The sequence below is a fragment of the Arvicanthis niloticus genome, chromosome 22 (assembly GCF_011762505.2).
Source record: "Arvicanthis niloticus isolate mArvNil1 chromosome 22, mArvNil1.pat.X, whole genome shotgun sequence".
NCBI lineage: Eukaryota > Metazoa > Chordata > Mammalia > Rodentia > Muridae > Arvicanthis > Arvicanthis niloticus.
In genome coordinates, this window is record NC_133429.1 from 25971833 (window position 1) to 26260190 (window position 288358).

General features: G+C 35.4%; 2 protein-coding genes, 1 long non-coding RNA gene and 1 pseudogene across 10 annotated transcripts; 2 read left to right on the forward strand and 2 right to left on the reverse strand.

Moving 5' to 3' along the window:
• Positions 1 to 10848: 10848 nt before the first annotated feature.
• Alx1 (ALX homeobox 1) lies at positions 10849 to 30430 on the reverse strand. Of its 3 annotated transcripts, none has more exons than XM_076920102.1 (5): positions 30304 to 30430; positions 29757 to 30221; positions 26546 to 26850; positions 23679 to 23807; positions 10849 to 11461 (listed from the first exon to the last, which is right to left on the reverse strand). In XM_076920102.1, exons 2-5 carry the CDS (start codon positions 29980 to 29982, stop codon positions 11141 to 11143), a joined length of 981 nt encoding a protein of 326 aa, XP_076776217.1. In that variant the 5' UTR covers positions 29983 to 30221; positions 30304 to 30430; the 3' UTR covers positions 10849 to 11140. The 3 variants fall into 3 exon arrangements, with proteins under 3 accessions (XP_076776217.1, XP_076776219.1, XP_076776218.1); XM_076920104.1 differs by having other exon boundaries at positions 29757 to 29909; positions 30304 to 30429; XM_076920103.1 differs by having other exon boundaries at positions 29757 to 30025; positions 30304 to 30402.
• LOC143436144 (uncharacterized) lies at positions 30291 to 33943 on the forward strand. The gene is made up of 2 exons (XR_013106347.1): positions 30291 to 30428; positions 31445 to 33943. It is a non-coding gene; the product is annotated as an uncharacterized LOC143436144 (long non-coding RNA).
• A 12374-nt stretch (positions 33944 to 46317) lies between these two features.
• Positions 46318 to 238848, reverse strand: Lrriq1 (leucine rich repeats and IQ motif containing 1). 6 transcript variants are annotated; one of them, XM_076920108.1, is made up of 27 exons: positions 238797 to 238848; positions 236775 to 236919; positions 231070 to 231196; positions 228472 to 228563; positions 227304 to 227415; positions 223600 to 223823; positions 221667 to 221741; positions 215899 to 217548; positions 210435 to 210587; positions 209291 to 209441; positions 196588 to 196781; positions 194517 to 194644; positions 188750 to 188823; positions 186042 to 186135; positions 180363 to 180542; positions 177635 to 178069; positions 170456 to 170657; positions 165628 to 165747; positions 156003 to 156092; positions 155227 to 155348; positions 154611 to 154706; positions 154294 to 154376; positions 145739 to 145840; positions 72922 to 73054; positions 70883 to 70943; positions 63047 to 63167; positions 46318 to 46602 (listed from the first exon to the last, which is right to left on the reverse strand). In XM_076920108.1, the coding sequence occupies exons 2-27, from the start codon at positions 236913 to 236915 to the stop codon at positions 46460 to 46462; spliced, it is 5103 nt and encodes a 1700-aa protein (XP_076776223.1). In that variant the 5' UTR covers positions 236916 to 236919; positions 238797 to 238848; the 3' UTR covers positions 46318 to 46459. The 6 variants fall into 6 exon arrangements, with proteins under 6 accessions (XP_076776223.1, XP_076776220.1, XP_076776224.1 ...); XM_076920105.1 differs by having other exon boundaries at positions 70865 to 70943; positions 238797 to 238840; XM_076920109.1 differs by having other exon boundaries at positions 238528 to 238803.
• Positions 125825 to 125966, forward strand: LOC143436541 (small nucleolar RNA SNORA17; annotated as a pseudogene).
• Positions 238849 to 288358: the final 49510 nt, after the last annotated feature.

Genomic DNA, 288358 nt, shown 5'->3' on the forward strand with positions numbered 1-288358 from the left:
GATGTGTGGTTAGCAGCTCTGGAGCTGTCCTGGATGCAGATTTTGAGAAAATATCTGACTTGGCAGGATGCTGGAATATGTATAGGTGTATGTATGGTGTGTGTGTGTATGGGGCAGATATATAGTCATATATATACACATATACATATATATGCCATATATATATATATATATATCCCTAACACACACACACATATACATATATATATAAAACTATATATATATAACTATCATATATATATATATATATATATATATATATATATATCCCTAACTTGCTTAATTTAATATATATATGGCAGAAGATTAAATTAAGCAAGTTAGGGAGAAATTTTTGAAAAGATAAATTTAAGCTAAAATAAATACCATGGAGACTATAAAGAGATAGGAAGGGATACAATACAGGAATCATTAAAATTAGAAAGAGAATGAAACCCTTTCTCAAACATTACACTAAAAGAAAGTCACTAGTAGATATACATGCATTGAACAAAGTGTCATTCATTAACATGGTGGCAGAAATTGAAAGAGAGTCTTAGAAAATCTCCTTTTGTGTATAGCTGCAACAAAATGGAGAGAAACAGAGGTAAGGGAGTTGAGGAATGACCAAACTCTGAAAACTTTATGATTGAAAACAGAAAAAAAAAAAAATGACCGAGTTGAAATATGCAGAGGGTCCCTTTGGGGCTGATGACCCATATTTCTAGTGAATTTAGCCTCCATTCTCCCTGTGTAGCTCATCTACACGCTTTTCTGAGTTCCTTGCAGTCAGTGATGTTCATTACCCCAGGTGGAAAGGGGTGTGATTAAAGAAAACCAGCAGAGATGGGAAGAGATGGACCAGATCGACCGACCTGCGGGTAAAGAATGGAGTGTGATGTCAGGGCTGAAAAGGAAAGGAAGTGAAGTTAGAAACAGTGTCAGAGAAAACAGGCAGAGGTCAAGGAAGTGGAGATCTTGATGGGATTACACAATGGCCATGCTGAAGAAACCAAGTCGAAATTCTACGATAGTAAAGGGCTTCAGCAACAGACAGGAACTTCCAATATGATGGGGTTGCAGATGACTAAAGCACAGAAGAGAAAACGGTTGCTAGACATAGTGTCCTAGATAGTAAATATGTCTTACTCTCTATATTAATGCTACTAGCAATCTTCCCCTAATCTGGTCAGAATGTCAAGCATACTTGAACAATTTTAAGGGTACTCATGTTTGAAACAAAAGTAGCTTTAAATGAAGGAAAGCCCTGAACCAGTAGCTCTATTTGCATGGTGTTTTTTCTCTCCTAGATATGTTTATTAACTGCTAAAGCTTGTGGATTTTTTTTTCTCCTCTGACATCTCCTCTTGAGGAAACTTGCTTCACTCACTATAATCACCTCTTAGAACTTCTTTGCTTCTCTAGTGACGATGTATCAGACCATTTTGAATAGTTGACTAACTAATACAATTCACATTAGTGAATGTAGAGAGAATAAAGAAACCCAAAGCTTACCACTTGGTCGTTATAAGATACTAGGAAATCAACCTCTCTAATTCAGTCATTTCATCTGCATAGGAGAGTAAAACTGTATCTATGGATCCATCACAAGTAAGCAGTTAGTTTCATAAATCCAATTATTGTCCATGAAAGTCTGTTCTGTCACAAAAAACTGTTGGAACTCTGAAGTAAAATTTAACTGAACAATCTAACTCTAATGAAGGGAATGTCACACATGCCAGCACAGCTGATATTTCCCTTGTCCTCCATGTCACATGGGTAGAAATAAATCCCATACCTATGCAGTGCCATCTACTGGTAAATACTAAAACAAATAATAAATAGATTTAATATTCCTCTGTATAATAGGTTTTTCAACCTATGTTTTTAATGCATTAGATTTAACTTTTTCTTTCTTGTATTAGTTTTCTGCTTGATTATGAAAAGCTAGAGTCCGCAAAGCAAAAAGAAAACAAATTAAAAAGATATACAGACATTTTAACAAAGCATTTGCTTTTCTGTGAATGTCTTGAACTGACTAGGTTATTTTAGGGTTAAACTATCACCCTTATTCTGATTCTAAATGTCCATATTGTTGAATTATTTACAAACTCAGTCAGAAAGACAAATGAAATAATGAGACTCAAATAGTACAGGTCACTGGCAGATGAACAACCTCTACATCGCTTATCAGCTAAGTTTATTCAAGACCATGTCACTTTAAAAAGCATTAGCTAAATGTATATGTTAGGGAAAGTAAAAAATAAATAAAAATAAAAAGTGGTTCACTGGTGTGTACCGGTGTTCTGCCAGAGACTTCATGAATGTCACCAAGGACTTACACTTGAAGAATAGCTTCAGCTTAGTAGTCTCCAAGAAAAAAGAGATTTTAAATCATTCAAATATATGAAAAGACACAATATATAGGAAAAGACACAATGGAAGCTAAACCCTTAAGTAAAAGATAAATACATAAAAGTTCATACAATGGAACTGAAGATGAATCACAACTCATCTTACATCAGGAACAACGATCATTGTATAATGGGTTTTAATGATGATCTCTAGTTTTGTTCATGAAACTAGTTCCATGCATCTCTTTTAATAATTGTGAATTAATTTGTCAGTATGATAAGTGAGCTGTCATGACATTTTTTTATGCTTTCAAATTATCTTCCACAGAAAGACTTAAACTTGAAGAGACATTTTTACCACGATGTTTGGATTTTTTTTTTCAGGTGATTAGGTCCAGTGCTTTATAACTTGCATGTAAAAATCAAACAAAACACAAGACAACTTCTGTTGGAGCATCAGGATAAAGGCAGTTGGCCTTATGTGGATCTGTTTGTTAATCGCTTTGGTCTCCTTTACAAGGTCAAATACATTCTCCTACTGAGGAATCTCATCTGTTCTGGCACAGAGAGAAATGTTTTCTTTCACTCCTATGTGTGGCAAGAGATCATTCATCTCAGTAAGTTCTGAAGAGAAATCTTACTACATCAGAGGGAAGAGTATTCAAAGGGCATCTGATAGCCCAGGAGATAGATGGGGTTCACTTTCCTGAGACAGACGTTCGAATGGTAACAAGTGATGGAAACCAGCTCTCTATTTCAGCGCGATGTGTGTTTGCTCCTGATGATTAAGCCCCCTGTGAGCCATCTGCGTTTAATGGGTTAGAACTACTTTGTAGAGCTGCAGCTTTGGCCTTCCACAGCTTCCTTATTTATTTGAGAGGAGGCCGATCCCCACCCTTTAAAAGTTAAGCATGTAGGAAACCCTGCCAAGAGAATCAGAGAGAAAGGGCAAATTTATAGCCTCATGTTGTTTTAAGCATTTAGCAGTATAAATAAGAAGTGTAGATAAATGTGTACAAGTAGAAGCATAAGTGACCCTGTGTTTATCTCAGTTACATTATTTGCCTAAATTGCAGGGCTGAATTAACCCAATTAGTTTATGTAATGGCTAATGCTGCATCTCAGCTGAACTATTAGACGTGCTTAAGTGATGCTAGGTTGGGGGATGGTGGTCTTCTACCTGTAAGTCAGGCCTTGGGGAACTGTACTTTGCAACTAATGGTTTCTGCAGATAAAATTCAGAACCCAGGGTGAAAAATCCTTGCACCTCAAAGCAATGTAGGCTGTTGCTGCTATTGATGAAATTAAAGTGAACTTCGAGTTATAAATGGCAGTGAAGCAGACAGCTCCTGTTGGGCACATATAGCTTCCCAGAGGTGTGTTACTTCTTAGTAACATCTCATTATCTTTCAATGGCTTAGAAAAGTACGCAGCTATAAGCACTCAATAAATAGCTGCTGTGTTGAAAAGAACCCAGGGGATTGAGAGAAGTGAAACATGTGGATCAGGTGGGACAGTCTGGGACCAGAACCTTGACTGTCTTTCCAAATTGTCACTGCTCTCAGTTAAGAGATACTGGATATGAAGAATTTCAAATCTTCACACAACTGCAGTTGCTGAGCTGAGGAACATCTTCACACCAGGCACCAGATTTTTTTTTTTTTTTACCATTTATTTTTATTTATTTCCCCTCTTTATGTTTAACTCTTTTGCTAGGTCTTCAAAATCTGCATGAGATACTTCTCTCAGATAATCTTTCCTCCCTTCCTTCTTCCTTCCCTTCTCTTCTCTTCTCTTTCTCCTCTCCTCCTCTCCTCTCCTCATCTCCTCCTCTCCCCTCCCCTCCCCTCCCCTCCCCTCCCCTCCCCTGTCCTCCCCTCCCCTGTCCTCCCCTCCCCTGTCCTCCCCTCCCCTCCCCTGTCCTCCCCTCCCCTCCCCTCCTCTTCCTCCCCTCCCCTCCCCTCCCCTCCCCTTCTCTCTCTCTCTCTCTCTCTCTCTCTCTCTCTCTCTCTCTCTCTCTCTCCTTTCTTTGAACTAGAAAACATATCTTTTCCTTCTTCCTTCCCTTCTTCCCCCCCTCCTTTCTTTGAACTAGAAAACATATCTACTAGAGGAACTCTCAGAATTTTAAAGCCATCAATCAGTTTCACAGCTGGAAATAGACAGGTAGAGATAAGACAGAAATTCATCCATTAAACTTCTATTTACAAATTTCAGACAGCAGTGTTTGATAAAGTGAGACAAATGCTGGCTGACCAGAGGCAAACAATGAGTTAAAGTCTCAGAGCCAGTCATTCCTAACCTCTTCCTTTTTTCTTTCTCTCTTCCCTGGAGTTGGGAGTCTTTCCTCGCATTGACCTCAGATCTTCTAGCAGTCTTTCTCAGTCAGAGATCAAGGGAGACACCAGGGTGAAGGCTTCTTACTGAACTTTTCCATCCGCTTTCTTTGGATGTTTATTTCATAGCTGTATTTTCATTTTTATTGTTTTCTTTTATATTTAGACCATAGTCAAAGTATGCTATAAAAGTTCCATATTTCAACTATCCAAAGAGACCAATTGTTTCTTAACTGCAGTCTTTAGTGCCTGAATTTATTTATAATTTCTATCGCCAGTGCCAAAGATTTTAATTCATCAACTCACCACTGTTTATTTTGCATTATTTGATAATAGAAAATTTGAAAATATTGACAAAAATAATTTTTTTAATTTGTAAATTCTAGTATAGTTGAACATAATACTGAAAAAATATAATTAGTTAAAAGTCATATTGGCATAGCATTGATAAAGAAACAAAGAATCAGAAATAATGGGCATGGGTTTTTAAATTTTGCTTGGTTTCTCTTTCAAAGAACAATATAAAAAAGCCATTCTTTCACATCTCTGGTCATTTCACGAGACGTAAATCTGTCGCTTATCTGTAGCCATCTATGAACTATAAAATGTATATTAGTTACCCTGTTATCTGTTCCAAGGCATTAGACTTTAGAGATTTCCTGGATATAGTGTAATTATCTTTTTACTCCTTCATCTCCTCTACCCAGTAAATTAGTTTCCATGAGTTCTTAGCAAAATGTAAGATTAGGTATTTTTCAATAAAATTGCAATCTATTAAATAAAACTGAATTTAACATTTCACAAAAAGAAAGGGTGATAAAAAATAAAGTTAATTTTGACTAACAGCAGAAAAAAATTGAGCTGTTAACATTGCTTTAAGCATTTCACAGAATTCAACAAAGAAGTAGATTATTTTTCCTTTATAGCCCATAGGATAACACACCAGCTAGCTCTTTGATTTAGAAAGTCATTATAATGACTAAGTGTTTGTTTCTTTACTTACTAAATGTTATGTCACAAAATCATGAAAGAAAAACAACAAAATAAATATGAAGAATGATTGGTTCATATAAAACTTTATGACACTTTTCAATTATTGGTGAGAAAATTCCCCTACTAATTCCATAACTCACATAAGGCTTAATCGTGGTAGAAGTGGGGTTTCTCCACCATTGTGGAACCATTGCCCCCCACCCTGAATGTCTGTTCTCGTGTACTGCACCTTGACCCCTCTTTTGTTCATTCATATTATACAATGAACCTGATTGATTATAAATGTCCTATTCTTTTTAGTATATATGTTCTGCTAATCAGAGATATTATTACATGTGATTATTTTACCTTTCATAATGTGAGACTCCTTTGTTTAAACTGTGGACATTACCATGATGTGGTTGGGAATGCTATGGACCTACAGAAGTCTGCTAAAGCAGTTGAATTCTTTCTCACATGTTAAAAAAAATTAAGCCACTTTATTCTCTCTCTAAAACAGAACAGTATTTGGGGGCTGGAAATATGACTCAATAATTAAGTGCTGAATGTAGGCAAATATCATTGTCTATGTCACTTTACTAATCTCTGAATTCTATATAGAAATATACTCCACTTTTTCATGTCTAAATCATGAACTTTCCTTGTGAGGAGCTTTTGAGTTTGAGTCCAGTGTTTAGCAATTTACACTAGGTAAGCAGCCTGTAAAGGGGCTTTTTTTTTTTTTTTTTTTTTTTCTTTCTACTGGAAACCTATTAGATTTTAACAGTGATGGCAGTTTGTCTGGATTGTTCTAGTAAATCTTTAAAGTGAGTATCAAAGTAAACAAGAAAAAGAAAATATCAGTACACGCTATGTAAGAATACACATATATTATTTCTGTTTTTGCCCATCTTTCTAATGCTGTGACCCGGGCTTATTACAGCTGATCATGTTGTGACCACCAACCATAAAATCATCTTTTTGCTAATTCATAACTGTAATTTTCCACTGTTATGAATTGTAATGTAAATAACTGATATGCAGGATATCTGACTTGAGACTTCTATGAAAGGTTCACCACTCAGAGGTTTAGAACCACTGCTGTAAAATCTGAAGCATTGTTTGTAATCAATGCTGTCCCAAAGATTCAAATGATATTATTTGTTTTGTACTTCACGGTCGGAAATTTAGATTGTATGTTCACTTAGGAAATTAAAGTTTAAATGGTTAAGTAAAACTATAACCGCTCTTTTTTACTTGATTTATTCAAGCTATTCTTTTAAGTCTAAGATGATTAGAAAAGCTTTCCTCAACCCTCTACTAAAATTTTCAAGTATAAGAGAGGAGTTAACAAGGTTTTATTTTCTGTTTGCTTTTTTTTTTTTTACTTACAATAGATTTCCAGGATGAATGATGGCAATGTGTTTAATTTCAAAGGAGACTTATTATTTTTTTGGTAAATTTTATGGTGGCACTGAGATTGTCACATAAGCTGGGTGACCTGAGTTCAGTCCTTAGCTGAAAGGAAAAAAAAAATCCACAAAATTATGTTCTGACCTCTACACATGTGCACACATATCAAACAGATGAAAGAGTCACAAATTAATGTAAAAATTTGAAAGTAGAAATAAACCCTATTTTAGTACTCACTATACTCTGAAAATATCACATTTAATCAGGTGTTTTTCTTCATTTTTTTCTCACGTAAATCGGGCTCTACTGCACATTTCCCTCTGTCTGTATTCTCATTATCATTACCAGTGAGGTTACAGCCTGACTTTTATAAAATATACATAAAAGGACATAGAGCCTGAGAGGAAGTGCAAAAGTATTATTTAATATGCCATTTTATTAAAGGGATTCTGTTGCAAATTAGTTAGCTTCTTCATGTAAAATCTGAATAGCTAGGAGAAAATGAAATATATGGTTATTGCCTAATTTCTCAAGCTAGAGATGGATTAAAGAAAAATCATATTTTAAGTGTGAAAGGTATTTTCCTATTTTGATCAGTGAAATGAAAATTCAGCCTAACTAATAAAGATCATTGTGATCTCTCTACTAAATTATTAAGGACGATAAGGTGTAATTATTTCTAGTAAAGCTATATTCAATAATTATTTATCAACTAAAATTCTACTTAAAATAAGTGTTGAGAGACAAATGTTAAGATCATAGATAAATTTAGAAACTTAAAATTTGAAGCACTCTATACATGCATTATAATTTAAGTTTCTACCCCTTTTCTCTTAGGTGGTAAGTGTCGATACACTGAATCCGCAGCATCTACACATAAAACTGCATGACTCGAACACAAGTTCCAGGTGTTATCTATACTAAAGAAGGCAAAACAAGGACCTGGCATTTGCAGACTTGAGGATGTGAAGCTGGAAGAAGGAATGGCCTACCATCTTTGTAAAAACCATACTAAGTGCAATGGTTCCCTCACTCTTCCCATTAAAGCAAATGAATCAGCAGTTAGAAGAAGCAATGAAAAGAATGCAATGAGGTAATTTATATATTCACTTTCAAGAGTTCCTTAACAGTATATAAGTTAGGTAACTCTATTATTGTCTTGAGATACATTGCTGAAACTAAGGATAAAAATTACACAGGTTTTATTTTTTCTCCTCTTAAATCACTATATAAAAGATTATGTACCAGTTCACATTTATAACAAATGATATATCTTCAAAACCCACAAAACCTTTTCCTAAAATTTTATTTAATTTTATACTTAAGAATTTGACACTTCTGAGCATTCTATGTCATGATTTTTAAGAAAAAAAAAAGGAATATAAAAATTTAAGCCATTCATCCAGGAAAAAAAAAATACGTAGAAGTAAAAATACTTAAGTTGCAGTGACCAAATTCCAAGAGATAAAAATGAGGATAAATTTAAAGACTCAATCAATCATACTGTAAATAATGGGTACACAATATTTCATCTTTCATTATCTAACTACATGAATTCAATAACTGCATATAAAACATCATATCTAGCAAATGAAGCTTTAATTTCAGTTCAGAAGAAAGAGACTAGGAGGATAGGGAGGGAGGGAGGGAGGGAGGGAGAGAGAGAGAGAGAGAGAAAGAGAGAGAGAGAGAGAGAGATTGATTCCAGAAAATGTCTTTCTTTATGCTTTAACTTTTTTCTCACCTTTTACTTCCAAAGCTTATTTTTGTATGTTGGGCCAGCCAACATACGTAATAAAATTTCAGTCAAAAGCAAAGGTTTTTTTGTTTTGTTTTGTTTGTTTGTTTGTTTGTTTGTTTAGCTTATTAACACTACATAATGCATGCTCCTCTGATGCAATGTGCATCTTGGTTGATATCACATGAATTCAGGCATTTGTCCAGGAAGACTGAATTCATAAAGGACAGGAAGTATCACTCTACCATATACTTGATTATCCCAAATGGAGCTTCAGACTCTTTATCCAAAACATGTGATACTAAATTTATATGGTATAGCAATTGTAAAACACCACTTATAAAGGTATTTTGAATTGAAAAAAATAAAAACAGACCTTCCAAAATTCCAGTATAATTACTCAATATAATATTTTTTAAAAAGTCAAGAAGGAAAACTAATAACTGGTGTGAAACTCATGCCTCATGGCTTTTGCTTTTCATAAATGTATTTTCACATATATTATATAATATGTGTGTGACATATATATATATACATATATATATATATGAAAAGCAAAATCACATTACATACAAATATGGCATCAACCCAAAGGCTCTAACCTCTAAATTATGAGAAGAGAAAGTGAAATGAGCACTACTAATTGCTGGAGGCTTTAACAATGAAAACTTTTAGTTCCTAGTTTTAAATTTTAGTTCATCAATTGATATGAACCCCCGGAATAAATAAGTCGTTCTCTTCTAAAGTATGAGAGATGTCTCACAGCTGCTTTAGCAATCCTTTTTAAAAAGCTCCTGCATTTGAGCATAATTCTCTGGGCCAAAGTTGAACAAGTTTTTCTTGGGAGCAAAACTAAAAAGGAAAATCAGAAGAGCCATAAAGAATTGAGTCCTGAGGAAGCCAAGGAATGTTTGTTCAGGACATCGCTCATCTCCATCTTCTTCCTGATTAAAACTTTTATTACGAAACTGTCTAAATTGCCATAAAATATTTTCCCACTAACAAAAGACACTGATCGGATAAAAGTGCTTTTATATCAAATTTAATTTTCAACATTCACGTACTCCTGTTCTTCACCCCCATTATGGCTTCTCAGAGGATCGCTAACTTTCACAGGAACCACATGAAGAACCTAACGGAGTACAAAGAGTTGACGTTGCTCTGATCTGAGCCATGGACGCCATCTCCCTTCAATTAATTGACTTTGCCTTTATGAACTTAAGAATCTTTGGGGGGGGGGTGGAGGCTGACATTTCACTCATCTGAAAAAACTAGGAATGTGACGGGGGAAGGGAGGAGAAGTAAATCAAAGACATTAGCCATTTTCCAGATGCAGTATATTTGTCTTCTTCTTCTTCTTTTTATTTTTAACGAGAAATTTTGGAGAACCTCCTGACATCTTAATTCTCAGTGGAAAGCACAGTAGCAAAAATGCTTAAGGCACAGTGTGTCAAGGCCAAACAGGCCTGCATTTGAGCATGCATAGACTCACAAAGCAAACATAATTCCAACCTGTTAACTCCTTTCATTGAAAAGTTACCCTGCATTTCCTAGATATGTGTGTGTGTGATTCAATCAACATGATTTTTGTATAAAAGCAGCATCATATTTGTTAATGATCTCTTGGTTTTAATCACTAAATTACAGTCTTCGTGCTGGCTTCTTCACTTTAAAGTTGCATTTATAAAACCTGTCCGGTTGACTAGACTTTAAATCATACCCAAATACTTCAGTTGTCACCTTTAACCACATGGTTGCAAGAAACTGTGCCCAGATATTTCATGCAAATACAGAGCAGTTCAGAAGAATTTTTTTTTTCTAACTGAGTGGAAATTCACCAAAACATTGAAAGGTTAAAAAAAAAAATCTTGAGGCTGCAACAGAATGTATGACCACTGTATCTTGGAGCCAAAGAATTGGAAATGGCATTAGCTTTCAAAGCCCCCTGGATCAATACTGCCTTTTTCCCCAGGGTGTTTCCACGTTTATCAGGTAACAGTTTACAAGGGATTTCTTCTTATGCAGAACTAGCATAAATCAATCTATCACAGAAGGATTTGTTTAATACATTTATTCCTTTAAGAAGTTGCATGACCATATTTCATTGACTTGTACAATAGGGAAAAAAAAACTTACTACTAAAACAGAGTTTGTGGAGGCTGGTGCATGGTAAACCTATTTAGTCCTTTCAGGGATCCATTCTTAGTTTTAAATGTTAAATAACAGCTATTCATGTAAGCTGGCCTTTAGCCCTTCCACACACAGCAGCTTATTGTGGTATCCTTTAAATATGAGAAATAAGAATGTTTTACTTTGCTATGAAAAGAAAAATAAAAGAGTACTGTATGTTACATGGCCCATGAAATATTGGCGGTGTGCTCCTTTGCCTTCATTCTCAGAACGGCGATACTGGAAGACCTCCTTTCAAACTCTGGCTTTGTTTCAAATGCATGTCCGTTGGTAGCTCCAGTGAGAAGAGAGTCAGTGAAAAAATTGTTGAGGGGCACGTGACTGAACTGATTCTGGTGGTTCGAAAACCCCGTGTAGCTGGAATCTGTCCGAGGCGAGTGAGAATAAGGCGTCATGCAGGAGGAGGCGTCACGTGGTAGCATGCATGACGTCACCACAGAACCACCACTTGCATTTCCTGCCCACAAATTGTTCTGAATCTGGAATATACAAAACAACAAATATTACATTCACACATTCTCACTTTTACTTACTTTTCTTATGCTTACAAAGTTGTGTTAGTCATTATTTGTTCCTATGAGGAGGTTCGTAATTTCCTTCTAAGAATTCAAAGCAATAACAACAACAACAAAAACATTGAGAAGTTATTATTGTGTTTTTTACTATAATAGATCACCACAGCTCACATACCTAACCACAGAAAATACTCTCAACACAGGAAAATTTTTAGATGTTCTATTTATAGCCATGATTTTGAGATAATTATTCGTGATCCATGGCTTCTAATAAGTTTAAAGATAATATTCATCTTTCTAGAAACAGCTGTGGTTTTCTTTTTCAGTTCTGAAGCAAGAATCAACACAGAAGGTTTGTTTGAAACTGTTGCTGACTAAATTTAGGCAGTTTTGTCTGAAGTATTGAAAGTATTTTCCCTCTCATTGATTCTTATGTCCTCCCTTCAATAAATTACTGATAGTCTGAAGAATACAGATTTAAAACATTTATTCTACGTATTTTACTATGTTTATAAGATATAGGAAATCAAAGCAGACATGTGACATGTAAAACAAATTTATGTCCTTAAGCTTAAACTGTAACCAAATAATGGAAGCACAGATGAAAACTGCAAATGTTAGGAAGGGCCAAGTGAGCATAATTATTTTGCTAAATAATATAGCATAGACATTACAATTCATGCCCAAGAAATTCAACATTCCTATTACTAAATCTATAAAGAAAATAATCACACATGATATGTGTGATAAGATGAGCACAAATTTATCAAAGTTAGTATCATGTAAAAGGAATACTAAGTAGAATTTTAAATAAAAAGTATCTCAACTCTAATAGACAAGCTATGTAAACAAAATAATAAAATAACAGATCATAGGAATTACTGGGAGACACATAGAAAATCATGACAAGCAAAAGAGAGGAAAGGAAATGTTAGAGACCGTGACCGGATGTAGCGAGGCAGAGGTGCAACCTCGGGAGATGAATCAAACAAATGTATGGTTTGTTTTTAGTTTTGTTGTTGTCGCTGCTGCTGTTGTTTGGGGGGGGCGGGGGGAGAGGGGGAATGGCTTACGATCTTTCTGTTTTGCTAAACTATGTAGCCTGGATATGCTTGGAACTTGCCAGGGACCCCAAGAAATGTTCACAATCCTTCTGCATCAGCCAGCTGAGTACTGGGATGACAAGAATGTGCCATCACTCCAGGCACGTTGCTTTGACAACCTGTATATAGCGCTTTTAAACTAAACGTGGCACCACTATGTATCGTCACCACATCTGGCTTTCTTTTTCTAAGTCGTTATAAAAAGTGGAATTATCAATGGTTTGGACACATCTGGATGTATTGTAATTTGCCTATTCCAGGCTTCTGCATATAGCCTCTGATGTATTCTTACAAAACCCAAGTTGAGTAACACTCTGTGGCAGCCCATGTCTATTAATAATAGAACAATATACTTGTAAGTCTAGCTTGCATTAACAAAGACGTTACTTTATGTCTCAAAACAGGTTGCTATTCCTGTTTCCAAAAGATGAAAGAAAATGTAAACTATTTTTAACACTATTTTGGAGATTTCCATGAATAACAAAATATTTCTGTATTGTTCTAAAATTAGTTCCCTATATAAAGATATTTTTTTTCTTTGAACATGTGTGTATCTATGTAACTTTAAGTATAATTTCACAGATTGGACCAGCATACCAACATCTGGATGTATATAATTATTTGCATACTTAATTAATTCTTAAATCAGTATTGGCTGTTCTGTTTTACTTTTGACTTACTCCTCTACACACATTTTACATCAGTCAAAATGACTGCTCGGTTATATATCTCACACCAACAAGAAGGCTGTTAATGCCATTATTCCATTGAACTATCTCCTCCAATGTAATCTGGGTACTTTTCTCGACATTCAATCAAACATCATAAAAAATCTCAACATCTCAGCAACGTGTCAAAAAAAGGAAGGTAAACTTGTTTGCTTATTTAAAAACGAATAATGATAGGGAACATTTACTTGCTTCACTTCTTAAGGCATTTCCTAATTTATAATGTCATTAAAATTTATTATAGTCATCTGTTATATTGCACATGAATAGAAATATGTTTCCAGCCAGGTGACACAGCTAAATGAAAAGGCTTATGGGCAAAGAAATGATCCATAAAGTTAAATTAAGAAAATACTTAAAATAAACTTAAATTAAGAGAAAATATCTATGCTGAAAAGAATTACCACTTATCTACTTGTAAATCTAAAACTGAAATCTGAAATCTATTATAGTGAAAACTTAAGGGGTAAATGGTTTTATTTTAACATAAACCTATCTGAATCTGATCGAGTTTATAAATATATTATTTGTGATGGAATTAAAAGGTTTCTGATACATATGTATATTTTCTGAGAAGACCAAATTGATAAAGGAAATTACTCATAGCAATATTTTGGTTTGGATATACAAATATTTTGAAGAATTCACAATTTTCTCCCCTGCATAAAGAACTCTCAGAAACTTTTCTTAATATATTCTCCTATACTGTCTATCCTTTTTTAGTACTGTCCCATATGTGACTATTATTTAAAAATATAACTTCAGGGGCCTAATAGGTTTCTACAGCACACCAGCAGGTGAAAATTATAATATCATCTATCCCAAGAAAATGTGATTTTATTTTCTCTAAAATATTCCCTTTGGGCATTTATATGTTTAGTAAGGATGGCCAGTACCTAGTATATGACATTTAATGGGAGTCTGTGAATTGTCTTCTGTGTCATAAACTATAAACACTTTTATTTTAACACACAAATACATAGATGTTTTACTATCTCTCCTTTGTAGAAAGTAAGTCTATAAAAACAGAGACCTGATGAGCAGTGGTGGCTCACACCTTTAATACCAGCACTTGGGAGGCAGAGGGCGGCAGATTTCTGAGTTTGAGGCCAGCCTGGTCCACAGAGTGAGTTCCAGGACAGCCAGGGCTACATAGAGGAACTTTGTCTCGAAAAAACAAAAACAAAACAAAACAAAAAAACCAGAGACTTAAAAACTTTTACCCAAGAATGAATAATCAGTAAGGTCAAATCTAACCCAAAGAAATCTAAAAAAAATTCTAAAAAAAATGTGACTACCTTTATAAGTTTTAATTTCTTATTTATGTGTGCATAGTCCCAAATGTGTCATTCATAGGCTATCTGATGGAATATTGAGTGATTATTGATCGCAATTATTTTCCATATTTTGCTCTACAAAAATTGATAATAGAACCCCATAAAATGTATTGAATGATTGTAAAGTTACAAAGAATGTGAGATTTAAACAGATCTATTTCTTCAAATATGATTTTTTAAATGGAAACTGAATTAATATATTTAATATTAATATATTAATGTATTTATGGTTTGAAATCACAAGTATAATCATAGCAAAAATCATATTTATATTCCTCTATCTTGTTATCTATATTTACATACATGAATGATTGTCATCTAAATGTATTTTGCATCACGGATGCATTTTAAAGGTGCTTACTCTTTGAGTGTATGGTATCAGCTCATTTGATCTATAGTAAAATGATGGTAATAATATACAGTGCTATTTTAAGAATCAACTGGAATGAGGAAACACTTCTGGAGTCCACTTCTACATGTAATTAATACTCTTGTCAGCTTCAATTTCATTCCTTTCCTATGTACATAAGCTCTACTTAAACAAACAAAAAAAAAAAAAACTCCATTCTTCCATTTATAGTCCATAAAATGACACAGACTAAGTATTATTTTCTTACAAGTGAAAAGCCTAACCTTTCATTTGGCAACTGTGACAAATTTCCATGTCTGTCTTTTACTTCTTCTCCTTCAGGTTATCATCTTGAGTCCTTTCAATCACTCCTCAAATGGTATGATGTTAGACTGCCTCATTGATTGTGTTTCTACAGACCTTCTTCACTTGTCAGTTACTCTGTTCACTTTAATCAACATACAGCATCTACAGTGGGTTTATTTTAAAACAAGTGTGATATAGCCACAGTAGGATCCATGCAACTGCCATCATTGCTGGAAATCACCTATTTTTTAGTAGATTGATGCTTGAAGACGGTGTATGATAAAACAGCTAAATCTGCTGTAGTCCAGGCAAGCCCTCTTCTTACCTAGGTATATGACACCACTATTAAAGTGTGCACTAGAATCCACAAGTTGCGTTGTGTAAAATTGCTTTTTGGTCAATGGCAAGCCTAAGAATCCCTCAGCCTCCTCCTCATTGATAAAAATGCTGTACGTTTCTATTCATTTTGGAAGAAACAAATGATTTTACTTCTAAATGGGGCAACATTGTTTTTGGACAAGATGTGGCAATGGCAATACCCTGTTTATTTGAATTGTTTTGGGAAATCTCTAAAGTGCATGATATCCACATGTGCAACTATCAAATTCCCACACTTATGTTTTCTATAAGGTGTGGAAAGGGGCTTTATAGCATTTTTTAGAGGTTCTGGGAATGTGTTCAGAGCACTGTTCAGGAACTTAACCAAGTGCCTCTCATTAGGAAGATTGGAAGCTCCGCTCAGCTACAACACTCTCTTCTTGTTTTCCAAATCAAATAGAAAACCTCACACTTATCTCATATAAGTGGAATTATGAAGAAAGTTTTTTAGCTTGATTCTTTGTAAGCAGAAGCTAAACTTATTTTTCTTCAAGACATTGAAGGCATCAAAAGAAAAGTGTGTGTGTGTGTGTAAATTTAATCTTTGCTATTTAATTTTTATGAAGCAATCATGTGCACATAGTACATTTTCCAAACATTTCTCACAGTTTCTTCATAGATTTCAAAGTGTGTGTGACAGTCTGATCCAACAGTACTTGATTTGTTTTCATTAACAATTTTTTATTAAATTCACAATAGGCAAGAAAAAAAAGCTAAAATGGTCATTTGTTCATAAAGTCTACCTTATGCATAAAATCTATAATATAAAACAATGCTTCAATTTTCAAAGAATATTTTTCATCATATCCATTCCCCTTTGGAGTCATATGTTAGCCTTGAGTGTATTCATTTAAACCTGAGCAAGGTTATTAGTTTTATTCTTGTTTTGTTGTTGCTGTTGCTTTGTGTTGTTTTGTTTGGTTTTAAGACAGGGTCCTGCTTTCCAACCCTGGATGGCCTGGAAACTCTTATGTATACTGAAGCTGGCCAATTCACAAAGATATCCCTGCCTCTTCCTCCCTGCCTCTCCCTGCCTCTCCCTGCCTCTCCCTGCCTCTCTCTGCCTCTCCCTGCCTCTCCCTGCCTCTCCCTGCCTCTCCCTGCCTCTCCCTGCCTCTCCCTGCCTCTCCCTGCCTCTCCCTGCCTCTCCCTGCCTCTGCCTCTGCCTCTGCCTCTGCCTTTGCCTTTGACTCTGCAGCATGAGTGCTTGTATTAAAAGCATGGACCACCATACCTTGTAATTTTATTTATTTTTGAGCTAAATTTTATTTTAGTTTATTATTTTTAATTATTTGTTGAGATTTTAAAAATCATCATTTTCCTTCTTCCCTTTCTTTCCTTTAACAATTCCATGTACCAGCCCTTGATTTCTCTCAAATGTATGATGGCCTCTCTTTCTTTACTTATTTTTATGCTTACACACACAGTGTACCAAAGATATAATTAGAATTTTATTTTTGTGATATTATTGAAATAACTTGATTTTGTTTGTAGAAATCTATAATAATATGAGGAATAAAATTAGCATTAGACACAAAAGGGCAGTATGAGACACCATGTCAAAAACAGATACACTAATTAAAGTAAATATGTTACAGGTAAAACTTTAAATAAGAAAGTTAGACAAAATTCTCATAGTAATGAAAATAAAGTTCAGCTTTTAATTCATCTATTCTGGTAGACAAATGAAAATGAAACTTTATTTCCTATAGGACTCTTTATTCTTTTACGATACATATATATATATATATATATATATATATATATATGATTTCTTTTCAATATATATTTGCTACATATATGCTAATACATTTATGCTAACATATATGCTAATATTTCCTTTCATGTTTTTCTGATGTATTCTTGTAATATTTTCAATCAACTGATTTTTTTTTCTTTTTAAGGTATAAAAGAGTTATGAAAAAATAAACCCAATATTATAACAATGCACACCTACTTATTCTGCGCATTGAAGAAAGGCCATGCATCCACATTTAAGATATTTGCAAATCAGTACTATCCATATAACTTTTTGACCTTATGACACTATGGTTTCTGTTCTTGCTGTAACATTTCATGACTGACCATACCATATTTTATAAAGTGAGAACATTCAGTGTCCATACCATATTTTGTTAGTTTTCATTACCCAATATATGAAATATAATTTTGTGATCAATTACTTTAAAATATATTGGTTCACCTACTTCAAAAATTCTGAGAAGGGGTAAAATAAGTGATAAGGTGATTACATGTGGATTTGGTAAAATTAACGTAGTGATGTCTCTCTCACCACAAAGTATACAAAACTCATTCATATTTTGGGTAGTACAAACAAGATGAAACAATGACTTCAAACCTTTTACTAAAACCTTTTGTGAAAATATTTTCTTCATGAGAAACGTAGCGTGGTGATTTCAATCTTATCTACCCAAACTTCTAAAGTTACTGTTATTTGGTTGTCCGAGTTTAACCTGGAAAGTGTTGTTAAGGGAATGTGATTTTTTTTTCCTTAAGCCCTTAATTAGTAATTTTACTCTCCCTGGATGAGATTAAATGCTACAGTTCTAAAAGAGCAAGTATGTACTTGAAAAAGTAAATATTGATAACTAATGGCTATGAGGATCACAGTCACTTACGGAGAGCTTGTGCTGTGCAAGGCACTGTCCTGAGACCTTTGCATAAACTATTTTATTCAGCACTCACAAATGTCATCAGAACTTTTATTCTCATATCCTAAGTAAGGAGAGATGTTCCTAGAAGTTAATTCACTTGCCAAAAATCTGAAAGTGATTAAGCACTAAAGTCAGGGTTTGAATGCAAACCATTATGTTAACCCCCAGATTTCCTCAGGTCCCAGGACTAAGCTCCAAAGAAACAGAGTAAGCAAGGGATTTTCTATTCAGAAATCAGTTTAACCCTCTGAATAAAGAAAAAAAATATCATCAATTGTCCAATATCTCCTGCGTTAGCTCCAGAAATACTTCTAAGTTTGCAAGAGGAAATCAGTGAATTACCAAAAGCACCTAGCTACTACAAAACACAGTGAATGTCCCTGTGATCCAAATGGAGTCTGACTGTATGAAAACAGCAATCCTTGTAGGAATAAAGATTGGCAGAAAATATTCACACCTGAACAGAAAATACCTTCTTCAAATATTATTTTAAATACTTTAATTTTCTTAATTATGAATAAATGGGTATCTAATGTTGATAGGTTTGTGCTTACTTTTTAAATTCGTATCTAAAATCATTTAAGTCTCTAGTTTATTGGGTCTTGTTTCTGTGCAGAGGTATGTGTGACTTAAAATAAACATTACCTAGCTTGTAATCTAGCTACAGATCAAAGGATTTTGTTTATATCATCCATATATCTTTCATGCCTAAAGCAGCGAATAACATGTATTTGTTGATAAAATGTAAAGAGCATTGAAAAATCAATATGATGAAATGGGGTCTGAAAATCCAGTCTATTAAAGTCGGAAACTGAGGAGGGGTCGGTGGCTTAAACTGAAAGGATTCCATCTCCTTTACTGATATTTATTTTTTGTTTAATAGTAAAATGTTATTGAAGTAAATCAGTACTCTCATTTACATCTGTTTACTATTTAATAATTTGTTTACTATCACAGTGATAGAGAGGTGATTTAAAAATGGATCATATTTTTTAAAGACTACATTGCAAACGGTATAGAGGCCTTAAGTACCACACACTTCACTGACTCTGAGAGGGTTCTGATACAGGGAAGACTTAAGGTCAAAGACCAAATATTACATGGGTCGAGAATGGAATTCTCATAGACAAACAGCTTTCATGCAGACAATGAGAATGTATTAAAAACAGTCATGTCCTGAGCATCAAATAATGTAGCTGGATCACAATGTTGGCACACAGGTGCACAAATGACTGATGCTGTGAGTCCTCAGACCTGGCAACTGGAAATCAATCTCTTGCTCTTACTAAGTCAGTTCTCCCACAGAGATCTGATGATGTCTGCTTCCTGGATGTTGGACTAGAGGTGTGTACCATCATGCCTGGCTTTAATGTATATGGAGTGGTTAGTTGGTTGGTTGTTTTGTTGGTGAATTGACTGATTGGTTGTTTGATTGGTTGGTTGGTTAGTTGGCTGGTTGCTTGTGTGGCTGAGCAGTGTTTCTTGAATCCCAGGTTGGCCTTAAACTCATAAGCTAAATGACTTTGAACTCTTGCTCATTTGGCTTCTGTATACTGCTGAGTGCTGGGATTGTAAGTATGAACCACACGCTTAGTTTAAATTGTCTTCAGCACGTAAAAAAAAAAAAAAAAAGTGACCTTACGTAGCTCTAGAGATTATTCAACTCATCTTGTTCATTTGCAACAAAAGACATGCAAAAATTTTTAAAAGATATCACATTCTAAAAAGTTTCAATACTTTTTGAAACATTTTACGTTATTCTTCAATACATTTTAAAATGGCAGAATTTTTGATTTGCAAAACGGAAGGTCACATTTTAATGTCGAAATTGAGCATTTCATTGTGTACATTTAAAAGACAATATTGCAAAAATAGCTCTTGAATGAGAACTCAAGTAGGTATGTGGCAATATGGAAGAAATATAATAACTGGGTTTAAATAACACCTTGGTTTGTTCACATTTACTGATATTTGTAGAGTGAAATTACTACTACAAAATAATGAAAGCCAGATGAAACACGTATTTAAAGCATGTTCCCAGCATTAATTACTATTTATGTCTACTACATACATCTCTCTAAGCACAGTGATTTTCCCATACTTCAAAAACTGTATTTTTAAAACCTTTTCTGTTTTTTTTTTTTTTTATTTCTGTGTATGCTTTTGCTTCCCTGCCAAATTGTTAATTCTTTATTTCTGCCCTGCCTCCCACATTTTCCAGGTTCCAACTTTTCTGTAGTTAATACTTTTCTTCCCGCTGTAATTAGTAACAGTACCAAATTCAATGTCTTGTTGCGCTGACTTGTAAGATGCTATTTCAGTGCCCATTTCTCCCATTATGTTTCTATTTTCAGGCTGCATGATAGAAAACATTTCCTTTAGGCTGAAGTTTGGAAGACCTAATCTTGACAATTTTTTTTTCTTTCAAAGAAACTATAAACAGTCTACCCTATACTTTTAAGTTGAAGGAGAACCCTTCCCTGGCTTTTGCCAGACTTTGGTGTGACATTTGCTTGATTTCAGAATTCCTGACCAGAACAAAATTTAAAAATCACTAATACAGGATAGTGTGGAACTTTGTTACAGTGTTCATTTTATAGGCCTTAATCCATTTCACTGTCAAAATAAATTCAGCTCGGTTACTCTGTATTCCCATGCTTTAGTATAGCCAATTTATCCAAATGTTCAAGCGCCTTGGGATTTAAAAGGTATTATAAAATCCCATAATTGGTGGAAGAGAAAAAAAAACCCAAACAAACAAACAAACAAAACAAAACAAAAACCTCCCCAGTGTCCTCCTAGAGGTACCATGCTCTCTTCCTGTCTTAGCTCTGAGGCTACCATATGTGTTAACGCCCAAAGCTTTGAGATGAAGGAAGTCAATGGCAGAAAGAAGCTAGTAAAGGGGATGATGGCTAGTCAGTGTTGTAGGCCCACACAAAGATCCTAATTGGTGCCAGGCCCTATTCAAAACGCTATATAAAACAGAAAAGAAGAAAGAGGGGCCAAAAATAAGGTACCCAACAGCCAGAAACACAAAATAGAAAACTAGAAACAGGAAGCCAAGTGGTAGTCAAAATGAGGGACTTCTGTCAAGAATGATGCAGGAAACTTACTAAGTACAACTGCCTAAATTTCACTAGAAAACAGTTCACAATTTGTCATCTTTCTCCTCTAAGTCTGCAGTTAGTAGCTTCAAAAAGATATAAACATAGTCTGACTCGTTCGTTATTTTAGTGGCTTGGGGTACATTCCCTGCTCTCCTGAAATAAGCTGTAGATGATAATAATGGAGATCCCTGCATGGGCTCTTTTATGATTATGTTTCTGATAATACAACGAGTAAAACTTGGAAAGATTATTGTATGAGTAAGAGACAGTCTTAAACCACTATATACAAAATGGTCTCAACAGAGTCGTGTGTGTGTGTGTGTGTGTGTGTGTGTGTAAATGCAACAATAATAGCTGAAGAAGAATACATTGTGAATTTGAGGGTGAGTGGGAGACTTGGCAGGAATCAGAGGAGAAGGCAGGGAGAAGTGATGTGAGTAAAATATTCATGTCTGGAATTTTAATTAATATTTAAATAACGTTTTCAAAAGAAACTGGTGAAATTGAGGCAAAATTAACACGGCTCAAATCTGGGTTTCATCACAAACGAGAGTAAATGTATACCTCCTACTCCTGTGCCTTACTTCCTTAATGTGAGAAATGGAGAAAATTAACACCCATTACATAAGGTTTTCGTTTTGGTTAAATGAGTTATTATGTAACTTTGGACAATACATAAGGGTCCTGTAGTAACAAAATCTGTAAGGTATGACACTTTCTCTTCCATGACACTGTCAACTGAGAAGGAAAACACATTCATAACATTTTGTTTTGAATTCAACTAAATGACCCAAAAATACGAGGTGAGTGAAATTTCACTAGCTCTGTGACCATAAGTAGGCAGAAGATAGCCATGCTTTGAACCAGGTAGAAATAAGGTAACTGCTTTTAAGATAAATTTTATAGTACACGAGATATATTATTGGAAGCATGTGGCAATGACTCAAATCATTTCCAAATTACCAGCCTATTGAAACCTTCTGGGGAAAAGCCTGAGCCATAGCAGTTGCTTATTGCCTGCCCTGTAAGACAACACTCATGCGTTCATGGCCAATTCCTTAACAAAACTAGGCTTGTTTTATTCCAAGATTTAAGAGGAGGTAGCTGAAGTTGGTACTGTCCAGCAAACTTTTTTAATATATAAAAATTGCACAATAACTTTAAGTAATTACATGAAAGCAAGAAGTTCCTCAAATCGTTTGTAAAAGGATTTTCAAAGACAAAATAATACTAGGAAGGACGATCATTAAAGGGCTGAATTTACAGCTGAACAGAATGGCTATTCTCACATTTGGAGCCGAGCTAATCTTGTTACAGAACTATCAAAGTATTTCTCCAGAATACATTCCACCTGTGTTTCTACAGCAACGTCTTATAAAGCACATATCAGTAAATAACAAGGACTAAAACAACGCATAGCTTGCTCCAGAGGAGTCCCGTGTCCCTTACCAAGCATCAGCCATGCAGTTCTAGCACCATTATTCCATATCAAGAAAACAGGACGGATTTTTAAGATGATAAAACTCATGCATGAGTCTCACAAAGTGTAAAAACGAAGAAAATATTATTGACCACAGAGAACACAATGAGAAAATGAAGTGCCAATAGTTTTAAAGATGAAAAATATTTCTTACCTTAATTTTTAAAATTGTCAGTAAGATCAGAAAATATTAAATATGCTCTTGAAAGAACGAGTGATATCAAATGTGAAAAAAAAAAAGGTTGGCAAAAGAATAAAGTTTTAAAGGAGAGTTGAGCATATAAAGGTCACATTTAACATCAGTAGCTTACATGTGCAACAAAATTATGGTCACAAATTTCATAACGGGCAACATATTGTTTTAAATTAATGAAGCCAATTAGCCTGAATGCTTAAAGTTCACAGTAAACTTAAGACATATTATTAAATGCTATTTCTTTTTTTCCCTTTTTTCTTTTTCTTTTTTTTTTTTCTTTTTGTAAGCCCAAAAGACCCAGACCATGAAATATTTATCAGTGACTGGCTCTGAAAGAAAACTAATAAAAATAAATAAATCATTTAGTAAATCAAAAATTTGTTAAACATGGAAAAAGTTTTCTGGATTCTAGATTTTCACTCCTTACTATTGTAGTGGGTATAATAAACCCTAAGATCACCCTCTGAATCAAGCCACACCCACTGCCCCAGTGTGAGCATTCTGTGTCTTGGACCATACCTGTGGATAGCTGTCAGTTCTTGGTAAAACTGATATGTCGTATGTGGCAGCGAAATGACTCTTAGCTTGCTGTATTTGGCCGTAACGTTCTCTTTTTCTCCACTTGGCCCTTCGATTTTGAAACCAAACCTGGTGTATTTTTTTTTCAAAGAGCATAATTTTAGCAGAAGAACATTTCATCAAGCAAATTGACATTCAAATTTTCAAGTCAGAAAGGAAAATCGAGCGAATAAAAATTAACAATAAAAAAAAAAAAAAGTTTCTATACATCCAAACTGAATCCACATGTTTTACTTTCTCTTGAATTCTGATGGTACATCTGTGAGGCAACATAACTTAATACAAAGAACCGGCCTTCAGACAATTTGTGTGTGTGTGTGTGTGTATGTGTGTGTGTGTGTGTGTATGTGTGTGTGTGTGTGCATATATGTCTGTGTATTCATTTGTGGGAAATAAAAAACAAAAAAGGGGAAATTTGTAAATATGATCATCATGGTGACTCATCTTCTAGGATGCAATGAGCCAGAGAGACAATATGGTACCATGCTCTTTTTCAGCCAATTCACAACACAATTATCATCTTTGTTTCACAACACAATTATTGTCTTTGTCAATCCACAAAGTATTTTTAAAGGATGTGATAAGCTGAGGACTCTTCTGAGGCATATTTAAATTTAAATAATCCTATAAAAATTAAAAATTTGTATGTTATCCAAAAATTACTGGTAGCCATAATACCTTTGATTCCTTAGAAATAGCAAATTAAGATTATAAAAATTATCTATTATTAGACTTGACAGCTAAACTTCTACTTGAAGTTAAACTGTGGTTTTAAAACACATAACTGTACTTATTACATACAGTTAAAAATCACTTATAAATAGTAAAATAAGTGAGCAGATGATGCCAAGTGTCAAGAATGCTTGAGTCAATATCCCTCTACCAGGTCATTAAACTTTCCTTCATGATTTAAAAAGAGAAACAGAAAATTATATTTAACATGGAAGCTTTAACATTTTTGAGTAAGCACCACCTGGGCACCATTCAGAAATCACTCATTTCTCTTTACACAATTATATTCAGATTGGAAATCAAGTATAAATAAATATAAATTGCAGAAATCTTTTCATTAAACTTTGCTTGACATTTGTGAATATATTTTCAATAGTAAGTCCTAATTTTGTATATTTTATCTCATCACTACTTTTGCTGATTATTAATATACAGTTCAAGGCCTACACAGATGTAGCAATTTTAATGTTACTCTTTGAAGAGTTTTCTGAAATTAAAGCAAGATGTTAAGAAACTACCTGTTAATTATCGTTCTCAAGTTATATTGCTAGTATGAAATATTGGCCCCAGCTTCCAGGGATGAAGCCAACAACATCAGAACACACGTTTTCCTATAATCTACACAGAGAGGCACAAAAAGTATTCTGGAAGTCATGTCTTTTTAAAACGTGTGTGGAATTCCGCCATCCTGTAAAATGCATGAAAGAGAATAACCTGCGTTAACATGGGTCAGGTTGGTTTCTCTACGTGTCCTTGAACAGATATGAATCTGCACTGAAGGGGCAACATGGAAGGAACAGCTGATCCATCTGCATGTAAACATATTTTTCTATGGTTACAAGTATAACTAATTTAAATAATAGACACAGGACAAAAAACACATGCAGGCCTGGCGTTAATACTAGACAATTCTAGTCTTCTTTCTTAGTGCGAACTTTCTATGTATTATTTTGCTGAACTGTGATAGAATTTCCATTTGCGTCAAGAAAGCCAAGTATAAGCTGCTGCCTGTCATCCCAAATCACCATGTATGGTCAGTAATGACAAATGGGCCATACATGCAAACTAACTATTAACAAAAGGAAAGAAAAAACAACTTATTCATCTTTCTATCATAGTAGTGTATGAAACTGGAAATTCAACGATTTCCCACTTAAAGCAAAGCAATAAAAGTAAATGAAAAAAATCCTTCCTTTTGATTTATTACTGCCTTTCAAATTTGTACTTATTACTTGACAACTAATAAAGTGTAATTTTAAAATATCAGCTCTAGGCACAATAAAATACTGCTGAAAAGGCACGTAACATTTTATCTGTATATTTTTTCTTTTTAGTTTTTTTTTTTTTTAAGAAATTAGATTCATTGAACCTTTGGCTTAATTATTTGACTAAACAATTTATAAATATAATCAAGGGCATACATAATTACTTAATACTTAAACTGCATTATTACTATTTATGCTGAAAATATGTATAATTACCTAGATCTTTAAAACTAAAACGCAGTATATATGCTGAAGTGGTTGTGCCTAAAAAACTCTAAGTAAGCTATTTTATGTATCTTAAGTTTTATTAGTAAAAATAACATATAATCTATTTGTATATGCACATATATAATGTTAACTATTAACAGTTTGTGTTCTTATTTTATTTTCCATTACAATAATTCTACCTGAAATAAAGCTATAGATCTATGAGATGGTATATAAATAATTTGCAAATAACTGGTGTATAATATAAAATATAAAATCCCAATAGTTGAAAATAAAACAAAAGCTAAATTAAATATATTTATTTATTAAGGAAAGAAGTTTAAGGGTTTTTTTTTTAAATCAGAAGTACGCTAATTCTGTTCTTTTTAATGATTTCATTATTAACCTTGTGAAATAACTCCTGTCCTTCGTGAGTGGGCAAAACTTTTGCAAGTATAGAGAAAGTTTAATTGGCCAATTTGCTCACATGTTACTTTGGTACAAATCTTAGCTGATAATGCTTCTTCCTTTTTGACAATATACAAGTATTCAATTATTCTAGCACTATCCCTCCCAGAAAGGCCCTTGCCTTTTGGTGCCTACCTGGACTCTGGCCTCAGTGAGCTCCGTTCTCAGTGCAAGTTGTTCTCTAACATATACATCTGGGTAATGGGTTTTTTGGAAGACCTTCTCCAGTTCCTCCAGCTGCAAACTGGTGAAGGTAGTTCGGTGTCTCCTCTTTTTGCTGCTGGATACATTGCTGTCACATTTGTCCCCGAGTTCATCCAGTTCGCTCTTCTCTGGCATCCCTTTCCCAGGAGACATCCTAAGATTGTTGCAGCTGTCCATTGCTCGATTCAGCTCTGTGTGAAGGGGCTGTCCTTCTACTTTGGTGATCCCATAGTTCACTGTACCCGGGGAGGAAAACAACAATTCTCAGGATGGTGAAACATACTTTGATGAAGTAATTAGTGTGAAATAATTTAGAGCATCAGGAAATAGAGCGGCTAATAATTTATTTTGTCAGTATTAATTCTATCATCACAGGATGTGCAATGCATTATTAGTTCACTGTGGATCAGGTTTAAAAAGAGTTCTAAATGTGTACATGGACTCATGACCTGCCAAAGTCCACAGATCTATTTTATATGGCTAATGTATGTTTATGCATCAAATTAAAATAGTCAAGTGAAAATTTGCTCCAGACTTAAGAAAAAATCTAAACAACCCTGACTTTTTAAACATGGATGTACAAAACTTATAGCATATACTTTTTTAACATATGACAAAATTAAACTACTTCTAGTTTTCAAAAAAAATATTTCAACTTTAAATATATCTCTCTCCCAATATTAAATCTCCATCCTTTTACAACACGAAGCTGAGCAGGGATTCATTGCAATGAGATATGACTCCCTCTACATTTTACGCATTCTAGTTCAATGAGTTACTGTGTCTGAATTTAAATTTTCTTCAGAAAGAGATCTACTCATTTCTAAAATTCTTATCAAGTTCTGAAAGTATCTTTTAATAGAAAGGTATAAGATTTAAATACATTTCTTTACATTAAAAGCGACGTACATTCCTCGAATACTTTATACTTCCGTTTAACGAGTGTATAGTTAGGACAAAAAGAAAACTATAGTTTACTCTAGGAATGCTCAGAAGTGAAAACACACAACTAGACAGGATAAAATTTAAAACGGCATCTTGTGCTCTGCCGAGAGTTATTTCAATTTTAATAATTAACTTGAGATCGGAGTTTAAGCTTGCAATAAGACAGGAAACGTATTGCATCATAAAATGTACAGACAGATACAATGAAAGTAAGGAAGCTGGGCAGTTTGGGTTTTATTTGTGTTGCTGTTGTTTTGTAAGGAAAACAAAGTCAACCCAACCAGAACTGTGATTTCCAAGGATTAATCCGCACTATTTTTATTTGCTTCTTTAAAAGAGGGTGGGGGTGTCCTGGGGGGGTGGGGTGGGATTCCTCTCATGCGTTTGAAGAACTTTTAATGTATTCCACGAATACATCGAACTTTATTGTCTATATAACTTACACTGCACATCGATTTCATGCAAAGGAAGATGTGCTGTAAAATTAAATATGAAGAAGGCTATGACTGATGAACAATAAGGTTTTGTCTTCGCTGACAAGAGTTAAAACCGGGAACTGCGGCAATTAGAGGGGGGGGGAGGGGAAGCCGCAAAGACGCTGGGGGCAGGTCTGGAGAAAGACCGGCTTTTTCTCCAACTTAGCCGGTAACCATCCGTGCTCATTCTATTCATATTCCCCTGTTAAAATTCTTCCGAGAACACTGATATGAGCATTTAAAAGTTAATGAAGCACTCTAAACCAATCACCATTTCTCTTGTTTTTCTTTTCCCGACAATTTAAAACACGCTGAGGTTTAATCTAGTAATCAATGCAGGCCACTAAAAAATCATTTGTAAAAATTCTGTCAGTTCAAATAACTTCAGGCACGCATCCAAGAGTGCGGAAAACACTTGCGACTGCCGAAATGTATCCAGGAAGCCAAAACGTTCTTGTATGTAATATTGGTTGCTCCAATCTTGCCAAGTAAACGATTGGATCACCTAAAAACGATCATTTTATTATGTGCATTTCTTTTTGTTCTTTTTGTTTCTTTTGTGTCAAAAGTCACCGTCCGCACTGAATGAAACTAGTAGAATGTGAGATTCATTTAAAATCTGTATGCAGAGGATTGAGCGAATGAACTCCTGAGCTTGCCAGATTTTTGAACCTCCATTAAAATAGGGGGCGGTGGCTTGTTGTAAATATTTCACACTTAATTCGTTTGTTGTTTTAAAGCGACCGGCTCCTTACAGCTTAAGGGTGGAGTATACACTACGATAAGGAAAAGTCCTCTTGCAATCATAAACCTGTTTTAAGTGTCGGGATGTGAAAAGATAGGGTTTGCACTCGGTTACAAGATAGAAAAAGATAGATGGTTTGTTTTGATAACATTTTGACTTGGAGATAGTCTGGCATTCAAAGTTGAAGATTCTGACCAGAAGCATTCCGAAAGGCTCCTTAGGTGACATTTTATGTGGAGGAAGAAAAACAGACAATGCAGAATCCGCAAGTGAGTGATTTTTTTTTTTTTTTTTTTTTTAAAAATCCGGAATGCTTTACCCAAAGCTAAAGTGATTAGATGTTTGACCAGAACGGATGTTTGCTCATTACAAACGCAATAAAGAAGTAAAGAAAACCGTCAGGAACTTTGTTCGTACAAGCTAATATATAGCAGCAGAAACACCATCTTTACAATTTAAAATGTCGTCACTCCTGGGACATTAAAAACAGTTTCGTAGCTTCCCACACATTCACACATAAAAGAGCTCCAAGATTTTGGTTCCTTGACCACTGTGACATCCAGTGATGGATTTCACATCCTCGCGCCCCGGCATCCCTCCCGGCGGGTTCACAGCAGAGGCGCGGTATTTTAACTCAATTATGACCTATTTAGAGCTCTGTTAACCTACACTGGGGTCCTGGTCAGAACCTTTATGTCCAGTTGTGAATTCTATACGAAAGCGAAATAGAATCAGGCAGGATTTAGTTCTGGACCCAGCCTGGTTGCAGGAGTCCCAATGTGCGCGGCGCCCGGTCCCCAGAAATCTGGATTTCTTTTCCTATATTTCTTTACTCCGACCCTCACCGCACCTCACCTCACTTCGGGGAAGGACGACTGAGACTGGGGCTCAATTTGGAACCCCGGCCGGGCCGCTTGGGAGTAGGGATAAGAATAGGATTGTGGGTTGGAGCCCAGCTGGGGTCCTGGTGACTTACCGCTGCTGTCCTGACAGGGCGAGGTCCTGTCCAGCCGCACGTGATGCTCAGCTCGCGGCAGCGGCCCGAAGGCCTGCACGCATTTGCCAGCCGTCGCTTTGCCGTAAAAGGACTCATTGTCCAGCGTCTCCATAACGTGCTCCAACGCGCCTCCTGTGCCCATGTAAAAGTCACTGTTTTTACTTGGCGGGCTCTTAAGGGCAAACTTCTCGCTCAGAAACTCCATAATCCTGGAAGGCTGTCCGCGAGCTCTCCGGGGCGCGCAGAGGCTGGAGGGCGCGGAGGGAGGAGGGAGCAGTGGGCGGGAGGAGGGAGGGTCAGAGAGGAGGGAAGGGGAAGCGAGCCCCGCGACGCCAGGAGCTGCCCAGCTCCCAGACTCTTAATACGTCCCGGCTGCAGAAGGGGCACCCGAAGTTGCTTTTATATCTTGAAACTCAGCTGGGCTCCTCCGGCAACCTCCCAGTCCTAATGAATATGAAAATAGGCAGGGACTAACTCCACCCAGGGCCCCCTCCTCCCCCACCCCACCCCCATCTTCCCTCCTTACCCAGGGTAGGGCGCGTCCCGGCCTAGTTCAGACAGACAGTTCCACTTCAGACAAATGCCAGGAGAGACAAGGACACCCAGAATCGTAGTCGCCTCAACAGTGGAGTGGCACTGCAGAAGAGCCTGGTGAGAACACAGAGCGGTTAACCCTCCACTCCCAGAGGCCTGCCCAGCCATCCTCCCCTACCCCCCCACTCCCCAGCACCCGCTGTCCACCCCGCCCCCAACCCAGCCACTCACTCCCAGAAGATTTAGAGGCATCTTAAGAACTTGAAAGGAAGTATTGCTCTAAAGAGCTTTTATTTCATGCGTAAATCGTTTACGTGGAAGATCCACATTAATCTGAGCCCAAGAAGCCGGATATAGTGGCGGCTTGCTGGAGGTAAAGGGGCTGAGGTTGCCTCTAACCTAAAAGGCTAGGGTCGTGGTGGCCGCAGCGCTCGCCCTTTGGAAGGCCCTGTCCTTCGCGTTTGTTGTTGGATGCAGCGGAGTGTGGGTGTAGTGGCATCTAACGGGAATGGAAGGTTGAGGAAGAGTCTTTGAAAGGATTTGATTTTACCAAATACCAATAATCACCTCTGCCTTTGGTTCACGAATCATTAGGACAAAATGTATTTATTTATTATTATTATTATTATTATTATTATTATTATTATTATTATTATTATTGAAAATTCACAGACAAGTGGTTCCGAAATCTCTTTCTTAGTGGAGTAAGAAAATAGTGTTTAGAGGATGAATGCCTTCAGAATGCTTTAACAAAAGTTGTATTATGTGCAGGTTTCAAGAGTTGGGGTGGTGCCTTCGGAAAGGGTGTTAAGGAAGCTAGTGCTTCCGCGGAGTGGGGTTGGACTCGCGGTTGCGGACCCAAAACCTTTGGTCCAGCAAAAGATGATGCTAGGAAAGGTAAAACAGCGCTTTAGAGATGAAAACCTTTCTGCTTGGCCTTGTGCCCCACTTCAGCTTCTGTGGAGCCCGAGGCATGGGGGGGGGGGGGGAGAGTTTCTTGCCTTGGGCGCACACAAGAAGCCATTTGCAATAGATCAGCCAAGCTTGCAAATTTGGTGAAACTCCCCTACAAATTGTGGAGGAGGGAGGTCTCTGCTCACCGATCCTGACAGAACTTTCCTTTCTTGTCACAGAGGCCTTCCACAAGCGGCCGTCTGTCGCTTTTCTCCTGGCTACACTGGCAACTACACCAGAGCCTTAGGTACTTCGAGTATCCCTGCCGCTGCGGGTGGCCTAGCCCTATTCAGTCGGATGTCTGTCCGCCAGGGCTCGGAAATTTCCACGTTCTTCTTCGTCCTCGGTCCACAGGTGAGACCCTCTTTGACGCCTGACCTGGACGCAGTTTGCGAACAAACGTGATTCCAGGCACAGTGTACAGCAGAACTGGTGATTAGCACTGCCTCAAAGGCGGGGTTGGCAATGAAAATGAAGATTCCATCCTACAGGACCCGAGAAGAAGTGTCAGGAGCAGCAGCCACGTTCACCTCGCCGTGGTCGACCACAGTTCCCCCAAGAAGGAACCCTTGCTGAGCTACCAGCAAGTGACAATGTTCTGCCTTTTCTCACTGGTTCTATTATATTTTCCATTGTTTTCTCCGGAGCAGTGCAATAGCACCAGCAGCGAACTGACAAACCTCCAAAAGAGTGGAATGGGGGTTGGGGAGTGGTTAAAGAAAAGCAGGGGCTGCCCTGAGCTATAGCTGAAGGGGAGCCAAGGCTCCAAGCTAAGCACTCTCCGCAGTGCGAGGCGGAGTTTTCTCCACCTTCCCTGGGGTGGCCTGAAAGTGCTGAGGAACTGTGTGCTTACAGAGAGATGCTGTGTTCTTCTGGACCCTGTATCAGTTTGTTCCTTGTGGAAGGTAGACTAAGTTAGCCACTCACTTCTTCTTGGCTTGTTTCTTTTGCGCCATCTCACCTTTCCCTTTTCAATCTTCTCAATATTCTGCAAGTCTTCTTTACCCTAATAAACGCGAGAAAGAGGAAAGAACAAACGTTCGATGGGTCTTTCAAATAGTCACAGCGGCGGCAAGCCCTCCTATTACTGATGAAGAAACTATGCAGAGAATTCCTACTTATAAACTTAGCTATGTCACGGAGCTATGCCAGTTTGTTTATAAATAATGCGTTTTAGGAGCCCCAATTTCCCTGAAAAACATTCGATGTCTTTTAAATCAAAGACATATGATGCAAACTCTTCAGCACTTGTGTACCAATAGAGGTCCGACTAGGGGGAAACTTCAGTGTAGTCCAGGCCAACTGCTGTTTAGGAAGCCCTTTCCACCCCATTACCCAAACCAACTTTTGACCAGTGGTTCAAGGGGTGTGGTCCAAGGTGTCACCCACCTTCTTCAGATCCCGGGAAAACCCCCAGGAAATTCAAATCTATTACACAGAATCCTTTTGCGTTTTTTTGTGACATGTAACCGCATGTGCCCATAACAGGAGCAACAGTTCATGTCAAACTCCCATAACGAATGCATAATCTGCAGGTTTTGGCAAGAAGCTGGGTCTTTGGTTGCCAAGAGTTGCATTAAATAGATTTTGAAGGGTTGAGATAGGGGCTGTAGTAATGACACAACCCTAGCCACTAGAGCATTAATATTAAATTTAAGATACTAATTAAGGCAATAATAATTGAACGGTTTCTGGAAGTCAGAAGGAAGTGGTCTCCACTGGGAAGTCATTTCACCTGGGCTGTGTTGGCCTGATGTTTGGAGATATAACACGGAAATAGACTGAAATACTTTGATAAACCTCTCCCTCTCTCTCTCTCTCTATATATATATATATATATATATATCATATATATATGATATATATATATGGATATATATATCCAGCATGGTGCCAACTCATTTTTAAAATTGACTTCTAGTTTTTGCACCATCCCATATCCTTCTGACTTTAGCCACCTAAACTCAGTGATCAACTTGGAAGGAAGAACCAGATAATTATGAATTTAGGTGGCTTTTTTTTTTTCTCCAGCCCCAGTCTGTCATTCCGAGCTCCCCACTTCTCTTTCCCAGTTCTGCACATTGCACTCTCAGAACTTGTGATCTAAAGTCAGGATTCCCTTCCCTTCTTTTTACTTAACTTTCTAAGTCAAATATGTTTCTATACGACCTTTTTCTTCTCTGTTTTTTTTTTTTTTCCATATTTGAATTTTGAGGGTAGGGTATCAATAGAGACTGAGGGCCATTGTTTTTCTTTTTAAGCCTCAAAGCCTTCTGGAGAGCTCAGGATTCCAGCCTTCCTGGGATCCCTAGACGTTTCATAGCATTTGCAGGAGTCTCAGCACCTACAGAGGACTTCAGGGTGGAAGGTGAAATGTGAAGAAAGCCAAGAGATGAAGAGGGTTGAGAGGACTATTTGTGCTAAGGCCTTGGCTGTTTTCTCCTGTGGTAATTAAGATGTGTCCATTAAACTAAAGCATTCCTATGGTGCCATTCTTCTGCTTAAAAACATGGAGAGTGTATTTTGTGGAGATGATTGCTCCCTTCTGATGTCACACCTAATACTGTTCCTGCAGCTGTCAGCCTCCCATACAGAAATGTGATTTGGGTATTTTTGAAGTTTTGTTTGGTTTCTCTTGAAGGGGTAAATATCTAAAATAAATTTCTGAGCTAAAGCTATTTGAAACTTCTATTGAAATTATTATTTTGCACTCTTCTTCAGGGGTACCCAATCAGAAGTTGAGATGAGTGATTTACCAGGAAAGACAACTTAACTCATTTCACTTAAAAAAAAAAAAAAAAAAGGAAAGATAAGAAAGAAGAAAGTTTACCGATTAACTTTGAATGCATTGAATGATTCTCTTTTCTATGCAAATGTACTTTTAATTTTAGACATGAAAGGTACTTCTACATACATTAAAGCGGTAGAGAAGACAAGATGTGGACCATTCTAGGTTCTTTCTTAACTCCTGAAATGAAATATAACATTTATATGGCAGTATGGGCATGTCAAGATAAGACTCCAAAAATTTACTTTTAGCACTTTCTTATTGTAGAGAGAGTGTTGGATTTATGAGTAAAGCTTGGGGTTGGAGGACATGCATGCATGCTAAATCATGCAAAGTATACCAAGTGTAAAAAAGCAATGGTCTGGAGAGGGGAGGAGGAGCTGCTGAGAGAGAAACTCTCATGAAAAAGGACTGAAATAATTGAATGCCATGTATCCTGGCAGGAAGCCAGGTGGCCTCTTGTTTATGTGTGCTCAGTTGCTGTGCTCCTTCCCTGGCTTCATCTCTAGTCTTCCCACAGTCCTGCAGAATAGTAATACAGGAATATATATTGCATTAAAGCAGCTTGGTAGTTTACACACACACACACACACACACACACACACACACACTGTTGGCAGGGGAAAGAGGAGAGAGAGAGAGAGAGAGAGAGAGAGAGAGAGAGAGAGAGAGATTTAAAACATGTCTCAAGTTATAACAACCCCTGAAAAACTTGCCTACAGACCTGCAGACAAGTGTGGAGCTTGTCCTGTTTGAGGAGCAGTGAAGAGTCTTACACAGTAATGATGTGAATGTTAAGTGAATCTTGAAGTCTTTCAACTATGCTATTACAAAGCCCCCTGACATGATGAATTATGTTTATCTTGACATAATGGTAATATCACTTGGTATTTCAAAGAAAACATATGAGTTTTCAGAAAGATATATTTGCTCATGAGTTTCAGCCGGTCCCAAGAATTGTTTTTCTCAGAGTTGACTCTTCATCAAAAGCTCAGGTCTCTGGTTCTACAGGATTCAAGTTAAGTGTAAAAGATTCCAGTGATAATTTGACTTATTTGGCAACTGGTAATATTGAAGGCATTTGGTTTTGTATTTCATTATGAATATATAAGAAGGAGCTACACAATAATAGTTTATTCTATTACATAAAATAATAGCTGTGTTCAGGATAATAAAGATAATTCCATTTCTTTCTAAAATTGTGTTATTTTTTCTAAAGTGTTCTGGACACAAAAGCTTGTTGGAGTTTTCACATGTCATTTATACCTTTAAGTAGTAAAGAAACTCAACTGAACTCAATTCACAAATCCCAGTTGCAGTACTAAGTTAATTATTTAAAACATACTTCCTAATATCATATTTGGTAAACAGTTTGATTACAGTTCAATTCAGTATGTTTTGAGTTTACTTTCCTTAATGATTTTGGGGGTATGTCTTAAAGACAGACATGCTTATTTTCAGGAAGCTATGTGTATATATTTGTAAACTTTTTATTTCTCATGTGAAGACTTTTTAAAAAGAAATCACGGTATAGATTTTTGAGCAACATGACAAAGATGAAGGCAAGAACACAATTGTTACCCCAGGATTTATTTCTAGGGAGAGAGTAAAAAAAAAGGCTCAGCGTTTACTAACTCCTTTAGAAAATCAATAAAGAGCCTGAGAGAAAATGAAGATCTCTTCTCAAAATTGCCTTGCCTCTCATAGTAAGTGAATTTGGATATGCGATTTTTAACTTGCAGAGTTCTCTAAGTAGAGTTTGGTAAACAGAGGTCTGTAGATAGTAGGAACTGGATGCTGAATACAGAGCAGCAAGGAGGGTCCCTTTCTGGGTGAACTTGCATCCTGAGGCCAAGCCCTCACAGGTGGCCAAGGCAGCCTGCTAGCTCCTCAGGTCTATCTGATCATAGTTCCTAGACAACCATAGAAATTGTTGCCTCACTGAGGTGGATGACACCTGGTGCTCACCTTAGTGAGACTAGCCCTCCGGAGTAGAATAACCTTCCACTGCCCCCGAGGAAAACGGGAATGATGGAGGTATTGATCATCTGGGGTGAAGGCAAGGTTGCCAAAAGCAGCCTCATGTCACTCAGCCAAGTAGGCAACGTGACCAGCAACCAGAGAAGCCTCTTTGTGTAAGCACGCATAAGGAGGGTCTCTTCTGAGCGAAAGAAGAGAAGTTTCGCTTCCAAATGGAAACTTGAAAGTGCCTCCTGAACAAGAAAGAAGCTAGTGGTTAACCGATTTGCTGCTAGTATTGCATAAGCGGTGCTTCCCCGCCTTTAATGTCTAACTCTTGGAAAAACAACATATTTTAAGCTTTCCATCCAAATATTAATGTTGGCAAACGGATAATCTAACCGTCCCTTGGTAAAGACAGTGCCGTTTTTGTTTCACAGATTAGGGATCAGAATCAATCCACATCAGGAATTGCTGCAGAATTGGTAAGAGTAGAAATGGTAAGAGGAGGAGGCAGGTACATTTATTTGACTGTCGCTCTTGAGCAGCCTGGGTATTTGCTTGTGTGTTTATGGATGCGGTGAGTGGACCAATGAGTTCCCTAAATTCACTTACCTTCCCCCATCAGAAAGCGATCCAGTCTCCGCACTTCCTTCACACTTCTAGAAGCCAGTTTTTTTGAGTCTTCTTGCTGTCTTTGGTGTAACCCTGAAATGCAGGGTCTCCTCCCCTTCGCTTCTAAGATTTTGCTCTCAAGTAAAAATTTCTTAACGTCGGCGAAATTTTCTGTCATTTTCCATTCAACAAGGTGCTGGTGGGTGGTGTCAAGTTTTCAACAAAAGAGGAGGGCCCAGAACCCCGGGGAAATATGTCATCTTTTATATTCCAAAAACAGATGCTCACAAATGCATCCTTTTATCAAGTCAAAAAAATGGAACTAAAGTATAAGTAATGCCTTACAGACGCTCTCTAAAATCACATAACCTGAACGGACAATTGATTGTTTATAATGATCAGTCCCAGTATTTAGTTTTTCAAGTAGTCACTTAGGTGAGAATTTTAAGGTACCAAAACCAAAGAAAATCCTTTAGACATTTTTTTTTTCTTTTCAGTTTCTTGCCTGGGCTTCACACACGTGTGCAATACCAAACCCATTATAAAAAGGAGGGTTTTAATTGTAAAAGGGACTGTTTGGAGAAAATCGCTGTAATGAAATTAGTTATAGGGAACCTAACTCCAATAGTGTGCGTTTCTGATTGAGGTTCTTGGAATTCTTTCTTTCACACTGTATTTGATTCATATGTGCTACTTTTGGGGAGAGACCTATACAGCCCTTCTTTCACTGTGTTAGGATTGGCTCAATAATTGAATTGAATTAAGCAAATCTAAGTAACTCATTAGTCTATTTTGAGTAAGAATGTCTTTTAATCTTGCATTCTTTCTAATGTTAATAAAAGTTGAATAGTGTCTTAGCATTTTAAAAGAAATGCAAATCTTGGCAAAATGCATTAAGGGAAGAAACTTTAAAGTATTGACCATTTAAAAAAAAATGAAATAAAGTAGGCTGTGTCTCCTTTAAGGTCTGTAGGTTTCCTTGTGTATCTAACCATTTAGATCACAGTTGAATCAAGGCATGTAGAAGATGCAAGGGAAACTCAACAATTAATCATGGAAATTTTTAGCTCCAGAAGTAAGAATGGGTCAAGCAAAATCTTTTACGTTTCTGCAGGTTTGCTGCTGAACATCAAATTGGCTGAAACTCAAAGGATACATATATAATAATATATTTGGTTTTTTTTTTGTTTATAATATGCTAGATACATTTAGAAAAAGGGGGGGTGGTCTTTGGAAGAGGAAGGATGACAGAATTAAATCAGTGAAAAGAAACACCAAGTTGTAAACCAAGGTTAGAAACATAAGGAAACAAAGCTTATGAGGTTCTGAACGAGGAAGATCCCAGGATACTTTGAATCTACCCTGTGACTTAGTTGCTAAGCCAAAACAAATTTTTCTTACCCTACAGGAACAGAAATGAAATTGGTCACACAAGAAAGTTCAGATCCAAACCATAACTCATGCTATGTAGAAATCTTACACTGAGAGTTACTTTGGAAACTGTATTTGTAGACTAAAGTCAGGTTTTAAGTGTTTCTTTTTTGTATAGTGGCTCTGACTGAGTCAAAAAAGAATTTAAAAGTCTATCCTAAGAATGGGTGAGAGAACTGGTGATTTTTTTACCCAAGAGATGATACATGGATGGATGATTAAATGCTTGACAGTTTTGGATCAGAAATATACTCTTTTGTGTGTTAAAAAAAAAAGGTTTTAACAATTAACAATCCCTATGGCTATAGTGGGATTACTCTCATAGTTGCACTCTACTGAACGAGAGATTTCATAGAGGTAAATATGGGTCATGCAAATGTCTTTAAAACCAGTGCTTCCAAATGATATTCTTAACCCTTGAAGGAGTTTCCATCTCTGGAATGGCTTTGAAAAAAAAAATCAGAGTACAATCATTTTCTAAATTAGGATCAACTTTTACTAAGAAGAAAAAAAAAATGTTAGCCTGCCATTAGTAATTTTAAAATATGTAACATTTGAATTTCCTATGGACAGGTGTTAGAATCTGTAATAATATACATGCTGGTCATAATATATGTTCATATCTATTTACCCATAGTACCCAAATAGTAGTAATAATGTGCAGGCTAGATTCAGATTCACAGCAGGTATATCTAGATTTTACCACCTGTTTACTAAGGATGATGAAAAAGGGATGTCAATGCTCTCATTCTCTACCACTGCATGTAAAATGAGTTCCATCACAGGGTAGAAATTGATTATAAAGACACCTAATAGACTTACCTATGTAGGACAGTGCATGGTCTTGTTTTTTGTTTGTTTGTTTGTTTGTTTGTTTGTTTTGTTTTTTTAATGTGGTTTTCAAAATTAATGGTGGAAAAAATCACTCAATGAAGACTATGGATCAACAGGACATAAGATAATGGTGCTAGGAATTGAAAAAATGGTTCACTAAAAAAGCAATGCAATTCAACCATTAAAGAAAAAAAAATGTGCCAGGTATCGTGGCTCAAGACTTTAGTTCCAGCATTCAGGATGGAGAAGCAGGTAGATCTCTGTCTGAGACCAGCCTAGTCTGCAAAGTGTGTCCCAAGACAGCCAGAGGTAGTATATAGAGAACCCCTGTCTCACAAAATAAAACAACAAATTTATAATTTATAAAGAAATTTATAATTAACCAGGCTTTAATGCACATATGTTACAGTTGTGTAGGTTAAGCCTTATCCTAGGACTCCTGACGGTGGACGCAGGGGCCATCTTTTACGCTGTTGTCTGTCTTTGGGACTCTTTCTTCCTACTGGGTTGCCTTCTCTATCCTTAATAGTAGAGGAGGTGCCTGTCTTTTGCAACTTGATATGCCATGGCTGGTTGTTATCTATGGGAGACCTGTCTTTTTCTGAAAAGAAACAGAGAAGTAGATTGGGTTGGGGTGGGAGTAGGTGAAGGGGAGGAGCACAGAGAGGAAGACATAGGGAAACTGTGGTTGGTCTGAAAAAATAAAAAAAAAAAGAGGGTTGGGAGAAGAACCAAGAATCATACATAGGAAACAAATTTTATAATATTGTTATCTCCAAGGTATATACATATCCACCATGCAGTTAGGTTCTGAGGTATGTGTACCAAGAAAATAAGTGTATAAATATATACTGTTTGTTTATTCAGTTAAACAAACTGTTTATTCAGAAAATAAACTGTTTGTTTATTCAGTTAGGATATAAATTTAGGTGTTGCCTGTAACACACATTTTCCAAGACCTTTGTCACTCAAGGAACTAGGGTCCTATTCTTAGTTTTGTTCTTTATCCCTATAACCTAAAATAAATGCAGTTACCACTCAAGGGCTCAGTTTCTACCATAAGCTATCATCATAAAACAGTTGAAAAATATATCATTTTTTTGTGAAAAATATATTGCTTTAAAATGTTTTTCTGAACTAACGTTATCAATCCTCTTGGTCAAAATGCATGTGTTGGAGTAGTTTAATCAACAGGCAGCATTTGGAGATGGAGTCTTTAGAAGAAATCAAGGTGAGGTTAGGTCAAGAGGTAGAGTTTCATGATGGGGTTATTACCCTAAGAAGTCATGAAAGATGGGAAAACACTTTCCTACTCTATGTAGCACAGAGCACAAAAAATGGCTTCCTTAAAACCATAACCAAGATTCTGACAGCACTAGAATGGTGATGCTCACAGCTCTAGTATCCACAACTATGAGAAATTAAAAAAAAATCTGCTGTTTCATCTCTTAGGTCTGTGGTACTTGCCATTTAAGATAAATGCCTCCCAATGTTTGCAAATACTGTTAGACACTCTAGCTTTTCCCCAGGCATCCTGGGTTTAGAAGTAGCACAGATTGCTTCACAGACTCAAAGAAATCATATGTGGGGTAGAGCTCTTCATTCAGATTTAAGTATCAGCATATAGAAAGATCAACTCTTAACAGAGTCTTAAAAGTTAATAATGTTCTCTATATATCATTGGAATCTTGTCTTCCAAGGACAAGTAAAGGAATCAGTCCACTCTTTAAGTAGGGGCTTTGGTATAGGTAACCCTACATATTTAATGTTAATTACATTAAATATATATCTTAATATCTGCTTATTTTAAAAATATTCTAATAGTTACTACTACTACTACTACTCCTTGGGACTATTAATGTGGATGTGTTTTCAAAAACAATCACACAACACCCAAGACCACAGCTTGTTGGAACCAAAAGCTGTATGGCGCTCAGTGTGCTTTATTATTCTTTGCTAGTTATGTCTCTCCACTACCTCCCTAGCATCTCTCCATAGGCATCCTAGCTTCTTGCCTATCATCAGCTCCCTTGTTTGTGCTACTTTCTACTGCCCGTGTATGGCAGATTTATTGGTCTTAGGATATTTTGTTTTGGTTGCATTCCTTTGCCAAAATACGATTCAATGACATCAACCCATCCTTCAAGATGAAATAGAAAATGTAAAAGCCCTTTCCATGACCATCCTCATTTGAAACTAATTCTTCTTGTCTCCAATTTTAAACACCTCTTTAATATCAAAATGAAAATTTAAAAGAGTATTAAATGTAGATTGATACTCACTTAAAAGTTAATATATGAGAAGTCAAGGTTTTTCTACTCAGTATAAAATATAACAAGATTTAAACGCTGAGTAAAGATTAAGAATCAAACCAAAGAGTGGCTGCACTTTGCTCTGTGTGCCTAGAGATGAACCAATATTATTTTCATTGAAAGAGGAGGTATTAAAAAGGATATAGGGATTCTAGTTAATTATGTTACATATCCTTTGCGACTCTGGCAACAGAAACATTTCATTGGTTTATTCTGTGGCATAAAATGGTGCCTACAGAGTGCTGGGCTGCTGGTTTTATTTTCTATGGATATAATTTTATTTGCCATTGTAAAAAAAATTAGTTAATATGCTATTAGAAATATATACTTTGGGGGAAAGCAAGATGTCTCAGTGGGGAGGACCTTTTATTGTCTATTCCAAAGGCCAGAATCTGATCCTAATCCCACATGGTAGAAAAAGAAAATTGACTCATTAGAGCATGACATGTGTGAGCCAACCAGCCAGCCAGCCATTCAAACACAAATATAAATAAATATAAAATAATTTACAATAAATATATTTTACATTTCCAAAGTACTATACAAGCTTTAATTGATGGGTAGTCAAAACTTATGTATTCAGAAGTTGATTTTTACAGTCACTTCAAGATAAATCTAGAAAAGCTAAGATTTATAGATCTTTTAAGCAAATATTCCTGTCAATCATGGAACTATTTACTGAGTACGCTATTCAGAATTGATCTACCTTCAGTCTGCTTAATGAAATTTTAGGATAAGTTTTGAAGATTCGTCTGGAAAGCTTTACTGTGCCATGCTACTGTTTATTGTTGACAGCACACAACCAAGAAACTGAGCCTGAGGCTTCTCATACACTTTGTTATTTGACCTTGTAGCAGTCTTAAGCTGTATACTGTATTGTTAATTTAATGGTAAGGAAAGAACCTTGGAGAGTTTGTCACTTGTGCAAGATGATTCATCAAAGTGAGGAATATAACTCGGGTCAGCCAGATTATAAAAAACATGTTCTTTTCACTTTCTTCCATATGCTTCATACCAAAATATGTACTTAGCAGGGTAAGACTGCTGGGTTGAGTTCTTACTTTGTTCTATGTATCATATTGAGTTATTCTAAACATTGGTTTCATTTTGAAGTTCATAAAAAAAAAAATCCATGGTTAGACCAAATTTCAGTGAGGCAGAGAGATGAGAAACAGACCCAGACTTACTATGTCTCCTTGTAATTTTCTGATGCTACATGAAGTTTGGGAGAGAAGTCTAGAATCCAGTAACTTTCAATAGAAACCTCAAATCCACATCAAAGCTGAAAATAATGAATTTGGCCTTTATGTATTTTATTTGGAATATGTCTAGTGACTTTTTATTAATAGTTATGCATTTATAAATGTGTAAATCTACAATTTCCTTTAATCCATACCTTTTATTATATTGTAATATTAAGGGATAATGTAGTTGTAGTTTTCCACTGTAAGACAAGTTCCTCTCTGCCAATCTTACCCACACATGCTGATCCTGCACATACCCAGAGCTTATAGAAGGGACTGGAGGATGTTTGTTATACAATATGGGGTCTTCAAACCAATTGCTTATGAGCAGTGAGGCATATATAAAATGCTAAAGAATATAAAAAGAAGGCTTTTATCAGTATTTTGCATGTTTGAGGTAGCTGTCAGAAACTTTACCTATGTGCCAACTAATGCATTTGTAATTCCCAGTGATGGACCAGAGAGTAGTTCTGATAGGATCCTAAAATAATCCTGATAGTCTCTCTAACAGAAATTATAGCAAATTCATAATTCTCATTAATTGCAGTGGTATACTCATTATGGATGAGACTTTCCACCTACTTACCTGGTTACATCCAGCAAATGCGGCAGGCTTTTGTAAACTACTGATGGACTTGCAGTGTGCCTAACATCTGGCTCTCTGAAGACACAGCATAGTAATGCTGATACAGAGGACAGCACATCAGCAATTGTAGATACAAGTCAGGGAGAACAAGGGATATATTTTAAGTTTTATTAATTAATTTGTTTTATTTCCCAGTTTCAAAGAAAAACTAAATGAGGTGTTACAAATACATGACAATCCCATTAAGGCTGAGGATAGATGATCGTAGAGAGTTCAAAGACAGATTGAGTTACTTTGTGAAAACCAGACCAACCAGAGCTACGTACCAAGGGCCTTGCAAACAATCAAATGAAGATTCCTAAGAAGAACCAGCTTATAGTGCTTTAGCTAGTGCTTAGTCTGGCGAAAAGGACATGATGATACAGCAGACATGTTCAAGCTGCCCACTCATCCTGCTTTACAACTTCCTCCCTGAATGCTGACAGAACATCACTAATTCTTCGCACAGTTCTTTTTGACATCTAGAAGAGTCTTGAAACCTATTGTCCTTTGCCTTAAACTGCTGATGGGGACATGGGTTCTAAGAAAATCAAACAAAAAGCTTCACTTCGTGTTTTGGTTTAGGAAAAACTCTTGGCTCCTACAAATAGCTGATCACATGGGTATCTGGGAAGGAGGGCAGAAGTTTGGCAAGGGGTATCACATGACGCTTTTATACAACATATAGGCCCAAATCATTTGTGAAGACAATGGGGAGACTGGGGTGCACAGCTCATAATGAAGTGGAATGTTTTGCAATAGGCTAAAGATATTTGTAACACATCTTAACAACAATTAGTTTACTGTGTTCATGAAGGTGGTATTGGTGGCCCAGACTCCGAGAAGAGGAGACTCTTATTATAAGCCAGTATATTTGACTCTCATACCAAAGCATTTTGAAATCTCTAAATAACTCATCTAATACTTTCAACAGGATTTTATTGTTTAATGATTAAGTTGACCATTTTGCCAAAAAAAAAAAAAAAAATCCAAACCAAAACCAAAACCAAAAAGAACCTGGTAAGTCCTCTGCACTAGCAAGGGGTTATAGAAAGTAAGAAGAGAATCTAATTCAGAAGGTGTGAAAAATAAGACAGCTTCCCATAAAGACAGTCAACCGGACACTTGAATAGTACCAATGGCTATGTCTGCTAAATATAGAATTCATTGTCAGCTACCTGATAAGACAGGCTGATATGTTTATCTTCTTGAGTTCTAAAGGAAGGCAAGTATTTGTTTAATGCCTCAATGGCTAGTAAGATGGCTGGTCTGGAGACACACTTGTGCTCAGTGCTGACAAGATGAGTTCTATTCTGGATCCCACAAGGTGGCAGGAGAGAACTGACTCCTCAGAGTGGTCCCTGGTGTCCATTATCCAGTCATATTCTCTCTCTCTCTCTCTCTCTCTCTCTCTCTCTCTCTCTCTCTCTCTCTCTCTGTCTGTCTGTCTCTTTCCCTCCCTCTTCCCTCCTCCCTCCTCCCTCCTCCCTCCTCCCTCCTCCCTCCCCCCTCCCTCCCTTTCTTTTTCTCTACACACAGAGACAGAAACAAAGAAACAGAGACACACGATAGATGAATAGATGATAGATGATAGATAGATAGATAGATAGATAGATAGATAGATAGATAGACTGACAAACTTTTAGGAATGTCTCCTAAAGAAAACAGAAGGAAACACTTCTTTGTTCAAACACTTACTGTTTTATTAAATTTTAAAAATATCAGTTTCATGAACACAAATATACTACTAATACTACACAATGATAGGTTTGAGATTATAAGGTTCTTTGGGTGATCACTTTTAGGGTAGGTACAATAAACCATATTAAAAAAAACCTTGTGATTTAAACAATCATAATTCAGAAACAGACTTATTGACATTTATTAATCATCACCTACAAATCTAAGAGCATCAATACCAATGATCTTTACAATTACTATTATGAAAAAAAATCACAAAAGTTACAGAAGAACAAAAACTATGAAGTTTATTTTATATACAAAAACAGTTTAATAATAAACATCTCATTTCTCATACTAGCCTTTCCACTTCATTGAGTAGGTTTATGAACCATAAAACCCTATCAATGCCAGTTTTAATGTGGTTTTCTCCTTCAGAGTTGAAAATAAGCTGAGATAAAATATTTTCCAGCATTACTTTATGCTGATTTGTGGATGTTGTTAGCAAAGGGATGACCTAACGGTTCCCAAAACAAATACATGTAGAGCTCAATTTCTAGGTTGAAACGTATGAATCAATGTTTTCTTTATAGATTGACAGCTCAAGGCTCATTAACATTTCTATTGCAATCAGGATAAAAAAGATTTACAGGTTTGAAATGCAATAGGGGTCCAAAAAGTACATGGGGGAGGGTTTAAATATTTAAAAAGAGTAAACAAACGTATCTTAAAATCTTTGTAGTCATTTCTGGGTAAAGAATTTCACTGGAGAGGAGGAGAAACAAAAGAGAAACCTGAAGTTCACTGGATCCTATTACACAGAGAAACTAGGAAGAGTCACTGGAGCACCCTGGTTTAGCTTCCTGAAAGGCATTCCAGATGCAGAGTAATAAAGCCTCTAAGCCCAGAGCGCAGCGTAACATTTTGCATACTGTATTTGCTGAGGTAACAGGGGGAGAATTACCCTCATACTAGTAAGACCTTACTGAAACTTGCCAGAAATTAAAGAAAATGTCCTAATATTTGCAAATGATTGTTGTCAGCTTTGAAAACAAATTTCAAAGGTGCTTTAGCAAAACTCAAAGTGAACATGTGTGAGTGAGTTGAATTGTTTTAAAGAATCAGAATTCACATCTACCTCTTATAAACAAGGATAAAACACACTTGAGTAAAACATTACAGATATACTTTCAAATTATCAGGTTGATAAATGTTTAAATTTATATTACATTTTAACTTAAATGGTGCAAATACTTTTCAACCATAATAAATTCTAAGATGTTAAGAATTTTGGTAGATTCAAACTTATTAATGTGGTAATTAGTCATTAATATTTCCATAAGCAATATCACTATAGTTACATCCATTTATGTATTATATTAAAATAGTTAAAAGAATAATTTTGAATATATGTGTCATAAAAAATAAACTGAGGGAGAAAGTGTACATGCAAATTTCCCTGAGGTGTCTTTAAAATTATTTTGGGATTAGGCCATTCTACAAGAATGCAAAAGGAACTTTAAACTCTAGCAAGAAATGAGAAAGTGAGTACCCTCTAGAAGACAACATATAATGAAACATAAAACATCATAATGAAACAATAAGCATAATATCTTAATATCTTGTCTCCAACTGATAAGTGGACCAGATATCCACGGAGTTAACTAAATCGTGTGCTTTGTGTTTGGAGTGCAGAGCTGGAAGTATTACATGGAGGATTTTGCCTTCTTTTTGCCACTTCCCCAGCCACCACTGAGTTGAACAGGATTGTCACGGAATGATATGCGCTCTTTAATACAAGGTCTTGTATGTGTTTTCATTGGTGCAGGTATTCCCTTGTCTGAGCAACCTAGACAGTGACATTAAATGTGCGTTCAATTATCACGATCCAGTAGAATTATACTCTAGAGTAAGAAGTAGTCCTAAGTCAACAAATACTTGAAATTTTTATATTCTCGGAGCTTATTAAAAAAAAAACTAAAAAACTTTGTTAAATTATTGTCTCCAAAGTGATATGATAAAAAGGTTGGCATGAATTGCATTTAGGTTAAATAAAAGGAAATTCTACAAGATAGAGTAGATGTCATTGTTTCCTTCTTTCTATTTAGGTCATTTTATTTTTCTAGCTGTAGGTTCACAAAGGTGCTATACAAAGATGGAACATTTTAATCAATCTATACATTTCTATGTTTAAAAGGTTACTATTTAGAGGCTTATATTATAAAGTATATACTAAAGTCATCCTAAAAAGTTGAATCACTGAATTATTTCTTAATGACAAAGATTTTGTGATAGAATATACAGTCCATTAAACATAGAATTTGAGAATATCCATAGAATTCCATCTAGCAAAACACACACAGAGACACACAGACAACCCTGTCTGCTGTTTTACAAATGGAGGAAGCTACACGTGCGTTACAGGTTGGTGTGGGAGTGTCTTTGCAGCTGTATTGCAATGACAGCAAACTGTCAGGTTATTTTGTGCCCAGGTGCTATAAAATGGCATCAGTAGTGTGGGTGTGGGTGTGGGTGTGGGTGTGGGTGGGGTTAACACTTGTTTATCTGCACCCAGTTATAAATTACTTGTAGAGAAGTAACAGCAACTTCTAGAGGTTAAAACAAATGGTAGTGGCAAAAATGTGCAAGTGGACAAAGTATGTTTTGTTCTGCAAGATGCAAAGGGGCCAAATGGGTGTAATGATCAAGAATACGATTAAAGCCTTGTGCTCATCTGCTTCAGATCTCTGGGGATTAAGCAATGGGTCTGTGTTTGTGGGGAAACCACTGTAAAAGCAGCAGAAAGACACATTCCAGGACTTCCTCAATACTGGCTTGTGGCAAAGGTTCAAACCACAGGACTCACCCTTCTGATGCCATCATGGCAAAATAAGTTTAGACAAAACCAAACAAACCCCCCAACCTTTTTTCTGTTTAGGTTAATTTAGTCTAATAAAAATTGCGATATATTTTAAAAACCTTCTAAAAAGAATTAGCACAAGGACAGTCCTTTGTGGGCAGTGCGTTGTGACTTAAATTTGATATAAGATAATGTGATAATTCAAAACAATTTTATATTTAAAAATATTCTCATAAGCAAAATTACCTTTTAGTACCTAGTTTCTAGTGTTAATATCTTGACAAACAAATTCAAATAAGTTACTGAGTGTCTGCAAAGGAGCTTATTTTACTGATAGTTTACAAGAAGAGTATTTCTGGAAAGTGTGTTTGGGGACTAAAACCTATTGTTTCAGGAAATGGTGTTTGGGACATAAAGAGGTTACAGTTCAGGAGCTGAGAGACTTTTTGGCTAGCACTCCTTGGATGCAAACCTCAGCAGAGGAACTAGTAAAGGAGAGAAATGACAACTGAAGTTAGCTTCCACATGTGGACAGATTTATCCCGTGCTAATCTATCCCTGTTGGTGAGACAGCAGAACGGGAGAGGAGGGGTGCATTCAAGTAACAAGGATGATTCGGACTTGAAGCAGAGATTTTCTAGATGATAAACCAGTGGCGGAAAGGCTGTCAGTGGAGCATGCTGACAACACAGCCCCTTTCTCAATGTTAGAGATTGGAACAATCTAACTTAATTTTTCCCCAAATACAAGAATAAAAAGTCTACTTTAGACATTTTTAAAAGCAGTGAGAAAAAATTGTCACTACATGCCAGCAGCTAAAACTCTCAGAACAAACTATGCATATTTTTATTAGAATGTATATATTCATGTATACATATGAATGTGAACATATATGGCTAAGACTGTGTGGGACTGTAAGACACCTGAAAAAGAATATATTAAAATGACATTAATAGAAAGTTAACATTAATTTTACTAATTTCTAGCCAGATGTGTTTCTCAAATAGAGATAAATGAGGTTATTGCGAGCATTATTCAAAGTAGTAGATACAAATAAGTATGAGCCTTTAACGCCAAAGCCCAACAACATAGCTTATTATTGGTTAATAGTATTCTTCATGAAGCTATCTCATCTACAACGTAGATGTATCACTCAAAGACTTTGTCTTTAATAAAAGTTTGAAACCAAAATGCCAAGGAGCATCTAAACACTATGTCCACATTATTTAAATATTTAGAGATAATTTTACATAATTCCAGAACAATTATTTTAAAATTAGATTGAAATTAATTAAAACAGCTTGTTAAAAAAGAAAGAAAGAAAGAGAAAGAAAGAAAGAAAGAAAGAAAGAAAGAAAGAAAGAAAGAAAGAAAGAAAAAGCACAGCCTTTAATTAGAACAGTGTTTCTGCATCCTGGATTCTCTTAATAAAAATGTATTAGGTGGCCAACTTGTTTTCCTAATATTACTCTCTGACGATTGTTCTTTTGGATTTACTGCTGAGCCTTCAAATCTTCTTGTACTTATCCTTACTCTGCTCCTATATTTACAAAGGCTGTTTATAGAGGGTTTTTTTTTTTTTTTTTTTAGTGTAGTTCAGGAAATAATAACTACAATTTAAAAAGCATTATGGGACGAATTCACTGTAATTGTGAAGTATGCTGTTAGTGAATTGACAACTAGGGAATTAAGCTTGAAAATAAGCAACACTGTAGTGAACACGGCATTTTCTAAGACAATAGTTTAGGTGGGATTAAGTGCTTGAGTTTATTATCTTGTTATTTGAAAATGAACAATTTAAGCAGTAATGCATATGGCTTATTTTCTCATTGCATTAGTGCATGTCTTTGTTATCACATAAACTCTGACATCGCTAGACACATTGAAAAAATTGAAGAGTGAAAACACAGCTGTGAAGGAATCACGTATTGGCGCTCATAACAATGTCATTACTTCATCTCATCATTACTCCAAGAATGAAACACAGAAATAAATAGCAATTTAATACGGTCAATGTATAATCGTTCTGAAATTACTTACCCACATGGAAATAAAATAGAAAAAGGTTCTTGCTTCAAGAGATTGATGGTGGAGTTAGACATACCATACTGAAGAGATCTCCAGGAACAGAAAAATATGGCAGAGGGGAGTTTAGCAGCATTTTTCCTGCAGTATAATTTTTCTGAATTTTACTTTTTAACAATAATCTGCAGAATATTTGCAGGTGATCGTAGAAGTCGGGCAATTCTTCTCTCAAATTTGTGCTGAAAATGTTTCCTCAGGAGTGGGCACTACTCTCCAAGGAGCCACCTCTTTGCTACATGATCTGTGTTTTGCTCAAGATTTGTTCTGGTCTTAAGAAAAAATAAAACATTTTTTTTTTATTTTTTTAGATTTAATCCTTGGTTCCTTAACCAATGTCAAGGTCCATATATACTGTGTTTTGATAAGTAATTTAATACGCAAGATGCTCTGAAAGACTCTCTTGGTATGTATAAAAAAAACCTGTTAAACAGGTCAAAATAGAGATCTCATGATGTATAGTCATACGTCATTGGATTTTCATCAATATACCCAACACTATGTGTCTGGTTATAAAAACCTTTTCAAAGGCCTTCCCATATTGTAATACTTAACGGCAGCTACAGCATAAGTAAAGCATGGAGGGAAAAAAATCAACATTTTAATGAAGGTGACCAGAACAAATTTTTAGCAGCAAAGCGTTCACAGCAATTTAAGTGCTATGAATTAGTTTATTCGTCAGGTTCATAGCAGAGTAGATAGGACAGACTTCAAATAACATTCTTAAAGATGGCGGCTCAACTTGTGTCTGAAGGAAGTTCAGGTAGATAAATTTAAAATTCAACACCAAGAATGCAAGTAAGGATGCACAGATTACATATGGCAAGTGCTGTTCTCCTCCGTGTCATTCTACTGTTCTTGAGATTTTAAATTTTATCTCTATGAATTTCAAGTTATTAACAGAATCTTTCTGATTCCCAAAATTGCAACTGGGTAGTGAAAATTATACTTCTTTTTATTGTTTTGATGTTGAAAGAGTGTAAAACACTGTAGCCTTGGCTGGCCAGGGGAGCTCCCTATGTAAACAAGGGAAGCCTGGATCTCATAGAGATCTGTCTGCCTCTGTCTTCTGACTGCTGGCTTTAAAACAGCGCACAGTCAAATCTGGCCTATTCTTACTCTTCTTACAATTAAAGAGACAAATAATAAAAATGGAAGGTTGTATACTCTTTATAGTCACAAAAACATCCACAGAGTTTGTTATCAGTGTTAAAATACATAAGGTGCCTATGCTTGCTTTCTCATTTAATTTTTAGGTGCTTGAAAATTTAAAATGTCAACATATATAATGCAAATATTTAAAATTGACAAAGTATATTTATTTTTAAATAAAAACACAAAAATTGAAATGTATCACACAGAGAAATTTATCATATAGTATATTGCATGTTTACACTTTCTATAATAACTACCATGCATACTTGACATAGAATCTTTCTGAAAGACAATGTGCACTGTTTTCCAACTTTCTGCATATGCTTGTTGAATTATCCTTTATCATTCCTCATGTCTGCTTTTTGGACAGACACACAAAAAATGGCTAGAATACACAGCAAACAAGGGGCACTAAAGTCTTGTTCTGCCCCGATACATCCTCTCCTTATTATTGTTCATATTGATCTTTTTCCTCCAGGAGGATTTTAACTTCAGTGTTTTGATTTGGATAATAAAATCTGAGCACTGTGTAATTTGTTTTAGACTAGACTGCTACTCTCTTATGTAGCTCCAAGTTACCCAGAACCATTCTTTCTATTGGTAATTGTTTTTTTATTACCCTGATTGTTGTGGTTTTATGATTTTCAACTTCATATTAGATAATTATTGGACTTTTAAACACATTAGTATGTAATCAAAAGTTCATCTCACTATGCACAGAGTGAAATTTGGTAACTAGTACTTCTAAGACTTGCTTTCTCCTAGATACTTTTATTCTTACATAGAATTTTTAAAATGTCAGACCATATAAGTATATTTGTCATGCTGATTTGGGTGAAATCTATTTATAAAACTCTCCAATCACTTTTTAAAACATTATTTGAGAACTATTCTGTTTCCATATTTTGACATCTATGAATCTATAAGTATCTATAACTAAGGAACAGTGTCATAAATAGGGTAAATGATTAAGTGTGTATTTTTATCTTAGCTTGACATATGTCTTCATTTGATGTCTCTAGCTCAGATGAAACAGTATTTAAAATTTTAATTATCTTCTCTTCCTTGCTTCACCTTAATTTTGCCAAGAAAATCTGAAGCAAAATCATGAATTTTGAGTAATTCCTAAAAAGGCCTGTTATATCCTTGAAAATGTGAGCCTTTAAAACCTTGATTGTATTTTCAAGTTCACTTGCTGTCTTCACATGCTTCAACTGTACACACTGTTTTCATTCGCCCACCCACTCATCGTGTCCTTTTCCTGTTGTTCAAGGAGAATTTCTTGTCAGTTTACTTCTGTGAACAAAATTGTATCAGGAATTTCTATACTGTTTTGATTTCCCATGCGACTCTATTCTCTGAGTTTCCTCTCTACTGTCTTCTGATGGAACTTGTATGACACAAACCCTTATTTCCACATTCTCAGATAGCGAAGACTTGTGGATAGGTTTCCCAAAAGTTTTTCATGGAAACTTCCATTATTCCAGTTCATGCTTATTAGTTCTTAGGAGAGAGACATTTGGCAACAATAAACATGACTAGCCTGAGGATTTATTGTATTATTGCTCTCCGGTTTCATTCATTTGACAAACGCATTTCACATTTGACCATGCCCATTTATTTTTGTACCATATTAACTGGTGTAAGAAATTGGCTTGAAAGCAAGAACATTAATAATATAAAGGGAAAAAATAGAGGAAAACAATTTATTTCAGAAAAGAAATTGTCATGAAAAATAATAAGAATTAAAATGTTATAGTTAGAAACATTATGCTTTAATCTATTATCAATAGAGCATGAATGGATATTGTGCTCAAAAAATGTTATTTTTTTTTAAAAAATTCAAAATGAATAAATGTAGCTGACAGGCTTAGCTATTTTTCTGCATAAGGGCAAATGAAGTTTGTCCTTCCTTGGACTGGGTCACTCTATATTTAAACTAGCTACTGTTTTAGATCTGCAAATGTTATCCTGGGGTTACTAATAACTTATATTTAGCTGGCTGTAAAGTCATCGCTCACTGTTTCCAAAAGCTGTCTCAGAACTCGGATAGTACCAACTGGTTCCAAGAGAGTGAGACAATAGTAATTTCTTCTGTGCATCCTTTCTTATTAAGATAACTTTAAGTATGATTTATATTAGAGGAGTGCACTAACTGTTTCAGCACCATCTTGGTTTCATAACTATTCATTTTAATTACCTAGTTTAAGTCACTACAATATTCTAAGAGTTATTTCAGTGTTCATTTGTTAATTGTCAAGTACTTCGGAGATAAAATATGAAGATTTAACTAGTCTGTATATTTTAAAGTCCCTGCCCAATACCATTTTAGAAAAGAAAAAATTAAATAACAACTCCCCCTAAAAAAAGAAGAAAGGAAGAAAAAAAGAAAATCCACCACCACCACCACCACCACCACAACAACAACAAAAAACCCAGAGGAGCCCAACCTCCAAACCTCAAACAAGAGTAAGAGTTAGCCTTGGGATAGTAGTAAAAGTATGTGGTTGCAACCCTGATGATCTGAGTTCAATTCTCTCCTGGTTGAAGGAGAAAATTAGTTCTCACAGGGATTTTCTGACTTCTACAAAAGCAGAGTGTACTGCATATGTGAGGGTACATGCCTGTACACATCCTTGAATGAAAACACACACACACACACACACACACACACACACTAATGTAATAAGAAGGAGCCTTAAAGTTTAAAACTTTACATTGCCAGAGACCAAACTATAATAGTGGTTATTTGTAATATTGGTGTAGCATTTTTTCCTGATATTTATATTACTATAAAATAAAAATGAGAATAAAATTTCAGATTTTATTGTATAGAATAAATGTTTAACTGAGGCAAAACTTGTTTTAAATTCATGACTACACTTATTTCTTCATTTGTGTGTGGAGAATGGGAGCATGCAAATGCCGCAGCCCTCATGTGGAAGTCTGAGGACAGCTTGCTGGAGGTGGTTCTCACCTTTTACCTTGTAGTTCTGGGGTTTGAATTCAGGCACTTGGTCTTGGAGGCAGATGTGTTTAGTCACTGAAATATCTGGCTGGCAGTGGTCACAAATACTTGTAATATCTAAGCTTATGTTTAAATCTGGGAAAAATATAATTCCTTAGAGGGATTATAATTAAAATTGTTTTCATGGACAGTATGAAAATCAGTTGAACATGTTCTATAATGGAGTTGTACACCACAAGTTGTGAACATCTACTAATTGTATTAGTGGATTTTTTTGTAGGCAGAACATAGTCAGTTGCCATTTACCATTTATTAATATATATAATTATTATATATATTATAATATATTGTATATATTATACACACACACACACACACACACACACACACACATATATATATATATATATATATATATATATATATATATATATATATATAAAATACATGTATATTGTATATACATACTGGGCTTTTAAACTTAAAATCACATTTTATTAATCAACTTGCTTAAAGACTACTTCATGTTTTCCATATGCTTCATCAACCATTTGCTCTTAAGCCCTTCATCAAGATAAATTCTCTCATGCTGTTACTGAAAACACCATACTAAAGAAAGGGCAGGGGGTAGGAATCTACTGTGTCTCAAGCTATTCATTGATGCTTCCACTAGGATATCTCTGTAACATATAGATCACCATGTTCAGTTGCAAATTGGAAGACACAGTCAGTATAGTAAGTTACTGTTCAAAGTGTAACTACAGTAACAGAATTTAAATTTAGTTTGGTATGACTGGAGTCTCTTTCTTTCTTTCTTTCTTTCTTTCTTTCTTTCTTTCTTTCTTTCTTCCTTCCTTCCTTCCTTCCTCTCTCTCTTTCTTTCCTTTTGTTTTCTCCTTTTCTTCCTTCCTTTCTTCTCTTCCTTTCTTCTCTCTCTCCCTCCCTCCCTCCCTCCTTTCCTCCCTCCCTCCCTCTCTCCCTTCCTCTCTCTCTCTTTCTTTCTTTCTTTCTTTCTTTCTTTCTTTCTTTCTTTCTTTCTTTTCTTCTGTCGATTTTTTTAAAGACAGTGTTTCTCAGTGTAGTTCTGGTTGTCCTAGAACTTGATCTGTAGAACATGCTGGTTTCCAGCTCAAGACTCTGCCTGCCTCTCCCTCCTGAGTACTGAGAATAAAGGTGTGTCACTACTGCCCACCTGACTAGGATTTATCAGGAAGAAGAAATTTTGCTTTATATTCAGTAATAAACCAGGGCTTTAATATAATAGCAATATAGACAAAATCATTGGAAAGGAAAAAATGTGAGGTAGATATCTGCTCATAAAAGCATTGGCTAGAGATTATACCTTATCTAGAAATCAAGCATATAAAATTAAAAATGAAGAAATGTTATCAGTGGGTGAACACAGTAAAATTTGTTTATCTATCTATCCATCTATCATTTATCTCTATTTATTTTCTACTGATTTTATGCCATCAACAAAAAATGTAAAATTCATAATCATTTTATTAAAAGATATTTTTAGATTTGTATATCTTTTATATGTACTGAACCAACTTCCTGTCTACTACTAAAGCCTTGGAAGATTTCTGTTACTGAATCTTTTAATGTTGTTCAAAGGATACTAGGATATGTTTGTAATTAGGGTCATAGAAGTATAAACATATACTTTGATAACATTACAAATAGTGTGCCCTGAGAACCTTCTAAAACTAGACAAAAATAAGAGATTTCTTCATATGACATTCCTTAAGATAATGTTTGTCGAAAGTACTCTAGAATTATATAACTACATGAGTTTTTTTAATTATTCACTTAAGTGTTTATGTTTACTCGTTAAATATCCAGGTATAAGTAAAATTGTATTCATTTAGTGGACAACATAATAGAAAATTATTATTCTAAAAATAAGTTGATATGAAAATAAGCAAGGTGGATATAATTAAATATAGCTAGAATATGTTTGGGCATAAAACACTAACAGATAATTAACTTACATTTAAGAAGTTTTTAATATTTAGTGAAAAAATAATGTCTATAAATTCAAGTTTTGTAATGTGAGGGAATTATAAAAAGTAGCATAAATATCTAGATAATCGACTGCTAATTGGAGTTATTGACGCTTTGATTTTTAAAGGGGAAATATGTTAGGAATAGGCAAAATGCTTGTAAAATATGATGCCAAAATGGGCAGGAAAACCCATCAAAGAAACGATTGTATTTGAATACTCATGTTATGAATACTCATGTAACAAGAATTAGGAGGTGATATTCTCGACATTTCTGAGTACTATCATCTCTCTTATCCTAAGTATGTACGTATGCATGCACACATGTATGTATATATATATAGGTAGGTATCTATACGTTTATATATGTAGAACTGTCATCTATCTATTATCTATCATTATCATCTATCTGTTGATATTAAAAATATAAAATTATACATTTATCTAATTAATTAATGTGGTAATATCAAATATCACATGATTGTGCTTTTCTCATCTCTAACAGCAAAATGTTCTGATTGGGTTTCTATCATTTGGCTGGTGAGATACAATCAAGTATGACCTGCTATATATATATATTTTTTTTTTATTCAGAATGGTGTCTTTGTTGACCTCAAACAGGTGCTATTTCATAATGACAGCCATATTAAGGTGTCAAGGTCTACCTAAGGAGGTACTCATACCAGTAGTTCATTCAGAATATTTTAGTGGTAGTTACTAGATCTACTCAGATGATAACTTATAAAAATAACATATTAAGGAGTTCTGCTCAGAGGGAACAAGTGCTATGTTTGATTTAGTGTCTTTGAAAAACATACAACCTCATTTAATCAAGCATCCTCACAGTTGAGAGAGCTGGCTGGAAGCCACATGCATTGATCCTTAAACTACTGCTTTGAGATATTAGCACATTTGTATTGAATGGAGTTTATTTTCAATGATTCCAGAAGAAAAAAATATTTCATACAAAAAATACTGATATTTTTAAAATTCCATTGGGATTTTCACAATTTTGAAGACAAAACAAAATGGAGGTCTCTTCTCTATTGCAAAATCATAATATTTGCTGTGGTAGACATAATTATGAGATATAGAGATAGAGGCTAATGTTTATAAAATATTAGAATTTAGAAATTTAATTTAATAGAAAATCATATTGATAATACATATTTGTCACTGATTTATACTTGATGATCAATAAACATTTGTCTAGCGACATAATTTTTTTCTCAGTTTCATGCCTAAAATACTGTGAATAAACCAACACTTAATATATAGTCCATGCTGTGAATAGAAGACTGGATTGAATTTGCTTTGTACACTAATGTTCTTTGTATATACTCTCAATATCTACACAAACATATATATGCTATTCTAATCAGAAAGCAATAATTTAGCACATAAGCTTATAAATTTATGTTCATTATCAAGTTATTACCAGTTACCAATAAATGCAGTTCCACAATATGATTTGCAATAAAAGTATGTCTTTAAGAATTTCTCTTTTATAATAAAATCCATTCTTAGCTTGATCATGAAAGTATATTTAGAAAAGTGTTGCAACACTATGGAGATTTGGAATTTTCTAAAGGAGTGTTAGTACAGTGTGCCCTCTAATAAGCTTCCCTGAGCTTTAGGACCAAATCATGAGCCCAAATCCCCAGCAAATATTTATATAGGTCAATAACTCTGTGATGGGTAGATGATGGGCACTGTACTCCTCTTTGTGTGATATACTAAATCAACAAAGTGTAACCCATATTCTCTTTTGAATGAACAAATGATGGCTTGACTTTATATAAATAGGAACTACAGAAGTTTGTGCCTCATGACTGGCTTATTTGAAAAACTTACCTGAAACGGAATCCTTCATATACTGACAGATTGTCCTCATGAATGTTTATAAATGTGAGAACTTGGGGCATGGCAGATACTTCTAGATACTAAAGAATTGACTGTTGGATTTCTATCAATGCTTTTAGCTTTCTACCTCAGCATACCTTACCTCCAGAAGAAGAACCTGTCAGAACCTGTTATGAAAATGTCTTGGCTGTTATATATTCAGGAAATTCCATTTGCCCATGAATTCACTCATTCATTCATTCATACACTCACACAGTCAATATATGTTAAGGACCTTCTATATCTCAGGAGCTTTCCTTGGAACTGAGAATATTTCACTATATTCCCCAATGTGTAACATGTACTCTAGGAGTAGACACCAAGAACTACTAACTTATAAAATTAGTATGACATGACTATGGCCAATAGAATCTGTTTAGTGATTCTGGGAAAAAAAATTTTTTAACTATAGAGGCCAAGCTTTTAAAAAGCTCATTTTTATGTTGGTTCTATTGTAAACACAGTTCTAGTACATGAAAATCTTTTATTATCACTCTAAATCACAAATATAGTTTGAAGAGTTGTATTTAGTTTTTTTAGCAACAGAAAATATTCACTGAAAGATAAATTAATAAAAAATATAAGTCTAGCAGTAAATCTATAGTCTCATTGTGTCTTCTGTGTACACATCATATAAAAGACAGTGCTGTATTTATTAGTGCCTTGTAGGAGTGTTTTATACATCGTAGATATCCAAGCTGCTGTGGGAATGTGTGGTTTGTGTAACAACCCAACTATATATATCATAATACCTAAGCATTAAATTCATTCGGCATATGATCATAAGTATGGCTTAGCCCAGGTTAGATACTCATATGTATGTACTTATATAAGTAGACTTGCATCAATATACAACATGTCAATGATTTTTTATTTGAAAAACTTTAAACTATATTATTAAATGTGCTCCTTCCACTTGAAATAAAAGTAGTGATCATTTTTAGAATTTACTTAAAATTTGGATTCTACTACAGATTCTCAGTCTACATTAGTTATTGGGCATGAAGGTCACCAACTATACTTCATGCTTTTGATTACACACACAATTTACCTTTTTCGGATAAGATCTGAAAAAAATACTGTCAATATATTTGAGTCAGAACATAGTCAGAATGCTTTTTCTGCTAATATTAAGCTTTTAAAACTCTAAGCAATTTTCTGAAGTCTTCTTTAGCTATTTGTTATTAAGAAGAAAGTCATGTTTTACACCTTAAGACTAATTGAAAATTAAGTTTTCTTTCCAATCTCAACTTATTTTACATTGCTTTACTATTTGAACACATTTGTGATAAACACTCTGTTATTTAATGTTTATTCTTTTATTGCTTCAGAATATGGAACCTCTGGCCCAGAAGGATTGTTCAATGGCCTTACAAACACATATTGGGTGTTACTATTTGCCACTGTTTAAAAGGATTTTTTTCTACTTCATTCATTTCCCAATTGTCTTTCTCAGGACAAGGGAAGCACACTGCTTATGAGAGGCCTTCCAGTCTCAAAGTAACTACATTCATTGAATCATCTCTGAACAATTCTTACTTTCATGTCAAGAAAAACAAATGCCTGAGGGAAAAGGTTAACAACTCACTAGAAGTTTCTATGTATCCAAATGAGGACATGATTTGCAGTTTATTCTTCCCCGTTACTATGGATCTATCGTGTATCTCCAGCTCTTTGCTAATTGAACAAATGAAGGCTATACAGAAAGCTCAGTCATGATCAGAAGTCACTGAAGTGAATATGTAGAAACAGTGAGACATTTAGTAAATGACTTGAAATTTTTATGTTCTTCTCTTTATAAAATAAGTTATAACTTGGAGCATGCAAGTAGCTGCTTTCTCATTTGGGGGAGAAATAAAATCTAATTTTTAAAATTCTTCCAACTTACATTATCTGTCTAAGAAAATTAATCATGAAGTGTGAACATAATAAAAGTATTTTAAAGCTATAAAGTACATTTACAGTAAAACAATTATTGTCATGTATATTAGAAAATAGATATTAAATGAGAAAAACAGAGTAAGCCAAAATAATTAATAAAATAAAACACTTTACCTAAACTTTACTAAAATGAGGTAATTTCTTGACATTCAAGTGCTTGAAAACAATAAAACTTCCACTCTTTCTTTGCAAACTTTAAGATGGTTCAGAAATCTAGACAGTGATGGTAATCTGGGCTTATTTTAATGAAAAGTTAAGATGGAGACAAAAAATAGGAGGTTCTCTAGGCCAAGACAAAATTGCTTCTGGTGGCTGGCATAGTAAAGGAACATACAAAAGGCAGGCAACTCTGCTGTGAGTTTGTTTTAAAATCACACAATAAGACACAAAAGTTACAACAAAAATGAAAACGGTGGATCTGATTGTTTCAGCCTTTTCAATATGTTAAATAACGTCACCTGTTTTACATATGTTTACTCACTTCTTCATAATACCCTGTGAGAGAAACATTCTAGCCCACACCTTACAGAGGAAACTTCTCCTTAGAATTTAACTTACCCACAGTCATAGGACTTGTCTCTGATAGTAGATCTAGGATATTAGGACCAGAGTTCATCTGATCACAAAGAATACACATTACACTATTATTGTAACAGTGAAGGGAAATGTCTGGAGGAGTCCAAAGGCTCAAAGAGGGTCTCACAGCTGTGACGCATAAACCACTCTCTAGATTTGGCCTTCAAAGTAACAAAGAAATGCTTTGGTTTTTAACAAGGTGACAAGCTTTGAGAGAGAGAAATGGAGAGGGAAAGCTCAAGGAGAAAGAGCTTTCAAAGCTGTAAGTGCTTGGCCCAGGGCCATGAAAATGCAGTTTGTAAAATCTTTGAAGGTTAAAGGATAGCTATAGACGAAAAGGCTAAACCAACTATTTTTTGGTCAAGAGACTAAGAGTAAAGTTCATGTATGTACATATATATTATGTTATATATTATATATACAGATATATGTCATGTGTTATATATACATTTTATATATATATATATATATATATATATATATATATATATATATATATATATAGCATTTGTTACATACATAAATTTAACTGTATTTTTGAGTTCTCAGTATAATGAGTCTGGTGTCATTTTTTGGTGATGATTAGCAAAACAGTTATTATCTCTTATTTTGACCTGATATTATTCGAAATGCTTTCTATTTGATTCTAACAGCAGCACACTTTAGGAATGACTAGATAATGTTTGATGTCAGAGCTCCCAGTCTTTACAATGGTATTCTGCTGATGTCAGAGTAGGTGAATACTTACAATGACTAAGTACTTATACAGTCATTTTGTCATTAATAAAATCATTTTTAAAAGTAGCTTATTATAAAATTTCACCTGGTAAGCATATTAAAAATTTGTTAGTGTTTGCAATATAGTCGTCTATCGCCAACTAATAGGAATTTCATGCAGTTGGTATAATATTCTTTTAGTGTCTTACAGATTGTATCTGGTTGGGATGGGAGGGAGTCTGTAGGAGATGGGCTAGGATAAAAGAATGTAAGTGGTATTCATAACACATTTATGACATTGTTAAAAATTTAAAATAATACAAAAGTATGCACAAAAATAAGCTAAATAAAAGAATGAAACTCATGGACTTTATTTATGATCATGTATACTCTGTCATCTGAAGACCAGTGTCCTATGAAACATAAAGCTGTGTGCTACAGTATAGTTGTTGATTTATTGAGCCATTTAAGTTCCTGATGACATATAATGAATGACAGTTTATTGTTAGTGTTCCATTTTTTTTCTTTTATTTTATTTGGTCAGTACTGGGGATCAAACTTAAGGTCTGTGCTTGCAAGGCAACCTCTCTGCCAATAAACTACATACAAGCCCTGATGAAAAGTTTTTATATTCTGTGTGGAAGAGAAAACAGTATTTTGTTTCTTGGTTTCATTCTATATTGTCCATTTTTTTCAACAGTGATTAAAACTGATATTTACTGTACAATATAGCGAGTATTATTCAGATATGTGCGTGTCATAATTGAAATCAATGTAAGCAAGATATTCTAACAAGAACCCAGGAATTTATTGTCAATAAGTAATTTTATTTATGTGAATAAAACTAAAATATTTTTAAATCATACAGAAAAGCTAACCAGATTCTGTAATCAAGTAATAAAAATGTAAGAATTGTAAGATCTTTAAAAATCAGGAAAATATGCTAATTAGATATATTGAAATAATTTTATAAAGGTAAGCCAACATTTATCACAGTTAAGTTACATGCATAAAAGGATTTAAATTCTTATAACATACACCAGTCCAAGAACCTGGATGAAAAGTTAGAGCCTAAGAATGATTTTCAAGTTTTATCTGGAAACCACCAACTATGGAATTTTCACATTTAATAAAATATTGGTTTTTATAAATATAATATCAAGGAGTATTCAAGCTTTCAAATGGGAGTAATTATAATGTCTTATGAGCTTATGTGTAAGCTTGAATCTCACTGTGTTTTGGGAAATTATACATATGAAATAAAACATTTTTTATATTAGTATATCATAACATATTGCAGTATATTTCATATTTTCTAGGATATAATTAAATGAAGACAGGAAAACTTAGAAATTATTTTCATAAAATAATTTTGGCCAATGTTTTTGATTATTTTCATAATTATTTTCATAAAATGCCAATGTTTTTTCAAAGTTTTTGATTATTTTTAATAAAATATTCACTGTTCTCAGGGTTTCTAGCTACTATATATTTTGTTGATATAATTTCTATATTAGTACATCAAGCTGTTTTATTACTATATTAAATTTAACAGATAATAGACATATGAGGTAGGCATGACTATAAATTCAACTGTAACATAATGAATGGCATTTTACAAATTAAAAGACTTTTTTAAAAACCCATTCTCATTTGACACCTTATCATGCAAATTTCTGCTATATTTGAATTTTTCTTTAAAAGGTAACTTTTTTTACAACATGTATTAACAGTAAAGGCCCAAATTCTCTGGTTGAGCATGCAAATTTAACTTTAAAAAGTTATCCTAAAAACACTTAGAAAGCAGATCAAGGAATTCAACAGGCTCAGGAGCCTGGGGGAGTGAAGAAGCTTGATTTCCATAATATAATTAAAGAAGTACTGGTGCTGTTAATTTTAGAAATAATTTAATTTGGTCTATATCAAAGGAGAAATGTAAGGGAAGAAAAGAGACCAAAGGCTCGTTTGTGGGTAGCACAGGTGGCTGGCACTCTACCCCCTATCTGTAAAAGAAGGCTTGCTGGCATTAGCCTCGGTCCACTCATTTGTGATTTTTAAATTAATTCTGAAGGAAACCATAGCTTACTTGAGGATCCCGCCGAGTATCTGTGTGTCTGGCTTTTTTTTTCTTTGTTCACAGACAAAGCGCTTGCACTGGTTGTGGAAAAAAGGTCCAAATCCGTGTCTTCTCTGCTTACAAGTCTTGCCTGGGAGCAATGGGGGAGAATGTATACAATCATGAAACAAAATATGGCATTTTCTGAATGCAGCTCACATTACCCCAAATAAACAAACAGGCTCTGTCAAACAACCTTCTTCAAAATGATACCACAATCCTTTACTGCTGCCCAGGCAGAACAAATGCACTATGTCAAAGCATATTTTTGCAAATAAGAGCCGATTTTAAAATTGAGCTTTGCTATTTGAGTCTGTACAACAAAAGAAAACATTTTACTACAGTAATTTTGATGAAAATCAACCTTAAATGCAGTGGGTGAAACTTTAAACAGCTTAACATCACTTACTGACCAAGTATATTATTTAATACTAATTAAATGTTAGAAATGTCATGTTAGATTATTTTTCCAGTATCTGTATTTATGTTAGATATAGTGGTATTTTCAATCAACAACCCTCAAAATGAATTTTCCATATTTGCGTACCATTGCATCACAGACCGTATACATCCTTTCATTATAACCATTATCCTTGTAGAATATTACACTCTAAATGGTCTAATTTTGAGGTCATGTTAAATATAGAGTAATTTCAAGACACATTTCATGCACCCAGTGGATTATTCACTTCATCTGAATTTCCTTTTGTACTTTTGTTACTATGTTACGCTGATATTTAGCCCCAGTATAGAGTTGCGCGTACCTATAGGATCTTCTCGTACAGAATGCCTGGCATCACTAGGAATTTACCAAGACTGAGCTGTGAACTGGGGAATATGCTATTATGGAAAAGAAAACAGCCTCTAAGTGGGTGGGATCGACACCAAACCACTACACAATTGGATCCCTGTGAGCGAGTATTGTCCTAAATGTTTGATGGGAGGAAAATTTAAACGCAGTGAAATAAAGACAAGAAACCACCACTGTGGTTAAAAAGTTATCTGTGTAACGAATTACATAGACTCAAGGAACCAGAATCCAAATATCCTCTTTCACTTTGAGATATCACCTCCTCCCCTCCGCCCCCTCCTCTACCTTCTTCTCCCTGATTTAACGTCAGACCCTTTCTTTATATTCTTATTCCTGTTCTTCCTTCCCCTCCCTCCCTCCCTCCCTCCCTCCCTCCCTCCCTCCCTCCCTCCCTCCCTCCTTTCCTCTCTCTCTCTCCACCTTCCTTATTTCCCCCTGCATCTTCCTGTTCGTCATTCTCTTCTTCCCTCCCCATTTTTCCCCTTCCCTTTGGAACATTTCCTCCTAACTGTCCTGGAACTCTCTAGTGATAGACAACAAGCAGACACCACATCTGGTTTGCCATTTTCCTTTCCTTTCTTTCCCCACCTTCTCACTCTCACTCACAAATGATTAAAAATATTGCATTTTTCTCACATAAACTTACTTTTAATGTTCCATTTGTGCATATTTATTTTGTATAACACATTTAAAATTTGTATACACTATGGAATAGTCCCAGACAGCTATTGACATACGAATTAATGAGCAAACTTATCAAGCCCTCCATAAACAAACCTTCAGGCCAATTCTTAAATTCAAACCATAAGACATAGAAAAATCACAGTTTAAAGTTAAATTTGACAGTCACATATGACTTCACAAAAGTGGCATTTAACAGCTTAACTTTAAACTTGCAGAATTTTTTTTTGTTGTTGTATTTCATGGAAAGACAATGACCCTGACAGGTAGGATCTTGACAGCTTTCTCCTACAAAGCCTAGAAATCTCATACACAGACTCAATCCATGTCTGTCAGTGAATCTGTTATAGCCAGCCCATAGATTATTAATACCTAAATTCCATATCTGAAGTGTTGGATTTAGCCCCGTTCTATCAACTAAATCTATCTATCTATCTATCTATCTATCTATCTATCTATCTATCTATCTATCTCTTTTCTATTGTATGCTTTCTTCTATTGGGATATGATGCATTTCTCCAAAAGGCTTATGTTCTGATGGCTGGGGCTGAGCTAGTTAACCTAATCTTCAGTGATTGGATCATGAGGCCTCACAGAATCTGTGGCTATTATTCACTGATTAACTGAAAAAAATCTGTTGGAATAATTAAGAGATGGAAAATGTGGAGGGAGGGCAAGTTAAAGGGAGAAGGTCCCTAGGGGCTATGTCTAGTCCTGGGGAACACCTTCCTGTTTCTTTCTGTCTCTTAGATGCTATCACCATAATTCCAGAAACACAGACCTTAGTGACTATGGACTGGAGTCACTGAAACTGTGAGGTTTCCTGAATTCATTACATTTTTCCTTCATGTATTCACCACAGTAACACAAACACAAACTGAACACACAAAAATAGTTATTTAGCATTTCTTTTGAATCCACAGTTTCCGGGACCCTGGTAAGTACTGAAGATGACAAGTTACATATGTCAAATGATGTGGTGTTTACTTGGTGACTTACAAAATCCATCCCTATAGCTTAAACATCGATTCCTTACTAGTAACAACTAATACAATATAAATGTGATATGGGAAGATGTTTTGTAGATGCAATACAAAAGAAACATTTACAAGTTCAGTACACAGGGTATTTTTCTAAATATCTTCTTTTGTATTTTAAGTCAAACAATATGGGTTCAATGAATATAAAAGGATAGCTGTTCTTAAAACAATAAAACTAACCACACATTAAATATTTATGTTACAAAAGTATGTGTTAAATATCATAATATTAAATAATGGGATAAACAAGCTTAATTCATAGCATACTCTAAATAGAATTCTATACCAATTATTCACCAAACAGTAAATTTGAAAAGAATCTTTTACAGTTTTTTTTTTTCTGGTAAAGTTTCCTTTTCTTAGTCAATCTATGCAGTTCTAAATCCTACCTGTATCTCATGGAAAGGAGATGGACTTTGAACAGAACTCTCTAAATATTTAGGGTCTGATCTACCTACAGTTGCCACAATTTAACCAAGAATAAAATTTTACATTATTTATTACAGAACAGAGACAGTTGTTTAACTTACATGATTGTAAGAAATATTTAAAGCCTTGGTACTTTCATAAGTGAAGACATAATAATAGTATACTTTAAATTCTTTGTATATTTGTTTTTAATACATATGGGTGTTTTACTTGCATGTACACAAGAGTATTCACTTGCATCCTGGCGTCAAAGGAGCCAGAAAACGGTGCTGGTTCCCCTGGAACTGAAGATACAGACTGGGCAAAACTCTAGATGAGTGCTAGGAATAGAACCCAGGTCTTCTAGAGGAGTGAACAGTTACTTCAAACACTGAGTCATGACTCTAGCTCCCTAAAATCATACTTTAAAAACAAATATCCAGATATTTATTATACAGATTTTGTTTTAAGGAAGAGAAATTCGAGTGTTTTCAAGATGAAATTCTCTTGTCAGCTCTCTTGTGTGTGTGTGTGTTTTTTAATTGTTGTTGTTATTGGTGGTGGTGATGTTTGTTATGTACATATCTACTTATCCTCTTTTGGGAGCACACTAACATCCTCTTAGAAGGATTTCAGTCATCAATGTATTTCATGTTTAATACTAGTCCCCAATGTTATAATAAAGGTGAAAATTCTTATTGCCCATTAACATCATAACCATTGTAATACTGATGTAGCCAATCACATAAAAACACAATATAATTTTATACATTACATAGTAGACAGTGATAATAAAAGACTGGATATTTATTAGCTACTGTAATTTTATCATTTTCGAGTATAATTCTACTTATAAAAAAAGTAGGCTGACTATAGAGCAGTATGCTTTGCTACATTAAAACCATTTTTTTACATATCTGTATACTTTAAATACTTATAAAAAAGGTTACATCAAGAGTTGGACTTATGTCATCTAGGTTTGAGTAAGTGCAGTATATTAAATCACACAACAAAACCATACAAGATGATGAAATTCTTCTCACCAAGTGCCCCTGTTAAGCATGATTCCTTTCATGACTAAGATGAATTTTAATAATTTTCTTTAAGATGTTTTTTCACTGTATATTGTGTCTGTAAGATCTAAACAGCTTACTAATTTTAAGTGTTTCAATTATTTTTATATTTTGTAACATCATTACACATATTACAAATATCCTATCACTTTGACTGTTTCTAGGTCTTGAGGTCTGGTGGGGTGAGGGTGAGGTGGGGACATCGTCTTGAGGAGGGGATGGGAGAAGAGATATGGGATGTGGAATGCTCAGAGGGTGGACCAGGAGGAGGATAAAGTATGGATTGTAAATAAAAAAGATTGAAGAATAAATACAAAAGACAAAGGAGAGAAAAATTATAGAAAAAAATCCTTACCTTTACTCATGCAGAGCTGAATTATGCAGATGCTTTCTTTCATAGTAAATCATTATCATTGCACTTTCTTATTAATAATGCAGAGTGAGTGGGAAACTATGATTGATGAGTGTGGGAAAGATGATTTCCATGTTTTTAATTATCTGCCCTATCTATCTATCTATCTATCTATCTATCTATCTATCTATCTATCTATCTATATCTAATTTATATGCAATGAAACAATAGACTTTAAATAAAGTTCAATAATGTTAAATTATTATTATTATTATTTTATATTTTGAAAGTTTTGAATTAAAACTTACAAGAAAGTTTCAGAAAGCAATGACAAACATTTTCTTTCCATCTTATGTCTAGCTTGCTCAGTAATTTTTATGTAACAAAAAACAATGAGCCATGATTCTACCAAGCCAACAAATTAATATTTGGGATGCAAAACTATTGAAGTACAGACTCTGATATGTATTGAGCAGGTTTTACATATAATATTTCTTTTGCTTGTAGTTCTTATGCTTTTTATTATGTGTATATATTGGTATAACTTGCATTATAGCTAAGTCAAAAAACAGTTTTCATTCTGGAAAACTATTTACAAAATCTCCAGGTTAACTAGCAACTAATGGTTTGCTACTGTTAGCACTGTGGCATTCAGAATGTTACACAAGAGAAATTGTACAGTATATACTACACAGGAATCTGAAGCACACTCCTCAGAGCTAGTGTCATGTTCTTTCTCTGTGTTATTAGTTATCTTGCCGATTTCTATGCAATCCTTTGTTGTACATTCATTTACTAGTGTTCCACTGTTACATTTTCACACACTGAGTAAACTTTGGTTAAGTTTTGGAGCTGTTATAAACAAAACTACTATAAAAATTTGTGCTGTGTTTAAAATAAATACTTTTTAAATTTCTTTGAGCCTTCCAAATGAACTATTTTGGGCATATTTGGCCCCCGTAGTACTATTATTTTTTTTTAATGAATGTTCAGTTCTTTGAGAAAAAATGTTCCATAGAAGTTTTGTTAGCTCACCTGTTGCATGTTTGCTTACCTTCAAAAGAAAATGTTATTTTTTCAAGTCTGACTAGGTAAACTTTCTATCAGTCTCCTCTTCCAATTTATGGCCTCTCTTTCTTTCTTATTGTGACATATATATTATTATCTTGTTAGATACATATACATGTAAATATATAAATACAATCTGTTAAGTTTGGTTAATGTTGCTTGTATATATTTGATTTCAGGGCAGAACAAATGTTATTGTGTTAGAATGATCATTCTTGGGAAAGATCTAGCCTCCTTCTATCATTAGTTGCTTTTATTGATGTAAGGGTGGATCCTCTAAGAACTCCCCCTTCTATAACAGCATAAGCCACAACACTGAACAGCATTCGATGATATCCCTACAGGTGCAAGAGTGGCATTCATACCTTCATGGAAACCATGAGCTCTCAAACAAGACCTAAAGAGCACTCAGGAAACCATGCCTGGTACCGGATGCCTTGCCAACTCCCTGGAACTAGGAAGATCATGAATTGTAGAGGAGAATCTACTACCACTACTTTACTAGACCAGAATAATTCCTAACTGCATTCTCAAACTTATCCTTATACCCACAGATGAGTGTAGCTCTCACCTTGAGTTAAGACACAAAACAAAAGGAAATAACTTCTGTTTGCAGCAATCAAACCATTACAGAAAACCAAAGCTGATCCTAATACAAGGATTAAGTGACACTGGTGTTTTCGACCCTAATAGATGCATCTACAGCAACCTCCTACACCTAAGTCGGGGAGCAGTGTGGAAGACACTGCAGAAACATGTTACAATGGAAGATCAGGAGTCCTCTGTACCACTATGTAATCTAGAAACATGGAACACCTTAACAATATGATTACCTAAACAATGCTTTAGGAATTAAAACATTAATAGATATGCTAGCATGAAATAGGGAATTCAATAAACACCATATTCTCTAATTTGAAATTTTGAATTCATTTCCAGAATAATGCAAAATATGAATATTCTCTGGAAAATCCCAGAACTTGATCCATTTATCACTATTATTTAATTATCAAGAAACTTTCAACTACTGTTGTCATATTTCCTAATACATTTTAAAATAATACTCTCTTTTTTTCCAATTCCTTTTGGTTATGTAACATTCTTTAGCCTTGCTTAGGCATAGATATTATATCCTATATGCAAAAACTGATACTGATTATGCCTTATGCTATAATGTTATTTAGTAAGATATATAATATATTTCTATATTAATAATTATTTTCTGCCTTCTAATGCCTTTTCCCTCTATTGTTTCTCAAAAATGGCCACTAAATATGTGCAAAGATATTGTTAATAATATATAATACTAACAGAGTGACAAACTAATATTACTTGGGGCACATACATGATACTCTTACAGAGAACTTTTACTAAAATATGAGAAAATATATAATGAATGATGATTGTGAATACGAGCATAGATTCTCTCCTCTCTCTCTCTCTCTCTCTCTCTCTCTCTATCTCTCTCTCTCTCTTTCTCTCTCTCTGACTCTAGGTCTTTGAAAAATTGTTCAAAAATGGTATATGAATGTTCTAAAAGCCATAATATTTTTATCATAAAGAAAAGTATATTTGGATGTGAAAATACTCCATGGGAAACAAAATGGTAATTTGTTTTCTTAACCAATGTAGACTCTTAGCAAGAAATATTTGTTAGTTTTTATAAATGGTATGTGTCATCCATTTTCAGCAACTACAGAGATACCACACATTTACCTCTTCTTAAAAGTTTCTGAGATGCTACTGAAAGTTTCCCATTTGATGAGACCCACTTTTCAAGGTTCTATAATGGCTCCTTTCCTCTGTTTCTTCTAGTAGCTTACAGACAAGTGACTTTACCATGCAAATGCATTCTATTTTCAAGATTACACTCCTGTTACCATGCTTAGAATTTGTCCTTAAAGCTCTAGTTATATTTATCAAAGTTTCACGACACTCCATAAAACTTTTCCAAGTTAAGCAGATGATAATCATTTGTTATTTTAAATAAGGCTTAATTCTCCAAGATGGGAATTCATATTGCTCCTTTTTCCTTGTGTAATCTACAAATTCAACTCTTACGATTTTCAAGAATATAATCCAATTAAGCAATTTCCCATCCATAGTGATTTTGTTTAAAAAGTTGTAATAAGTTAATATTTTTACATGTCAAATAAAATTATTATTTTAAACACTGTCATATTGTAACATATTAAAAGCCAAGAACATACATTATTATTTTAACACATGGCATTTGAGGTTGACCCAAAATAGATACAGTTGTCATCTTTACATAGTTTAAACCTATTATGAGCATACTCTAAAGTGTTTTTTATTGAGCACTTGTGTCTATAACATTTTTCATTTTTCTCTAACCTTAAACATATTTCTTACCACAAGTTGAACTCTTCCACCATTGAGTACATCTGGATCTAACTCAGGCAAGAAGTGATTGCTACGTGGTGACACAGGAAAGAGAAAAACAAGTTACAGCATAACTATTGAACAGAAACGTTTTAAAATGCTCAAATGTCTTTATATAAAATAGAGAAAACAGCTTTAATATATGTTACATGTAAGAAATGCACCCATCACACACACACACACACACACACGCACATGCACACACTCACACAAACATACACACACACTTTATTGTAAATAAATTCTTACAAAAATAATTTCTAAATAAGACTTCAAAACTATCCTTCTTTTAAAATATAAACTTTAATGAACAGAAATCTGAAAGTATTAACATTAAGACTTATTAAATTATAGAAAAACTCAGTATATTTAAATTACATTTACTTCCTTTACCCTCTTTTTCTTTGGCTCTTTGAAAGAGGATGTGATACAGCCCAGAACGGACTCAAGGTCACCATGTAGTCAAAGACAAGGTTAAACTCCTGGTCTAATTGTCTCTTCCTCCAATCCTGTGCATCACTCTTAACTTTTACAATCATAAAATTTCACTTGAGTCAGGCAAAGTTTTCTATCTTTAATGCTCTACCATATTTAATGCACACCATTAATATTTACAGTGAAGTTTAATTTGATTGGAATACTGATATTTTTATTTTCAGTAAATTTTGTCTTTGGAAACTGTAGAGATGGATAAGCAACTAAAGAGCTTGCCATGCAAGCAAGAGACATTCAGGTATGGCGGTCAATGATTAGCATCACAGCACGGTGGTGATGAGAGCTGGGGTAAAGACAGATCCCCAGATCCCTAGGCTTTATCAAACAACCTTGCCTAAGTCAGTTATTCCCAGTCTAACAAGAGACCATGTTTTTTTTTTTTGTTGTTGTTGTTGTTGTTGTTTTAATATTGTGGTGTTAAAGAAAAAGACACAAACTGGTTGGAGAAGGAGTTTGGGAACTAGGGAGAGTTGGGGAAAGAAGTGAATATGATCCAAACACACTGTGCAAAAATGGTTAAAGAGCTAATAAAAAAAAAGACAGGTAGTTTTGGAAGAAGGGCACTAAAAGTTCACTAAAATGTACATACACCAACCCCAAAATGTGTACATAACACACACACACACACACACACACACACACAGAGAGAGAGAGAGAGAGAGAGAGAGAGAGAGAGAGCGCTTTTCTATTTTTGAAAGTAATTTTTAAATATATGACAAAGAAATCTTTTATATATAATACATAGAAAATAGAGATTCTGAGCAATTGTTCATTTCTTCTACTAGATAGAGATTTCATTTACTAGTAAGTAAATATTAAATGTGTAAACAGGTAAAATTCACCCTCATACATATTGTTTGTATTTTCCACCCCATCACATCTACATCAGTACTTTGACTTGAGAACAGTCTCTCATGTCAAGTTAATATAGGTAAGTAATAGATTCTGCTGTATTTGTTATAATTCTAAGGATGCTGTTACTATAAGTTCAGTCAACCTGATTATTTGACATAGCATAAACTTAAGTTTGCATTAATTGGAATACTTCAAAATAAAACATGAACTACTGGTCACTTTATTTTTTTTCATAATGAATATGTCACATAACAAAATGTTTCCATTTTATGGTGCTTTCATATGAAAGTTTGTCACACATATAGTCACAAGATTTTCATCTAGAATTTCAACTGTCAATTAAAAGTAATATTTTTTTTTTAAAAATTATGTATTGATACAGGAAGAGTTACTGGATACCACACTTTTTCTTTATAAAGTAGAAGTGCCTGCATGCTTTATGTGTTGGTTTCAGGCATTACAGAATAGAATTTTCTCTAAACATTTTATGATGAAAACTATAAAGAACAATTAAATCTGCTCTGTAGGAAAGCCTCTGGCAATGTGATGTACTGGCTCTTGGCTATGAAGTTGTGTTTGTTTTAGCACAATTAACCCAGGTTTCACTTTTCAAGACACGTTTACAATACAGAAATCTAATTTAAAGGAAATGACCTCACCATTTCAGGTTTCTGGAACTAGCTGCTTCAGGAAAGCCAACTTGTGTATGAAGCCACTGGTAGGTGTATTCCTTACTCCTTTCTAACTTTTCCTTTGCAGCAGTTGCCTTGGAGACTGCCTCTTCCTCCTCATCTTGGGGAGAAATGTGTACCATTGTTAAATTTAGGGCAGGTAGCTCACATAATCCTAAGAATTTCATCATAATACAAGAGGCAATATATTGACTAAGGCATGGTGTGGAAATAATGTCCATCATTAAAAATGAAGTATTTTTCCTGTTTGAGTTTCAATTACATCTATATTAAAAAAAGGAATTTTATTGCAGCAACCACTGTTTAAATTAAGTATAAGTTAGAAAACTTGGGGTTGTTTTGGGACAAAAGTACACTTTTAGTCTTACTAACAGGCTTAATTTTGGGCTTATTTTAATATCAAATTGTCATTATAAACATATTCACATACAATGAAACTTATAGATTATAACAAAGGTATTTAAAACAGAATTTTGATTATACAAAACTGAGTTTTTTGTAAGTTAATTTTCTTTTCAATAATGAATAGCGCATATGTATTTTCCAAAATAAAGATTTTCATTGTGTTATTTGGATACATGGTAGAAAGAGAAACTGATTCTCAAAGACTGTCCTCTGATCTGCACATCCCACACACTGTGACACAGGTGGCTTATATTCAACCCATACCCAAAGTAAATATAAAAATTCCAGACATGCAAAAAAACCAGTCTTTATGTTAAATTATAAGCATCTCTGTCTTAGTTTCTCTCTCCCAGTGTGTGTGTGTGTGTGTGTGTGTGTGTGTGTGTATGTGTATGTGTGAAAACATTGCAGATATGCCTGCTATGTCAGTGCCACACAATTTAGAATTCCACCAACAAGCAGCGGGTGTGCAGCATTGCTTAGCACCATGGCCTTGCTCTCTTACTCTGACTGTTTCTTGGAGCTCTAATTAACTGCTACGGGCTTGCTAGTTTTGTGAGCTCAATAGACTGCATGTTTCTAATCGCAATCCATAGTAACTACACTCACAAGAATATAAAACTGCAAAGTCTTGTGGCGAAAAATGCCGACATTCCCAGATGCAGATGTAATCACAGCATTTAGAAGAGCTGACACAGCATTGGAATTCAAGATGCCTACAGGCTCCTGATCAATGTCAGACAAACTGAGACAAGGAACTGTTCATTAAAAAATAAAATAAAAAACACTGTAGTGAGTTGATTTTATTATGTTTAGGTATGGGCCTTGAATTACTGATCTCTCCAAGACTTTTAACATGAAGGGTGTTGTATTTTGTCAAATGCTTTTTCTGCATCTAAGAATAAGATCATGTGAGTTTTTTCTTTGAGTTTGTTTATATAGTGGATTACGTTAATGGATTTTCGTATATTGGATCAACCTTGCATCCCTGGGATGAAGCCTACTTGATCATGGTGAATGATGGTTTTAATGTGCTCCTGGATTTGGTTTGCAAGAATTTTATTGAGGACTTTTGCATCGATATTCATAAGGGAAATTGGTCTGAAGATCTCTTTTTTGGTTGGGTCCTTGTGTGGCTTAGGTGTCAGAGTAATTGTGGCTTCATAAAATGATTTAGGTAGTGTTCTTTCTGTGCCTATTTTACGGAATACTTTGACGAATATTGGTATCAGGTCTTCTTTGAAGGTCTGGTCGAATTCTGCATTAAATCTATCTGGTCCTGGGCATTTTTTGATTGGGAGGTTTTTAATGACTTCTTCTATTTCCTTGTGTGATATGGGCCTGTTTAGATAGTTTACCAAAGTTGATTTAACTTTGGTATGTGGTATCTGTCTAGAAAACCATTCATTTATATCTAGGTTTTCAGTTTTGTTAAGAATAGGCTTTTATAGAAGGATCTGATGATATTTTGAACTTCTTCCATTTATGTTGTTATGTTTCCCTTTTCATTTCTGATTTAATTTGGCCTAATTGTCTATCTGTATTTAGAAAAAACGCAAATAGACCCATATTTGTCACCTTGCACAAAGCTAAAGTCCAAGTAGATCAATGACTTCAACATAAAACCAGATACATTGAATCTAATAAAAGAGAAAGTGGGAAAGAGCCTTGAACTCATTGGCAGAGAAAGAAATTTCCTAAACAGAATTCCAATGGTTCATGCTCTAAGATGAAGAATTGATAAATGGGACCTCATGAAACTGGAAAGTTTTTGTAGGGCAAAGGTCATAATAAGACAAATTGGCAACCTACATATTAGGAAAAATCTTCACTAACTCCACATCAGATAGAAGGCCAATATCCAAAATATAAAAAGAACTCAAGAAGCTAACCATCAAAAAATCAAACAACCCAATCCAAAAATGAGGTATAAAACTAAACCAAGAAATTACAACAGAGGAATCTCGAATGGCTGAGAAGCACCTAAACAAATGTTCAAAGTTCTTAGTGATCAGAGAAATGCAAATCAAAATGACCCTGAAATTCCACCTTATACCAATCAGAATGGCTAAGATCAAAAACTCTGGTTACAAAACATGTTGGCGAGGATGTGGAAAATGAGGAACACTCCTCCATTGCTGGTGTGATTACGAATTGGTACAACCACTTTGGAAATCAATCTGGAGGTTCCTCAGAAAATTGGAAATAGATCTACCTGAAGACCCAGCAATACCACTCTTGGGAATAGCCAACAGATGTCCCACCATGCCACAGGGGCACATGTTCCACTGTGTTCATAGCACCCTCATTTGTGATACCCAGAAGCTGGGACTAACCTAGATATCCTGTGACAAAAAAAACAATGGGTACAGAAAATGCAGTTCTTTTTCACAATGCAATACTACTCAGCTATTAAAATCGAGGGCATCCTGAGTTTTGCTGGCAAATGGATAGAAGTAGAACATATCATCCTGAGTGAGGTAACTCACACCCAAAAGAACATGCATGGTATGTACTCACTAACTATAAGCAGATATTAACCCAAAAAAGTACGGAATACACAAGATACAGTCCACAGAAATCAAAAAGGTCAAAAAGTTGAAGGGCCCAAGTGAGGACATCTCAGTCCCACTGTGAAAGGAGAAGAAAGCCATCACAAGTGGGGAGGGAGGAAGGAACCTGGGAGGGAAAGTGGACAGAGTTGTGGGGAAAAAAGGGACCTGATCTGGTATTGGATGAGGGAAAAGAACTGAAGCCCTGATGGACAGCAGAAAGAATGGAAAGAGGCAATCAAGGGAGGTAGGAGGTTGGGAGGACCCTCCAGAATGCACCAGAACCTAGGCAGTGAGAAACTCTCATGACTAAAAGGGAGGGACCTTAGATGAAATGCCCAGCAGTAGGGAGAGGGAACTTATAGAGCCTACCTTCAGCAGGAAGACAGGGCATCAAATGAGAGAGAGAGTTTTGCCATCTCACAGTCAATACTCTGATACATAATTGTTTCTGTTTAAAAGAACTACAGGGATGGAAATGGAGAGGAGAAAAATAAAAGAAGGGCCAGTGACAGGCCCAAAGTGGGATCCAGCTCATAGGGATGTCCCAAGGCCTGACACTATTACTGAGGCTATGGAGAGCCCACAAAAAGGGACCATAACTGCCTTCCAGAAGACCCAACAAGCAGCTGAAAGAGTCAAATGCAGATATTTGCACCCAATCAATGCACAGAAGCTGCTGACACCTATATAGTTGAATTAGGGAAAGGCTGAAAGAAGCTGAGGAGAAGGGTGACCCTGTAGGAGGACCAACAGTGTCAATTAATCTGTACCTCTGAGATCTCTCAAATACTGCACCACCAAAAAGGCAGCATACACCAGCTGTTATGAGGCCCACAACACATATACAGCAGAAGACTGCTGGATCTATGTTCAATCAGAGATGATGCACCTCCCTTCCAGTCTGTGCCAGTGCCTTGAGCAGTCATAGGGTGCCAGCTCTGCACCCAATCCCCCCAAACCCAGAAGAGGCTGGAATTCCAGGAGCTCTAACACCCTCAGGAACATAGGATAATAGGATCACAGGAACTCTGGAGCCTGGGCACACCAGGATTTTAGGATCCCAGAAGCAGCCCGATTCCCAGGAGCTATTACACCCAAGATCTCAAGATCATAGGATCACAGGGACAGCTGGACTCTGAGGAGTTATGACACAACCAAGACAACAGGAAAGACATGCTCTAGTCAAAGACACTGAGTGAAGATAGCACTAGAGATAACAAGATGGCAAAAGGCAAGTTTGAGGACATAAACAATAGAAAACAAGGTTAATTGGCACCATCAGAACCTAGTTCTCCCACAATAGCAACTCCTGAATATCCCAAGATACCTGAAAAGTAAAATTCAGATTGAAAATCACTTCTAATGATGACGGTAGAGGACCTTAAGGAGGACATAAATAAGTCCCTCCAAGAAATACAGGATAACACATGTAAACATGTAGAAGCCCTTAAAGAGGAAACACAATAATCCCTTAAAAATTGTAAGAAAATACAACCAAACAGGTGAGGGAATTGGACAAATCCATCAAGGACATAAAAATGGAAAAAGAAAGAATAAAGAAACCACAAAGGGAGACAACCCAGGAGATAGAAAACCTAGGAAAGAGATTAGGAGTCATGGATGTAAGCATTACCAACAGAATACAAGAGATAAAAGAGAGAATCTCAGGTGCAGAAGATAGCATACACTGTAGTGGGATATCTTATCTTCTCACTACATTTGTATAAAGCTCAGCGATTGGGCTTTATGAGAGGTAGGCGAAGTGAGGAGTCAGAAGGAGAAGGAAGAGGGGAGAAAGAGGAGAAGCTAGGAGGTAGAAGGAGGTCAGAGCCATGGAGAACCATACTTGTGTCTAGGACAGTCCTGGGTAATAATTTATATCATAAGGTTAGATATTGGGTTACAACTCTAATTGTATGGGCATCTTGTTCATTGAGCATTTCTAATTATATAAAGCCTTTGAAAAATATTAGAGTCTCATTTCTACTGGGAACTGCATGGATGACCAGATGGTCTGGGCCCAGACAAGCCTTGTGAAAACAGTGTGGGAAATTGGTAGAGCCATCTCCCACGTTGGCATCTTGTGGGTGCCAGGACCAGTGTTTTTGGCTGGCTGTTTCTAGCTATGGCATGCCCATGGCCTCTGGCAGCTTCCAGCTGTGGAGCACTTGCCTTCAGGCCTCAGAGCATGGCAGCCTGAGAACCACCTCTGCTTAGATAGTCAGCCCAAGAAATAGACTTAAAAAAAAAATAATACTGTAACAATAGAAAACATTGACACAACTGTCAAAGAAAATACAAAATGCAAAAAATTCCTAACCCAAAATATCCAGGAATCCAGGATAAAATGAGAAGACCAAACCCAAGGATAATAGTTATAGAAGAGAGTGAAGATTCCTAACTTAAAGGGCCAGTATATATCTTCAACAAAATTATAGATAAAACTTTCCTAACCTAAAGAAAGAGATGCCTATGAACATACGAGAAGCCTACAGAGTTTCAAATAAATAGACTAGATCAGAGAAGAAATTCCTTTCATCATATAATAATCAAAACACCAAATGCACAAAACAAAGAAAGAATATTAAAAGCCGTAAGGGTAAAAGGTCAAATAACATATAAAGGCAGACCTATCAGAATTACACCAGACTTCTCACCAGAGATTATAAAAACCAGAAGATCCTGGACAGACGTCATACTAAGAGACCCTAAAAGAACACAAATGCCAGTTCAGGCTACTATACACAGCAAAACCATCAATTACCATAGATGAAGAAACCAAAATATTCTATGACAAAACCAAATTTACACAATATCTTTCCACAACTTCAGTCCTACAAAAGATAATAGAGGAAAAACACCAACACAAGGAGAGAAATTATACCCCAGAAAAAGCAAGAAAGTAATCTTCTTCCAACAAACCCAAAAGAAGATAATCACAGAAACATATTTCTACCTCCAATAACAAAAATAATAGGAAACAACAACCACTTTTCCTTAATATCTCTTAATATCAATGGACTCAATTCCCCAATAAAAAGACATAGACTAACACATTGGATATGTAAACAGGACCCAACATTTTGTTGAACACAGGAAACATACCTCAGTGACAAAGACAGGCACGACCTCAGAATAAAAGTCTGGAAAACAATTTTCTAAGCAAATGGTCCCAAGAAACAAGCTGGAGTAGCCATTCTAATATCAAATAAAATCAACTTTCAACCAAAAGATATCAAGAAAGATAAAGGTAAACACTTCCTACTCGTCAAGTGAAAGATCAACCAAGATGAACTCTCAATTTGAACATCTATGCTCCAAATGCAAGGGCACCCACATTCATAAAAGAAAATTTACTAAAGCTGAAAGCACACATTGCATCTCACACAATAATAGTGGGAGACATCAATACCCCACTCTCATCGATGGACATATTATGGAAACAGAAACCCACATATACATCAAACTGAACAACACTCTACTCAATGATAACTTGGTCAGGGAAGAAATAAAGAAAGAAATTAAAGACTTTTTAGAATTTAATGAAAATGAAGACACATCATACCAAAACTTGCGGGACACAATGAAGGCAGTGCTAAGAGGAAAATTCATAGCTCTAAGTGCCTACAAAAAGAAACTGGAGAGAGCATACACTAAAAGTTTGACAGCATACCTAAAAGCTCTAAAACAAAAAAAAAAAAAAAAGGAAAGAAAGAAAGAAAGAAAGAAAGAAAGAAAGAAAGAAAGAAAATACACCCAAGATGAGTAGAAGGCAAGAAATAATCAAAATCAAGGCTGAAATCAACCAAGTAGAAACAAAAAGAACTATACAAAGAATCAACAAAACCAGGAGTTGGTTCTTTGAGAAAATCAACAAGATAGATAAACCCTTAGCCAGACTAACCAGAGGTCACAGAGACAGTATCCAAATTAATGAAATCAGAACTGAAAAGGGAGACATAACAACGAAAACTGGGGAAATTTACAACATCATCAGATTCTACTACAAATAACTATACTCATCAAAACTAGAAAATCTGGAAGAAATGGACAATTTCCTAGACATATACCAGGTACGAAAGTTAAATCAGGATCACATAAACCATCTAAATAGTCCTAAAAACCCTAAAAAATAGCAACAGTCATTAAAGTCTCCCTACCAAAAACAGCCCAGGACCCGATGTTTTTAGTGCAGAGTTCTATCAGACCTTCCCAGAAGACCTAATCTCAATGCTCTATTAACTATTCCACAAAATAAAAACAGAAGGAACACTACCTAATTCATTCTATGAAGCCACAATTATACTCATACCTAAACCACACAAAGAACCAACAATGAAAGAGAACTTCAGAACAATCTCCCTTATAAATAGTGATGCAAAAGTACTGAATAAAATTCTGGCAAACAGAATCCAAGAGCACATCAAAACAACCAACAACCACAATCAAGTTGGCTTTACCCAAGGAATGCAGGGATGGTTTAATACACATAAATTCATCAACATAATCCACTATACAAACAAACTCAAAGAAAAACGCATGATCATCTTACTAGATGCTGAGAAAGCATTTGCCAAAATCAACATCACTTTATGGTAAAAGCTTTGGAAAGAACAAGAATTCATGGCCAAAACCTAAACATAGTAAAAGCAATATACAGCATACCTGTAGCCAACAGCAAATGAAAGAAACTTGAAGCAATTCCACTAAAATCAGGGACTAGACAAGGCTGCACACTCTCTCCCTACCTATTCAATATAGTACTGGAAGTCCTAGCCAGAGCAATTTAACAATGAAAGGAGATTAAAAGAATACGAATTGCAAAGGAATAAGTCAAAATATCACTATTTGCAAATGATATGATAGTATACTTAAGTGACCCCAAAACTTCTACCATAGAACTCCTAAACCTGATAAACAACTTCAGCAAAGTGGCTGGATATAAAAATTAACTCAAACAAATCAGTAGCCTTCCTCTACTCAAAGGATAAACAGGCTGAGAAAGAAATTAGGGAAATGATGCCCTTCACAATAGTCACAAATAATATAAAATACCTTGGAGTGAACCTAACCAAGCAAGTGACAGATCTGTAGAGCAAGAACTTCAAGTCCTTGAAGACAGAAATCAAAGAGCTCAGAAGATAGAAAGATCTCCCATACTCATGAATTGGCAGTATTAGTATAGTAAAAACGGCCATCTTGCCAAGAGCAATCTAGAGATTCAATGCAACTCCCATCAAAATTCCAACTCAATTCTTCACAGAGTTAGAAAGAGCAATTCTCAAATTTATTTGGAATAACAAAAAAACCAGCATAGTGAAAACTATGTTTAACAACAAAAGATCTGGGGGAATCACCATCCCTGACTTCAAGCTGTATTACAGAGCAATAGTGATGAAAACTGCATGGTATTGGTACAAAGACAGGCAAGAAGATCAATGGAATAGAATTGAAGACCCAGAAATGAACCTACACACCCGTGGTCAGTTGATCTTCGACAAAGAAGCTAAAACCATCCAGTGGAAAAAGGACAGTATTTTCAGAAAATGGTGCTGGTTCAACTGGAGGTCAGCATATAGAAGAATGAAAATCAATCCATTCTTATCCCCTTGTACAAAGCTCAAGTCCAAGTGGATAAGGATCTTCACATAAAACCAGATACACTGAAACTAACAGAAGAGAAGGTGGGGAGGACCCTTGAATACCTTGGCACAGGGGAAAAGTTCCTGAAGAGAACACCAATGGCTTATGCTCTAAGATTAAGAATTGACAAATGGGACCTCATAAAATTGCAAAGCTTCTGTAAGTCAAAAGACACTGTCAATAAGACAAAACAGCAACCAACAGATTGGGAAAGATCATTACCAATCCTACATTTGCTAGAGGGCTAATATCTAATTTATACAAAGAACTCAAGAAATTAGAGTCCAGACAAATAACCCTTTAAAAATGGGGTACAAAGCTAAACAAAGAATTCTCAACTGAGAAAACTCAAATAGCTGAGAAGCACCTTAAGAAATGCTCAACATCTTTAGTCATCAGGGAAATTCAAACCAAAACAACCCTGAGATACCATCTCACACCTACAGAATTGCTAAGATCAAAAACCAACGCTGGCAAGGATGTATTGAAAGAGAAACACTTCTCCATTGTTGGTGAGATTGCAAGCTGGTACAACCACTCTGGAAATCAGTCTGGAGGTTCCTCAGAAAATTGGACATAGCATTACCTGAGGACCCAGCTATACCACTCCTGGATCTATACCCAGAAGATGCTCCAACATATAACAAGGACATATGCTCCACTATGTTCATAGCAGCCTTATTTATAACAGCCAGAAGCTGGAAAGAACCCAGATGTAAGTCAAGAGAGGAATGGATATAAAAAATGTGGTACATTTACACAATGGAGTATTACTCAGCTATTAAAAATAATGAATTCGAGAAATTCTTAGATAAATGGATGGAAATAGAAAATATCATCCTGAGTGAGGTAACCCAATCACAAAAGAACACACATGGTATTTACTCACTGATAAGCAGATATTAGCCCAAAAGCTTGAAATAGCTAAGATCCAACTCACAGACAACATGAAGCTAATGAAGAAGGAAGACCAAGTGTGGATGCCTTGGTCCTACTTAGAAGGAGTAACAAAAATACTCAAGGGAGCAAATATGGAGACAAAGTGTCGGACAAAAACTGAAGGAGGGGCTTTCTGGAGACCATTCCACCTGGGTATCCATCTCATGTGCAGTCACCAAAGGTAGATTCTGATGTGGATGTCAGGAAGGGCATGCTGACAGGAGCCTGATATAGCTGTCTCCTTAGAGGTCTACCAAAGTCTGACATATTCAGAGGCAGATGCTCACAGCTAACCATTGAACTAATCAAGGGGTTCCCAATGGAGGAATTAGAGAGAAGACTGAAGGAGATGAAAGGGTTTGTGGCCCCATGAGGAGAGCAACAAAAACAACCAACCAGAGCTTCCCAGGGTCTAAACCACCAGCCTGGGGGTAAATAGGGAGGTACCCATGACTCTATCTTTATATGTAGGGGAGGATGGCTTTGTTGGGCATAGGTGGGAGAGGAGATTCTTGGTCCCATGAAGGCTAAACACCGAGTGGGGGGAATTCGAGCATGGGGAGGTGGGAGCTGGGTTGTAGGTGGAAGCACATCCTCATAGAAGCAGGAGGAGGGGTGATGGGATGGGGGTTCCTGCGTGGTGTGGGAATGGGGTAAGGAGATAAAATCTAAAATGTAATATAATATCCAATAAAAAAAAAGAAAAAAAGAAAAAAAACTTCAAGAATTGACAAATGGGAACATCATAAAATTTCAAAGCTTCTGTAAGGCAAAGAAAACTGTCAATAGGACAAAACGGCAACCAATAGATTGGAAAAAGATCTTTACCAATCCTCCATCTGATAGAGGGGTAATATCCAAAATATACAACAAACTCAAGAAATTAGACTCCAGACAACCAAATAACCCTATTAAAAATGGGGTACAGAGCTAAACAAAGAAGAAAATGTACATTTACACAATGGAGTACTACACAGCTATCAAAAATGTTGAATTCATGAAATTCTTAGGCAAATGGATGGAATTAGAAAATATCATCCTGAGTGAGTAACCCATCACACATGGTATGCCCTCCTTGATAACTGGATATTAGAGCAAGATATAACTCACAGACCACATGAAGCCCATGAAGAAGAAAGACCAAAATGTGGGTGCTTCGGTCCTTTTTAGGAGGAGTAACAAAATATTCACAGGAGCAGATATGGAAATAATGTGTAGAGCAGAAACTGGAGGAGGGAACATCCAAAGTGCTCATCTGGGGATTCATCACAGGTGCAATCACCAAATGCAGACACTGTTGTGGATGTCAGGAAGTACATGGTGATAGGAGCCTCATATACCTGTCTCCTGAGAGGTAATGCCACAGCCTGAGATATACAGAGGTGGATACTAGAATCTAACCTTTGAACTGATCATGGGGTCCCCAATGGAGGAGAGAGAAGCCTGAAGAAGTTGTAGGGACTTGCAGCACCATGGGGAGAGTGACAATACCAACCAACTAGAACTCCAGAGGGTCTAAACCGCTATTCTGGGAACACACATAGAGGGGCCCATGGCTCCAGATATAAATGTAGTGGAGGATGGACTTGTTGGGCATCAGTGGGAGAGGAGGTACTTTGTTCTGTTAAGGCAGGATGCCCCAGTGAGGGGGAATTCACGATCAGGGTGGTGGGAGTGGGTAGATGGGAGGGGGAACACCCTCATAAAAATAGGAGGAGGGAGAATGGGATAAAAGGTTTCTGGGGAGTGGGATGGGGAAATGGAGATAACATGTGAAATGCAGATAAAGTACCCAATAATAAAAAAGTAAAAAAAAAAAAACCTTGGTCTTCTGATAAAAACTCTCCAGTACTGAAAGAAGTGAATTAGGCTTTAAGCAGAAGCAAGAGGGTAGTGGACTTGATTATTGCTGGTATAACAGCTTTAATTACATTAAGTGCTAGCAACACTGCTTCTGCAATTGCTTTGACACAGGAAGTTAAAACAGCTACTTTTGTTAATCATTTAGCAAAAAATGTTACTAATGTGTTGAATATACAAGAGGATTTAGATAGGTAGATTGATGCTCTTCATCCTATTCAAATTAATGGAAGGAGGATCAGTGTTTAAGAGTAAGGAGCCATCTTGACTGTCATTCCAAATATCATTAGATTCATGTTAGTTCTAAAATTTACAGTGGTAGTAGTCATTATAATTGGGAAAAAGTTTAAAGACACTTGCAGTGTATTTGGCATAATTCTAACACCTCTTTGGATTTTTTAAAATTTGCATAGTGAGCTTATGAATTTAAAGAATGCTGCTCTGCTGAGTGTTGATGGGGCAGATACTGCTGATAAAATTACTCATGGTCTGAGGTCAGTATCTCTATATTGGTCAAGCTTCAAAAATGGCATATATAGCTTGTTCATGCTATCTTTTTTTTTGTCCTAGGAATAATTTTATTCCTGCCCATCATGTTTTTAATAACATCAACATCTCTTTAATAACATCAATATGTTGGCAGCCAAAGTACATGGCTTGAAACTGAAAGTGGATTCCCAGAGTTATTAAATTAACAAGCTGGCAAGCCAAGGACAGGTAAAATTCTGCACAGAGCCTTAACAACTTAAGACAGAAGTGCATTGCTTTTGATAATGCATATTCCATGACAGGTAAGGAAGGCATTCTTGTCAGAATGACCTAAGACATGCTCATTCTTGTTTGTTTATGAAATAAAAAAGGGAGGAGGTACAGAGCTTTTGGGGCTGCTTGGCAAAAATCTGACATAGGCCAAGGACAAGAAAATTTCTGCTTGGCAGGGATCTGATATTGGCCAAGGACAAGGAAGTGGGCTTCAGGTAGGATTCTGACATTAGGCTAGAACAAAGAAGTAATTTCAGGCAGAAATCTAAATCTTAGGCTAGAACCAGGAAGTGGGCCTCAGACATGACAATGACCTTGGGCTAGGGCAGGGAAGTAGGCTCAGATATTTTGGTCATCCTGATAAGTCCTTAGAAACAGAGATCATGGACGTGTTCACAAAACTTTGTTCATTGCTTTGCATGTTCTTTGACTATTTATGTTTATTGTCTTGCTTGTTCCTTGACTATTTGCATCTATTGTATTGCTAGTTCCTCAACCTAGAACTGACCTTAATATTTGCATGTAATTTAAATTGTATAAAAGCAAAAAAGAGGAAAGAAGATGGGATAGAAGTTTTCTAGGGAGGAGAAAGGGGGAAAAGGGATGGCATCAGAAATGTAAATAAATAAAATATCTAATTAAAAAAAGAGAGAGATGATGCACCTAATCCTCAACAGACCAGAGGCCCCAGCGAATTTAGAGGTCAGGTGGGGTGAGGGGTATGGGTTGGGGATAGCTTCATAGAGACTGGTTGGTTGGAGGTATAGGAAGTAGAATAGTCTGGGGATGGACAGGAGGGAGGAATGAAATCTGGAGTGTAAAAAATAAATTAAGTAATTAATTTTTTTTAAAAAAGAAAGAACAAATAAGTAAAAAAAAGTCAAATATCAAGTCATTCATTTCAGATATTGTTTTACTGTTTGACTTAGAAATCAGAATACTTATAAGTTTTTTGGAAAATGAAACATATCTTAAAGATCATAGGAAATGCATAGGGTACGCTGTGTACACACAAAGTGTGATATGGATAATACTGAATATGATGTGAATGAACATCTTAAATCTGTTCTTCCGATATAGGTCAGTGAAAGAATGCTGGTTTTCAAATCAAGATGTTAGAAGCAATATTTAGTCAAATCTAAAAGAAAAATATATTTTTTTCTAATGTCTAAGCTCTTCTTTCATCTGATGCTGCCACCTGATTTTAAAATGTTCACAACTCATGCCCTGAAATCTCAAGGCAGCCTTACTTGATGAAGACTTCCTTGATAGCCTGGGCTGGCCAATAAACTCATGCAGAAAAATATTTGTTAAATAGCCTTGCAGGTGCACAGGAAATATAAATCAGACTGCCACAAATGAAAGATGTGTTGTCACAGTTACTGTATAAAGTTAAGTCTTTCCTCTGCATATACTGGAGTGTGATCTACCTTTCTTGCTTGACCACACCAAGTATAGTTCAGACAGTAAGTAAGTAGCAAGACATAAGTGATTCTGATAATTAGCTGAGCCAAACCTTGAACCTTAGTACTCAATATGTAGAAAATAAGTTCTTGCTCCACAAATACAGTTCATTGAAATCTAGCTTCATGTTGCCGTGTTACTTAAAAAGCTATTGATAATTGAATAGTATTGTCTAATTATGGACATTCTATATTTCTTTATTCCTAAGTAAATAACATTAGCCCATGTGGTTACTTCATAATTTTATATTACATATCATGGGACATGGTTTTTCTTTCGGATTAGAAACTGTCTGAGTTTAGGCATCTTCATTTATATTGCTGACTAAGCCTAAGTCCTTTCTCTGTCATTAGTGGTGAAAATATTTTTCTGGTTCATTGTTGATTTCAATTTCTACTCTTTTCAAAAAGGCTGCCTTTCTAGGCATGCAAAATTGTATACATTCTAAATGTCTTCAAAACTATATGTTATTTTTTTCTTGTGATTTGAGGCTTGCATCTCTGAATTCAATAAACTGCATGAAGTGCTGCCCTCTGGGAAGAAATTCTACACATTTTCAATAATTTGTCTTCTATAAACAAACCCCTTTCATTCATTCTTCTTCTTTATTTTGTCACTTTCTGTTCTTTTGTAATTTACTACAATCTTATTTTGCTAAATTGGAATTGGACTTACCAAGGTTTGAGGGCTGTACATTTAGTTAAGTAGTAGAGAGTTTTCCTAGCATGCATAGGGCCTAGATTTAGTTCTTAGTACAGCAAAGCAAAAAAAAATAATTTGCAAATGTTATATCCTAAACCTAAGATGAGTGTGGTGGCTCACCATCATATTCCCATTATTTTAGAGGCTAAGGTAATAGGATTGCTGTTAAAGCTATCTTGTGCTACACAGAGAAATGACTCAATCAACTCCAAATAAGGATTTAAATTTTCTTATCTTATAAACATATTCCACTTATTATCACCATTTTGATTACTATTTGACAGGAGGTATTTCATTTCTGGTCTAGTCTATTTGGAGGCTTCTTGTATAAACCAAAAATCTGCAATAATCCTTGGCTACTCCATCCTTGTCACTAATAACACATAAACTACAGTGAGTTTACCTTAACAATATACCTTTAATATTGTCCCTATTTTTCCACAGTTCAACCATTGTGAAAAGGTTTGAGCATGCTTTATTTCATCCCCATAACTTTCCATGCTAAAACCCTTCCTCCAAGCACAGAAATGGAAGCCCTAACTAATACAGCATCTCTCCACTGTAATAGAAAAGTGGCAAAGACTTAAGAACATTACTTATTATCCCTCAAAAAATCCTGTTTTCTCTAGATTTTGTTTCATTTCACTTGCCTGTTTTTGTCTTCTTTTGCAACCATACAAGAGAGTCACATTTGCGGGTTTAATTCTTATCAGTACATTTGATTTCAGATCATATTCTTCTCTGGATGATCACCTCAGCACTACCTTACCGTTGGGTATGTATTATAATGCTAATACTGGCTCCCAAGATCTTAGTTATACTGCCTGTGTTAGGTGACTTCATTTAAATTCTTGAATCACTGTTTTTAATGTTCTTGTTAGATAAAAGGCTTCTGTATGATTTGAATCTGTAATGCCCTCAAAGGCGCAAGTATTTTCCAATGAAACATTCTTGAGATTGGAGTGAGGTACTACTAGTGCTCAAATTTTACCAATGCATAAACCCATAGGTAGTACAGTGGTTCAAGGGGCAATGGAGGCAGCAGAAACTGTGAGAGGTGAAGTGAGCTAGGAAACCTTTCAAGGGTTTGTTTTTGTTCTCTCTCTCTCTCTCTCTCTCTCTCTCTCTCTCTCTCTCTCTCTTTCTCTCAGCAGCTTTGTTTTTGCATATCCTCCCCACTATGATTCTTATTTTTCCCTTTGGCACGAAAAAACAAACTCCATAAACTGCAAGCTTTGATATTCTGAGCCAAAATAAATCTTTCCTTCTTTTACCTGAATTGATTGTCACAGTGATGGAAAGCTACCATATCTCTTATAAACATTATAAAATACATTATACATCTTCAAATCCAAAATTGAAAATCTTGATTTTCACTTGCCTTTGGATAATATTAAAAGTGCTTTTAAATAGTATAGACAAGTCTCGCTTTAGATCGTGTGAGGCATCTATTAAATTCTTACCATAATCCCGCAGACACTATAGTTACCCAGCTTCTTGTGCCTGCATGCGTTCTCTTCCCTAATGGCATTTCTACTTCAGGTCTTCAAGTATGTTTATAAAAACTATACTTCAGATTAAACTATATGACCTTCAACAATATACTTTATATTTAAATTAGGTTATATATTGGTACAGTTTGAACACTTGATCATCAGTTGGCTGTGCAGTTTTGAGAGGACTATGAAGGACTTAGGATATGGTCAGGTAGATTTAAGCCATTATGGATGGGCCTTTGAAGGTACAGCCCAGACTTGTGTTGAAGTCTAGCTTTCTGCATCCTGATTCACTAAGGCACAAAGAGACCTTGTCCTACTTTGGATCCTACCACTGGGATATAATGTGAACCAAAACATCATAGGAAGGAAAGGATTTATTTGGCTTAAGCATCCTCATCATTTTCCATTGCTACAGGAAGCCAAAGCAGGGAGGGGACTCAACCAAAACAGAACCCTGGAGCGAGAAAATGAATCAGAGACCATAGAGGAATGCTGATTATTAGCTTTCTTCTCATTTCTTATTCATATTATTTTCTTATGCAACCTAGGATTATATGCTCAAGTGTGGTTCTGCCAACAGTGGCCATTGGGCAACTTCATACAAGCTGGAGTCATGTGGGAAAAGGTAAAGAGCCTCAACTGAAACAATACTTCCATCACCTTTGCCTGAAAGCAAGTCTATAGGGCATTTTTATGATGAATGCCTGGTGAGTAATGAGGTTCTTTACATTTTTCCACATGACTCCAGCTTGTATGAAGTTGCCCAAAACACTAGCACAATTTACATGTTGTCAGCTTTTCACCTAAACCTGTTACTATTGAACTATAACACGTCTTTCTTTTTAATCTTTGATACATCATTTTAATGTCATGAAACATAATATAACTTTAAAAGTTCCATAGCCTTTAAAAATTCAAATCCATTAAAAGTACTTTTTAAAAATGTAGCCAACATCTTTAAAAAAAAATATATCTTTCAACTATAGGATCCTATAAAAAAAAATTGTAAGTTCCATAATTCTTTTTCCAAGAAGGAAGAACCAGGCAGAGTTACAACTAGATCAAAGCAAGACAAAATTCAAGTAGTGCTAAAAGCTCACTGTCCAATGTCTGGAACTTGGTCATGATCTTCTGGGCTCTTGAGGGCTTGGGAAGCTCTACTTCTGTTCTACTAACAGCACAATCAATGTCTTTTAGGCTCATGCTTGCTTTATTTCTGTTTCTTTTCTGATCATCCCACTCTCCTGGCATCTCCAACTTTCTGGGGTTCTCTATTGCAAATAAGGACACACTTTCACTAATGACCTCCCTTCAAGGACTCCAATCCTGATACACAGTGCTAAACTTCAGCTGTGATCCCGCCATGCTGTCAAGATCAGTAACATATGGGAGACTCTTAGATATTACCAAGCCTGGCTGCCTCCCTTACTTCCCCACCCAGGGACCACAGCTTCTCAGTCTTGCCCTTGAGGAAATATTCCCCAAAAGTTTCTTTCTTAACCAGGGCTGATATTTCAGTCCTACTTAACTATGATCAGTTGTCTCAGTAAACCAGTTTCATTTCAGTTCAGAGGTTCTTGTTTCTTAATCACTGCTGGTTCTTCAGCCCCAACTGACCAGAAACCAGAGGTTGTTAGTTTAAATATGTCACATGAGCAGCCCTGATAGTTTTCACTTTTGTCTGAGACTTCATAAGACAAACCCCCATCACTGAGACATCTGTCAGCATTATCTTCCAAGTTCCCACAAGAGCTTATTAAACTCAGAGAACTCAATGGCTTTTCCAGCTGGAAACTCTAAAATCCTTATATAATCCTTCCTTGAAAATGTATGATCAGGCCAATCTCAGTAACATCTCACTCTATGGTACCAATTTGTCCTAGTTTGGCTTCTGTTGCTTTGATAAAACACTGACTAAATTCAGTCTGGGGAGGAATGTACTTATTTTGCTTACACGTTTTAATTACTGCCTATCATGGAAGAACACCAAAGCAGAAAATCACATGGGGCAGGAAGCTGGAGGTAGAATCCAGAGACCATGGATGGGTGGTGCTTACTGGCTTGCTTCTCCTGGCTTGTGTAGCTTGCTTTCCTGTATAAGCCAGGACCACTGGCTCAGAACTGGCACAACTCAAACTGCACAGAGCCCACTATTTATTTAGAAAAGGGATGCAGGTTTATCTAACAACAGTATGTTCTCAATTGAGGTGGGATTCTGTTACTTTTTCTTTCTTTCTTTCTTTCTTTCTTTCTTTCTTTCTTTCTTTCTTTCTCTCTCTCTCTCTCTGTCTCTCTCTCTCTCTCTCTCTCTCTCTCTCTCTCTCTCTCTCTCTCTCTCTCTCTCTCTCTCTCTCTCTCTCGCTCTCTCTCTCGCTCTCTCTCTTTTTCTTTCTCTTTTCTTCACAGATGATTATAGCTTGTGTCAAGTTGACAAGAATTTGACAGACATGCCCTCAACTGGTTGCTGTGGACATCGTGTGCTCCATTTTCCCTGCCACGGGGAACTGAAGCCATGAACCAAGAATCCTTTCTCTCTTTGTTGTTTCTGTCCAATACTATGTCATAACAATAAGAAACATGACAAACACATGAACACTCATTTTAGAGGACCCAAGAAGAACTCCAAGACACTTTTCCTTATGTCATGTTATTACTTGCTGTTTTGCCTCTTATAATATAATCTCTTGATAATACTAGCACATAGTATGATGCCCGGTACGCATAATGCATAGATAGTATGAGGCTCAGTAAATATCAGTGAAAAAGGAGCATCTGCCTCAATTGTTCTTTCTGTTCTTAAAAAGTCCTGAGCTATAATGCAAAGGTTTTTAGTGTGTATTACTACAGAAGATAGCATGTGTCTAGCATGTGTCTAAAGATTAACTTAGTTACTAGATTAGGAAGGATCCTTAACCCTGAACATCAGAATTACCTCAGAATTTTTTTTTTTTAAAAAAAGGACAACTAAAACTGGCAAATCAAAATACAGAGCAAAAGGATGACCTTTTCATAGGCCCACAGTGTAATAAGCTAGAGGAGAGTACTTTCATTTAAGAGGTTCACCAAAGAAATGAAGTAATTTGAAAATTCATGGAAATATTATTCTTTTCTTCATAAAAAGGCAACAAAAGGTGCTCATTAAATCCATATGCTTCAAATAAATCAATTTCTAAATTTTCTGCATAATATCCTATACTGAGGGAAATTAAGATTCAATTATCATTTAGGGCACAGAGAAATAAACTAAGTAGTTCTATTTTAATTCGCGTGGTAACTTTCCCATGACCGTTTCCTTTTTCTCTAATGGCTTTTCTCCGTAATATAATTTTGAACTACTCTTGGTTTCATGAGCAGAGATGAGTTCATCTGTTTACCAAAAGCTTTTGGAGGACATTGTTGTGGCTACACAAAATGCTTCTTCTTGTGCTGTGAGATATTTTAAGTCATTTTGATAAATGGTTGATTCTACTGTAGCTCATTCTGGAAATACTAAAAATTTCTTTATAAAGTATAAATGGTTTGGATGTGTTTACCAAAGAAATTATTACCTCATACCTCACAAATAAAGGACAACCGAAAGTGGAATTTGGCATAAATACACTAAGAGAATTTAAGTTTCATTAACATCTGTATAAATACTTGTTGATAGGCTGTTTACAGCTTCTTCCTTAACCAAGCCAATCTGCGGCTGGAACACAGACAGCACTGGCAGAAAACCAATAACTCTCTCAGAGCCATTTGAATGTGACAGCGACATCACTATTCCTTAAAGACATATTTAAGTATACACGAACTGGTTCACTGAGGGAAAAAAATGTCTTAATGAATAAAGACCAGGACTGTTGGTAAAAAGATTAAAAACAGAGACTTTGGAAGGGCAGCCAAAATTATATATGTAGGGTCGATGGCTAACAACAGCATTAATCATTACTTTACTCAGTTCATTCAATTTTTATGGTCAAACAGATTTTAAAAAATAGAATGAAAGATACTTGTGAGTTTCTGACTTTGCAAAATCACCAAATAAATAAAAATAAATAAAATATATATATTATATATATATATAAGATATATTATATATTTATATATAACAGAATTATATAAAATAAAAAAACATAAATAAACAAGTTAAAGAAAGTGTGAAGCTATACATCTTTTGGATTTTATAAGTTTGTTCTTTAAACAGAATTGCTTGATGCAGTGAATACTTTTGAAATAACAACACAAATCTTTTAAGTGTGTATTATCCAATTACAAAAACTAGACTGTCTATTTCTACCTAAATATAGCATATTTTTAATATTGTGTTCATCAGCTGATCTGTGTCATCTTGCTCATGTGTGTATCATGTATTCTTAAAAGTATTTCCATTGTTCCTTCCTTGACAGTCAAATAAATTGAAAAAAACTAAGATTGTCTAGATAACATATTCATGAACATTTGTAACTGTGCCTGGGACTAGGTTAAGGTAAGGAAGAGAAATATTTTCCTTACACAAAACTTTTATGGGAATGTCAAGAACCAAGGAATATTTTGATAAACTGTCTACATATATTGAATTAAACTTTATATACTTCATATGTATGTATTTCTATATTTGAAGAAATATTTATCAAAATAAATATTTTACTGTTATATTGCTTGATTAAAAATCAAAGAGAAAATGTTTAGGGTCAACTGTTGAGAATCGGTACCAATACTCTGCCCAGACTCCTGAAGCCTTGAGGCTAATGCCATACTGATCTAACCTCATCCTTGCTGTGTGTTGATTTCTAAGTAATACTATCAAAAGTATCAACAGGACATCATTTTTAGAAATGCAAAGTAGCTTTTAGCTTACATTATCTCCTATAGTTTCACATGAATATGGCACAGAACTTCATTTATTCATGAGCATAGGATTTGAGTTGAGACATATAATAAATTAATTTTGAAACTAACTAATTTAAGAGATGGTTTTGGAGTTATATTCCATCTGTCTTATACTTATAAGAAAGTAACTTGTACAGAAAAAACTGGATTTTCACCATATATATGTATATATATATGTATAGTGATACACAGTTGACTTACTATCTCTGCTTCTTTTTATCCTTCTTATAGTGACTATACTAATAATATAAAATGAATAAATATAGTACCCCTAATATGTAAGTATTTTGTAAATGATTTTTCCCTATAAAAGACATGTAGGAACCATTACATAATATGAAAGAATATGTATGTATGTATATATATATATATATATATATATATATATATATATATATATATATATTAAATTCCATTGAAGATTTAGAATTTTTTCTAGTAGGATTTCCTAGACTAACCTCCAGATTATATGTATTCCCGAAATATTTAAAGAAAATGGATTCCATTTTGTGTGGCCTTAATATTGTCTTATTTGGCACAGGCCAGACCTGAATGATCTTGCAAGGAAAAGACTGTTTGAGTTAAAGTATCCAGGGGCTTACTGGAATGAAGGTAAGACTTCAGAGTTAGTCACAATGGTAGGGAGAACACTTTTCTGGAAGTTAGTCCAGGAAGTCCTCCTTAGAAAAATTATAAAGCTTCAGCAGATATTTTTAAAAACTATATTTTCTTTCATAATATGTAAGGGTTCTCACATGTCTTTTACAGAGAAAAATCAATTTCTAAGAGATAAGAAGGGTGTATGGTCCTAATTGATTTTAAGTTATTTCAAATAATTTTTAGCAATTGCTTAGTAATAACCATGAAGGAGGTTCCATTGACATGATTCTCTCCTGTTTCACTCTTTTAATTTAATTATACTTGGAAAATATTCTTCTGTCTAACCTAGATTCCCTCAGGGAGTGTTACTATAGTAGGTCATCTAAACTAGGGCCCACCCAAAAGAATAATCAAGAGTAATGATGTAATTAGGCTGGTTTTCAGAATAATATAGTCATATTGACCAAATAAGTAGTATTGACATTTATTTTGATCGTTCATTTTTTTCTGGTTTTGATATAAACATGTATACAGGCTTTTGCTGTTTGATTAAAAGACATCTATAAATACATTTATTTATATATGTTTTTATTAATTGGTAGCTAAGCTAATGACTTAATTTCCTTTACCTATTTTATTTCAATAGAAGACAATAAGTGGTACAATATTAATTCATGAAGTTTAGGAGCTTCAGGAGTTATTTAAAGCTTTAGGAGTTATGTAAATTTTTCTTGATATAATTATAATCATAAACTATTGTATAACAATGTAGCAGGAATATTTCTGTAGCACACACATATACATTTATAATGAACTTCTTGATGTGCCTATTATATTTTAATTATTTTATACAATGATATTTTTATGCTTTTTAAATTAAATGCAGATGGTTTTGGTCACTAAAATGTTCATATAAAATGCTAAGTAGAGCTTAAAGTATTCCTTGCATTATAAATAACAATAAATAAACATCTTTTATTTCATAGATTGAATTGAAATAACCTGAAGAATATGAAGAGATTTTTGTTCTGCAGAGACCTCGGTAAGATATTTTTTATTTTTATTACTTTATTTATAAAAAGATGAATCATTATTTCATGTACTAAGACTTTATTGTACCTAAATAATGTCTTTCTGATGGGTTTCTCCTTTTTTAGAAACAAGTTAAGGACTCCTCATGTACTTTTATGCTAGTAAAGGAAGCCCATAGAGACAGTATGAACTGAACATAAAAGGTTCAAACTATTACACAACACACAAAAATTTACCTTAGCATGAATATAAGATCCTAAGATTTAGAAATAATCAAGAATTATGTCAGTTAAAAAAATAAAAAAGTCCATGAAATCTTTAATAAATTTCAAAATTAGAACAGACTCTTCAAATCATAAGTTTTATGAAAAAAAAATTCCCAAGTATAACATCTATACTAAAATATATAATATTAGCTTTCTTGATTTCCTTTTTTTCCCCCTCTCCCTCCCAGGTATGTGAGCAACATAGTGCCTGCTACTTATAAAAGCTTACTTTAAATTGTATTGATTTGTCTGCACCTATACTAGTACTCACAGAAGCCAGATGAAGGTATCAGATTCCTTGGAGCTAGAGTTCTGGGTGCTAATGAACTACTTCAGGTGTGTCCTAGGAACTAAACGCCAGTTCTCTACAAGTGTAGTCTTCCCTTTTAAACACTTAGAAATCTGTCCAGGCCCTGCATTATTTGCTTTTGACCTATACATAAATAGAGGAATTCTGAAGGTTTTCTTTTTTGTTGTTGTTGTTGTTAGACATTTTTGGGAGTTACTGTATATTTGGTACTGTTCTACCATATTTTATTTTAGTTATTGCACTGCTTTTAATTTGGTACATGTACTATAATTGTTGTTTGACACATAGACAATTCTGTAATTTTTAGTTGTGATTGATGACAGTTTACATGTAGGACAAGAACTTATCTCTATAGACTTTATTCCAGTTATGTGTGCACTCGACTTAGCATTCAGATTATAAACTCTATATGCCAAGACTGTATTTGGAAAAAAAAAAAAACTCCACAAATTTAATTGACATTGTCCTGCTCCTTTAAGTCAATTTGGAAAAAAATAATACCCCAACTGGATACTTTATATTAGAAATAAAACCAGTACCGGGAATGAATTACCTCTTTAAACTATAGGTTAATTGGGTCCCGTGGATTCCCAAGGATTTTAATCTATAGTAGCACTCTGTCTACCACCAGAATTTGATAGTAAGATTCTCATACAAAGGATACTGTATAACTGAGAAACATAGCATAGAGAAATCAGTACTCACTAGCAGCTTCATCCCTACTGGCTAGCTTTTATTTTATTGAAGGCATTATATGTACTACCAGACAAGAAAATTGATCATGAACCACACTGAGCTTGACCCTGCAAGATCCAGTTATGACTAGCCTGGCACGATATTCCCATTGTTTAAATAGTGGCACAAGTGTTATGAGAGTAACCAACCACTTTCTGATTGGTTCTAAAATACACTTCATGAGGTGAAACCCTTATAGGGGGTTAAAGGGAAAAGAATTCGTGTCTAGATAGATCATAGGCCCTAGGGGAGGTTCCAGTACTATTATTCTGCTAAGTGGACAGGTCATTAAATCTACTTTTAATGACCTGTTGATATTAGGATAGATTTAGAACACTTCTCATCTCTTATTAGAAAAGCTTCTTGCAGTAGATGGCTGTTAACACAGAGACCTTCAACTAGTCAACATAGAAAGAATAAGTGTCAATGGAATTCTTTATACTAAACTGGACATGTATATCTTACCCCTTCTCTTAATGTTCAGATAAAATTTAAGAATAGAGGTATGAAGTCAGTAGGACAGTTATACATATGAACACACACAGTGATTATGGCAACATGTAAAAACTTGTATGAGTTCAAAACAGATAAAATCCCAGCACAGAGGAAGTAAGGTGGGAATGAAATCCCAACTTTAACTGAGGGTCTATTGCCATTTAATGGCTTCTGAAAGAGAGAGAATAAGTTTTCTTTGATGATTTGGCACGTAGGTCACATCACTATGTATCTTGCAGTAGGGCAACACAAACTGGACTTGATGAGACTTGGAGAGAAACTGAAAACTCAAAGTTGATTAGAAGGAGTGGGGAGGCTGGTTATCTGATGAGCTGTGGGCAGGGGAAAACTATGTTCAAAATACAATGTATGAAATCCTCTAAGAACTGATAAATGATTGCTTTAAAAATGTTTAAAATTTAAACTCTTTTATTTCATACAAATGCCTCTGTAAATTATTAATAGTTAATGAAGCCTGACTATGCACCACTGGTTTAGGTAGCTATCTCCTTCTGATAAAATGTCAACTGAGCATAAATGCAGGAGTCCCTATCTTGGCTCACAATTCACTTGACCTACATAGCCACCTTACAGTAACAACTGTGCCACATTTCAGTATATTTATAGTCTTAATTTCTGCAATTGTTTAGTAAATTGTATATTGATGTGGTGAGTTCTCTCTCTTTGTCATTGTTAAGTCTATTTCAGTAGTTTATGGATTTCTACTTCATAAACTAAGCATTGGTTCTGCTTGTGCACTTTATAAATTACTGTCACGTGGAATTTAATTGATTTGTATTGTATAAGCTGTTAACTTAACGAGACTTTATATTTTGTGACCAAATACATAAATATGTTTTTCTGTAATTTTCAAAAATTTAATATTCCCCTTACAAGAAATTACACATATTTTGTTAAATAATATATTATTTAAAGTTACAGCATTGTGAATTTATTTATTCATGTATATTTATATATATATATTATATTTATGATTTATGTGATATAAAGTTATAGTATTACATTCCTTTACTCTAAGCACTGAAAAGATGGAGCTAGAAAATTTTCCATACATTCAATGAAAGCCTTGGTTGCACAGTGAGTTCCTGGTATTTGGGGCTAGGTAGTGTCTAGGTGAAAGACTTTCGCTTTATTCATATGGTTAACTTTTAAATTGGCTTTGGGATGGTCTTGGTAAAGTTTTCTAAGTTTGTTTTGTTTTAATTTCTTTTATTTTTTCAAATACATTGACATAAAGTCATTGCAATATCTGTAATTCCACATCCTTTCCTTCCACAAGGCTGCATCTGGGTGACTTTCTCATGAAAGAGACTTGCCAGTGTGCATCCAATTTTTAAGCTATTTATGCTTTATTTGGTGCAAAATAGTATATTTTTACTCCACTTTAAATTAACCACTGATCTTAGAAAATCTAATGCTTTATTATTGTATAATTCCCTTTCTAAAAGATAGTTACAATTTCTTCTATATGTAATTCTAACAATTTTAAAACCTATAACCAAATGGGCATCGTCTTCATTGGTTTAGTGCTACTTACTTATAACTTAATAGCATTACATTCAGAAAATGCACTACACAAGAATTTCATCCTATGAAATTTTCAATCCTCATTAAAAGTCAGCAGGATGTCAGGTTTGGGAAATACCCTTTTGTGCTTCAGGATAACATATGATTTCAGTCAATCAATGTTCTATATAAGACCTTCAGCCATAATTTATTTAACATGTTTATAAAATAATACCCTTACTGATTCGTTGAAATAGTTGATAAATTAGTGAAAGAAATGTCATTAAAACTTTCTAGTTGAAATCCCTTCTTCCTTTTACAACTTTAATTTTTGCCCTCTGTTAGCATCGTGTGATATACTAGTGCACACAAAATGAAATGCATTACGTTAGTAATTTTCCTCCTCATTTTGAGAAATTCCTTCCACAAAGGATGGAGGACATGTTTTTATTCATTGTTTCATTGAGATTAGTGCATGATCATTTGTCTTCTTATGTTTGGATAGAGCATCACTGGACTGGGATATATTGTAGAAGACCTGCAATACTTCGAGTTATACTAGGAATCAGAGAGTTAGGACTATGCAGCTACCCTGCCCTGACACATGTAGCCTGGACTCCTAGACTTCCTTTTAAAACTTTGGCTTAAATATCCATATTCTTGTACCACTTATATTGTTTTGTATTTCCAACATATATTTGTATTTAAGGTGTGTAAATAACGTCAAGGAGTGTTATATGATCAAGCATTAACCAGGCTCTTTGGACCATGGCTGCAGTAGTCTCTGAATGCTTGAACAGTTGAACACAATGAAGGAAATTCAGTGGAAACAATATATTTTTTTCCTGCTCTGCAGTAGTCTCTGAATGCTTGAACAGTTGAACACAATGAAGAAAATTCAGTGGAAACAATATATTTTTTCCTGCTCAGAACCATCAGGCTGCCTCAGAGATGATCTTCTCAAAGATAAAATGCATTCTTCCATACTCTGAATGTTCAGATGTATGCCTTGTCAATTTCTGATAGTATCAAGACATCTTTCGTATTTTTCCATTATTGACTTAGCTGTTTATTAAAATACTATGCCATCTTTATTCCTCCCCTCTTCTCTCAGATATTACATGCAAGGTTTTGTTGTTAATTTAAAGGTTACCATGCAAAGAAATGGGTGTCATTATAGAATTTACATACACAGACTTTTTCATAATTCATATTCCTCCCCAATGACATTCTCACATCCATATCAGTTCCCTTTTCTGATGTCTTCCCTCTCTCTAAATAATTGGCTTCTTTATGACACTCATTGTCATCCGTGTATTCTTTAGTCTATTAGACTTTCATAACTACACTCCAAGTTTTTAGTCTTTCCGCTGTCTTTACCTCCCAATTCTCACCACAACACTTCCTAAAATTGGTATTAAGTATGCCACAGCTTGAGGTGTTAAATTTTCTCTGACCAAGTAGCTCACCACTTAAAGGTAAGTCTTCTCCAATGTCTCAGGACATGAACAAGATGCAGATACATTTTTTTTCCTGATAACCTATTGTGAATAGCTTTTAGTAAATGTTTAAACAATGTATTTATTCCCACAGGCAACCCCATGACGATGGTGCTTGCTGCCTGAATTCTTCTGTGCATTCAGATGTCCAGAACTCTTAGCAGAATGACAAATTCAGTTGAGCTTACAGAACTCTTGAGTTTTATTCTCTGTGTCTCCAAAACCTTCCAAATCCCAATCACGAATCAGCTCCAAACATTTAAGGAGCAAAGAGTCATATTAAGACATGGCAATGACCCCAGTCTAGCAATGTGTTTTTCATATTAGGTACTTTTCTAGTTGCCCTGGCAATGTTTCTGACATAAGTAATTAAAGACAAAATAATATTTTGTTGTTGTGGTGGTGGTGGTGGTGTTTTTTTTTTTTTTTTTTTTTAACTTCAAGAGTTAAGTCTAATCAGAAGCCTTTGAAGGCATGGTTCTGTGTCACTGAAGACTGCAGTCCACGAAAGCATACTTTTCAAGGCATACTAATACTACTCTTTTCTTCTTAGGGGCAACTTCTAAAATATACATACTCTCTCCATATAATGAGCATTGAAAATGGTGGAGCTATGAGGAACATTTTATATTCTGATTAATCCTTTATTTTCCTCAACTAAAGTCTATTCTGCCAGATTTCTTTAGTGTTTTGGGTATTTAGAAACTGTAGTAACAAAAATAATTTCCTCATGGTTTAGATTGTTTAACATAATCCTAACGGAATCATCAATAGCTACGTTGGTTCTCCTAAGAAATTGCTGTTATTGTTTGAAATGTCTCTAAATTTCCAGCTACTGAAAGATTCTTGTCCAATTCTCAATACGTGTGTGCATGTGGCGTCCTCAAAAGATGGTAGGTTAAGGGGAGTTAAAGCATTTGAGAGGTGCCCCTGAAGGGGATATTGAATCCAGAATTCTTCCTAGTTTTTCTGCTTTTAGAAAACTTCACTTCTCATCCACAGCCACCAACATGAATATTGACTTTTCCCAGTCCCCTTAAACAGACCCTTGGAACCATGAGCTGAAACCACAGGATTTGTGAGTCAAATTTTCATACTTTAAGTTGCGATTCTCAAGGAATTTACCAAGGCAATGGAAAACTGACTATTATAACTGATACACGTGAATTTATCCAACATTTTGTGATTTCCATTCATCATGCCTGCACCATGTGCCTTTGCTTGTCTTCAAATTGTATCGACTGTTTCTTCTTTTTTTTCTACTACTATGGAGGTTAGTTTAACCTATCCATTTAGGTTCTAATCCCAGGAATCACAATGCACACATTAGACTTAATGAAATATAAAATTAACCAAATTTTTCTCTTTTTAATTTTTCTTCTTTCAAACATCCTTCTGTTATATAGCCTCGGCCAATCTGAAACATGGTATGGAGACGAGGTTGGCTTTCAAATCAGAGATCATCATCTTCTTCCCTTAGAGAAATGGGTTAAAGATGTTTTCCACAAAACCCAGCTCTAATTTTCCCTCTTCTTAGGGAATGTAAGACTAAATTTATATCCATCTGATGGTATATTAATATTTCTTTCTGTACTTTACATATATGTAATTTCATGATGCTCTTATCCAAATTATTAATTTGTGTTTAATTTTACCAAAATATTTTTTATTCATAGTGCTTTATATCTTCTGTAACAATAATTTTTAAAAAAAACCTCTAGACCCAAAAGAGACTGAACTTTGCCAGATATTACCACTGAGTTAATAAGCCTTGGTATCATTTAAATCTACTTACTTAACCTGCTATCCAGTGTGTTCTCAGCCCAGTTACCTAATCACCACCACCACCACCACCACCACCACCACCACCACCACCACTACCACCAACAATCTCCCTGACTTATCTGTTTAAAAATATTTTTATTTAATAGAGATCATCTAGAGAATTCTAGGTATTACCTAAAAATATCTAACCCTGGAAATATATTTCTATGATACAGAATTCTACTTTGGTGACTACATTTCCAACATCAACTTTCTGATTACTGTCAAACTTTCAGTCCCACTGCTTGCTATTTAAAGGTACAGGTTCTGCGAAGCAGATATTTTTGTACTTCTAATATAACTTCATCAGTTTGAAACCAGAAACATACACTTCTTGTAGTCTTATCTTGATAATTCTGGCTATAAAATTTATTATTTTTCTAAGTGTCCCATTCTTATGAAGTATGGTTGATGCACCAGCTATGGATTTTTTTCCCAAACACATCCCATGTAGTATTAAACATCATGTATATGTTTTTGTGCAATTCAGGATAGTTTGCATTTGTGACTGGGTTGTATTTATTTATTTATTTATTTATTTATTTATTTTTTGTACCAACGGGAGATGCAGTTTATTTACACCAGCAGCCATGGGGGCAGAGGGGAATACACAGCGTTTACAAAGTTAGCTACCTGTACAGGATGGATTACATATGCAAAAATAAAAATCTCAAGACCACAGGACAGCGTGAGCCCCACCCCCCTCCCCCAATGACCCCAGCATGCGGTAATGCCAGGCGGGTGGCCCCTGGGCATGCGGGGGGAGTGATGCATGGAAGGAAAAGCCACCGGCCATGGAAATTAGTACAGAACCCCCCCACACAGACACATGATAGGATACAGGGTGGACGACCTAGCCAGGGCGGGGAGGATGGGAATAGAAACCCACACAGCCTGCTGTTAGAGGGAGGGAGTGGGGAGTTCCTAGCCCCTGTTCAACTACACAGTAGGGAGGGCGAACTCCCCAGAAGGAAGGGGCTTGTTCCCTCAGGGTCCCTGCTGGACCAAGCCCATCTCTCACCCAGCCCAGGCAGGGGGTTCTGCCCTGAGGGTGAGCCAAGGGACAATGGGGAAGTTATTGTGGACAAACCAGTTCCCAAACTACTCCCTCCAACCAGAGGGAAAGGGAGAGGTGGAAGAGAGAGCAGAGTGAGTTGGCCTGAGCTGCAGCGACTTCTCCAGAGGGACAGGGGCCTGGGACGGCTTCCCGACCTTCTGCAGGTTCCCAAGCTGTGCTTGGTAGTGGGGCCGGCGCGAGAACCTTCTCTTTCCCCCTCTAGTGAGAAGGCTATGGAGGGCCAAGGACAGAGGGGCCCAGGCTCCAGGACTTATTCTAACTCCTGCCAAAATTAGCTTGACTTTTAAAAAAATAATCACAATACTTGGGTTAAAAAAAAAAATCAATTTGTAACCAGGCATCAGCCACAATGAGAACCACCCCAGGGAAACTGGGGCTCCAGATGGGGTACTGCAGCCCTGCACTGTTGTTCACTGGGTTGTATTTAACTTAGCTGCTTCTTTGTCTGGAACTTGAATTAGCCACAATATAAGCCAGTCCTTCTCAACCTTCCTCATGCAGCCTCCTTTTAATACAGTTCCTCATGTTGTGATGACGGCCAATCATAAAATTATTTCCATAGCTACTTCATAACTGAAATTGTGTTACTGTTATGTATTGTAATATAAATATCTGTGTTTGCCAAGGGTCTTAGGTGACCCCTGTTAAAGGGTCATTCAACCTCCAAAGGGTCGTACCACAGGTTGAGAACCAGTGATTGAGACCATCTTTGCATGCCTCTCTGTATTTTTCCATCCTGGACTTTCAACCCTTTATGCTGGATTTTGAATGTGTCCTTACATGTTTACAAATATCTTTTGTAATCTCTGCCTGTTGTGGGGTTACAGCTAGAGAATAAGATTGTAATTTCAGTTCTATGATTTACATTTTTAAAAATCTATATTTGGTTCTTTCTCAAATATTCTTTTGCATGGCAATATTTCTAAGACAGTGTTCATTAACGGAATGTTAAATATGTCATTACTTGTGTCTATATATAACTTGTAGTTGTAATATTTGTGCATTTTGCTGAAGTCATTTGTTTTTGTTGGCTACTAATTGTGGTGTCTTTTTATATATAATAATTTAATCTTACAGAAATGATAACTATATATTTTAGCCACATGTGTGGTGTACAATTAGGTTCATATTATGTAAATTTACATATTAAGCATGTTTAATAATTTATATTCATTTATGTTTCTATGAAAATGTATTTTAATGGTTTTCTTTACTGCTTCAAAATAAAATGCAGCAGCTGTCTTCCCTTCAAAACCTTTACATTTTTATGTTTACAGTAACTTCTCTAAAACATAACACTCATTTTTGGGGGGGGGAGTCAGGAGTATTTCAGCACTTTAACTTTCCCATTTCTCAACATTCTGAGGTCCTTGTATATACACATATTATTATCTTTTCTAAAGTCAAAGAAAATTACACGATTGAAGTTCTCAATCTGTGTGGAAGAAATGGCAACTGGAGTTGGCCTCTAATATATTTCAGATGGTAAAAGAGTATCATTATTTTATTAGACACTTCTGAATGGCCTAAATTGAATATAGGTTAGTATGGTGGATAAGGGATTTAGCTGTGAAGCCGGACATGTATTAGAACTTTAAACTATAATTCCACCAATTATGAAACAAGAAATAAACACATCTTGAGTGTTGTAGAGGCACATAAAGTCATTTGATTTCTGTTAAAACTAAAGATTACTATCTTTTTCTTCTTGGTCTTCTTTTGAGACCTCTCGGTCGGGTTCAGAGACATTTGAGTGAATTTTTTTCTCTTTTCTTTTGTTCCTTTTCCTTTCCTTTCCTTTTCTTTCTTTTTTGATACTTGTTTTTAGTTCTTTATATATTCTTGATATTAAAACTACTCTGTACTTCCTTGTTAGCCAACTGATCCCTTCTTTAGTTTTAGAGAAACACTTTAGTTTTATGAAGTCCCACTTGCCAATTGTTGGCCTTACGAAATGGAATTTTATTCCGAAACTCCTTTCTTACACCTATATCATGAAGAAAACTGCATTTTTTTCTTCTACAAATTTTAGTGTTTCAGATTTCATGTTAAGTTCTGTGATTCATTTGGAAAAAGTTTTTGTATAAACTGATAGATATATGAGAGTAATATCATTTTATTTATATGTAGACATTCAATTTTCCCAGCAGTATTTGATGAAGACAGTTTCTTTAGCATATGTTTCTGGTATCTTTGTTGAATATTAAAGCTCTGAAGTTATTGTGCTCATGTTTGGGTCTTTGATTTTGTTCCATAGGCCTATATGTCTCATCCTCCTCCTGCTTCTTCTCCTCTTCTTCCTTCTCCTCCTCTTGTTTCTCCTCTTCCTTCTTGTTCTCTTCTTCCTCTGCCTTTTCCCAATACCATATTGCTTTTATGACTATGGTTCTGTTAGCCTGTTGAGATCTAGAATTGTAACCTCCCCAATCATAGTTTTTTGTTATAGAATAGTTTTGACTAACCAGAGATGTTTATTGTTCCACTGAAATTTAAAATAATATTTTCTATTTCTGTAAAAAAAAAAAAAAAAAGGGAAATGAAGATGAATTTTGATTGGGATGGCATTTTCCCTGTATATAGATTTTGGTAAAATGGTAAGAATTACGGTATTAATTATACCAATGCATGAACACAGATATCTTTCAATTTTCTAGTGTCTTTGTCTCTTTCTTCGGATACATAAAGTTTTCATTGTATAGCTCTTTTACTTCCTTGATGATATGTTTTATTATCAGATATTTTACTTTCTTTAAGGCTAATGTGAATGAGAGTATTCCTATGATCATTTTTGTAGTTTGTTAGTGTATAGAAATGCAATTGATTTGTGCAAGTAGATTTTGTATATTGCCACATTGATGGATTAATTTATAATTTCTACAAGTTTTCTATTAGAATTTTTGAAATATATATACAGATCTCATCATCTGCCAGTAGGGTGGTTTCATTTGTAACCACAATTAATGAAAAAGAAGTCGTGCATTTAAGAGAGAGCAAGATGTTTATATAGAAAGGTTAGGGATGCGGAAAGGGAAGGAAGAAATGATGTAGTTATATTGTCTACTAAAAAAGAAAGCAACAATTAAAAAGAAAAAACACATAATTTATTACCATCATACCTGTAGGCAGCTATTAGAAACACTATTTTCTAAAGGATAAGTAACTATTCCTTGAGCTTAATTTGGAAATTTCCCAGTAGAAAATGATCAGATTTAATATCCTAAAATAATTATATTCCCATTATTTTAATAGTATTATTTTATTAAGTGTATATTGCATGCTTTATTTACAAATATATCTTGTTTTAAATTATGAACATAATTATGCTGTACTATTTTATTATTATACTATGTTATTATTGTTATTGCTATTTTATAACTATTTTAATACATTATTTATTGTTATACTGTATTGTATATTATTATTGTATTGATATTATTTTATTATTATACTGTATTATTCTTTTCATAAGTATGTACATATGTATGTGGATGTGTGTGTACCACTACACTACACTGTACATTTTTCCTTCTTGAGTCTTAGCAATATAACTTTCTTGTCTTGTTACAATGTTTTGATTTCATTAAAATTGAATATATTCTCTAATAAAAATTTACATTTAAAAATGTATGTTATATAACTAAAAAGACTATTGTTGTATTTTTTTCTGGGTGTATAGAAAAATAGAAGGAGGAAGTTCTATTTACTAAGCCACATTTTGTCTAATTTCAAGTTCCTCTCTAATATAGAAAATGGCAATCTTTCTGTAATAAGCTTTCCCTAACCCATAAAATTCAAATGCTTAGATCATAGACACAAAGTACTGTAAATTTGTGTTTATAAAATCTATTATGTGGCAAGAAGTGGCAATTATACATCCATTATTGCCAAAGTAGTCCACAAAATGAATTCATAAAACAATGGAAACAAAATTTGTGGTTGAATTAATAAATGGTTAAGTAATTTAAGATAAAGTCATGGAGAATGTAGTTCAGACTGAAGCTCCATAGAGCAATCCAGGAGTCCTGTACTACCTGGAATGGCAGAGTTGATGAAGACAGACAAGAGGCTTTGTGGGGCTTGCTATCTTTTAGCTCATCTATAAAGCATGGAGTTCAGACTCAGAGAGGACATATCTCAATGGAAGCATTAAGAAGTGATAAAAGAGGTTGTTTGATGCACCCCACAGAGTCAAATCTATACATAGATATATGAAACAATCAAGATTCTTAAGTTAAAGACAAAGAGTTTTATCTCTAAAATAATCAGCATGAGCATCAGTAAATTTTAATTGGTTCACTTCATCTCTGAATTTCAGTAAAAGTGACGTTAGAGAGATGAGGATGCTTCACAGGTGAAGGCAGCTGTGTGTTGTAGATAATAAGGTTGTTTTCCTAATAGATAAAAAACTACCATATAGATCACAGAATATTCCAATAAATTTAAAAGGAAAAATAACTTTCCTGCACCATAAAATGGGAAATCAGTTCTAGCCTCAACTCAAAATATTCTAGTTCTTAATAGTTTTCCAAAAAGATGTTCTTCAGAAAGCAATTACCATAGAAAGAGTGCAGCATTATGGGATATGTGGGTTTTGACCAGCTCAGCCAAAATTCTCTATGGCTAGACTGTTTACTGCACTCTGCCATTCTCATAATTTAATATCAGAATGAATTTAGAAGAAACTTAGAAAGCCCCCTGAGCCTAAATATGAGAAAATTGTATTTTAAATTTTCCCCCTTGTTTTCCATAAGTTATTCACAGGAGAAAACAAAATTTTGTGGTTTTTTTTTTTTTTTTTTTTTTTGCAGCTGGTATATTAATAACATAGTAAAACCTTATGTGTTTCCATATTTACAAACAATCTAAAGAAGTTTTGTGGGAAAATACAAAATTCTAGTGACATAAAACTGCCATTTATGGGTCTTTAAGTCATAAAGATAGAGGAGGATATTCCAATGCATCTTTTCCTAAGTGAAGAAGCTAGAGTTTCATTTAAAATAGATGATTTTTTCTCTTGAGGCTACTATCAAGATATAAGTATCTGTATAATATTTGTTTTCTCAACGAAGAGCATACTATGGTCTCCTGTTTCATATATCTCAAAATATTAATAATATATATACATTATGTATAAATTTGTTACCTGTAGTTATTTACTAAAGATACTCTGCAAGGGATTTGGTTTTGTAGCAAGTAAAGGACTTCTGGTTCTATGAATTAGTGTCCATAGAATTGTTAAGATAATAAGTGATTGATCTTCATGCTCAATGAAATTCAAGAATGATTGTGAATCACTTTTTGACATATAGTGCTAAAAGTAGGTAGAATCGTGTCTACAGGAAAGGGCCAATTTTAGGTAATATAAAACCCGAGAAAACATATAATTCATAACATTAGGCAAAAATTTAAAATACAGTGTGTGCCTACATGTCAGTTCACCAAGTTCTTTGTGTATGTGTGTGTGAGTATGTGTTTGGGTGTGTGCATGTGTGTGTGTTTGTGTGTGTGTGTTTGTGTGTGTATGTGTGTGTGCACTTGTATGTGAGTTATTGGAATTTCCTTTAACTTGTCATTACCTTTGTCTATCAGTTATTGTCTTCATTGTCAGAATCACTTCACGGCTTTTTAGAATTAAATTTCACTACACAGTTTTGCTCCATTACATTTTCAGTTATGGTTTCATGTATTTAATCAATACAATTGAATTTTATAATTTTGATAAATCTGTTATTAAGTGATAAAATTTGGTAGCAATTTTAGCTTGTATATTGACTTTCACTCAAATGATTGTTTTATCAAATATTCAATTTTTATTAATATTTTTATAGCTGTTAATAGAAATATGTATAAGTGGAGTTCTATCATTCAAAAAGATTTTATACACTGTCTCCTGGTGTCTTACTGTGCCTAATGTAAAAACTAAATGTGTTTCTCTGCGTGTGTGTGTGTGTGTGTGTGTGTGTGTGTGTGTGCATGTGTATGTGTGTGTTAATATAGATATATGTATTTAGAACTCCACTGGGATTTGAGCCATCAGAAGATGGAGGAATAGTGTGCTTTTTAGTCATTTCTAAGTTTTGATAAGTTCTCCAAATTTAGTTTCCAAAAGTATTTGTTTTTGACATTCAATATCATTCAACGGAGATATATTATTAAAGAGCTGATTATCAAGACACTGTATTAATGAGCTGGATTTAATTTCAATATTTATATATGCTTCAAAATATGCTGTTTGTGACAATACATAATTTTACATCAAATGAAATAAAAGCACCTGGTGTGGTGGCATATGCTTTGTTTCAATCCCAATGCATAGAGACAGAAACAGGTGTATCTCTATGAGTTGGAGGCTAAGCAGGACTACACAGCAAGAATCTGTCTGAAAAAAAAAAACTAAAAATAAATAAGTAAAATCAAAAACAATATATGCAAATCATCCTGTAAACCCCAAATATCAAATCACCACAGACCAAAAAGACAAAGAGGGAGAAAATTCAAGAGATTGAGTAAGAATATGAATCCAGACATAAACCACCACATTTCATAATAATTTACACAATAGTACCGGGTTTACATATTAAAGACACACTGTAAAACTTCTCTGAGGTATAATGTCAGAACATTTAGGTGGCCATGGGTTTGGTAGTGAGGTTTAGGCATAAAACGAAATACATGGTTCTCAAGCAAAATAACTGATGTTACCTATTTCATTTTAAAAATCTGTCTGCTTGGTGGAAGACAATGCAAAGGAATGAGATTTCAAGTCACCAACGGAAAGAAAATATTTGCAAAAGCCACATATGATAAATAATTGCTTTTCAAAGAACATAAAGAATTGTTAACAACCAAGGAAGCAAATCACTTCATAAAAGGTGGGCAAAAAAAATCAACACACAACACTAAAAATATAGACAGCAAGTCAGTATGGATAAAGATGTTCTATTTCTCACATAAGAAAGACATTCTAATAATAACGTGACATTACTACACTTGTACTAGCAAGTAAATAATCCGAAGCAACAAAACATCAAGTGATGAAGAAGATGTGGACCAGCAGGGAACACATGCATTGTTGCTGAGAACGCAAACTGGACACACACTTTGGAAAACTGGCATCTGAATGGAAACTGAGTATACACTAAGCATAGCACACAGTAATTACACTTTGGATTTTTAAAATGATTTAAAGGGTTATAGATTCACAATGCATGGTACAGCTATATTTATAACTGCTAAAATACAGTAGGCGAGTGAATACATGAGGAACATTCAACAGTGTACAATTAATGCATACTGAATTGAAATAAGATAAATACACAAACAAATCCACTCCCACCACCATCAAAACATGGGCTGGTTATAGCAGTACTTATTTATAATGTTGGAACTCAGGATACTATGGCAGCAAGTTGGAACTCAGGAGACTATGGCAGCAAGCGAATGTCAGAAGTCAACTACTCAAGCTATATTTCAGGTCAGCTGAAGCTACAACATGACTTACTATTATGAAAAAGAATCTATAAGGTCATAAATATAAACTTATACTAAATACACACCAATAAGTGAAAGAAGCCAATCTTAAAAGTATCTATACTGCATAATTCCAATACTATGATACTTCTAAAAGAGCACAATTACAAATTAAGTAAAAAGATCAGTTGATGGTTTACAGAGAGGGAGTGTGGGAATTGGGAGAGAGGAAAACAACGTAAAATATCAACACAAACCTAACACAGTGGTGATGTCCTACTAAAGTAGCTTCTACCACTCAAGTGATAAAATGACTCCTTCTGACATTCTTCTATACTCCTAGATCAGTGTCTTGCTTTGCCATCACCAGAGAAGATTTCCCCTGCAGCAGATGGCAGCAAATATACAGCGAGAGAGAGAGAGAGAGAGAGAGAGAGAGAGAGAGAGAGAGAGAGAGAGAGAGAAGAGAGACTCAGCCCTACATAGGATGATTTTATTAAATCACTTCCCCGAGAGTAGTTCAGGAAAACCCCATGGAAGAGAAGGCAGGAAGATTACAAGAGCCAGAGGGAATAGAATACACCAAGAAAACAAGGTCTTTTATATCAATATAATCAACGCTCTTATAATTTCACAGAAAGTGAAGCTGCAAGCACAGAGCCTGCACAGGACCTCTGCATATATATTATGGCTTCCAGTTTAGATTTTTTGGGGGATGGGGATTTTCAAGTGTGTTAACAAGTAAGTCTTTGACTCTTCTTTCTTCTTTCGGGCTCTTTTTCTTCTGTTTGTTAGTTTTATTAAACTTCTGTGTGAGATTTTTGTTTTACATTACTGGCTTGAGGAGGCAAACCAGTAAGAGGAAAGGGGTCTCAAAAGCATTCAAAGGACACAGAGACCCATAGATGTGAGGAGATCCTTGGTCCCATGAAGGCTGGACACCGAGTGTGGGGGAATTAGAGGCTGGGGAGGTGGGAGAGGGTGGTGCTGGCATATCCCCATAGAAGCAGGAGAAGGGGGGATGGGATAGGCGGTTTCTGGGTGGGGAGGTGGAAGAAGTAAGGGGATAACATCTGAAATGTAAATAAAATATCCAATAAAAAAATTAAAAAAAACAGAAGTCCCAATTTTTAACGATACAGAAAGTAACTGGATTTGGATAAGAGTAGAGGTGAAAAGGAATGGGGAGGAGTAGATAGAGGTGAAACTGTTATCAGAATACACTATGTGAGAAAAGAATCTATTTTTTTTTAATTAAAAAAAAATAGCTGCTTGTTTGTTGGGTTACACTGTGTGAAATTGTGTCTCTGTCCTTCCTCACCTACCTAAGACATTTTCTAATTGGCTTTAATAAAAGTCTGATGGCCAATTAGCTGGGCAGAAAGTGGAAAGTGGGACTTCCTGGGAAGGAGAAAGGAATTCTGGGAAGAAGGAGGAGGAACGCTTTCATCAGGAGACATGACATCACTACAGCAGAAGTAAGTCACTACAACCCTAAAAGATATAGATAGCCATGTGGCTAGATTATGCTAGGTAGTTAGCTTAGATGACCTCGTTGAGAGTCTGCCCAGCTAAGACCTAAGCTTTGAAATATTAAAAGTTCTCTTTGTGGTTAATTAGGGAGCTACCTGGTTAAGAAATAATTGCCACCATATTAATATTCATCATTAACTAATGTATACAGAATTTAACAATCATTTTATCTACTCATACTGAAAATAAAAATAAAGAAATTGTTATGGTCAAGAAAAGCACATGTGGCAGATAGACAGCAAATTTGTACTTTCCATTCAATTTCTTTGTAAAGTTAAATGACTGAACATAGACTCTATTTCAAAATAACCATGAACTTTTCAGATAAATGGATCTAGAAAAGACTATACGGAGCAAGATAACCCAAACCCAGAAAAACTATACCCATAAAGTGTCATTCATAAAGCACATTGCCAGAAATACACACCTGTACCATTTACTGAGAATGCAGGATGTAAATTCTCCAGGGACATGTATGAGGAGGTTTACAGAAGCATGTGTGCCTGCTATGCTGGGGGAGGGGGGTGTACATTTGGAATTAGAGATAAGATTCTAACAACAGTAAGGGTTACTGTTGTTGAAGAAGGCACTACAAGCCCAGCAGGTTTCTGACATGATTGCAATGTCTTTTTTGTAAAAGTTCCAAGAAACCCACATAATTTTGTTATTACCATACACAAATTTCGTTTCAGAGAACATACCAATGAATCTCATAGTGCATTGTAGAGCTATTAATTTAAAATTTGTCTGAAGCTCCTATAAAACATTAATGGTACATTCAAACTTTTTGATTTTCCAGACAAAGTATGTTATTTCATTCATTTCTAGTTTTATGTGTACAGTTTGGAGCTAAGTATGAATTTACATTTTATTTAGTCTGTATTATACATGCCTAATATCATATATATATATGTATATATATATACATATATATATATATATATATATATATGAATTTCTAATTTTCTTTATCAGACACAAGTTGGAGTTATCTGGGATGTCAAGCCTCAATTAGGAAAATGCCTCAATCAATTTGTCTGTAGGCAAGTGTGTGTGGTACTTTCTTGATTAATGGTTGAAGTGAGAGTGTCTAGCCCACCTGGGGCAATGCCACCCTAGAACAATGTTATTGGATTGCCTAAGAAAGCAAAATGAGTAAGCCAGGAAGAACAAACAAGCTATTAAGCACTGATCCATGTTTGCTTCTGTCTTCAGGTTCCTGCCTTGAGTCCCTACCCTGACTCACTCAGGGATAGAATGTAACCCAAAGTCGTAACATGAAATAAACCCCTTTTCTCACCAAGTAGCTTTTAGTAATAGTGTTCTATTTTACTTTATTCATTATTTTAGATGCTTATTTTTCTTTTGATAGGGAGGAAAAGTGGTTGTGGATTTGGGTGGGCAGGCATGTGAGGAGTATCTGGGAGGAGCTGAAGGAGGGAAAATTATAATCAGGACATATTGCATGAAAAAGTCTATTTAAATTAAAAACATAAAAAATAATTTATAACATAAAAAGAGCACTTATATTGCCATCACTGTTTAAATTCAAATATTTTCTTTAGCAACAAATAGTGTAATTATTCAGAGCTATCATCAGTAAATCACAATAAGTAGTATAAGAATTATAGTCTGGGGGCTGGCGAGATGGCTCAATGATTAAGAGGACTGATTGCTTTTCCCGAGGTCCTGAGTTCTATTCCCAGCAAGTATATGGTGGTTCACAACCATCTGTAATGGGATCCAATGCCCTCTTGTGGTGTGTCTGACCACAGCTACAGTGTTCTCATGTACATAAAATAAATAATTATTTAAAGGATCATAATCTTTGAACTTTAATCATTGTTATTTAAGTGAATTTCATATGAACTGCTTCAGCTTTTATTGAGCACTTTCTAGTTGTCAGAAATTTGTCTATGCAATGAAGACCTAGTTATGAGATTACAGAGTCCCAATCTTTAAGTAGCTTGTGAAAAATAATTACTTAACACATACTTCAGAGAAAATTTACCACAATAGATAAGTCCCAAAGATAGATATGTCAGTTTTAGGAGTAAAAAAAATGAAAAGATATAAAAGTGAAGCTCTTCTTTGTCAAATTACTCTTATTACTAATTGTGCTATGTGAAGCCACAGGAACTTTTGCAAATGGAGCCTAGTGTCTACTACATAAGGCAACTAACTGATCAGATCTACTTCCTAGACCAGTGGTTCTCAACCTTCCTATCAGTGAGACCCTTTAATACAGTTCTTTATGTTGTGGTGACCCAAAACCATAAAATTATTTTTGTTGCTACTTCATAAGTGTAATCCTGCTACATTTATGAATCATAATACAAATACCTCTGTTTCTTATGGTCTCAAGAAACCCCTATGAAAGGGTCATTTGACCCTCCCAGGGTTCGGAACCCACAGATTGAGAACCATCATTCTAGATCACTGCTGCTTTACACTACTTTGTATTTCTAAAAATATTTTATGTGAAAAAAAGAACTTCATGCGAAAACATAAATTTCAAAAACCATTGACCAGGTAACTAAATCTCAACGTGAAAATATTTGCTAAGTACCTCCATGAAATGCCTACTTATACTTTGACTTCACATGACTAAACTATATGCAAACACATTAAACACACAAGGAACAAACTGATGGTTCTGAATAACCCTGATCACAGTTTTTAGTTAAACTATAAATAAAGTTATATGCATCATTATTTTAGATTGTTTAGTATGGAATGACCTTTATTCAAGCTGACATTAGAGGAGTCTGAGAAAGATCTGGTATCCATTGATGTGCAAGTTAGAGATACTTTTTCATCCTTGAGAGGCATGTAAAATGAAACAAAATGAACAAGCAAACACATACACAACTATAATAAAATATGGTGAATGCATTTTTTTGGACACATGACTGGAGAAACTCTTCATGATTTGAGGAAAAACTTTACAGAATTCAAAGGTATCACTGAAGCTTTCAAAAAAATGCAACTGATAATTCCACCCAGCTACAAACATTATAAACCACAATAGTGGCCATCAGAGCAAGAAGTCCTGATGGCGCAACAGTAGCACTTATATCTTGGAGCCAACCGAGAGTCTTCTGAATGGGCTTCATGTTATTTCAGTAGGAGGGAAAGAATTCATGCCTAGTAATGTAAACCTACCCAACAGCCATGGTGAGGTCATAGACCCTAGAGAAGAACCTACTAGGGTCACTTTTCTAAACTAGTATAATTTTGAACTTCGTCCTAAAAATGTATCCTTATACTCACTGGTAAGTGTGGCACGCATCTGTCATTAAAGAAGCTTATTCTTGCAACAGGCCGACACTATTATAGAAAATCACAGCTTAGTCAAAATGGGAAGAATAAATGATTGTACCCAGGTCCCATTTATACATCTACAACATAGCTGCTCTACGGAAGGTTCAGGAAACATTGTGCAAAATAGGACAGAGAGATTGTTAAATCCAGAGAGAATCAAAAAATTCTGCTGTGAGATAGCATTTTCTATGAGAGCCAAGAAACCAACATCCACGGAGTCCTAACAATATGGTCACTTAAAAAAGATCCATCCAGTGACACCAGCAGTTGACACGCCAATATGGGTGGAGCAAAATCCAGACTCCTACTAGATACAGAGCTACAGATAATTAGTGGCTATGCAGAAGAGAGGGATAATAAGTCTTCCTTAAGGTTGAGCTTCCTAATAGGCTGCCTAATACCAACAGTCAGCCATAAAGGTAGCATACATATATGAGTAATAGTGAACTTCAGAGAATGCACGCATGTGTGTGTGTTTGTGTGTGTGCGTGTGTGTGAATAATAATTAAAGAGGAGGGGTTGTGAATTTGGAGAGTGGAAGAACACAAGAAAAGATGGAGGGGAAAGGAGGAATGCAAATGATGTAAAGGAGGGAGTCAAGTATGAAATTTTTAAAAAGAAAACAAAGTAACACCACCACCAAAACAAACTTATTGTAGAAAGCTGTACCATATTACCTACATTGTATTGATTTTACTTAAGTCTAACAAAAATTATAAATAGTAAAGTTTATTTTAGAGATAAAATGGAGTCCAAAGGTGGAGTAATTTGCTTATGATGATAGCATTGAGGCTGAAAGCCAGCTTTGTCCTTGTTTTAACTAACCATTTTCATAAACTGATGCCATCCTGCATCAGTTTTCTTGGCACCAACGTTATTTCCTAGACCTGATCTGATTAAGGGAATAGGCAGTGGAATGTAAGGCAGATTTCTTTCAGTCAAACAAAAACACAGGTAAGAAATTGTTTAAAAGTACAAAATTTTAAATATTCTAAAGCCAGCAAACCTTTTGGAAACTAAATGAGTATTCTCTTAGAAAGAATAAAAAGACTTATTAGAAAGAGCAATAACTGTGTAATTCACTAATACCAAACTGTTGCTATGAAAGTTCTCCAACAGATGTATGCAGAGTAACAGTGGTATACCATGGCTGGAGAGGTAGCATATGTAATTTACACAATTCATGGCAGGCTGAGCAGCCTTCCTGGCTAAAAACTAGGAGTTACGCTTGTTATGGGGAACTCTCAAGGGTACCGTGCAATCAGAGGTCACAATCGAGGCAACAGAAGCAATGTCACCATATCACAGAATGGGCCAATTCAGAGGGGGCTCATGACAGTCACTGAGGTCACAGCTTGTGTTAAATGGGAATATTCCCTGTATAGTTTTAGAATTGTCATCTGAACAAACAGGTCCAGGTCATCTATAGGTTACATCTGAGTTCTTTTCCTGGTATTTAATATTTACTTTCTTGTCTTAATCCCTCACAGTTTTTTATCTTACAACTGAAACTTTGTTTTGATCTAGTAGATGCATCAAGAATTTCTGTTGTCTAACCTGAACTCCCATAACCAAGCAAAACATTTAATTTCAATTTCTGTTTATGTCCCTTAATTGTGTCATGGTTATTTTTTCTGAAATGTTTTTAAAATTCTGTTACAGTGACAGGATATATATGATTTAAACCATACATTTTAGTGTTTTATACTTAATTACATTATACTTAATAAGAAAATAATTGTATACCTAATTTAAGAAGTTCAAAATTCATGTGTCATTCTACATGTCTTCTTAATAAGCAACTAAAATTAAAAAAAATTAGGAAAATCTATAAAATTTTTAAGTATTATTTAATATGTAGAAAAGATACCTGTAAAGTTGTTGAAATATTATGTAAGTTAAATAACAAAAATATAAGCAGAGTAGACTTGTCTTTAATTTTATATGAGACTTGTGTTGCATAATATAGGCTTATAATTTCTTAAAAACAATTTCAATGTATGAATTATTCCTATTATTTTTGAATGCCTATTTTTAAAGTTAATAGCAAATATTTAAAGTATCTACATTGTGCTACAGTTTTCACTATGTATACAGTTTTAACATCTAAAGTTATGTTTGTTATTTTGAATATGTATTATTATTTTTATATATAATTACCACAAGTAATGCTTAAGCAAGGTCATATTCTAGGGATTTCGTTTGTTTAAAAACTAATAAAGTCGTTCAATGAATAATTCTATTTGATAATGATTTCTATCTTGCTTTTGGATGTCTTTAAATTTACAATTTAAGCTGAAAATAGATGCACCCAACTCCATGCAGTAGTTCCCAATGAAGCTCACCACAAACCAAATTATGATATCTCAAATCATAATTTCTGATTATGATAGCAGCATTCAACTGAATAGAGGGAAACTATTTTCATAATGTTTCAGTTAGTGTATTACCAAAATGTGAATCATGGGAATAATGTGCCATGCTACATTCTAAAACACATTAGTAATCTTTATATTGAGTAGTTGTCTATTTTTAAAGCATTCTTTAGAATGTGCCAGAGGAAAAAAATGAGAATTTGTTGTCTGAGAAGTATGTGATCATTATCAAAAGTATACATTTCAGGTTACACAGTTTATTGTAAATGTCAATTTCAGTGACATCTTTCAATCTATACAATTTTCAAATCATACTTTAAGACATTTAGTTCTTTTATATTTTATTTCTATTATATTTTAAGTTATGACTTCATTATCTATACAAGGAAGAAAAATATCAACCCTATGTTAAACATAAAACTGTTATTTTAAGGAAACACTTCTTGACCTCATTAAAACAATTAACATTTCATAACATTTTACTTCACATCCAAGTTATAGAAAAGCAAAAAAAAAAATTATCAAAGCAAACCACAGTCAATTACATTTTCAGATCAGCAAAATGCACTTGTAAAAGTCTTCCTTCCCTTAATTCAATTGTCTAAGGTATTTTAACAGCTCGGAAGGGTGGTTAGACACATTCCTGCCTCCTCTGTGGCAGCAAAGAACTTTCTCTTTGTTTACCTTCTGTCTTTCCGTAGGTGCAGATGCTAATAGAGAAATAAAATTACATACATGCACGTGTCTATATCTATAGAAAATTAATTTTATTTTAGTATAATGTGTTTGTGCATATATTGATGAGTTATTATAACAGCACTATCGTCACATAGATGGCATTTTAAATTTTATATTCTGAATTACTTTAGTAGAAGGGAAATGAGAAACTGGACTCAAGTTCATACTTTAGAAATACCTGCTGATTTTTAATCCTCAAGAACAAGAGAACTAATGCCTGGACAGTCTTAAATACAGTCAGTATATAAAGGTTGCACACTTTATTTTTATACCCTCATATTTAAGAAATAATTTCTTTGCTTTCGAAAGATAGAATGTAGTGAAACTTCTTTCTGTAATTCTATGGTGTTTGATTTGTTTCTAAAATTATCTGGGTTTCGCACTCTTAGACCTGGGTCACAACCTTATTGAGGGACAGGAAATAGTTATCAGGTCACCCAGTGGTCAAATGAAAAAGGATTTGAAATGCTTGAGCAGTTCAAATAGTCCTCAGTGGACCCTATTCATTCAAGTGATTGACTTCTACACTGAAAATGTTGCAAATTCTTTCCTAGATCTAGTCAGCCTACACCTATATGGTTACTGCAAATTTAAGAAAAATATAGTATTAGCAGAATATAAGACTGTCAGCAAAAGCCTCATATGTTTACAAAACAAATGGCCACTGGAACTGGTGTGGATATTTTAATTAACAAGACTTAAGTTTAATTCTTTTGGTAGATTTGAGTAATAAAATTAGGGGTGGAAAAAATACAAAAGAAACTAAAATTATCTCTTTCTGTTATTTTTTTCTAAGTAGCTATCAAACTTTGTGGTAAACAAGCAGTACAGTTTATAATCAGACAGGATTTTTCCTGCACTCAAATGGTTAAGTTCATGTGCATGATAACTTCTCTTCTCTTTTTATATCTGCTTGATACTATTTCGAAGAAATATAATCTATTTCTGATGATGAAAAAGGGGGGACAGGAGGAGATTGTGAGATAGAGAATAAATATTTTAAAAGAATTACTCCATACTATTCAATTTCCCCAAAGTTCAAATCACTATTGACAATAGAAATCAGTATTTAAACAAGTAACCAGGGTTTTTAATACAATACAATTTCAGAGCTTTAAAATGTATTTTAAACTTATATGGCCAGGGAAGGAAGACAACCAAAATGTGACTGAACTCACTCATTTCTCAACATCTGCGTGCCTACAAGGCAGGGCTTGTGTACCTGAAGACTGTATGAAATAAAGGTGTGACATATTCACAAATCCATCTACCTATCATTCCAGAAACTAAAAATCAGCCGGGATGCTTTACTCCACAAAATTGAAGGCCAGCAGCCTTATCACTGACAGACAGAAGGTTGGAAAATTAAGCACAGATTTTATTTTTAAGTTTTATTTTATAATAAAAAAAAACAGGCCATAAAAACTATGTAACCAAAGCTGGAGTGTGGGCTCGAAGGCCCCTGCAGTCTTTTACAACTTTTCAGAGGCCGTGGTTGTGAACTGGGTTTGCACTCTACCAGCGGAGCAGATCTGACCCATGGAGAGCACTCTTTCAGATCAACACTGCCTCGGGCCTTTCTGCTTTCTCCAAGAAGTCTTACATTTCAGGCATCAAGTTGAATTTCTTCTGGAGATGATTAACCCAAACCCATGACAGATTTTTTCCAAGATATCCAACCCCTTATGTTTATTTTATCCTGGCTCTTTTTTGGATGTACTGGACACAAGTAACTTACTCATTTTACATGTTAAAGGGCTGGTGGAGAGCCATTAATTCCCTTAAAAATGAGAAAATATTTCAGTGTGCAGGGCTTTATTGTATGTGCTCACATTAGCTATAGGATTTTGGATTTTAAGAAAGATTTTTCTCCTCTACTATAGATTTAAAAAAAAAAAAAGAAACATTTCATTGCATCTCAAGATACAGATCTTACATGTTCGGGGAGGAGGGAATGCATTCTTGTGATGTATTAAAAGGCACAATGTTAGAAGGATCAGTTTCTGTTTCCGTAAGCTCAGTTTGTAGGGGGTTTCAACTAACCTAAATCTTGGCACTCACAATTTCAGTTAATAGTCAATGAAAACCTATAAGAGTCTATTCTCCGTGTGCTATATCAGCCAAGCCAGTCATTGTTTTTAGTCTTCAAGTTTTCTTCTTATCAGTGAGATGAGTAAGTCAGGTGCTCAATGTCATACTTGATGTGGAAGCTTTTAAATTTCAAAATGATTGCATGAATTTTTTTTAACATGGTTATTGCTTTTAAAAACAAGAGTTTCTTTTTGAAAAAATGAAACATTACAAAAGATGAGGTCATCAAAGCCTTTTGAGAACATATTAGGATCAGTGATTCCTACTGAAATAGAATTATAATCATAAATATTAGTTATTTAAAGTATTTTATATATTATAGTATTTAAATATATTAACTGTCAGCAAAGAGCAACTAATATTGTATTTATAACATATTATAAGAACTATTCTTAAACTTAGAGAATTGCACCATAGGAAAAATGTGTAAATTCCAGTTTAGCATTACATACTAAGAGAAAAATGTATTTTGTCAGATAGTAATATGTGTAGATGTATATCCGTGAAGACCAAGAAGAAATGGCACAATATGCGTTGGGGAAAGGCTCGAGTTTCCATATCACCACAAACAAAAGTCCACTTGGATATAAGCTTTCATATTGTTTAAAGTATCTTGCAACTTTGATTTAGCATTTGGGCTATGATAAAAAATTCTATCCACACACCAAATATAGCTTTGTTTCTTAAAATTTCTTAAAATTAATTTTAATTTTACTTATAGTAGAAATCCATCAAATAAATTTCCAAAGAGTATTTCACATAATGTTTCCCATTAAAGAGAAAAAAATCTCATATGAAGTTTATAGTTACAGATACAAGAACCATAACAGATAATTTTAGGCAACGTTCAGTGATTATTTCTCGTATTGATAAATATCTTTAAATTGTCTTAAAATGTTAAACTCTAGAATAATAAGAATTAAAAAAGATGTATTCACTGTATGTGCTGAGGAATTCTAGAAGTGTTAAGTTTTCTCTGTACTTGAATAAAAGGGCAATGCAAATTTTATCTTTGTAAAACATATATCAATATCTGAATCAACAAATTTAATCGCTAAGTGAAGGATAAAAACTAAGTTAATTTTTGTAATTAGATTTATTACTGGAATGTTTAGAGATATCAGATTCTTCTTTAGTTCATGCTCCAGTGGGCTACCTAAGTTCAGGACCTTGTACAGGGCAAGTAAAAGAAATAGCCAGGGACAGCATATAGGCTGGGGCGGTAGGTTAATTCCAGAAGTGTGACTGATTGTCTGATTGACATCACCTTGAAAAATTTGGATTAAAGTACCTTATTAAATTAATCCAGGTAAAATTTTAAAAAGAATGGATCACTGACTAGATTCAGCATCTTACCCACTCGCCAGAACCTGGAAAATTCTTTTACGTTCAAAATTAATTCACTATGCAGAATAATAAAAGGCTTACCACACAACAACCTACCTATGCAAACTATATCCAATATGAAATGTATCAAAATGTACACAGTTCCTATAATAGAATTAAATGTAAATATAATTTTGTTGCAGATGACTACTGGTTTTAATATTGGCAACAGCTAAATATGTTCCAGTACTTTATGTGTACTAATTCATTTGCTGAGCTCTGAATTATGTATTATTTTTCTAAAGTTTACCTATTTGAAAACTAGCAAGCAGACACAGAAATCCAGAGGAACAGAGGTTAGATTTAAATGTAAGTTGTCTTAGTCCACAGTCCAGCTTTTGAACTGTTAGGTGCTGTTAGATTTTTTACTTCTTAAAATAAAATCACAATGTTGATATATTTTGTAGATGGTAGTGAAGTTATAGGATAAAGCATAGGATCTTAAATTTTCCCCAAAACTTATATGGGATCTCTATAAAAAAACATTAATCACTTAGCTTTTTCTGACAGATGGGACACATATTGATTATATATTTAATTGTATTCTTTCAGATAATATTTGGAATTTTATAAAACGCTAAAACTGATGAAATCCTGAAGATGAAGCAATGATATTTGTACTAAAATTTTTAAGATGAACACCCTCACAGTTGGTTAGGCTCCACAAAGATATCATTGAATGAATTTAAAAGTTTGCTAAATAGACCTCAGGAGGCGAGACAGTACAATGTACAACTGAATGTGAACACCGAATGTGGTAGAAGTTTAAATTGGAACAGGCAAGCATCTGAGTTTTAGGAATAGCAATTGGCAGGAAGAGTATTTCTAAGGAACCAATTTTAATTTGAAGTCAGAAATGCAGTTTAACCCATCAAGCAGTTCTTCAGTGTCTAGTATAGATGAATCCAGTGCCCACTAGTGGTGGGAGGAAACAGACATATGACCCACATTTAACCCCCGAATTTGAAAAGACTAACCATCTAGACAAGACAGATAATAACATAGTCACAGGGCAGTAAAGAAACGAGAGTGGGGCCTGGGAGAACTAGAAATGTCTGAGAGATAAAATGATATGCATTTGAATCATGAAAAGTAAGGACAATTGACATTGGAAAATTGAGAAGGGTATTGCAGATAAAAGCAATGGCATGAAAGTATGAGGATGAGAACTTTATATATGTATATATCGTTATAATTTATGTAAACCATATGTATATAACAAGTTTTTTTAATATTTGCAGAAATGTTGAGCTTTGATATTCTCAGGATTTATTTGGAAGATGAGGAAGAATATTATGAAGTCAAAATGCAAAGGGAGTTTCGAAACAGGAAAGCAAGAAAGTTACATCCTATAAAGACTTGGGATTTTTACTAGAGGAAATGAATGGGCTTTAAGCAATTTTCACTGATATTCATCAGAAGGCAAAATTATGGTTTAATAGAGCAGATGTGGTAGGCTGGCATTTGATCCTAGCACTTAGGAGGCTGAGGCAGGAAGATTATGTGAAATCAGACTAGGTTACATAGTGACACGTTGTCTCAAAGGAAACAAAGAAAGGGAAATGGAGAGAATAAAACTAGAATTATGGCTTAAAAGAACATAGCAGAAGAACTATGGATAACAGTTTTTGCAAGACACATTGTAGATTTTAGAATGATGACAAGCTATTTCAAAATGAAGGGATATGAGGGGCAGTGCTTATATTTAAGATATGAGGTTTAAAAACAAGGAATGACTCAATATTCTGGCAAAAGGTAAATGAATGATTAACAGTCCTTTTAACAAAGATGTAATACAATTAATCAATCAGATGTGGAGTTCGGAAAGACACTTCACAGTAGAAATATTAAAGGCAGAAGATGACTATAGAGGGTGCCACTGTGATCACCTATGACCATAAGTTTTGGGAAAGAATTGCCTTCCTGTCAGGATCCCCACATACAATCTTTCATTTCATATTGTATCCAAAGCAGGGTGCTTTCCTCATGAGTTTTGCATGTGGGCTGTCTTCCATGGAATCACCTGTGAGTGTCAGGTCCCTAGTATCACGTTTCTGGTGGTGGACATAAGAAGGGACATAGAAGGGACATTAAGAAGGGACATAGTAGGAAGCTGGATGTCACTGAGCTGTTGTTGAGAACAATGTATGGATGGATTGATGCTTTCTTTCTGAATTGATTTATTCTCTAGGAGTTGGTTGTTACAAAAATAGAATTGGCCATTTCTCGCTTTGGATGCCCTCTGTCTCTGTAAGTTCTTATCTTCACACACCTCCCACTACACCATGCTATCACCTGTCAGGAGGATCTCAGTGGAAGCTGAAGAGGTGATAAAACATCGGACTTTCAACCTCCAATGGTTTGATTTGAATAAATGTCTTTGCTTAGTAACTTCCAAGTATTAAGGTGTGTGTGTGTGTGTGTGTGTGTGTGTGTGTGTGCACGCACGTGCTTTGGTTTCTGTTATAGAGCCATAAATTCTCAGAACTGAAGCAAAGACAAATACTTAATCGTGGACAGGAAAGATTAATTATCACCATAAATGGTACAACTAAATGAGACATCATTTACTAAGTGAGAAGTAATCTTATAGATAAATGTGAGGGTGATAATTATATATATATATATATATATATATATATATATATATATATATATATATCACTCTCCACAGTGATAACTGTGTATTATGCCTAGTGATGACCTTACACCATGTATGCACTATGAGTGACATTTTACAGTTTTCTTCAATAGATGCATGCAAAATGAACAGACTGCCCCATCTCCATGCCTCCTCTTCTCTCCATAAGTTCTACAGTAACTTCTACAATTGCCATCATCTTTAGTTCTCACCATTTGTCCCCCCAAATCACATAATAGAAAACTTATTATTTCATTTTTTTTTGCTTAAAATTTTATAATGCCTTTTGGTTTTGGAATACAGAATCACAAATATCAAGGTATACTACACAAGTTGGGTTAGCATTGTCTTGCCCCTGCCATGTTATCTAGTTGCATTTCAAGCTTTCTCCTACTTCTATAGTGTTTATTTTGGTTTCTTGAATGGCCTCACCAACACCTACTTTTAAGGTCCACGTCATTATTCAGATTATTCATGTTACACAATTCTTGCCTTTCTCTATTTACACTCAACCTTTCAATTCTATTCAAATGGTCATTTCTTCCCTAAACCTTTGCACTAGCTTCCTGTTGGGTTTTCATTACCTTTCTTCCAAAGAATATTATTCAGCTGTGTTTACATACACTGAGATAATATTTACCATATATTACACTCCCAATTTTCTGTTTGTCATTGGCCAAATAGACAACTGCGTCCCTCACAATCTGTGTTTACTTCATTTAATAGTTCTCGGTCCAAATTCTCTTGCATGATAACAATGTCAAAGTGGCTTTTCAATGAATGTGTTCATGGAATAAATAGGTTGAGTGTTTCCCCAGCCCCTACATTTTAAGGGCTAATTCATTTTAATTTTTAAAAAATGATTCTGCTTAATTTACTGATGACTTTATGTGGTACATATTATCTGTTTTAGAATATTATTGGTAAAACAAATTACATTTTGAAAAGTAGTCTAATTAAATCTATTTAAAAATCTCTGCTTGGGACTGCTCCCCCGCCCACACACAGCTCTCATTCTTAACAATTAGAAATATAAAAGAATAAAGGGAGTGTAAAACAAAAAAAAATATTTGATTCATAAATAAGAAATCAAATTGAAGTCTTTCATAGATATTTGTAAGAGAGATAATTCTTTGAGAACCCTATGACCTACCTTATTTCCAAAATCGAGTTTTCACTAATTTCCCATCATAAGAAACGTGGTAATATTTGCATTAACTTATGTATATATTCCTGTGTGCTTTAACTCTCTCTAGAGAAATACTAAGGCATTGGAGGTGTGGCTGTTGTGTCACAATTGCATCAGTAGGTGGCAGAGAGGAGAGAGGCTATGTCTACATTCTGTGTTCTGACCTGTGAACATCTGCATGATTAGTAGCCTGGCATTCCTCCAAACAATAGTAAGCCTGAGATGACTACCAGTCCAGCACCATGGGGCCCAGTCAGAGAGCTAGCCTGAGTTGACCACAAGTCTACTGCCATGCAGGCCTTGCGGGGAGGCAGATAATGCCAGAGATTACTCTGCTCAGTGCCATAATGCATAAGCAGGGTGTTGTACTCCTGAGACCACGCCTGAGATGACCCCAGACACTCCAAGACCCCTGAGCACCACTAAGAAAAGCAAGTAAGTGGGTGATAAATGGACAAGAAAGAGAAAATAAAGATGTGGGCACAATGAAGAGAGGCAGAACTGGAGTTTCAAGGGTAGTGAGAAACAGTCTGATGTGAGTAGCTGGTGATATCACTTAGGACCATGGTTGGGTCCTGGCTTGTACTGCCACCAGAGGTTATGTCTATGTCCGTGTCATTGCAGTAGCCGAGGATTGTTACCCTCCCACACATACACCACCACATCTCTGATCTGTGCTGCCATCTAGAGACATGTTGGTGTCTGAAGGCTGTGTAGAACTGGCCCCACCCCTCAAGTGGACATCATGGGATAGCTAGTCCTAGAAGGTAAGAACAAGAGAGTGAACCCCACCCCTAACCATCTGCAGTAACCAAAAGAAAAGGCCCTACATATTGCAAGAGTTGCAGGTGAGCAGGCCTGAGGATGTGAACATGAAAGAACTGACCCTGTCACTCATCTCCTGAGTGGTGACATGGAGTAAATAGAGATGTCCTCCTCCCCTTCCCCCTTTACTAACCTGAACCCTGTAGGAGAGGTGACCCTGAAGTCATGAAAGCCAGAAAGCTGGCCCTGCCGTTCACCAGAAGCAGCACTGGAAAGACCGGGTCCTGCACTTCCCCTAAACAGCACAATAGAGCTGACTGGGTTTTTGGGAAGCCTTAGGGCATGAGTGTGGGAGAGTTAGTCCTATGACTTCTCTGCAGTGTGGTGACATAAAGAATGGAAAGATAGATACCTCGCATGCTGCTTGCCACTTACTGCAGTTAGGAGATCTGGCCCCAAAGTCATCTAAGTGAGAGAGCTGTCCTTGCCACTTGCCCACTACAGCACATGGGAGAGGCCCTACTCTTCACCTCGAAAGATAGAAGATCTGGCCTTGGATGTAGGTGTTGCAGGTGAGCCTACCCCAAAGGGCATGACTGTAAGAGAACCCTCCCTGCCTCATTTCTGCTGCATCACAGAGGTAGAGATTCACTTACTTCCCTTTTGCCCTCAGGAGGTGGGAAAGCTGGCCCCAAGAAGACCATGGGAGCAAGAGAGCTGTCCCTCCCCCTCACCTTCTGCATCACTCTAGAAGAGCAGGCCATGCACTTCACATGAGTAGCACAGTAGAGCGGTGCCTGGATGTGGAGGTTGCAGATGAGCTGGCCCTGTGTCTTGTGTGCTATGAAGTAGTGCAGATGAGAGAGAGACATCCTTCTTCTTTTCCTCATCCCTTGCCACCTATGGCAGACAGGAGAGCTAGCCTGGGGTCATGAGAGTAGGAAAAATGGCCATATCCCCCTACCAGCTACACTCAAGCGAGTAGCCCCTGCACCCTGCCTGGGCACAGGGCACAGCTAACCCTGGTTGCAGGCATTACTTGTGAGCAGCCCTGACAGTGTGAAAGCCAGAGAGCCAGAAGATTGACCAGCTCAAATATATCTCAGAGCCAGATCCAGGGCTTTGTATCAGCTCAGCCCAACATCTACCCCATCTCTCAACTGCTGGAGTGCACAACGGAACTATTCCTACAAATCCAAAACTACAGGATCATCATGACACAGGTGAACAACAGGATATCTGAGAGGAGTTCCAGGGAAGTTCTAGTATCAATAGAGTTGCAGAAATCAGAAGCCTCATACCAGACCAGGTAGTCACTGCAATGAACATTTGCAAGCAAAGAAGTGTGGTCAGAGTATACTGTGGGACACACTATGACAAACTATAGCTTCCACAATGAGGATTTTCCCTTCTGGTGAGGTGGGGGGAGGCTGCGACGGTAGAGGTTGGGTATAGGGGGAGAGAGAGATGTGTGGCATTGGGGTGCATGGTCTAAAATCCACAAAATCAATGAAAAAGTGTGTGTGTGTGCGTGTGTATGTGTGTGTTTATATATGTATGGAATGGAAATCAGTACAGCACTACCAATTTCCATCTTCCTCGTCCTGAATTTAAATTCAGTAAAACAACTATATTCAATGATATTAATAATTTTTATTATTTATCAAATACGTCCTGATTTCATTCACAATCTATAATTAAGGTAGATTGTTACTTTATTATATACTAAGACTCTGCAGTTGCTTCTCCTTTGCCCATCTTTAAAAGCTAATATTTATCTTTCAGCACCTTTGTACAAGACGATTGCTAAACCTTGGGAGAAGTGCTTTTGTGTTCCATTTAAAGCTGAGAACTCCACAATTTCATATTTTTCTGTTTGTTGACCAATTGTGGTTCTTTGAATTAATCATTATCTACCACAAGAAAGGACTCTATGATTTAGTGTGTGTGTTGTGTGTGTGTGTGTGTGTTTCTGTGCCATAAAAATAATAATTACAAAAAGAGGTCATAAACTAGAGAGAAAGTAAGGGGACTATGGAGGTTTTGGAAGGAGAAAATATGGTGTTCAACTGAGGAAAAGGGAAGGGAGCAAGTGATGTAAATTTATATTAATCAAAAATGAAATGAAAAAAGTCTTCTTTAATTAGGTGAAACATGTATTAACACACCAGAATAAAGATAAGAACTTAGGGGGTCATGTTAGCAGAATAATATATTTAAGCTCTCCTCGATGGAGAATTATCAGCCCTGTGTTTCAGACACAGTTAACAGTATCAGGCATAAATTGTCACTTGTATATTAATTAGGCTTTAAATCTAATCAGGAAATAGTTGGTTTCTTCCCACGGTGTTCTTAATACTATTTCACCAGTAGGTATATCTTGCCAGGCTAATTGTCACTGTAGCTTATATGATTCATAGTTGAATGGGACTATTCAATACTTTTCTCCCCAACCACCATCCATAGGCAGTTACAGCACTGGGATGGAAAGATGGCTCAGTAGTTAAGAGCACTGACTGTTCTTCCAGAGGTCCTGATTTCAATTCCCAGCAACCACATGGTGGCTCACAACCATCAGTAATAGGCATCCTATGCCATCATGAAAGAAAGAAATAATTTTTTAAAAAAGAAAAAGAAATAAAGAAAAAGTACCATGAACAAGAACAGTAGAGATCAAGCTACTAGGTCTGTTTCATCTTAATTTTTTTTCTACATCCATCATTCAAATGTGTGGTATGTTCAATAATAATATATTACCATTAAGTAGTACTAGAGCATAATTAAGAGCAATGACATACTACCTAATGTTTTGGGAAAGAATTTGATGGGAATGATCAACAACTTGACAAGTGGTGACCCATCCTGAGCACTGGAAATTGAATTAGATAAACAGTGGTATCTCACAGAGGAACTGCTATTGTCCCTTCCCCCATGTTATAGGTTAAATTGATTTATATTCCTTGACATATGTATACATAAATATGTTAAAAAGCTTGGATAGTAGGGGATCCCCATATGGAATTTTCAAAAGTCTTTAGTGTTAGTTATCCTTCCTCATAATACATTCTCAACCCTTTGAACCTTGAATAAACCTTACTGTTCAACTCTGGCTCCTTTTTGTGGTTTGAGATGTGAGTTCTCAGCTGTTCCTGCTGCCATGTCTTCAAGCTACCAACACACTCTTCACCTCACTGGAAATTTTGGCCTAATTACATGCTTTGTTTTTAAAGTTTCCCTTGTCATACTGATGTATCAAAGCAATAGAAAATAGACTAACACAGAAGTTAACCAGGAAGTGAGCTATAAGTGTAACAAGTCTGGCCAAGTTTCAAGTTGGTGGTTTTCTCTCTCTTCTCTCTTCTTCTCTCTTCTCTCTTCTCTCTTCTCTCTTCTCTCTTCTCTCTTCTCTCTTCTCTCTTCTCTCTTCTCTCTTCTCTCTCTCTCTCTCTCTCTCTCTCTCTCTCTCTCTGTGTGTGTGTGTGTGTGTGTGTGTATGTCTGTGTGTGTGTGTATACAGGTAGAAAACATTGGGATTTTGAACTAGAATAACACTTGAATGTTGTAGGTGGAGCTTAATGTGACATCCTAGTAGAAACTTAGAAGACAATTATTAGAGCTGTATAGAATGGGAAGTCTTTTCACAGTTATATTTTACTTACTGGTACCAACTTATATCCTAGTTGCTTTTAAATTGTTGTGGTAAAAACATACAGCAGGAAAAACTTGGCTAAAACCATTATTATGATATTTTGATAAAGAATGTGTGATTCCTTTCTACCCTTGCCCTGAGAATTTGCTTGAGTCTAAATGAAAATAACATACTCATATCTTTGGCTGAGGAGATTTCAATCCTAATGCTGACTTTGTTGCATGGCGAATATTAAATACTCAAGTGCTCATTTACAATGAACAAGAGTAAGGGAGACAAAAACATCAACAATAACAAAACCTAAAATATATATACAGTAGAGAAAAATAGTACCAGAGAATTTAGTGATGAAGCCAAGCTAGGAGAGGCCTGATTCACAATAGAATAAAGGAAAGCATGTCCTCAGGCAAGCAAAATGATATCCAGGTATGATTTAGACTTGTGAAAAGAAAATGCCTAAGAAAATTGCTGCTCCTGAAAAAAACAACATATGAAAGCTGCTATAAATATGATTCCAAGAAGTGGGATTCTATCTCAATCAAGCAGAAGAACTTGGCAGTGTCATCAGTTCATTGTTATCACTGTCAGTGCCTCTTGATTTCTGATAATTTTTTCTAGCTGAAACCTCCTAGACTATGGTTCTGCTTTAGATATTTTCTGTCAGGTTTCTTTTTAATTTTGTATTTGTGATGTTTTCTGAAATGTCTTAAATGCTAACTTCTGTAACTATTTTCTATACAATAATTTTATGGTGCTGTATTTTGATTTCAAGAGACATATTTTTCTTTAGCTGACTTTTCTCTTTCTAATTGAGGCATCTCAAATTAATTTCTGAATATAATATTATTTTATATCTATGAAACTATTCATGGCATTTAAAAAATTTCCCCCTACTATAGCACTTGATTGTTAATGTACTTTTTTATATATTCATGTTATAAATTTTGTTTAAAAGTTTGAATTTTGCCAGCAACACTCTCAGATACACAGACAGACACACATAGACACACACATGGATACACACACACTCACACACAAGGGTAAGGACTTTTGTTAGAGAACGTCAATTTAAGATGACCCACCTAAGTCTTGGCAATCCCTGATGTTAATAGTAGGCTGGCTCCACATATAGATAAAAGTCTCTAGGATTTCTGCTACACTCTCTTGCCTGGACAGTAAACAGTGTCTTGAACTAAATTTGTATCCACATAAAAATCTCTCTATTGAAACCTTACCAATATAATGGTGTTTAGAATGAGCTCTCTATGGATGTAATTTGTGTTAGATGAGTTTATAGTATTAGTTAGTATTCTGATGTTATGTTAAAACCACACAATCCAAAGCAACATAAGAATTTAGTTTGCTTAGAGTTGCAGAGTGCTAAGAGTCTATCAATAACAAAGACAGACACTATCTCAGAGTAAAAGGATGGGAAAAGGTCTTCGAAGCAAAGGGTTCATGAAACAAGCTGGAGTTGCCATCCTAATACCCAGTAAAATAGACTTTCAACCATAAGTTATCAAGTGTGATGAGGAAGGACACTTCATATTCATCAAAGTGAAATCTACCAAGAGAAAGCCTCAATTCTGAACATCTATGCCCCAAATGCAAGAGCTCCCACATTCATAAAAGAAACTTTACTAAAGCTCAAAACACACATTGAACCTTTCGCAATAATAGTGGGAGACATCAACACCCCACTCTCACCAATGGACAGGTCATTGAAACAGAAACTAAACAGAGACACAATGAAACTAATAGAGGTTATGAACCAAATTGATTTAACAGATATCTACAGAACATTTCACCCTAAAACAAAAGAATACACCTTGTTCTCAGCACCTCATGGTACCTTCTCCAGTCCTACAGTTGGTCACAGAACAACCCTCAACTGATACAAGAAGACTGAAATAATCTCATGCACCTTATCAGATCATCATGGCCTAAGGCTGGTCATCAATAAGATCAAAAACAAAAGGAAGCCCACATACATGTGCAAACTGAACAATTCTCTACTCAATGATAACTTGGTCAGGGAAGAAATAAAAAAAGAAATTAAAGACTTTCTAGAATTTAATGAAAATGTTGAAATATCATACCCAAACTTATGAAACACAACGAAATCAGTGCTAAGAGGAAAATTCATAGCACTAAGTACCCTGGTAAGGAAACTGGAGAGATCTTACACCTGAGAGCTCTAGAACAAAGAGAAGCAAACTCACCAGAGGAGTAGACAGCAGGAAATAGTCAAACTCAAAGCCGAAATCAACAAAATAGAAACAAAGAGAACAATACAAAGAATCAACAAAACCAAAAGCTGGCTCTTTGAGAGAATCAACAAGATAGATAACCTCCTAGCCAAACTAACTAAAGGGACCAGGGTCCAAATTAACAAAATGAGAAATGAAAAGGGAGACATAGCAACAGGGAGCAAATTCAAAAGATCATCAGATCTATCTATAAAACCAAACTAAAAAAATCTAGATATAAATGGATGGTTTTCAAGACAGATACTATATACCAAAGTTACATTAACTTTGGTAAACTATCTAAACAGGCCCATATCACACAAGAAAATAGAAAAAGTCATTAAAAACCTCCCAACTAAGAAAAGCTTAGGGCCAGATGGATTTAATGCAGAATTCTACAAGACCTTCAAAAAAGACTTAATACCAATATTCCTCAAACTATTCCACAAAATAGAAACAGAAAGAACACTACCTAAATCATTCTGTGAAGCTATAATTACTCTGACACCTAAGCCACACAAGGACCCACCCCAAAATGAGATCTTCAGACCAATCTCACTTATGGATATTGATGCAAAAATACTCAATAAAATTCTTGCAAACCAAATCCAAGAACACATTAAAATCATAGTTCACCAAGATCAAGTAGGCTTCACCCCAGGGATGCAAAGTTGGTTCAATATATGAAAATTTGTTAACATAATCCACTATATAAATAAACCCAAAGGAAAAGAAATCACATGATCACCTCTTAGATGAAAAAAAAAATTTGACGAAATACAACAACCCTTCATGTTAAAAGTATTGGAAAGATCAAGAATTCAAGGCCCATACCTAAACATAATGATAGCAATTTATAGGAAACCAACAGCCAATATAAAATTAAATGGAGACATATTTGAGGCAATCCCACTAAAATTGGGACAAGACAAAAATGTCCTCTTTCCCCATATCTATTCAATATACTACTCGAAGTGCTAGCTAGAACAATATGACAACAAAAGGGGGATACAAATTGTCAAAGAAGAAATAAAGCTATTACTATTTGTAAATGATATGATACTATACATAAGTGACCCCAAATTTGACCAGAGAACTTCTCTAAATGATAAACATCTTTAGCAAAGTAGTCAGATATAAAATTAACTCAAATAAATCAGTAGCTTTCCTTTATACAAATAATTAACAAGCTGAGAAAAAAATCAGGGAAACAACTCCCTTTACAATATCCACAAAAAATATGAAATATCTTGGGATAACTCTTATCAAACAAGCGAAGGACCTGTATGACAATAACTTCAAGTCTCTCAAGAAAGAAATCAAAGAACTCAGAAAATGGAGAGATCGCCCATGCTCATAGATTGGCAGAATTAAAATAGTAAAAATGGCCATCCTATCAAAGGCAATCTACAGATTCAATGCAATCCCATCAAAATCCTGACACACTTCTTCGAAGACATGGAAAGAGCAATTCTCAAATTCATCTGGAAAGGCAAAAAACTCAGAATAGTGAAAACAACTCTTAACAATAATAGAATGGCTAGAGAAATCACCATCCCTGACCTCAACCTCTACTACAGAGCAATGGTGATAAAAACTGCATGGTATTGGTACAGAGACAGACACATTGTTCAATGAAATAGAATTGAAGACCCAGAAATAAAACCACACACTTATGCATACTTGATCTTTGACAAAGAAGCCACAAATATACAATAGAAAAAAAGTATCTTTCACAAGTGGTGCTCGTCTATCTGGCTGTCTGTATGTAGAAAAAATGAAAATAGACCCATATTTGTCACCTTGCACAAAGCTCAAGTCCAAGTGGATCAAGGACCTCAACATAAAACCAGATACATTGAATCTAACAGAAGAGAAAGTGGGAAAGAGCCTTGATCTCATTGGCACAGGGGGAAATTTCATAAACAGAACTCCAATGGTTCATGTTCTAAGACCAAGGATTGATAGACTTTATGAAACTGGAAAACTTCTGTAAGGTAAAGACATAGTCAATAAGACAAATCAGCAACTTACAGGTTGGGAAAAAAATCTTTACTAACCCTACATCTGATAGAGGACTAATATCCAATATATAAAGGGAATTTAAAAAGCTAACCATCAAAAAACCAAATACCCCAATCAAAACGTGGGGGATAGAAGTAAACCAAGAATTCACAACAGAGGAATTTCAAATGGCTAAGAAGCACCTAAAGAAATGTTGTAACTCCTTAGTGATCAGAGAAATGCAAATCAAAAAGATCCTGAGATTCCATCTTACACCAATCAGAATGGCTAATATCAAAACTTCAGGTGACAACACATGTTGGCAAGAATGTGCAGAAAGAGAAATACACCTCTATTGCTAGTGGGATTGCAAACTGGTACAACCGCTTTGGAAGTCAATCTGGAGGTTCCTCAGAAAATTGGAAATAGATACACCTGAAGACTCAACAATACTCTTGGGAATATAACCAAAAAATGCCCCCCATGACACAGGGGCAAGTATTTCACTATGTTCATAGTGGCCTTATTTGTGATAGTAAGAAGCTGGAAACAACCCAGATGTCTCACAACAGAAGAATGGATGCAGACAATGTGGTTCATTTACACAATGGAATACTACTCAGCTATTAAGAATGAGGACACACTGAGTTTTGCAGGCAAATGGAGCACTAGAAAATACCATCCTGAGTGAGGTAACTCAGACAAAACAGGACATGCATGGTATGGACTTAGTAATAAGTAGATATTAGACCCTACAGAAGATCCAAGATACAGTCCACAGAACTCAAAAAGTCAAAGAGCTTTAGTTCCCAAGTTAGGATGCCCCAGTCCCACTTGGGAGGGAGGGAGAAGAAAACATTAACAAGTGGGGATGGAAGAAAGGACCTGGGAGGGAAAGTTAAGGGGGGGGAGAGGGGAATCTGATATGGTATTGGGTGAGGAAAAAGTCCTGAAGGCCAGCAGAAAGAATAGAAGCATGAACCTTGGGAGGTAGGAGATCGGGGGGACCCTCTAGAATGTACCAGAGACCTGGGAGGTGAGAGACTCTTAGGACTCAAAGGGAGGGACCTTAGATGAAATCCATGACAGTAGGGAGAGGGAACTTATAGAACCCACCTCTAGCAGCAAGACAGGGCACCAAGTGAGGGAGGGGGTTGCCATCCCACAGTCAAAACTCTGACCCATAATTGTTCCTGTCTGAAAGAACGACAGGGATAGAAATCTAGAGGAGCCTGGGGAAAAGAGGATCCAGTGACAGCCTGAAAGTGAGATCCAGCTCAAAGGAAAGTCCCAAGGCCTGACACTATTACTGAGGCTATGGTGTGCTCACAAAAAAGGGGGGGGGGGACCTATCATGACTACCCTCCAAAAGGCCCAAAAGCAGCTGAAAGAATCAGATGCAGATATTTTAATCCAACCAATGGACAGAAGCTTCTGAGCCCTATTGTTGAATTGGGGAAAGGATGAAAGAAGCTGAGGAGGAGGGCAACCCTCTAGGAGGACCAGCAGTCTCAATTAACCTGGACCCCCGAGATCTCTAAAACATTGGACCATCAACTAGGCAGCATCCACCAGATGATATGTGTCCCCTAACACACACACACACACACAGCAGAGGACTGCCGGGTCTGGGTTCAGTCAGAGAAGATATACCTAACCCTAGAGAGACTGGAGGTCCCAGGGAGTTTAGAAGTCTGGTTGGGTGGGTGGTGGGTGGTGAGGAGTGGAGTCAACCTTGTGGAGACAGTGGGTACGGAGGAGGTATGGGATGTAGAACAACTGGAGGGTAGTCTGGGTTGGGGGAATAAAATCTGGAGTATAAATAAGTAAATAAAAGATGAAAAAAGAAAGAAGGAAGGAAGGAAGGGAGGGAGGGAGGAAGGAAGGAAGGAAGGAAGGAAGGAAGGAAGGAAGGAAGGAAGGAAGGAAGGAAGAAAAAGAAAGAGTCCATCAAGGTAAGGAAGTACATAAACAAGCTACAGGCCTGTTGGCTGGTTGAGGAGGCTACGAGCTTTATCATCAAATGTAATCATCAAAAAAGTGATAGCATGCAGTAAGTGGGTGAGAATGAATATTAAAGCCACTCTCTGTGACATTCTTCCTCCAGCAAGGCTCTATCTCCCAAGGATTCCACCTTTCTTCAAATACTACCAACTAGAAGAAAATTATGCAAATACCTGACCATATGGGGCACAATTCTCCTTAAAACAATCCCAGCCATGAAGGTAGGATCCTCAGTGGGTCTTTCCCATACTTGTCTCTTTCTCCTCTCTTTTTATCTCCCTACCTCCTCTGTCCCATTCTTTTCTCACTTACCCAAGAAGGCAGCTGTTTGGAAAGCAGAAAGAAAGCCATTGCTAGGAACTGAAGTGGCTAGAGTCTTAACCTTGAACTTTTAGTATATAGACTTATGGAAAATAAAATTCTGCTAAGAAACTTGGTTTTTGAAAGTATTCTCATATGCACCCTGTAGCTTGAGATTTGATGTGCATGTCTATGTTTCCATCTAGTGTTACCAAAGTGATAAGGGTATCAATAAAGCTTAGTGTTCTTGAGTTCAAACACTGTTTATTCATAGTTAAAGTCAGCAAGACAAATTAAAATATAGTTCAATATCCAAGAGTATGCAACTGTTAACTTTTTTATTATAATCCTTTCTTCAATTCTTTCTTTTCTACTAGTTCAGCAAAAAATTATAAACCAATTATAATGCTAATTCATTTTTAATTCCTTGCATATAAATGTTTTTCACTTATATCTAGTCTAAAGATAATGACAATTTTTAGTTTCTTGGATCAAGAAAGTTTATCATGAGAATTACAGTATTTATTAGGATAAAAAATATGTGGAACAATGCATTATACAAACTGTAAATGACTAAAAATGATGAGAGTATTATATATTTATTATATTGTAATATGTTACAGACAAAACATTATTAGAAATATTATGGAAATGCAGTGAGTAACGGCTCAAGGAAGTGTGCCTAAATGATTGATTTTTGAGAGAACATAAGGAAGGTAAGTGAAAGAATCTTCTGATATTGTCATAAAACAGGCATGTTAATCAGTGGAATGAAATTGAAGACCCAGATATAGATCTATACATCTATGGACACCTGAGTTTTGATAAAATATACAATAGAAAAAAGAAAGCATTTTCAACAAGTGGTGCTAGTCTAACTAGATGTCTGCATGTAGAAAATCACAAAGAGATTCATATCTAGTACCCTGCACAAAACTCAAGTCTAAATGGATCCAAGACTTCTTCTGATAGAAGAGAAAATGGGGGATAGTCTTGAATTCATTGGCACAGGAGACAAGTTCCTGAACCAAACACCAATAGCACAGGCACTAAGATCAACAATTAATAAATGGGATCTCATGAAACTGAAAAACTTATGTAAAACAAAGGACACCATTAATAAGACAAATTGACAGCCCTACAGAATGGGAAAAAGGTGCAGGTAGGGAATTGAGGGTGGATCTCAGGGAGAGGGGAGACACATGGGGCAGGGCAGCCTGAGGGAAGAGGAGGAAGGAGAAACTGCAGTTGAGATGTAATATATGAGAAAAGAATAAAGAATAAGAAGAAGCTAAGTGAAAGGATTTTTCTGAGTTGTGCAAAGACAACTATCCTTTATCCGTTATGACAATAGAAGCTACATGTTTAAAGATGTGAGCATCTTTAACCTCATCTTTATTTGAAATTATTTAAGGTCAGGGCCTGTGTGTTTTTACTTATTCAGAAAATCACTTACTGATGATTTCCATTTTCATGGTTCTATTTTCTCAACATGCATTTTAAAAATAAAGTAAGATAAAGATATGTTTAGTACTGTCATTCAATGTTCCACGTGAACATTTTTCTTGTCCTTTATACTCATAGGAAGTCAGGTCAAATTCAATAAGTGGCATACATTTCTTTATGGTGCTGTGGCCTAGGGCCTTACAAATAACATCAGGGGATATAGAGATGATATAAGATATTCACAATGTGGTACGAATGTAATAATTCAAATTATAGTAATTATAGGAAACCAAGCTACTGAAAAAAACCCCACATTTTATAAATCTTCTTATCCTTGTCTATTCTGATCATTAGTGTGTTTTTCTCTGTAGAAATAAGAATGCAGTCATCTTTTAGCAGGATACTTTTAGGTTTTCTTTGGTGGCACATTCCCTGTAGCTAAATGCTAGTCAACCTAAATTTTAGTAAATCTCTGTTAGCTCTTAATACATAAACACTGCACGCCATTAGCAAGTATTATATATACAGCTATGGAAACACAAGACCTACCCTAAAACAGTCTGGATAATATGATTTTGTGCTCCAACCTGTCATTAAAATAGAGAAAGCAGGAGAAAATGCTTGTAATCATAAAGCAAAATATACCACAAAAGAAGACAGTTTGATTACGACGCTCTGAAGTAAAAATTATAGAAATTAAAGTTTCTCAAAAGTCTTCATTACTTGAAAATTTAATACAAAATATTTAAGCGTTTATGACATATAGGAACATATGGTATCTGTAAATCTTCTATTTTACAAGAAGACAAATAGGATTCATGTTTGTGATGACAGCACCATACTGGGATTTAAGAAAAGTTGACTTTAAAATCAAGTAAAATTGTTCCAGGGAATAAAGAACCGAGGTTTAAAATTATCTTCCTGAGAAAGTTGTCAGGCTAGACCCATTTTTTTTCTGACTTCATTTTTACCCTCTGGCTAATCCCAGAATTCTAAATTTGCTTTAACTTTAGAGGCAGCCAATTTAGAAGTTCAGTAGATGAGAGTAAGCAAATAATTTCACATATGCATAAATATAAATGAGCATGAATGAATTAAAAATACACTATTCACTTTGGGGCTGTGTGTGACGGTTGCTAAGCACCTGAAAATGAACAGATGTGAAGTCAAATATTTCCATTGATTATCATGAAATCAGAGTCAAATAGTTTGGATCTCAATAATGTAAAAATTATCATAATTTAAATACTATTAGCTAACTACAGCATAAATATCAAATACTAGTTCCTATGACAGCAGAAGTCTACTTCCTCACTTATACTGATTCCAACAAGTATATAGAAAGTAAAAATGAATTTACCATCAGTTTCCTAGAGATCTGTATTACCTATTATTAGTCTTTATATTTCCCTTGGGATTTTTTTTTTTATTTTATCATTTCAGAGTTACACTGAAATCTTGTTCTTCAAATTTTACATTAGGTTTTGATTTCTCTAGCTTTGGTTTCATGAAAAAGTTACGTCCCTTTTTTAAGGTAAATTCCTATACATGTATGGCTCTATATATTTGACTTTGGACAAGTCAATTATCAAACTCTCACATTCACTGGTTCTCCATTTCTAAGATGTGGGCAGTTATTATACATGTATCTCTTAAAGAAATCAGCCCTATAGTGCTTAGTAAGAAATACAAGTTTGAAAAAATAAAAAGTCATTCACTTAAAATTAATGTTGTCAATAATTACAGTCTTGACCACTTAGTGTGTAAGTATATTGGGTATTTGTGTACTTCACAAACAGTATCTATGGTCATAGTATCAGTATTCACTAAACTGTGTCTAATTATTCACCAATACTATGAGTGTAATTAATGACTCAGCAGTAAAGAATATCTTAAAAGGGAGACTGTAGTTCAGCTCCCAGCACTGATGCTGAGTGGCTCATAAGTGCCTCTAACAACATCTTCAGGATGCAAGACTTTATGCTGAATTCAGCAGGCACCTGCCTTTATTTAAACACACACACACACACACACACACACACACACACACACACACAATTTTAAAAATAATATTAGCACAATCATAAATTAACATAAGTTTGCGTCCTGAAGACCACAGAGCTAGTATTAAAGTTTAGATTCAAACCATTATGAAAAAATGGTATTTATTTCTGTGATGGATGAATGTTTGACAGATAAAACATAAATATATCACAACATATTAACAAAATGAAGGATATTTACTCTCAATAGTGAAAATTTGAAACCTTTTTCTTTAAGCTAATAGAATTAAAAAGACTGCTCTGACTATAGTGTACTACTAATTCTAACTAGAGAAAATAAGCAAGAAAAAGATGTAAAAAGCATTTTATGGGATTGACCCTAGGGGAGATTCCTACCAGAGAGGGATATAGACTAAAGTGGCTACTGCCTGTAGCCAGGCAGGACTTCCAGTGGAAGGAGGGGGCCATCAATCCACCCACATACTTTCAACCCAAAATTTGTATTGCTTACAAGATGCACAGGAATAAAAATGAAAAAACGACTAAGGTAATAGCCAACCAATGACTGCCCCAACTTGAAACCCATCCCATGGGAGAGAGCCAACCTCTGGAACACTTAATAATACTCTTCTATGCTTGCAGACAGGAGCCTAGCACAACTGTGTCCTGAGAGACTTCATCCAGCAGTAAGTGGAAACAGATGAAGTGAACCACAGCCAAACATTAGACAGAACTTAAGGAGTCTTTGCAAGTCTTGGAGATAGGACTTAAGAAGCCAGGGGGCACAAGGGTACCACAAGAAGACCTACAGAGTCAACTAACGTGGGCCATAGGGACTCACAGAGACTGAACCACCAACCAAAGAACAAGCAAAAATGAAATCAACAATTTACTTACAAAGCAACAACAATAAAATCTTACTGTACAAATTTAGTTACAGAATTGAAAAATAACTCTCTATTGAAGAATATCAAACACATTGGAAACACAGCCAACTGAAGAGAAGTTTAGACAATGGAAAGATATTTCGAGCTAACAGGCTATAAGCTATTTTTTGCTAACATCTTCATATAAAACTTTTGGACAGATTCAATGTAATTGTTTCAAAATTCCAAGGTTATTTTTGCACAGAAATATAATAAAATTATTAAATTTGCACAGAACCACAAAAGAGCCAAAGCTATCATGAGCTTAGAGAACGAAGCATCAAATTCCCACATTTCAAAACTTATTTAAAAGCAATTGTCATCAGTACAGCAGAATGCTGGCATGGAGACAGACATACAAGCCAATGAAATGGGACAAAAACCTCAGAAGCAAACTCACATATTTATGATTAGTGTCATTTTTTCACACGAGTACCAGTAATACACAATGAGTAGATAATGTTTTCAATAAATTGAAACTAGACTACTACAAGAAAACAAGGAGAGAATTCTAAGACATGATTTAAATACAGAACTTTAAAATATCTATCTATCTATCTATCTATCTATCTATCTATCCATCTAAACAGTATCCATCCACTTATCCATCTATCTATCTATCTATCTATCTATCTATCTATCTATCTATATCTAAAAATATGACATACAAATGACAGAGATGTAAATGAGAAAGTGATTAGAATCACTAACATAAGGAAAATGCAAACAAGGATGAATTATCTACTTTACAAACACAGAAGATTGAAAAGCTATCATGTGGAAAAATGGAACAAATATACATGGCTAGAGGGATATAAATTAGTACAAGATATTGTTTAAAACACTATAAAAATTCCTCAGGAAACTAAAAGTAGAAGTACTATTTGATCTAGCAACTACATGGCAATTATCCAAAGGAGATGAAGACAGTATGTTGGAGATATCTGCAAATTTGTACTACTGATGCAAGTGCACTATTCATAGTCACCAAGATATGTAAATAACTGCAGTGCACATTACAACATGAATGGATAAAAATTATGGCATACATACACAAATCAATATTGTTCAGTTAAATGGGTTAAAAGGAATCCCATTATTTGTGATAACATGAATGAATTTTAAGAAAACCAGTGTAAGTAATATAATATAGTATAAACAAAACAAGAGGAGCATCATTTGGCACAAATGTAGAGTCTAGTAATGTTGAACTTATGGTCATAGTAGAATCACAGTTACCAGAACTTAAGGTATTGAGGGTGAAGGAAATGAGAAGCTGCTGATCAAAGGCTACCAAGACAAGAAAAATAGGTGATGAGATCCACTATACATCATAGCCATCATAGAAAGTAGTGATTCAGTATCTGCCTCATAATAGTTAAGGGTATAAATGTTTCACTATAAAAATTATAGATTGGGGGAGAGGGAGGGTGGTGGGAGCATATCCTCATAGAAGCAAAACAAAATGTGTCTTCAGACTTTCAAGGCAACAGTAGATATTAAACACAAGTGAGAATTATCTGTGATAACAGAGGTAGGCTAAAACAGGTACCTAACAATCAATTGAGCCAGCAAGCAATTCTTAATGAATCTATACAGTCTGTTTTATGCAGTCTGTAGACCTTCAGTCTTATAGAAAGTATCAAACGATATCTGACACTTCGCCAATACTTTTGGTTACCTTGGGTACAGATGTCAAAGCTTAGCCTCCATTAGATTTAAGGTAAACATCTATTTTACATTTCATGTACATATCAAACTATATAAATAGTTATTTTTAAACAGGGACTGATAAAAGTTAAGATTTTTAACCTTGTACTATTTAATATAATTTATTCCATATCCAATATTCCACAGGTGTAGCCATAATTTTTATTTAAATATCCTTATTTATCTATTGACATCTAGAAAAGAGGCCATAGTAATAATCAAAGCATTTAATACAAAATTTACAATACGCATGACATTTTACACGGTCATGACTGTAAAATTGAAAAAGAATGTTTTTCTATAAGTCATACTGTATTACTAGAAAATAAATTAGAATTATAGAATCAATACTCAAATAATACCATGATCTAATTTGAAGAAAATAAAAAAATTATAAGACAGTGCTGGCGTACCATAGTTCTGAGATATTATTCCACATGGAGTTACTTAATCTGACCTATAGAAAATTTAATTTTGATTTCTCTCATTGGAGAGGGGCTCAAATTCCCACTATTAATTTTATTTCATTTTTTTCTTAAGGGAAAATAAGTTCTAATGTTCTAAAATGAAGAGGTAATGCTGGTTATGTAACACTAAAATTAATTGAATTATAGTTTTATACCATATATTATAAACTATATATATATATATATATATATATATATATATATATATATATATATCACTGTATACTCTGTAACAAATAAGCTTTATCTCAAAAGACTTGGTTTAAGAATGCAGCCATGGCTGGGAAGCTGCAGTTGGTCAGCCTGCTAAATTTTGTCCTCTGCCTTACTGAACATATACTTAGGGGCAGGTTGAGTTCAGAGCAGCACTTCAGACAATATGGGGTTCAACTCAACATTAAGCATTTGATCTTCAACGCTTCTTAACCAAGTAAGACAAATGTTAATATATTAACTGTAAATTGTCTTTCATGTACAAAGATTGGTGTCAAGCTGATGCCTAAAATCAAAAGCCTTAACATATCCACAATAGTTATTATCCACTAGTTAGGAAATCTCTATGTACATAATACTCATTAAAAATACTGAAGGAAGTTCCAAATATTTTGGATTGCGAAAAACATAAAACACCAAAACAAACACATTTCACAGGGAGGTAAAAAAATCCCTAAAACCAATACCAAAATCAATTTTGCTGATTAAACTTATATGTAAACACTCAGCGCTCTTTCAAACATTCCCTGTCTCCATTAAGAATATTTCCTTGCCTATTTTATATTGGTTCATAGTTTGAAAAACATACTGTTCACATGTAATATGATGGGTGGGAATACAGTAGAACATTTTTGGATACAGTTTTCTTTCTAAATATCCAAATCATCTAAATTAAATGTCTCTTTCTTCTAAGTATTTCTCTTCTATAGTAAGGGTGTTTCTGTTTAACAGAGAAAGGTTATGCAGTCGATACTAATCTCATCACAAATTGCTATTATTTGCTCCTAAAAATAGTGAACTATAAAGTTAACATTATAACAAGAAAAAGAATGCTGTTTGAAAGTTCAGGTTTATTTTTCTTTAGGAAGTATAATTTGACTCTATTAAAATATTCCTTAACATTTGAAGTTTTTATATTTTTTTAATTTTAGGAATGTAGATGTTTTTGCTTGCACATATGTCTGTATATCACATGCGTGCATGATGCTTAAAGCAGACAGAAGAGAGTTTTGAATATCCTAGGCCTTGAGTTACAGGTAATTGTAAGTGTCCAAGCAGATGCTGGGACTTTAATCCAGGACAGCCACTATGCTTAACTGGTGATTTATCCTTCAAGTCCCACTATTGAGTTGATACCCTTAATGAGCACAAGTTGAAGTTTTCTTAGCATGAAAAAATTGTAAATATTAAAACAATAGAATGGATGGATACACATACCATATACATATACGATTGCCATAATCTATGCATGCAATCAACTCAAACAACTACCACACATGCTTTACATGTCTAAGTATGTGTTTATCATTAAAATCTTTCAAGAAAACTCCAGATGCCATATCTTCTGACATATCATTTTAATGTCTCTCTATATCATAATAAATCATATCATAATAAATCATAATGAAATACAAGCAATCACAGTGAACCCCTTGTAAATCAGGGTATTAGTGATGTGTCTGTTTTAAGATTTATTACACAAAAGATACAGAAGACAGTAGTTACTTTCCATTCAAAGATATATGCCTTTTGCCCTCATTATAAGTGATTATTGAAAAGTACAGGTAGAATAAACTGTAAAGATGTTAGTCCTATAAACAGATATGAAACTGTTAAGTCATCTTGTGGTTCTGTTTAATAATACAAGTTTATTATTTTGAATGCTGAAATCAGAAATGTAACCTCTCATCTATAAAGATGGAAGCTTTCAGTTCTGAAAGTAACATAGAGAGCATTCACTATTGACTATATAGGATATATATGTTGACTGTATTGTCTTCCCTGTTAATCAACAGATTGGTGTAGTTTGAGGGAATGTATTTTAAATAATAGAGGATAATTTGTACTATTTAATGAAATTTGAACATACTAACTATATTAGAATATCATTTTAGCATGTGATAAATCTCATCATTTGAAGCTAATATAATTTGCACCTGTAAATTTTTTTAAATTAAATATTAAAACAACAGATGCTGTAATATTATAGGCTTATTTATACAAAAAATAAAGGGCATTTAAAATCTAGGTCACACAAAAGAAAAAATACTAGTATTTTAGCATAGTAAATAGGGGTTTTAGTTTGATGAATATATTTAATTCTTATTCAAAGTTAGTTAGAATATACATCTTTCCTATGTGCATTGTAGGCCTTATGACTGAAAACATTTTAATAACACTTTTTTTCTATCCTTACAGACTTTTATCTTTCTGTGTCTTTCATTAATCCTTACCTTCAAAGTAATCGTCTCTTCTGAACTGTGTCTTCTTTGATGACTTTGTAACAGAAACTTTATTTTTGTTTTTTTTGAATAATGCTAGTCGCACAGAAGGTTCTAGAAGAAAAAATAAAAAGATCACCTCTAGGTTACTCCTTCTCTAACACAACCATATGTTTTCTTTATGCTGTTACTACATACATTTATATTGCATTATAAACACTCTGTGGAGCTCTGTAAAACAGCTGGTGCCTACTTAAATTTGATAATATAAATAATCCTAGAAAATCAAACATATGGCTCTTCTTTAGTATGACAGAAATAGTAATAATACTGTGAAAAACAGAATGTATATGCATCTTCCAGGTGGCACTTTCTTATTTGGGAGTCATGTTATTTATTGGAAGATGATAGAGTCAATATATCCCCACTAAATGACACAGAGAGCACATATGAGAAATGGAAGCATGACAGTAAGAAAACAGGTAATAGAAAAAAAAATTCTACTTGCAAAGTGTTATTTACTCTTTTGAACCAATTAATTTATGTAACAAAGAATTTATATGAATTATTTCTGTATTTTAAGGTTAGAAATAATATGAGTCTAGCATATTACAAAATGAGTCACTGTGAATATAGGGCCATGTAATTTCTTATTAATAAAAAATGGTTTTATGGAATGTGAAAATAGGATTTGGTGTTGCATTATTTAGAAATTTTGCTTAAAGACTGAGATGTAAGCACCAGAAAATGACACACATCTGTTTTTACTACCTTATATTATTTGGAAATAGTACATAATGCATAATGTCTAGTATAGTAGAATTAAATATATCAAAGAGAAAAGCCAAGATTTTAAACATCATAATTACCAAATCACATTAATAGTTTAATGCTAAAGTAGTAAGTTTCTGACTGCACATTGGGAGGAGCAAGAACATCATCTCTGGAAGGATGCTCTGTGATGAGCAATCTGGTAAAACACAGTAGTCTGCCAGCAGTAACTGAGCCCCAGCGAGGCTCATTTCTTTGTTTATAAACACTATGTTGAAATTATCAATCAATGCTTGGCTCCTTTCTGGGGTATCTGTACCTTAAAATATTATGATCATTGGGAGGTCTTTTGTTTTTTCAAAAAATTCACAAGGAATTAGCAATAATAAATGTGCAGACATGCCATAACACATGTCGCAAAAGCCTTCACATTAAGATATCACATTGCTAGTGATACCTTAAACGATGTGTAAGTCAATTTGAGAAGGTATAATTCCACAGGTGTATATTACAGGCTCCGTTTTGATTCACTACATTAATGCCATTCTTCTCACACAAAATATCATAAAATGGAGTTATTATATATTTTTAATGACAGTCTCATACAGCCTATGGGGGTCACAAACATTTTGGATAGCCTTTAACGTCAACCTACTTGCCTCTACCTTCTGCAGGGATTTCAATCATGCACAAATATGACCAATTTTGTGAACTGCTGGTGGCTGGACTCAGGGCTTCTTGAGAATAAAACAATGATGCCTCATGCTGAACAACTGTGCAATCCATTTTTATATTGTTGTAATAAGACACCAAGACCAAAAGCAACTTAAGAAAGACAGGGTTTATTTTAGCTTATGCTTTCTGAAAGATAAAAGTTCATTAGTACAGAGTAGAGTCATGGCCACAAACAGCAGCCATGGTCACAGGGTGCTGGGAGCTCACACCTTGAACCAAATGCACAAAGCAGAGAGAGCAAACTAAAAGAGGAGGATCTTAAAACCTCTTCTCTGACATGAATTCTCTACCTCTCCAAATAGGGTTACCAACTGGGAAGCAAGTGTTCAAATGCCTGAGATTATGGGGGACACTTCTACTTCAAACTACTATAGTCAATGCCCTGGCCATAGGCAGAATGCTGAGGATACCCAACAATAAAAATCACAGACCATATGATGCTCAAGAAGAAGGAAGACCAAAGTGTGGATGCTTCAGTCCTACTTGGAAGGGGAAACAAAATAATCAGAGGAGGTAAAGGAAGGGAGGGATCTGGGAGAAAGAGGAGGAAGAGGGAAAAGGTGGGAGATGAATCAGGTGTGGGAGGAGACAGGGTCGAGAAGTACAGAGGGTCTGGAATTTAAACAGAGATGTATAGCAGTGAGGGATGGGGAGCCAGGGTTAGCCACTAGAAAGTCCCAAATGCCAGGGAAGCAAGAGGTTCTAAGAACCCTATGGGGATGACATTAGCTGAAATACCCAACAAAGGGGAGATAGAACCTGTAGAGACCATATCCAGTGGTTACGCATAGCTCCAGTTGATGGATGAGGCCATCCACTCATCTCAAAATATTAACCTAGAATTTCTATTGTCTAAAGGAAATACAGGACAGAGTAGAGCAGAAACTGAAGGAAAGGCCATCCAGAGACTGCCTCACCTAGGAATCCATCCCATCTGCAGACACCAAACCCTGAGTCTGTTATAGCTGATCCCTGAGAGGCTCGTCCAGAGCCTGACCAATAAAGATGTGGACGTTTTCAGCCAACCATCTGACTGAGCACGGGGAGCCCAATGGAAGAGTTAGGATAAGGACTGAAAGAGCTGAAGGGGTTTGCAACCCCATAGGAAGAACAACAATATAAACCAACCAGAACCTCAGAGCTCCCAGAGACTAAATCACCAACTAAAGTGTACACATGGAGGGACCCATGGCTCCAACTGCATATGTAGCAGAGGACTGCATTATCTGGTATCAGTGGGAGGGGAGGCCTTTGGTCCTGTGGTGGCTTGATGGCCCAGGATAGGGGAATGCTAGGGCAGTGAGGTCAGAGTAGGTGGGTTGGTAGGGGAGCACCTTCATAGAAGCAGGGGGAAAGGGGGTTAGGATAGGGAGTTTGCGGAGGGGAAACTGGGAAGGAGGATAACATTTGAAATGTAAGTAAATAAAATAACCAATAAAAATGATAGAGAGCTGAAAAATGAAAATAATAAATTCAAGTATTTTCACAGGCATTTACAGTCCTAACACTGTTTGAAAGTTCAAAGTCTCTTCTGTTGACTCAAGGCAGTCTCTTTTTTTTTAATTGGATATTTTATTTATTTACATTTTAAATGTTATCCTCTTTCCCAGTTTCCCCTCTGCAAACCTCCTATCCCATCCCCCCTCCCCCTGCTTCTATGAGGTTGCTCCCCACCGACCCACTCATCCACTCCCACCTCACCACCCTGGTGTTCCCGTATACTGAGAAATTGTGCCTTCACAGGACCAAGGACCTCTTCTTTCATTGATGCCAGGTAAGACCATCCTCTGCTGCATGTGCAGCTGGAGCCATGGGTCTCCCCATGTGTACTCTTTGGCTGGTAGGTGGTTTAGTCCCTGGGAGCTCGGGGGGGGGGGGATCTGGTTGGTTGATGTTATTCTTCCTATGAGGTTGCAAAACCTCAAGGCAATCCTCTTAATTGTAACATTTTGTAAAAATAAAAACACTAATCACATACTTTCATCATACAATGTCACAGAAATATATGTGTGTGAATATATATATATATATATATATATATATATATATATATATATATTATAATGGTAATACTATGACCATAAGTTCAACATTACTAGACTCTACATTTGTGCCACAAGATGCTCCTCGTCTTGTTTATACCATATTGTTTGACTTACACTGATTTCCTTCAAATTCATTCATGCTGTCACAAATAATGGGATTCCTTTTAACCCATTTAACTGAAATATATACATTACCATTCCAAAAAGGAGGAATGGTAACACAGCAAAAGTAATAATAGACTTAAGGACGACTGGATCGCAGAAAGGCAAACACCAAATCCTATGGCTTCATGTCTGATGTCCAGTACCTCCATTTCAAAGGGCTAAGTGGATCTTTCCCTGCGGCTTTGCTTCCTAAAACATGTGTCTGTCTTTGGATGCCTGTATTCCCTATATACAGCCCTTCTTGGCAGGTATTCCACGGCCAACATCTTAGAGCATCCAGTGAAGTCTAGGATTCACTCGAATACATTCACACAAGGGTCTTTTTTTTTCTTTTCAGGGTTTCACACTCCTTTGTCATGTTCTTAGCATGAGACCATGGTGTGAAAATCCAGACTCTCTTGTATCCATCATGTCTCTAAGACCAGCACCACATAAAAAACACTGCTAAGTTTGGCTTGGGGTGGACCCTGGCTTCTTACACCACATTAGCACCAACATTTGTTTGCATATACAAGTACTCATTTAAATTTAACTTCCCAAATATAAATCTGCAATTTACTAAAGACCCACAAAGCCATAAATATATAATTTTCAATGTTTATGCATACCTTTAATGTTAAATCGGGTGCCAGATATGTTAGGGGATTCTGGGAATTTAATGTGAAACAGGTAGAGAGACTCAACTGCTTTACAATTCAGAATGCATTCTATTATTGTTTTTGGAAACACAACAGAGTAGTATTTGACGGAAATTCTTATTATTTCTAGAAGTTTTATTCAGGTAAATAAAATAAATCTTAAGTAAATCTCATTTTGCTGAGGTTTTCTCAATATTGATCATTCTTGATCCTTCTCATTTAAAAATTCATTAGCGATATTATTATTTTGGAAGCTCCTTTCCCACAAATTGCGATCTCCTTAAATTGCATAAAAATGAGTGTGTTAAAATATTCTGCATTCCTTAATTCTAGGATATGATTTAATAATACAAAAATGGCTTAAGCCATTTTTATTGAAAATAACGCCAGCAAATATTTACTGAACAAGAATCATGTACTTGATACTTTCAGGAATTAAAAGAGCTGATGAATCATTTTGATCCTGTGTCACCCTTCCTTCAAAAATATTAACCTGTTTTTCATCCTTTTTTATTTACAAAAGCTTAAATTCAACACGTATAACTTCAATATATACAGAGAAACATCTATTATATCTGCATTCTACACTTTCTATCCTTACTTTTTGCCAGTTTCTATGCACCCAAATCCCTCCACTTAGCGTTTCTAAGAAGTGCGAGGCATCAAAACCAGCCACCCACTCCCTTTCCCCAGCCTGCTCATCTAGTCTTACTTCCAAATATGCTCTCTACCCTCAGGTTATTGACCCTGCATGTTTTCAATAGACTTGGGCTTCTCGCCTTACATATGGTGTTCTTCATGGCAGCCCTGAATCTTAAACGTCCCTCAGTGTCTGATAACTCCAATTCTGGTCACCAAATTCTGAAATATCTTTTGTGTGGAGGGCAGCAGACCAGACAGATCGACAGACAATACACAAAACAGGACTAGTCACTACTGTTTCTACCTGATGTCAATCACAAAAGGGGAAATTACTTACTAGGTAAAACAACAACGAACCAGATCCAAACATCAGCTAAGCAAACCATGATAACACAAAATTTTAGACTTCCTGTCAAGGCCATTAAGCAATTCATCCACCTTCTTCTCATTCTTCCTTCTCCAGCTTCTCTTTATCTTTTTCTATGCAGATAACATTTTGTAACAAAGAAGTAAGATGAAAGAAACCAGGCCTGCTTCAGAGGTCTGTAATCTCAGCCAAGCAGGACACTGGGTCCTGCTGCCTTTTAAAGCAGATGGCCTGATTTATACCAACAGATTTCATCAGGACTGGGCTTCCCTAACCGCTGTCCACAGGCTTTGCTCCTATTGCTGCTCCTCAGTTGTGCTTCGTGATTAATCAGCTTCTTTGGCAGTTTTTTTTCCCTCTCTTAGCAATTTACGCCATCGCCCACTACTGTCTCCAATCGGTGGATTTTCTGCCCCTGCCATGTTTTTATTTTCACATTAAATAAATATTTTTGAATCATATTCCTTGGCTAAAAACCGTATATAAAACATACAAACAGGAAATCTGAAGTACTCTCTCCTGTCTTGCCATGACCAGTATTTAATGCTCCCTTACTTTATGTGTATGCTATGCTTCCTTGAGGATCACAGCTTTGATTAACACATCCTGGCTCTGATGCCCATGCTGCTGCTCTCGGCCAACAGAACCAGCGAATCTTACAGCACTTTTATGGACAATGCTGCCCTCTCATGGCTTCAAATTTTCACGTTGGCAAACTTTCCGTATAAGATTTGCTTAGTATCACCGTTAATATTTAAACTCTCCAAGTTAACATTTTCAGGTTTAGCAGAATGTGGATATTTAAGTAAATATTTAAACATTGTTTTAGAACATTAGCGGCTAAAAATTTAAATCGTGGTCATGTTCAAGTAAATTAATGACACATCCATCACCAGTTGAATTATGAAAACTGGAAAGACAACAACTGATTAAATTTTAATCTCTAAAATAAATCCCATCACAATCTGAGTAAATTATCATTAAATAATTTACTCCGAGATGAAAATAGTGTACGTGCCAGGAACTTAATAGAAGATAAATAAAATAAAATATAATATAATATAAATAAAGCCATTCAAGGGGTTCTCTTCGGTTTTCTTCTTCTTTTTTTTTTTTTTCTTCTCATTTTTTTTCACCTTATCTTATTCCAACTGATTTGCTTAGCACCAGGAGAGTACAGAGGAAAGCAAGGACAAGCATGAAAGGCTCATCATTAAATTCTGTATTTAGGCATTCATATTTTAAAGTCAAATTGATTTTGTGTCTTTAATATATTAATGTTTTTTTTTAAATGCAACAAACGTGACAAAGAGTTTTAAAATTGTCCTCCGTGGTAAAGTGTCTATTGGGATTTTGCAGTCAGTTGAAGATCTCCATTTAAAATCCCAGAATTGTCACCTATGACTTTACCTAACACTTCATGCTTATTCCGCACTGCCAAAAGACGAAGTAAAAACAGAGTTACGTGTTTCACTGTGGGTATTCCCTTCTCATTTTTGACCCTATCATGCCCCCTTGTGACTGATAAAAAGAAGCATTTTATACTTAATTATATCTAGGTGTGACCACAAACTCAAAACAAGTAAAACAGCAAGAAGAAAAGTTACAACTATGTTAATATTGCCCCGTGAATCCTTTGCTGAGACATATTTAATATGCTGATTTGTCAAACTTTCCTTAAATAAGGTTTTGATGATAACGGCAGGAAGAAAGACATTCCCAGTGGCAAAATGATATAAACATTCTACTGACAAAAACATTTTCTTGGTTCTTACCATGGCAGACGACTGCAAACATGGTGTTATTTCTTTTTAAAGAAAACCTAGCAAAAATAGATGTGGAAGTTTGACTGGATCAGTCCACAACCTATTTTGCCTTTGAACTTGGCTCAGGAGTTTTGTATATTTTTGTATTATTCTTAAAACAGCTCCTTTTAAAATTCATGTCAAAGGATAGAAAAACAAACCAAAAGAATAAAGAAGTTTATTGAACAACCTTATTTATTGCATTGTATTCCACATACTCTGACTGAGCTTCAAAACTCTCTGGGTTTTCAGTTACTATTTCACTGAAGTAGCCATAAAATGGTTTGGTTCACAGCAGATACCCTTCATAGGGATTTACAAAATGAGTGGACAGCAGGCATAGATAAGAGGGGAAAATGTACTTACTTAAATTCATTTACAAATGTTTAAATGTTCAATGTTTTATATCTGACAAATAGTATAGAAAATTACAGTTATTACAAAAGGATGCAGCATAGAAATTCAAATAACTACTATCACACCAAGATAGAAAAATTATATGTTTAAAACACTAAAAATAAGTTACCTAAATTTATCAATGGCTACTGACTGATATGAAATGTATTTTATGTATTAATTCACATTTTAATTCACATTTAATTCACATTTATATATGTATGTAGCTCAGGATTTAATGAGCATAAAAAACAAGTGATTTCTGAGCTACAAGTTTTTCTTGATTATTTGTAGCAAAACTGCACATTAGCAGAATCAGGTGCCTTATATTAAGCTCATGAACTCATGAGATTCAAAGATTGAAGGTCAATGCAACATATAGATAATTTTGAAATTTTGAAAAAATATTAAATCATAACCGTTTGCTATTTCTTGCCTGATATCTCTGCATTTGGCATGGATATAAAAATAAGGAGTGACCAAAGAAAGACAGAATACCATCACAAATGGTTAAAAATAAATGATGCCTTCCTATTTTTACCAAATTCTTCAAAGTCATGAGAGAAATCAATTTCTTTTCATGTATGAATATCTACAACTAAAATCCATTAAACGGAGGTGTTCAGTTTACTGACTAGCCAGGCAGTTTAGGAGTGCACAAAGGAATGAGCACACAGAGTGGATGGTTTTTGAATCAACATTCCATGATGTACCAGCTCAGAGACAAATTATAACACAGTTGACAGAGTGCACAGCACACGGAAAAGTCAATGCCCATGTATGTAAAAAAAAAAAGGGAATATTTTAAAAAATAAAATGGCAAAATATTTCATTAGGTGTGATAGTGTAATTTTCTTTGAAAATTGAGGATTTTGTAGTTATTGTCGTAGATTTAATTTCCTTGCATTAATTTCTTTTCATATTAAATATAACATATACAACATGATTTAAAAATTTTATAGTCAATATCACATACAGCTGCTGCTCAAAGGACATTACTTACCTAATTTTTTCCTTAATTTCTTTGATTTCATTTTCTTTGCTCTCTTTAGCATTTGCTGAGCTGTAGAGATATCCTTAAAGCCCCTATTAAAAAGATATGTTGAAAATATCTAAAGTATATTTAGACATAAACATACATCTAAATGTACATGTTCAAACTATATCACATGCAATAAATTTGTAATCTCAATTATTAACTCATTTCAAAGTTAAGTTTAGTAAAGACTAATGACTTCTTGAATCCCCAAAAATATCTGGAACGGATATTCTATAGTCCTTCAAATTCTTAATTTCTTCAGTGGAAAATAGAAGACTTACCATTCTTCTGAAATTTTTTCTTCTTTTTCAGATCGTAGTAAACTCTTTCTACTTGTTTTTGACTCAGGTGTCCAGGATAAAGTTCCGCTTTCTGATCTGCCAACAGAAATGCATGTTTTGTTTTGTTTTGTTTTGTTTCACAGAATCAACAGAAGTGTATCACTTCTTTTAAAAACTACAAGCTGTTATTGTCTGCAACTTGGAAATAAAGTCTATTTAAGCTACAGAGAAGCTTTATCTTGAAAAGTAATAAAAGTCTGCCATTAATTTAAAATGTTTACATTTCAATTACACAGGACATATTTCAATCCTTTTACTGAAAGGACTGTGGTCCTGGGACTTTTATTCGAGTCCCTCTCTGTACCTGTCAGGCCGTGAGCATCCGGTTGAACAATGATTGCATTATTTCACCTAAATGTAAGTTTTGCATTGTTTCAATGCATCTAACCCACATTTTTTTAACACTAGAATTTTCATATTTTAACATTGCATGTTCTCCATCTTCTAAATCAATGCACATCAATTTTATAGTCATTCTACTTCCATAAAGAATGTGTACTTTTGTCTTTGACATTCCTAAGTGGATTCCTAAGTGGAAATGAGTGACTTCGCTTACCTGCTGCTTAACTGTGTGTCCTCTGTCGACAACACATTTTCCTTCTCAATGCATAGCCATGCTTGGGCTGGACGAGCCGGTACAGTAGTTGAAGTTCCATCATGCCTCAAAGTCTGAGAGTTCTTATGTTAAAAGCACACACAAACGTAAAGGAAATGGAACAATGCCAGCATCTGTATTGGTACTTCACTTAGGGCAGCCTGAGCAGGCTTAAAAGGGAAACTCATTACAAAATTAAAATGATAATAAAATGAAATTTCTAGAACATGCCTATACAGTCTTTTCTTACATGGTAAATAGTATGCTTTTTGGTATAGCTCACATATACAAAATGATGGATTGCAAAGATCTTTAAAAATCTCAGAAAACAAAAACCTTCAAAGATTATCAAATAAATAACAGATACTGTGGTCCCTTGACCTCTGGCTGAGGAGCCTCAGCTGCCGCCTCTCTGTGTGTATTTCTGCATTTTTAAAGTACTGTCAGCTAGTGATTTTAGTCTGCTGCCAAATACACAGCTGAGACACATCATTTTTTTGGTCCTGGCTACTGTGAAATAAAGCGTTGAAAGAAATCCAAAGTAAAGAAAAAAATAGAGAGTAAATGAAAGAAAAGCTACATGAAAAATTACATCTGGGGATGAGGAGGAAGTCAAAGGCTTCTAGAAGTAATTATGTTTTTCAAGCCAATAAATTGTATTATTAATCACCGCAGCACAGCAGAACCTTCAGAAGCCAGCAAAGATGGAGCACTCAGAAGTTTCCATGACATGTTACCTTTGGCCAGGGCAGCTGCTTGGAGAGAGGCAGTGTTTGTGAAGGGAAGCCGGTGGAATCTAAAGCTGGCCAGTCTTTCTCCAAGGCGTCCTGCACGAGGAACGACATTAGAACGGACAACGTTTTTGCTTGCAAACCTTTACCATGTTTCCTTTAAATTGTTCAGTTCTCACAGAGGTACACCAAGTCCATGAGATCTTTTGTGCATAGGAAAGTTTTACACGCTATAGTGCGAGGCTGTACCTCTGGTTAAGGCATACATTGCAAAATGTTCGATCCGCACACTTTGGTTAAGGGAGGAGCTGATATGTGATTGCTTTAAAAATGAGGTGAACGGCCATGCGGTGGTGGCGCACGCCTTTAATCCCAACACTTGAGAGGCAGAGGCAGGTGGATATCTGAGTTCGAGGCCAGCCTGGTCTACAGAGTGAGTTCCAGGACAGCCAGGGCTACACAGAGAAACCCTGTTTAAAAAAAAAAAAAAAAAAAAAAAAAAAAGAGGTGAACACTGTTTTGAGTATTCATTCATTATTGACTCTCAGCAAAGTCTAGAAGTAACCGAGAGAAATCAGCTTTTAGCCCATTGTGGTGCAAATTATATTTTCTATTAAACATTGTTATAAAGACCACAATATTTTAATAAATTAGAATCAGTTTTCCTTAAGTGTTGCATATAAGCTAAGGTTTGCTTTAATTTTGTTTTCAAATTTTCAGCACTTTTATTTTTTGAGTGGACAGAAAGAATAAATTTATTATTACTGATTAAAAAAGATGTACAGTGTGTCATTTCTGATGGTAATTATACTCCAACACAATTCTTCAAATGGGAAAAGAGTTAATTTATACTTCAAGTGTGAAATTTTTACTGTGTAAGACATTTCTCTTCATCCCAAATCATGTTTGTTCCACTTATACATTTCCCAAGTTTACTCTTTATTCAATAAAGTTTTATTAGTTGTATTAATGGTGCACATTTAAGGTATAATTATCTGAATTTTATTTAATTGGTTTATCTTATCTGATGTATCATAGAGTGATCTGTGACTCTTTATAAACAAGGATCACCAGGACACTTAATAGCATTTAGAAGGCTGTAAAATAGCCAAACCCTTTGAAAGTTAGAATGACTATATTCTGAGAGATGTTAACAGAGTTTTCCATTCACACAAGTTCAATGTGCCCTGCTTACTGAATGACTTCTGAAAAATGTGAGGCGAAGGCATAATAGTGACTGCTGGTAGGCCAGATAGTACCACACTTTTACTAATGCATTATTCTTAGGAGACAAAAATCAAGATCATTGTATTTTAATAGCATGTGAACATAACAGTTATACCCAGTAAAATATTTTATAGGATTTCTTATTACACAGAAATGATTAACATACAAATATCTATGTCACAGTTATATGTTGTTTAAAAACTATAGTTGGGAAATGTGGAGTAAGTTAAAGAATTCTATTGAATTATGTGGTGATTCTAGCAAGTAATAATCTATTAGGCATCTGAGAAAATTTTAACCATTCTTAGAATAAATATACTCATTGCTGAATTTGACAATAAACTTAATTTATCAATTCTACTAGGAAGACATGTTTTAAAGTATTATGTTGTACACAGAAAATATACAAATATTATTTTTCAAACAAAGTGTTTAAATATTCCCAAATAAAGCATTATTGGAGAGATACAGGGGAAGGGCGTGGGAGAGAACTCTCCTTGGAATCTTTAGTGGTCTTCTTTCCTGTATCAGAAAAATAAGAAAATGGCAGCCAAGAAACAATGCAGTGGGTTCTGGGGAAATAACAATGAGAGGAAACAACTGAAGATTGTCAGAGTTTGAAATGTGAGAGATGACATGGAGGGCATTTGCTCTCCTATTTCTGAAAATAAGATATTGAAACTGTTTGCAACATATTGAAGTTCATAATATTAACCACTTGCTAAATTATGCCAGAAACCCAGTAAACTCCCGTTGGCTTCTACAATTAGAATGGTTTCTCTGTCTTATGACAGATGATAAAATATCTGATGACTGCTCTTTAAAAATACAGACAAGAACTGCAGTTCAATGCAAAATTTCTGACGAGATTTAGATTTGAAGTTTTATTTTTTTTTTCTGAGTGGCAACGTATATTTATGCAAGGAAAGGTTAGAGGTTGCTGAACAGCAGACATCATGAAATTAGTGATCTTATTGTAAGGGAAATGGTTAAAATAAATAAGGTATGTGAAAATGAGACAATGAAAACTAGGAAAAGACACAGTGTCATCTGACCACTGGCTACGACTGGCTACGAAATACTAGGATACAACTGGTCCTGTTAATCTGTCTGTCATACTCTAAGCTTGTAAAAAAAAAAAAAAAAATGTCTTTTTAAGCACCTGTCAAATCATGTAATTTTTTTCCTGTCCTCTGGAAGTCTAGTTCCCCACCTCACCCCCATAGCCCTACTCTCTACAGGAGTGCTAAAGTAGCAGTACTAAAACAGTAGTACCCCTTATGGCAGTTCTCTCTAGTGGTACTCCAATAATAGTACTCTATAGCCATTCTATCTGTAGCAGTACTCAATAACAGTACTCTATATAGACATTCTCCCTAAAGTAGCTCTCTCTATAGAAGTTCTTTCTCTAGCTATTGCTATATGCTCCAATAGCAGGACTCTATAGAGGAGTACTCCAATAGAAACACTCTATAGCAGTAGTCTTTACAGCATCCATTTCTACAGCAGAACTCCAGTAGCGGTACTAACTTTAGTAGCACTCTCTCTAGCAGCTCAGTTAGAGCAGCCCTCTCTTTACTGTACCCTCTATAGCAATATCCCAATAGCAGTTCTCCCTAGAGCAGGAATGCAGAAGTAGCTCTCTCTATAGCAGTATTCATTGCCTTACTACATAAATTATAGAATCTAGGAATAGTACTTCCCTTCTCGGACTACTGAAGTGGGACGCAAGGAATGTGAGTAGGTAAATTGAAGATAACAAGCTATTGCCCTTGAAAACAACACGTTAGATCCTGGGAGATAGAGATTGGAGAAAGAGCAATGACTTCTATTTTTCAAACAAGCCTGTACTTTCCCTTTCCAAGAGAGATTCTCCCATGGGAATCTACCAAACCAGTAAAAGCATCTGACAATTAACTTACTGATGGATGTTCCAGGACAAAATCTAGAGTAATGACAATGACCTCAGTTAAATACACTGTGAGACAAATTACATGGATTCTGCACCAACCATGTCAGTCAGAATACCCAGTGGCCATTGGAGTGCATTGTGAGAAAATCTGCCTTTGTAGGACTAAGGTATGGATATTCTTGGGTAACTATTCATTTATGAATATTTTATAGTAGCTTTTGATATTCATAATGAACCTGAGAATACCAGTGGTGTTTCTTTAGTGGTGGAAAACAAGTTATTTGCGTGACAACATAATAAAATAATTATCATTTGGAGTATAAAATAATATGGGATTTTACATGTCAGGATTAGTCAGAGGGTGCTCTTCAGATATCCCATAAGAAAGTTCTATGTAGGGAAAATTGTTAAACACACAAAGTTCTTGCGGAGTGAAATGGAGATTATTTTTGTCTGGAAATTTTAATTCTTCCGCAGGCATCCAGAAAATATGCTAACTTAACTTGTTATATTATTATATGTGGGAAATCCCATATACCTCAAAGTTCTTGGCACTTAATAAATTTGGTAAATATTATTTAATAAAACAAAAATATAGTTGGTGAGAAGTGTCTTTGGTTAACCAACTGCTATACAGCATTATATTTAAGGCATAAAATCATAGTAGACTGACTTGGTTATCTGATCCAAGGTAACTGGTCAAGCCAGTTTTATACTTATTTCCTTTTGACAATTGCAATAGGAATATTGAAATGCATTTCTAACAAGCTGTGAACTTGTGGTTGCGTTGCTTTCGTATAGCTATTCTGGCACCAAGCATGGTGTCTGCAATGGTGTAAGCATTCAGCAAGTCCTGCTTAAAAGAGAGCAAGTTTGAATTGGTTCTATATGACTACATTGTGATACATCTTTTAAATGCAGAATTCAATTCAAAATGTAATTATTTCTATTACGTAAGTAAAGAAATAAAGTTTTACTCAGACAGGTCATATACTTGCACACGAGAAATTTTAAGAAAAGTTAAAAATAATGAAACCTTCTGGTTATTTGATTACATGCTCTGAAGTTGTAAGATGATTTTATAATAATAACAATGAGAAGGAAGTGAAGAAATCAAAGACTGTAATAGCTCCCTAATGAGTATTTTATTTTATATTGTGTATTTTCATAATGAGTTAAAGAAATGGCTCTGTTGGCACAGTGTTTTGTATGAGAGCTTGATTTTGGAACCCCAGCATCCACATAAATGTTAGACATGCTATTAGTGATATTATTGTCAGGAGGAAATAGGGAGAAAGTATTCCATTACATACCTATATAATATTGTCAAAAAATTAATAATAAAAACAATTAATATAAGTTCAATAAATGGGCCAAAATGATTAGATAAAGAGGGAAATATTATTAGTAAAATACATGATAGGCCAAATATAAACATAGAGGTAAAAACAGACACTATGCTTTAACACTGAAATTGGCAGTGAATTTTTAAATTACAACACCCCAAATCACAGGCAACAGAAGAAAAGAGAGAAAAATCAGATTGCATTTAAATAAATACTTCTGGACAGCTCAGAAAACATCAAAGTAAAGAAAATCCACATAACAGAAAATATCAGCAGCTAGATAGTGATGGTGCTATATAGTGCTAGATAGTGATGACTGTAATCCCAAGCTTCAGGAGACAGAAGCAGGTGGATATCTGGGTTAGAGGCCAGCCTGGTCTACAGAGTGAGTTCCAGGACAACCAGGAGTACACAGAAAAATCCTGTCTCAAAAAACAAAACAAAACTAAACTAAACTAAACTAAAACAAAACAATCTGCAAACGACACATCTGGCAAGGAGTTCGCAGCTAAGATATAAAAGAAATTCAGAACTATCCTACAGAAACACATATGCAGCACTTATTTAGGATGTACAAGACCCAAAAATCAGTCCCTAGCCCATGAAAAGCTGAACCAACAAGACTCTAAGCCTACACAAAGCAAACCATGTAGCTAGATTTAAAAGAAAATAAACAAAGGGTCAGAGCAGATGCTCTTCAAAAGAACATGAACAAGTGAGCAATACAGTTTTGGGGAAAATGCTCAACATCATCATGTCCAGAAAACTGTGCATCAAAAACACAGTGCCGTGGCCCTGCATGCAGAAAAGATGCCTACTAATGAAAAGGCATATGATAACAGCCGTACAACAGTGTGTGAAGAATGAGGGAACATAAATGACTAGCGTCCATATTAGGAAACAGCATAAAAATCTCTGTAAAACTAAAAATTGAACTAAAAATAGATTAACTGACTGAACAATTTCTCTACTTGGTATGTATCCAAATGAAATAAAATCAAATTTGCTAAAGAAATACATGGGCCTCATGTTTATTACAGCACTAGGCATAAAAGTTATGATATGAAATCAATTTAAATATCCATCAGTAAGTGTACAACAAGATGTGGTGCCCATATAGAGGTGGTTTCCATATGTGGTGTCTATATAGAGAATTGGATGGTATTAAGGCAATAGAATTGATAGAAAGACAATTGCAACGAAGCAGATGAATGTGGAGGGCATTGAGTGTAAACAAAACAAAATCCACGTGTCATTGTACCCATCTATGTGGAATCTAAATGCGCTGAGTCATAGAGGAAGAGTTGAATAATGATCTCAGTTTGTAAGGACAGAGTCAGAGAAGGGAAGAGATATGCTGGTTAAAGGATCGGCATTTTAGTTTGGAAGCTGGAGTGACGGTTTGGGGAATAACATGCTTGCTATGCAAGTATGAAGATCCACGTTCAAAATCTCAGAACTTATTTAAATGCTGAGCTTGATGCCATGTCTATAACCTCAGCATGCAGGAAAGGGAGATGGGGAGACGAGGAATTCTTGGAGCAAGCTATTAGCTAGAATAGTCAAAATGTCAAGTCTGGGTTTTATTAGAAGCTTAGCCTCAATAGAAATGGAGAGTGACTGAGGCGAACACCTGGTATCAACTTGGATCCTTCACATGCATGGAATGCTCACTCCTACACACGTGAACATGCATAAACATATGATGTACACATATGCATAAGCAAAAAAATTAACATATAAAATTCAGTTCATTATCACACAATATGACTAACATGTAACAACATATCCCCTTCTCTGTAAAATTCTGAGCAGATGACAAAGAGATTCCCTCTTAAAAAATGAAAATTTCTTTCAGTAATGCGTACATTAATTAGCTAAATTTGTTTATGACACTATTTATACATATAGGCATATTTAAAATATCAAGTTGCAAATAATAAATAGATATACTTTATTGGCCTCTTAAAAAATAAACAGAATCTAAATGAATCTTCCCACACTAAAGGGGAAAAATTACAAAAAGAATATTAAAGAATATAAAACTGTGTGAAGCGGTTAGGTATCTATCATATATGTTTCTTCACCACTTTTTCACCAAAAAGTAAAAAGAAAAACAAACAAACAAAACACAAAATGTTTGAATCAAATTTGTACAAAAATTTTCCAAAACTGTTGAAAGAACATGAACCACAAATTTAAGAAGACTTGACTTCTCTTAAACCAAGCAGGGAAATTCAAAGTCAATTATGCTGAGGTTAAGAAAAAACAGAAATAAATACAGAAAACAACTTTAAAAGAAATTGACAATCTGTCAAATTTCACTGAAAGAATAAATGATAGGGAGACCCTGATGAGCAAAGAAATATAATCACATGGTTATTAAGGAAGAAATAAAGAGTTCAGACAAGGCCAAAGATCAAGTAAAAAGCAAATGATAGAAAAGAAGAAGAAAAGCAAATAATTTTATGAGTGCAAAAGAAGAGGCCACAAGAAAGCTTAAAAACTGAACACAGAACAGATAGAACAAATCAGAAAAAATAGAAAATATCCCTAAAACAATTAGTTAAGCAGAAAAACTAGCCTAAAAAACATGTATTACAGATGGTTCAGTGATAGCATGATTTAATTATCATATTTATTTATGCTATAACCAAAGCTTCAAAATATGAGGCCTGTAATGTCATATAACAAAAGAGGTTGAGGACTCTCTAGAATGTCCCAGAGACCTGGGAGGTGAGAGACTCTCAGGGCTCAAAGGGAGGGACCTAAGATGAAATGGCCTACAATGGAAAAAAAAGGAACTTGTAGAGTCCATCTCCAGTAGAGAGACAGGACATCAAGTGGAGGGAGGGAGTTGCCATTCCACAGTCAAAAACTCTGACCAAGAATTGTTCCTGTCTGAAAGAACTTCAGGGACAAAAATGGAAAAGAGCCTGAGAGAAAGGTGGTCCAGTGATAGGCCCAAATTAGGATCCATTTCAAGGGGAGGTTACAAGACCTAACACTATTACTGATGTTATGGTGTGCTTATAGACAGAAGCCCTCCCAGAGGCCCAACAATCAGCTGAAAGAGTCAGATGCAGATACTTATACCCAACCAATGGACAGAAGCAGGGGGCCCCTATGGTTAAATTAGAGAAAAGCTGGAAGAAGCTGAAGAGGAGGGCAACCCCATAGGAAGACCAGCAGTGTCAACTAACCTGGACACGAAAGATCTCTCAGACACTGAGCCACCAACTAGGCAGCATATAGGAGCTGATATGAGGCCCCTGACACATATACAGCAGAGGACTACCTGGTCTGGCCTCAGTGAGAGAAGATAAGCCTAACCTTCAAGAGAAATAGTATCAAGATAACAAGACAAGAAAAGTTAAACCATGTAAGAATAAGAAATAAAAAAGAAGAAAGATTTTTCTGTTTATAGATTATATAATAACACCTATAAGGTATTTAGAAACTTTGAAAAATTATCTACTAAAGTGGGAAGTAATTTGAGCAAAGTATCTGACTAAAAATTAATATGTGAAAATAAATAAAACTTACAGAAATGTCTTGAACATGCAAATATACCAAATACCAAGGAATAAATTTAACTAAATTACACAGATGACTTTAAAGAAACCTTCATACTTTCTTTCTAATGTAGACACCTCAAATCATTTGTATATTTCTGTTGTCACTGTGACAACTGTAGAGCTGCCCCTGGTATTTCATAAGTGCAAGTCATCATAAAGTAGTATTTTCTGTTTTGAATTAATTATTAACATTTTTGATTCAATGAGAACATAGGTTCTGTTTCACTCATATCTTTAAAAATTGTGTAAATTTTTTTTGAAGACCAGAAGTCAGAAATTTACAGTGGTAACTAAACTAGAATGATAATATGTTTAAGCTATTAATATGCATTGAAAAGCAGTTGACTTATTTTCAAAATAACTGGACATTTATCATTGGAAAAATATATTTTCCAATGATAAATGACTAATTCTCACCAATGTGCCACTATGTTTGAATGCAACCATGGAATTGAAACTAACTGATGGGGCTACTGAGTAGAGATAGGACCCTATCATGTAACACTGGGAACATAAAAGCACGGTCTTCATCAATCTCTATTTTCATATATATATATATATATATATATATATATATATATATATATGTGTGTGTGTGTGTATATATATATATACATATATATTCACTATTTTCTTGTATATAGAAACACATAGCTGTGGTAAAGTTTATTATTAATTATTTATAAGAAAGTCAAAACAGTATTGAATAATAAAACAAGACATTCTTAAATAGGGTAATAAAATTACCAGTACAATTAATTTTGCACTTCTAACTACAACTGTGAAATACGCCTAATTTGAACACAATCATTATATCTGTGAAACATTTGCCCTAATAATTAAAACCCCATGTTGTATTTTATGAGCAAATATAGCATATGCTGTGGACATATAGCACAAACAGCAAAGCAGATAACTCATACTGCAGACAGGATGGAGACTGATGGTTGAAGACATCATCAGACTATTCAGTATTATGTACAATTGATAAATTGTTTACCTATTTCTGGAACTTTCCACTTCATATTTTCATAGCACAAATATGTGGAGAGTCTTATATTCACTTAAAGCATCATAGTTATGAAATACAAAGAGTTGAGGAATTACTCCATTTAAAGAAGATGAAGGAAACAAGGCCAAGTATTTGGCACCTGCAATCCTAGTTTACTAAGTCTCAGAATAAACATTGGGCTTGGTAGGACAGGTAAAAATCTGAATAAGGTCAAATACATAATAGTGTTCTATCAATGCTTTCCCCCAGTTTCCAATGTGGATAAAAGTAAGGCCCTAACCTTCAGAGAATCTGGTCCAGGAGGACAAAATGTCTTGTACCCATCCCATTGCTCCTTTATAGACTGTACAAACTAGAAGGACAGATTAAGAAAAGAATAGAAAGTAGCAGTGGTACCTATCTTAGAATCTGGGTCAGAATACACAAAACTGATCAGGGTGTCTTCAAGGATGATGATTACCTACGACATCTTCAGCATCTAGCTAAGAAGTTAGCATTAAAACACTCTAGAAAAATATGACCAGAGCAATATTTGTTTGACACAGTTGGCACTTACCTCATCAAACTCAAAATCCTCTAAATCTATTTCTTCATATTCTTCTCCAGATTCTTCATCCTTGATAGCCTCTAGGGCAGTCACCAGTTTTTTTCGTAAAATAAAGCCCTTCCAAACTGCCTGAACAAAAATGTGGAGTATGTTATGCAGGGTTACAGATCAAACCCTAAACCAGATTCTCTATGTTATCCCATTAGGAAGATAAAACATCTTAGAACTTAGTTTAATGGCTCAATAATCTGTTTTTTGAACTTTATGTGACATGTACAACTGCAAGATAAATTAAATAACCTCATGTGTCTGAATCTCCCGAGACTTCCTTTGTGGTAAGCAGAGAAGAATCCTTAACCCTCCCTCTACTGCACATGTAGGTCAACCAATCAATTATCTGACAATTCCTCCAGGACCCATTCTGAACCAAGAAGAAAGACATTTTTAAAAGGTCAATTTTGCTCATTTTCAAATCGTTATGTTTAAAGGCAGACTAAGCTCATTTAGAAAAGCCCCAGTGTAATTAGATGACCGTGTTAAAAAGATGGTATCACGGACCAAAATAAATTAATTTCAGGGAAAAAAAATAGTCATTACAAAACAATGGAACTAAAACATAGTCAGGTACTTTAATAATCCTGGAATAGAAAAGCTCTCCAACCTATGTCCCAGGCACAATAAAGCTCCAGAGAATAGACATAAAGAGATAAATTCATACAAAGCTGGAGAGTGCATTAGGATACATGAGGTATAAAACCAACGGTGAGGTACATGAGCATACTGAAGTGAATTGTTTACATTTAAGAAAAAATACTAAACTATAAAATGAATTTTTGAAAAGTTACATATAACTGTTAAATGATGTATCAGCAGAAGCTCAAATTTTCTAGCATAGAGACTGAATCTTGGTGAGGCCTAAAGTCAGCCTACTCTCCATGGTGAGTACCAGGCCATGTCTTGAAAACTAGTAATAAAAAGCTTTAATTCTCTAAAAAATCAACCTTTTCAAATTAAATATGAGTTTGAAACCATGTGCATGTTCACAGTAATTGTTAAAAAAACTAAAGTAAGTATATAAGCTCTAACAGGAATCAATTCACAAATGAAAATATGATTGGCATTTTGTATAACTCTAAAAGTTATTACAGTGATTTTTTAAAGATGGATTTATTTAGTTATAAACTAAAAACACACCCTAAAGACAAATTTCACTGAAAAAAGTATTTTAGAACAATTTTATAACATTACTATTGTTGTTATTTTTGCTACACTGAGAATCATAATACACAAAGTGGCCAGACTGTATTCAAGGTTAGCGATAACCCACATATGCAACAACTGCATACTTCTCAGAAAAGAATCCAGAAAGCTAAATTAAATCCTAAGCAATTGGCCGAGACCATTAAGAGTTGTCAGTAGACCATTACCTTCTCTGCTTTTATCCCTATGTAGAACTCACTGAAGAATGCTCCCTATGCTTTGCCAATTAATCAGACAGCTTGCTCTAATATTAGGCCATCCACATCACCTTTCTAAAGAAGCAACCTCCAATAAAGCACACACATGCTATTCTCTAACTTTGAGAGGAAAAGGAGGAGAGAGAAACTAAATGAGATGAATAAATTTTTAAAAATTAAAGTTTTAAATGTAATTTTAAAATAACTGTTATGAACCAGTGGTTCAGTATTCTGTCATGTGGCCCATCATATATAAATTTGGGACAATAAAGATCATTGATTTTGAAATTTATTAAATGTCTCTCACGTGTCATGATCAGATGGTAGAGCTTAAAACATACAAACAAGCCTATATGAATGGACTTTGTATTCTAATAGTGGTAAGGACTGAAAATAGACAAAATAAATACCACAAATATACAGAAAACTGAAAATGATATAGTATAATAATGGTCAAGGGCAGGAAAGCAATTCCAGACTGTCATTTTAGAAAGAGAATATCCAAAGACTCAATGTACATCCTTGCCCGCTCATCCTATAACTAATTTATCTTGAAATTAAAATGTCAAATATTTTTTCAGGACACATTCAAACACATAGAAAAGTCCTCCATGTTCTGGCACTTCTCAAACAAATAGAACCTGCACTAAACTGGCTATTACTAATAACACTGTCAGCACACACAGCCTTGGGCAGAATGTTGAGAATGTTGATATAGGCAGACACAAAGCATACAGTCCCTCACTGTATCTGTAGCTATTGGATTTTAACAAACGAAGAATCAAGTCTGTAAACCTCTTCATCATGACTCCCCTGTTTTCTCTGACAGAGAGTAGTGAACATTTTCTAACGTGATTCAGTCAGAAAGGCAGAGATTTATGGTTGAATAAGGTTCTTACTACAAGTACTTATTGAAGGATAAAAACTTCAGCCTTTCATTGTTTTCATTTTGACTTGAAAACCTCTGATTCTCTCTGGCTTCAGCCAAGCAAAGATGGAGAAATAAGTTAAGGGGCAATACCCCTACTAGTAAACTATCTTATACAGGTAGATTTGGAGAAGGGGGTGTGGCATGGCCTTCAGTCATATTGTACCCAGTGGTGACTTCATAAGTCTCCAAAGTTTGCATTCCAGTGAAAAGATAGATGATCATGGTCATCCTATATGTACCCACTAACAAAAAATAAAATCATGCATGATTGTTATATATTAAATTATGTAATATACATACAATAACATGCAAATTTTTGTATAGTAATGATCATATATTGAAGGATAATTGATCATACTATGAACCATAAGACTGTATATTTACTGAAAAATCCTGTTTCTAGCTGTGGTGTGTCTCCGTCCTTAGCATAAACTTTTAATCCCTCTGTCCGGAATACAGACATGCTCTTAGTACACACTTTTAATTCCAAACAATGAAGACAAAGCTAGTTTGCAGAAGGAAGTTCTGATGTTTGAGAGTGATATCTAATTGCGTGGCAGATAAAGTGACAAATCAGAAAACGATTTGACAGAATAGGATATGCCCAACTCTCACAAGGAGACAGAGAAAGGGAAAACTACTTAAGAGAGAACAGTACAGACAGGAGAAAAGGAGGAGGCAGGTTTACTGGGAGAACTGTACAGAGAGTCAAGTTACAGAGAGAGAACAAACTAGACACAGATGAAGACAGAACCAAGCCAGAAAATAAGAAAGGCTAGAAGATCCAAACAGATGGCTAGAGTTAGTCTTTAATTTAAAAAGCAGGAATTTGAAGAGCTTTACATTTTTGTTAGAGTTTTTAAATACATTTCTAGAATAGCTGTCAATTAGGTCAAATTACTAGTGTTCACTAAAATTCTAGATGATTAGACAAATATATTAGATTCAGGTTGCAGTGCTTGGAGACAGGACCCAGAGGCGTCAAGGACACCATAAGAAAACATGCAGAATCAACTAACCTGAGCCCATAGGTGCCCCCAGAGACTGAACCACTAACAAAAAAGCATGCAGGGAATGGACTTCTGCTCCCTACACATATTTAACAGATGTGGTTAACAGAAGCTTTAGAGTCTTCATTTGAAACTCCTAACAACTGGAGCAGGGACAGTCTCTGACTCTGTTGTATGCCTCTGTACCCCTTTCCCTTAACTGGGATCCCTTGTCTAGGCTCAATAGTAGAAGATGCATCTAGTCCTACTGCAACTTCATAAGCCAAGGCTGGTTGATACTCAGGATCAGCCTTCCCTTCTCTGAGGAGAAAGGGAGGAGCAAAGGTGGAGGAGAGGGAAGAGGATGTGACTGAGAGGACTGAGATCAGAAGATAAAGTGAATAAATACATTGATTTTAACAGAGAAAAAAAATCCCCCATCTCAAAATAGTGCAAGGCCAGATTGATTCAGTACAGTATTCTTCCAGACCTGCAAAGAGCTAACATCACTACTCCTCAAGTTATTCCATAATAGAAAAGGAAGGAGCACTTCCAAACTCTTTCTCTGAAGAATTCTTTTTATCACTTCAGTACCAAAACCAAATAAAGATACAACAACAACAACAATGAAATGATAGTCCAATCTCCTTAATTAATTATTAATATAAATGTAAAAATCATCAATCCAATACTTGCAAATTAAATTCAAGAACACATCAACAAGATCATTCACAATCAAGTCCTTGTAATTTATTGATGCATGAACTGTTTAGCCTATGTATATGACGTAGACTCAAGGACAGACACAACATAATCAGCTTAGCTACTGACTTTCTGGTTAGTTTTATACTCTGTTACTTTGCTGAAGAGAATCATTAGCTATAGAAACAGTACTAAGTGGACTGAGTGGGTCATTAAAAAGAGAACAGATATTGGAGAGGAAAAAGTGGTGAACTGGAACATGAAAAGATAAAATGGGGGGTAGATTTGATCAAAATTTTTTATGCACACATATTAAATTCTCAATTAAAAGAAACTAAAGCAGATATAAATAAATGGAAAGGTCTAAAAAAATCAGTAGATTTACTTTATACCAACTACAAACATACTGAGAAACGAAGCAAGAAGCAATCCAATTTCTAGTAACCTCATGAAATATCTTGAAATAAATCAAATCAAACAAGTGAAAGACTTAGTACAATGAGAAGTTTAAAGACCATTGTATGGTTTAGCTTTAACGACACTGAAGGTCATAGTACTTTAGATTGAAGGACTATTATCTACAGTCTTGATACTCAACAGAACCATACTCACCTGTTTCCTAGCTTGCAGCCTGTATGTGTGAAAAAAACTCAATTAACTTTAAATTACCGATGCTGATTAAAAACACAAAATGACTGAGAGAAAAAATGAGAAATACATTTTTATGACTAACTCTGCTATCAAAAGTTTGAATTAACCTGAATATGAAGAGCAGCTTTCTCCCTTAGTTCTTGGGTATTCATAATAGTTTTTCTTCTTTCTTCATTGGAAGTAGTCTGGGTATTGATGAAGGCATCATGCAGGGGTTCTGTTGTGTTCGGATGCATTTTTACAGAGCAATTAATCTGTCTGCGTGCAATGTAACTACGCCACTGTGCTTGGATTACCATTGCTGCCTTGCTAAAAATAGAAAGAGGAAACTATTTTAGCATACATAAATACTCAGAAGGTAAATAAGAGGTCTTCATAAGCTGCTGCAAATATGGTGTTCTATAAATTACAGGGAAACTACACCCAGGGAATCTCAACAATATTGGCACCTATATTGGACCACCAACATGCTAGCAGCACTTGGTATGCCATTGCAGGTGAGAATAATATTGCAAAGCTCCAGCTCTATGGGAAGAGCTGCAGATAATAAAGGAAAGAAGATGGATTAGTATTATCTAGGAGTAAGCCCTTGATGGGTTAACTAATCACATACTGTATTTCCTAAATGCATATGAACAACATTAAATGGATAAATCAGGTTGTATTTATATATGCATATATGTATATAATTACAAATTTATACATTTGACAATGAGTAAAAGAAACACAGGAAGAGTTACAAAGGGAGAGGGAAGGGTGAAAATTATATAAATACACCACTCTTGTAAAAATTTAAAAATACTAATAAAAAGAGGTCTTTGTGACCTGTACATAAATATGAACAATCTTATTTAATATCTTATTTAAAAACAAAATCCCTGTTTTGTTTAAAGAGAGTCATAAGTGTAAAGTGGTGTGGATATCCATTCTGAAAGAGGGAATGAGCCACAATTTCAGAGAGGGATTTAGCTTCAGAAAGAGTTTCAAATTTTTGTTTTAATAGCTTTTGAGATGAAAGATGTTACAGAGACTCTTCTAGATAATGGGGGCACTGTTCCATAGTTGGGAAAGATGGTAAAGAGGAGAGGCTACAAAAGTATAGAAATCAATATGGACTTGGCAAAGTAGGGTTAGGTGTTTGTCACCATGGGTTGCCTTAGAAAGGAAGAGGAAATGACATTCTTCACATTCTTCATGGCAAGAGGAAAGACGCTAGGAGGTATTTTACCAGCTTCTCTTCACTTCTTGGCCGCTTGAAAATACAGTACTCATGTATATGCCTATTAGGAAATTCTACCCTGTCCTAGCTTGTGGCTATTTGCAAATTTTAGACGAAGAGTTGCTCTCCTGAGTTGGAATTAGTTTCTTTTTTCACAGATTATTATAGGCATTTTGTCAATGTATAAATGAAAGTGATAGCAATTCTATCTTAATTTCTTGCGGAATTTCTGGTTTGATTTAAAAGGTATATGAAGAGCAAATCCATTCCTCAACATTTTTCTAACAGAGTTTACAATATTTTTTTTTGTTTCTTTGGCTGGACTAAATGATACATTCCCATAGTTGAGCCTTTAAACACTAAGTCTTCAGATTTTAGATGTGCACTCCCAGTTTTCAGTTCTAGACATCCAGCTTCCCTGTTACCCTGTTGTCTTGATGGAGTGTTATCTCTTTGGTGCATTGCCCTCAAATAAACCCCTTGATTATGGTATCTCCTAAAACAATAGAAAATTACTTATATAGAAGTTGGTACCAGGGAGTGGGCTACTTCATGAAGATGATGAGCAAGTGCTTTTTGAAGGAATCTGGATGACTTTGAGACTTGGGATGAGAATAGTGTTTGAATGTTGTAAATAGAGATTAATAGATCATCTTAGAGGAGCCTGGATACCCAAGTCGATGAGGTTTCAAGGAGAACAATATTAGCAACTGGACTAGAAAATATTGTGCTTATATTTTGGCAAAAATGTCACTGCTTTTTGCCCTTGTTCTAAGCATTTTCCTGAGGTTTAATCTAAAAAGTAATGGTCTAGATTCCTTGCCAGAGGAAATTGTAGAAATAATTTAATATTGATAATACCTGGGGTTGGGGATTTAGCTCAATGGTAGAGCCCTTGCCTAGCAAGTGCAAGGCCCTGGGTTCGGTCCTCAGCTCTGAAAAAAAAAAAGATAATGCCTTGTTGCCTTGTTGTTGTAAAGCAGATCTACAATGAAAAAAGATCAAGTGGACAGAAAGAAATATACAGTTTGATGAGAAAACAAACAAACAAACAAACAATGTTGAGGCCAAGGCTTGTACTGAGAAGAATCAGGAGATGCAGAGGAGGCTTGATTTTCTTTGTAACAAAGGGAAGGATACCCTGAGGGCAAAACCATCCAGCCAAGCTTCTAAAGACTGAAAGCAAAATTCTTAAGGAATTTTCTGCTGGAAGAAAGAAACAGGAAACAAAAGCTTTTGCAAAATCATTCAAAGAGCCAAAGATTTATCCAAACCTGTCAAACCCACCTCCAAAACCGACTAACCAGTACTGCCTACTAGGATCTCAGCATTCAAATGTCTGAGATAAGGGAATCTCCTCCAAATCAACATACTCCACCCCTCTTCCTCCACAGGATCCTGGCTATATCATGATGAAAATTGTATTCAGTCTAATGTCAAAGTGCTCGTAATCTTTCAATCTCAATACTATTTAAAAGGCCAAAGTCTCTTCTGAGACTTAAGGCAATCTCCTAATTGTAAATCTCTGCAAAACAAACAAACAAACAAACAAACATACTTCAAACATATAATGGTTTTCCCACATAATGCTGGCTTTAGAGTTGTGAGAGATATACAAATTACGGAGTCATGAAATCTTCTGCCATTTTAGAGAGCTGAACAAGGCAACGTGCATGGCAGGGCAGTTATGTGTGAAGACCTCCAGAAGCTAGTTTTGAAGCTGTGAAAGTAAAGTCTTGGTTGAAGTGGATATATTGGTAGATGATGGAGCCATGGGATATCTGCCAAGGAAGCTTCACAAATGACAGGACCAGCCCAGGAGAGATATGTGGGTTGCTGGCAGCAAGGGTGGGACGGTGGAGCCATGTAGTCTGATGTCATCTAGTACTTTGACATCAGAGATGGAGCTGTAGGATTTGAAGTATGCCCTGCTAGATTTTATTCTTGCTTTGGTCAAGTATGTCTTCACTATGCCCTCTTTGGATTGCCTTTTGGAATGGTAATGTATATTCTGTACCATTTTATGTTGGAAGTATGCAATTTGCTGTTTAATCTTATAGGAAGCTACAATTAGGAGATTTCTTTGGTTCAAAGGGACTTTGGATTTTTAAACAGTGCTGGGACTAAAAGAATATGTAGACTTTTGAAGTTGGAATAAACACATTTCATAGTTTAAGATACCTATGGGCTTATTGGTGCTAGGGAACAGAATGTGGGGATTTAAGTGGGATGTTACAAAAGTCTCAGAGTTTTAAATATTTGGTCTCTAATTGGTAGTACTGTTTAGGTAGCTTTAGGAAGTATGGTCTCACAGGAAGAAATATGTCACTGGGGGCAAGTTTTGAGGTTTTAAAAACCATGTGCTATTCCCAGTTTCTTTCTTGGCTTCCTGCTTGTGCTTTACAATGGAGCTCTTAGCTTGATGCTTTAGACATCATGTCTGCATGCTGCTACATTTCCCGGCTGAGATGATGATGGACTCTTATTGCTCTGGAACCCTAAGTCCCTAATAAGCACTTCTTCCTGCAAGTTGCTTTTCTCATGGTAATTTAATCACAGAAACAAAAAAATGAGCACAATTGTTAAATTCTCTTTCCATATATGATAATCATCTAAAAAATGGAATTAAGTAATGGAGTCTTTCAGATATGAATGTATTTTTTTCCTCAAAATATATTTGAAGTGAATTAGGATGCATAAAGAAATTATTTTCTATCGGTGCTTTGCTTTTCCATAGTGATTTCAATAATCAAAATCACCATCGTCACCACTACCATCATCACAATCACCACCATCAACATCATCATCATTACTACCAACATCACATCGTTGTCACCACCATTTTACTTACAGCAGGCTTAATCCTCTAACCTGTTTTTGCCGTGAATGTAAGATTGAAGATAGTGGCTAAAACTTCTGGTCAAATTAGATTGCATATATGTCATGGTTTTCATGAGATGGACCCTAATAAGCTAATGTTTAGGAATATTAGGTCTTTATTTAAGCAAACAGTTTTTTTATTGGATACTTTATTTACATTTCAGATGCCATCTCCTTTCCCCATTTCCCCTCCCTAGAAAACCCCTATCCCATGTCTCCTTTTCCTTTTTGCTTTTATACAATTTTTTAAAAATGTTAATCAAAGGCTTTATAAGTTTGGTAATGCTCAATGTCAATCAGAAATGTAATACCCAATACCCAACCTAGATATATCAACTATCTTTGACTGGTGGAGACACGTGAACATCTGCCTCCATGCCCCCCCTCTCTTTCTTTCTCTCTTCACCTAGTTTTTCCTCTCCTACTTCTCCTCCTCTCCTTACTCCTTCTCTTCTTCTCGGTACTCCTCCCACCTTAGCTCCTCCTACATATCATCCTTCCTGTTAAAATGAAACTTTTCTCTCAAAGTACAATTAGAGCATAATTATGCCTATTTGTACCAGTGAGGTACAAGATAGTCCTAATACCCAGTCCATCATTTTGTTGACTAACCAAAACCTCTGTCATCTCTCCTAACTAAAACACTTAGTTTTGAACCTGGCTTTTTTTCTTGGCTTTAGAATGAATGTCAGCTGAAAACCATCCACTCAGATCTTTTCTCTCAAAGTAAATAGCCAGGATTGGCTATGAGACTATAGGTCTTCAACCCCGACAGAAATCCAGAATGACTGAGTTAACTGAAATTATGGGAAGCACTAAGCATAGCTTCTAAAACTTAGCCAATTTATAGAGACCACTGAACATCTGGACAGTCCCTATACTACCAAACGTTGGAAGTATCAAATTAAGCAAACAGTTTTTGGAAACATTAAGAGACTCAGCCTTGCTGAAGAAGTGTGTCATGAGGACTGGGGTTTGAGTCCTAGAGTGAGAATCCCACACTAGGCCAAGTCATTCTCTATAACATCAACTTTCTGATCAGATGTAAGTTCTTAGCTACTGCTCCATTGCTATGTCTGCCTGCCCGCTGCCATGCTCCCCATCAAGACAGTCAGGGACTCACCCTCCAAAACTGTAAGCAAGTTGCCCATCAAATGCTCTTGTTTTTTTTTAAGTCAGCTTGGTCATGGTGTCTCTTCACAGCAATAGAAAAGTAACTTAGATAACATAGTTTTAAACACTCAGGAGAAACACTTGCATTTCTGAAAACTCATTTCCCCCTTGTAGAATAAACCAAAGTTCATAAAAATTTCTAAAGATTTAAATCACATTTATACAACTATTTCTTTACTCATTCATCTTTTGAATAACATTAAATGAGGACATCTCAAAATAATATGATATAATACATATAATAAAGAAAGTAAGCCTGGTCTGAGTGTGCATTACTGAAATCTGAGAACTTGGGAGCCTGGAATAGGAAGTTTCTGAGTAAAAAGCCTGCCTGGGATATATAAGGAAACCTCTGCTACAGTTAAAAGGAAATAGAATTAGCCCAGATACCCATCAGCATATGAAGAGATAGTAAAATGTGAATATATGCACAACAGAATTTTATTTGAACATATAGAAAAATGGAGTGATAAGACTTAAAGGAAAACAGATGAATCAAGAATTATTATAGTAAGATAATTAAACCTCAGAACTAGACATGGCATGTTTTCTCTTGTATTAGAACCCCACTTTTAGTGCTTATATAAATGTATGTGTGGGGGAATGAATGTGGCCATGAATCTATAAACCAAAAGGCAACATGTTGACATTGGGGATACGGATGACAGAAGATTTGACTTAAAAGTGGACAGGACCCATCTCAAAATTTTTAACCATAATTTTTCTTGTTTAAAGAAAATGCAGGACAAAAATGCATCAGTGACTGAAGAAAAAACCATCCAAGAGACTGCCCCACCTAAGGATCCAACCCACCTGCAGACACCAAACTCAGACACTATTGCTGATGCCAAGAAGCTCTTGCTGACAGGAGCCTGGTTATGGCTGTCCCCTGAGAGGTTCTTCCAGCAACTGACCAATACAGATGCAGATACTCACAGCCAACCATCGAACTGAGCCCAGGGACCCCAATGGAAGAACTGGGGGCAGGGGGAGGATTGAAAGAGCTGAAGCGGTTTTTAACCCCATAGGAAGAACAATATCAACTAACTCTGTTTAACACGAGTCTTTTCAGGAGAAGCTAAATCTTGCTGACCCGATACTAAGGGTAAAAGTACAGAAAACCATGAAGTCAATAGGCCAAAGCCATCCTTACTAGTTCAAAAGTTACAGAACTCCAGAAGATTTCTTAAGGAATACAATGCCTACTAGGGACTTGATGTGATTAATTATCTTCCAAAGCTGTTATGACAAAGAAATCTATGGCATATACACGCAAAATCTCACATACATACTTATTATATATGTACTTGACCAGTGGAACTTATAAAGACATATTTCAGAAGATGAAATATTCTGATTATTGGAATAAGTTATTTTAGGATATATAATTATATTAAAATAATTTTATGTATTCAGAAGTTTGGAAGCAGTAAAACAATTACATACTCATTCAAAATTAAATAATCCTAGGGAAAGAATTAAACCTGCCTACATTTAAGCAAATTTATTTCTACTATAAAAAGTTTTTTTGTGCATATTATGAAAAGTATTTAAGAGAATTAATATAAAAATAATGTTGATTCAAATTACCTAGTTACTAGTTCTTACCAATGACTATGATCAGTTATCAAAAATAGTAAATCATGGTTCTGTTTCTGGAGAGCTGTCAGTGGAAAACAGAACTTGCTGAGAAAATCTGGGAGCTGTAATGATAAGCAACAACATAAAGGGGCAGATGTATCCATATGGCAGCTGTAATTCCAGTGCTGCAGTAGATCAAGACAGTACAGATGATCTGCACTTTCTGGCTGCCACTAGAGCGATAAGCTCAGTGAAAGACATTGTCTCTAGAGAAAAAGACAGTGATAGGGCATGACACTCAGTGTCCTCTTTGGCCTCTGTTGCCATGGACATGAACATCCACATGTGTGCATGAAATACATAGAGACGTACAAATAGCACACACATACAAACAAATAGTAGATATAACATCTATTAAGGAAAAGGGTCTTACATTGATGCAGTTTGTTCAGCATCGTGATGATTACTCATTGGAGAATCTGCCATCTTGATTTCTATGAAGGAGGCTCTGCTGGTGGAGAGACTACTGATCCTGCTGTGTTCACTCTTCTGCACCATAGGTGTTTCCTGATTTTTTCCTTTCACTTCTTCACAATTTGATGCAGAAGGTTTAGATGCAGTGTCCAACGGGTTTACAGAAACAGCTGGTGATTCTGCCTCACAATTGTTAGTCTTATGAAAAGCCTTGTTTTGCCATGTGCTGTCAGTGTTTGGAAAGTCTGTATGGTTCTTTTCAGTTTCTGCTGCAGACCTCTTGGTGGTATTTACATCCCCTTGTTCATGTGCACGTCTGCATTCATTACTGAGTCTCATTAAGTCTTTATAGTACTGTGAGAGTCTGTCTGCAGCATGCATAGTGAGAATGTCCCTGAATAAAAAATAAGAGCATTGAATAAATAAGTATACACACAATCACAAAAACTTGGGTAGGTTTTAAAAATAAAATTTAGTATGTTGCCAAAGAGGAACTTAAAATTGGGAATACTTTTCATTATAATTAATTTCTACTCATTTATACACCATTTTATATTATTTTGAGCAAAACTCACAACAGTGGTTTATTATGATCTGGGTCAATCAAGACAAAATGCCTAAAATTTTTAGGTCCATTTTAATTTAGTGTATTTTTGGTTGAAAAACTAAATCAAATCTTTTGATATCATAAACATGAGACATAATGATTGCATAAATATGGAGAAGTTATTCATGAACCAGAAGTATTTTCTACACTGACTCTTGTTAAACAGAATATTTGTATTGGATGGCCAAAGACTTATATTTTGAGAAAGTTTTTTGTTTCTGTTTTTCTATGGGCAACTGTTACCCAGGTTAAAAATAACAAATGTAAAATGGCTAAGGACCTCTTATACAATAGTTGGCTTTTTATAATTTGGGTTTTATCCCTGTGTAATTTATCAAAATTCCATATACTCATTTGAAAGCCTTAATAAGCACAGAGGATTTGATCTGCCTGAGTCTCACTCTTAACCACCCTTTTAATCTCAACTCTCCCTCCTTACTTTTAAGGATGCAGCTTAGTTTACAGCACTTGTCTACTGAGCACAAGGCACTCAATTCCATCCCTATCCCAGAATAAATGAATGAATAAATAAATAAATAAATAAATAAATAAATAAATTTACTGTTTGAAGACTATTTTATGTATACAATTACTATATAATAATAATTTAATATTTCTTATTACATTGAAATTATTTATAGATGTGAACATTTTAATATGAATTACCCATATATTCATAAAAATTTCTAATGGAAAATGAGCTGATGTTAGAGAAATACGTTTGATAATGTAAATAGTAACAATTCAGGTGTGACTCAGGCTACTAGATGCTCTCATAGCAAACTGACCAGACCAAGGCCGAGGGGTCTATTCTTTAGAAATGATCAATCCTGAAAATATAATACATGTGTGCACTTCTTATGTGCTCATGTTATTGCTACTCAGACACACACACACACACACACACACACACACACACACACACACCCATTGTAACAACCATTAAAGAAAAAGGAGTCCATGCATTTAAAACAGGTCTTTCTGTCTGTCTCTCTTGGCTAACAGTTATATTTGTTATAATTGCTCAGTAAATGTTTCTGAGAAAGCGATGTACTATGGCTCTAGATCTTTTCCACTCAAGGAGGTACATGGGCAGGTTTGGAGAAAGGAAAAGAAATGAAAAATAATATACTTATACTAAAATCTCAAAAATAAGAATAAAAAAGAAATTGCTAAGTAATTACATGAAATTTTAGGAAGGACATACTATTTTCTCTTTATATTAGAACTATATGTGAAAGAATCCGAAATTATTCAGAAATATTAATGCTCGTGTATTTTCTGGTAAAATTAAAATGTTAAATTGTGATATGGAAAGATCATCATAATTCATCCATTGTAATGCATTAAGAATTTGAGGTCCCCCAACAACTGGAGTGGGGGCCATCCCTAAAGCTGCTGCCTGTCTGTGGAATCCATTTCTCTAACTGAGCTGCCTTGTCTAGCCTTAGTGGGAGAGACCCTGCAGAGACATATGCCACAACTGGGGGACACACACAGGGTGGGAGGCTCCACCCACTCAGCAGAGAAGGGGGGCATGGAGAGGGATTTGTGAGGGAGAGACAGGGTGGGGGCAATGATCAGGATATAGACTGAAAAAATAAATTAATGGAAAGAATTCAAAGTAAGGAAAAAGAAGGTAGCAGTTTTCAATATTGTATTAGAATAACTCTCAGCTTTTACCTTTGGTACATGTTGAAACACTAACAGACTTTCTCCACTATGATGACATGGTAGAGTAATATGTAAATGTAGCATATAATATGACACCCTGGTATGTACATCATATGCTTTCAAACTTACTTTATTCCCTTATAGTGATAAATTCTTAGAGGACACTCAATCTTATGGAAAATAATTGTTGAATAAATTTATGACTGTCAGATAATTATGTTCAAAATACATAATGACATATTTTAAGAATATACATAATGTTCAGAATAGTACTACAGTAGGTATAACATTCTCCGGATACATTGCTTCTATTCAAACTACTGTCCCTGTGATAATTATATATTTAATCATGTGTTAATATTACATTATTATTTTAAATACAATAGAAGGAATATCAGAATCTTACCCATTCTGTATGATGTATTTTTCAGATAATAAGTTGAACTCTTGAAGCTGGTACTGACAAAGTGCCAAGAAACATCTTAGGTCTTGAGGACAGTACTCTTCAATACAGATGTTGGTGTAAGAGTTCAGCATGTCACCATTGAGGACTCTCAGAGCAGGTAACGTTTTAAGTATAGAATGTCTATTAGAAACAGGAAAGAAATTACTAACCTTGATAAAGACTTATGTTTTTAAAATAACCATAAATTTCACATAACAAGTATAGAATGTTTATCTCAGAAAATGTGGTTGATTTTCCAGAGAAAACAATTGTTAAAATATTCAAAACCTTGTAATATCCTATCATATACAACTTTGTCTTACAGTGAATAGTAACCTCACATTGCAAATGAGCAGACTGATGTTGGAAACTCAGGCCAAAATTTGCAAGACAAAAAGGCTGCTCTTATAAAAGAATAATGTGAAAGATAAATTTTATTTTATAATAATAGTATTTTTGAAAATTGCTCTTTATAATAAAAGCAAAATTTTATTGAGTCTCATTAAAATATAATATTTGGGCTAAAAAGGTGACAGGAAAAGTTCTGTTTTGTAGGTTAGAAGATATCTAAAATTATATTTTCTCTTGAATTGCTAAAGATTATAATAATAGACCTTTTGAGGTATGGGGGAAAACTAAATTAATTTATAATCATAATAATAATAATAATTTATAATCACAAGCAAAGGGTAAGTCTGTTTCACAATGCAGTACATGGTCACAATAGAAAACTGGCCTGCTTGAACAGGTAAAACTCGTACTTAAAAAAAATAAGCTCCTCATAGATAACCTAAGAAACACAGATAACCAATACTATAGAACAGAGAGATGACATGTTCATGGGTAGAAGGAGTCAATTTACCAAAACAGTAATTCATCCCAAACTAATTTACAGTTTCAGTTGAATTGCAGACAGAACACATGAAGGCAATTAACAAATGAATTCACATAGAGAGATCCAGGATATCAAACCACTGAAGAAGAAACAAATGTTAGACAGACAACATCTGGTTTTTAGAGTATGGTTGGAGATACAGAAAGTAAAACCGCATGGATTAGGATTAGGTGGGAAGTAAAACCAAAACCAACACCAACACCAATACCACCACTAAAACCAAAAAGCTCATTGACCAGCAGGAGCAAAGGAGGCCAAAATAGCTATATGAGTCTTTGACAAAAGAAGAAATCCAGTCTAATGGAGCTAAACTATGGACATTTACATGAAAAAATCCTGGTAGTAGACAGATTTATGCCTTTAACAAATGTTAAGTCAAAATGCATCATTAACATAAGTGTAAATTGAAAATATATAGAAGATAAAAGAAATATGGAAAAAAGAAAAAAGGGGGGAAGAAAAAACCTAGAGTATTGATAATCTTTTAGGTTAAACAGAAAAATATTATGATCAAGAGAAAATCCATTGAAAAGCTGAATATAATTAAAATGAAAACTTCTATTTTATGAGAAATAAAAAGAGAAATAAAACAAAACTCAAAAGAGAGAAAAATAGTTGAGAAATATAAATATAATAAAGAAATTACTTAAAATATAAAAATGAAAATTAAAACAAATAATAAGACTAATTTAAAAATGAACATCACAATGGAACAGATACTTTACTGTAGTAATTTGAATAAGAATGGTCCCCATAGGCTAATATAAATATATATGAATGCTTAGTCAACAGGGAGTAGTACTAACTAAAAGAATTAGAAGATATAGCCTTGTTGAAATAGATGTGGCCTTACTGGAGTAAGTGTCACCAAGTGGAGTAAGTGGAGTAAGTGGAGGAAGTGTCACCAAGGGGTGGGCTTTGAGTGTTCAAAAGCCAAAGCCAGGTCCAGACTTTCTCTGTTCCTGCTGTCTGTGGATACAGATGTAGAACTCTCAGTTACTCTGCCTGTTTCTCATCATAGTACATGCCATGACCATAATGGACTAAATCTGTAAGCCAGCCCCAATTAAATGCTTTCTGTTATAAGAGTTGCATGCTTATGATGTATCTTTGCAGCAATAGAGCACTGACTAAGACACTAAGGAAGTTTTACAAAAGAGAAATGTGTGTAAAGATGTGCAGTTTCAGGTTCACAAGGGATGTTCAAATTAACACAATAATGAGCTAGCATGACACATCTTTGACAATGGGCAAAGCCCAAAACACTGTTATCAATCAAAGAACAGGAGAGATCCAGCAACAGAAATCTCTTCCATTTCTGATGTAAGCCACAATATGTCACAGACATTTTTAACTACAGTTTGACAAATCTGTTAAAAGACTAAATATACTATTTTATAAAATCAGGCAATAATCCTTAGAATGTACTTAAATTCATTATGAATCCAAGTCCACGTTAACCGCTACAAATGTGGTGATAGCTACTTTTTTCATAACAGTCTAAACCTGGAGCAAGCAAGCTGTCATTCAATGGGTGGGGGGAAATGAACTAGTTCAGAGGTCCAAGAGATTACTGAGGGCCAAAAGAAGTGAGCCACAAAATCAAAGTAAGAAGAAAGCAAAATTTATATTTAAAGAAAAATGCAAATATAATAATGCATCTTACTGTTTGGTTCTCATTATATGATCTCCATGGAAATGTGAAATTATGGAAGGAGGTTAGAAAGAACACTGTCTATCACAGGTTAGAAAATTGGAGGAGCATGGAGACTGAAGGAAGTGGAAGTCTCAATGTGGGTTCATATCATTCACTTGCCAAATCCCATAGGATATGTATTTAACAGAGTAAATTTAACTTGCCTTTGAGTGACAGCAAGGTGTCAATATAGGCTTGCCCACTGTAACAAATTAACATTCAGATGCAGGTGTATGCAGTGTAGAACTTTATACATGTTGGCAACAGAGGACATGGGATGCTGTACTTACTGCTTGATTTTGCAATTGACATAACAAGAATCTATTTTTCAATAAAAGGGAAAACACATATGTAATAAATAGTTCACATATATGTATGTATACATGTATATATATGTATGTATATATATATATATATATATATATACATATATATATATGTTGAATTGGAAAAAGACAACTAGTGGATATAAATTAATTAGATGTGTGAATATCTTCTTCAATGTTACAATTTCATGGTAAAAAAATAATTTTACTGATGAAAAGATAACAAGAACAAATAAATACAGAAAATTTTTATGTTACCAACTTTACATTCTCAAATAACTTTAAGGATGGAATTCTTATGAAGACATTAGGAAAGGATAAATCCTCTCCTGAAAAGGTTCAGGGATCTTTGAGGAAGAGGGATTGCAAAGACTGTAAGAGTCCAAACTGATAAAATCCCTGAATGGTAGGTGAGGGTAAGCAAAATATCTCACCACCAACTGAGGAGGTATTAGCATCTGGTGGCTTCTGAGAAAGGGATGGTTAGGGTTTTTTTGTTGTTGTTGTTTTGTTTTTTCTAATGTTGTGACTCATTGTAGATCAGCCACTCTATGAAGCAGGCCTCATTCTCAAGAGTAGTTGGGCTGCATGTGACACACACACACACACACACACACACACACACACACACACACAGGTGCTCACAGAGGAGGAAGAGAAAGAGGAGAGAGAGGAATTGAAGAGGGGCAAGAGGCAGAGTATAGAAGATATGTGCTAGGAAGGTGAAGGTGAACCTAGGAGATACTGAGGATGAATATAATCAAAACAGAGTACAAAACTCTCAAATAATAAAATATTTCAAAATGAAAAAAACTAGGAAAATTAGCAAATTGTAAATTGTTTTAAATTAAGAAAAAATATTAGGCACAAACTTGTAGCATTATCTCGTATAGCACAAACACCAACAAGAATTTGTCTAATAAAAACAAAAACTATTATTAACCTCTCAATTTACAAAGAGGTTATAAAAACTATTATTAACTTCTCATATTACAGAGATTAGTTCACTACTTTGGTCAATACTCTATGAACAGTGGGTATGGTTAATTTAAATCAAATATACAGAAACAACAGCATTTAGTCCAAAATAATTAAAATTAAAAAGTCATGTTAACTTTGTATGCTCATATAAACCTAGAGGACAACATAAAACTATTTTATCAGATTCATGATGAAGAAAGTGCAAGTGAAATAGACATATTTTATTTAAAGATAAATATTTATATTTTAGACAAAGAAAATAATGAAAAAAGTCAGTTTAAGGACAACACTGGATATTAGATGTGTTCTAAAATATTGCAGGTGGCAGTAATTAGCCATGACTCATGTGGAAACAACCAGATAGACGGGACAAAAGATTATTTTTAGCACCAAATATTTTCTACTTAGCTACTAACATAAATATTGTTATATCAAGTATTTTATACAGAGAGTAAATTTTCAGAAAGAGTGAGCTAGGCTTGAATTTCTATGCGAAACATTTTGATGTCATCTTACTCATTTTGACAGACAAACGTTCCTAAGCAATTAATTTTAATCAGATTAATTTGAAATTCTTTTCGATCTAAATATTCACTTGGATGTTCAATACAGTAACAATATGTTAAAAATCTATGAGATATATAATCAAATTGGATTTAGTGTCTTATTTTAATCATTTTTTTCCTTCCTTGAGTTTTGAATTGAACCATCCTCAGACCTCTAAAAGGCAACAGTGTATGGATTGTCCCTAAGTTCACCAGTCAGACATATGAGCTTACAGGGAATATATGAGAAAGCTGATTAATGTTGGGAATGAAGTATAAGAACACTGTGAGATTCCAAGATTAGTTTTTCCAGCTGGGCTCCTCCTACTCAAGAGCCAAATCAATATTTCATTCAGTGAAAACTTCCTGATGCGTATTCTGCCACTTAACAAGCGTCATTAATCATCAGTCAATGAAACAAATTCTCAGAGGAGATTTCAAATGTTGCCTGTGGATTATGTTTTAAAAGAGATTTTTTTAAAAAAAGTACATCAGGTTTTTTGCATGTTATCACTGGCTTGACATGAAAGTAAGAAACCCACTGGGAAAATCTATAACTAATCCCTTTGTTGGTACCATGGGGTTATATAAAGTTCACCAAAGCAAACTGTATCAAAGTCGAGTTAGTCCTTTCATTAACAAATCCATATTTTATAGACTTCTTGATTTTAAACCCTCCAGATAAATGAATCTCTTCTTGTAGATAATGAAATGTATATTAGAACAATTGATCTCACTGAAATACGACAGGCTGAGGTTTTAAGTAAGGAAGCACACGGGCACAGTTTTATTTCATTAGTCTAACTTTCCAAAGAAAATAACTGAAATGGTAAGTTCCATGATTTGACTGACTCACAAGGAGTTGACAAAAGATGGCTCCTCTCTCTAAACAAAATCCAAGCTAATGTCATAGTAAGTTGACTTGCCACCAACTGCTTGCACTACAATAAACTTTCAAGTTTTCACTAACAAATCAATATGTGAAGAAATATGTCAGGCAAATGATATTTTAGAACTGTTTTTATGACACTCAAAGAGAATATAAACTATTTTCAAGTAATTTGAATAATTTTTGTCGGAAATTTGGTATAATTTTTCTCTCAAGAACTGGTAAGTATATGATATCATTTTATCAATATTTGGCAAAATGAAAAATAGATATCCATGACATTCATGGATTACAAATGGATTCCTTACCTCCAGTTTATTTCCTGGAGTACTGGGTTTCCAGTGAGACAAAGCTCACGGAGAGAGTAGCATTCATTGAACCAACACATGACATTTGTCAGATCTACAAAGAAGAAAATTGGTTAAAATGTATTTTCAAAATGTTAAAAATATAGATGTTTTTAAAATAAGATGTCATAAATTAATTACCATTTTCCCTATGACTCTGTTAAAACAACGCATTTAAAATTTTCTATGCTCTTGCAACAGAAAGAATCGAGTGGGAAACAGATGAGTATAAGTTATGTCTCTACCATTTAGCAACTGTGTGTTGGCAAATCATTTCTAAAATTCAGCTTTCATCTGTCTTGGTATGTGAGGACTAAATGAGATGATGTACTGCATGTTCTACTATAATTGGAACAGAAATGATGACACCAAACATAAAGTTGTAATATTTGTTAAAGCTAAATACAATCAGACAGAATCACATGGACATATTATATTTTTAGAAGACAAATTTGTAAACAAATCTAGGCTCCTGTACAAAGCTACATGTGTGGACTTATTTCCCACAAATAATGAATACTGACTGCAGATATGTGTCAGTATGCTTGTGTACAAATAAAATATGTATGTGTCCAAATGTATGTGCACACATAAATACACTGTCTTAACGTACATAAGTCCATGTCTGACATTGACAAAAAAGAAACACACAGTAATCCTTTTAATCTTTCTGTGATCTTAATAATTTTCTGTCTACAAAAATATTATTCCTCTAGAAGTACTGTAGAATACAGAGTCTGTTTTGCTGGATCAAACTACAAATGTAATGAAGGAAAATAGAATTTATAGAAAAGGGGGATTGAGAAGAAGGTGTATGAATATTGAGAATTCATCACATGTTGCTGGCAAAATGATGGGTATTATGCAGGCTGGAAAATACGCAAAATTGCCTAGGTTGCCAGTGTCAAGGGAAAGGTCTAATAAATTTGACACTAAAACTTATGCAACAGTTTGAGCCCCAACATCAGGAGACTTGGTCACTGATCTCAGATATCAGCGAAAGTCCAAAACGATACGCACTCTTGTGAAGGGCAGGCTTGGCAGCAGAGGTATACACACAATTGAAAACTAAAACATCATATGGGAAAAGATGATAAAACTGGGCCTGCAAGCAAGGATATTAATCACTACTAATTAAACTACTTGTCAAAATGAACCTCCTAACCTACTATATTATTCAGAAATTATAACTTTATGTACTTAACCAATAAATGCATAGTGGATACATAAGTATTCAAAAAATGTTGCATAAGAATACCTTCATGAAGGCAAATGGATGGAACTAGAAAATATCATCCTGAGTGAGGTAACTCAGACCCCAAAGTAGATGCATGGTATGCACTCACTAAGTGGATATTAGCCCCCCAAAGGTACAGAATACCCAGGATACAATCCATAGAACTTGAGAAGGTTAACAAGCAGAAGGTTCCAAGTGAGGGTGCTTCAGTCCCACTTTGGAGGGAGAAGAAAGCAATCATAGGAGGCAGAGGGAGGGAGGGTCTTCGGAGGGAAGGGGGAGGTGGAGGAAAAAAGGGGAACATAATTAGGTATGGGGGGAAGACAGGAAAGAGTGAGGGCCAGCAGAATGAATGAAAATATGGAACCTCGAGGGATGGTAAATAGGGGGACCATCTAGAATGTACCAAAGACTTGAGAGGTGAGAGACTCTCAGGACTCAAAGGGCGAGACCTTAGATGAAATGCCCAAAAGTGGACAGAGAGAACCTGTAGAGTCCACCTCCAGCAGAAAGACACGGCATCAAGTGAGGAATGGGGTTGCCATCCTACAGTCAAAACCAATGACCCATAATTGTTCCTGTCTGAAAGTACTGAAAGTGGAAAAAAAATGGAGAAAAGCCTTAGGGAAAGGAGGTCCAGTGACAGGCCCAAATTCAGATCCAGCTCAGGGGGAGGCCCCAAGGCATGAAAATATTACTATTGCTATGGTGTGCTTACACACAGGAACCTAGCATGGCTGCTCTACCAGAAGCCCAATAAGGATTTGACTGACACATATGCAGACACTTACTACATCCAACTAGTAGACTGAAATTGGGGACCCCTGTGGTTGAATTAGGGAAAGGCTGCAAGAAGCTGAGGAGAAGGATGAGCAACTGTTGGAGGGTGGACCAGGAGGGGGGTAATGACTAGACTGTAAAAAGATAAAAGTGAAAAAAAAAAAAGAATATCTACATGAATTTTACCTTTATGGTACCTAAAATTTCAAACTATCAGTCCAAAGAAAATGTTCACACGAATTGTTTACTTTTGTTGAATAAGTAACATTATTGTCAACATGTGTAATATTGAAAAAATCATATGCCACAATTTCATACAATTACAAACCTAGGAATTTTGGAGGTAAAAAGGCAATACTGTATGTTTAATATAGAGGCAAAATCAGCTTATGGTAGCAAAACAGGATTGTAGTTGCTACTTGGAAGAGACTGACTGGGGGTGTCTTTAGAAAAAATATTTTAAGGCGATTTGTGCAGTTCATGATGCTTTAATCTACTTTTAATAGATGAGCAGTCATGAATAAAATAAATCTAGCAATAGCCTTTTTACTCATCTTTATATATACAAATGCATAACAACCCCGTTGTGATATTTGAAACAGAAACTCAAAATCCTATTATTCAAAATAAAAAAATAAAATTCCAAACTTACCAGAAATACAATTGTTGCTGACATCTAGCTTTTCCAAAGACACAAAATGAAAAAGTGGTACAATTGTTGCTAAGCTAGAATAAAATAAAATAAAAGTCCATTGAAAAAATTAACAAGCATATTCTTAATATAATTCATTTGAAGTACAACTCATTTACCTAATACAATTACATAATTACAAGAAACTATATGTAATTATCTGTAATTGCATAATACAATGCAGTATAATTAAAACATTGAGTAACTGTATTTATTAGAAATATAAAAGACTAAGAATGTAAGTAATCCTATTATGGAAAATCGTTGTTCATTTTTAAAGAAAATTTACCATGGAACATTAAAATAATGGGAGATTTTGATTCATTTAAAAAAGAAATTACCGTGGAATTGGAAGTTTCAGTCACAAATACCATGGGCTTTGATGTGTATTTGCTATTCAATTTAAAATGGGTAGCTATTTGGTTATTTTTGTTGTTGTTTTATCTTTTTTATAAAGCTAGTTATACAGAAAATAAATTAATTGTTTTCCCATCTTTAGTTTAAACACATGGCCTAAATCTTTGAGGGACAAACTTGGGGGGATTACTACAATTTTAAAAATTTTTTAATTTAAATAAAACGATATTACTTCCTCCATTTTCATTACTCTAGAGACTACCAGATACACTGTCAAAACTCTCCAATTTTCCCTGCCAACTTGACAACCGATTTTTTTTATTATTATTGTTACATGCATTCACACATAAAGGTGTGTGTGTGTGTGTGTGTGTGTGTGTGTGTGTGTATAAACCAAAACTGGACACACTGCAGAGACTAGTAAATTAAGGGGAGCCAAGGATACATCTCCATCACAGTTATGAGATCTCTGATTTAGGGAACATCCCGAGAGGAGTTCAGAAAGACTGTAAGATTCAGAATTGTCTGTGAAGCAGTTTCTCCTTGAAATAGTTGTACAAACAAGATAGAAATACTGGCAATATCAATGGACATTTTAACATGAAATGGGGAAACTTTTTAGGGTTCTATTTCTAGCTAAAAGTCCAGAGGCATCTAGCGACTACTGGAAGTAGGAAAGTTAGCCTCTTCCAGGGCTTAGCTCACTTATTAGTTGTCTAGAGAAGAGTGTAAACCTTGAAACCATATAGCTCACACAGACAAGAACAAATTCAACAAATTGTGTGTGTGTGTGTGCGTGATTGTGTGTAAATATATAAATAATAAGTCCATGAGGAATAAGAAAGAATAACATTATAAAATTTTATATTAATAGAATGGGTTTAACCTTGCCATAAATAATTTACAATATATAGTCTTATAATCTATGCTAAATTGTAATAATGAAACTATTGACACAAAAATCCTCTATTTTTCATATTATAAAGGTTACTAGAAAAATTTTCAAGCAAGAAATATAAAATGATCTTTGACACATAACATGTATAGCATTTCAAATAAAAGCTGTTTTCATGGATTAATTTTATCTTGATTAACATTCCTTTTAGAGACAGGTCAATCAATAATTTGTAGCATAAAAACTCACTACTATAGTTTTTTTCCAAATTAAAGTCACACCAGTTTACCTGAATCTTTAATAGAAATATTTATTTGCCTAAACTTATTATTATGATAACTGGAAATGTCTTTGTAGCTAATTCTTCCTATTAACATTGGAATATTGTAATTGTTCATCATAACATTTAAATAAAGAAAAATTGGGTCTAATAATAATAATTCCTAAATTCTCTTCTCTTCTTTTCTCTTCTCTTCTCTTCTCTTCTCTTCTCTTCTCTTCTCTTCTCTTCTCTTCTCTTCTCTTCTCTTCTCTTCTCTTCTCTTATTTCTCTCTCTCTCTCTCTCTCTCTCTCTCTCTCTCTCTCTCTCTCTCTCTCTCTCTTTCTCTCTTTCTCTCTCTCTCTCCACTCCCTCTCTCCCTACCTCATAACTATTATTCTAAGGTCAGAAGCCACTCACCAGCACTGTGCCTTAAACCCTCCCGGGGTCTGGCACAGACTCACCCTTGTATGCACCTTGACTCCGCCCTTGTACTACCCTGGTCTGCATTAGTAGAGGGAAAGAAGATACGACTGAGGGAACGTAGACAAAATAATGAGGCCAGAAGAAAATGCCTTTCTATATTGTCACTCCTAAGTACAATCCAGCCATTCATTCTAATCCTGTGTAATACTACTTCTTTAATAGAGTTCTGTGGGTGACCAGTTTAGAATAAAAACTGCTAAGAGAAAAAAAAAACATTGGCCCTACAAACACACTTCTTTGTACAACATAAAAGTAAAACTGACTTAAATGTCACAAGAATGTGACAGAAAGAAAAGTAAGAGAGAATAAATGAATGAAAGACAAAGAAAAAGTGAGGTGGTGGATGAAAAGGAGGAGAGACACAAGGCAAAATTAAAACATTGTGGTTAGATAATTATTGGATTTAAGTCGTAATATTATATTGTTTCATGCCTGATCATATTGTTTGATAATTTTTTAGCATGAAATTTTAAATTTTATGTGACATTATGAAAGATCATACATTGTTATTTTTGTAACTTTATTTTTTTTAAGTTTACTACATAATATTAAGTTCTTGCCTTTTTTACTAAAACTCAGTAGCTAATGAATTATTTTACCCTTGATAATATGGTTACTCTGTTTTCTGAAGAATATTTTATGTATTTCTAAATCTGTGTAGCAAAATATATTTGAAAACATCAAAGGAAAATAATCAATGCAATCTTATAATATAAAAACAATATTACTATTTCTACAACATCAATTTACATAAATAAGGATCTACTATAATCAAATATCTCTATAATATTACATTTTTACCTTTTTATACAGCAATTCTTTTAAAATCATGATTTTTAAACTGTCCTTTTTTGAAATCTCCATCAAGGAAAGTGTACATTCATGATTCTTTATGACTATTCTTTGTGATGGTAGAAAAAGTGATTATAGATTACTTTTTCTCAAACATCTATATTTTTTTATCCTTTACTGACATTTCATAAATACTTTTTCTAAGAAAATTCAAACCAGATAGATAAAGGGACATTAGTGAAAACCTAATACTGCTTGACCTTGTCACATTAGCCTTGGGCATTAAATGATATAAATTTCAAAGACGACAAAAACCAAAAGATTTGTACACTGAGCACCCAATGGATAAGTTTTCACTCTGCTCCTACTTAGAGTCTCAGGACAGTTTATATAGCCAGAGTCTTCTAGTTAGAACTCCACTCAGTCAAACTCAAACCAGTCACATGTCTTAATGAAAATTTAAAACAGAAGACAGGATGAAACAAGTATTCTAAACAATATTCACAAAATAATATTCTGTACATGTATTCCATTTACTTGGAAAGAAAGTATGTGAGTATATAATCTCTTTTTTGTGATGAAAATAGTTACCAAAATACATATATATATATATATATATATATCCTAATTACTTATTCAAAGGATGTCTGTACAAATGCATTTTAATATCTATATTATAAATTCATACATTTCTGAAATGGCCTCAGACATAGACCCTATCTGAATGACAGCTAGACTTTGGTAACTGGAAGGTAGGCAAGAGCAGCCCGTTGACACTTGGGAAGAAGTTAAGGCTCAGACAATGAAAAGATATGTTCAGTGTCAACTAACTGGGATGTCACAGGCTCAAACCACAAACCTGAACTGCCCTGTCCAAATTTTAATATCCAATATATGGCTTTGCAGTCAGTTCACAGACAGAACATTGTGACATAGATCACAGGTAAAGACATAAGCCTGCTGAGAAAAAACACCTAATCCTTGAGATTATTTATATATTATGCAATTAGGAAATAATTTCATTTCCTTGTGTGCCTTCGGATCTTCTGCTTCACTAATAACACATGCAGACATATGAAAAGCATTTCATAGCATAACATATATTTTAAAAATGTGACAGTATTATTAGAAATTCAATGTAGTATATGCAGCAATAATATATAATGTATATAATATATAATTGCTTTATATTAGTTGTAAGTAATACTTTCCAAAGGACATTTTCATAACAATATACACTGTACATTGACTGTATTCCTCACATACCTTCATATCCACATTCCTACCTGCCCCCTCTGTCCATTGGCAGGTTTGTCTCCCTTACCATGCCCTATATACATGCATAATGCTTTTTACAAAATCTAGGCATCATGGATGAAAGAAAACCTAATGCTTCTCTTTTTGAGTCTGGATAACATTTTGTACAGAAGAGCTACAAAGGTTAAAACACCTTTAAGACAGTTTTCAGGTTATGAAACATGCCACTTGTTGTTACAGCTCTCAAACTAACTAGCCCCATCTGTGTATTCAAATGTTATATCTCAGTAAACAAAATTTGGAAAAATCAATCATTTTAAAAAGTTATTCCAATGATAATTACCACATTTAAAAACTGAATTGATCCAGCTGAAGAATTCCTTTTGCAATAGATTGATAAGTGACTATCTTTCAAGAGTAATAAAACGAAAGCTTATCCCCTAAGCTCACTTTAACTTTGAGAGATAAGAATATTTCATCATATGTTTAAAGTGGTCAAAGAACTAAAGGCATTCTTCTTTTAAAAATTTTCTTAACTGAAATGTTTTCCAGTAGTTTGAGAACTACTTCTGTCCAGTATGTATGCTGTGCCCATTTCTGCATGGTTTACCACATATGTCTGAGTCAAAAGGGATCCTTTAATTTGGGGATCATATTTACTGTAAAATAATCCTATGTGTTCATGTAGGTCAAATGTATTTATGCGGTTTCCATTGAAGGAGCTTTCTTCAAACCCGAACAATAGCCTGTTAAATGCAAGTAAGCTTTGATAATTAAATCTAATTTAAACAGTCTAAAGGGATTTTAAAGTGTATATTCAATTTTTAATTCTCAAAGATTGATATATGTATATTCAATCATTTGATATAAACATGTCCAAAATATGAGCACTACTTGGCAATGATTGAGAGATAATTTAATATGATTTCTAAACATACACACATTTGTCCTTTCTCCATGTCCCATAAGCATCATGTCACACAAAGCATTAATTTTTTGTTATAGACAGTCCAACCACCTTCCTCCACATGCCTATGGTGAGCAAATATATCGTATTATTGTCAACAGGTTTCAATGAAGTACTAAGAACAGGAAGAAAAAAGGACACACATTATGGTGATATTTTGACTTTACACAATGATTGTCTGAATACACAGATGTTTGGCCATCTCTGATATGTCTTTGGATGCAGGTACTCATTTCATGTAGTGTTAAAGGTTACATTAAGGATTACATTATATCCTTCTAGTATTCAAACGTAAACCCATGTTAACAACTACAAAAGACAAGCAAGTTGAAAAAAGACTAAAATCTATTGTTTCATGACATTAAATACCACTTGAGAGAAATGAGGCATCTTTCTGAATAAAAAGTCCCTTATATTCTGTATTCTCCGAAGGCTGAAACTCTATAAACATAAACAAACCTGCCATGAGATAGTTCTACAAGTACATTTCAGAGAGGAGACCAAATGAGGAGAATAAACTGATACAATTCTACTAAAAGCACAGGGTTAATCAGCCACTTTGGTTTTTAACTTTTGGTTATCTTTATATATTGTGTACTGATTAATTTTGATGAATCCCAATTTCCCAATGTTTCTAGTTGTTTGTGTACATCACACCACAACTTTCAAATAATTATTGTTTGAATCCATTTCTAAATTAAAACATATGTTTACCTGTTTTGTGAGATACTTAGATCTTGTAGTAAAGGCAACCAAAACAAAGAAAGTCTTTCCACACTTGAGATGCTGTTGTCATCTAAATGCAGCTTTCTGAGCAGAACGTGATTTCTTAAAGATGGAGGCTACAATTAAATATACTCTGTTACTTGAAAGCAGGTAAAATACCTTGTGAGCAAATTGAAATGTATAGATTCTACCAAAGCTTATAATATATATATTTTTTGTAAAAAATAGATTTTACCAAAGCTTATAATATATACATTCTGCTAAAAATTAAACCATGATTCAGATTTTATTATTCTGAGTCATTCAATATGAATAAAATGCATCCAAAATACCATTATTTTGATAATCTTTATAAAAGAAGATTTATGACAAAATAAATTTAACTTCAAAATAGGTAATTATGGGCCAACTTATAACATAGGTAAAAGAATATTATGATATGTTATATCTTAGTATTCTGAGAATCTTATGTTAAATTAGATTTATAAGCCACTCTAAGCATTTGGGATTTTAGCTAACTGGTTAAAAATTAAAATAATGAAAAGGGGCTTATGAGCGAGGGAAATATTACTTAAGAGAGGATAGTAGAATGTAAGGTTACATGTATGAAAGGGAAGACACAGCGGTTTGAGGGTCAGATGAAATTAGTGATGTGTGAAGAAATCATATGGAAATCTAATGAAAAACAAGAAATGAGTTTTATTGAGTGTAGAAAGATTAAGCTGCTCCCAGAGGCAACAGGTTATTTAATGAAAACCCTAGTTTCAGGAGGGCTCCTTGCTTCATGTTGTTGGCCACTAAGCAGTATAATAAACAGTGGCAGTTGCCACCATTCTTGATAAGATCCTATTGATGTAGCCTGTAACTACCTTGTTTATATGATATAGAGAAACAAAATGGAACTGGGCTGGAGCTTCCTTGCTGTGTACCTTTCAGAATGTTGCAAAATGCTATGCACGTTTCTGGAAGAGAACTCTCATCGACCTTTATACTCCGTTGTGTTCCTTGTGTTCCTCAGTTCTTACAAGACTGGTGGGATGAACATGGTGGTTCAAGGGTGGCACATGTGCTATGGGTGTAAACAATTACTTTCTTTCTGATTGAATTTGATGCCTGTTCTATAAGACAGAATTCCTCTCTGGTATTGCAAAGGTGGTATAAATCCCCATAGATGAAAAGTTCATATGCTTTAATGGGAAAGGTACTGTTTTTGTTTTGCTAACTAAACAGGATATGCTTCTCAAAAATAACATCTCAATAACTAAAGTGATTGTCATATAATATTACTGGCATCAGTTTCAGAAAAGCTTAGCTCCACGTTAGTGACTGTGGACACCCATAACATATCAAAATACAGAAAATAAATTAATGTTGAATGCCTAGCCTTAAATGAGACATCTATAGTATTCTTCTCAAGACTCATGGAATATCTTAGAAGGAACAGGAAGAATGTCGGTACTTGAGTAAATGAGGTGGAACATTGTGGAATACTGTCTTCAGGGCATGCATATAGCATGCTCTGATTACCTGCACAAGTTCTCTTCAAGACTAGGCATATCAACACCTACCTGGTCAATGAATGGAAGGTGTCACATGAAGCCCTATCAATCTCTGATGATTTCTATGCAATTAATAGTGGGGTTTACATGCTACTGTAAAAAATAAAGTCTATATTCCTGTTCACAGATCGAATAAAAACCTGTCTGTGTCTCTCTATCCCCTAACACACACACAAGAAAGAAATTATTTAAGAGAGCATCTAGTTCGAAAGGGAAATAGCTGGCATTGGAAGTAGATAAGAGATGGTAATATGTTTTGTAAATACAGTAAAAAAATGTTATGCACATGTATGAAAATATCAGAATGAAACACATTATTGTGTATAATTAATATATGCTACCAAAAGTTAAAAAGTAAAAAAGGTAACTTGGAAAGAACATACAGTTGGATAATTAAAAACTAAGAAAAAAATGTGGAAATTTCTTTCAAAGTATATGGTAGATATTTCTATTAAAAGAAAGATATCAGTTGCAGAAATCAATTACTTTAAAGAATTTACCTCTCTTAGATAATTTCCCTGCAACTTTACTATTTGGAGCAATCCACAATTTTCAATGCCATCAACGTCAGTAAGATGATTATGTGAGCAATCCAGGTACACGATGGTGGGCACTTCAGAAAGACCTTTAGTGCTAATTAACTGATTATGGTCCACAGTTAGTTGTTGAAGATATTTCAAAGATTCTAAACCACCTGGAATATACAAGTTTTCTAATATCACACTTGTTTTATACATTCTATTGATATTGTATTATAATATCATGCAAACCAGTACTTGGGGATAAGTTCACATCTATATCCATCTCATTGTTTTTGTGGGTTTTTTGTTGTTTTTGTTTGATTTTTTTTACTTTTGTGTTTTGTTTTTTGTCATTCAGAGTTTCCCTGTGAACTCAAGTTGGCATGAAATTTGTTATATCAGTGTGAAATGCTATTTTAAACTTCTACTCTAACCTCCCAAATGCTGGGACTACAGACATGGGATGCTGTCCTTAAACTTGGAAATAAAATGTTTAGTTTTATATACATACATACACACACACACACACACACACATATATATATACTTATATATATATATACACATATATATACTTATATATGTGTGTGTGTGTATATTATCTATAAAACATATATATAACTAAACATTGTATTTCCAATCTTCATATATTCTGTGAGGGTGATCAGGAAGGGGAGCTTATATGATTATATTATATTAATATAATATTATATGAATATTATATTATAACTGAAAATAATAGTTAATTCATACATTGGGCAATGAGAATTTTGAAACAAGAGAAATTGTTCATCTCAACCAGAATTTCATTTGAACTCAAAGTGGGAAATATAGAGATTTTTAAATTTGTCCAATGTCACTCAACACAAGAAAAATGAATAAAATGTCACATTGTGGGGAGAATTAAAGGTTTTTACAAAAGAAGCTGAAACACCACAGCAGAGAAAATAAAAGAGCAGTTGGGAGAAACAGAGAGGAAAAGGAAAAAGGAGTCATGTGACACACACAGGAAAATATAATGGCACATGCCTTTAAATTATAAAAGATACTTTTATTTATACTAAATTACATACTACACATAATGTCAGGCATAGTTACCCAAACTAATGTGAAAAGAGGCTTTTGCTTTGGCAGCGGTGATATCACTGGAGACCTGCGTGCTAGAGACATTAATAGCCTTATCAAGATAAGAGCTGCAGCACAGTGGAAGGCAGAAAATGGATAAACTGCTTGTGGATTTGTAAAGATGGAAAAAAGCCTTTATTTAAAGGACCCACAGGAAGACCAACAGTGTCAACTAACTTGGACCCCTGGGAGCTCCCAGAGACTGAACCACCAACCAAAGAGCACACACAGTCTGGTCTGAGGCCCCTGACACACACGTAGCAGAGGGTTGCCATGTCTGGCCTCAGTGGGAAAGGATGTGCCTAATCCTTTGGAGACTTGATGCATGGGGGGGGGGGGCGTAATACAGGGAGTGCTGCCATCTCACAGGCAAAGAGGATGGGGGTAGAGGGAGGAACTCTGTGAGGGGAGTCAAGAAGAGGAGCTTATATAAATCAAAAGAGCAGGGTACAATTGATGTGATCAGGAAAATGGGTAAGTGGGATCTTTAGGAAATAGGGAAGGAGATAAATACAGAAGGATGGAAGAGAGTAAAATAACAGTAAAGATGTCTGCAATTTGCAAGGAATCATTCTATTAATTATTAATAAAATAACTATATTACATGTAATACAATCACACATATATACGTATATGTGTGTGGATATTTGAAAGTTTTTGTATCTAGGCTGACAATGCTCCCTCTAAGATCCAATAACAATTTTATAAACACCTCAATACCAGGTATGAGAAACAGGTGTGTCCAATATACGCCCAAAACATACAGTCTATTACTATTGCCTTTAGTTTACTCTTACAGGTGGAGAGAAAGTCCCTATTGCTGAATATTCCATGGATTTCAGACACAAGGTTCAGCAATTCCTGATCTGGAGCTGATCTCAATGGCCTCTCTTTGAAGACTAGCTTTCATGGTCCCAGAAGATGCAACGCAATGAGATAAGTAACCAACAGTCCTACCCAGCTAGAATGCCTATGAGTGACAAGGACCAGTATGGTAGAAAAATCCTAAGGGTGCAGTAGTGACAAACCAACCTTGATGCTAACCAGTAGGTCTCAAAATGGCCATAAGAGAGGCTCAACAAGAGGTAAACTATATCTGGTTAGAAACCTAGCCAACTCTGCCTGGCAAGTGAAGTCATGGATCTTGGAGGAGAACTTACAACCACCACTGTATCAAACCAGCATAATCCCTAACTATATTCTAAATACTTGCCCTTGTCTATATAGGTAAGTTTTGTCCTCACCTCTCATCAAGACAACTTCTTGCAAAAGGCAGGGACTGTTAAAAATCTACAGTCAAGAGACAGATTGTGGAACCCAGTCCCAATGAATAGTTATATCTAGAAAACACTCCCTAATGCTCAGGGAACATTACAGAAAAGGTGGAAGACACATTTTAAGAGCCAGATGTTCAAGGAATATTCATCCCAAACCAGACAAAGGAAAGGCATCAACCGTACATGAAGATCAATAGGCAACCAAAAATGCACAGTGTGAAAAAAAAAAACATGCAGCAAGAAGAGATGCACCAGTTGGATTTCAGCCCTGAAAACATACACTTGAGTAACATTGAGACAGAAAAGCTTTCATTTAGGAATATAAATGTATATACATATATACATGTTGCAACAATTTATAAAAAGAGGCCATGAATTTGAAAGAGAGCAAGGGTGGATATACAAGAAAGTTTGAAAGGGAAGGGAAGTGATAAATTAGTAATGATAGTATAATTTCAAAATTAAATGTAAAAGGAGAGCCTTAGTCTAGGGGTAGGGACATCAATTATTTCATGAAATTCTCACTTTGTAAGACTAGGGACTTGATTTTAATTCTTATAACTAAGCCACAAAAAGGAATTCAGTCGCAGTGGTGTACACTTGTGTCCTAGCACTGAATGTACAGAAACAGGAGGCTCCCTAAGCTAGTTGGTGAGTCCCAGGCCAATGAAATTTACTCAGAAACATACTAAGCAAGCAAGCAAACAAAACTAGATAGTACCTAAGCAGTGACATGCATGTTCTCATGTGAACCTGTACAAACATGTGTACACACATGCACACACATGTACACACACGTGCGTGCACATACAGTCAGACGTGGGGGGGTGGGGATGATCATGAACTTTTGCCTTGATTTTCTATGCACGGATAGGCTAAAACTATCAGCACCACATTCCATGGATAGGCAGCATAGCATGAGAAATGAACAGTCTGAGTTCTACAGTCCTGGTCTACTCTAAGTTTAGCTGTTATTCTAGGCATGATGCTTTGTTTTACTTACTGTTGCTTGTTCCTTTTATTTATGGAGTGAATGTTATTTTTATTCTTAAGATTATTATAGACAATATTTTAAAGTAAGCAGAAGAGTACTTCAAAGGATTAGTACTGCAATAATAAAATACATACAGTAAAACAAGAAATTACATAAATTCAAATCTACAGATATAGAATCTGTTATCTTTAGGAGGAGTATATTTTCAAGGAAAATATATTAATAAATATGCAAAGAGGACTTGTACAACTGATCAAACAGTAACATGATCAAGTAAATATGTTAAGATCAAATAAGGGATATAAAGAGACAGGAAGAATGTTAGGTAATTCATAATTCTTAGCTTTCTTCTTTTTAAAAACAAGCAATAGATGAGACTAAAACCAAAACATACAGGAAGGTTATTTTTGTTAATATTTGTAGATTCGCCCCAGAAAAGCCTCAGGAAGGCATAATCCAATCAAGTTGGCCTGTGGAGATGTCTGTGGGCATTATCCTGACTATATTAACTGCTGTGAGATCTGTCCATTGGGGGTGGCACCATTCCTTAGGCAGGGCATCATGGACTGTTTAACAGTAGAGAAAGGCAGCTGAACACTAGCATGCAGTATTTGATGGTCTCTACTTCTTGGATGTGGATATAGCATGGGTAGCAACTGCTTCAAGTTCCCGCTGCCTTGACCTCCTAGGCAGATAAACTATCTCTTTTAATGTGCACTTTTTAGTGCACATTAAAAGTGCACATTTTTTTAGTGTTTCTTTTTTTTTCCTTTTCACTCAGACAGGAAAAGGAGTTAAGACAATATTTTAGTGTTCCAAAGAAAATTATTCATTCCTAGTTAAAATAGCATATAGTTTTTTCCCCCTATCAAAACCAAAACACACAGCCATGAAAACACTCAAAACCTCTTTCAAAAGACTGAAACAATAACTGATAGAAAGGGTTACTTGACTTTAACCCTTGGTTAACCAATAAAGGACCCTTGACTTTATTGCATAAAAAAAAAATCTTTCAAAAACTCTTTTAAAACCTCTTATCCTGAAAAGTATGCTTGATAAAAGCCAAGTGTGTCTTTTAGGTGGCATTACTGATTATATTAATGAGTGTGAAAGGACCTGTCCACTGTGGGTGGCACCATCTCCCAGACAGGGAATCATGGACTATTTTTCTGAAAGAAATCCTGAAATAACTAGCAAAACTAAAGATATGTAAGTAGCCAGGAAACCTTTGCTAAATGCAATGTTGACGTCTGATCTATCTTAGCTCTTCAAAGATGGTTATGTCCCAGGACTTTTATACCTACATAGCTCAAATGAGTTTAAGAGTTTCAACTTTAGTGCAAAATCCTCAAGGATTCTAAAAGAAGTAAAAAAACAAGAACACTAAAGTGGGACTCAGGAAGCTTACCAAACTATAAATACTTGCCATAATTTTTCCATAGTTTAGGGGAAAAAATTCTATGGTCAGCATTTTCTCCACTGGTTAACCATTACAGTAAATTTTTTTACAGTACAAGAGGGCATTTTGCCTTTCAAAAGGTGATCTAGTGCCACCTAGTGGACTCAAAACATCATGGCATACTAGTGAAAACATTTCTCACCAATTTTCAGGAAAAATGTCTAGAATTTATCCCTCAATACCTCAAATACATGTTTTTGGAAAGAGGTAATCTTGATATACTTCTGTCACATCTGGAAAAATAACTTTGAGCTTTAGGGTCAGGAGTCGTGTTGGAGGTGTATGACATAAATACATTATAATCTCAAGAAAATTAAAATATAAGGTAATGGAGTGAATTTCAAATCTCAAATCCTACCCACATCATTTGCTAGCACTGCAACTTCACTTGGCTCACTCCAGTATCTGGAATATGGCTTTTTAAAGTGTGTGTAGGAAGAAGATATTCATCTGTACCTATCTCACAGTATCGACATGAAAAGCAAATGAAATTGCACATGACTGAAGTATTATTCAGACAAAGGCTCTCTCTTTCTGTTACATTAAATCATGTTTCTGTAAGTGAGAAATAAAACTTGCTTTTCATAAAATATGGAGTTATTTTCCAAAAAAGTATAATTTTAATCTGTCTGTTGAAGTCATTAAGAACCAACATGGAAATTGAAAAAAATCTAGAGCATTTGATCATTCCTTGATTGTAAATTACCTGTTTTTCACTGGCATTGCCTATTTTAAAAATTTCAAGAAAACTGGACTCTCTGTAAGCCAGTTTTAGAAACATTAACCATCAGTGACACACTTCTATTCCAAAATTATTTCTTTCTCTCACAAACAAAAATCAAGTTTTCTTTTGCCAATTTTAGGCAAAAGAAGGCACGAATTACACAAATCTTACAAAACACCCCATTTAACTGCAGGCCAACCAATGTAAACTAAATTATGGGTAGAAAATACGGTATAAATAATAAAAATAATCTAATGTCTAGTCTGATAAAAAATAAATTCTCTAAATATAACTTGAGCAGTTTGCACAAAGTACAATGCCAAAAAACACAGCTTAACTATTTATGTAATTTACTAAAAATAGTATGTTCTTTGTTGTGTATAACTCTTGACATTGCCTATCAGTTCACAATTAAACAAATATTTCAATTATGGTTGTAAAACACATAGTTCCCATAGATGTTGCACATAAATACATTTAAATATCAAATTCAGTAACAATTGAAAAATCAGTTTGCAACTTGAATTTAGCATTTAATTCAAAAAAGTGTCTCTTATTCTGAAATTAATCTAAATATTCCATAGTGTCTCTATATTACTGTACTATTTAACTTATAGTAAATTAATTTTAATTTCACGTGAATTGCCTTAAAGAGATTACTGGTAAAATCACTATCCTTGTTCACTTAATCCAACAAAAATCAGTAAGATGAAGATTAGCTAGAGTGAGCATGTTGCATACAGCGAAGATGCTGGGGGCATAGCAAAGCACTGGCAACCACTTAAATTTGAAACCAAAAATATAAAATAGCACGGTTTTCCTGCCAATTTTATTTCACCTCCTTAAGAAATATTATACAGTCAAATAGTAACTCACTGACTTATAAATACTAATCCATCTTTGTGCTCCTTCGTGAGAATTCTTAAGAATAATAGTTCACCCAAATGACAAAATCTGTCTTCCCCTTTAGTTTGACCAGAATTTCTAAGCTGTTCCTAGAGATGAGAAACAGACTCCACCGGTCGTCAGGAAAGCACTTGCAAATATACAGTCTCCTCACACTCAATAAATACAGCATTCTCACTACATCCAACAGACAGCAGAGACATCTAGCCTTGTTTGCTCTGTACTACAGAGATACCTCAGCCACATCAATTAAAGCTGCGGCAGTTTTCACATAAATCTTATAGATATCCTGTCCCAGGAAATCCATTACTTACACAAATTCCCACACAGCACTACTGCCAATAAAAATGGCGACTCTACCATTTCTTTTTGCAAACAACTTCTGCTTTTATTTTGTTTTTGTTGTTATTTTATTTTTACTTCACTCTAGTACTCTAGTGTGTGCCACCATAGTAGCACATTATCAAGGCTCTTACCTTCACCAACAAAAACATCATTTTTCCTACATGTATTTACATTAGAATTTCAAAACCAATAATGAAGCAAGAGTTTTAGTATTTCCATTTGGGAAAATTCATGGGTGGTCTTAGAGTATGTGGTTGAAGAGCATAGGGACAAAATATGAGAGAATCTTTTTTGTTGTTTTGTTTTGTTTGCTTGCTTGCTTGTTTGTTTGAAGGATATCATTTAAGACGATTGAAAAGAGATGGCTTTGAAAAACAAGGATGCTTTTTCTTTCCTAAATTAAAATACAGGGTGTTGACTGATGGATAGTACTTAAATACAACTGTCCACTTCCATACAGAAAATTACTGAAAAGAAATACATGGAAACTTTCTATCCTCGACACTTTTAGTACAAGAGGGAATGAGTTCAAATTGGCATAATCATATAAGCCAATCTTAATAAATTTGTGCTGAGAGAATTTTTGGGAAGTGAATGAATGGACTTTGTTGGTGGACAGACAACTTATGACTTATCAGGGCTTCCTTCCAGCAAGAAAACACCCTGCCAAATAAAATGACAGAGCTGAAACATAAAACAACAACAACAAAAAATGGTGTTTATCATTACAAATGATAATGCCCAATGTGACAGGATAATGTTTACAATAAAACATCTCTTACATTACAAAATCTCTTTTGAAATAGTAGACATTCAGTCTCAAAGCAGAAAGCCAAGGCTACACAAAGCAATATATTGTTATTCACAGATTAATAACTGCCATTTAACACAACCCCTCCAGTCTAAAAACAACTAAATAAACAGAAAGCTTAAATGACATAATTGAATAGATCTCATAAAAGAAAATTGTCTCTCAATGAAAAATATATTCAGCCTCTTTTTATTCATTAAACTTAACAACACATAGGACTGACAAGAAACCATGTGATATACTAAACAGTAGAAACGCAAGTTTTTTTTCTGGATAGAAGGAAATGAGAAACAAGAAAGAATAAGATGCCTTTTTAAAAAGAAATTTAAATGTCAACATACAGCTCATCCTACAGCTACAGAGCCAATTAAAATATGTATCAGAACCTGCAGAGAGTATGTGGATATTTAAGTGAATACAATGGGAAAAGCTACCTCCAGCTCCTACCATAAGAATATCCCAACTATGATAAATGATATCCTTCAGCTGTGGGCCAAAAGAAAGCCTTTCTTCTTAGGATGCTTTCAAAGGAGTATTTTATCACAGCAATAGAAAAATGGTCCAAAGTGCATGCTGTCAAGAACATGATATAGCTGTCTCCTTAGAGGTCTGCCAAAGACTAACACATTCAGAAGATGATGCTTACAGTTAACCACTGATATGATCAAGGGTTTCCCAATGGAGAACTTAGAGAGAGGACTTAAGGAGCAGAAAGGGTTTGTAACCCCAGGAGGAAAGCAACAATACCTAACAACCAGGGCCTCCTAGGGTCTAAACCATCAGCCTGGGAGCACATAGGGAGGGACCCATGACTCCAGCGGTATATGTAGGGGAGGATGGCCTTGTCGGGCATAGATGGGAGAGGAGACTCTTGTTCCCATGAAAAACGAATACAGAGTAGGGGGGACTGTGAGGATAGGGAGGGGATATTGAGGACGGGGGGGTAGGTGCGGGCACAGCCTCATAAATGCATGAGGGGGGGGATGGGATCGGAGGTTTCTGGGTGGTGGGAGGAAGTGGGGTAAGGGGATAAAATCTGAAATGTAACTATAATACCCAATTTTTAAAAAAGAAGAAGAAGAAGAAAGGAAAAAAGAGAAAGAAAGAGACAGAAAGAAAGAAAGAGAAAGAAAGGAAGGAAGGAAGGAAGGAAGGAAGAAAGAAAGAAAGAAAGAAAGAAAGAAAGAAAGAAAGAAAGAAAGAAAGAGAAAAATAGGAGATTTAATAACACAAATGGACGGATTTAGAAATTTAGGAGGCAGTTTATGTTAATGGAAACAGCATCATAGAAACTGGAAAATCACGCCCTCATAGAAGCACAAGGAGGGGGGATAGGATAAGGGGTTCCTGGGTGGTGGGGGGAATGGGATAAGGGGATAGAATTTGAAACGTAAATATTATAACCAATTTAATAAAGGGGAAAAAAGAAAAGTTGTTAGAACCAACATCTCTAAAAAAATGTCAGCCCTCTAGGGAAAAAAAATTATCTTGATACTAAAACTTGTTCTGAGAATTATATACTGCAGAATACACAGCCTTGGTGTATCTACTCATCAAGCAAACTGAGCAGACCTGCTCAAACCTCCGATGTCCTGGAATTCCATCTGAATTGAGTGAAGACACAGCGTCAGAGGCTTATCAACTTACTCTTCCCACACCCCTCTTCTAACATCTCAACGCCCTTAATCAGCTTGAAGAAGTTAATGAAGAGTCAGTGACCCTATTCCCTGGGCTTGGGGACTGAGGTGGTTAATATTGGGATGTCTTTCTAGGGAAAAGTAGTAGTTTTGCTGGAACAGGGAGGATTAGCTAGGATTTATTGCATAGTCATAACCTATTGGTAGAAATCTGTATAATTATCATCAAGATGAAGTTATAATTTCTTAAATGGCACAAAATTTACTTTGATTTCAAATTTAAGGTTTTAATTGGTACGAGCTTCTTATTGATATAAAAAGTGAGATGAATATTGATACTCTCATGGGCATTGTGCCTGTATAACACATTTAGGAATACAAGGCTTAGACACAGTCCTTCTTTAACTTTTTTAACTGATTTGAGATGGTTAGCCTGTGAGTTAAGGGACTATAGCAAATTCATGGCTTTCATTTTATTGTTAGGGTGTTTTCTATATTTTATTTAGAAATAGCTGAGAGGAGTTAACAGACAACAGTCCAGGTTACCTTACATGGATAGTTGGTTTTCAAAACGTCAGAAGTCCATAGTATTGATGTTACAAACATTTCTATATTAATGTTCATTTTGATTAGAGACCTGTCTGCACCTGACAGCTTCCTGTCTTGGATTCTAAGAAGAAATTGAGCATCCTTGGAGTTACTCCAGTTGTGGGGAGACAGCCAGTAGGCAAAAATTGCCTCTTTCCGTCTACAGACAAATTACTGTCCAGAAGAGGACACACTTGCAGAATAGTCGACTGATTACATCTGCCTAGACAGTGTAATCACCCCTTAATAATCCTGCATCACTAAGGTCTGTCAGATGATTATGGGCCAGAAGGCTGAAGATTTGATGCTCCAATGTTCGGTAGTATAGGGACTGTCCAGATGTTCAGTGGTCTCTATAAATTGGCTAAGTTTTAGAAGCTATGCTTAGTGCTTCCCATAATTTCAGTTAACTCAGTCATTCTGGATTTCTGACAGGGTTGAAAACTTATAGTCTCATAGCCAATCCTAACTATTTACTTTGAGAGAAAAGATCTGATTTGATGGTTTTCAGCTGACATTCATTCTAAAGCCAAGAAAAAAGCCAGGTTCAAAACTAAGTGTTTTAGTTAGGAGAGATGACAGAGGTTCTGGTTAGTCAACAAAATGATGGACTGGGTATTAGGATTATCTTGTACCTCACTGGTACAAATAGGCATAATTATGCTCTAATTGTATTTTGAGAGAAAAGTTTTATTTTAACAGGAAGGGTGATATGTAGGAGGAGCTAAGGGGGAAGAAGTACTGAGAGGAAGAGACGGAGTAAGGAGAGGAGAAGATGAAGGAGAGGAGAAGCTAGGTGATGAGAGAGAGAAAGAGAGAGAAAGAGGGGGGCATGGAGGCAGATGCTCACGTGTCTCCACCAGTCAAAGATAGTTTATATATCTAGGTTGGGTATTGAATTACATTTCTGATTGAGCATTACCAAACTTATAACACCTTTGATTAACATCTAAAAACATTGTATAAAAGCAAAAAGGAAAAGGGGGCACGGGATAGGGGTTTTCTAGGGAGGGAAAATGGGTAAAGGGGATGGCATCTGAAATGTAAATAAAATATATAAAATTAAAAAATGGTCCAATATATACATGCTTATATTGACATATAGGAATTGTATACATTACATATATATTTTATATATAATACATATATACAACATAAAATATCAGAACAGAAGAATAGAAATTATGAAAAACACAGTTATGAGCATTAAGAAATGAGGTACCAGGAAGCTCAAGAGAAATTAGTAGCCTCAGTGAAAGAGAAAGGGAATCAATTCAAGTGATCTATTTAGTAACGGGCAAGAAGTAAAAGAAAACAGTATTATTCCAAATGCTAAAAAGTGAAGCAAGTACAAAGTCAGTGAACCCAGGCCAGAGAAGTGTTTTTAAATCCCCAGTGAAGTATAATTTACATCTATAAAAAAAGAAACAAAGAAATGAATGTCTTAACTTCAGTGACTAATGGCTACTCATTTAATACACATGAATCTTATTGTTTTAATATATATTAAAATAATGCAATTTTCTAATCTGGATCAAATAGATATAAAAATAGTAAAATATTGAAATGAGGGATACTGTTCTACAGTGCATTGTGTGACTGTGTGTGTGTGTGTTTATGATGTGTATCTTGATTGGATTGAAATTCACTATTTGGGCCATGATGTTCCAAATTTCTGAGTGTCTTTACTACCTTACCACTGAAATATGTGCTCCCAAGCATTACTTGTTTTTCATTTCTCATGGGTATACATGTGTGTGCACATATGTATATATAGTGTGCAAGCTGTATGCATGTTAAAATATGTAGATGCATGTTAAAACATTGTAGATGCATGTGTGTGGAAAAATCTAAGTGCCAGAACTCAATGATAAGACTAATTTTGAAAGCTAGCTTGTATTGAGTATCTCTTGTCTCTTCCTTTGGTCACTGGGATTATAGGTAGCTTTCTGTAAAAGTTACTTTCATTCACCAGATGTAACTGTCATCTTTGAAGGCTTACTGCTAAATAAGCTCACCCTTTCTAGCTCTTTCTGAACTCTGTCAAGCTGGTTCAATTCAGCTGCTCAGGCTCAAATTCTTTTTTAAGCTGACTGATTCATAATGGCTTCTCTTGGCATCTTAGTGAATTGCTCTGCTTGAAAAAACTGTCTCTGAATTCCACAAACTGAATGGCACTGACTTCACTGACTATATGAACTGAACAGAACTGCATGAACTCAACTAAACTCAACTGCATTCAACTGAACTGCACTTCACTGCATTGCCTGAACTCAACTGAACTTCACTCACTGAACTGTGCTCCATGTCGGACTCAAGTCTGTGCTGCTCTTAAGTAGCCTCTCTTTTCTGTTTGTTCTTCTGAGAGTTTACCTTCATTGTTTGAGATTAAAGGCATGTACTAAGAGTGTGTCTATATTCCAAGCATAGGGATTAAAGGTGTGTCATTCCAGCCTGATTACCCAGACTTCAAAGGTCTTTGGATGGGATTCCTTGCCAAAGCAGCCATGTTGCAGGATTAAAATTCCTCTACAGATACCGATACTCATGCAACATTTAGATAGATTCTCTAATCCAAACTCAGGTCCTAATGCTTGAACTGCAAGCACATTTACCCATTGAGTATTTCCCTCATGTCTTCCCAGGATTTAATATATAAATCTTGAAGATCAAACTAAAGTGTTCATGCTTGCTAGTCAACATTTTACCAACCAAAATATCTCCCTAGTTCTTGGAGGGGCGTAATCTAAAAAGGAATGAATGAAACAAGGTACAATTATGCAAAATAAATGTTTGAATATTAAAATTTCCCTTACTGATTCGTGTGATTTTATTATGTGAAAGTTCAAGGCGTTGGAGATTAGTGCATCCATCAAAACCATGAATAGAATTCAGTAGATTCTTATTAAGAAGAACAACAAAGAGATTTTCCAAATTTTCACAACTGACAGCCTCAATGTGGTTTTCCTAAGACAAAGAAAGAATAAATACAATAATTTTATTTCAGTGTGTTACAAATATAATGTTTAATCCTTTCAAAATGATTAAGGTTGAGACAATGTCTAAATTGACACATAAATCTCTAATTTCTAAAATAATCATGGAAATAGCTATACTATCCAGAGGAAAAATTGTTACACAAAAATTTTTACATGTGCTTAATATTCTTTAAATATATAGAAGACAATACATAATAATTCATATTTAGAACACAGAGGGTGGTGGATTGTGAAGGAACAGTAGGATGATAGTTTCCACAAAACCTGGTAACCAAATATTGGCACATATATGATGACCTCCAACATGAACTCGGAGCTCAGACAATTAAATGCTGGGCAAAATGACATAGAGAGATGCTTGATATGCACTTGTGCACTGGCACATATCTGGTTGACCACTCAGTCGTGAAACAAAAGAGCCAGGAATAACCACAAGAACCCCAAGATAGTCTTACTTCTGAGACCTTGACAAGGTGAAAGAAATAAAGAAAGAAAAAAAAAGAAAGAAGGAAAGAAAGAAAGAAAGAAAGAAAGAAAGAAAGAAAGAAAGAAAGAAAAAGGAAACAAGAAAAGCATAAAAGAAAAAGAAAAATATTTTTGGAAATTCTAAATGCAGCTAATATGTGACAACTATAAAAGATACCAAGTCAACACCATATGAAATATTAAGCCAGGCTTGACTGTAGAATAAGAAATCACATGGCTGTTTTCTATACTACTACTTCAAAGAACGTTGTTATAGTCACCACACCACTCACAAAACAAAAACATTAGTTTCTGGCTCCAGATTTCAACAGCTTCTCTTGTCAGTCCCTAGGACCTTAAAACCATCATTATTTTGAACTTTGCATATCAAGTTATTTGACTACGTCTTCTAATTACCATTTTTGAGATATAAACATGAAAACAAAATCATTTAATATTTGTTGTGTGGTAAATGACAGTAGAATCAACAACTTGCCTGTGCATCGATGTACTTAAGGTTTGTGCAATGGCTCAGGCCCTGCAAGGAAGTTAGTCCACAGCGACGAAGAGACAGGAGCTGAAGATTTGGGCATTCTGCCAGTGTAGAGAGACTACAGCCAGGCAAATCCTGAAATGTAATGACTGTAACCTAGAGGTTTCAAAACATTGCAGTGAGTGACACTGTTGAACACCATAATAGAGATTATAGTATCCTTGCAAAGGTTTCCAAAAATTCACCTAGGTAATCATATTCTTCAAATCCTACTTTATTAGGATCGCAATTTAAATTTAGCTCTCTGATTTCATTTTTTTTTTGCGACCAAGTGACATAAATCAATGCAATCATTCACAATAATTTTGATATTAAAGGTAAATTACATGTAGAAATATGGTAATAACTTATTAATTTTCTCCCTAAGCTTGAGAAAATTTTTGTTGTTTTTTTTCAGGCTTTAGAATATAATATATAACATATCTCATGTATACACATGTATATATATGTATATATATATATACACACACACACATGTTTGTGTGTGTACATATATATGGCAAAAAAGTCAATGCTATGTGTTTGACAGTAGCTTTGACATCCCTGGATCTCTGACAGGGACATACATTAATAGAGATATACAGATATCATGTGGCCATTTTTTTTGTTTAACTAGTTAAAGTAATAACATATTTCATAAACTTTGGGTAAATAAATGTTCTACTTTCACAATCATCTCAGATTGTAGCAAGTATTCATTATTGAACACAATTCCTGCAACCAATTACCTTCCAATTCTTGTCAGAATGAAAATGTATCATCCACATATGTGACAATGGCAAATGCACTGCTAAGCTTGATTACAAACAAATTCTATAATTAGAGAAGTGACCGTGCACTAGAAAATGAAAGCAACTAAAGTGAGAATTTAACAACTCAATATTTGACAAATTATAACCAGCTATGTAATGATAATGGTTGACTGGCAATAAAATGCATTATTGGTTTTATTTGATAACATGCCTATTTCAGTCAAAGAGAGATGCACAATTGAACTCAGTTTCTTATGAGGTAGCAAACTCTCCAATTTTTGTCATATCATTTGAGTACAATTTATGAATGAAGGTTATGTTTGCATCTTGTTAGAAACATGTATCTTGGGCTGGAGAGATGGCTCAGCAGTTAAGAGCACTGACTGCTCTTCCAGAGGTCCTGAGTTCAATTCCCAGCAACCACATGGTGGCTCACAACCATCTGTAATGGGGTCTGATGCCCTCTTCTGGTGTGTTTCAAGACAGTTACAGCGTACTTGAATACATAAAATAAATATAAATAAATCTAAAAAAAAAAAACAAAAAAAACCATGTATCTTTGGTTGTATGGGGGAGTCTCACAGTATTCCTTCTGTTTCTTTAAATATTTAAAAATATTTGAGATTAAAAGCATGATTGCCTTTTATGCAATATTTATATGCTATATTATATATTATATTCTAAAGCCTGGAAAAAAAACCAAAAATTGGCTAAAACTTAGGGAGAAACATTAAAACACCCAAATGTTCTATGCTATAGGAATGTATCCTATACCTCAATCTAAAGTTTTCCAAACTTAAGTATGCTTACTCATACTTTGACACATGAATGGTAGAAATCACATGTTTAAAATTGCCCTGTATCAAATCTGACATTGGCCAAGGACAAGTAAGTGGGCTTCAGGCAGAAATCTGACATTAGGCTAGAACAATGAAGTAATTTCAGGCAGGAATCTAAATTTTAGGCTACAACAAGGGAATAGGCTTCAGACATGAAATGACTTTGGGCTAGGACAGGGAAGTCAGTTATCCTGATAAGCCCCTAGAAATAGTGATCGCAGAAGTGTTCACGGAATTTTGTTTATTGGTTTGGCTTGTTCTTTGACTATTTGTGTTTATTTTCTTGCTTGTTCCTGGACTATTTATATCTATTGTATTGCTAGTTCCTCAACCTAGAACTGACCTTAATACCTGCATGTAATTAAAATGGTATAAAAGCAAAAGGGAGAAGGAGAGATGGGATAGGGGGTTCTAGGGAGGGTAACTTGAGAAAGGGATGACACCTGAAATGTAAATAAATAAAATATCCAATAAAAAATTGCCCTGTATACTTCAAATTAAGGTCAATATAGAATTAGTAATCATGTGTATCTATCATTGCTTTCTCAGTTTGAAAAATATCAGTTGTACCATAAAGGAGTTTGATTAAATGTTTCCTAAATTAAAATTTAATACAACTTGAAGCAAAACATGTATATATATATATATATATATATATATATATATATATATATTCATAGCACTCATTTTTTATTTTTCTGTTGAGGACAATATAAAAACATATTTGAACCTTTTGTGTTCTCAAGCTCTTTGGGTTTGAGAATGAACTGTCTCATCTATGGAACCAAGTGATTAATTCATTATTGTTTTAAGTATTACTGATTTTAATGTAAACTTGATATTTTATCAAATATTTGACATATGTGTGTAAGATCGCTATAATACTTTAGAGGTTTAATTATCAATTATTCTTGAACTCAAGTAAGTAAAAGTATAGTTTTACGCCATACCAGTTATAGAAGAGTCTTTCAAAGACAGTGCTAGGGATCAGGATAAGCATAGTTTATGGAAAGCTAAATGACTAGAAAATCAAAGCAGGTCTGTGAGTTGTCACAGGCCATAGGAAGCTCAAGAAGAAGGAAGACCAAAGTGTGGATTCTTCAATCCTACTTAGAAGGGAGAGCAATATAATTAGGAGATGTAGAGGGAGGGACCTAGGAAGGAGAGAGAACAGAGGGAAAAGGGGGGCATTATCTGGTGTGGAAGGAGATTGGGGAGAAGTTCAGAGGGTGGAGGTATGTAGCAATAGTGAATGGGGTACTGGGGTTGGTCAACAGAAAGTCCCAGATGCCAGGGAAGCAAGAGGTTCCCAGGACCCAACAGGGATGACATTAGCCGAAATACCCAACAAAGGGGAGAGAGAACCTGTAGAGACCATATCCAGTGGATATGCATGGCCCACGGTTGAGGCATGGGGGCACCCATTCATCTCAAGAATATTAATCCAGAATTGCTCCTGTCTAAAGAAAATAGAGTGGAGTAGAGACTGAAGGAAAGGCCATCCAGAGACCAACCCACCTAAGGATCCATTCCACATGCAGACACCAAACCCAGACACTATTGCTGATACCAAGAAGTGCTTGCTGACAGGAGCCTCTTATGGCTGGCTCCTAAGAGGCTCTGCAAGAGTCTGACAAATACAGATGTGGATACCTGCGGCCAACCATCTGACTGAGCACAGGAACCCCAATTGAAGAGTTAGGGGAAGGACTGAAGAAGTCGAAGGGTGTTGCAACCCCATAGGAAGAACAACAATAAGTACCTAAGAAGAGATTTTTGTTTTTCTTTTTGTTTTTAAGTAATAGTTACTATTATCATACTGAAAAGCCTGATACAAACTAGGGGGAAGGAAATGATAAAAAGAATGGCCTCAGAAAAGGTATCATACAAACAAACCTATGTCAAGTGTCTATATGTAGCTGCACAGAGCTGGCAGCCATCTCTAAACCCTGATTAGGAAACAGATGACATGTTCCTGGCTAGCATAGTTAATTCTCTAATATACTACAAAAGTAAATCAACAGACTCCACTAATTTACTTTCCTTTCAGAGAATACACAGGAATCTTATTTACTGGAGTCAAAATTTATGGAGCATTTCTTTGCTTGTGTCCCATAGGGACAAACCCTACATTTTCCTGTTCAGCTCACCAATAATTATTGGTCAAATATATTAGACAAATGAAGAATTACCAAGTGAGTAAAATACTGTATTATTTATCATTATGTTTATTTGTCTAGGTACCTGTCTATATAAGAAAATGAATATATCTAGGGGTGGCTTGGTCTGAGAACACTCGAGTGACAAAAATGAGGCCTTGGGTATGACATGAAGCACATAAAAGGGGGGAGCATCCATAGTAGTGCAGGCCTGTGATTTCAGAACATAGAGAATGAGGCAGGAGCATCATGAGATTAAGGCCAGCATGAGCTCCAGGATATGACCCTGCCACTTTTTAAAATAAAGGCAAGAAACCATGAAGGCATAAAATGTCATGAAGGCATTAAATACATCTTAATTAAAAGGAACCTTAGGATATATGGAGCCACTTATGAATGGCTCCCTGTCTGCAGTTCCCCATCTACCCCATTATGTAGGGACTAGTGTCCTCTTGTAAGGTTAATCACTAGAATTATGGTCTCTCATGGAGAACAAGACAGACCCTATTTGTCTTGGAGTAAGGAGCTGGTGACACACACAGTGCATCATTGGTAGTTTTTCTTCTTGTTTATCTTGAGGACACAGTGGCAGAAGCTTACCTCCTACTGCACACAAAAGGGTTTTGGTTTAGGTCTCTCCCTGAAACATTATGGAGCTTGTCTCCACATTTGATAGATGGAACTGGTGTCTCTCTTCTGCCTCATAGGCACTTTCCATGTGTGATGAATAGCCTGGTGTCCTTAGATATTTTGTAGCATTTAAAATATAATTCTCAAGCTCTCTGGGTAACCAGTACCAGGTTTCTAATGATCTGAAATTTCTACCCCAATTCTATCTAATACTAAGCACCTGAAATTTGATTCTCAGCTTCATTGACAGTCATATGTCACTATGTACAACTTACTTTAATAGTCAGTCAAATGGTAGAGGGGAGCCATGTCAGCTCCAGCTATACTTGTTAAAACAGAGATAAAAAATGTTATTTTCATGTCTCTAAGATAAATTTTATAAATTATGTTTGACTTCCAAGCCACCAATAAATAAAAGTTGTAACTTATTTGAAGTACCATACCATCAAAAGAAAACATCACTTTCTGTGTCTTATTTGGTTGGTGGTGTGTTCTCCATAACAGAGAATTAGTAATACTTCATGAAAACTATGCCATGTTTCTAGCATCTGTGTATGCAACTCTATGGCATATGGTTAAATAACATTTCCATACAGGAACTCTAGGTTTTTCCATCCTGTCAGCACCTCTTTCATGTCAGGAGACACATTCTTTGTGAATGGTGCTAGAGTGTGGGCCACAATTTGGAGTAAACTCTTGAAGAGGAAAAGCACTAAGTGTTCTTATCTAATTCCAACCATAATTTCCAGATGGTCTTCCAGGGTGATAAATCAAGGGCTCAAGACACTGAAAAATTCAATCAAAGCTCTTTAGACTGCTGTGATGGATAAAGTCCTGATAAACTTTACTTGAGAACTTCAAAATATTAGCCCTCTAAAAAAGAGACAGTATTTCATTACTATTTCATTAGTCACTCCATTTATTAAGAAGCAGAATTCTTATATGTAAAACCATCAAAAGGTTAAATTATATTATAGGAAATTCATTTTAATTCAATCTAGAAATAGTATTGCTAAGTTATAAATACCTGCTGTAAAGTTTTCCAAGGGCCATCCTGGAGAATGGCTGATGGATCCAAGGGAGGCATTGTATTTGGTGGGCACTTCACAAGTCTCCTTTTTTTAATGACTTTCTTAAGTTGATTTTGCTCAAAGATTTCGTTCCAAGGTTTAAATGCTTTTACCCAAGCTAGTCTCCTTTCCTCAACTGAAGATAAAACTGTTATCTGTGAAACAGAGCAAGCCAGGACACCCTCACCTTCAGCCTTAGTTTGCTTCCTTATTTCCAGAGTTTCTTCAATCTCAGATTTAGGAGAGTCTTCCCCTTCTTCAGTGACCAAGAAGTTATTAGCACTGTGACTACCAGCTGCTTCATTGGGAGAAAATTTGCCTGAGACAGAACCCTGCAGGTCTGCCTTGCCCTCTGTATACACAGAGGCATCTAAGTTAATGGCCACAACATCACAAGTCAGTACACCTTCTGATATTTCCCCAATTCTTTCTGATTTTAAATCAGTCTCTTGGTCTTCTTCCAATGTTACACTTCTTTGTACAGGTTCAGGATTGTCTGGTATCAGTGAGGGTAGGCTTTTCTGCATGGAAATAGGGGAACTATTATTCTCCTCATACGATGGCCCGTCTTGCTCTGTCATCTCTTTGATTTCTATCTCTTCAGTCAACCTCTCGTGATTCTCCTTGATGACTGCCTGTGCTCCATTAGTGTCCTCTTCACTCACTCCTTGATTGAATTCAAATAGATTTTGGGTTTCTTGTCCCATATTCTCCTTCATGGTATGCTCCACACGTTCCTCTGTTTGAGGTTCAGACTTTAGTTCTTGCCCTGGGCACGGTTCATTCACACTTTCCTTTAGGTCCGAGTTTTCCAATTCATTTTTTTGGTCTCTGGTTTTAGTGTTAATTTCTTGGTCAGCAGATTGTTCTGAACATTGGTTTTTTGATAAATTTTCATTCATTTTTAATTTTGGTAAAGTTTCATTTTTCTCATTCATTTTTAATTCTGTAAAAGCTGCCTGGCTTGATTTTAATTTTATTCCCGTTGATTTCTTCAACACAAGCTGATTATGCGTATTTTCTCTCTTGTTTAATTGCTGAACTAGGCAAGCATCTTCTTGCTTTTTTGAGTTGCTGTCCGCTGACTCTTTGGCTATAGTAACCTTATTCTTTGACAAATGTGCAATAGCTTGCGCCTTGCCATGACATTCACCTTTCTTTAAGGCACAGGTAATGATCAGTGGTGAGTGGGCATTTTCCCTCAGTCTTATCATTTCCTTGCTTCGTTGCTCTTCTCTCTCTTGTCTCAGGATGCTCTTTTTCTCTTCATATTCCCTCTCTCGTCTCCTCCTTTCCTCCAGCATCTTCTTCTTCCTCTCCTCCTTTACCCTCTGCTCCTCTTCAATTCTCCTCTTCCTTTCTTCCTCCTTCTCTCGTATCTTTGCCTCCCTCTCCTTCAACTCCTGTGCTTTCCTCTTCGTCTTTGCAATTTGCTCTCTTATGATTGGGTTATATTTTCGGTAAGTTACTAATGCTCTATAACTGGCTTGAATTTTTACAGCTGCATCATGCCGCAGTTTGAATAAGCGTGCTTTTTCTTTTTCTTGTAGCTCACTTAATCTCGCTCTCTCCTCCTCCATTTGTAGATGCAAGCTTCTGATAAATTCCTAAAATAGAGATAAATAGTTATGAACATCAGCTAAATCAGTAACTTTATAAGTATATTAAATGTATTAAAAAACAGAACTGTGAAGTGAAATTCCTATAAAATTCCCTGAGGAAAACTAGTCACTTATTTCATAGGAAATTAGTTTTTTAAGTACATAGAAGATTTGGGTCACATTGTGATGTTGATAATACAGTTAAGTTATGAGCCCATGAGCTAATGATTAATAAATTATCTGCAGATGAAAAGCACTTAAAATAAAGATGACACAGAAGACACTAAGGGAAAACCAGGCCTGAATCCAGGTAAGAGAGAGGGACTCAGACTTCTTGATATGGATGCTGTGATAGTGGAGACTCAGAATGAGATTCGTTCAGAAGCAGAGTTCCAGCAAGGACAGAGGATCCTTGGACACAAGCATGAGGGAGCTTTGATCTGGTCACACATCTTATCCCTTCTAAATTTCACAAGAGTTAGAAAACACATAAAATAATCATCATTTCTGTGAGATGAAAAACAAAATCAGCCAGGCAGTGGTGGCGCACGCCTTTAATCCCAGTGCTTGGGAGGCAGAGGCAGGCGAATTTCTGAGTTCGAGGCCAGCCTGGTCTACAGAGTGAGTTCCAGGACAGCCAGGACTACACAGAGAAACCCTGTCTCAAAGAACAAAAAAAAAAAAAAAAAAAAAAAAACATTATCAATAGAACTCTAAAACAGAAGTAAACAGACAAAATGAATTCATCAAATATTTAAGGAAAATTTGCATGTAGGGCAATTCAACAAGTAAACAGAGTTAACCTTTTAACATGAAGTTAACCTGTCAGAAAAATATGTGAACCAGAATACTTTTCTATAAAAATGAGAGGTAAGGTGGAGGGTGACAGAAGAGAGCTTCCCCTCTTCAAAAGAGAAGGGGAAGGTGAAATTGAGAGAGAAGTTTAGTGAGGGTAACTGGGGAGAGGAAGGGCTGATACTGGCTTGTAAATAAACAAATAAATAAATGTAATAAAATACTGCCATAAAAATAGAAATGTTAAATCAAATTAGAGCCTCTTTAAAAAAGAAAAAGAAAAAAAAATAGGTGGTTGATGGTCTTAAAAATACTTTTTAAAGTTTGTTTTCAGTTCAACAAAGATATGAAATATATGTCAGGAATAAAATAGATCAACACAGAAAAGTTGCTATATGACCAGTAGGCATTCCAGAATAAAGATCTGAGAAAAAGATCAAGCTAGAAGTTATACAAAAGTATATTTCTATACAGCACCCTTAGAAAAAAGAGTGAACTCTACATTCTTCTCTCTCAACACACACAGGACATATTTACAGGTACCCAAAGCACAGAAATCTCAATGGAAACACATATGACTTTCTGTTTTGTTTAGATCTAACTTCTTAGTAAAATGTTTGTCACATACTTAAAAATGACTAAACATCCACGGACCAATACATAATGTGAAAGACTTAAAGCCTCATCAGAATATATGGATTAAGCATAAAATTTGCAGTCTTTAAAATGAATACAACTGCAATGAAAACATGTCATTGAATTGTCAAGAGGCAATAGATTTTGTGTTCAAATAAAGTAAAAATTATGCTAAAAACCTTTTCTAGTGCATAAAGATTGGAAAACTTTAATATTCAAAAATGATTTTTCTGACACAAGTATACATATTAATAAATGTATACTTTTAAATAAATAAATAAATAAATAAATAAATAAATAAATACAGAGAACAGATAGACCCAGGATGCTAACACAGAAGAATAACAGAGTCATGGAGTCAATTCAACTGCTTTTTCTCTTTTATCTTAAGTTTTACTTTTGAGGTTAGAGATTATGTTTTGGGTAGTGTGTGTTATTTCTATATTCTAACGTTTCCTTATTTCTGTGACCCAAATTTAGTTAGTTGTCCTACCACATTCCAAGTGTGATTCTCACATTATCTATTTCTACTTGAAGATCACTATCTTTTGAATATTTACTTTTAAATGATATTTTTAAAAACAACCCCTCTTGCCAGACAGTGGTGGCACACACTTTTAGTTTAATCGCAGCACTGGGAAGGAAGAGGCAGGTAGTCCTCTGAGGTCAATGCTAAACTGGGCTCGGTGAGGTTCAGGGCAGCCAGGGCTATGGAGAAACCATGTATCAAACAAGACAAACAAAACAAACCAACAAAAACAAAAACAAAATGAAACAAACAAAAACCCATTGGCCATCATGCTCTTACCTATCTTTGTGAGTCACATACTCTCCCTTTATAAAACATTACTATTATGAAGTTTTAGATCTTTTCAGCGTTTCCTAGGCTATTTTCTACTTTATTTTGTTATCCTCTCCATTCAACACTTTAGATATTTCCCTTTAAAGTCTCTTCTGCTTCACTAATGCCCTAGTATATCCAATAGTATCTGACACAATATTATTGTCACATTCATTCATCTATTTTTAATGTTCACAGTAAATTTTCATAAAACATACACTTAATACTTTATAATAAGTTATAATTTTCACTTATATTATCTTCATAACTATTTAGTTAGTGGGTAAGATTTATAGTTATTTTTATAGACCTATCTTTTCAAACATTTGGATAGCATGTCATTTATAATTACTTAGTTTCTTCTTTTTATTTAAATGTAATTTTCTGTTTACATGTCTAGTGACTTCTCTCTCTACACACACACACACACACATACATATGAAACCAACCTAGATTTTCAGGACTGAATAAAGGGAGATCCAAAAGAAATAAGGGAAGCAATGTTTAGTTGGATAAAAGTAACTTATCTACTCTATATTAGAGATTTAAGTTGGAAATTTTATATATTTTATATTTGCAAATGCTTAAGTAAGTTTATGTAAAAATTTTGACAAGAAAAACTAAACAGAAATATTTATGATAACTATAATTAGTTTAAATTCAAAACTTTTTTATTTTTTATTTTTACTTATTTATTTTCTCTGTTTGGAGAAGGAAACAATTGTTATATGAGAATAAACCCTATCATTAAGTTTTCCTTCCGGCTATGGCTTTCTAAGATGTAGGAATATTCAAGATGAGACCTTATTAGTGATAAATCAACACAGAATAGCGTGATGGTTAATATTGTTGCCAACTTGATAGTATCTAGAGTGCCTGCTGATGAGCATATGGGCATGCCTGTAACAATCTAGATTAGGTTAATTAATATAAAGGTGAGGTTATCATTTCCTAGGCTGTACTTCCAGGCTGGATAAAAATGACAAAGCAAATGTTGAATGCAGGCATTCATCACTTTGTACTTCCTGAGCGTGTAGCAATGTGATAATTACCTCTTGCTCCTGCTACTATGTTTCCACCACCATAATATACTGTCAAGGTAAGCCAAAATAAGTCTTTTACTCAGATTTTTTTGTTGTTTTTTTTTGTTGTTGTTTTGTTTTTTTAAATTTTTTATTTTTTCCCAATCCGTTTTTATACCATTTTAATTACATGTAAGTATTAAGGTAGGTTCTACATTGAGGAACTAGCAATATAATAGATGCAAATAGTCAAGGAACAAGCAAGACAATAAACACAAATAGTCAAAGAACAAGCAAGGCAATAAACAGAGTCCTGTGATCACTCCCATGATCACTCTTTCTAAGGGCTTATTAGAATGACCAAAATATCTGAGCCTACTTCCCTGTCCTAGCCCAAAGTCATTTTCTTTGCCTGAAGCCTACTTCTTTGTTCTAATCTAAGATTTAGATTCCTGCCTGAAATTACTTCTTTGTTCCAGCCTAGTATTTAGATTCCTGCCTAAAATTTAACATACTCAAATAATTGTGTCAAAATAGAGTAATGTTTCTTCATATCTTTAAATACTATGAAAGGTACCTAATACTACATTTACATTTAAAACTTTGAATTTTAATGTTATAAAGATATAATCACTGAACTAACTTTTTATTTTTAGGCTATTTTCTTTCAATGAAAATTTCTATGGTTACCAAATTTCTAAGGTTAAAACAAGCTAAATTTCATACCATATAGGAAACATTATCTTAAAATGCTCGTTATTTTTAAAAACATAGTGGTTTAGTTCTATTAGAGAGTAACAACATATGAATACAAACAAATAGACATATACCTCATGTTGTCTGTGTTTTTCTTTCCATATTTTCTCTTCTTTATGGAGTTCATCATTCATTTTTTCTTGGTCTTGCTGAATATAAAATAACATCAGACTATTATTGTATTCAAATATTAAATTACATATTCAATATATCAAATTCTTTCGAAACAGTTATAAACAATGATTAAATGTAACAATCTCCATGAGTCTTCAGTTATTAGTAGTGAAAACTCAAGATACCTAAAATACTCCTGAATGATTTAAAAAAATAAAACAAGGGGAAAAAAAACAAACCTAAAAAATAAAAAGACCAAACTGCTGAAGGTATCATTGTGCACAATCTCATACTGTACTACAGGCTATAGAAATATAGCAATAAAAAAACCACTGTGGTATTGACACAAGGGAAAGTCTCAAGGCCTGACACTATTACTGAGGCTATGGAGCACTCACAAAATGGGACCTATCATGACTGCCCTCCAGTGGACCCAAAAAGCAGCTGAAAGGGTCAGATGCAGATATTTACACCCAACCAATGGACAGAAGCTGCTGAACCCTGTGGTTGAATTAGGAAAAGGCTGAACGAAGCTGAGGAAGAGAGTGACCCTGTAGGAGAATCAACAGTCTCAATTAACCTGGTCCCCAAGATTTCTCAGACACTTAAACACCAACCAGGCAGCATATACCAGCTGATATGAGGCTCGCAACACATATACAGCAGAGGATTGTGTTCAGTCAGAGATGATGCACCTAACCCTCAATAGAATGGAGGCCCCCGGGAGTGTAGAGGTCAGGTGGGGTGGGGGGGTGAGGACAGCCTCGTGGAGACAGGAGGTGGGTTGGAGTTATGGGATGTGGAACAGTTGGAGGGTGGGAGAATAAAATCTGGCGTGAAAAAAAAAAAAAAAAAAAAAAGACTACAAGGAAAGAAAAAAGAATGTTGAATAGTCTAATGCAAAGGCTTCCAAACAACAAAGCTGAATAAAGTGTCTATTTAGGAGTCCATTAGATCTACAAAGGACTAATTTTCCTGTATCAGAATTTTGTGAAGAAAGTCACTCTCAGTTTCAAAAATTCAGTTACAACCCTGAACAACAGAGACCGGAGACTGGTATTATTAAAACATGCACCTGAGGGTGTTTTGTTTTGTTTTGTTTTGTTTTGTTTTATCTTTCAGTGGTAACTAAAAGAGACAACTAGCTTATTAAAATTGAATAATCATTATTCTCTAAAAGTTAAAGCATCACTATCCGAGTTGATGAGGCCTTTCAGTATAAGCTAGTAAACACTGCTCTATTTAGCTCTAAGTAGAGCATTCAGAAAAACTGAACTCTGGATAATACACAGACCAACCTTACTTGTTGAAAGCCCAAACTGGATCTTGCCTCTATATAGGCATGCAATCCAACTCCCAAATTCCATCAATTGACCAGTAACATGTTACTATGATTTGACTGTACAAACTTGTTTTGACACACCTATCAAATAGAAAAGTAAACAGAATAATCTACAGTGAAAAAAAGCTTATCTTAATTTTGAGGCAGGGCTGAGGTGGTCACCTAACTTGCTCAACCATTTTAACTTAATATATCTTATATAATGTACCACATGTCAGACAATACAGAAAATACACAATATAAGCAAAGGAACTGGCGTTTCCTGTGATTCAAAAGGCATAAAAAGTAATAGGTTTTATTGCAACTTTCAAATTATTTAGGATATTCCTTGAAATTCCATAAAGCCCAGAGGCCTCCAAGATCAAGAGTTCACATTTGAAGTTCTGATGGAGTTCATGGAAACTAATCCAGGTATTAAAGACAATTCATGATTAGGTATTTCCCTCATCAAGAGTAATTAAAAACCACAGAGTAATCGCCACTTATACTCCTTACATCAATACCATTCAGAGAGTAGCTATGCTCTTAGTGAGAGGTGAAGACTACCATACCTTCTGAAGATTCTCTAATTTTTTCTTTTCAACTTCAAACTGTCTCATCCAGCACTGTCTCTTCTCATCTTCCTCTTGAAAGTTCTGTCTTTCTCTGTCACTCTGAGCTTCCAGAATTTCTTTATCCTTTTCTTCTAGCTCTTGTTGTTTCTCCTGCCAAGCTTCAAAGGATTTTCTACATCTTTCTTCCACTTCAAAGTAGCCAAAACTCAAATCAGCCTCATCTGCATTCATTCAGAGAAATAAAAGTACCATTCTTGAGGTCAGACCTCTCATACTGATCTATTTTGCCATATAAATATAATGTAAAAGCATATAACCAAAGCATTGAAACTGTTTACATTTTCGATCATGAACGGAGGTCGACAACCATGCAACTTTGCAGACATGCAATCTCATCTGATTATATGTAAAAATTCTATTACTGTCTATAAGGAAATCAAATAACTTTTACAAATAGTTCCTAAATTTTAAAATAATATTGTGTGTTTGGGTGTGTCTGTGCATTCAGAGCTAAGTGATCCAGTTAAGTGATATTGGTCAGGATTCTTTTTTATGGTTAGCTGATCATTTATAAATTTTAAGATTTAAAAAAAATTTCTGTAGATAATTACATTGTAATTTTGAAAGGAATTACAGTGAATTTGTTAATTACTTTTGGGATTATGGTTATTTTCATAATAGTAATACTCTCAACCCATGTACATATGAGATCTTTTCATCTTGCAGTGTGTTCTTCAGTTCATCAGTGTTTGTTCTTAGTATCTACTTTGTTTTTGAATTTTATACATGAGTACTTGAATTTTTCCTTGGATGCTATGCTGGCTGATTTTATGTCACCTTGACAGAAACTGAAATCATCTGAGAGGAGGAAACTTCAGGAGAGGAAATTCTCCCTTAAGATAAAGCTATAGTTTACCCTGTAGGTCACTTTTTAAAATAGTAATTGATTTGGAAGGACCCAGCTCATTGTAAGTGGGCCCACCCCTGAGCTGGTTATTATGGGTTCTTTGACCTCTTTATGACCTCTGCCTCAGCTACTGCCTCTAGGTTCCTGGCTGAGTTCTGACTTCTTTCAGTGGTAAATAGTGATTAAGAAGCATAAGCCAAATAAAGCCTTACCTCCCCAACTTGTTTTGGGTCATGCTGTTTCGTCACAATGAAAGTAACTTTAATTAACACATATGGTGAATGGAATTGTTCCCCTGATTTCTTTTGCTTAAAAACCTACTTATTCATTGTCTCATGTATCAAATCTTGAGTAGTTTCCCCTCCCTCCTCTCCTCCTAGTCTATTTTCCTGTCCTCCTAGTTACAGCCCTCCCCCTACACACACACACACACACACACACACACACACACACACACACACACACACACACACCTCCATTTTTTTTTCAGAAATGGGCAGGCCTTTCAGAGATATCAACTAAACATGACATGTTAAGGTTCAGTAAGACTGTCAGCTCTCATATTAAAGTTGGATGAGGCAACCCAGTAGGAGGAACGAGGAACGGGGCCCCAAAAGCAGGCAAATGAATCAGAGACCACCCTGCTCCAACTTTTAGGTGTCTTTCAAGAAGATTGAGATGTACAACCATAATATATATGTAGAGGACCTAGGTCAGACTCACACTGGCTCCCTGGATGGTGGCTCAGTCTCTGTGAGCCCCTATGGACCCAGGTTAGTTGATTCTGTGGGTTTTCTTGTGGTATTCTCAATTCCTCTTGCTCCTTCTTCCTCCTCTTCTTCCTCAGAATTTTCTGAGTTCTGTATAATGTTTAACTGTGTGTCCAAATCTGTTTCCAGCAGTTCCTAAATGGAGCCTCTCTGAACTATGGTGTTATACCAGCCCCCTGTCTACGAGTATAGCAGATTATCATTAGGAATCTTTCTTTCCCTCTCCTCAATTTCTCTCTCTCTCTCCTTTTGTTTCGTTTCCTTTCCTTTCTCCTTTTCCTTTCCCTTTTTCCTTTTCCTTTCTTTCCCCTTTTCCCATTTTCCTTTCCCCCCTTTTCTCCTTTTGTCCCCTTTCTCCTTTTTCCTTTCCTTTTCCTTTTTCCTTTCCTTTTCCTCTTTGCTTTTCCTCTTTTTCCTTTTTACTCTTTCCTTTTTCTTCTTTCTTTCCTTTTTTCTCTTTCTTTCCTTTTTCCTCTTTCTTTCCCTTTTCCTCTTTCCTCTTTTTCCTCTTTCCTCTTTTTCCTCTTTCCTCTTTTTCTCTTTCCTCTTTTTCCTCTTTCCTCTTTTTCCTCTTTCCCTTTCCTCTTTTCCTTTCCTTTTCCCTTTCCTTTCCCTTCCCTTTCCTTTTATTTTCTTTTCACCAGTAGTGTTTAGTTCTATCCTGGAAATTATACATCCAAGATTTTGTGCCTGGATTGGTGTCCCAAGCCCTTGCCTGGTTACAGAAAATGGCAGGTTCAAGCTCTGTATCCTCCGTTATTAGGAATCATAGCTAGGGTGACCCTCATAGATTCGTATGAGTTTCCATTGCCCCGGGTTTCTACCTAGCTCCTAAAATTACCCCAATTCTAGTTGCCTTTCCCAGTACTCTTTCCATCCCCTCCTCCCTGATCTGATCCCTCCTATTTCCATCTCCACCTGTCCCCGGTCCAGAAAACTTCATGTATCTGATTTCTTTCTTAGTCTCTCTCTGTTTGTCTGGGTATAAGGGAAGGATGTTGATTTGACTATGTTTATTTTATAACCTGACACTTTGTTGAATATGTTTCTCAGCTCTAGACAATTTATAGTGAAGTTTTTGGGGCCTTTCATATATATAATCAAGTATTCTGCAAATGTATTCTGAAACTTGAGATTTGACTTCTTTTCCTACTTATATCCCTTATATTTTCTTCTCTTATTTTTCTAGATAGGACTTCAAGAACTATATTGAAAGAATGGTCAGCACAGATACACTTGTCTTGTTATGATCTTAATGAGATGTGTCAACTTTTTCACCATTTAACATGAAGATAGCTAGCAGTTTGTCTTGGACAGCCTTTATAATGTTTAGAAAAATTCCTTCTGTCCTTAATCTCAATAGAGTACTTGTTATGAAGGGTTGAAGTTGGGAGCCTTTCAAAGATCCTTTCAGCATCCACTGAAATGATCATGTGATTTCTGGATTTCTGTCCTTGAGTTCAAATATATATATATATATATATATATATATATATATATATATATATATATATATATATTGATTTACATGTGTTGAACCATCTCTGCCTCCTGGGAATGAAGCCAACAAACAAGATGGTGAGTGAATTTTAAAAACTAACTGAAAATATTCCTGTCATTTCTATCCCTACTCATCTTCCCTCCAACTCACCCCTTGTCTTTTCTATGTATTCTGGAATTCATATCTCTCTCTTTCTCTCTCTCCCCTTTTGTATTTTAAGAAATAATGACATTGGGCAGTGGTGGTGCACACATTTAATCCCAGCACTTGGGAGGCAGAGGAAGGTGGATTTCTGAGTTTGAGGCCAGCCTGGTCTACAGAGTCAGTTCCAGGACAGTCAGGCTTACACAGAGAAATCCTGCCTCAAAAACAAACAAACAAACAAACAAACAAATAATGACTTTCAGGGTTTTGTTTTAATTTTTAAAGTTGTATATTTACAAGTACCCATAAAAAATTCAATGGACTTTGATACACTATGTAAAAACAAATCTTTAAACACATAATTGGGAATATTGCCCACCTGGTAAAATATATTCATCCATATCAAGAGTAACAGGTTCAGGAACAGAAACACATCTGGCAGAAGGAGCTAGACTTCTGATAAATTCTTCTTTATCTATTACCGATAATATCTTAGAGATTAAAAGAATATCTTCATTATTTTATTATTGAAGCATAGGGTAAAATTATGTTTTTAATGTCTAAATATAGATACTGAGAATCTGATTTACTGTGAACCTTTCAAATACCCTAATATTTTCTTTATAAATATATTTATCCTCTTAAAGTTTTACAAAACAACTCATTATTAATCTATAATAGTCTGTTAATATGCTTAATTATTCCTTTAAAATATCCCTTGCCCCCTAATGATTTTCTATCTTTATTTTTTTTCTTGTCTATCTTTATTATCTGTACAATTGTTCATGTACACAAGCTATTAATACACTCAGTATAATACAAAAAAAACTATTATCTACTTAAACCTGAATCATGCATATAGTTTTGACTGATAGTATAATATAATTATAATACTATAATTATATAATAGTTATATATAATATATTTTAACTGTAGTTAAAAATATACAGAATATCTGCAATGATGCAACAAAATTCAAAATTAGTATTTCAAATCTGAATGTTAACAAAAACCACTAAAAAGGATACAAAATATTTTTCAGGTTGTGTTCCAACTCTTACAAAGTCTCAACAGAGCTAGAGAGAATAGACACTTTGGAAGAAAATGAATCGAAATAGAAAGTCTTTAAAAGACATTCTTCAAAATACATTTGGGAGGTTTCAACCTATAAAATGCTACACTTTACATTTGTTTTCCTAGGAATTTTCTCCTGTGCTATTTTCCAAATGTAATACAAAACCTTCTGCTTTTGAAGATTCTCTGCAGAAAAGTATCTGCTTTCATAAGAAATACAATAAAATGGTTTTTTTGCTTCAAAAATAATAAAGGCAGTATCATTCTACTGTTCTGTGTATATGAACATTTAATTTCCAAATACTTATGGATCAAATTACTATTTTAATAATTTGTGTAGTTTTCTATAATATACCTTCACACCTTGAAACAATAATCAAACTGCAAGCAATAAACTAAGTTTCTATGTAATAGAAAATGGCGAATTCCTAGCTGCAATAGTGAGTCCTTCCATTCAGATGTTAAATACATACCTTCATTAATTGTTCAGAATTTGCTTTAGATTCAAGTAACGATCCAGTTCTCAAATGCAAATGACTGTCAGACACTGTGCCATAACTACAACCTAGAGAAAGGGGGCAGGGGACCATAATTTCAAATATTAAAGTATATGTCTAAATCTCACACGTTTTTATTACTCTTTCATCTTAATTTCTATCAACATACTTAATCAGTAACATTAACTCCAAGAAAAAGTACTTTTAAAACTTGTAAAAAAAATTATCAGTACTTGTAAAATAAAAGCAAACCTCTAATGCTCTCTGTCTTGCTATCACTTTTCATAGTATAGACAGAGTTTTATTTTTTATGTATATAAAATCAGAGCTGTTTGATCATTTGATATTGTGTAACTCAATTCCTGAAGAGACATGAGCAAACCTCTACTCACTCCAGGTAGGGATCTGAACACAAAACAAAAACAAGATAAAACCTACCAAAGTCAAACTTAGTGAACCAACAAGGCAAATAGGGTTATTTACATGAATATGGCTAAGGTATTTTTTACAGAACCAGGACTGATTCAAAGACAGATTCAATAGCATAGTTCACACCAGCAACATTAATAGCTTAATAAAGCTGAAACCCTGGGTCTTACTACATGTCTGGCAAAGGGCTCTAAATTTTGGAGAGCATCCCTTGAAAGCCATTCAGTTGGTATCAACTTTTTCAAAGCAGCTCAGCTGGTCTCTGCCTTTTGGCAATTATGATGGACTGAGTCTTTCCAGGGCAGTTATGCTGACCTGAGACTCTTCCTTTCCAGCAGCTATGTTTGTCTGAGACTGTCTCTCAGCAGTCTCTACTGTTTATCTAAGCCTGGGGAACAAGGTGGCTAGAATGTCTGGTCAGAATTTCTAAAGCATTGGGTTTGGTTATTTCCTGAGTCCTAAGACGCTCCCGTTCATATAAATTTTCTAAGTCTCACTGAGCTTCCTGTAGGATGGAAGGTTTCACCTTCTTTTAGAACACTTCAAGTCTTGAGGAGATTCCCTCCAAAATGAAGTGTTTTCTTTAAAGGGAAATTGCATGCATATGCAGCATACAATGAACCCTTGATAAGAAATATATGCAGACTCAATTATATCTGCCAGAAACTGACAATAGAATCTCACATTATATAATAAAAATGTTTTACAACAAATGTTAGTTTAAAAGATTAAGATTACCACAATGAATGATATTAATTTTATTTTATGAGATTTAATTGAATTTTATTTCTTTTACTATCAGTTCAAACGTAATTACATTCCTTTTGTTTAGTGTGTTGAATTTTGTCAGTGTTTTCTAATAGTAAACCACCTTAACAGAGGACCTGATTAACTCTGTCCATTTACTTTACCAAATACAATATTTTTTTCTTCAATATTTATCCATAATCATTCTGAGATGCATTACAGTGTAAAAAGCTGAAAGAAAATAATGTAATTATCCACCTTTTTTCCCATTAATGTTCTGTGAGTTAATTAAATCAAATGTTATTTTCATAAAGCTGTTATGTATAAGGGGAAGCAGGTGACATTTCCATTTATTGAACCAGGTCGTGATAGGAGAAGTTTGAATCATAAATAAGACTCTACAAAAGAAAACTAATATCACTATAGGAGTTATATGTGTTGGTGTATATGTGTGTGCATTTGTGTTTGTGTGTATGTATACATGTGAGGGGTGTGTATGTGTGTGTTGTGTGTATATATGTGTGTGTGTGTTTACATGGTGTATGTGTGTGGTATGTGTGTCTATGTGTGTGTATGTACATGGTGTATGTGTGTGTGGTATGTGTATATACATGTGGGATATATATATATATATATATATATATATATTGAGTGTGTTGTATTTTATGTACATGAGGTGTGTATGTGCGTGTAGGTTTGTGTGTTGTGTGTGTATGTATATGAAGAATGTATGTGTGTGTAGGTGTGTGGTACATGTGTGATGTGTATGGTGTGTGTGTGATGTGTTTATATGCATGTACATTGTGTGTGTTGTCTGTGTGTATATATGGTGTGTGTATGTGTTGGGTGTGTGTGTGTGTCTGTGTGTATGTGTGTGTGGTGTGGTGTGTGGATACATAATGTGTGTGTTGTGTGTGTACATGGGGTGTGTATGTGTATATAGGTGTGTGTGGTATGTGTGTAATGTGTGTGGTGTGTGTCATGTCTATATGTACATGGGGTGTGTATGTTATGTGTGGGTATATATGTGTATATGTGTGTATACGTGTATGTATGTGTGGAGTGTATTTGTATAGTGTATGTATATGTGGATGAGTGTATGCATGCATGTGTACATGTGTGGTGTGTGTGTGTGGTATGTGTTTTATGTGTACGTATGTGTGTATGTTTATGTACATGTGTATGGTGTGAATTTCTGTATACTGACACTGACCCTGCATTTTCTAAGTATAGTGGACAACAGTTTCTGTAGCAGTGCTGTCCTGAAAAAGGCAGAGTTAACCTTGGACTATCATCTTACAGTCTGTGTCTGTAGTCTTTGCAATAATCATGCTACTGATTGTGGTAACTGGCCCTCAAAGATTGTTATTCAGAAGGATGACTCCCTTTTATATATACCTTTCTTATAATCACTGAAGACATCAGTATCTTCTAAGTCCTGAAGAATGAGTTCCTCAGCAGCTTTACTCTTGTTCTTTATGACGTTGATATAGTGAAGAACTGACTCTGGCAATTCAAGTAAATCCTAAAATTTGAGTAACAAAAGGATGAGAGGCCATAAGTCAAATATTACAGTCTTAATTTCATACCAAAAATTTCAGCAAACTGTATAAATAGGTAAAAGCGCCCATATAAAAGGTTTATTTACAACAATCATAGTTGCTTATTTTTTCCTTCTCTTTTCATGCAGTTATGTGTTCCTAGAAAATTCCAAGAAAACAAGTGAAAATGTTAACTCGTTATAATTTGCATTTTTATTAGAGGTAATATGTTTCTGATGTCATCCTAAGTTCTTGATATTTTGTTGCTATATTACAAATGTTTATTATCAAATAAAGACTAAACTTTTTACAAATATAAATTAACTTGTATCTTATGCAATTATTTAATATGTAATTATCAAATACAGTTGAATTTATGTAACATTATAGAACATTGCAGAGAAATTTTAATCCAGCAACATGGCTGCTTTCGTTGGGACACAGACATGCCCTTAGCACACACCTTTGATCCCAAACAATGAACATAAAATTGGTTGGTAGAAATAAGCAGCCATGTTTAAAAGTAATTTCTAATTGAGCGACAAAACGACAAACAAGAAAGATTTGACAGAATGAGTGGAGATAAAATATGCCCAGCTCTCAAGGGAACAGACAGAAAAGAGAGACTAAAGACATCAGTGCAGAGCGAGGGGTAGGAGGCAGGATTTTGTTCTTGTTGTAGTAGTTGTTTTTAATTTTGTTTTTTGTTTTTTTTTCTCTTTTCTTTTTTAATTAATTAATTAATTTTAAACTCCAAATGTTATTCCCCTCTCTGTCCATCCTCTGACTGTTCCACACCTCATACCTCCTCCCTGCCCCCTGTCCCAACTCCCCAACCCCCATCCCCCACCCCACCAGACCTCTGAACTCCCTGGTGACTCCAGTCTCTTGAGGGTTAGGTGCATCTTCTCTGACTAAACCCAGACCTAGCAGTCCTCTGCTGTATCTGTGTTGGGGGCCTTATATCAACTGGTGTATTATGCCTGGTTGGAAGCCCAGTGCTAATTGAGACTGCTGGTCCTCCTACAGGGTCACCCTCCTCCTCAGCTTCTTTTACCCTTTCCCTAATTTCACCACAGGGGTCAGCAGCTTCTTGTCCATTGATTGGGTGTAGATATCTGCATCTTACACTTTCAGCTACATGTTGGGTCTTTCAGAGGACAGTCATGATAGGTCCGAGCGATCCATAGCCTCAGTAATAGTGTCAAACCTTGGGACCTCCCCTTGAGCTGAATCCTAATTTCGGCCTTTCACTGAACCTTCTTTTTCTCAGGATCATCTCCATTTCCATCCCTGTAGTTCTTTCAGACCATACCAATTATGGGTTATAATTTTGACTATGGGATGGAAATTCTCTTTCTCACTTGATGTCTTATCTTCCTGCTGGAGGTGGGCTCTATAACTTTACTCTCCCTACTGTCAGGCATTTCATCTAAGGTCCTTCCCTTTGAGTATTGAGAGTCTCTCACCTCCCAGGTCTCTGATGCATTCTGGAGGGTCCCCACAACCTCTTACCTCAAGAAGTTGCCTGTTTTCATTCTTTCTGCTGGCTTTCAGGGCTTCAATCTGTTTCCTTCACCCAATACCAGATCAGGTCTCCCTCCCCAACCCACCCCGTCCACTTTTCCTCCCCAGTTTCTCCCTCACCACTTGTGATTGCTTTATTCTCCCTCCCAAGTGGGACTGAAATGTCTTGGTGGGTTTGTTTTTCCCTAGATGTGTATGTAATCTCCTCCACTTTATCTTTTTATGAGTTTTAATCAATAAAATTGAAAAACCAAATTAACTAAAAATCAGAAAAATAAGATCCAAATTAATACAATTGGAGACAAAACAGGGTATAGAGACAGACACTGAAAATATCTAGAGAATAGTAATGACATGGTTTAGAAAATGAACTGTACCAACTTGGAAACTCTAAAAGACGTGAGTGATTTTCTTGAAGTAGTCCACTTAGCAAATAAACGAAGATCAGATAATCAAATTAAAGAGACAGATAGACCCTACCAAAATAGAACAGTAACTGAAAATCTTCTAACAACAATAAAAAGCCCAAAGGCAGATGGCTTTACACAGAATTTTACCAGTTTTTGAAAGAAGAGTTAACGGCAATACTTCTTGAATTATTCCACAAAATAGAACCAGAAGAGACACTGTCTAGTTCATTTTATGAGGCCATAGTTACCTGATACCCAATCCACATAAAGATAGACTAAAGAGATTTCAGACCATTTTCCCTTATGAACATAGATGCACAAATTCTTATTAAAACAATTACTTGTAAACATTCAAAACACATCACAGTGATCAAGTAGGCTTCACCCCAGAGATGCAAGGATGGTTAATATATGTAAATCAATAAATTTAATCTATCATATATAGAAACTGAAAGACAAAAACACATGATATTGTCCTTAGATGCAGAAAATGTCTTCAACAAAATCCAACACATGTAAAAAGTAAAAGTTCTGGAGAAACTCGGCATATAAAAAGCATACATAATAGAACTGATGTATAGCAAGTTCACAGCCAACATAAACCCAAATGGAGAGAAACTCACAGCACTGCCACTAAAATCAGAAATGAGACAAGGTTGTTCAGTCTTTCCATATCTATCTAATACAGTGCTTGAGATCATATCTAGAGAAAAAAAGAAAACAATTACAGTTTCACCCCAACATGCTTGATAATCTAAAAGAAACAGATAAATATTTGTAGAAAAACACAAATATTGCTAAAGTGAAATCTCAACAAGTAGGGTGTCTGGAATTAGGGCTATGCCTCACTTACTAAGAGTGTCTGTCTAGCATGAATGATGGAACCCTGCATTCTGTTCTTAAGACTGTGGGAAACTGAGGGTAGTGAGTGATGTAACCCCAGCATTCTAGAAGCAGAGCCAAGAAGTCAAATTATCTTTATTTGTGAATGATGCAATAATGATATAATAGATATAAGTGGCTCTAAAATTTTCATTGTGAAACTTCCACAGCTGATAAACACTTTTCATCAAAGTACCTGGTTACATACACATGCAAAAAAATCAGTAGCTTTCCTATATAAAAATAACAAACCGATTTAGAAAATTATCAAGGAAACAACACCCTTTACAATAGTATCAAAACTATAAAATATCTTGGGGTAAATCTATACAACCAGCAAAAGACTTATATGATAAAACTTCAAGAAATTAAAGAAGGTATCAGAAGATACAAAGATTTCTTATGCTTATGAATCAGTAAAATTAATACAGTTAAAGTAATCATACTAAAAATATCTACACATTCAATGCAATCAACACCGATACTGCAAGACAGTTCACAGATCTTAAAAGGACAATTTCAGCTTCATATAGAAACACACAAAATCCATGATGGCTAAGGCAATCCTGAATTATAAAAGAAATGCTGTAGGTATCAGCATTCCTAGTTTCAAGTTGCACTATTAAGCTATAGCAATAAAAACCAGCACGGTATTGGCACAAGAACAGATCAATGGCATCAAATTGATCCGTGGGATCAAACTAAAGACAAAGACATAAATACACATGCCTATAAACACCTGATTTTAAAAACTAAAAGCCCAGAAATACACACTAGGAAAAAAGACGGCATCTTCAAAACGGTGCTTGTCAAACTGAATAGCTGCATGTACAAGACTGCAAGTAGAACCACAGTTTTTATCCTGCATAAAACTCACTTTCCAATGGTTCAAAGAGCTCAACATCAACAAAGAATATTGGTTAGTCTCCAGTGATGGCAAGGATGAAGGAAAACACCCGCATAACTCACTGAATATGGAGAATTCAGGTTGATGCCTACCTATAGTCTACACCTCTATGAACAAATGTTCATAGTACTATAAGAAACCCTGCACCTTATCATAAAGAATGGGAAACACCAGCCCTGATAGAAGCGATCTGATTAATGATGAGCTGCCTGCAAAATATCCTAGTGTAGTAGTGGCTTAAAGCTTATAGGAGTAACCAATCTGCAACTGATGGGTTTAAAGTCCGATCAGTTGAGGGAGAACCTGATCCCAACTGCTTAGGCAGTCAAGAAGCTGAGATAGTTCAGGGACCTGGGGGGGAAACTAGTACTACCTTTCTGCAAAGATTACTTCCAATAATATTCTGTTATACTCGTAGATCAGTGTCTTTTCTGGCCACCCTCAAAGAGGCTTCATCTTGCAATACATGAGAACAAATACAGGGACTTACAACATCCTCCCCGTAAAAAATCCAAATAATGAGAGACCTTAGAACACTCAGTCTTAAATGGATATCTTCATGAAATCCCTCTCCTTCAGGACTCAGGAAACCCCGTGGAAAAAAAGAGGAGGAATGATTGTGAGAACGAGAGTAGTTGGAGAACACCAAGTAAACAAAGCCTTCTGAACAAAGCAGGGCCTAAACAAATATGAACTCACAGACACTGGCACCATGTACAAGGCCTGCCTAGCTCTGTACCAGGTAGGGTCCCAGCACTGAGAGCAGAAGTGGGCACAAGCCTCATCCCTAAACCAGAAGCTAACTCTAATTCATAACCACTTGAAAAAGAAAAATGAGTTCTCTCCAACATAGCCTCACTGGGGAATACAAACCACTATTAAGGGCAGAACCCAGGACTAGGGGTAGATAGCCAGCACAAGAGAAACTCAGTGGCTACTTTAGAGGACCTTTGTCACATGATGTTTTGAGGGGACATTTTTAACCTTGCATATCCTTTGCATATATTGTTTTATGTTTTTATAGGATTCCTGTGTATGTGAACCTGTATGTGTGTATCGACATATGTTTTTAGATGCTTTGTATGCTTTGGTTTTGCTCCTTGTTCTTTTGTTTGTTTTTAATCTTATTTAATTTTCTTAGTATTATATTGTTCTCTCTGTTTTCTAAGGAGAGGCAGATAGGGTGTGAATTTGGCTGGAAGTAGAGAGGATCTTGGAGGAATTGGGGGAAGGGAAACTATAATCAGAATGCAGTGCATCAAAAACAATCTATTTTAAATAAAAGAAAAGCAAAAAAAAAAGGCTTTAAAAAGGTTCAGGGATCTTTGAAGATATAAGAACAGAAAGAATTTAAGAGCCAGACACGGAGGATGACTGCAAGTAAAGACTGGTTTGCAGACACATCAGGGAGGTTGCACACATGAGCTCATTGTAGTTAAAACAGTATGCGTAAGGTTGGTACAAGCTCAACCTAGAAGAAATACCAGCATGGAGAGAAGGGGCCATGAAGTCTCACCCCTTGATAAGGAGCTATTGAGATATGATAGCAACTAGCACAGGGAGAGTCATTTTTCTTTAAGAGCATGGCCCTTGTTAGGGAGATCACACTCTAGCCAGTGGAAGGCCACACATCCGAGATATATGGTTAGCACAGATGTTTCATTTGGTTTTTTTTTTTTAATAGACATGAGTGGAAAGGGCAGAGGAGATAGATCTTGAAGGAATATGCTTTGTTGGCTTTGGTAGGGTTAGGGTAAGACGAATAAAATCAAAATACATTATATGAGATTCTTGGTGAACTAATGGAAAATGAGGAAACTATGGAGAAACACTTACAGTGTCACTACTGTCACTCTGAGTTTCTGATACTGAATCATTTTCAGCCTCATCATTTTCCAAGGAAGAGATGCTGATTTTATCCAATTCAGCTTCTATTTCTTCTCTGAGCTGTGCATCGCTGCCGTCACTGTCCTCCATAGCTCTTGATGACAAAAAGTAAAACTTAAAGGGAAAGAATCCAATCTGGCCCTTAAGTATATGGGTTCTAATTTGTCACACTACCCACCATGCATGTAGACATTTAACAAACATTTGTGACACTATTTTAGGCTATGATAAAGAACATTCTTTTGCCTGTCTATTCATTCAATTTTAAAAATTTGACTATGAGATGATCAAAACTATTCTTTCATTTCATCCAGAAAAAAAATCACATAGAATTGGCAGGCTTATCTTCCACCATTAAAAAAACTTTAAGGTAATATTGTCCTTGTAAGGTCAGTCCATTAAAAAAATTATGCATATAGAAATTTAAATACACCTAAGAGAAAAACCCAAATCGATTTCTGAGAGAGATCTTTGGCTACTCTGTATTCATTGAGTGGAAGTTCTAGTAATTCTGACTTAGGCAGTCACATGCTCTTCCTAACACAGCACACGGTGACAGATAATGTGCAGCTATTATAATCTCAAATTTACCGTGCTTAAGTCCTTACTACTTGAAATGGATATAGATCACACAGTAATGTGTCTTTACATATTCATCATCACGTTCATCACCGCCACAATGATCTCCAAGATACGCAGGACTGCGGTTGGCCAAGTATTAAAGGATACATACATAATTAATGATCTTCGGAAGAAGTTAACAGACTAATGATCGTATATTCATTATTTACAGTAGAACACTGATGCTTGAAATGGCTATTTAAGCATCGAAAGCCAATAAGCTAATGTGTAACGGTGGGGGGACAGGAACTCAACTCAGGAGCTGCGAACCTCTCACCACTACATTGCTTCCCAATCCTCCAGCTCGTTTGAGCGTCTCTCAGACTATGCACTGTGCCTCGTGTTTCCAGCATTTTTGAGCTCTCAGCCATGCTGGCTTTTGGTGATCGGGCTGTCTTTCAGTCATTTCTGTTCCTACAACTAGCTCATTAACCATATTCATTTACGTAACTCCAATAAAACTGATTGGTTCACCAAGTTGGATTTGGTTGGCACCCTGACTTTGGTCCATCACCAGCGGTGAGTGGGCTTTTGTTCGCATCTCTCCAGGAATAGCATTACACGAGAGAGCCACCTTCTTCATAAGGTATAAGCATTCTTCCTGTACTCTAAATAAGAATTGTCACCTGCTGAATTATGCTCTACTTAATATTCCTTTCATGTATAGGAATATACATGCCTCACCTTTCATGTTACCTCTCTGGAGTCCTCTCCACATCACACTGAACTAGTATCTAATAAGCTAAGAGGGTAAAATAAAAACCTGTATTTTCCTCTCCTCTAGCTTTGGAGATCACATTTCTTCCTTTCCCACAAGCGATTTATTGACCACTTTCTGTGTTGCCTGAGACATGAAAACTTAAAGCTTACACCTAGACATATATGTAACTGTACAGAAAACAACTTACTCGTTCGGATCCTAGTGTCAGGAACCTTCCCTAGACTACTTCCCGCTACTAGTGAATCACTGGAGCTTACTAATTGCCTAGAGTGGGAAAAGATTAAGGGCTCTCCCAGTCAGCCAGGGGATAGAACAGGGAAATGCACCTCGCAAAGTAAGAACAACAAAATCACTACATACGGGTAAAGAGCAAAGCGTTTGGAGGTAGACAGGAAGAAGAGAACTGACAGCTGAGGTAGAGGTGTAGTCAGGAGTATGACAGGCTCTCTTTTGACAGAGCTGGAAGGATCGTGAGAGGAAGGGGCTGGAGACCAGGATACTGCGCAGTCCGCGGCGCTGTCGGTCCTTCCAGGAGTCCTGCCTGCAGTGGCCGCTCAGTGACCTGTCCACCCGACCTGCACATCCCGGCAAACCCAGCAGACCCACCCACAGAAACCCTCTTCACTCACCAGCGAGATCGGTACTTCCTAGGAGACAGCGCCCACAGCCTCTCAACAAATCGTAGCCATAGCAACAGCCAATCTGCAGACTGCTGAGCAGCCTTTCCTTACCGGTCCTCTAGCAGGACAAACAACTTTGATTCTACTTTGGAATTAGAATTGCATTTCGGGTCCTAGAGGAGGAAATTCTTTTTATTTTCCAAGTTATTAATATTTATATAGTTTGAGAAATTATTTAATGACAGTATGCCTTTTTGTTATAATTATTCATGTAGAGGTGGTCTGGTTTTTGAGCAAAAAGCAGTCATCTACAGGATATGTATGCAGACATTATATCTTTTACAAAACCTGTGTTTCAAAAGTGATTTTTTTAAGGCAGAGATGTGAAGACAATGAATAGCTTGCTTGCCGTAAGAACAGGTTTTTTTTTTTTTTTTCATTATCAAGGTATTCACTTTTTCTTTTAAAAATAGTTCTTTAATAATGCATTTTACATTACTTTTAATAGCTAATTTAAAGAAAGTGCTGATTTTGAAAATGTCCAAGTTAAATTGTGAAATAAATTCATACAAAATATATAGAAAGCCTCTCTGGAGATATTCCATGATGTTTGGGATGTTAAGGGTTTATTTTTATTTTATGTATGTGGATGTTTGCCTGAATGTGTATCTTTGAACTATGTGCATGCTGAGAACTGTACCTGGGTTCTTCGAAAGAACAAGTGCTCTTGTTCATGGAACTATCTTTCCAACACACGGATTGATATCTTAGGATCATATTCTTTTTTCTTATGATCAATGTAGGAAAAAAAAAGTTAACTCAAAGAATTAATGGTAATTAAACTAGAACATCATCAATTTAATGATACAAAGTGCAACAAATATCTAAAACAGTTACAGGTTAGAATTAGTATATTCTGTTGTGTTTACCCTGTGTATTATTTAATAGAAACACAATAGCTGAGGAAATATTCCTAGAAAGCAAAGCCTCAGTCTGAGTATGCTAGCTTTGCTCAGGTATGACCTCTTTGCCTTGAAAAGGTGACTTTTTAAAATTTTGGATCGATAACACCATTTCAATTAGATTTTGAGAATCACTCCCAAGCACAATCGGTGGAAAGCCTATCAGCCCACTACAGCGTATTTTCTTTAAAAAACACGTAATCAACATTTATTTATTAAGGCAATTAAAAATGGAAGAAAACTGCTTGGTACCCAGTAGGAATTATATTTTTTTAAGATGGTTAAATGATGAAAGAAACTATTTTAATTTAATAATATTTTCAATAGTTACATTTCTTGTAAATGGAATTCCTATAAATGGTGATATAGTGCTAAAATAGCTGCCCAGAAGTTACTCTAGTTTCATATTCGGTAGGGTGGTTATGAGTAGTATTTCCTATTTGGGGAGTAAACTTATTCCTTATTGAAAATATTTTTTCTTTTTCTTTTCTTTTTTTTTTTTTTTTTGTTTTGTTTTTGTTTTTTGTTTTTCGAGACAGGGGTTCTCTGTGTAGCCCTGGCTGTCCTGGAACTCACTCTGTAAACCAGGCTGGCCTCGAACTCAGAAATCCACCTGCCTCTGCCTCCCAAGTGCTGGAATTAAAGGCATGCGCCACCACTGCCCGGCTATTTTTTTTACACTGTATTCTCATCACAATTTCACCTCCATCCTTCTATCCCAGAACCATCCCACCGTCCCACTGTTCAAACTGTACACCTTCATCCTTTCTCCCTTAAAAAAATAGACAAATAAAAAAGACAAATCAGAATTTAAAATATAAAAGCAAATAAAAAGCACTGCACATATACATACACACATACACACAAACAAAATCCATAGAAACACAAAATCAGAATAACATAGAGGTAAAAGACAATTAAAGTTTAAAATGCCCAAATGAAGTGATCCGAGACCAAAAAAAAAAAAAAACTACATAAACTATTGAGTTTTTCTTGTGTTGGCTATCTACTGCTGACCATGGTGCCTACTCTTCAATATGGTTTATACACCCAGTGAGAATACATTGGAAAAAAAACAACTAGCTTTTCCTTTGCAAGAGGTAGTCAGTTAGAGATAGGTTTCTGGTTAGAGATGTTAGACCATGTGCTTTTCCTGTCAGCACTAGGACACTGTTTGGCTTGCTTTCATTCAGCCTCTGTGCATGCTGCCACAGACTATGTAAATGCACGTGTGCATCAATCCTGCTGTGTCTCTGAGGCCTTGCTTCCTTGGTGGCTTCCATCCTTCTGGCTCTTACAATCCTCTGCCTCCTCTTCTGCATAGAGCCCTGAGACCACAGGTGAGGAATTGGATGAAGACATCTCACTTGGGACTGAATGGTCCAAAGTCTCTCACTCTGCACATTGCCCTGTTACGGTTCTCTGTTTTAGTTCCCATCTAAACCAGGAAGAGATTTTTCTGATGATGGCTGAGCCAGAAAATGATACAAGAGTATGCCAGAATGGCATTAGGACTCATTTTACTGCTATGTTCTTTTAGAGGAATAATAGTCTTTGGTTTTTCTCTAGGTCTGTAACTGACCTACTCTCAGGATTTGGCCAATCAGTCATATTAGGCATAGGTTCTATCTCATGGACTTAGGCCTTAAATCTGGTCAGGTATTGGTTGGTTACTACCACGAATTTTATACCAGTGTTGTACCAGATATATATATTCATTTGATTTATATTATGTGAATATATAAATGTGTATATATATATATATATATATATATATATATATATATATATATATATTCATTTGATTTATATCAATGTTTGTGTCATGCAGGATGATGTGCCTATACTACTATGTGTGTAAGGGTAGGCAGATCAAAGGACAACTTTTAGGAGTCTTCTCCCGCTACTTTGTGGGATCCAGGGTTCCACCTCAGGTCACAAGACCTATATACAAGAGCCTCTACTTATTGAACCATATCACAGGCCTGAGTGATAGGAGCTTCCACATATGCATTATAGTGCTGGGCTCTAGAGTCTGTTCTACTCTCCTGAAACATAACTCCATATTAAATGTCCTTTCCCACCTATCTGTGTGTTCCCTCCTTGCAGCTGCTTTGATAACATAAACAGTAGGGCTCATAAATTCCCCTCAATTCTCATTGCATTTTAACAACACCTGTGCAAACTTTCCTTTAATCAGTTTACCATATGAAAACGTGGTGTGATGCGATCATAGGAACCTTTACACTGACACTGGATTTAGTCCTTTGTGCCTTTAACTTTCACAATATTCCTTCAAGAGGGACACTATTGAAACGATCCCCTAAAGATAAGGGCACTGAAGCTTAGAAACATTGTCAAGAGTAATTCATGCCTTTGTGTTTGTCTTTTAGCTGTGAGACTTTTGTTTCTTGTTTTTTAATTAAAATTTAGCTACAGAAGCTGTTTTTCTCTTTCCTGTCTCCACCTTCCCCCAGTCTCCACTTCTTTCTCAAATTCAAGACCTCTTCTTCTTTAACTGTTATTGTTACATACACATATGCATTAATATATCAATATAGCATGATGAGTCCATATACTTTTGTTTGTATGTATATAATTTCTGGGCTGACAATTTGATATAAAAAATCAAATTAAAGGCTTACCCTATCCCTAGAGAAGACTAATTATCCCAGTCTCTCAGGATTCTTTAGTATCTTGTAGTTCTTTGACTATAACTGAGGCCCTTTGAGATATCTCTGTTCCATGGTAACCTGCCTATTAGTATTTTCCTTGTTCAGGTCTTGTTTAATAAGCCATAATATTGAGAAATCATCATTTCCTGTTATTTCTAGGAGACACTATCTCACAGAAGTCTTCCAGGTCTCAGGATTTTATGAACCTCCTTTTTCCATTCCCCAAAAGGTCCCCTGTTTGTGGCATCCCCCATATCCCATTCTACCTTTGTATTACAGTATACCCTGCTAGCCCCCACACTCCCATGGCACCTTTTAATTTTTTTCATATCAGTAGTTACTTTAGGCTACGAACTTAGGTCAGAAGAATAGGAGCTAGAAACCACAGATGAGAAAGAACTGTGGCATGTGTCTTTCTGGGTCTGGTGTACCTCACATTTCATTATTTCATGTTTTTACAGGTAAATAATACCCCATTGTGTACATGCACCACGTTTGCATTATCTATTAGTCAGTTGAAGGCCATTTAGATTGTTTTCATTTTTTATCTATTATGAGTAGAATGGCAATGAACATTTTTGAGCAAGAATCTGGGACATAAGATGTTGAATCCTGTGGTATGGATAACTGATATAGCAGATTTTATTTTTAGTCTTTGAAAAATTCTCTGCACTAATTCCCAGAGTAGCTGCAACAGTTTTTAATAACATCAATGGTGAACGAGAGTTTTCCTTTCTCCACATCCTCTCGAGCATTGGTTGTCAGTTAATCTGTTTTTTTTTTTTTTTTTCTAGACATTCTGACTATGGTAAGATGAAATGCAAGGGTTTTTTTTTTTTTTATTTTCATACCTCTATTAGTTAAGGATAATAAGCATTTTGACATCTTATCAAGTTTTATTTATTCTTTTGAGAACTCTTTGCTCATATCCATAACTTATTTTTTTGAATGTTTTTGTTTTGTTGTTGTGGTTGTTTTGGTTTGGTTTACTGTGCTCCTCTGTAAGATGTACAGCTGGTTAAACCTCTCTTCCAGTCTATGGACTTGTTTTTCATGTAGCTTTGAAGGGGCTTTTTCATTTTATAAGATCATGTTTGTCAACTGTTGGTTTTAATTCCATGAAGTTCTGTTTAGGAAGTGCTTTCCTAAACTTGTATCCCATAAGGTATCAAAGGTGATAGATGCTGGCCTAATTTCACTCTTCTACATATGAGCATCCGATTTTCACACCACCATTTATTGAAGATGCTATCTGTTGTCCACTGGATATTTTTGGCAATTTTGAGCTCTGATGCTTTTTAACTAAGTGACTTCAGACAAGTTTATTTTGCCTTCTTGACTTTTTATTGTCATTGGCAGTACTAGACATTGTAGTGCAACCATGCATAATCTGTAAAATTTTGATGATCACCAGAATTAGTGAAAATGGTACATTGTAGGGTGTGGGAAAAATAACACCTTAATTATCAAGCTCTACAGCTTGGGATTCAAATTCTCTCTTTGGCTCTTTGCCATCAGAATGCATTCCCTCCCTTCTTTGTTTTCTCCCTCCCTCCCTCCCTCCCTCCCTCCCTCCCTCCCTCCCTCCCTCCCTTCCTTCCTTCCTTCCTTTCTTCTTTCCTTTATTCTTTCTTTTCTTATAGTCATGTTCTTGTACTGTTCTCCATTCTCATTTCCATCTTGCAATTTAGACTACATTCATCTCTTATAAACCAGTGTATTGAATTTTTAAATTATGTCTCTGTCTTGTGTTGCTTTTCTAATTCATTGTCCACATGGTGTCAGAATTATAGCTCCAGTTACCTTCAGAAGGAAAAAAGAGCACATTCTTTAATAAGCCTTCATGATGTTTCCAAGTCTTTACTTGATGATTCTATTTACTTACCTTCAGCTTACACCTTTGCCCCCATTGAATCATGCCTCCTTTCACCTTTCAGCAAATCTTATTAGCATTGGGGATCTCTCCTCTCTTTCCCCCTCCCCCTCTCCCTCCCCCTCCGCTCCCTCTCCCTCCCCTCCCCCTCCCCTTTCTCTCCCTCCTCTCCCCCTACCCCTCCCCTTTCTCCCCCTCCTCTCTCCCCTCCCCTTCCTCTCCCTTCCCCCTCCTCTCCCCCTCCTCCTCCCCCTCTCCCTCCCTTCCTTCCCTCTCCCAGTCTGTCTCTCTCCCCCCTCCTTCTTCCATTTCCTTCTCCTTCTTTCCTTTCCTTCTCCTTCTCTCCTTGTTCCTTTATAATGCCTCCTATGACTACTCTATTTGACTGACTTGTCCTTTTTTAGTTATTTAAGGGCCGTAGCTTATTCTTCTTTTCTATGAAACTTCACTATTCTCTTTATCTTTTGTCCCTCAATTGACACATAATTTAGCCTTGGCAACAGGTTTGAATATTTAACTTCTTAACATGCTCTGACTTGTTCAACTACGCTTTCTCATTTGATACTTTGAAGGAACACAAATAATAGCATCAAGCAATTGAAGTTTATTTAACTAAGGGAAAGCAATTCCCGTGAGTAGATGAATTACTGTAAGATGTTAATCCTAATAGCATTCATAGTTTTTAATGTGTTTGCTGTTGGACCATGTAATCACCTATGTGGGAGCTGAACAATATAAATATATATCAAGACCTTATTTAATTTAATTTAAAACAAATGTCTTGTTCATAGTAAAAGCAGATACATATCTTGTATTTCACAAATATTTAAGAACTGTAATGCACTTGAATATCCTTGCATTATTTCACTTTTAGTATTGCTGCCTTTTGAGACTTATATCACCATCATCACTTAATATCACTTATATCACTTGAGCAGACCATCATGTAACCACATCTTAATCTTTTAAACATTGTTGTCTTCCTTGGATTATTGCTTCAACAACCTGTTTGTCATGTTCTGACATTTTCAAGTTCTCTTTTGAAATTACTATTATTCCCCACTTTACCAACTCAATTCCCTTTGAAAGTGTTTAGCCTTTTTTGACTTTGTTTGATGAAACACACCTCCAGCAATATTTTCCTCTACTGATTTTCTCTGGCAATCATGTGTCTTTTTACTTAAAAATTTCAAGTTCTCAATTATGCTGTTTTTCACCATCTGAGCTGTACATTTTCTAATCTACATTCAAGTCCCTTATGTTTTATTCACTCCATTGTTTTGGATGACTTCAACAATTTGCCTCACATCTCCCAAGCTCTGGTAACTCACCTCAACTCCATTCCTAGTAACTGTAAATCCCAGTCACACTAGAATAATTACTTTAAATGCTGAATTTATGAAAAAAAATTCAAATTTTCTTATTTTCAGTTCTTGCTATTATTTTAATTATTTTCATCCTACATAAATTTCTCCTATAATCTTTCATATTTTTTCATAAGAAAGAATTTGGAAACTGTATCCAAAGTTTCTGAATATATTTGGTAATTGACCATTTCTTACTTGTAGGTATCGTGGGTTTGATCCTCTGTACTTAATTCATTTTTTTCATCATCCCAGGAATATATTTGCCACCTTCTACAACGGATTCAGACTATGTGACACTGTGTGGATTAAACATGGATGAGAAGGGTGTATTTAACTTTCACCTCACTTGTATAAGCAACACTTGCCTAGGTCATTTATAGCCTTTTCCTTTCTACTGCAATATGGGTGACATGCAGAGCAAATTAGGGAGTCACACATGAAACCTACTAGAAGAATCCCATGTTTCGAAGTACAGAAAAAATATATCCACCTTCTTATGAGAGATGATTATCATCAGGCATGCTCCTATACTTTGGTCTTTTGACAGTGCATTTCCTCCAGACTGTATAATGCACTAGATCAAGTACATGATTTCAACATTTCACACCAGGGCTACTGATGAAATTTCTGGTTCACTAGTTTGCCTTTTCCTCTTTATTTGTAGGGAACCAGAAATTTGAGCTTAACTTCTTGTTGAAGCTGTGGGAGAAAACTACTACTTTCCCACATGCCTGGCTAAGCAAAACTGAAGTCAACAAGACAGATCTACAGAACTGTAAAGAAATGTAAAATAAAAATCAGCCAGATTTTTCAAGTAAGTGTCCTATCAAGACATAACAGGCACTGGAGAAATCCAGCAATATGAGTAGAGAACAGAAACTAAAGGAGGAAACCAAGCCTGGAGAGGTGCTTGGCAGAAGAAGAAGAACGTAGGCATTTTCTGAGATACTTGTCCATAGATAGAACTAGACAGGATGCCCGTAAAACAAAATGTAGTGTTTACAATTTTCAACACTTTCCAGTATTTTCTGTAGTTTGCCATAAATATGAGTTTCGATCTACATGGAGACTAATAGCTTAAAAACAGCATGCCAGTTAACCATTTTGGATATCCAATTGCTCCAAACCACAATACATTCTATGATGTTCTAGTTAGGATTGAAACTATGAAGAACCAAGACAACCTAAAACATACCCAAACAATGTGAAACCTTGCCTACTAATAAGGAGACTACCAAAATCATTTGGGAATTTATTTATTTCACAAAATTTTTAAGGAAACCAATTGTTTGAAAAATTATTTTTATACATGTTTATTATTTAAAATTATCTTGAAATTCAAATATATTTGATCATACTCTTCCTCTACTCCAAGTTTGATTACATCTCCCTCTTCTTGCCCAACAGTAAGTTCTTTTCCAAAAAAAAAAAAAAAGAAAGAAAGAAAAAAAAAAGAATAATAAAAGCAAAATCCCAAATTTCTTAGTTAGGATTTGTATTCCTGCATAAAACATTATAACCGAGAAGCAAGGTGGGGAGGAAAGTCTCAGATTCTGTGACATCCAATCAATGTCAGGTATAAGTTTCACTTCACAGAGTGAACCTTAAGTCAGATCAGTTATTACTGGATTACTTCCACAAGTTTAGTGCCATCATTGCTTTAACATATTTTGCAGGTAGTACACCTTTGTAGATAAAGGTTTGGGGCTGGCTTGGTATTTGTGTTTTTCTTTTGACAGCATGCAGAGTGTTTTCCTATAACAAAGACACTAAAGCATAGGTGTAGGGCTGAAACCTCAATATAGGCACCAGCTCCACATCTTCATCTTCAATGAGTTGTGTGATTGTTGTCTTCAGGAATGGGGTCTTGTCAGTTTGTGGAGAGGAACCTATAGTCTTGGCAATAGTCTGGGTTGTTAAGTGATTTTTCACGGGGTCCCTTTAGCCTCTTTAACCACTTAATTATATGTAACCTAAATTATTAAGCCATTTACAAGCCTGAATTTTGATAAAGAAGCCAGAAACATACATTGAGAAAAGGACAGCATCTTCAAAATGGTGCTGCTCAAACTGGATGAACACATGTAGAATAATTCAAATAGGCTCATACTTATGCCCCTCCACAATCTCCAAATGGATCAAAGACCTCAACATAAAACCAGATCCATTGAACTGGACAGAAGAGTAAGTGGGGGATGGCCTTGGAATCTTTGGCACAGGGAAAAGGCTTTATTAACAGAACAGCATTAGCACAGGCACTAGGGTCAACAATTAATACCTAGAACCTCATAAACCTGAGAAGCTTCTGCACAGCGAAGGAAGCAAATATTTGAACGTATTGGCAGCCTACAGAATGGGAAAAGACTTTTACGAACTACACATCTGAGATCCAAAATACATAAAAAAAATTAAGAACCTAGAAATCAAAATGAAAAATGCAAATGATACCATTAAAATGGGGTACAAATCTAAACACAGAATTCCTAATAGAGGAAACTCAAATGTCTGAGAAACAGAAACGTTCAACATCCTTAGCTATCAGGAAAATGCAAATCAAAACTATTTTGAGACTATGTTACAACTTTCTGAAATTCTAAGATCAACAAAATAAGTGACAGCTCATGTCGGTGAGGATGTGGAGTAAGAGGAACAGTCAGACATTGCTGGTTTAAAAACTTTCTTAATAACAATGTATCTAAATTAGTGCCTTTTCTTACAATTTATAATAAATTAATTTACAGGCCAGTTAAAATGTTTAGTCCATCTACTCACAGACTTATTACATATGTGCTGTGTGCTTTCTATGTTCTGTATTTAGATATTACTAGACAGAAGGTTCCTGTCTGAAGGAAATACCTCAGACACTTCATGGAAAAAAAGAAACGTAAATTGAGAAAATAGACACAAGACAAAATAGAGCTGAAGAGAGATATTTAATCCGTGACTTCAGTGGTGGTGGGGAGGGATGGGCAGAAGAAAACCAGGCAGGCAGAGATGAAAGATCAGACAGACATTAAGGAAAGCTTTCAGCAAGGGAAGAGAGGTATGTTGAGATTCAAAAGAAAACAAGAATTGTGAATTTCTGAAAACATGTAAAAGTTAGATATAAAACCTTTCTTTCTTCCAATGTGTTCCTGAAAAAAAAAAAAAAAATAGGCCTTTCAAGATATGAAGATACACTAACAACTGGTAGCAGAGGAACAGCAAGCAAAGTAAAGACCAGAGTCAGCAGAATTAGAAAGTGGCACCAGAGAGACCAATGGCACAAATTATGCAGAGAGAGGAGGGAAGAAGGGAGAGAAGGACAGGATGGGGGAGGAGGAGGGAAAGGAAAAGGGGATGGGGAGGGGAGAGTCTAAATGGGATGTCTACATTGAATCTCTCTTCTAAGAGCTCAAGACACCCCAGGAAAAGAGGTAGAATGAATGTAGAGTCAGAGGAAGTGGAGAACATCAAGAGAACAAGAACCTCTGAATCAACTGAGCAAGGCTCATATGAGCTCAGAGTCTGAAGCAGAAAGCACCTGCTCTATGTGGGTCTACACCAGGTACTCTCAATATACAATATCGCTTTCAGCTTAGTATTTTTATGGGCCTCCTCAGTGTAAGAACAAGTGAGTCTCTGATTTTTATGCTGTCTCTTGGGGCTCTTTTCCATCTGTTGGGTTGCCTTGCCCAACTTCAGTATGATAGGTTTTCCTTCATCTTATTTTATGTTGTCATGTTAGGTTGTTTGCTCTTGGAACTTTGTTCTTTTCCAGTGAGAGATAGAAAGGTAGTGGATCCAGAGGGGAGGAAAAGTAGGGAGGAACTGAAGGAGGGGAAGCTATAATCAGAATATATTGTATGAGAAAAGAATCTATATTCAATAATCCTTTCAAACTCATCAATATAAAGAGGAAAGAAAGGATGTTGAAGAACAACAAAACATTCATTTAAAAATACTTTCTAAATTTCATTAATGGTGTTTTTTTCTTTTTTTATTGAATATTTTATTTATTTACTTTTCAAATTCATCCCCTTTCCCCATTTCCCCTCCCTAGACTACCCGTCCCATCCCTTCTCCTGCTTTTTGCTTTTATGCCATTTTAATTACGTGTAAGTTATTAATGGTGTTTTGTTTTAAATATATAATAGTCTTCATAAATAATCAGTAGGGAAAATGTAATATATTTTATAGCCAATTATTACAAAGTAGGATTGATTCTTTTGTACATTGTTGGAATTTTATTCATGGGATATGGTGGTTTCTGGAATTTGATTTTATTCCTGGGTTTTATTGGATAGAAATATTTTTTAAAACAACTTTGGGTATGTGTGTTTTTTTTTTTTTTTTTTTTTTTTTCTTAAATTCAAGGCAGCCCAGCTTAAACAACTGTGTACATGATTTGTTCAGCAGATGGCAGTATTTCTCTAAGGTTCATGAACTGTGGTACTGCAATTTAGGATTAAAGTGCTAGACCATATCATTGGAAGAATGTGAGGAGGTGGGTTGAAGAAATGTTGCTCAACAAAGGAAATGAGAAAAAAGAAGAAGAAAATCTGAATTATTTAGTACCTCAAGGCATTTTCAAGTTTGAAAACTTGAAAGTGAATCTAAATGTCACCACAAAGCTAATGTTAAATTATGTGAAATATATTTATTTATTTTACTCCTTAATTAATCAATTAATTCACTTTACATACTGATCAAAGTCCCCTGCTCTCTTTCCAGTTCCACCATTACACCACCTCCCCACATTCCCTTCTCCTTTCCTCTGAGACTGAAAGTCTCCCACCCTTGTGTACCAACCCAATGTGTCACATCAAGACACAGCAGGACTAGGCATATCCTCTGCTAGTGAGACCAGATAGGCAGCCCAGCTAGAAGAAAAGGATTGAAAGAGAGAAAACAGCCAGTCACCCCTCCCCCAGCTCCAATTGTTAGAGGACCCGTATGAAGATCATGATGCAGATCTGCTACGAATGTACAGGGCCTCGGTCCAGGCCCTGCATGCTCTTTGGTTGGTAGTTCAGTCTCTGTGCGCTCCGATGGGCAGAGGTTAGTTGGCTCTGTAGGTGTTACTGTGGTGTCCTTGACCCTTAGGCTCCCTTAATCATTCTTCTCGCTATTCACAAGACACCCTGAGTTTCTCCTAATATTTGGCTGTGGGTCTTTTCATCTGTTTCCATCACCTGCTGGAAGAAGCCTCTCAGAAGACAATTTTGGTCGGCTCCTGTCTGCAAGCACAGCAGGGTATCATTAATAGTGTCAGCTGTTGACTGTCTCTCATGGTACGTGTCTCAAGTTGGACCAGCCACTGGTTGGCCATCCCCTCAATCTCTGCCCCATATTTATCCCTACAGGACAAATTTAGAGTTGAAGGTTTCTGGGTGGGTTAGTGTACCCCTCTTTCTGCTGGAAGTCCCACCTGACTACAGGAGGTGTCCACTTCGGTCTCCATATCCCTTGCCGCTATGAGTCTCACCTAGGGTTGCCTCCATAGTCTCCTGGAAGCCTCTCCTGTCTATTTTATTTTCCCTTCTGAGCAAAAATCAAGCATCTTCTCTTGGAGCCTCCTTATTCGTTACCTAGTTTCCCTAAGTCTGTGGATTGTAGCATGGTTATCCTGTACTTTATGGATAATGTCCACTCACAAGTGAGTACATATCGTTCCTATCTTTCTGGATCAGGGTTACCTCACTTGAAATTATTTTTTCTAGTTCCATCCATTTGCCTGCAAGTTTCATGATCTCCTTGTTTTTAATAGGCAAATAGTACTTCATTGTGTATTTTCATAATCTATTCTTTGGTTGAGGGACCACTAGATTAGTGTTAAACTATGAATCATCTTTACATGGTTAAAACAAACTGTAGCAAATCACAAATTTGAAATTACTAATTATTAAACAGCATTAACTTTATAAAATACTTTCAACATTTATAATACTTTTAGCCATTTTTTGATGTGTGTTGCTCACTGTGGAAAATAATTTATTACCAAATAAATTATGGTTTATTGCCACACGAATATAACTGGCAAAAGGAAAGCTATGTGTGTTTCAAGTGCTGAAAAGCTGGCTTGTGGCTATTAGGTTTGGCTACTGTGTTTGGCAACACTGATACAATACTTACCTAATCACTTCCTAAACCAAGATGAATGACTACTAACAAAGTACACAGATGGCAAAACTATGAAATATAACATATTTTTACTGAATATCAAATAAGAAAAAAACGCAGAGAAGAAAAGCACAAATGGAAATCTTATTATGAAGTGAGATTTTCAAAATGCTGGATAGCAAGAAATGAGTCCTTCAGTGTTTAAAATCAGTAAATTTCAGGCTTATTAAATGTCACTTTTGTTCTGATCTGCTGTATAATTTACTCACGGTAAAGATGTGATGTATGACTGCAGACTTGAAATTTCCCTTTCCATGATGACAACAATATTTTGCACTTTACTGAAAGCTGAAGGAAAGCCAAGCGCAGGGCTAAATGCTTCCCACACAATATCTAATTTAATAGAGCAGCTCTTCCAGTGGAACAAGAATCATTTTCGTCTTTTCTTCTTTGTGTACCATCGTTATGAACTTGACAGCCAATTATGAATCCTAGTGTGCCTCATTGTCAAAATCCCCCAGTAAAGAATCTGGGAATGAATCCTTTATGTTCCTTGAAATACAAACAACAAACTAACCCTGTGTTCAAGTTCAAGTTACTTGGTAAAATCCTGATTGAAGTAGCTCCTTTTTTTTTTTTTTTTTTTTTTTTTCATTAGCAGCAATTTTCAACCAATTCACCTGTTTTAAAATTAGTTTTCTCTTACCTTTTTCATCATGAAACCGTACCTCGTTGGTACGGTTTTGTCTCTCTTCTGCTGCTCTTATTAAGTCGACAGTAGCCTTGAGTGTGCATCATTTGTTCAAGGATTTACCACAGGTCTCTGAAATAACCAAAGGGGGGAAAATGTAACCATGTAGTTATCTTATTAAAGCCCTTCCCTGGTGCCTCATTGTCTTCTTTTACTCCTTTGTCAAATATTGTCCTCTGTGCTGGATATAAGACTGAAAAATCCAGAAGTTCCTGTCTTCCTGGAACACAATTTCAGTGAAGAAATCAGGAAATGGCATATCCTTTCCGGTCTCATCTGTCACACACTGTATGTGCTATTAAATATCAATTTCCTACCCACAGCTTCGTCTGAGTGTTGGACAAACACTTCTACTGTCCAAACTTTATATTCTCCTTATTACTTAAAGCCAAAAGTCAGGTGCTAACTTTAGTAATGCTCTCCAAACCATTTGAACTCTCTTCTGATGAGAATAGATGGCTCTGTATCCAATAGTATGCTGTTGAATGCTTAGTGGCAAGCTCTAGAGTAAAAAATTGACCCATCTACGCATGGTCATGGCTTAAATGTGACCACAGTGTCCAATTTCAAGGAGGCAGTGCAAATTTTTTGGACCTTCAGACTTCATGAAAATGTAATGGCTAGCATGTTTATGAGGCATCTGAGTTGCTGCAACATACCATAGCTTCCATTGTGCCTATATACAATCTAAGGCATATTTCATTTTATATCTTCAGTGGAAGTCAAATATTATTGATTGCTCACTATCTTCTGTTGGTATGAAAGCACTCTTTGCTTGCAGATAAACCTTTATCATGGTGAAGGGTGCCCTCTGAAATTGAGCCAAAATAAATTCTTCTTCCTTTGCATTTCTTCTTGTCATATATTTGGTCACAATGATAAAAAAAATGGAGTCTATCACCAGTGAAAGCAGCATGTATTCAAGAACACCCAACTCACAGCTATTCTATAGTAACAATTGTTTGGTGACTACACTGATGAATATTTGATTATGATATGGAAGAGATCATCACAGGATAAAATTGTCTTCTACAATAGATGAAAGTGAAGATAAGATGAAGTTTGAAAGATCTTCTGATATTAAAGACATTTTCTTCCTGTAAGTAAAGAAACATAGGTCATTAGTAAAATTGTATTTAAAAAAAGTGTTGCTAGCAGGATATAAAAAGATAACCTGAGACATTTAGTAACAGATCAATAGAAAGACAATTAAGACGTGTCACTGTTAAATAAAAACAAGTTATTGTATAAGTCATCCTTTTGTTTCTACAGATAAAATTACTTCATAATGTATATTTTCCAAAATTTCATTAAATGTGATTTGTGACTGCTCATCTCTGCCTGATGTGTCATTTGATGAGTCATGCAAATCATATCTACTTGAGCTTATAATCCTGGTGTACCATGCATTTTAAGTACCTAAGTTACACCTGAGCAAGTGATTTATAGTATCATTATATATTGTTGACTGCAAAATTCAAGGATCAATGTAGCTTCACCCAAGACAACAACAAAATGATGTCATTCACAGTAGCACAACTAAAAGGTCTTTTCCCAAGGAGCTTTTCCAGGAACAATTCTTTGGTGATTTTTCCACGGATCAAAGAAGTACTTTCCCAGTTGCTCTCTTCATTTCTGTTCTTTTTTTTTAACATATTTTTGTATTTTATGTAAATTGGTGTGGAATTTTTTTTGCGTGTATACCTGTCTGAGAATGTGTTGTTTGACCTCCTGGAGATCTGTGGAGTTACAGACAGTTGTAAGCTGCTAGGTAGGTGCTGGGAATTGAACATAGTTCCTCTGGAAGAACAGCTAGTACTCTTCTGAGCCAACTCTCTAGTCCATCATTTGTAAATTTTCAACTTTGGGTTAATGGTAACACATTTTCAAAAGTGAACTACAGTTAATCAATATCTGAAAGATATGCAAAATTCAGGGATCAATGTAACTTAGCCCAAAACAAGACCACAATCCTTACTTAATATGTTAATGTGGAAATATCACTTATAATTGAAGTCACTATTTGTAATTCAAAAGAGTAGTTAAGTTTAACAGAGACAAACTCCAGCATCTGTCCATTTCATCAGCTCTGCCTAAGCTTCTATTATAAAGGATTGATGGAACTGGAGAGATAGCTAAGTGGTTAGGTGCACTAACTGCTCTCTCAGAGGTCCTGAGTTCAAATCCCAACAACCACATGGTGGCTCACAACCATCTGTAATGGGATCTGATGCCCTCTTCTGGTGTGTCTGAAGACAGCTACAGTGTACTCATATAAATAAAATAAATAAATCTTTAAAAATAATAAAAGATTAATGATGACCAGTAGTATTGATCTGACTGTGAGCCATATTGAAAATCATCAAGGCAGGTAGGTATCACTTTTGTATACTCGGGCAAAATATACCTTTAAAATTTTTTCAGTCAAGTTAATTTTAAGTTACAGCCATCGTCCTCTCAAAGAGATTGAGAATTTAATTGTGGTCATTCTGTTCTTTTCTGGGAAGATGAGTGTGGCACTGAAAGTCTAGGTGGCCTCTCTGGAACCTAGCTGTCATCTACATGGTTTCCCATGAAAACAATGATGTTACCAGTTCCTTCATGTCAGTCTATCCTGCTTCTTGGATGTCTTGTGTTGGCAAAGACACCGTCTGTTTCTTCATTGTGCAGTAATATGGACATACCAGCAGTGCCTCTGTGAAGAATTAGCCAATGACCATGACCTCAACTCCTTCCCTGAAGTGTCTGTCCCATGAGAGTCAGGAGTTTTCAGTGACACAGCAATAAAAGGCTTCATGATGAACAGGCCAGATGGTACCTACAATTAGCACTTGCTACTTTTCCTATTTAAATATTATTCCTGACATAAGTGTTTTAGTCAATGCTAGCAACCACACTATCCTTTCTCTGGGATTTCATTAGCAAGAGACCAGGAAGTCAGATGGTTCCTCCTCTAGAACAATAGTTTTCAGAATTCATTTCATATTCTTTTTTTTTTTAATTCTAAAGAGATACTTTACTCTCACACTTTTCTTTTCCCATAGCCCTCCAGTTTCTGTTTCTGTTTTTGACACCTAGCAAATTTCCTCATGAGTGTTCAGTCATGAGATGTAGATACAAGTATTGAAAGAAATTGGCAGAAGATTTCCATTTGTCTCTTTGCCTCAGAGTTTCACATAAACCAAAGCAATGCAAAGCCACTACTAGTGCAATATTGCTGCTGCTGATGGTTCTGCCATGTGCAGTTCAAGGCCAGATACATCCAAATGATGAAGCACAAAAGATACTATCATAGTGAGTGACATGTGTGGACATGGAATCTGAAGATTAAGACTTGAAGCTAACAATCCAGTCTCCTCCATAATGAGATACTGTTTCTTTTAGCCATCACAGCACTTGTTAGACTCTCTTAATTCTATATCATTTTCTGATGAACACATTTTCCAATTAACAATTTTAATTCTCATAGCAGATGTGCAAAATGCAGACGCATGGCATAAATGATTTTATTTATAACTACTCTAATTTAGACCCTAGTTATGTTCCTAGTGTATCATAAAAATGTCCCTGCCTGTAGAGGTTAGTGAACATTAAGATGGCATATGTAGTTATTACAAATCTAAACTTCTAAAGAGTCGTAAATATTTTTGGATGCAATTTTATTGCTAGACAGATGTGAAATTAATATTAGGGTACTATAATTATTCTTTATGCTTACATTACCATGAAATACTCAGACCATTGATTTTTACATTAATTAATCATACAAAAATTATGTCAACACCTGCAAATATGTGGTAGAAGACTAAAGTAGGTATAAAATTAATTATACACAATAATCTAAAAAATGTGAAAATCATTTTATTAGATTCTTATGGGGGTATTTTAATTTCAAAAAACAGACTCAATGAACAGTCAGAATCAATTTGGCTACTACAGATGATTTTGATGTGATTTTTATTTCCAATATGATAGAATAGCCTGTAGAGTATTTCTCAAGTTTATCAAAATAATAATCTAAGTGAACCAGATAACTAAACTGTCCTTTATTACAGTACTGGTTCTGAATTAAGATAGTATTCTCTTAACCTTTTTTATGGTTTTATGAATGACAATCAATTCTCTGTAATTTTAAAAGTGTTTTATTTTTTATTTCTGTATTAAGTTCATTAATAGTTATGAAGAGAGAACAACTCATGGATACATACATATGTATGTATACACATATATGTATATGTAATATATAACACATTCATAATATATAAAAACTCATATAATAAATAGTATGGCAAGAATATATATATATATATATATATATATATATATATATATATGCTGTATGTTTTCCTGCTATTGCTTCAAAAATGTTATTTAGAAGCATAAAAGTCAACTCTGTTTTAGTATGCAGTACTTTTTATGTTTACTCTTAGAGTTCAGCTTCTATTTTAATGCTTATCTTCACAAAGAAAGACAAGGTATAGAAAACAAATTATTAAAGCATTTTTTAATGACATCTGCCAGAGTAGTAGTTAGGCTGACTGTAGATCTTCATCTCTTCCTTTGTTCCTCCAGTCCCAATCCCTTAATCCCATCAGCAGTTCTGCAACATCCCTGCTGCAGCATTCCCTGCTCTGCCTGCCCACGTCTACTGTGGATTCTACAGATCTTCTCCTCTTAACCACCCTCCCTCTACTCATTGCTTCATCCTGTCTCCAAATTCCAGCTATCTAATCCCCAGCTCTGTAGCAAAAAAAAAAAAAAAAAAAAAAAAAAAAAAAATCTGCTGTTTGGTCTCCATTTTTTTTCTGATACCATCCTCAACAGATCACAAAGATACTCTCCTCTAGCCTTTTTTGTAAATGTAACTTTTATTTGCCAGATTAATTGTTATCTTGGAGGCTTACTGCTGAATAAACTCATCCTTTCTTACTCTTTCTGAACTCTAGCTGGTTCACCTCCGCTCTTCTGGCCAAAACTTCTCTTCAAGCTGACTGCTTCATATTCTTGGCTTCTCGCTGAATTGCTTTTCTTATCCTCAAACTAACTCTGGCAATCTATTCTAATCTTCTGGTTCCTTCTCATTCTCTGGGTCATTTTTTCATCTGCAACCTGTGAAACTGTTCTGGAAAAACTACCCACCCCCTCTCTCTTTCTCTGTCTCTATCTCTCTGTCTGTCTCTGCCTCTGTGTGTGTGTGTGTGTGTGTGTGTGTGCATACTCTTCTCCTAAGTTGCCTCTCTTTTCTATGCTATTCTCTTAAGTAGCTCCTCCTTTTAGTGCTGTTTTCCTGTGAGTTGGGTGTATTCTATCTCTGAGTCATTCTGACAAATCTTTCTCTGATTCATCACTTTGTCAGCCCATCAATTACATGTCACTTTCAAAGATAGTTGCCTTCTTCTACAAGTGAAATTTAACTTTATTGTTAGAGATTAAATGTGTGTACAAAGGGTGTGTCTGTATTCCAGCCAGATCATATAGGCCTAGAAGGTCTTTTTATGTGATCCCTTGCCAGAACAGCCATGTTACTGGATTAAATTACTTCTTTACTTCCTTCTCCCAAACTCATCCCAGTTTCCCAGCCTCCATCACAGCAGGCATTCCCTGTGAACACCCCAGCTGTGCAGGCCAGCGAAACAAGTAGACTAATTGAAGATGTTCACCACTTTCTCCTCTCCTCCAAAGTCACTGCCCCAGTCTTATCTCCATCTCTATAACAAAACATGTGCTTCAGTACCCCTCTACACACACACACACACACACACACACACACACACACACACTTCTGTGGATCTCATAGATCTTCCTCTCCTAACCCCCCTCTCTCTGTCTTCATTTGTTATACCCCAGTCCCTAATGTCAACAGGCACTCCCTGCTAACCCACAGGCCATTTCTGCCAAAGAAGTGAGTCAGCTGATTTGTAGAGCTTCCTGTCTTCCGCTCCTCTAGAACTAACGATCCATTCTCCTCCCAAGCACTACAGCAGATTTTTGGGGTGTCCTCTTGTTAATGTCTCCACACATTCCAAGGAGAGTAAATAAGCAGATCCTCGTTGAACACACTGTTCTTGCCCTTACTGTGAATGCCTTCAGATCTTTAACCTATCCCACCATGCATTTTATTCCTTGGTTTCTGTTGCTTGCTCTGTCTCTTAGGATAGTGTGGTGGCTGTGTGTTGCCTGGTAGGAAATTCTGGGATCCTTGCAAGTGTGGCCACTGGGTGCTCCAATTAAAATGTTTTGCTAGATATTGGGAGCTGATACTTGGGAATGGGAATAGGCTAGGATTGGGGAACTGCCCTGTTGATCCACAGGAGAAAGGAAAGCGCAGTCTTCCTGGGAATGGAGAAAGAGAGTAGGGAAATGACACATCAGGTATTTTGCTACAACACTGGCATCATGACAGTGGGGGATTGGATATAATGTTGAGGAGGGAGACTAAAGGTTTGAAACTTGCCTACATACTTAGCTGGCTTACTTGCTTGTTTCAGGATTGGAGGCCAAGTCTCCCAACTTGGCAAAGGCCTGCTCAAGTTGGGGGCTTAGATACCAGGATGAGTGGGGAGAGGGGTTGGAGGAGAATATCTGCATGAAAGATTGGAGATAGGAGCACACAGAAGGCAGAGGCTCCAGCAGATGGTCTACTGCAGAGGTGTAGGTGAGTTTGGTGGATTGGATTTGGAGCAAATTTAGCAGTGGAGATCCATAGTTATTCTACTACCTGCGTCCCTGGCCCGAGTGGTCTTTGTGTTCCTATGGAATGCCTACTGGAGTTGAGGACTAGGATAGAGAGATGAGAGTGAATGCCGGGCGGTGCTGGCGCACGCCTTTGATCCCAGCACTTGGGAGGCAGAGGCAGGCGGATTTCTGAGTTCGAGGCTAGCCTGGTCTACAGAGTGAGTTCCAGGACAGCCAGAGCTACACAGAAAAACCCTGTCTCGAAAAACCAAAACAAAGAGAGAGAGAGAGAGAGAGAGAGAGAGAGAGAGAGAGAGAGAGAGATGAGAGTGAGATGAGGTGGTAGTAACGAAGGTTAGAGGGGACATTCTGTGTGTTCCACTGGGGTGGGGCAGGGAGGAAGGCATGGCCCAGCAGTTATTCTGCTACAGAACAATGAGTGTGAAAGGGGGATTGGATTTGGAGTAAATCCGGGAGAGGTGAAGATCTGCAGTTAGCTAGAGCTGGAGGCTGGGATAAAGCAGGTAATGCGGGAAGGAAATTTAGAGGGGAAGATCTATTTTATCCACTGAAGATGAGGGCAGGAGGTGGTGGGGAGGCTATGGCTGGAGGTTTGCTGCAGAGGTAGGGATCCAACTGGGTGATGCATTTGAAGGGATGGAAAAAAAGATCTATAGTTAGCCTACCTGCTGTCCTGGCTGGTGTCTATATAAGAAGATTTATGAACAGTCTGTTATCTTAAGCATTCTAATTTTCCCCAAATACATTAGAAGCTAAACTGTCTACGTTCCTTACTACAACAATATCAAATGGAGAAATTTATTTTAAATAAAAATTAACTTTATGGACAAAATAGATCTAAATTTCTTTTATATTATAATATTTAGTATATTAACAAAGATATGTTACTATGTTTAGTTGATTATTATAGCAATATTCTCAATAGTTTTATTAGTTCTCATTATTGAAAGGCATCTTAAGACAATGAAAAAAATTAGACCACTATTAGATCTAACACCTTTATAATTATAATCTCCCTGTAAATAAAAGCAAATAGTTAAATTCTTTAAATGAGTCTTCTCAAAAAATAGAAGCTATGTCTATTCCTTCTCTCTATATATAGTTCTATGTAGATTTAAATTAAAAGTTATTTATGTAAAGCATGTGACTTTTAGATGCTTAAGTTATAATTATCTAGCCTTGGAAGTAGCAATGTTTTTTTTTCCCTGCAATTAAAATTTGATGTGTCTTGTTAGAACTATAATACTCAAAAGCAATATCTTTTTTCATCTATTGCAAAGTTCATGGATGTGACCCCTGAAAGAAAAACCTGATAAGAGGAAAGAATAGCCAATTTACCTAAGAAAAGTTTATTGACCATATATTAAATGAGTCTTTTAATATCCACAGATTCAAAGAAAACTAATTTTATGGACTGTATTCATATGTGTAGTAGGAGGACAAAAGCTGTCTGATGTAATGACAATGATTTGGAGGAGGTTTTTCAGAGACTGTTATTTCTATTGTCTTTCATTCTGGGTGTAGTCTGTTTTCCTCTAGAATAAGAGCTTGGTGACCTTCTTTTAAGAGTTGGTCTTTGTGACCTGCTCCAATGAAAAAAAGCAATGGGAATCCAGAGTGACCCTTTTATTTCAGTGGCACTCTTTGTATGTAAAATGCTGAGGATGTCAGGGTGCCATCTTTTTGGACTCATGTCCTGAGCCTTAGGAAAAATAGAAGAGAATATTTTGTAAATCACAAAATGTATTTTCATTTGAGAGATATGTATCTGTCTTAGTTAGGGGTTCCATTGTTGTGATGAAACACCATGACCAATAGCAAGTTGGGGAAGAAAGGGTTTATTTTGCTTCTATGTTAGTATCACTGTTTATTATTCAGGGATGTCAGGACAGGAACTCCAACAGGACAGAAACCTGGAGGTATATAAAACCCACGAACAAGTGTAGCCCTACCCACAATGGGCTAGGTCCACCCCCATTAATTATTAATTAAGAAATGCCCTAAAGGCTCATCTTATGGAGACATTTTTTAAATTGAGGTTCCCTCCTCTTAGGTGACTTTAGCTTGTTTCAAGCTGACCCAAAACTAGCCAGCACAACTAAACTATGGTCAACTTGCGATACAAACATAGCACTGTTAAGCCACAACCTTTCACTTCTTGTCCATCCCTAAGATCACAAATTAATAAAAATACCACAATATAAAACATTCCACCAAAGGAAAAAGTCCCATTGCCTCGAAATTTTCAAACACTTAACAGTTTTGCCACTTTAAAGTATCATGTCTCTTAATTCTGAAATCTTTTAAAATATAATGTCTCTCAATTGTAGACTCTTATTTTAAAAAGGAAGGAAGGAAGGAAGGAAGGAAGGAAGGAAGGAAGGAAAGAAGGAAGGAAGAAAAGTTAAATACAGTCTTGCTTCAAGAGCAAAATACCTCTTGTGTGGACCCCGGATTCCGCCTAGGACATCCTGGAGGCTCCACGGATCCCACAGCCAGCCATAGAGGGGAAAAAAAGAAAAGCGGTTAGAACCAACATCCTTAATAAAATGTCAGCCCTCTTTAAAAAAAACTATCTGGATACTAAAATTTGTTTTGAGAATTGTATATTGCAGAATGATCAGCCTTGGTGTATCTACTCAACAAGCAAGCTGGGCAGACCTGCTCAAATCTCTGAGGTCTGGGAATTCCATCTGGAGGCAGCGAAGACACAGCATCAGAGGCTTATCAATTTGCTCTTCCCCCCACTCCTCTTCTAATATCTCAACGCCCATAATCAGCTTGAAGAAGCTAATGAAGAGTCGACGCCCCTATTCCCTGGGCTTGGGGACTAAGGTAGTAAATGTTGGGCTGTCTTTCTAGGGAAAAGTAGTGGTTTTGTCGGAATAGAGAGGATTAGCTAGGATTTATTGCATAGTCATAACCTATTGGTAGAAATCTGTACAATTATTATCAAGTTGAAGATATAATTTCTTAAATGGCACCAATTTAATTTGATTACAAATTTTAAGGTTTTCATGGATACGAGCTTCTTATTGATATAAAAGTGAGATGAATATTGTTACTCTCATAGGCATTGTACCAGTATAACACATTTAGGAATACAAGGCTTAGACCCAGTCCTTCTTTAACTTTTTAACAGATTTGAGATGGTTAGCCTGTGAGTTAAGGGACTATAGCAAATTCATGGCTTTCATTTTATTGTTAGGGTGTTTTCTATGTTTTATTTAGAAATAGCTAAGTGGAGTTAACAGACAACAGTCCAGATTACCTTACATGGATAGTTGGTTTTCAAAACATCAGAAGTCCACAGAATTGACGTGACAAACATTTATGTATTAATGTTCATTTTGATTAGAGACCTGTCTGCTCCTGACAGCTTCCTGTATTGAATTCTAAGAAGAAATGTAGCATCTTTGGAGTTACTCCATTTGTGGTGAGGCAGCCACTAGACAAGAATTGCCTCTTTCTATCTACAGACAAATTACTGTCCAGGAAAGGACACACTTGCAGAATAGTTGACTGATTATATCTACCGAGACAGAGTAATCAGCCCTTAATAATTCTGCAGCACTAAGGTCTGTCAGATGATCCTGGGCCAGAAGGCGGAAGAACAGATGCTCCAACATTTTGTAGTAGAGGGAGTGTCCAGGTGTTCAGAGGTCTCTATAAATTGGCTAAGTTTTAGAAGCTATGCTTTGTGCTTCCCACAATTATAGTTAACTCAGTTATTCTGGATTTCTGATGGGGTTGAAAACTTATAGCCTCATAGCCAATCCTGGCTATTTACCTTGAGAGAAAAGATTTGAATGGATGGTCTTCAGCTGACATTCATCCTAAAGCCAGGTTCAGAACTAAGTGTTTTAGTTAGGATAGATGACAGAGGTTCTGGTTAGTCAAATGATGGACTGGGTATTAGGACTATCTTGTACCTCACTGGTACAAGTTGGCCTAATTATTCTCTAATTGTATTTTAAGAGAAAAGTTTTATTTTAATAGGAAGGGTGATATGTAGAAGAAGCTAAGGTGGGAGGAGTAATGAAAGGAAGAGAAGGAGTAAGGAGAGGAGGAGAAGAAGAAGAGGAGGAGGAGGAGAGGAGAAGCTAGGTAATGAGAGAGAGGAAGAGGGGGGAGACAGGGAGGCAGATGTTCACGTATCTCCACCAGTCAAAGATAGTTGATATATCTAGGTTGGGTAGTGGTTTACACCTCTTACTGAGCATCACCAAACTTATAAAGCCTTTGATTAACATTTTAAAAAGATGTATAAGTGCAAAAAGTAAAAGGGGGCATGGCATAAGGGTTTTCTAAGGGGGGAATGGAGAAAGGGGATGGCATCTGTATGTGTAAATAAAATATCCAATAAAAAAATGAAAAAAAAAAAAAAAAAGCAAAGTACCAGGGCACGGTCAAAATGAAAACAAATCAAACCCAAATCCCAACTATGAAAATATATCTCTTCCAATGTCTGGGATTCAGTCCCTATTTTCTTGGCTTCTCCAAAGACTTGGATCAAATTTCTAACTCTGTCTTCAAGAATATACACAGCTTGACTATCCTGGTACCAACTTTTCTTAGAAGTTCTATGGCTGTGATAAAACCATGACCAAACGAAAGTTAGAAGAAAGGAGCTATTTTACTTCCACTTACATATGGGTACTTATCATGGAAAGATGACAAGCAGAAACTGAAACAGGGAAGGATCTTGGGGGCAGCAGCTGAAACAGAGACCATGACAAGGTTCTTCTTACGGCCTTGGTTCTTGTGGCTTGTTCAGTCTGCTTTCTTTTTCTTTTCCTTTTTTAAATGTAATTTTATTTATTTACTTATTCAGTTTACATTCCACTCACTGTCCCCTTACTGGTCACCTCCTCCCACAATTCATCTCCTATCCCCTACTCCTCTGAGAGGGTGGGGGCCCCCTTCGGTATCCCCATACCTTGGCCTTCAAGTCTAGAGAAATCCTCTCCCACTGATCCCAGACAAACCAGACAAACAGGCAATAGCTTTCAGAGTCACCCCTGTTCCAGTTGTTCAGGACCTACATGAAGACAAAGCTGCACATCTGCTGCATATATATGGGGAGGCCTAGAGTCAGCCTCTGTGTGTTCCGGTTGTGTATGTTGGTGGTTCTGACTCTGAGAGCCCCAAGGGTTCAGGTTAGTTGACTCTATAGGACTTCCTATGGAGTTCCTATTCCCTTTGGGGCTCACAATCTTTCCTCTTATTCTTCTATAAGAGTTCCCAGGCTCCATTCACTGTTTGGCTGTTGATGTCTACATCTGCCTGAAACGGCTCCTGGGTGGAGCTTCTCAGAAGTCAACATGCTCTTCTCTGGAAGCATAAGAGAGTATCATTAATACTCTAAGGGACTGGTGCTTGTCCATGGATGGATCTCAAGGTGGATCAGTATTGCTTGGCCATCTCCTCAGTCTCTGCTTCATCCCCTATGCCTGTATTTCTTGCAGACAAGATACATTTGAGGTTGAACATTTTATGGGCGAGTTGGTGTCTCTATCACTCCACTGGGGTTTCTGCCTGGCTACAGCAAGAGTCTCTAAACACAGGGCCGACAACATAGGAGTAGACCCATCCCCTATAGGCTGGGCCCTCCTCAATCAATCATTAATTAAGAAAATGTACTACAGGGTTGCCCACAGGATGATTTTATGGAGACATTTTCTTGATGATTCCTCTCAGATGACTTTAGCTTGTGCCACATTGACATAAAACTAGCTAGCAGTGTCAAGGTTTTAATTTAACATTTTGATTAAGGAAGGGACTGCTAAAACAGAACTGTTGATTCAGGAGACTCCAAAGAGAAGAGGCTCATACAGGTCATCGCTTAATAGGTAAAAGCTGACCCATAAAAGGCAAAGCAGATTTCATATTCATTGTCCCTTTCCCCTCCTTTCTTCCGCCCACTCAACACATACAAATACACACACACACACACACACACACACACACACACCTTTTTGTTTCTTTAATCAAGAGTAACTTGGATAATAATTTTCTAAAGCTTAAAATATTGAACAATTTAATCTCAAAACCAGGAAAAGATAGACACCCATTGGATCAATCAAAGAATGCTTGTAAACTCCTACGACCTATGGAAAAGATTCTTGATCAACATTTTTATACTAGTTGTATTTTCCAATTTTCCTTAAGACGAAAAATGTCTAAGAATAATTATGAAATTTAATGATTCAGAGTAGTAGTTCATTAGATTCCACGACATTGAAACTAACCTCACCTTTTCTTATAGATGGCGAAGTAAATGCCAAGAAATTTGACTTTCACGATGGCTGCAGAAAAAATTTATTAGGAAGCAATAGGACACTTAGAAATAAGGACCTTTCACATTGAGCTCTCTATTCTGAGGAGACATTCAGGAAAATTAAAATGGAATTTTCATTTTCAATGCAATGTTAACAGGTTGCCTGACTCTGGCATGATCAGTCTGACCTAGTCATTTCCAATGGGCCTAAAGATAAACCTGAAGGTACATTCAAGTTGGAGATTATAAATACCTTGCAGAAAACAGTGAGATGACTGCCATCAAGTAATGGGGTATTAATCTCAGGGGTGAGGCATGGTCCAAGCATGCACAAGGCCTTAGTTTTGATAGCCAGTGCCACATAACTGGCAAGTTGAAGGAGGGATGGGTCAGTAGAGTAAAAATCTTGATTTCATCCAGAGAAGCCTCTGGGTGGAATAGCATTGTCTCGCCTACAATCTTGAATTTTACCATTCTTTTGTAATGTGTTTATTCTTTCATTATGGAATTAATGTGCAGTTAAAATCAATTTCAAATGGGAAAGTGCTAGCATTTATTTGCCTCATAGGGTGGTCTGATTGCTACAAGTGTTTGCAGACACATCTAAATAGAATAGCATGGGGATTCTACTTGAGCGAGAATGTCAGAAATTGCTGCTCAGAAACTCTATGATCATGGACAACTCACTTAAACCTTAGGTTTCATACAATTCATGTAACATCATAATACCTATTTCTGTTTGGCTGAATAAAGTACAATAAATGTAGAATAATGGGACAGAAACTTTAGATAGATCATGGTCATAATTAACAACTAAGGGGATTAATTGCTCATTGGTTAAGGGCAGTTGCCTCTCTTCTAGAGGACCTGAGTTCAACTCCAGCACTCACAAATCAGCTGACAACTCTCTGTAGTTCCAGCACCAGGGAGTCTGACTCTGTCTTCTGGCTTTCTTGAAACATGTGTGCAAAGCATTGCTATATTTAAATATCAACCATATATATATATATATATATATATATATATACACACATATATACATGTACATATATACATACATATATATGTACATATATACATATTGTACACACACATATATATATGTACATATATATGTATGTATATATGTGTGTGTACACATATGTATATATATATACATACATATATTTGCAACCAATACTCTTGTTAGCTTGCGTTGTTAAAATTCCTGTTCCACACAACTCTAGAAGGGAAGTCTCCATCAAATCCCTCTCCTCAGAGCTCAATGAACCCCACAAAAGAGGACGATGAAAGAACGTAAGAGTCAGGGGGGGATGGAGGACATCAGGAGAACAAGACCCTCTAAATAAATTGAGAAAAGGTCATATGGACTCACAGAGAATGAAACAGCAAGCAAAGGGCCTACATGGGTCTGCACAGGCCCAATGCATATATAGTATATTTTTCTGTTTAGTGTTTTTGTAGGACTCCTGAGTGTGTGAATAAGTGGGTCTCTGATTCTTGTGCCTTCCCCCAGGGCCTTTTGTTCAGTTAAATTGCCTTGTCCAACTTCACTATGATAATTTTCGCTCTCATTTACTATATTTTGTCTCATTAGGTTTTGTTGTTACCCCTTAGAAGCCTGTTCTTTCCTAATGAGAGAAAGAAAGGGAATAGATGGAGATGATGGGAGGGTAGACTGAGAGGAACTGGAAGGAGGACAGGAAAGGAAAAGTGTAATCAGAGTATATTGTGTGAGAAACAAATATATGTTTAATTAAAGGGAAAAAAAAGTTTGCTATTCCACAAGACAGATATTTATTATTCATTTTTAACAGTTGTGGTAAAATGGTAGGGAACTAGTTTTTGTCATCTTACAAGAATAGATCAGGTCCTGGAAATAAAATAATCTTGGAGTTTTAAAAAAAAATCAGGAAGTATTTAAATAGAGTGAGATCCTTTCGTAAGTACTTTGAATATATTGTCTCATTTTATCTCCCAGTTCAAAGAAGTGGGGTTACCCAGATTTCAGAGATGAAGGGAAAATTCAAAACTTTAGCTAGAATCTCATAAGAACACATGATCTATATGATATATGACCCCTTATGTCCAAATCTATCTGTTTTGTACTCTTTACAATATGTAAGAGTTATTAATTTTAGCAAACTTCTTTTTAGCAACTCTGGCAAAAGAAGTGAAAGTAATTAAAATATTTTTTTGCTCACTTTCTCTTGAAGGATATGATCTATATGTCTATTGCTTTTTCAGATTACATTACTGTTTATGGCAGAAGACTGAACCATATTGAGTAGCTAAAATAAAAAGTAGAAATATAGTTCTCTGTGTGGCCTAACCATTATAAATGAGATATCAGCTAACAGTACAAGCCACAGATATAGCTGGGATAGCATTGTGTGAGGTTTGATAGAATAAACTAATAACTCAGAGCCCTGCCTCAGAAGTGATATATTAGCCATTCAAGTCCTGCTGTACTTATCTTGGTACATACTGTAACATAATAGTCATTCTAATTTTTTCCAAACATAGTTCAGTGCATGTTGTAACTAAGGCAGTACAGATGTTGAATCTTTCCGCAAGGCCTTTAGAAAACAGTGAAATGCTTGCTTCAACCACTTCTTTCTACTTAAAAAGCATTTAAGCTGACTTAACTTTACATATCATATGTTGCTTTCAATCAATTGGTCATCATGACAGCCCAAGCTAGTTCTTTGGCACGTTACTAATTCATCTGGTTGGATTCTGTGATCAGCAGTGGAAATGAATTGTTTCTTAGAATTTCTTGTGTTTGTTTTTATTAATTTTTCTAAAATTTTGTTTCCTTTATTTACTTATTTATTTAGTTACAGTTCCCAATGACAGTTTGTATACAACATAAAACTGAGACTAAATATCTCACTCTAATCCTAAGAAACAGGAATATGCTAAATCTCTTTTTAGCTACTGTAGCAAGTGTGGTAGCCATTATGACTAAGTCTAGAAAGCACTTGTGTCATTGGGAACAAGTATAGCTGGGGTGATTCCTTGTACTATATTCTGTCTGAAACATAGTTAATATATATTCAGTCCAAGCTCTTTTCCTATCCTGTACTGCAGTAAGGCAAACTAGAAATATAATTCCACCCAATTACAGCCTACTTCAAGATACTTATCTGTAATGAACACCAACAACAAAGTAATAAATTAAATAAAAATGTGTTCATTAAATGCCAATAAAAAATAAATTCAATTTCTTCATCACAACATACTTCAGTGTGCAATGGGATTGTATGAATAGCAACATTTTGAATAGTGTAATAGAACGTTTTGTTTCTACCTACAGTGTTGTGACCAGTGTAATTGTGAACAGCCATATACTGATTGGTTGAAGAACAATAACAAGGAAAATTCACAACAGGTACCTTGTAATAGCACAAATTTTACATTATGAAATGGTTTTGCATTGAGCTATTGAATGTAATTTACGCAAAGGTAAAAAATCACATATCTAGTAGCTGATGGTGACAAGGATGAGGACTAATTCATCCATTGCTGGTAGGAATGAAAACTTGTAGAGAAATCAGTGTGGCCATTCCTCAGAAAGATGGAACTTTATCTACCTCAAGATCCAGCTATACCATTTTTGGGCACATAAACAAACGATGCATCATCCTATCACTGAGGCACTTGTTCAGTTATGTTCATTGTAGCTCTACTCATAATATCCAGTAATTGGAAATATCCTAGATGTCTCTCAATAGAAGAATCAATAAAGAAAATGTGGTATATTTAAACAATAGTGTATTATTCGGCTCTTCAAAAAACTGGCATCATGAAATTTGAAAGCAAATGCATGGAACTAGAAAAAAAAATCATCTTAAATGAAGTATTCCAGAAAGACAAATATATCATGTGCTCACTTAAATGTGGATATTAGCTGTTAACTCAATGATAGCCAAAACCATAAAGATATAAAGTTATAAAGATAGAACCATAAAGCGTGGGTATAGACTAAAGGTCTAGAGGGAACAGATAGAAAAAAGAAAGAGAACATAATTATGCATGAATGGCCTGGCAGGGGTGGAAAACTGGAACTGGAAGATCAAAAAGTAGATGAGGGGATTATAGGAGAGAATATAGGGATAATATAGGAGAGAAAATGAAGGGACATTTGAGGGGTATTATGAAAACCAGAAACTTCTCAAAATGCATACATTTAAATGTGATCTAAATAAAAATGGCCAAAAGTGGGGTCGACAGAGCACCAATTGGATGCCACTTGTCAGCAAAGAAAGCTTTCCGTACCTGGATTGAGCTACATCTAATTGAGTTGTTGGACAGAAGGGCTCCACCAGGGAAAACCTCAAACCAACCAGCGTGTTGCCAAAACAATAGGTTCCTCTCTATAAAGTGTCAGTGAGCCCACATTGCTGAAGACAACACCCTTGCAACTCATTGAACATGGAGAAGTTGAGCCGGTGCTGACATAGACCCTTTACCCTTAAGTCCTAGTACAGGAGAACATTCTGACTGCTATCAAAAGAGAAACGTGAGCACGAACGCAGCCACAACCCCCGCTGATCTACAGCGGTGTCCTGACAGAAAGATAAGCCACTGCAATGGTGGCACAAAGCATGTGGGATAATCAACTAATAACTGATCTGACTCAAGACTGGCTCTATGTGATGGAACCATAGGAGACACCAGACTCTGCTTGGGTGACCAAGGACCAGAGACTAGATAGCTCAATAACTTAAGGTAAAACTACAACCATCATCAGAAAAGCGTCTTCCTGTAGCAGATTTGGAAACAATATGGAGACCCACAACCAGGCATGATAGGGGGAAGGGGACGGAGGGGGAGAGGGAGAGACTGAGAGAAAGAGAGACAGACCAACAGATACAGACACAGAAACAGACTGAAAGACAGACTGAGAGAAAGAGACGGGGAGGGTCTGACTCACTCTCTCTTATTGGGATATTTCCATCAAATTCTTCCCCTCAAAGTCAGAGAACCCTGTGGAAGCTGGAGGTAGAAAGAGTGTAAGAGCCAGAAGGGATGGAGGACACTAAGAGAGTAAGGATCTCTAAATCAACATGAGTGAAGCTCATATAAAACTCACCTAGGCTGAAGCAACATGCACAGGACCTGCACAGGTCTGCACCACATCCTCTGCATAGACAACATGGCTTACAGTTTAGTGCTTTTTATGTGACTCCTGAGAATGCAATGACAGTGACTTTCTGATTTTTGTGCCTTCGCTTAGGTTCTTTTCATGTATTTGGTTTGCCTTGTACAACTTTGATGTGATAAGTTCCGTGTATCTCATTATAATTTATTTTGTTATGTTTTGTTGTTACCTCTTAGAAGCATGTTCTTTTCCATTGAGAGACAAAGGAGAGTAGATCTAAATAGGAGGGGAGGTAGGGAGGAAGTTGGAGTCATAGAAGCCGGTGAAGGAGTATTTAGGATATAGTATGTGAGGAAAAATGTATTTTTGTTTGTTTTTTTAAGAATCTATTTTTAATAGAAAAATAAGTCCAGCCTTCTGTAAGTGTTACAAAGTTCATTTTTTTTATTTTTTGTTTAGAATTCTGAGAATATATATATACATATATAAATGCATACATAAATAAATACATATTTATATATGTATATATACATATATATATAATGTAAATATATACATAAATATGTATATATATGTATACACACACATATATATAAACTGCTAAACCACTTTATTATGTTGGCTATATATTAGATAAGTTATGAAGTTATATTGGATGATAATAATAATAACTAAGTAAACTATATCAAAGCATATGGCTAATATACACTTGGAATTTTAATACCATACGTCTTTCTCTCCAATATTATTTTTTAAAAAGAAATCTTCATGCAACGGGGAGATACTTTTGTCAAAGTTTTTGTATAGCAATTATTAAGGAATTTACCTGAGGTAAGATGGCATAATCATTGGTGATAGTGAAGAGAGGGTATGGTGGTGAGATTGTGGGAGGAGGAAGAGAAAATGTAGGTATGGTGAAACAATTGCTAATGCTATTAGGATGCTGAGTAGCCAGAGATTTCCATTCCCAAGAAACAATAGTAGTACTTAGTATAGTTAGTGCACTAGTGTTATCTTAAGAGGAATTTTTCAATAACATAGCTAACTTATGCATATGAGTATCCCGGTTTTGAGAACTATATTTTTGAAAAGTAGTTACTATTTCAGAAATATTTTAAGCAGGTTTATACATCTTAATTAATTACATTGTTTTTAAAAATCTAAATAAGTAAAGTTGCAAAAGCTAATAATCTGATTTCTAACTACTTTGGGTAACTTACCTATTCCTTTTTTCACTAGCCATGATATTGTGAGAAGAAAACACAAATAATTTGAATGTAATAATTTTAGATTATGTAAGATACAAGGTGTTCTCATTGTTGTCTTTAATAGTAAAATGCTGTTTGACTTGGAGAAAAGAAACAGCTCAAATGATGATTCATTTTTTACCTCCTCTCAAACGAGTTTAAGGCTTATTCTAATTTGATAATTCACTGTTCATTCTTTTCATCTATTCATTCAAAGCCCTGACAATTCCAAATACTACATTCTAAAGTGAGAATACAGAAAACAGAATAACCGCATTCTCTAAAGCACCCTTCAGATGCAGAGGTGTTAAAAGAAATAGCTTCTGTTCTCACCGGGATACTCTGTAGGGATGCAAAACATACTCAAGTTGATTTTCTACTTAAAATATGCCACGAGAACAACAAAATGTTATACTATGTCTTAGGGTTTTACTGCTATGGACAGATACCATGACCTGGCTATCTCTGGAACACAGCTTCTTAGTGCTTTCAGAAGATTTCACCTCAGTGATGCTGGTCTCTTCTTAATCACTGCTAATTTCTTAGCTCCAGCTAACCAGCATCAATTGTCCCCAGAGTCCCTTCTATTTTTCCCTCTAAAGCTAGAGCCGCATGGCCAGAGCTGCTGAGTTCTGCTGCTTGCAGGAGCTGGAACCTGGCCCCCTTGTTCTATTACATTGTCATTAGCTTCCTCTTTTCCAACTCCTTCACTGCCTAAGCTTGGTTGTCCTGGATCTTGCTCTGTAGATTAACCTTGATCTCAGAGATCTGCATGCCTGTCTCCTGGGATTAAAGGTGTGTACTACCATGCCTTGATCTAAATTTAGCTGGGTAGAATAGCCTCATAGTCCCACTCCCTTAATCTGCTATCTATTAGAACACAGGATTCAGCTCCTTCCTTCCTTCTTTTTTTCCTTCCTTCTTCCTTCCTTCCTTCCTTCCTTCCTTCCTTCCTTCCTTCCTTCCTTCCCTTCTTTCTTTCACTTCTTTCCTTCTCTCTCTCTCTCTCTCTCTCTCTCTCTCTCTCTTTCTTTCTTTCTTTCTTTCTTTCTTTCTTTCTTTCTTTCTTTCTTTCACTTTCTTTGTTATCTCTGGACATAAGGTCTCTCACTGACCATGGAACTCACTGATTTGGCTAGACTGGATTTCCAGCCATCCCCAGTGCTCTTCCTCAGTTCTATGATTACAGATACATGTCACTGCTTCAGGGTTTTCTACATAGGTACTAGAGATCAAAGTCTGGTCCTCGGGATTTTAGGGCAAGCAGTTTACCAATACATTATTTCATATTCAATTTTCCTGATTATTATTAGATAGCTGCTACTATGTGTTGAATTAATAAATGATTCCTCAATATAAGATTTTCCTAAATCGCATCCTAACAAGATGTACATTTTAAAAATTATTTTATTTTATTACATTGCACAAGTTGCCCCTTTTCCAGGTCCCTCCTCCCTGAGATCATCATCTCATCCACCCTGCCCCCCCACACACACATCTGAGAAGGTGCTACCCCACCTGCCTACCCACCCACACCTCACTTCCACAGGATTAAGGGCTTCATTTCCCACTGAGGCCAGACAAGGTAGTCCTTTTCTATTCATGGGCACCGACCAGTCCATGTATGCTCCGTGGTTGCTGGCTTAGCCTGTGCGAGTTCTGAGGAGTCCAAGTTAGTTGACATTGATGTTCTTTCTATGGGGTTATAATTTCTCTCACCTCCTTCAGTCCTTCCCCAATTTCTTTCAATCCATAAGGATCCTGGATCTCAATCTAATGGTTGGCTATAAGGATTTGTATTTGTCTCAGTCAGTTGCTGGTAAAGCCTCTCAGAGGGCAGTCATGCTGGGCTCCTGTCTGTAAGAAAATTATGGCATCAGTAATAGTGTCGGGGTTTACTGTGCTCACATGGGATGGTTCCCATGTTTAGTCAGTTACTGGGTGGCTTTTCTTTCAGTCTCTGCTCCATTTTGTCCCCGTATTTTCTTTAGACTAGAACAATTCTGGGTCCAAAATTTTGAAGATGGGTGGGTGGTCCTCTGCCTCAATTGGGGGACATCTACTGGAGGTGGTCTCTTTAGGTTCCATCTCTCCAATATTGGGCCTTTTGGCTAATGTCATCACCATTGTGTCCTTGTAGCCTCTCCCATCTCTAAGATTTTCTAAACCTTCCCTCTGGCCCCCAACCCACACTGCTGCATACTTGCATTCATTCTCGTGGTTCTCTGGGCATCTGTCTTGTCTGTCCCCCCTTCCTCTCCCTCTCCCACCTAGATTTCTCCCTCCCTGTGCTTCCCATGATAATTTTGTTCCCCCTTCTAAGTGGGTTTGAGTTTTCCACACTTAGGCCTTTCTTGTTAAGCTTCCTATGATCTGTGAATTGTATCAAGGGTCTTCTGAACATTTTGTCTAATATCCACTTATCAGTGAGTACATACCATGCATGTCTTTTTGGGACTGAGTTACCTCACTCAGAATAATATTTTCTAGTCCTATCCACTTGCCTGCAAAATTCACAATGTTCTCCATATTGTATACTTATGATATAGACTATTTTATATATTTGTGATACCCTATATTTACACATTTTCACTGGAATTGTTAACCACTTTTTTTTCCAGCTGAAGAATTTTACCATTCCATTTGCTATATTTTAAGCCTGGGCTGCAGATATAAGACCCTAAGACATAAACCATCAATATTTCATGCCTGTTTATTCAACACCAAACACCACAAAATATATTAAAAGAAGAGAAGTGGGGAAAGAGCCAGACTAATCCAAGTGATACTTCTTCTGTTTACCTCCAGGTCCATAACCATTGCTATGGAAACTCCTTCTATTTTTAGGCTTATAGAAGACACTCAATTGTCCTCCAGACCTCACAGAGTAAATCCTGTCAGCATCCAGACTCCATCATACCCTACTGTGAATTCTTAAGACTTTAAATTTTGGATGCTATCTCTGAAAGACTCAAAATACTTACTTAAATTAAGTTAACGTTGTGAAAAGACTAAAAGACTACCTTTTTTTTTTTAGCTGTGAAGCCATAACTGTACTCAACATATAGACAAATTTTATGCCCTAGGATCCCCTTATGAGATAACAAATATACATCAAATAAGTTATTTTTAGAAAATATTTTTATATGTTTTTTTTCAAATAAAAGTTTTCCTTCCCCAATTGGTGATATAACTCAATGGTAAAACACCTGACAAGTAGATGTGAATGAACCCTGGATTCAATATCCATCCAATCACACACACACACACACACACACACACTTATATGCACATGCACACACATTTACACACTCCCTCTCACAGAAACAGAAACACATACATAGCCAATATCACTTATACAGAGCCAATACATTTCTGTGTGACATCATACCTAAATCGTAGATGGTCCCAATCCTTTACAAAAAGAAACCCTTGTTTTCAGATAGTGTCCTAGCAATCTGAGGTTGACCAGGTTCCATGATTTTCTGGAAGGACTCACAGGACAAGACAGAGCTTTACACATGAGTAAGATTTATTACAGTGAAAGGAAGCATGCAAAAACCCATGAAAACACACACACACACACACACACACAAGAACAACCCAAAACAAAATAAAACAAAACAAAGACAAACTAAAAAAAAAAAAAAATCCCCCAGGTTTACCAGATAAAGTTAAGATTAAAAAGCAGCTGCCACCTTTTGAGAGTACGATTAGATTTATATAAAACAAGTATAATTTTATCAGTAATAATTTTTCCATGGCACATGACTAATTTTGTTCCACAAAAGCTTATTTTAGGCTTACATACCTCTGATATTTTTATAGGGGACTGGTCAGATAGATACATTCTGCTGACCATGTGTGAACATTTACTTTTTACATTATTTCCTTAATGTGTCTTTAGCAACTAACACATAAACAATGATGTTCCACTTTCTTATTATATCCCTTCATTACATCATTCAGAATCAATTTGACTGTACTGTGCTCATCAAAGACATCTGATGCTTCTGCTTACATGTTTGCTCATTCTGTTTCTATGACCTGAACTGCCTCCTTTCACCTTTCCCATTGGGAGAATTTCTTTAAGTATTATGAAGACGCAGAAAAATGGAGTGATAGTGTTTTGTGAATGTCTTAGCATCATAATCAATATCCTGGAAACTTTGTCCTCAGTCATATACCGATTGTATTCAGATACTCAGTCACATTTGACAAATATACAAAACCTCTACTTCTAAGGCTTAGGGAATATTGAAGAAGAGGAGGTGACAAGATGTAGGAATCAGAGGACCAAGAAATCTACTGCAAGATTATATCTTAAAGATATGACAAGAAACCTACACTCATAAAATCTTGACAGCATGGCAGCTTAAACCAGATATGATATACAGTTGACATGCTAATGTGGATGATGGAATTCTAATGTGGCCTCACCCCTAGAAAAAAGACTACAGACAATTAAAGATGACTGAGAAAAAGAAAATTAGTCTACCCTGAGAATGAGCCCCTGAAACTGTTCCCAAGTGGACAGCCTTAAAAAACATTTGCATAAAGCAATGCTAAACAGAATCATCATACTGCATCTATATATCTATTTACATATAGATGTGCAACAATAATAATGGATAAGAGGCCATTATTTTGAGTATGAGGATAGGCAAATGTTTAAAGAAATGGAGGCAAAAATAATGTAGTTATAGTTTAATTAAATAAAAAATTTAAGAATGAGGTTAATTCATAATGAAGCAACATCTAGAAATAAAAGATCCCGGAGAACGAAAGAAGAATTTAGGCAAAGTGGAAAATTTCGAATTGAAAACTGTTTGTTGCAGTACAGACTTGGCTATGGTGTCTGAAATGACTCAGATAAAATTCCTGATACTCAGAAGATTTGATTCTCCCATCAGAAAGCACTATGAAACTAATGGGAAAACTTTGATACACAGTAAAGTGGTAAAGGCAGATTTCTGAATATAAAATTTACAGGAATTTTTAAGGAATTGATTTTTTAAAAAAATATTTCTTTGTCTCTTATTTTTATGTGGATATGTATAGAGTTATGTGAACTTATGTGTCTTATATCCATGCAGGATCTTGAAGAGTAGATGAGGACATCAGATCCCCAGAACTGGAGTCATAAATAGTTGTGAGCTGAGAATATGGGTGCTAGGGATGGACCTGGATCTTCTAGCACCCAATGCACTTAACCCTGTCTCCAGCCCTATGCTATTATTTTATCAATAAAAATGAACAATGGACTAAAATTCTAATGAAATAAAGTTTTTTGGTTTTTTTGTTGTTGTTGTTGTTGTTTGTTTTTTCGAGACAGGGTTTCTCTGTATATCCTTGGCGGTCCTGGAACTCACTCTGTAGACCAGGCTGGCTTCGAACTCAGAAATTCACCTGCCTCTGCCTCCCAGGTGCTGGGATTAAAGGCGTGCGCCACCACTGCCTGGCCGAAGTTGTTATTTATAAATACACACTATAAATGAAGTTCAAATTAGTCAAGATACACAAACATTTATAGGAGAATCCTAAAGTTGGTGTTTTAAGAACATAAAAAATAATCAAAAAACTAGGAGGGATTTCACATTTGTGTCAAGGTGCCACAAAATATTTCATCCAGTGAACATAATTCTATTAATATTCTCTTGCAGCAATTACATCTGTGTTCTAGTTTATTACTGTGTCTCTTAGTATTTTGCTTTCTGTAGCTAGAAAGCAGCCAGATGTCATGCACAGCACACTTTGCATTCTCCATTCAATCACTTCATATCATCACTTCTTCTTCCTCATGATCATAATCACATGAAATACCTGGGGGGGCTCACTCTCACTTGATTCTCCATTTACTATTTAAAGATTCCATATTTGGATATAAAAGATACATAATAGGATGAACACTCATTTTCACAATCATTAGTATTATTTATACATGAAACTACAGGGTTTTTTTTTAATATACAGAAAGGAAACTGGCAAATAGCTAAAGACTGCAACCTTTGAATGGAGATAAATTTGACTTGCCACTCTATAGTAGGAGAGACCACTTATTTTCTTCATGTCATTTCATATATATGTATATGTATATCATACATGCACTGAGCTAAGACTAAATTTCCTAGCCACTCCTGAGGAAAATATAGGGATATGAATGCAAATAGAAGTAATATTCTCAATAATGCATCATTCTCACAAGAACTTGGAGTCTTTCTATTTTTTTCCAGGGTTAAAATACTGCTATAATGATGAATTCTGTTTTATTGGATGAAGAAAACTATACTTTGGGTGTAGAAGAGAAACAAAATGGAAGGTTACGACTCCAACACACAGTGAAGGTGAGTCACATCCTAGTCAGGAATATTGATGCAGAAAACTAATTCAAGAGAAATAAGACATTTTGTTCAATTAGCCCTGTTTTCTAGACCCTTACAACAAAACCTAACTACCAACATGACACATACATTATAAGCCCACAAAATTTAGGTTTTCATATGTGTGTATGTATAAATAAGTAAGAATATATACACATACACACATATATATATGCATCTATATATATATATATCTACATATACATACATATATATTTCTATTTCATGTAAGATAAAAATTGTATCAATAAATAAAATGAATTACTGGATGAAAATCATGGTATTTTGCATGATTTATTAGCATTTGTTTATTGTTATGTATTTATATAGATATATGGTTACACTTTATACATGTATGTATATATATACCTTACATATACCTTATTGTACTGGCTGTTTTTGTGTGTCAACTTGACACATGCTAGAGTTCTCACAGAGAAAGGAGTTTCAGTTGAGGAAATGCCTCCATGAGATCCAGCTGTAAGGCATTTTCTCAACTAGTGATCAAGTTGGGAGAGCCCATTGTGGGTGGTGCCATCCTGGTCAGGTAGTTTTTGGTTCCATAAGAAAGCCAGCTGAGCAAGCCAGGGGAAGCAAGCTAGTAAGTAACATCCCTCCATGGCCTCTGCATCAGCTCCTGCTTCCTGACCTGCCTGAGTTCCAGTCCTGACTTTCTTTGGTGATGAACAGCCATGTGGAAGTGTAAGCTGAATAAACCCTTTCCTCCCCAAGTTGCTTCTTGGTCATGATGTTTGTGCAGGAATAGAAACCCTGACTAAGATACATTGGTAACAGGAGTAGGATATTCCTGTGACAACCTGACCATGTTTTGGGAAGGACTTTGGAACTTTGAGCTAGAAGAGCCATTGGGATGTCAACAGCTCTGTGGGATGCTCTGTACGAGCTTGGAAGATAATGTTGAGAACAGTGTAGAAGATGGATGCCTGGCTTGTGAAATTTGGGAGAGAAGGTTAAAGACTCTTATCAAGGCCATTGCTATTTTAAATGTGAAGATTCTGAGATTTTTGTTAGTTGGGGCTGAAGAATCGGGTGTGGTTAATAAGACACCAGAACTACTAAAGCAAAACCTTTGCATTACTGGGACTATTAATGTTCATTAGCTGGAGCTAAGAATTTAGTGGTGATTAAGAAGAGACCAGCATCATTGAGGTGAAATCTTCTGGAAAGGGTTTTCTGAGAGCACAAAGAAGCTGTATTTTAGAGATAGCCAAAGTTGTACCTTGTGCTGCAGCAGGATTTGGTAAACTGTAAGAGTCACCCTGGTGATACTGGAAGGTATGAAGGGGTCATGAAGAACATCTGAGGCTCAGCACTGTGAGAGGCTATAGAAGGGCATTGATCAAGGTGTAGTCTCAGTGGCAATTGATGGCCCAGGACTGAAGGGGTCATGCAAAGGAGTTGAGGCTTGGAACAATGAAAAAAGTCTATGAGAGGCTATTGATGAAGCCTAGTTGCAGTGGAAGCCAGCAGTGTTTTAGAGATTCCAGTACCATGAGATGACCACCAAGAACAGCAGCAGCAGTGGAGAATAGGCAGCTGGAGAACACACGGTGTATGCTACTGAAGACAGGGCTGCAGAAGTGACCCAAGCCCTTGGAATAGCCTGGAAGACCCTGAGTGGACCCAGACATTGGACAGTTGAAGTTTGATTTTGCTTTTGATTGTGACTATGCCCTGATATTTTTCCCTCTTGAAGAAAGTATTTTAGTGGAGCCCACAGTTAAGAGACTTTTAATTGTAAAAAGACTTTGAATTTTATAAGAAATTGGATATTTTAAAAAGATAGAAAATTTAATATGTAAGAATTTGCAAAGACTGTGAAACTTTTAAAGTTATTTGGATCTTGGGGATGAATAAGAAAGTAAGGGTTGGGGTTTAATAGTGATATGTATGTGTGTCAAGTTGACAAAAGTTCAATTGTACTGGCTGTTTTTTTATGTGTCAACTTGACACAGGATGGGGTTATCAAAGAGAAAGGAGCTTCAGTTGAGGAAATGCCTCCATGAGATCCAGCTGTAAGGCATTTTCTCAATTAGTGATCAAGGGTGGGAGGGCCCCTTGTGGGTGGTGCCATTCCTGGGCTAGTAGTCTTGGGTTCTATAAGAAAGCCCGATGAACAAGCCAGGGGAAGCAAGCCAGTAAGTAACATCCCTTCATGGCCTCTACATCAGCTCCCTGCTTCCTGACCTGCTTGAGTTCCAGTCTTGAACTCCTTTGGTTCTGCAGCGTAGAAGTGTAAGCTGAATAAACCCTTTTCTCCCCAACTTGATTCTTGGTCATGTTTGCTCAGGAATAGAAACCCTGACTAAGACACACACACACACACACACACACACACACACACACACACACACAAACACACATTTATATTTTATTCCTTTCTGGAAGAATGTAAACTCATACAGCCATTGTGAAAATCAGTTTGAACCGGGCGGTGGTGGTACACGCTGTTAATCCCAGCATTTGGGAGGCAGAGGCAGGCGGATTTCTGAGTTCGAGGCCAGCCTGGTCTATAGAGTGAGTTCCAGGACAGCTAGGGCTACACAGAGAAACCCTGTCTCGAAAAAAAAAAACAAAACAAAAAAAAAAAACAAAACAAAAAAAACAACAACAACAAAAAAAGAAAATCAGTTTGGAACTTGAGAAATACAAGAAATAATATCTTATGGCCCACCAATAACACTCTGGTTATATACCCAAAAGCACTCATCTTCTCATCACAAAAATACTTGTATATCTATCTTTATTACTGATATATTCACAGTCTAGCTAGATATTTTAACAGATGAATATATAAAGAGATGATTATATGTAAAGTCAGTCATTGGGGTTCTATTCTGCCACGAAAAAAAAAAAAGTGAAATTATGGCATATGTAGGAAAATGGATAGAATTCAATATATTAAACAAAAAAATAGAATCAGGAAAAAATTGGTTTTACACATGCAGAAATTGGAATTAACTCTCTCTTTCCCTATACCTTCTTTCCCTCTTCTCTCCTCATGTGCATGTGTGTGTGAGTGTGTGGGTAGTTAGAAAAGAGACTAAGACCATGAAAAAGTAAAATGAAATCTTAAGAGTAGTGGAGGGCAAGAGTTGGAATTTTAGGTTACAGTAGACAATAGAAAGGGGATACTAGAAGGCGGTAGGCAGGAAAACAAGGGGGACCAGTGAGGCAGGAAGCAAATAAGAACAAAATGTGAATAATGCCATAACACCGCCACAATGAAGCCCAAACTTTATGACTTTGTAAGCTCACTGAAAAATAAATAGAAACTAAGTGATGATGGAAACAATTGTGCTACAATGGCTAGATAAATGATGCTGCTTGATATATGAGCTTACAACTTCCTACAAGCTTTGAAGATCCGTTCTTACACGTCAGGACTGCATTTCACATTTTCAAAGGTGTTTATCACAGTATGTCCCAATTTGCAGGTTTTCCTAAGAACCTTGAAATGTGAAAGATTCAAAACCTCTTCTTCAGGAAAGAAATATCTAGAGGGAGAAGTGGTTAAATGCTATGAAGACGGTGCAAATGTTCAGGGTTCGCTGTTGTCGTTTTTGTGCTATGCATATCTCCAATTTGCTGCTCCTATAATTGCACATATTATTTAACCTTCTCAACGTCCAAAAGTAGAGACCAGAAGACACCAAAAGAACTATACTACGGTTTGTATTTAGGAAGACAAGACTATCAAGTTTGAACAGGAGGTAGCTGACAGGAGCAGGCTGAGGATCATAAAAATGACTAGCTGAGAGAAGCAAGCCTCCAAGGGTCAAGTGCCATGAATCCTCTCTGCCCATGCACAGGGTAAAGACTTAAAGGTAATCTCTGAGTTTACCAGCATGTAGCACCATAGCAGTACTGTACTAGCGAATGTTTGCCCCACAGTTGAGAATAGGCTGAGGTGACATGCTTCATTCCGAAAATATTTTACTTTTTAAACATTTTAATTAATTGATTAATTATTTATTAATTAATCAACTTTATATTCTGGCTGCATTTCCCCTTCCCTCCTTTCCTCTCAGTCCTTTCTCCACTCTCCAGTCCACCCTCCTTCCTTTCTTTTCAGAAAAGAGGAGGACTCCCATGCATATGACCAGTCTTGGCATACCAAGTTGCTTTAAGACTAGGATTGTCTTCTATTGAATCTAGAAGAGGCAGCCCAGTAGAGGGAAAGGGTTCCAAAGACAGGCAACAGAGTCAGAGTCAGCCTCTGTTCCTGCTGTTAGAAATCCCACATGAAAACCAAGGGTAGGTGGCAAACGGAGACTAAACTATTTTTATATCCATGGAAGTTCTAAAGTTGGAGCCTCTGCTTCTTGCTAAATAGAGACTAGTGACTACAACAATAACAAAAAGAAATAGACATTCAGACTTAAGGCTTAGACATGGGATCAGGTTATGTTTAACCGGATATACTCTCTGTTCTCCATTTCATAGAGAATGTAACAAAGCAGTATTTTATAAGCTAATATAACACTGCAATATTCCTTTATGCTTTTTGGTACCATACTATATGTTTGACTTAATTTGGTGTATATTTACTTCAAGGCATTAATATTATTGAAACAATCCATTGTCTCACTAACATATTAGTAAAATAATCAGTAAATTAGTAATTAGATACATTAATTTTGGAGCTTTGAATATGCTACTACTTATACTACTGTAAAAAAAAGCTGACTTTTATGACTAAATATGTAATTTAATAAAAATTATCTCTCATACCACAAGAATTTTACTAGTACTTATCATGTTCTCCATGAAGTCTGCATTCAGCAAAAATGCTAATTCATAATTATAATTAATTGGCCCCACATAGTCATATTAATAACTAAAGTTATAAAGTAATTGAATAATTATAAAATAATCAGGTGGAGGAAACATAATAGGTACATTTTAGAATGGTTTTGAATATATCATAAAACATGGGGATATTAAGAAACATTTATCCTAAGACTCATTTCTAGGAAAGGTTAATATACACTTAGCCATGTATGTATAATGCACAGTGGGTATGAGACTTAATCTTCATTATACTTGTGAGTCTTACTCATCTTTTTGGACTATGATGGCTGTAGATTCTTCCTCCACTGGATTCTTCTTGTACCAGAAGTGAAGGCAGAGGAGTTAGGAAAAAGAGAGAGACTCTTAGACACAGGTACTATGAATCTGGGATCTGTTTTTTTCTCAAACAAATCAGTCATTTATATACATTCATGCTGGAAATTATAAGGAAAACTTTAATATTGCTCTTGAGTCTGGACCAAAAGAGAAATGTCTTTACCAGTTTTCCATGGGTCAATTGTATTGGAATTAGAATAATATTGTTTCTGGGTGTGGTTAATAACCACAGAACTTCCTCAAGTGATTCCCACTTGTCTGTTTTCTTAACTGAACTATCAAGAAATGTCAAGTGCACAGTTTTCTCTTCTTTGAAGTATTAAAAATATGATTATAGAAGAGAAGCTTTAACCCATTGAGATTTTTTCCTCTTCATTAAATTTCTCTTTACAAAACTGTCATTGCAAAGGATAATTAACAGCACTGAAACATTTGAAACATACATGGAAGGATTAAATGAACCAGAAATACATTCATCTTCTATGTCATATTTTGTATTGGTCCTTAGGTTGTTGCTTTATATTTTTCTTTAGTTTATGATATATAGATAGAGATATTGACATATGTAGAGAGATAGATGTATAGATGATATATGATAATATAGAAATATATCCAGAAGATCTTATGAATTTAATTACTTGACTTTGTTTATGGATACAGAGTATAGAACATTCCATTTGCCTAACACATGTGTATGTTAAAAACTTTATGTTTTTACATTGAATATGAACGACATTATATTATATTACCCTATAATTATAATCTGTATTAAATTGTTTTAAGAACCATATGAGCACTTTACCACAGAGAGAAGTCTATACTCATTTAAAAAAAAAAAGCCAAATTAATCACAACAAAAACCTCTTAAACACAAGTCGTAGTTCATAGATAACTCAGTCTTGTTCTTAATTGTGATGAAAACAGTGAATATTATTTATAGCTATAGAACCACCTCTTCTTATCAAGCAGGATGATGCAATTTAGCTTTGTTTACTTAATATAATTTAAGTTGCAAAGAAGGAAACAATTAGAAATGACATTCCATACTCCTTGGATCAAAATTAAATCAAATCTTACAATAATATTCTTCCAGGAATATTCTGGTTTGTGTCACTGTTGTTCTTCACCTGAAAGACTTCCCTCAGTTTTTGTCATTGTGGTTGTTTCTTTCTGTTCTTGCCTTACTTATCTGCACTATTACTGCCCTACAATAAATACAGTACTGCTTTCTGCATCAGTATCTCTACTTCATTTTGTGTAAATCCTCTGGTGCTACACATGGCAACACATGATGGTTGGAAATAGCTTAAACTACACATGGCAGTTTGCCTCAACACCTAATTTGATGACTTATAGTCATGCTCTTTAGAATGGCATGTTGAATATCATTGAATAACATTATTTTTTGTCATTTAAAAAAATTAATCGTCTTTTCTGACAATGTAGGCATTTTAAAAACCAGGATTTATAAGTACCCACTAGTGTTGTCTGAATAAATAAAACAAACCTTATGAACTATCCTTAGTTATTCAGTTGTGACAAATATCTAACCTCATCTCAAAGGCAATTATAAACACACATACATAAATAGTTAAAATAGAAGGTGATTTATACCCAAAAGACATGGCCAATTTGATATCCTATCTGAATTTCTAATGTCAGTATCTACATAGTCCATAGTTGGTGATGCTTTTCTTGTAATCTTTACTTCAAGTAAATGTCTTTCAGCCTTGCTTCATTCACACTTGGGGATCCCATATATGTTTGAAAAATAGTACAAATATTACAAGATTATGTAACTGTAAAAAATATACTAAGTATTTTTTATATAAGTATATGTAGTACATTATATAAAATATTGCTAAATTTACATCCATGTTTGTTTGCTTTTTCCTTTCACAGTGAATACCATTCTTTTCATGGATTAGTGACTCTGAGAGTAGGCCTTTATTTGATTTTTTTTTCTCATTCTGAATACTTGTCAATCATTCTGGAGAGGAAAATTGAACAGATTATCTTGGGAAAAAATGACTGTGATTTTCATGTGATGAAAGTTGAGTATCAAGTGAAATCTCCATGAACAAAGAGAATTGCAAAGCTGAAGCAATTATTCAGCTAATTAAAGAGAAAGAGGACAGAACATGTTTCCTAATCTTATTTGCTACAGTATTTCAGAATCTTTGTGTTACATTATACTGTATATATAAAATATATAGTAATACTTTTTAAATAACAAAATCACAGTGGAGAAATTATATATTAACAATGGAAAAATAATTTGTTCTTTAGGTGCTATATATTTAGGTGTATTGAAGAAAACAGTAACAATTTCTCATTGCAATATGTGTACATATTTTTTTTCTGTGTTCTGATCTTTAAAATAGATTGAGTTAAGTTAGGAAGTACGTGTGAAATTTTACTTTTTTAATGGGTAAATAACTCAGAACATGGGTTATACTCTACAAGTTTGAGTTAATGGATAAATAACAGAAAAAATACATGAGATTAAAATATTTATATGTAATGGTATCTTAAAAAACATATGTATATATAACTATGTATCTTACTATTATTAACTACTGGATTATTGTGTTAGTAAATGGGCAGACATTCATCCAAAATGAAGAACATAATTTTTAAAAAAGCTCATACTGGACAATAAAACTATTATCCAGTATTGAAAATTTCAATACTATCTTCCATATACATATATATACACACACACATATATATATATATACACATATATATGTATATGGACATATATACATATATATATGTATATATATATATATATATGTTTTATTTGGTGTCAACACCCAACACCACTATCTGATTATCTGATTAAATTGTTCCTTGAGAAGGTGGTTGATGAGACAATAAATAAAACAGCTAATTATCTTGATAATTGTACAAAGAGAATGGTAAGTTTTAATGAATTCAGTGTCTTATTTGAATTTCATCCAAGCAGATTACTTTATGCATTGGTAGATTTTTTTTCATGTCAATTAAGAAAATAAACACAAAGTGTTTTGAAAACGAAGTACATCTTTAATGTTAATCATTTGGCAGTTAATCAGCCACCAGCAGGGATGCATTTTAATCTTTTGCCTTTGTTTTCCCTCAGTCCCAAATCTGTGAACTTCATCATCAGCTTTTTTTTTGAACAGACTGTGTCTTGACTCTTTACCTGCATATTTCTCATCACTGATAAATAAATTCGATAGCTGCTCTGTTTCCAGAGTTTTCTGTGTGTTGTATTTAGAGAAGTATAGTTTGTAATCTTTGTGTAAGAATATGAGATACATGTATGGAAATATATTGAGCCCAGGAGTATTTTAGAGAATATGTACTGTATCCACAAGCTAGCGTTCCATTTTTTTTCAAGCTCTGACCTTGGGAGCACAGTTCATGTGGGAATTATTAACTAGCTTTGTTACCTACAAGTCTTATGCACTATAGCTGCTATTTGGTCCCGAGAACAACATTTTACAACGAGTCTCAGCTTCTAATTCTTATTATTCTTTTTAATCTTCATTTTAAAAATATTCCTGAAACCTTGTGTAGAGGGTTGATATAGATGTCTCATGTATAGTGAGTACTCAATTGCTTTTCCCCAGCACTTAATGAATCTTTGCATTAACCACCACTTGTTGCACTAAGAGGTTTTTCAGATTAAGGTTGGGATAATCACAAAGGTGTATACATACACTATGCCTATGAATACACATATACACCTATGCTTGTGCCACACATATACATGCTCACACACATAAAATATGTATGCACAGCTTAGATTCACTTAATCACTGGGAAATTTATGTGTCAGGTGGCCCATGGATATGTCTTCGGTGGACTATTTTGATTGTTATTTGACTTAGGAAGGCATAACTAACTATGGGTGGCATCATCCCTTAGGCAAGTGGTCTTAGGATGTCTAAAAATCTGAGCTGATTCTAAGCCTGATAGCAAGCCAGAAAGTAAACCATCCAGCAAGATTCCTTCTTTGTTTCTGTTTTGGGCATTTGTTTAAATTCCTGCCCTGACTTCCCTCATTGACAGAATGGAACCTATAGGTAGAAATAAACTCTTTTCTCTCCTAACCTGTTTTTAGTTAGAATTTTTGTTATAGCAATAAAATGAAACCAGGACAAGGATGATTTTGCAAAGTAACATCAATATATTTTTAGCTTATGACTTTCATGGGTTTTGACCATGTTTGCTGTACTAGGCACATGTTCAAAAAGTATGTTTTCAATGAAATATGACAAGAAGTTAACAAGCAATATATTCAGTTAAAATGATGGTAGTTATTCAACTCATAGCAATTCTGAAACTCAATGATTAAATATTTTGAGTTTTTATTTAGACTCATTTAATAACTCAAAACATTAGAATTTCAGAAGCTATTATAATAGTTCACTATGAAATTATTTTACTAAACTAGGGAGAATTAAAATAAAAAAGGAAAAGAAGTATAAAAACTTGTTTTTTTTTACCAGAAAAAAAATTAGTGACTCAGTATACAAGGTTAACCAAAAAATGAACCAGATTTATCTAGTGGGTGTTAAAGGCAGTAGTGCTACATCTCAAAAAACAAACAAAAAATGCACAATCCTTTGAGAAGTAAGAAGAAAATATTACCTTTAGAAATATTTAAGAACAACTATGTAAACTTCTATAACAAAACTAAGACTGGAGCTCTTGGAAAAGATCTTGTGAATAAATTCTCAGAAGAAAAGATGAAAGAATAAACCCTGAATAATGTCTAGACCCAATGAATTTCAGATCAAAAGCTGCTTCTAGTAAGCCCGTGATACAGATAATGGGATTTGTGTTTAGACCCACTAACTAGAAGACTAATGTTTCTTGACAGCTACATATAAATTTAGTGGATAAGATTATAAATTTACTTACTTAAAGCTTTTTTACTTTAGTTATGTCTGAACACTCGGTTTACCAAGGAGACATGCCAGATAT

Coding starts and splice junctions, on each gene's coding strand:
- Alx1 (XM_076920102.1), bottom strand. CDS start 29,982: ATGGAGTTTCTGAGCGAGAAGTTTGCCCTTAAGAGCCCGCCAAGTAAA. Junction 26,851..29,756: donor GCCCTGTCAGGACAGCAGCG/GTAAGTCACCAG, acceptor CCCCGGGTACAG/TGAACTATGGGATCACCAAA. Junction 11,462..23,678: donor GAACTGACAGCTATCCACAG/GTATGGTCCAAG, acceptor TGTATATTCCAG/ATTCAGAACAATTTGTGGGC.
- Lrriq1 (XM_076920105.1), bottom strand. CDS start 236,915: ATGGAGGACAGTGACGGCAGCGATGCACAGCTCAGAGAAGAAATAGAA. Junction 231,197..236,774: donor AGAGTGACAGTAGTGACACT/GTAAGTGTTTCT, acceptor CTCAAATTTTAG/GATTTACTTGAATTGCCAGA. Junction 145,841..154,293: donor GAAATTAAGGAAAAAATTAG/GTAAGTAATGTC, acceptor TTTTTCTTCTAG/AACCTTCTGTGCGACTAGCA.